Source organism: Phascolarctos cinereus, unplaced genomic scaffold, assembly GCF_003287225.1.
Source record: "Phascolarctos cinereus isolate Bilbo 61053 unplaced genomic scaffold, phaCin_HiC Scaffold_3;HRSCAF=262, whole genome shotgun sequence".
Classification (NCBI taxonomy): Eukaryota; Metazoa; Chordata; class Mammalia; order Diprotodontia; family Phascolarctidae; genus Phascolarctos; species Phascolarctos cinereus.
The window spans coordinates 66456139-66716585 of record NW_027555736.1 but is presented as its reverse complement, the minus strand read 5'-3'; the positions used below and the strand labels follow the sequence as shown (position 1 = coordinate 66716585).

General features: G+C 41.1%; 3 protein-coding genes and 1 pseudogene across 24 annotated transcripts; 1 reads left to right on the top strand and 3 right to left on the bottom strand.

Moving 5' to 3' along the window:
- Positions 1-34223: 34223 nt before the first annotated feature.
- PKM (pyruvate kinase M1/2) lies at positions 34224-76506 on the bottom strand. 6 transcript variants are annotated; one of them, XM_020996778.2, is made up of 13 exons: positions 76398-76506; positions 64338-64433; positions 63382-63449; positions 54819-54982; positions 53882-53973; positions 49230-49361; positions 48496-48682; positions 47622-47892; positions 44916-45066; positions 44069-44221; positions 39792-39958; positions 36171-36352; positions 34224-35227 (listed from the first exon to the last, which is right to left on the bottom strand). In XM_020996778.2, the coding sequence occupies exons 4-13, from the start codon at positions 54976-54978 to the stop codon at positions 35121-35123; spliced, it is 1602 nt and encodes a 533-aa protein (XP_020852437.1). In that variant the 5' UTR covers positions 54979-54982; positions 63382-63449; positions 64338-64433; positions 76398-76506; the 3' UTR covers positions 34224-35120. The 6 variants fall into 6 exon arrangements, with proteins under 6 accessions (XP_020852437.1, XP_020852436.1, XP_020852435.1 ...); XM_020996777.2 differs by lacking the exon at positions 63382-63449; XM_020996776.2 differs by lacking the exons at positions 39792-39958; positions 63382-63449; positions 76398-76506 and adding exons at positions 40412-40575; positions 72688-72755.
- A 14717-nt stretch (positions 76507-91223) lies between these two features.
- Positions 91224-117780, top strand: PARP6 (poly(ADP-ribose) polymerase family member 6). 9 transcript variants are annotated; one of them, XM_078150889.1, is made up of 24 exons: positions 91385-91761; positions 92230-92310; positions 94860-95051; positions 96014-96091; positions 96781-96875; positions 97329-97389; positions 97727-97817; positions 98262-98328; positions 99458-99607; positions 100680-100890; positions 101500-101553; positions 103898-103993; positions 104532-104624; positions 104782-104907; positions 105886-105951; positions 107014-107081; positions 109405-109453; positions 109750-109862; positions 111328-111400; positions 112104-112173; positions 115363-115442; positions 116586-116649; positions 116892-116976; positions 117380-117780. In XM_078150889.1, the coding sequence occupies exons 3-24, from the start codon at positions 95049-95051 to the stop codon at positions 117480-117482; spliced, it is 1896 nt and encodes a 631-aa protein (XP_078007015.1). In that variant the 5' UTR covers positions 91385-91761; positions 92230-92310; positions 94860-95048; the 3' UTR covers positions 117483-117780. The 9 variants fall into 9 exon arrangements, 8 of the variants coding, with proteins under 8 accessions (XP_078007021.1, XP_078007020.1, XP_078007019.1 ...); XM_078150892.1 differs by having other exon boundaries at positions 91386-91761; positions 100680-100830; positions 109753-109862; XM_078150891.1 differs by having other exon boundaries at positions 91386-91761; positions 100680-100830.
- A 6934-nt stretch (positions 117781-124714) lies between these two features.
- CELF6 (CUGBP Elav-like family member 6) lies at positions 124715-229242 on the bottom strand. 9 transcript variants are annotated; one of them, XM_020996987.1, is made up of 13 exons: positions 228900-229242; positions 212300-212382; positions 151572-151620; positions 148231-148359; positions 147816-147895; positions 147323-147466; positions 146873-147014; positions 146305-146454; positions 145944-146006; positions 145450-145530; positions 145135-145278; positions 143136-143288; positions 124715-131476 (listed from the first exon to the last, which is right to left on the bottom strand). In XM_020996987.1, the coding sequence occupies exons 1-12, from the start codon at positions 229240-229242 to the stop codon at positions 143161-143163; spliced, it is 1536 nt and encodes a 511-aa protein (XP_020852646.1). In that variant the 3' UTR covers positions 124715-131476; positions 143136-143160. The 9 variants fall into 9 exon arrangements, with proteins under 9 accessions (XP_020852646.1, XP_020852647.1, XP_020852649.1 ...); XM_020996988.1 differs by having other exon boundaries at positions 145450-145527; XM_020996990.1 differs by having other exon boundaries at positions 148231-148356; positions 228900-229110.
- LOC110215467 (small ribosomal subunit protein RACK1 pseudogene) lies at positions 191494-192540 on the bottom strand (annotated as a pseudogene).
- Positions 229243-260447: the final 31205 nt, after the last annotated feature.

Genomic DNA, 260447 nt, shown 5'->3' with positions numbered 1-260447 from the left:
CCAAATTTCATAACTTCATTCAGAACACAGGGTGAACATGTTTCTCGGCCTTCCTTAGATTACTGCATATCTAAGAATCCATCCTCAGCATCAAAAAGAGCAGCCATTCTGGGGCCAGGCACACGCTCATTGTCTATTGGTATAACGGAAAGCAAAAGCCTCAGAATGAACATGGCTACATCCTCTGTGCCTGGTTCATTCAGATTGACTGCTCACATTCCACATTTAATTTTCTAGAGTTCTCAAGCACCATTCTTTTTTCAAGTTTGGAGTTTCAAGAGGCATATAGAACATATTTTTCTCTCTATCCTCCACCTCTCACCCTCTAAGTCTTCCTGGCCATATCGCTGCCCAACTTTGGCGGTTCCAAGAACAAACCTCTCCTCTCAGGGTCTCTAGATGATATACCTAGGCTAATCTCATCAAGTGTTTTCTGCCTCCTTTCTGTTTTTTCTTCTTCTTTTTTTTTAAAGGCAGTTGGGGTTAAGTGACTTCCCCAGGGTCACACAGCTGGTGTCAAGTGTTTGGTCTGAGACCAGATTTGAACTCAGGTCCTCCTGACTTCAGGTCCTGTGTTCTATCCACCGCGCCACCTAGCTGCCTCCCCTTCTGCCTCCTTTCTGAATTTACGCGTGTTAAACCTAGCACCTGGACTTCTTCTCCCTGACCCCTCTTCTTCATCTAGCCAAACCTTACCCATCCTTCAGGGCCCAAAATCCAGTCCCTCCTCCCAGGAAGCGTTCTCAGACTGTGTCCCAGTATCTCCCCTTTTTCTAAACTCGTGTATCACTTATGGATTCTCTCTCTCCCTTAAATCTTGTACTGTCATTCTTTACTTAATCATTTCATATTTGTGTGCATTTGAGCTGTTATTTATTACTTAACCAGTTCACGTGAATATGCCTCACCTCTCTAGCCAGATTATATCATGTGATGAAGGAACATTAAACTTGGAGTCAAAGATCTGGGCACCAATTCTGATTCTATTGCATGCTTTGCTGAGTTGCTTTTTTAGACAACTCATTTAACCTCCAGATATCTCAGTTCCCCTTCTGTAAATCTGAGATTAGAAGGTGATCTTGCTTCCATGGTGCTATTACGAGGATCAAAAGAGATAAGTGAGGCAAAGGACTTTGTCACTGTAAAATGTTATGGAAACACAGGCAGCTAGGTAACATAGTAGATAGAGTTCAGGAGACTCCCAAATTCTATACACTCTGCCATCTAGCTGCTGCTGCTACACCATCACCACCACCACCACCACCACTACCACTGTGTAGCACAGACTGGAATGGGGAAGACACCCTCCTGAGTTCAGATCTGGTCTCAGGCACTTACTAGTTGTATGACTGTGGGCAAGTCACTTAACCCTGTTCGCCTCAGTTCCTCATCTGTAAAATGAGCTGGAGAAGGACATGGCCAACCACATGAGTACCTTTGCCGATAAAACCTCAAATGGGGTCACAAAGAGGCTGACGTGACTGAGCAACAACATGGAAATGGAAGCTATCATTATTTCTAAGGTGCTGCATGACTAAACTCATCGTGGAAGGGTGAAGGGGAAACTCTCAGATTTGCCAATGAAGATCTTTCTTTGAGTAACAGGTGAGATCAGGGGAAGCCCTGATTTGCTAGACTGAGGTACCTCTCACAGAGTTAAACATTGGGGTCTGGCTCTTTGCTGAGCACATAGGCAGAGACTCTGGGCTTTTAGGATCAACACAATGATCTTTATACAAAGACAATAGTTAGAAGAGAAGAAGGGGAAGGGGATAAGTATATGGATGTCTATATCTACATCTATCTAGCACTTACTGTGTTCCAGGTACTGCGATGAGGGCTTTTATAAATATTATTTCATTTGATCATCACAACAACCTTTCCAAGTAGGTGCTATTATTGGCCCCATTTTACAGTTGAGGAAACCAGGGCAAACAGAGGTTAAGTAATTTGCCCCAGGACACACAGCTTATAAGTGTCTGAGACTGGACTTGAACTCAGGTCATTTTAGTTCCAGGCCCAGTACTCTCTCCACTTCACCATCTAGCTTCCAATAATAAGGATCTGAGGTGAGATTTGAACTCGGATTTTCCTGACTGTAAGACTATGCTACTATCTGCTATGCTAAGCTGTCTTTCAATGCCCTGTAAGTGACTCCCAGGGAACTTCTATTTGTTGTGAGTGCCATACACTTTTAATTGGACAAGGATGGTGATGGTAGTAATAATAGTAATAATTGCTGGCATATATATATATATATATATATATATATATATATATATATATATATATATAGTAAGAGAGAGAGAGAGAGAGAGAGAGAGAGAGAGAGAGAGAGAGAGCGAGCGAGAGCAGTTTATTGATATATTATTGTCCCTATTTTCCAGATGAGAAACTGGGGCTTAGAGGAGAGGAGTAATAAGCTAGCCAGTAAATGGCTGATGGCCAAAGTTTTGAATACCCAAGTTAGTGATCTTTCCACTATAGCTTGATGTTTTCACAACTCTGTGCTAAAGGAAAGCCAAAAGTTCTGAGTGCAGGAGCTAAAGAGAATATAAAAAATAAGATGTGGAGATATAAGAATCCATCTCAGCTTGAGGAATCCGAATCAAAAATTAATGGGCTTACCCTGTATGCAGAATTGAGTCAGATTGAGAAGCTTCATTCAGGTGAAGGTTCCCTTCTACATTAATGTGATTTCAAGCTGCTATTGATTTTAATCTGTATTTAAAGTTCCCCAAGAAGCTGGCCACAACCTGAGGACTTAGAAAGTCTACATGAAAAGAAAGGTTTGAAAATAAACATATTAGTGTTATGATTCTGCCTAGTACTTGAAGGTATGATTAGGAAATAAGCATATTTTTCTTTTCTTTTTATTTATTTAGTATTTTATTTTCCCCCGTTAAGTGTAAAAACAATTTTTAACATTTGGGGTTTTTTTGTTTTTTTTTTCTTTTGGCTAGGCAATGGGGTTAAGTGGCTTGCCCAGGGTCACACAGCTAGTATGTGTTATGTGTCTGAGGCCAGATTTGGACTAAGGTCCTCCTGAATCCAGGGTTGGTGCTCTATCTACTGTGCCATGTAGCTGCCCCTAACATTCGTTTTTTAAAACTTTGAGTTCCAAATTCTCCCCACCCCCACCATTGAGAAGGCAAGCAATTTGATATAGGTTACACATGTGTAGTCATGTAAAACATATCCATAATAGTCATGGGAAATAAAACATAGACAAGAAAAAAACTGAAGAAAAATAAAGAAAGTTTAAAAAAACTATGCTTCAATCTGTATTCAGACACCATCAGTTCTTTCTCTGGGAAGGGACAGCATTTTTCATCAAAAGGCCTTCTTCAGAGTTGTCTTGGGTAGTTGTATTGCTGAGAATAGCTAAGTCATTCACAGCTGATCATCTTCCAATATTGCTATTACTTTGTACACAGTACATTTCACTTTGCATCAGCCCACGCTAGTCTTTCCAGGTTTTTCTGAGAGCATTCTGCCCATCATTTCTTATAATACAATAGTATTCCATCATATCACATACCACAACTTGTTCAGCCATTCCCCAGTTGATGAGCATCCCCTCAATTTCTACTTCTTTGCCACCAGAAAAGAGATGCTATAAATATTTTTGTACAAATAGGTCCTTTTCCTTTTTGTTTTTTTTTTAATCTCTTTTGGGATACAGACCTAATAGTGGTATTGCCAGATCAAAGGGTATGCATGGTTTTATAGCACTTTGGGCATAGTTCCAAAATGCTCTTCAGAATGGTTAAATAAGTTCACAACTCCATCAACAATGTATTAATATCTCATTTTCCCCCCACATTCCCTCTATTCGTCATTTACCTTTTCTGTCCTATTGGCCAATCTAATAGGTATGAGATAGTACCTCAGAAATGTTTTAATTTGCGTTTCTCCAATCAATAGTGAATTAGAATATTTTTTCATATGGCTTTAGATAGCTTTGATTACTTCATCTGAAAACTGATCATATTTTTTTTTATCATTTATCAATTGGGCAATGGCTCTTATTTTTATAAATTTGACTCAGTCTCTATATGTTTGAGAAATGAGGCCTTTACCGCAGAAACTTGCTTCAAAATTTTTTTCACAGTTACTATTGCTAACGGTATTTCCCTCCACCCTATTCCTCACCTTTCAATTATTCTATTCTCTGTCTCACTCTGTCCCTCCTCAAAAGCATTTTGTTTCTGACTACTCCCTCCCCCAATCTGCCATCCCTTCTATCACCACCCCTTCTCTTATCCCCTTCTCCTCCTACTTTCCTGTAGGGTAAAATAGATTTCTACACCCAGTTGAGTGTGTATGTTATTCCCTCTTTGAGCCAGTTCTAATGACAGCAAGGTTCACTCACTCTCCCTCATCTCCCCACTCTTCCCCTCCACTGTAAAAGCTTTGCTTTTTGCCTCTTTTATACAAGAGATAAGCATATTGTTAATATCCTAATAACCATTATTTTTCAATCAACCATTTATTCTCCATCACAGCCTAAACAAACAAGATAACCAAACCAAAGATCCAGGACTTCCTTTGAACAGGCCTGCTTAGGCTTTCCTAGTCAATGTGTCTTGACTCCTAAAGCCCAAGAGGAACAGATCTGTTACCTAGCCATGTACCCTCTCACCTCAAATTCAAAAGCAATTTCTGAACAAATCCAGAAAAAAAAACATGAGCAACACCTATCAGTTGAATAGGTGTCCGAGTCTAGAAGCAGGGGTGGGGAACCTGTGGCCTTGAGGCCACATGTAGCCTTGTAGGTCCTCAAGTGCAGCCCTTTGACTGAATCCGAACTTCATAGAGCAAATCCCTTTCATAAGAGGATTTGTTCTGTAAAACTTGGACTCAATCAAAAGGCCAAACCCAAGGACCTGGAAGGCCATGTGTGGCCTCGAGGTCACGGGCTCCCTATCTCTGGCCAACATCTTCTTACCATGTGATGTTTAACTTGTTCTACTGCCAAGATTTATAACTCTTGGCTCTGCCCTCAATGATCATAAAATTCCCATCATCTCTTCCATTTCCCCGTGGCCACTAAAGAGCTCTTAGACTTATAATTACCCTAAACTTCCTGTTTCATCCAAACAGGATGCTGTTAACAGCATCATATGATGATGATCAGATGATCAGCTATATCACATCAGCCCTCACCACTACCCTCCCACTCATTTGGGCTTGGACCTTCTGCTTTGGCAATCTCCAACTCTGAATTTCCTGACTTCCATCTTCTCCACTCCTGATTCCAGGACCAACAGAAGATAGAAAACCATGTTGGTTTGGCACATTACAAATTCAAGCTGTCCAACTTAAATTAGGCCCCCCACAATCCCGTTATATGTCTGTTATTGATTACCTAACATGATCTCCAAGCTTTTCCCACTATTCTCAAGCCTTCATCTTTCTTCCCTCATTTCACTTCAGCCCTAGCATATGACTTCTCTTCATATTTTATTGAGTTAAGCAGAATTGACCCTCTCATCTTCTCTAATTGATACTGAAAATTATTTCTATCCCTCATTCCATCTTCTTCTCCTTTCCTTCTATATCAGAGAAAAAGGTCTGTCTTCTTCTCCCCAAGGATATCTCTTCCTTTTAAAAAAAAAGTTAATATTTTATTCCTTTCCCCAATTGCATGCAAAAACAGTTTTAACATTCTTTTTTCAAATTCTTAGTTCCAAATTATTTCTGCCTCCCCCCCCATTGAGAAGACACGTAATTTGACATAGGTTATACAAGTGTTGTCATGCAAAACACATTTCCATGTAAGTCATGCTTTGAAGGAAAACAGCAAAAAAAAAGTCCAAGAAAATTAAATAAAGAAATAGTATCTTTGATCTGTATTGGGACTCTATCATTTATTTCTCTGGAGATGGATAGCACCTTTCATCACAAGTCCTTCAGAATTGTCTTGGATCATTGTATTGCAGAGAATAGATAAGTTACTCACAGTAGATCATCATACAATATTGCTGTTACTGTGTACAATACACTCCTGGTTCATCTCACTTTCACTTTGTATCAGTTCATGTAAGTCTTTCCAGGTTTTTTTTTGTTTGTTTTTAATTTTTTTAAAGTCTTTTTACTGTCATCACTTTATTTTTTTTTAGTTTTCACCATTTGCTTCCACAAGATTTTGAGTTCCAAATTTTCACCCCATCTCGCCCCTCCCCCACCCCAAGATGGCATGCATTCTGAATACCCCTTCCCCTAGTCTGCCTCTCTTCTATCTCTCCCCCCCTTCTCTTATCCCCTTCCCCTTCTATTTTCCTGTAGGGCAGGATAGACTTCTGTACCCCATTTCCTGTATTTCTTATTTCCCAGTTGCATATGAAAACTTTTTTTAAACATTTGTTTTTAAAACTTTGGGTTCCAAATTTTCTCCCTTCCTCCCTCCCCACCCACCCTCATTGAAAAGGCAAGCAACTCAATATAGGTTATACATGTGCAGTTATGCAAAACACTTCCATAGTAGACATGTTGTGAAAAACTAACTCTATTTCCCTTAATCCTATCCTGCCCCCCATTTATTCTATTCTTTCTTTTGACCCTGTCCCTCCTCAGAAGTATTTGCTTCTGATTACTCCCTTTCCCAATCTGCCCTCCTCTCTATCATGCCCCTGCTCTCTTGTCCCCTTCCTCCCCTATTTTCCTGTAGGGTAAGACAGATTTCCATACCCAATTGAATGTGTATGTTATTCCCTCCTTAAGCCAAATCCTATGAGAATAAGATTCACTCATTCCCTCTCACCTTCCCCCATTTCCCCTCCACTGTAAGAGCCTTTTCTTTTCTGTTTTTTTGTGAGATAATTTACCCCATTCTACCTCTCCCTTTCTTCTTCTAGTAATCCTCTCTCATCCCTTAATTTTATTCTCCAGATATGACCCCTTAATCTTCAACTCACCCTGTGCCTCTATACTACTACTATCTATCTATCTATCTATCTATCTATCTATCTATCTATCTATCCATCATATATAATTTTTCCCCTCCAACTACCCTAATACTGACAAAGGTCTCATGAGTTATAAATATCATCTTTCCATGCAGGAATGTAAACAGTTCAACCTTAATAAGTCTCTTATGATTTCTCTTTCCTGTTTACCTCTTCATGTTCCACTTGAGTCTTGTATTTGAAAGTCAAATTTTCTATTCAGCTCTGGTCTTTTCATCAAGAATGCTTGAAAGTCCTCTATTTCACTGAATGACCATTTTTTCCCCTGAAGGATTATACTCAGTTTTGCTGGGTAGGTGATTCTTGGTTGTAATCCTATCTCCTTTGCCCTCCGGAATATTATATTCCATGCCCTGCGGTCCTTTAATGTAGAAGCTGCTAAATCTTGTGTTATCCTGATTGTGTTTCCAAATACTTGAATTGTTTCTTTCTGGAAGCTTGTAATATTTTCTCCTTGACCTGGGAACTCTGGAATTTGGCTACAATATTCCTAGGAGTTTTCCTTTGGGGATCTCTTTCAGGAGGAGATCTGTGGATTCTTTCAATTTCTATTTTGCCCTCTGGTTCTAATATATCAGGGCAGTTTTCCTTGATAATTTCTTGAAAGATGATGTCTAGGCTCTTTTTTTGATCATGGCTTTCAGATAGTCCAATAATTTTTAAATTCTCTCTCCTGGATCTATTTTCCAGGTCAGTTGTTTTTCCAATGAGATATTTCACATTGTTTTCTAATTTTTCATTCTTTTGGATTTGTTTACAGTGTCTTGATTTCTCACAAAGTCACTAGCTTCCAATTGCTCTATTCTAATTTTTAAGGAAGTATTTTCTTCAGTAATCTTTTGGACTTCCTTTTCCATTTGGCCAATTTTGCTTTTTAGGGCATTCTTCTCCTCATTGGCTTTTTGGACCTCTTTTGCCATTTGGGTTAGGCTATTTTTTAAGGTGTTATTTTGTTCAGTATTTTTTTGGATCTCCTTTAGCAAGCTGTTGACTTCTTTTTCATGATTTTCTTGTATCACTCTCATTTCTCTTCTCAGTTTTTCCTCTACTTCTCTTACTTGCTTCTCAAAATCCCTTTTGAGCTCTTCCAAGGCCTGGGACTGATTCATATTTTTCTTGGAGGCTTTGGAGGTAGGAGCTTTGACTTTGTTATCTTCTTCTGGTTGTATGTTTTGATCTTCTTTGTCACCAAAGTAAGATAATATAGTCTGACACTTTTTGCGCTGCTTGCTCATGATCCCGGCCAATTACTTGAGTTAAGATAAGACTCTGCTTCCAATATGGAGAATGTATTGTCCCAAGCTTCGAGGGTTTATACAGCTGTTTTCAGAGATACTTGTAGGGACCTGTAAATTTTCAGTTCTTGCAAGGTGGTATGATAAGGGGCAAGGTGTTTACTCCTTTCCTGGCCTGTGACCACAAGCACTCCTTTCTGTCCTGGAACTGTGAGGAAGGTTTCCTCTTCACTGCCACTACAAGCTCCACCCGGCCAGCACTCCTCCTCGCCCCAGAACCGCTGCCCTGAACTGTGACCCAGATCCAAGCACGGGCAAAGCAAGTGATTCGTGCCTCAGCACTGGCAAAGAGATCCCTGCAATCCCCTGTTATCAGCCACTCGATTCCCCCTCGGTCTGTGGGTGGGAAGCTCAGGACTCAGCCATTGTCCCTGCACCCTCGCTCTGTGCTCTGGAACTGGCTCTAACCTAGCTCCTCTCTCACCATAGAAACAGACTTTTCCCACTGACCTTCTAAGTTGTCTTTGGTGTTTGTGGATTGAGAGGTCTGGAAGCCGCCACAGCTGCCCATGATTCAGTCCTCTGAGGCCTGCTCCAGGTTCGTTGGGGCCTATGTGGCCATGCCATACTGTGCTCCTCTCCCAGCCTGGCAAGATATACCTTTGTGATCAATCATCCAGATTGTCTTGGGCTGAAAATTTGGTTCACTCCGTCTTTTTGTGGGTTCTGCTGCTTTAGAATTTGTTTAGAACCATTTTTTATAGGTATTTGGAGGGGTTTGGGGGAGAGCTCAAGCAAGTCACTGCTTTCACTCCACCATCTTGGCTCCACCTCCCTCCAGGTTTTTCTGAGAACAGCCTGTTCTTCATTTTTTATAGCACAATAGTATTCCATCACAATCACATACAACAACTTGTTCAGCCATTCCACAATTGATGGACAATTCTCCTCAATGTCCAGTTCTTTGCCACAATGAGAAGAGTTACTATGACTATTTTTGTGTATATAGGTCCTTTTCCTTTTTGTTTTTTTATCTCTTTGGTATACAGACCTAGTAGTAGTATTGCTTGGTCAAAAGGTATGCATGCCTTTATAGCCCTTTGGGCATAGTTCCAAATTTCTCTCCAGAATGGTTGAATACAATTTTACCAACAGTGCATTAGTGGTTTAATCCCACAACCCCTCCAACATTTGTCATTTTCCTTTTCTGTCATATTAGCCAATCTGATAGTGTGTAGTAATAGCTCAGGGTTGTTTTAATTTGCATTTCTCTAATCAATAGTGATTTAGAGCATTTGTCATATTACTATAGATAGCTTTGATTTCTTCTTTTGAAATCTGCCTATTCATACCCTTTGCCCGTTTATCAATTTGAGAATGGCTCTTATTTCTATAAATTTGACTCCGTTTTCTATATATTTGAGAAATGAGGTCTTTGTCAAAGAAACTTGCTATAAATTTTTTTCATGGTAATGATTACTGTGTATTTCCCTCCATCCTATTTCCCCCCTATTTATCCTCTTCTCTCTCTCTTTTCACCTTGTCCATTCTCAAAAGTCATTTTGATTCTGACTTTACCTCCTTCAATCTTCCCTCCTTTCTATCAGCACTGCCCTCTCTCTTACTCTCTTCCCCTCCTACTTTCCTAAATGGTAAGACAGAGTTCTACATGTGAGTGTGCATGTTATTACCTGCCCCAACTCCCCCAGCTTCCCCTCCACTATAAAATCTCTTTTGTCAGACAATTTACCCCATTCTACCACTTCCTTTCTTCTTCTCTCAGTGCATTCTTCTTTCTCACATCTTTATTTTTTTTAAGATAATCATTCTATCATATTCAATTCATACCCATTCCCTCTTGTCTATGTATATACTCTTTCTAACTGCCCTAATAATGCAAAAGTTTTTAGGAGTTACAAGTATCATTTTCCTAGGAATGTAGGAATGGAAACTTTATTGAATCCCTTACCATTTCTCTTTCCTGTTTACCTTTTGCTTCTTTTGAGTCTTGTATTTGAAAGTCAAATTTTCTATTCAGTTCTGGTCTTTTGATCAGGAATGCTTGAAAGTCATCTATTTAATTGAATATACATCACTCCCCCCCCCACCAAAGATTATACTCAGTTTTGCTGGGTAGGTGGATTCTTGGTTGTAATTCTAGCTCTTTGGCCCTCAGGAATATTATATTCTAAGCCCTCCAATCTTTTAATGTAGAAGCTCTAAATCTTGTGTTATCCTGACTATGGCTCCACAATATTTGAATTATTTCTTTTTGGCTGCTTGCAATATTTTCTTGACTGGGAGCTCTGGAATTTGGCTACTAAAAACTCCTTGGAGTTTTTATTTTGGAATCTCTTTCAGGAGGTGATTGGTGGACTCTTAATTTTTATTTTACCCTCTAGTTCTAGAATATCAGGGCAATTTTCCTTGATGATTTCTTGAAAAATGATGTCTGGGCTCTTTTTTTTTTAATCATAGCTTTTGAGTAGTATGATAATTTTGAAATTATTTGTCCTGGATCTATTTTCCAGGTCAGTTGTTTTTACAAAGATATATTTCACATTTTCTTCTATCTTTTCATTCTTTTGATTTTGTTTTATTGTTTCTTGGTGTCTCATGGAGTCATTATCTTCCATTTGCCCAAATCTAATTTTTAATGAATTACTTTCTTCAGTGAGCATTTGTACCTCCTTTTCCATTTGATTAATTCCACTTTTTAAGGAGTCCTTTCCTTTGGTGGATTTTTGTAGTGGATTTTGTGCAACAAATCTTTCCTGACAACCTTGTAAGTTGTCTTAGGCTGGAAAATTGTTTCGTTCTCTCCTTTTGTGGGTTTTGCTGCTCTAGAATTTATTCTGAGGAATTATTTAAAGAAGTTTTGGGGTGTTTGAGGGAGAGTTCAGGAGCGGTCATGGCTTTTCTCTGCCATCTTGGCCAAGGATGTCTCTTCCATTTGTGTTCTTAATCATATTTGATCTCTCTGCAGCAGTTAATGTTGTTGATTAAAATCCCACCCCATCCCCCTTTCTATAAACTTTCTTGAATTTTGACTTCACTTAGATTATGTAATTTTGTAGTGGACCCAGTCAATACAATTTCATGGTTTTCTTCGACTTCTCTTTGGCTGCACATGAGTAGGAGCAAAGCCAGCAAATGGCAAGAATCATCTAAGAAGACTTGACTGAGCAAGATCTTTGATAGAAAAAAGAAACAAAGTACTTGAGAGAAGTCTGTGTAGAGCTGAACCGATTCACCAAGGGGCCAAAATGGGGAAGGAAAGAGAGTATAGCCATTGTAAAAGCTGCAGTTGTAGTTTGTCCTTCATTGTGAGGACTAGCACCCTTAGTGTGAGGGCTTGCTGAGTGAGCCCTTTTCAGGGCTGCTCATCCACCTTTGGTGTCCACATTTCACTCAACTCTTACCTGAGGCATTGTAAGAGTGATAGCTTGGGAAAGAACTGAAGGGTGGCAGGATTGCTGGCGGGATTATCTTGAGCATAATGAACAGGGTTAGGGTATACAAAGCAGACAGAGAGTGGAATAATAACAAATTCTGATCACACAAATGAATTGCGGAGTTCATGAACATAGAAGTGGAACACTTATGGATCATGGCAAGATCAAGGATGTGATTTTCTCTGTGTGCAGCTGAAGTGGGGTGGAGGAGTAGGGATATTAGCAAGTTGATGAACTTTGAAGTTAGAGCATATGAGGGAGTATCAGTTTCTTCAAGGATCTGCAATACTCTACAGGGTCGTTGTGAGGGTCAAACGAGCTTTTCCTGAGCCCCTTGTGGTTAGTGCTTTCTCCCTCATCCAATTACCTATTTAACCACTAGAGTGTGCTGATGACCAGTCCCTGATCTTATTTAATAGCAATGGGGAATGCTGTCAAATATTCCACTCTAGCTACTATGCACACCACCCAACACCAGAGGGCCATCTGAGGTAATTGCCAGAGTCTCTCAGCTGGCTACCTCTCCTGCCTTATCTCTGCCCCTTTTGAGGGTGGCAGCAAGTCTCCTTGGTTTCAGGGATTCCTAACTTTTTTGTGTGTCAGGGACCCTTTTGGCAGTCTGGTGAAGCCTATAGACCCCTTTTCTGACTAATGTTTATAAATATATAAAATACAATTTGTGGTATTTCAAAGGAAACCAATTATATTGAAATTAAGTTATCAAGTAGATATACATATATGTGTGTATATATATGTGTATGTGTGTGTGTACCCCCAGTTCATAGACCCCAGGTTGAGAAACCTAGGTTTAATAAGGCTTTGTGTATATATTTACCTAATCAGCCTCTTGGTTCAGTTCCTTCCCCCTCTCACCCAAATTCGGCCATTCCCATCTCTGCTGCATTAAGAAAGAGATTATTCACAAACACATAACTCTTAACATAGGTTTATGCATATTATTCACACTATTAGGAATAAAACAAATACATTAACTTATTCAGTAAATGCATCCTTTGTCAACAGGCAAGCCAAAACCCGAAAATTTGGTCCTGTCACCATCTCCTCTCATGGGAAGTAGCAGATGTCCACTCAGAGGGCTTTTCCATCCATGACATCACCTCTCAGAAAATATCCAGCCAGGGTGTGTATGTGTGCCAGGATTGTGTGTGGGGGGGGTGACTCTAGACCTCAAAGCCCTTTGGTTGGGCTCTCTTCTGTGGTTTACACTCAGCCTTGACAGGAGTCTTAATCAGATGCCGATTTGTTCCTCCAGGCAGCCCTTTGTCTGCCTCTAGTCTTGAGAAAAACCTGATTCCATAGACTCTGTTAGAGGTTTCTACTCAGGCCTCAGAGTACTTAGAGTCCTCAGCTTTTCCTCAGTTTTTCAGCTTATCTTCCCAGTACTTCATAAATGCTTTTTCATTCATTCACTTCTTCATCAGTGTGGTTGAAAACACTCAAGTTGTGGTTCTCCCTAAGGATGATGAGGTATAGTTCTAAATTTCTTGATTCTTGCCAATGACACATGTCCTAAGTAGTCTGCTTTTGCAGAGTAGATGTTTCTACAAATATATTTCACCTTGGTGCAGAGTTACAGCTCTAGAAATCCTGGCAAGGTGAAATAGATTATTGGTAGTGCAGGGAGCTGCACATAGGAGTAAAGCTCCCTAAGTTTCCTACTTCTTCTCCATCTGTTCTGAAAAGAGATTCCTAATGTGTATGGACTGATGTAGTGTGAAGTGAGCATAACCTGGGAAACCAAACTGTTTAACATCAACATTGTAAAAATGAATAATCTTAAAAAACTAGCCATGATTTCAGAGGACCAATAATAAAGAATGCTACTTACTTCCTGAAAGAAAGAGAACATACAAAATGAGATGCGTATTTTTGGACAAGGACAATGCGAGAATTTATTTTGCTTGACTATGCTTATTTGTTACAAAATCTTCTCCTCCTCCTCCTTCTCCTCTTCTTCCTCCTCCTTCGTGTGTAGGAAGTGAGAGGGAGAAAAAATAAATGCTTAATGATTTTTTAACACACAGAGATGGACACAGACAGACAGAGACAGAGAGAGAGAGAGAGAGAGAGAGAGAGAGAGAGAGAGAGAGAGAGAGAGAGAGAGAGAGAGAGAGAGAGAGAGAGAGAACACTGCTTGCCCATCCAGTGGTTAAGAGCAGAGAAAATAAGCCTGAGAGCTTTTGGTGGGGTAGGCAGTTGACAGTTACTCCCTTTTCTCTGCTGCTGCTCCCAATAAGCCCCCTTGCAGCCTGAGCTGGGAGCAAGGAGGACAAGACAACCAAATCCTGGAGAGCTTCAGTGGATGAAGTGGAAACTCTAGGGCAGAGATGAGCCCGAGGCATTGGTTGTGGTGCTGGTGGTGGTGGTGAGACAGACCATCAGAGAGACAAAGACAGAATTGCACTGGATTGGCTGCTGTTAGGAAGCCCCAGATGCTAGTGGGAAGAGGCCAGGAGACAAATCCCAGCTTCTGGTGAAGAGCTGATTCCCTCAGGTTCCAAATACACAACCTTTCCCCTTAATCTTTTCCCTAGATCTACAGGCCAGGAGGGGTTTGGGAGGAGGATTAAGTGATCTAAGAGAGGAGAGTGCTTGATGGTTGCTTAGCATTTTAATTTACTGTGTTTTAACAAATCATGTGGCTACATGTGACTATATGTGTAATATAAATTTAGACAACTGATCAGATTGAAGGAAATTTCCAAAACATAGGGTGAGGGCAGAACCAAATCAAACTTTTCAAGCCCCTAAATAATTTTTTTTAATTGGAATCAGCACCTGCTACCACACAGAGCCTTCCAACTTCACTGTAGTTGGAGGGGGAGGTAGGCTAAGTATTTTCAAGCAAACTCCGTACCTTTGTCAGTAGGCACTGACTAAAACCCAAGAGTTCTCAGCCACTCCCATGGGGATCTACCAAGCATCCACTCCCAGGGCCTTTCTATTCATGGTATAAGTCAACCAGTCCTCAAGCAATTATTAAGTTCCTACTACATGCCGCGTACTATGCTGAAGACACAGAGAAAGGCAAAAATAGTCTCTGCTCTCACAATCTCACAATCTGCTCACAATCTGCTGGGGGAGACAACATGTAGACAACTATGTACAAAGCAGATATGCACTGGATAAATTGGAGATGATCTTAGAGGGAAGGCACCAGTATTGAGGAGGACTGGGAAAAGCTCCTTGCAGAAGGAGGAAGTTTAGCCAAGACTTGAAGAAAGCCCAGAAACCAAGAGGCAGAGATGAAGAGGGAGAAAATCCCAGGCATTTGGGATAACCAGAGAAAATGCATGGAAGTCAAGAGACACAGTAGTGTGTGTGTGTGTGTGTGTGTGTGTGTGTGTGTGTGTGTGCCTGCATGCATGTGTGTGCAATGATCTCACAGTAGTGTGTGTGTGCCTGCATGCATGTGTGTGCAATGACCTCACAGTAGTGTGTATGTGTGTGTGTGTGTGTGTATGTGTGTGTGTGTGCGCCTGCATGCATGTGTGTGCAATGACCTCCCAAAAGGTCAGTGTTTAGCTAGTGAAGGAACATAGTTATGCTGGAACTCAGAGTCTTTTAGGTGGTTGATGTTTCCTTTCCTTTTTTTTTTTTTAAATGAGGTGATTGGGGTTAAGTGACTTGCCCAGAGTCACACAGCTAGTAAGTGTTATGTGTCTGAGGCTGGATTTGAACTCAGGTCCTAAGGATGGTACTATATCCACTGCGCACCTAGCTGCCCCTTGGTTAATGTGTCTTAAAGTGATTCCTGCCTCTGGGTGTCTGTCTGTACTCTGGACTCCATTCTCTATACTTTCACCATTTACCCCTGGGCCGGGCTCGTAGAGTTTGGGGTATCACTATTAAAGTCTTATTGCAGAAAAATGGATGGAGGGGCAAGAAGCAGGCTGGCTCTATGCTAACCAACATTTTATGTCTGTTTCCATTAATCTTCACAAAAGTTTGCACTGTCTTGCCCAATCTAATGTTAGCATATCCACATCCTTCCCTTTAGTGTGTCCCTGCTAATGCAAAAGTCTTCCTACAGATTCACTCTCCTTTTCCTCATTACCAGCCTCCTCTTGTTTTTCATATGTGGAGCCAGAGGCCAGTGTCCAAATATGTTCAAGAAGAATGAGGAGTAAGGGGCAGCTAGGTGGTGCAGTGGATAGAACACCAGCCCTGAAGTCAGGAGGACCTGAGTTCAAATCCAGCCTCAGACCAAACACTTGGCACTTACTAGCTGTGTGACCCTGGGCAAGTCACTTAACCCCAATTGTCCAACAAATAAGAAGAGTGAGGAGTAGGAGAAAGGGCAGAGAAATGAGGAGTATAAGACTCTTTTGAGGGATTCATTATTTGCAGTAAGATTCATTTATTTATACTAATTGAGACCTAACTCTATTTCTTATTGTATTTATTTAGTTGTCTGACTGTTGTATTTCTCCCCCCAGTAGAATGTAGGCTCCTTGAAGTCAAGACTATTTTCTGCTTTGTCTTTTTATTTCTAGTGGGTAAAATAGTACTTTGTACATATGAGGCACTTAATGAATGCTTATTGAATGGATGAATGATGTGTGCATGGTGCTTTGAGTGAAGTGTTATATACGGCATCAACAAACATTTATTAAGTACTATGTACCAAGCACTGTTCCAGGTACTAGGAACACAAACACAAAGAATATAAGCATAAAACTACCCTCAGGGAGCTTATAGTCTGATGGGAGAGACCACAAGTACACATATAAGTACATGCAACATAAATATAGAGGCATATAGCAAGGCTTTTCAACATCAGGTAAGGGAGGGAGGGCACTAGGAGTTGGGAGGGGTCAAGAAAGGTTCAGATCTTTATCTTACGCAGAGCTATAACTGATGTTCTTGTTTAGTTATGTCCAAATCTCTGTGACACCATGAACTTTGTCCTTGGGGTGTTCTTGGCAAAGATACTGGAGTGGTCCGCCATTTCTTTTTCCAGTGTGTCTCCTTTGTACAGATAAGTAACTGAGGCAAATAGGGGTTAAATGGCTTGCCCAGGGTTACACAGCTAGTAAGTGTCTGAGGCCATATTTGAACTCAGATCATCCTGACTCCAGGCCCTCTATTCACTGTGCCACCTAGCTGCCTGGAACTATAACTAGGGCAAGACAACTGGGAGCTTGGCTTGGGGCACTGAAATTTAGAGAGCACTGATAGCACCTGGACTCCTTCAGCAATTAGAAACAATTGAGCTTAGCTCCTGGATAGCAAGAATAGGGAAAGGAACTGGACCTGCAATTTCATTGATGTGGGTGACTCCATTCATGAGAAAATGCCTTTCTTTGCTACATATAGTTTTACAGAGTTTCCCGGAGCATTGAGAGGTTAACTGATTAGCCCAAGGTCACACTGCCAATATGTATCAGAAGTGGGATTTGACCCCAGGTCTTCCTAGTTCTGAGGTCTCCTTTTTATCCTTTTTGGCAAGAATAGTTACTTAAAATAGGTAACTACCAGATGACTGGCTTTCCTTTCCTCCAGCTCCTGTTCCAGATGTACCCCAAGGTGAACTTTTCTTTCAGGCTCTTTTCTCTCCTTTCTTAGGACAGTGTCACAGAGTCTCTCCCCTAATGTGCTGCCATGTCCTAAGGTCCAAGGTTTCTCAACTTTCACTTTCCACCAGCTGAATTTGTCTAAATTTGTTTGTTTTGACATTTAAAAGGGTTTTTTTTATGATGCTTGCCTTGAGCACTAAAATTATAAGTCCCTGCTCTGATCTGACTTAACTTCATCCACAACTGTTTGCCAGATATTTGCACATTGTCTAAACCAGCCTACTAAATGCAACATGTTCAAAGCCAGACTCATTATGTTTCCTGCAAAAAACCTGATCCTCTTTTTCTAACTTTCTAGTTTTTGTGGATGGCAGTACCATTCACTAATCAGAGGCTGTAAATTTCAGTCATTTTGATGATTCTCTAATTCAATCAAGGCCTAGTTATTCAATTTATTTCAACAAGTCTTTGTTATATGTGCCAAGCACTGTACTTGTGTAACATCTCTCAAATCTGACCTTTTACCTGGACCATTACAATAGCCTAACCCACATCCCCACCTACAATTAATCTCTCCCTCTTCCAATTCAATTTACATCTATTGTCTGGTTAATCTTCCCATAGAACTATTCCAATTTAGTCATCTGGCTGCTTAAGAACATTTTATGGTTCCCCATTGAAAATCAAAAGAGCTCACATTCCTCCATCTGGCAGTCATGGTCCTCTATTATCTGTCTCATCTTGGGATCTTACATTCTACTGTTCTAGTCTGCGTACCCTAAGAACCAGCCAGGTATGTATCTATCTTCACTACCCTTGTTCATCCTTAGCCACTGTCTTGCTCCCTTTTCCCCACCTTATCTTTCTGTATATCCTTACAGGTGATTGATTATTCCTGTGGTATGATTTCTTTTTAATAGTATTTTATCTTTCCAATTACTTGTAAAGATAGTTTTCAACATTTGAGTTCCAAATTTTTCTCCTTCCCTCCTCACCCCTCTGCCCAAGACAGCAAGCAATCTGATACAGGTTATACTTGTGCAATCATGTTTAACATATTTCCATATTAGTCATGCTGTGAAAGAAGAAACAGAACAAAAGGGAAAAACCACAAAACAAAAAAGGTGAAAAGAGTTTGCTTCTATCTGTATTCAGACTCTATAGTTCTTTGGATGTGGATAGCATTTTCCATCATGAGTCTTTTGGAATTGTCTTGGATTATTGTATTGCTGAGAAGAGCTATGTCTATCATGGTTGATCATTGTATAATGTTGCTATTACTGTACATAATGTTCTCCTGGTTCTGCTCACTTCACTCAGCATCAATTCATGTAAGTCTTTCCAAGTTTTTCTGAAATCTGCCTGCTCATCTTTTCTTATAGCACAATAGTATTCCATTACATTCATATGTGATATGATTTTAGAGGTCAGGAAGTAGCGGCTGACCCCAAAACCTTCTCAGACATGCTGTCTGATTCCTGAAAATCTCCTGTTAGTTACTTAGTTTCAAACAATCAACAGATATTTATTTATTGGCACCTTTTATGTGCCAAGTATTGTGCTAGTTGCTGAGGATGCAAATAGATAAATGAAACTATTCCTTGAATATAATTAAGGAAGGAAAAAACAAAAAGACATCCAAATCTATAGAGAAAAAATATGAAAAGGAAAATACAAAGAAATACAGCATGTACCAAAAGTATTGGTGCAGTTTTAAGCTTTAAATATCTTAAAGTAGCTAAAAACAAGGTAGTTTGTAACAGAGCATACACACTAGCACATAGAAGATGGTGCTTGAGGTGAGTCTAAAGAAAGAGAAGGATTCTGTGAAGTGGAAGGGAGGAGGAGGCACATTTCAAATATGGAGAATTTCCAGTGCAAAGGCATGGAGGTAGGAAACAGAGTGGTACATGGGAAGCAGAGAGAAGGACCGTTTGGTTGGGAGACAGACTGTGGGAGGGAGAGTAGTTTGGGGCCAAGTTGTGAAAGGTTTTAAGAGCTAAACAGAAAAGAATCAGAACATTTGATTCTTAAAGCACTAGGAATCTGTTACAGTTGATGTTCCAGACCAGGGGTGGGGAACTGCGGCCTCGAGGCCACATGGCCCTTTGACTGAATCCAAACTTCATAGAACAAATCCCCTTAATAAAAGGATTTGTTCTATAAAACTTGGACTCATTCAAAGGGATGCACTTGAGGACCTAGAGGGCTACATGTGGCCCGAGGCCATAGGTTCGCCACCCCTGGTCTAGGGAAATAACATAATCAGATCTGTGTTGGAGGAAAATCACTTTAGTAACAGTGTGGAGGATGGTTTGAAGGAAGTAGAGATTTGAGGCAGGCAGACCAATTAGGAGACTCAAAAATCAAGACAAGAGATGATAGCGGTCTGAACCAGTGTGGTGGCTGTGTGAGTTGAGAGAGGGGGAGAGACACAGGAAATGTTATGGATAAAGAAATGGCAAGATGTAATAACTAATTGAATATGTGGATGAGGTAGAGAAGGATGTGAGGAAAATGCCAAGTTTGTGACCTTAAGGGAATGGAAGAATGGTTGTGCCTTAGAAAGAAATAGGGGAGTTTGGAAGAGAGGAGGGTTTGGGGGGAAAATAATGAGTTCCATTGAATTGGAAATGTCTTCCATATATCTAGTTTTAAATTTCCAATAAGCAATTGTTGATGTGGAACTGAAGTTCAAGGGAGAGACTAAAGCTAGAAACATGGAGCTGGGAGTTATCAGTAACATCTTGACAAGTAAATCCACAGGGTAGGGGAGTCTTGTTCTAGAACAAGGCCTTGGGAGAATACTCACATTTAGGAGGCGGGATATAGAAAGAGCAATGGGAAGTAGGAGAAAAAAGGCAGGAATGTCCTAAAAGCATGGAGAAGAGGCTGGTTGACAATGTCAAGTATTGCAAATAGTTTGAGAAGTATGATGGCCAAAACAAGACCATCAGTTTGGCAATTAGATCATTAGTAATAATAATAGCTAACATTTGAGATATTTCACAAAAATTATCTCATTTAATCCCTACAATAATCTTGAAAGGTAGGTCCTATTACTACCCCAAATTTACATATGAGGAAACTGAGGCAGAGCTAAGTGTCTGAGGCAGAATTCAAACTTGGACTCTCCAAAATCCAAGTTCATCACTTTATTCACTGAGCCACATGTTTGCTTCTAACTGCCTGATAGCTTTGGAGAAAGCATTTTCAGGTAAATGATGAAGTTGAAGGCCAGATTGTAAAGGGTGGAGAAGTGAGAGAGAAAGAAGAGAGAAAGTAGAAGTAGTGATTATAGAGAACTTTATCTAGAAATCTGGCTAAGAAAAGGAGCTTGAGGGCCTATGTGATGGTTTGTTATTGCTTTTCAAGAGAGAGGATGCTTGGACATGTTTGAAGGCTGAAGGAAAGGGCTAATACGGGGGGGGAGAATCGAAAATTAGAGAAAGGGGTGGTGATTGAGGTTACAATGTGCTGGAGAAGATAGCAAAGGATGTCTTCAAGGGCACATGTAAGGAGAAGGGCCACTTCATTCTCAGAGACTGGGGACAGGCGAAGAGTAGAGAATGGGAGATGATGTCAAAGGATTTTGGGATGAGGAGGAGGGATCTCAGTAAAACAGGAAGTGGGGTCCTCAGCTGAGAGAAGGGGGAGATGGATGGGGGGGAATTTTCAGGAAAGAAAGTTTGGTTTGGAAAAGCTTTTGTGGGAGGAGAGATAAGGAATCATTTATAGAAGAATCAAAGGAATGTCTTGCTATGGTGAAGGCCCAGTTGAAGTTAGATAGCAACTTCAAGCCAATTTTGTTCTTGTTAAATTGTTTCAGTTGTATCTGACTCTTTGTGACCCCATTTGGTATTCTCTTGGCAAACATACTGGAATGATTCACCATTTCCTTCTCCAGCTCATTTTACAGATGAGGAAACTGAGGCAAACAAGGTTAGCCTTGTCTAGAGTCACACAGCTAATAAGTAACTGAGGCCAGATTTGAACTCAGGAAGAAGAGTCTTCCTGACTTCAGGCCCAGGACTCTATCCACCATACCACCTAGCTGTCCTGGGATATTAAGCCAACATCTCCAGTAAAAATGCTAATCTCTATATGGCAAATGACTGTACTCTAAGTTCTCAGTCATTTATACTTGAACATGGCTGGAGGAACCAGAAGCATGTTTTCATGAGGGGCTGTCCAATTGCACCAAGGCAGAAGGTAAAGAAGATGAGAGTAGATGAGGGTTTTAAACTTGGTCTGCTTCAAGATTATGGCCAAGGCCAGCTCTGGTTCCTTCTCTTCTCTCTTCCTTTCCACCTGTCCAAATTTGATTCATCTTTTGAGGCTAAGCTTAAGGCCTGTTTCTTCCATGATGCCTTCCTTCACCATCCCATCCTTCACTGATCCCTCCCTTCTTTGACATCTTATAGACCTCCTGTGTGTATGGGCCTGGTCATACAAAAACAGCTGGACAGGTTAGTCCCTAACAGCTTAGACCCATGGCCTCTGCTTCATTCTTTCTTCCACATGGCCTGGGTACAAGGAGACTCTACACTGACCTTGTGATTACTTCATATTAATCTTTTAACTCAGTGGACTTGGGATCTCAGTATGAGAACATTCTCAAATCATACAGCTCAAAGCTCACATCTTCCCAACCTGTATGATTCTTCTTGTCCACATCCTTCCATTAATCCATTAATTAAAATTAAATAAATAAATAAATAAATAAATAAATAAATAAATAAAATTAATTAAAAGAGTTATACATCAGGTAGAAGCCCTTCTAGATCTTTAGATGTAATAAGGAGGGCAGCACACAGACTAACACTTCATTGTGATCCTTCACTTTTGGCACATTATTGGCCCCCATCCCTTTCTGATCATATATTTGACTGATAACTTTCAACACCACTTCCTGCATGTAAGTAATATACAAGAATGCATTTAGACATTGTTTTGTAGCTAAAAAGAGGTTTATATCTATCATCTCATTTAATCTTTACAACAATTCTATAAGGTAGATAGTATAAGTTTTATTAGGGATAGAGAGAAGTGCTGGATCTGTGATTTCATTGGTACAGGAATTTCCAGATGAGGAAATTCCTTTTACCAGGGTAGGTTGGCACCTTTGTCCATGAGAGTTGCTTAGAGCACTGAGAGGTTCTGACTTGCCCAGCACAAAACCAGAATGTGTCAGAGGTGGGATTTGAACCCAGGACTCCTGGCTTTGAGGACAGATCTCCATCTACTATGATAGATAGATGGTATTATTACCATCCCTATTTTACAGATAGGAAAATGGAGGCACAAGAAGTTGACTGATTTGCCCAAGTAAATGGCTAAGCCAGGCCTTGAATCTCTTATTCTTCTCATATTGAATATGTATATAGGCAGAGGAGTAGAGAGGTGACCATCTACAAGGTGGGATGTAACATACAAGAAGCAACCCAATCTTCACGTAAGACATCTCCTACTGATAGACTGATAGATAAGCAATTTAAGTGCTGATTCTGGGCTCTTTCAGTTAGTGTCTGCCCATGCAATTGCCAATGCATATCTTAAGCCAGTCGAATGGACAGAGGACAAGTTTTACCACTTTTCCCATTCAATACTCATCATCTCCACACTCTTGGGAAGAATCATCCTTCCACCTCCATGCCATATAGAAAGTGAGCCAAGATGTTTACAATAAGGAAAAAGTGAATGTAGGTGGCTGGATTTTATCTCCCCTCTGCCCTATCTTGTTCAGACCCTAACAATAATATCTAATGTTTATATAACTTTAGAGTTTATGAAGTGCTTTACATATATTATCTCACACAATTCTCACAACAACCCTAGGAGGTAGATGCTTTTATTATCTCCATTTAATGGTTGAAGAAACACTGGCCAGGGTGTACTGGAACTAGCTGACTCATGATAGCCCATTGTGAAATTCTCAGTGTGAGTATTTACATCCCAGAAATCAGCAAAGGCAATGAATCAGGGCTTAATTTATTATTATACTCATTGTCTAGTCTTAAGAAAACAATGGGAATGCTTGCCTTCTCAATGGGGGGGGAGTGGGGGGAGGAAGGGAGAGAATTTGAACTCAAAATTTGAAAAAAAAAAGAATGTTAAAATTGTTTTTACATCTAATTTGAAGGAAAATAAAATGTTAAATCAACTTAAAAAATAAACAAACTTTGAAAAAAAGCAATGGGAAAATGTTAATCCAGATGAAATTTAGAAGTCTGTGTTTCTCAGAGGGCCAGTTCACTGCTGGAATAGAGGCTGAGAGAGGCTGAGTGACTTGCCCAGGGTCACACAGCTAGTAAATAAATGTCTGAGGCAGGTTTCAAACTGTGCACTTCCTAACTCTAAATCTAGCTCTCTATCTTCTTGGCCACCTTATGGTCTGTTAGTACTACGATTACCTACTAATACTCTAGCACTAACTTTGCTAGTTGTATGTTCTTGGATAGACCAAATGGGTTCTTGCCCATTCTGGCCCTCAATTCCTCTCCTTAAGATGCCGATGATCTAATTATATTCTCTGCTATGGGTCTACCTCCTATGTAGGTCTGAGATTTGGAGGGAAGAAATCTGGCTTGGAATCCCAACTCAGACACTTTGTGATCATGGCAAATCATTTAAACTCTTAGGACCTCAGTTTCCTTGTCTGAAAAATGGGGATAATAATATTTGTACTACCTACACCATAGGGCTGTTACAAGAAAAGCACTTTGTATAGAAAGTGCTACATAAGTGTGACTTATTATTTAACGAGATAATGTGAAAAAATAGCCCTTCTCTTATTATGGATGGAAAGTGTATCATTACTGAATGTGCAAGATGTTTTGGAAAGCATGTCACAAGAGTTAGAAATATCTGCATTCCTTTGGGGCTTCCAGTGCCTTGGAGGGAAGACCCTAAAATGGCAACAATTATTATCCAGATATTCTTCCCAAATGAGGATGGCAGATCCTGATTGTGCTGCAGTCTGGTCTCAGGTCCTGGAGTAAGGACTTCTGAATGGTTTTTAAATCTGAGATGAAACTTGGCCTTGTTGTCCTTCTGTTAGGCCTCTGCCACATTGTCTCAACTTCACCCAACAATGGGGGGAAGCAGACAAAAAGGGGGAAACAAAAGGCCCCTTCAGAGATGTCAAGTGGCCCCGCCCTGGGCTCTTCATAAAAAGCAGGAGAGCAGTAGCCTCATTGAGAGACCTTGAGCTAGGTACTTGGCCTCTCTCTGGGACTTGCTTGACTCTTCTATAAAAATAGTGGGTGTTGGGAGAGAGATACTACCTACAATTTTGGACTAGTTTTAAAAAGCCTTTGTTTTAGATTCTAGGTAGGTTCCATACCCTCCCTATAGTTTTGGTCTAGTTCTAAAAAAATCTTTCTTTTTAAAACTAGACTAAAATTGTAGGGAGGATGTGGAACCTACGTGAAATCTACCTATTGAGGGTACTGATGACATACAAATGACCAATGGGATATACACGAAAAGATTACAAAAAGACATGGGCTTCTGCCTCACTCCAGTGTTTGTGTCCCATCTTTGTTCTGATTCCAGGAAAGGAAGCCTTATATGTAATCACAACCCAAGTAGTCGGTTCTATCCATACTGAAGACCAGCTTGGAATGACCTGGATGAAGGGGTGGAGAGTGAAATTAGGGTTGTGGGGATTTCATACTTAGGCAAAGGAAGTTGGAACCTCTCATCCACCTGGGGTAAACAGACCACAGGTACCTTTGAAGACATCAATCTCAAGTAAGTCAGATTAGCATACACAGAGATCGATAAAATTCCTTTGATGTTCAGGACTGTATTTGCAGATGTATTTGTCATTCTGACTATTTTGTTCTTTCCTCTTGGGAAAGAGGTCTATGCTAATCAGTTTGTATCACCTGCCAAAGCAGAACTGGGAATTAGGGAAACAAAACAGAGTGCCTTTGTCTCTTGGTTACATCTGCTGTTGGCCCTATCAGATATTGGAGAAAAGCTACTTCCACAAATGTATGTATCTGTATGTAAGTGTGTGGGGGTGGAATATAGTATGGCTGGTATACTGGGGAATTTGGTTTGGATGGAAGCAGAGGAAGGCCTGACATTATCTTGATTCTACGCCTAGGGAAGTTCAAGGAAGTGGTCATCCTAGAAGCGTCCTGAATCCTTACATCTCAGTCAGCATTGAAGCTAGAATGAAAACTCCTTAGAGATGGTTCCATGATGTGTTCTGAAGAGAAATTCATATCCCCTGTCCAAAAAAACCCCAAAACAAAACAAAAAAAACCCCACTTCTTCCTTCCCTAGGACTTTTTTCAGAAATTTATTATTGTCTCTTTCCAACTGGCCTGAAATTCTCCTTTGAGGAGTCAAGAAAAGCAAGCCTCTATAAACTTTAAAGAATTATATCTATATACACACATATATAATGTGCACATTTTTCAGATGCTGCTGTTTGTGGATGGTATTGGGCTAATTGTATCAAGCCACAGACTATTACAGGGCCTCCATGACATAAGAGATTACTTAAAAGATATTATCCTAACAATCTATATAGGAAAAGTTGAATGGATGGAAATGCCTGTTGTATAGATTATGACATATAGTTGTAAGGTTAGCCTATTCAATTAGCAGTATGTGTGTGTGTGTGTGTGTGTGTGTGTGTGTGTGTGTGTGTGTGTGTGTGTAGAGAGAGAGAGAACATATGCCCTAACTACCTATCACATAGCCATCCTGCGCACTGCAGATTGTGTGTAGCATGCTAAAAGATATACATGCATGTACATAAGATATACATATGTGTGGGTTGGAATGATTCAGGAATATTACACACTGTACCTTAGCACACATTTCTTTTTAAGCATATGTTTCGTCTCAGTAATGCTGTGTAGTTGTGAATCTTGGAACATGACAATGTCTGATGAATTAAAGTAGAGGTGACCCTAACTAAGGTCAACGGAGAGATGCAGAGTGGATAGAAGTAGGCTACAGCATATTTCTATTTTTCTATATTTTCTATTATGTATGGGCCAAAAGTAGTATACAGGATATCCTTTATAAAATACATTATTGAAAAAAAAAGTTGAGTTAATCTTTTAATGAGATTGAGGCATAACAGATTAGTAACCCAGGTACCCATGAAGTATTTTTAAAAGCTAGATGGTAGATTTTCTGTGAAGGATTGATGGAAAACATGGACTAAAAAAAGAAAAAATATATCATTTAAAAAAACATAGATGAGAGTCACACAGGGTTATTGTGTGTGGGTTCTGATGTTCTGATGAAGAGAATACCCATATCAGTGAAATCATAGATCCATTAAAGTATAGAATTATTGTCATTTCCAGAAAGACTTGCTTCCCACTCCTGATATTGGGATATGTATGGTGAGCTCTAGTCCTCTCCAGTGAGAACTGATGTGTTTCTCAGATTAGCAAATTGTTACCTTGGGAGGAACCAGTGAATATAATAAGTAAGGGAAATTAATGGAGGAGGAGGTGGTGATGGAGGGATAGGGGCAATGACTAGGAAAAATGCCCAGAGAAAAGAGAAAAAAAAAGTCATTCTTTAAAATTTCTCCTGAGTATATGTAGAGCCTATATCAAATTGCATGCCATCTTAGGGAGAGAGGTCGGGAGGGAGGGGGAAAAAATTTAAAATTCAAAAGCTTACGGAAGTGATTATTGAAAACTAAAAATAAATTAATTTTAAAAAAATAAAATTTCTCTTGATTCCCTACAGTGGTTCAGAGAATTATCCTCTATTCCCTTCTCTTCATCAATATCCACTCCATTCTCCTCAGGGAGAACACCTTTCTTGAAAGTGCTGGCCAGACCAATACATCGCTGCAGTCAACAAGACAAGGACTGGGAGATGAGAAGCATTAATAACCTAGAGTAGAGGACTGACCGATCCTCTGGGGAGATGTTCTTCCCTTGTGGCCAGTTCCCAAAAAGTACCCCTTAGCTGCCCAAACTCAGGACTCTTCTCTTCCTAACTCCAGAGGCTAGGCTTTGAGATCTCCACCATCTTCCCCTTAAACTTCATGAGCCGTGAACAGTGTCATCCAAGTGGGCTGTGAGCTCCCTTTATCTATTCTGGCAGCCTTAGTGTCTACAAATATGTCCATATCTTCCCCACCCCTCAAAGCCCCTCACCTCCTCCATCCATCCCCACTAATTATTTTTCTATACCTTTCATGGCTAACCTTGAAAAGATTGTCTAGAATAGGTTCCTCTACTTTCTGTTCTCTTACTGGCTTCTTAATTCTCTGTAGTCTGGCTTCAGACCTCATCAGCAGTTTCAATTGAAATTGTTCTCCTCGAAGTTACTAATAATCTCTTAACTGACAGATCCAATGGTCTTTCCTCAATCTTTATCTCGACCTCTCTGCAACCTTTGACATTGTCCATCGCCCTCTTTTCCTTGATACTCTCTTCTCTTTAGGTTGTTAGGATACTACTCTCTCCTGGTTCTCCTGGTACCTATCTAACTGCTCCTTAGTCTCTTCTGCTGGATCTTCAACCACGGCCGTCCCATATGTCCTGGGCTCTTCACCTGGTCATCTCATTAGTTCCCATGAATTCAATTAGCATCTCTATGTTGATAACTCTCAAATCTGCTTATCTAGGCCTAGTTTCTCTGCTAATCTCTAGTCTTGTGCCTCCAACTGCCTTAATACATGCCGGTTTAAAAAAAAATATATATATATATTATATACACACATATATATAATATATATATATATTTTTCCCCAATTACATGTGGAAATTATTTTAAGCATTTGTTACTTTTTTAAAAAAAGTTTTGAGTCCTAAATTCTATCCCTCCCTCTCCCTGTGACAGTAAGTAGTCTGATATAGGGTTATACATGTGCAATCAACATTTCCATAATACATTAAAACATTTCCACACTAGTCATTTGGTGCAAGAAAACTTGGAAGGAAGAAAGGAAGGAAGCAAGACAAGAAGCAAGGAAGGAAGTGAAAAATAGTATGCTTTGGTCCGTATTCAGATGACATCAGTTCTTTCTCTGGTGGCAGATAGTTTCATCATGAGTCCTTTGGGATTATCTTGGAATACATACCTATTAATACATTCCTAGCTTCCCTATTATTGTCCAAGCTACCACTGTCTTCCTAGATACCCAGATTCACAATTAAAACATCATCTTCAACTCTTCACTCTTCCCCCCACCCCATATCCATTCAATCAGTTGTCAATCCTATTGTTTATGCCTTTTGTACCATCTTTTGTACCATACCCTACTGCTCCTTATCTTTTGACACTGCCACCACCCTCATCTCCTCATATTTAGACTATTTCTTTTCTCTTTTTTTTTTTTTTTGCTTTTAGGCAATTGGGGTTAAGTGACTTGCCGAGGGTCACACAGCTAGGAAGTATCAAATGTTTGGTCTGAGGCTGGATTTGAACTCAGGTCCTCCTCACTTCAGGGCCAGTGCTCTATCCACTGTGCCACCTAGCTGCCCCTAGACTATTTCAATAGCCTCTTGATTGGCCTGCCTGCCACAAGGCTATCCCCCTTCCAGTCAGTCTTCTACTCCATTGTCAGTGATTTTTCTAAAGTGCAGGTCTGACCTTGTCATCCCTCTACCCAATAAACTGCAATGGCTCCCTATTACCTCCAAAATAAAATATAAAAATCCTGTTTGGCATTCAAAGCCCTGCATAACTTCTACCCCTCTCCTCTTATTACATCTTTCTCCCTCCAGCCCTGCCCCCCCACCCCCATATTCAATCCAGTGATACTAGCCTCCTTACTTTTCCTAGCATAAGACACTTTAGCTCCAGACTCCTTGTATTTTTACTGGTTATCCTCCCATATATTGAATGCTCTCCCTCTTCATCTCCACTTCCTAGCTCCCTTCAAGTCCCAGCTAAAATTGCACCTTCTATAGGAACCTTTCCAATTCCTTGTAATTCTAGTATTTTCCCTTTGTTATTTCCAATTTATCTGGTATATAGCTTATTTGTACATTAGAGTGCGTGCTGCTTAAGAGCAAGGCTTGTCTTTTAACTTTTTTGGTAACCCTAGTGGTTAGCACAGTACCTGGCCCAGAGTAGGTACTTAAAAATGTATTAATTGCTCAAGCTAGGTTGGATCATGGAGACTGAAAGAGGTACCATCTGCCCAGCTCTCATACTTCACAGACAAGCCCACAGACCAGTTGCTCAGACCCAAATCTAGGTCAGAAACTTGCAGAGCTCAGACCAGGGAGACAGATTTTGAATGGAACAAGGAAGAGTCAAGGCAGAGGGTTAAACCTACAATTGATAAAACCAAGGAGGTAAGTAGTAAGACTGAGAGGTGCACCACCTCCCCCCACCCAAAAGGCTGCATTAAGGGAAGCAGAATGTCCAGAATTAGAGACATAACAGTCCCATTGTCCTCTACCCAGATCAGATCACTTCTGGAGCATCATGATCAGTTCTGGCCACATTTGAGACAGGACAAAGAGAAGCTGGAGAGCATTCAGAAGACAGTCAGGATAGCCAAGATCATACCATTGAAAGATCAATTGAGGAGGGCAGAGCCAAGATGGCAGCGTAGCAAGAAATACAGCAAGTTTCCCCGCCCAAGAAAAGCCAAACCTCCACCAAAACAGGTCTAGAAAATGCAACCAGCTGAATCCCAATAGGGAAATGCAAGGAAAAAAACCACAGACATAATTTTTCCACTCTAGGTGAGCATAGGGAGATGAATAGAGAGGTCTATAGACATGGGGTATGTGGTCTGGCCAGGAGTGCTCAGCAGGAAAGAGGCTGAGAAGTAGGGCAAGAAGAGGTCCCAGATCCAGCACAAAGGGGCTGAAATGTGCATGGTACAGGAACAAATGACAACTGGCAGTTCTGTTATTCACTACCCATTTTCAGGTCAGAGATCTAGGGCAGCCTGAGGAGGGGGCCTGCACATAGGAGTACATAGTGAGGGGCAGTTAGGGGCCCTAGGCTGTGTACCTAGAGAGGAAAAAGTTCAGAAGCAACTGCATGGCATGGACCCCAGGAGCAGATTGGGGTCTCAATTCCAGCATCCAGGACAAGAATTCCAGACCAACTGGGAGCCTGCAGAACTTTCCAGCTTGTCAATACTGACTGTTTATATAGCAAGCTATTGAAATAACAAAGGGGCAAGCCCACAGACCTGTTGCTCAGACTCAAATCTAAGGTCAGAAACTTGCAGAGCTCAGACCAGGGAGACAGACTTTGAATGCAACAGACCTTTTTTGGGAACACTGAAAGCTTTCAGGTTGCCATGCTAAGCTGTCTCTGAGATCCTGGAATAACACAACACTCAGTTTCCCAAGAAAGGAACAGCTGGAATAACTAAGACATTCCCACAGAGAACAGCCCTAACATAAAGTAAGGAAGTAGACTGGAACAATGAGCAAGCAAAAAAAGGAATCCCAACATAAAAACTTTTTATAGTGACAGAGATGCTCAAGACATGAACCTAGATTCCAAAATATCTACATGCAAAGACTTTAAGAAAACCACATGGGGGGCAGCTAAGTGGAGTAGTGGATAGAGCTCTGGCCTTGGAGTCAAGAGCACCTGAGTTCAAATCCAGCCTCAGACACATAACACTCACTAGCTGTGTGACCCTGGGCAAGTCACTTAACCCCAATTGCCTCACCCCCCCCCCAAAAAAAAGAAAACCACATGGGGCAGCAGTGGATAGAGCACCGGCACTACAATCAGCAGGACCTGAGTTCAAATCCTGCCTCAGACACATAACACTCACTAGCTGTGTGACCCTGGGCAAGTTACTTAACCCTGATTGCCTCACCAAATGGAAAAAAAAAGAGGAATGAATTAAAAGAAGAAAACCACATCATGGGCAGAAATTCAACTAGAATTCTTGGACAAGATGAAGCAATAATTTTTTTAAAAGTTCAATATTTTTATGAATAAAATGAGTGCTAGGAGTAAAAACAGAAAAATAAATTTATTTAATTAAATAAGTTAAAATCAAATTAATTAAAATTAAAAAGAATTGGAAGGGGAATTGAGCTTGGCATAAGAAATACAAAACCTTGAACAAACAGCAAACCACAAACTAGATGAAAATTAAAACGAACCAAATAAGTTACTCTATCAGACAAGAAATATTAAAACAAAGAAAAAAAGGAAAAATTAGAATATAAAGTATCTCATAGCAAAAACAACTGACCTAGAAAACAGGTTGAGAAAAAATTTACCTAAATGCCATGACAAAAATAAGAGCCTAAAACATATTTCAAGAAATCCTAAAAGAAAACTATCAGATTCTTAGAACCAGAAAGCAAAGTAGAAATAGAATTCACTAGTCACCTTCTGAAAGAAATCCCAAGATGAAAACTCCCAGAAACATTAGAGTTAATATACATAACTTCTGTTGTTGTTGTTCAGTTATGTCTAATTCTTGGCAAAGATACTAAAGTGGTTTGACATTTTCTTCTCCAGCTCATTTTGGAGGCAAACAGGGTTAAGTGACTTGCCTGGGGTCACACAGCTAGTAAGTGTTTGAGGCAAGATTTGAACTCAGGAAGATAAGTCTTCCTGACTCCAGGCCCTGCACTCTATTCACTGTGCCACCTAGGTCAAAGAAAAAAATATGCTGAAAGCAGAAAGAATTCAAAGGAGCCACAGTCAGGTTCACATACAATTTAGCAGTCACAGAGAGCTTAGGATATGATATTCCAGAAGGCAAAAGCATAGGCTTATGACCAAGAAAAACTTGCCTAGCAAAACTGAGCATAACCATACAGAGGGGAAAACAAAAAACAACAAAAATGACTCTTTGATGAAAGAGAACTTCCAAATATTCCTGATAAAAAGGTCAGAGCCAAGTAGAATCTTTGAAGTTCAAATCTAGGAATACTGAGAAACATAACAAAAAGTAAACATGAAAAATCAGAAGAGGCCAAACAAGGACAAACTTCTTGCTAAATTCTAATATGGGGCTGATGATGCATGTATCCTCTCTGAACCCTATCATCTTTAGGGCTTACGGAGGGAATCTAATTAGATAGAAGGTCTAGGAGTGGTTGTTGTCTTGATCTTAAAAGAATGGAGAGGGGAAGAGGAATCCCCTGTGACTGGGGGGAAGGGAAAAGAAGGTTAGGGAAAATTATCTTATATAATTTGGGTGTTCAAGTAGTAGTCTATATAAACAAGGATGAAGAGGTGACGTAAGTATCTGACACTTGAATTTCACTTCTCTGAACTGGTCAAAGGAGGGAAGAATGCAAACACAAAACTGGCTACAGAAATACATACTGGTACAGGAAAACTCAACAGGGAAATAGGAGGAAGAAGGAAAATAGTAAAGGGAGAATTAATGGAGAGGATAGATTAAGGGAGAAATTAATCCTAAACATACTCTAAAGGAAGTATAAATTACTTAGTTGCTTCTTTTTTTTGAGGTGGTAAAGAATTGGAAATGGAAAGAATCTGAAACTGGAGGGGTGCCCATCAATTGGAGAATGGCTGAGTTACAGTATACAAATGTGATGGAATAATATTGTGCTGTAAGAAATGAAAAAGGGGAATGGTTTCAGAGCAACCTGGGAATACTAGTATGAACTGATACAAGTAGAACCAGCAGAACAATTTGTATGACAAGAATACTGTAAAGATGAGAGAGGGAGAGACAGAGACAGACAGATTGTGGAAATTTGTTTTGCTTGATTATATGTGTTTGTAGCAGGGTTTTTTTTTCCTTTTTTTTCAATGGGGGTAGGGGTGGTAGGAGATAAGGGAGGCAGATTTTTGCTGGTTAAGAAGAAATAACTTTTAAAATTAGTTGAAGGAATGGGGATTGGGGATGTTAAGCCTGGAGAAGAAAGGATTCAGGAGAGAGCCGATTGTTGGCTTCAAGTATCTGAAGAAGCCTCATGTAGCAGAGAAATTATTGTTATCATTTGCTCCAGCAGGAAGAAATAGGGGCAGATTACAGAAAGGCAAATTTAGGTTTGTTATAATGAAAAACTTCCTAACAATTACTGATATCTTACAATAGAAGGGGATGGTGATAGAAGTCTTCCTCTATCCCTCTCTAAAGGTCTTCAAAGGTTAGATGATCACTTGAGGATGCTGGAGAAGGGATTCTTGTTAAAGTATGTTCCGAACTAGAGGGCCTCTGAGGTTACTTTCAATTGTGTTAACCCACCAAAAGTATGACCCTGATCCTGTAAGGGACTTCAGTAGTAAATATTACTGGATTACAGCCAGCCATCTTTTGATTGACCTTAGCCTTTAATGTTCTCCCTTTTTCCACTGATCCTATATTCCCCTTCTACTAGATGAATTTTCACTTTCATTATGGTAGGGTGCCCCCTTCAGAATCTATGACTCCACAAAGCTTACCAGAATCCCAAACTCCTTAGCTTGGCACTAAAGGCCTTCCATAATCTGGCCACAACCTATTACTTGGCTCCTAGTACTTCTCCTCGGGCAACTAAGTGTCAAGGTGGATAGAGCAGGGGTGAGGACACTGTGGCCTCGAGGGCCCATGTAGCCTTTCAGGTACTTGGGTGCTGTCTTTTGACCAAGTCCAAGTTTTACAGAACAAATCCTTTAATTAAGGGATTTATTCTGTGAAGTTTGGATATAGTCAAAGGGTTGCACTTGAGGACCTAGAGGGCCACATGTGGCCTTGAGGATGCAGGCTTGCCACTCCTGGGCTAACCAATGTGACCATGGGAAACACACTTTAGTCAAAACTTTATGTGAACCTTGAAATAAAAATAAAGTGAGGTTTTAAGTTGTCTGGGTTGGTTATTCAGAATACATTTTGTACCCATATTTTACCCTTTGCCTTTAGGAATGCTAGTAATCCTTTAAAAAAAAAGTGGAGAAGAAGCTGCGTTTGTGTGTGTGACAAGTTTAGGAAATAGTTAGAATCCAGTCCATGGTCAGACATCTGGAACAGATCACCATAGTTATGAGTCCAGGTTCCCTGATTTGTTCCCTTCCCTAGCCTCTACCTCCCCCCCAACCCAGAGAGATTGAAAATGAAAAGAGGTAGACCAGTGCTTCAGCTTGTGTTTATTGACAAATGATGTACTCTACAGCCAAATACATTACAATAGGAGTGTGGGTTTGTTCCAGATTAAAAACAGAAGAGAAATATTGGAGGAACACGGACACTCATGATGTAAGAAGGCTGAGGTTTGGGTAGTGGGCAAGGAGTGTAGTAAGGTCTGCTGCTTGGGACAGTAAGGACTATTCTGGGAAGAATTTCCTTTCCATTCTGGGTTCCCTCCTCCAAATGAAAGAAAAAAAAATGACATATGACTGGAAGCTTCTTCCTTCCCCGCAACGTAGGAGTGCCTTACCAGAGGACACCCATTGCTAAATATCACATTGTTCACCTATTGGTTTTTAGCAGCTGGATTCAGCCTCTATTTAATTTTTAACTTAAGTGTATGAAAACAAGACACTAATTTATATGATTTATATAACTTACATGGGGAAAGGGAGGGTTGTTCCTCTGGTCAGGTAAGATGTAGAGGCCCATATACATTGAGGACTTATATTTAGAGGGACTGTGACTACTGCCTACTTGCGTGTGCATGAAGGATGTCTAGATCAATTTAAAACACAATACTGATACATGTTACTTTAATCCCCATGTCAAAGATGACCTGCAGTACCCCAAGCTAAGCCATAGCTGCTCTATCTTTATGCACCACCACGGGTGTGCTAAACTGATACTGATGTTTCTAGGTGGGGAGGAAAGTAGGTCTAATATAAAGTTTCTTTAAGAAGAGACTTTAATTTTTTGGGGGGATGTTTTAGCAGTCTAAAGCCTCTAATAGCCAGGAATGGACAACACCAATAACAGCTGCAGATCTAATGGATGCAGGCAGGGGCAGGGAAAGGAAGGTGCTAAAGTCACCCACAAGAAGGTCTTCAATTTCCCTTTTATGGAACTGGCAGCACACGCACAGTGTTGGTGAAACCTGGACCTGGACGCCAACCATTCAACACGATGACCACATCATCTTTCTTGAAAAAGCCACGAGATTTGCCTAAGAAAACGGATTAGAGAGAAAGTATCATAAATTGAACTCTCCAAACTGAGGTTCAGGAAAACTCAATCCTTCCACTCTAGGTAGCTAACTCAGATCCATAGTAAAACTGCCATCCAACAGCTACACATTAATTCAGGGCCCAAGAACTACTATTCACAGTTTAAACTTTAGTCCCTTCACAAGCAGCATTTTTTTGGCCACAAAGTGGCATCAGGCCTGGGGCTCAGGCAAAACCAAAGAACACACAGGTGACATTTTCTGGTATATAAGATAATCTAAATATAAACTCTTCCCTACATAGTTTTTCCTGAATATTCTTGTTTCCTCTTTGGACTATCCAAATTAAGAAGGACCGTGAAGATCATCTGGCCCAATCCCTTTACCTTCCAAGGGAAACAGAAGCCGAGAAACGCTAAAAGACTTACAAAGCCACATAGGTAGTGACTCTCATTCCCAATCACTAGTCTTCCTGACACCAGGTCACTCCCCTTAAATTTTCTCCAGGGTATTAGATAAATATATACGTGAATGTCCATGGTTGTTGCTGTTTGTACTGTTGGACTATCTTACTGTCATTTCTAATTTCTAATCAATATTGCCCTTTATCAAATGTCCAGTGCTATACTGCTTCAATGAGTAAAGAATGGAGTGCCAATTGGGGAATGGTCAGAAGAAGCACCCTGGCATCTGGACTGTTCCTGTTCAGTTCCATTCCTACACCCAAAAGCCACCCTTCAGCCATAGGGTTTTGGGACCCGGTTTGGTCTCACTCTAGAAGACTCCAATTACTGAGAGTTGTCATACAGTCTCTTTAGAGCCAAAAGTAGTTTTTAATGTAACACACACAACTACACCAAGGACAGCAACCACATCAATTATACTGGTAATATAAAAAGCCTAACCTTAAGTTACAAGGAGCGACCCTGATCCTTTTACATACCAACTTTCATGGCAAAGTTAACCCTAAGGTCCACATCTTCAGCCCATGCCTCATGAACAGGTTCCTTGCACAGCACAGGAAAGATGCCTCGGTAGAGATGAGCCTGGCGTGCAGCCTGAGGACTACGAGTAACAGCTATGATGGGGGCCCGAGGACGGTACCTGGCTACCTGATGAGCAGACCTAGGAGAAGGAAAAGAAGATAATTAGGGTCCTAGGAACCAAATCAAATGACCGCAAAATTCCCTTCAGCAAGCATTCCAACATTTAATTTATCTTGCTATCATTAATTCATATACATAATGCTCTCCTCTCTACATAGATTTCTTGAAGGCAGGGAAACTGCCTTTTCTTGTTTTCCCTAACAGCACTATACCCAATTTTGGGTACAAAAATGTCACAACAGTCCAAGACTGGTGGACAGTTTGAGCCTGGGAGTTCTGAGCTAAAGTTCTGTGTGCTAAACCAATCGAGTGTTTGCACTAAGTCAGGCATCAATATGGGGAGGCCCCATCTCCTACTAGAGTGAGTGTATATCAGGTTACCTAAGTAGAGGCAAACAGGCCCAGGTGACAAATGGGACAGGTCAAAGTGCTATGCTGATCAGCAATGGGACTGGGCATGTAAGTGGCAGGTGTTCTTCAAGCCTGCGCAAGATAGGGAGACCAAGTCTCAAAAACCCCCAAACCCCGCTTGTTAAGGAAATGAATTTTCCTTAATCACTCTCCACATTCTAATGGAATCTTATCTTCAGGTCTTTGAACTCAAAATGAGAAGCCATTTTAAACCTTCTGTGAATTGGTCCATTTTATGTGGCCACCCCAAGCTCTTATTAGAGTTCAAAGGGGTGCAGGTATATAAGGAAGGAGGTCAAAATGAGTCCCAGGCAATGCATTTATTCTTTTTCAATCCACATGATGAATATGAAGGTTAACAGGAAGGTCCTGAGATGCTGCAAGCTACTGAATTTAGACTACTCCCGTCTTCGGTTCTTCTCCCTTTCTTCGCCTGTTCTTCCTGAAACTTTCTCTAATGCCAAACCAATGAATCAGTAGTCAAGAGGAGGATGAACTTTTGGAAGTCATCTTGCTTTGCCCCAGCCTGTAAAAAACATTTTCACAAGTGGCCTCATTCGCCACACCCTTTCACTCCCATAGCTGCCAGGCAGAACTAATTTAACCATAACCTGCTGGGAAGCATGTGAACAGAACCCAATTCCTACACTTGGCCTAATATATCACCAAATATATCAATCTCTTCAGGTAGGAAAAACTCAAAGTCATCATTCTGATACAGGGTCCTTGCCTCTTTGCAGATTTATTTTAACTCTAGTGCCTCACTTAAGTTCCCTGCTCTTTTCCCCATCAACATGGATGTATGCAGTTGGCACTACCTACCCCATAACTGTCTGTAATATATTGCTACAAGATATTCCCTGGTGACATTTATAGGGACATCTTGTTCTAACTTTCCTGCTGTTCAGGGGAAAAGACTGTTTACTAAATGTCCCTGAGGCCAACACTTGGCACATAATAGATGCTTAAATATCACTGAATGAATGTCCCAAACTCTCAAGGTGAAGGAGAAATTAGAGAAGGCTAGAGTGCTAAACAGTTTAGTTGATCAATAAGAGATTTAGTAACCTACCCTCTATAATATATCTTATGAAGAAACATAACTTTGTGGAAGTATGTCCAAGGGGTCAAAAAGAATGGGTGCCACAAGCTGGATTATGGTGACAGTCTATTTTTTTAAAGTGGCCTTACTAGCCATTTACAGAAGCAATTCTAAAACCTTTCTAGGACATCTCCTGACTATGAGGATTTCTGTCCACTAGCAAAATGGGAAGTTGTAAGTGGTGGTAGAGAAGTCAAGGCTTTCCCTATCAACAGAGGATAAGCAAGGATTGTCAACACAGCAAAGAGATTCCATCATTGCTTCTGTGCTGGCTTAGCAGTAGTAGGCTAAATATAGCCTATAAAGATGCAGGCATCAGTAAGGAACCCATGGAGTGGCTGAAGCTGAAATCTCAGAAGATTTGACAGCTAAAAATAGTCAGATGGCAAAGTTCAGGCCTCTTCAACAAAGGTCAAATCTAACTTAACCATGGCTAGAATCTCAGTAAAAAACGGAAGGCACCTATCATATGGTTGAAAGGAAAAACAAACATATCTTTCCCTCTCCATCACATTAGAATGCTCTCCTCTCTCCTGCATTCCCTAAACAGCTCCCTAATACTCATAGTTTGACCAATATGGAATGACCTTGAATAGATTTCCTGACCTATTCTGTACCCTAAAAATGGCCAGAAATCATCCTGTTTTGATTGACGTTTCACTTAGCATTTCCTAAGACTCAGGAATACTGGAAGCAGGAGAGATCAGTCTACCACAATACTTCCTATTTTGGACTAATTAGAGATTCAAGGTGGAAAAGAAAGACTAATCTAAGTATACATTAGAAAATATTTTTAAAGTAAAGTTTTAAGTATACAATTTAATGTTCAATAGTGTCTGACTCATCATGACTTCATTTGGGGTTTCCTTGGCCAAGATACTGGAGTGGTTTGCCATTTCCTTCTCCAGCTCATTTTACTGATGAGGAGACTGAGGCAAACAGGGTTAAGTGGCTTGCCCAGGGTCACATAGCTAGCAAGTGTCTGGGGCCAAATTTAAACTCAAGTCCTCTTGACTTTAGGCCCCATGCCCAGTGCTCTATCCACTGCCCCACCAAGCTGCCCTTAAATATCTACAAATAGGCTTACTTAAGTTCCTAATACTGTCTGACTAAAGAATGCCTCGTGATGGGCTATTTTAAATGCACAGATTGGAATCACTTATAATCATCAGCTTATCTAATATTTTTATGTAAACAGATGCTTAAAACTGTATTTTAGGGGCAAAGATAGTGACATAAAAACAAGTGAAAGGTGACATAAAAACAAGAGATAACCATTAAAAAATGGGAAAAAAATGACCATTTCCTTCTCTTTAGTTACCAATGTCTCCCTTATAATTTGGTTTGTACCTTAAATTTTTTTAGCTTAGCTCCTTCTTATAGTCCAAAATCTCAATGTTCTAGTTCTGGGATTCTGAATCAAGGAGATTTGCCTGTCCAATTTATTTAGGAACCACGGGATCATGGAACTAGAGCTGGAAGGTCCCTCCAAAGCCACTTAGTCCAACCTCTTCATTTTACAGGTGGGGAAATTATGGCCTCAAGAAAACAAAAGCCTTGCCCATAGTCACACATAACAAGTACTGGAGACAGGCTTTGAACAAGCTAGTATTCTTTTCACTGTACCATAATATATTCCCATCCATTGGTTTGTCACAAAATTGGTCAGCACTGGTAGCTTCTTGTATCGTCCAAAGCACTGTCAGAGGCATTCACATAATAAAGGACAATCAAATTTCAGCTTTTCAAACCTGCGTTGAAGATGAAGCATTCAGTCCTCCAAGGGAGCAGCTCAGATGTTATCTTACCTTCCATTAGATTGAGCTTGAATTATCTTTAATAGGCTGGTTACCACACTTCTGAAATTCCTTGAGGACCTTGGCCTCCATCACAAGTTTGTTTCCTTTCATCTTGACCTTCCCCAAATGACCTTGTCACCTCCTACCTTCCAGATTTGGTGAGGACGATAATGGCCCCACTGCAACACTTGAAGGAAGCCTCTACGGCACCCACGGCAGCAGCTTCAGTGGGATCCTTGGTTATGGGGGCCAGGCGACGAAGCTCCTCAAACAACTGCGAGTGAAAGATGGCGGCCTCTGCCTCTCGGGCAATCTATAAGAGCAACACCCATCCCGTCCAAGGGGACAGAAGAAGGGAGGGACAGACCACATCTTTGTCAGAGCTTCAGTGGCAGAGGAAGTATGGTGATGCAGGTACAGCTATTGTGAATTAGGTTTCTACATTCAAGGGGACTCATATCTGAGTCCAGAGAGAGGACAGATCAAAGACCACCACAGCAAGTTCACATTGTGATATTGTTTCCTCTACCATATTGTAAGAGATCAAGGAATTGTCTTTTTGACCTATATCAAGGGACTCCTGCCCTACTGCAAACTCTATGGATGTTCTCCTGGCATTTCTGAAATGAGCCCACAAATTCAGGGCAGGGAGCAACAAGACACCACTGCGACCTTTTGGAAGCCATGGTCATCATTTTCGGAGACTTTCCCCTTAGGAATAAACAACTTGTTATCTGTAGCTACTATCTTGCCCTTAGGGCCCTACCTGCCACTCTCCGTCAGAACTATCAAAGCTGGGCATAAACACTTATAAGAGGCCTCTACGGCACCCACTGCCATGGCTTCTGAAGTATCTGTGCACTCTGAGCATCGGAGAAGTGCTTCAAAACGTTGTCGGTGGTATGTGGCTGCCTCAGCCTCCCGAGCTATCTGCAAGCCAAAGAGGGTTGGGAGGGAGAAGGGAGACAAAAGAAAGAAGGGGAGAATAAAGAGGAAAACAAAACAACAAGAGACCACAGAAGGAAAGACAGAATGAGTTAGAAAGGAACATAATGCAACCCTAAGTTAATTGGCTAATTTGATCCTCAAAATCGCAAGAGGCAGTGTGGTGAAACAGTCCCAAAAATTCATTGGGCCAGCAAAAAGGTGGTAAAGAATGAGAGAGCCTTAAAATTCTTGTTTTAAGTTATCTGTTACAAAAAGCTGCTTCTTCTTTTTTAATTTTTCAAGGACTCCTTTGCAGAGTGACTTAGCCCCAGTTGAAGTTTGTTTAATTTAGGGGTTGGAGGTGGATAGGACAAGAGAATGGATACTAGGGCAGGCAGTTGGTTTATCTTTCCCAAAGCCAAGATGCTGCTTTGGGATTCATGCCAGCTAGTACGCCAGCAACACAGGCTGCCTTCTTGCTGGTATGACAGGATATACATTTGGTAGAGATGCACTGAGCCCCAGAGCTTGGCTAGGTGTTTCTCTTCTCTGTGAAAGGTTTTACCACATTGCCTTCAAGACAAAACACAGTCAACAGGAACAGGATCTCTTTATATGGCTGTTTTGTTCCCTGCTCAGTTTCCTTTCTAGGCACATATACATATTCAGTTCTGGCCCAGCAAACTACTTCCTAAAGCCTTTAGAAAGCCAAGCAAGTAAACTAATTAAATGTTTTCTCATGGTTACATAAGGCTTGGGGAATCTGGGGTTAAACAAGCGCAGTCAGCTCTCAAAGGGTAATAAGGGAACTGTGATGAGGTGGAAAGTCTGCCTGTTTTCACCATAAATTACAGGTAGGCAGACTCATAGATGTCATTCGGAATTTTTATCATGTCTTCTAGGAGGTAAACCCATAAACAACCATATAAAGAGACATCTATAGAGCTATTATGGTAGCAAAGCATGCAGAAGTTTAATATTTGATTTAACTTTAAATTCTTATCTAATGATTGAGTCTGAAGCATTAAATGAAAGTTCTAGTTAAAATGACTGGCTAGATCAAGGATTAAAAAGTGAATTTCAGCTGTAGATTATACTGCTAATAATTAGAAAGACTTTAGGGAATGGAGAGCAAGAAGAAGGAAGGCTCAGTTCTACTAATTTAACTGGTCATTGCAAGCAGAAGTGTCACTGAGAGTTATTATTGGGCTATGATGGGCTTCATTCTGCACTAAGAATGAAGCACGAAACCCCCAAAACATGGAAGATAAATCCAAGAGCATCACTACACCTGGCACTCTGAGTCCTTACTCTTGTGCTACTAACCTTGAATAACATGAAAGCTCAATAATGTCTGGATTGACAATAGCAGATCATTTACAGCTAAGTAAATTTTTCCATGAGTATAGATACTTACTAGTCTACCTCACCCCCATAAAAGGAGCCCAAATAATGCTGATTAGCTTTTCAATTCTCTTCATCCTTTTCCAATCAAGGAGGAAAAAAATTCCTGCCTAACAAAAATTCTTTATACTTAGGAAAGTATCATTGTTGGCATCAAAAGCTTAATACAAAATCAGGAGTCTGATCAGCAGTTTTCATAAGTCCTGGCAGGTTCAGTAGCCCAGGTTGCTGGAATTGGATATGAAAAGGAAAAAAACCCAATCACAAAAATGTTTCCTTTCAGGAGGTAAATGGGGAATCTGAAATTAGGCACAATTGGGACAATTGTAGGGCAGGTCAGATCCCAATCCTATCAGGGTGGCACTTTGAAAATGAAAGCTTATGAGCTATAGACAGTGAGGGACCATTAGAATACAAATCAGATATACGGTTGCTATAAGTTTAGATGAAAACTTAGGCTTAATCAAGCAGCTGCCATTCAGACTAGCTACTTACTTGTTCCATAAATTTTTCAGGATTAAAGGCTTGATCAACTCTTCACTTAAATAACTAACATTTTTGATAAGGTGGTGATGAACAACTGATACCATACCACCTTGTAGTTGTCCTCAAAAAGCATCTGACAGACCAAAGACACCCTCAATTTCTGTCACTAGATAAGTACTGTTTATTTCTTGTAATTCTGTGCTAGACAGAAAGATCAGAGCAGTTAAAAATGAAAATAAAAACAAGCCTAAGCTCTCACATAGTTTAAACAATAGGACCTCTGGGACAGTAAGGAGTCTATACCTCTATCATTACAGAAGACTATAGCTAATAGCTTTGCCTCAGGGAGGTGGGGGGAGTCAGGGAAGCAAGCACTAAAAAGAACCCCATCCTCACTTTGCCTAGACCTGGAATGGAGACTTTAACATATAAGTACAAACACAAGTGTTGCCCAGACTCCTTCCCTATTATGTGAAGCTTATTATTACACCAAAGAAACTAAATAAAAATAAAAGCCCAGAAAATCAGATTAAACCTAGGGCAATAGCATTAGGGAAAGCAGCATTTATATGCTGCACAGTCCAGAATTTAGTTTGTTCTCAATCAAGGAAAAGTCTTTGCAAAACAGGCTGATGGTACATGGTCTAGGTTGAAACTCAAAGCCCATAAAAGCAACTGGCTACCAGATGGCATTATATTCAAAGGCCTCAGGCAGACACAGTAACTGTCCTAAGTTCATGAGAAAATTCCAGACCTCTGACATTCACTCCGTGTCCTCTTCTACCACTAACACCTATCCCAGCCCTCTAGGGAAGTTACTCACCCCCCCCCAACTTATGATTAGAATTAAGTGGGACAAATATGATGTCCACCAGAAGGAAAGCAGTTCCAGGCAATCTTGACATGAAACTAAGAGCTAAGAGCACACATTCAGTTCCAAACCCTGAAATAGAAGGAGAAATGTGCTCTAGAAAAGGAACACCTAGAAGGGCAGTAGGATATTAAGAGTGTGGCCCAGGGCAAGGGAACCCCAGTCTTGCACAGAGAGAGAGAGAGAGAGAGAGAGAGAGAGAGAGACAGAGCGCGAGCGAGCACAGTCCTTGGGCTATTCTATTGACTCACAGGTTACTTCCCTCTATCAAGGTGATAGGAGGCAGGTAGTTACTGACTCTAGGAAGCTAGAGGTGAAGTTTGGTATAATAACCTTTCCAAGAAAATAGGCTAAAGTAAAATAATTTCATCTGTCAGCCTAAGCCCAATACGGGGATGTCAGAGGACTAAGCCCCTAGGGAAATCCATTTTGACAGGTGTCCTGAAGACCCAGAAAATTAGCAATAAAGGAGAACTGTGAGCATCTAGGACAGAAGTGAAGGGGGCAGAAATTAGGAATGGGAATAGGGCTGTGGTGAAGGAAAGCATTATCCAAATGTTTAAAGGGAACATGGTGGTTATTGGACTGGAATTGAACCAGGAATCCATGTGAACCTTTCTCTTGAGAGAGTGCCCCTCTTCTGTTAGACTTGCCATCTAGTAAGTTCAGAGCGATGGCTAAGTGAGGGCTGCCTGACCACCTTCCCTTGCTCTGAAAAAGACAGGGCTCACTCACCAAGTGTTGCATCCGCACAGCTTCTACTGGGTAGTCCCCTTTGGCAGTCTCCCCAGACAGCATGATACAGTCAGCTCCATCCAGAACAGCATTGGCTACATCACTACCTTCAGCCCGTGTGGGGCGTGGCTTCTTTATCATGCTCTCCAGCATCTGAGGAGATACCATAACACTGACACCTGTCCCTGGTCTGCCTACCCCTCAAACCTAACTTTGAACTTTTAGATAAGGAAAAAAGAAAGGCTGCACCTGAGATTTCTTTGGTATAGGGAACCACTGCTGAGGACATATTCTCTAAACAATATAGATTAGTATCTAGTCTGCAACTTATAGTCATAGACCTGCCTGCAGCATGGAGACTTTAGTCACTTAACCAGTGACTTGTCCACAGTCAAACATCCAGCTTTTGTGGGAAGCAGGATTTGAAATCAGGTCTGACACTAAGGCTAGCTTTCTATATGCTATTCCATACTGCCTCTTCAATAAAACATGCTAAAGTTAAATAATTTCATCTGACTTCTAATGTCTAAAATACAAGGAGAACACAGAGTTGAGTCAATGGGGAAACCCCACTGGGGTTTCCTTGATAGGCATCCTAAATATCTAGAAAATTTTAAGAGTAGATAGACTGAACCAAATAAATCCAACCTAGCACTCAAAAAGTGCTTCTATCCCAAACAATATATTAAATCTAGCATGAACCAGACAATATCAATAATGTACTATAGCTTTAAGGAAGTCGCAGAAGTAAGGTCTGTATTTAACCAAAAATATATGCTTAGAGCTCTCACTGCCACTAAAGGGTGAGGGTGGGAGGGCAAAAAGAAAAGGGAAATGGGAAGAATACCTGAGTGGCACAAATAACAGGTTTCCCAACTCTATTACACCTTCCAATCATCATCTTCTGAGCAAGGAAGACTTTTTCTGCAGGGATCTCAATACCCAGGTCTCCCCGAGCAACCATGATGCCATCACTGGCTTCCAGGATCTCATCAAATCTGACATCAAAAAAAGTGGGGGGGGAGGAATTCATTATTATTATTTTTTAAGGCTATAAGGACAATGTAAAGGTACAATGGAAAAGGACAGTAGACATCATGCTACAGGCAAGAACTGGGAATGTGAGAGAAGTTCTATGGCTTCCTACTGATTGGGTAAGGCAATGAAGGCTGTTTATTAGGAGGGCTAGATGGGCAGTAAGTCTCATTTTCTGACTACATACCCCACTCCTGAACGAGATTACATTCTAAGGTGACTTGATAGTTGGCAGGATAGTCTCTAAAGGTTACAGGATTTCTCCCTTAATTGAGGGGTAGAGAAAAAGAAAAGTGTGTAGACCTGACAGAATCCCCTCCAGAAAGTGAAATTAGCCATTAGTTCATTCCTTTATTATTATTTCAGGTATCCAACTGGGTCATTTTCTCCACCACTCATATGATAGGAAAATAGTCTGATTTCATACTAATATTATAGATAACTCTACAGTTTTGTTTCTAATCCCAATTTCCCAAAGAAGCTTCTCTTTTCCTCTGTTAATTTTTTTTTTTTAGTGAGGCAATCGGGGTTAAGTGACTTGCCCAAGGTCACACAGCTAGTACATGTCAAGTGTTTGGTCTGAGGCCGGATTTGAACTCAGGTCCTCCTGACTTCAGGGCCGGTGCTCTATCCACTGCGCCACCTAGCTGCCCCTCCTTTGTTAATTCTAAAGCAAGGGTGGAGAACCTGCGGCCTCAAGGCCACATGTGGCCCTCTAGGTCCTCAAGTGTGGCCCACTGACTGACTCCAAACTTCACAGAACAAATCCCCTAAACAAAAGAATCTGTTCTGTAAAACTTGGGACTCAGTCAAAAGGCAGCACCCAAGGACCTAGAGGGCCATGTGTGTGGCCTCAAGGCCGAATCTTTAGAATCTAAAGGCTACTTAATGATCTCCATTCTTCCTGTCATGACTTCCAAGTTCCATCTGAAGCTAGGTCCAAGACCTTGGTCTCATCATGGTATCAATCCACTGTCCTGCTCAGGATGGATCCTTCTGGGAGATCAGGCTAGTGAAACAGAATAAACCTCACACCCACACTAAGCCAAGTCATGAGTACCCATGGCTTATTAAACTGGCAGAAAAGATGTTATTAACATAGCAGTTGCTTGGTAAAACATTAACCAAAATCAGCTTTAAAATAGTACCACCCAGTAAAAGAGTATCATCTTTTCCTCTAGAACAGATGCAGTCTGAGCTTTCTCTCATCAGTTAAAACTAGGATTCTTCCCCCCCCTTATCACTCTGGCATTACCTCAGACTGGTGCTTTCTTTTGGGCTCATTCATGAGAAAAGGCAAGCATTTGTTTTATGGCTGGGCTAGTTTGGAGAGTGAATTTAGGACTGGTATTATGGAAAGAACAAAAATGGATTTGGAGTCAGAAGACCAGGACTTATTTAAACTCTGCAGCTTAACTACCTTTGTGATTTTTGCGCCTTTGTTTCCTCATCGGTAGGAGGGCTATATTAGACCAGATAATTTCTAACATCCCTTCCCCTTAAGCTTTAAATTCTGTGATCTTATTATGCCTGTTATTCCACATAACTAACTGATAGTTTTATAGCATTTACAAAATCTGCCCAAACTTGAAGATACAGATTATGGTTGCCAAGGCACCTACACTTTATCTCCATACCTGGACCCTGTGACTTAGAAAGACAAGGGACCCATGGGAGGGAAGCATAAAGAAGTGTCTGTCTTCATTCTCCATTCTAGAGCAATGAACAGCCACACTCGAGATTCCTCTGGGCTTTTTGGTCAATCTCAGCCAGCCCAACTCCATTCCAGTTGCAGTTGGGCTGGCCCCCATTCCTGGCTCTAAGACTGAGATCCAGGGCCTTTGCTTTGGGAACATTGTGCTATTTGGATGTTGTTTGGTTTTGTTTAGCTTGCTGCTTTTTTGGCCGGTCTTCACTTGCTTCCAGCAGAAACCAAGCTCCAGTCACTCCTGCCTTCCCTCTTTGGGTGCCAAGAGTATGCTTTAAATTCTATGATCTTATTATGCCTAACTGGCCTTTTGTAGGAAAGGATTAATTAAGAGGCCCTATACTTCAGGTTCCTAGAACTGAAGTGAATAAAGTGAAATGCTAGCAGGGCTAGCATTAGAATCTTCCTAAGAGGCTGTTCACTTCCAGAGAAATGGGGGCCACAGGGAGTTAAGGGGTTAATAAAGACACAAGGGGTCAGAATTTACCACCATATTCACTCCAGATGCTTTCCTACCCCACAACATCCACAGCAGTGGAATGGCAGTATAGTCAATCAGCAACTTTAGGTTAATTGTTAGGGCAAGAAAAATCAGCTTAATGATATTGATCTCAGGTGCTATTTATATATTTTCCTTAGCAATCAAACAAAGTCTTTCTTCAGCTATCAATCTATTCTAAGCAAGTCAGGAAAGTGACAGTTAAAACTTCCTCTGACAGTACCAACCATCCCTGGGATCCCATTCTGGGGCAGAAAAGATTGTTTTCTTCTTCTCCTAGAGGTCCCTAAGCATTCCTTCCTTCCCCTCACCTCCGGACTCCTTCATGGTTTTCAATCTTGCTGATGATCTTGATGTGTTTTCCTTTCTCTCCCAGGATCTTTCTGACTGCATGGACATCATCTGCCTTTCGGATGAAAGATGCAAATACCATATCCACATCTTGCTCTAATCCAAAGTGTAGATCTTGGATATCCTTCTGAGACACAGCAGGCAAGTCTACAGCTGCCCCAGGAAGGTTCACACCCTTCTTGCTGCCCAGCATGCCACCATTCTCCACCTCAGTCATAAGGAAATCTGGACCTATCCACCAATCAATAAACATTCATTAAGTATCTACCATGTGCCAGGTGCTGAGGAATCAAAGATGTTACATTCTATCAGGAGAGGCAACGGGGTGTGTGTATATATAGAAAATGAATACAATGTACTATGTTGAGAAGGAGCATAAAATAAGAAGATAGTTCTAACTCCCAATCCATCCCAAATCTAGTTTGCTTACTTATGCCCTTCCTTGAATTAAGTCTAGTAACAGAATGACCACTGTTAACTTTTTGTTATTCTTCCCAATTATGAAAACACATCATTTGGACAATAATTTAGCACAAAGACTCTGGACACATTCATCCCTTCCCTTCAGATTCTCCATATGTTGATAAACAGCAAAGGTGGTTATTTCTTATCCTCTCCCAAAGAAATAGAAGGGCTGACTATCAAGGTAGCTGAGATCAAGTTTATCTCATGGCTTTTTGGAAGGAAATCACAGGCTGCCTCTAAATGCAGGACAAATTTCATACCACTCAAAAGGGTTCTCCATATACTTTGGTCTAGGCTATTTTGGAGGCCAGCTTGTTGGAGCTTATGGCAACAGTATTCTACCAGACCCAGGCCCCACCCAAAGCATACCTTTCTCCTTCACAAGAAGAGAAATAAGCCCATCGTCCACAAAGATTTTGCCACCAACATCCACCACCTTGCAAATGTTTTTGTAGTCTACCCAGAGGACATTTTCATCACATTTCTCCATATAGGCATCGTCCAAGGTGACTTTGAGAGTTTTGCCCTTCTTTAGCTCCACTTCAGCTGTGCCACTCTATGTATGTAGGAGAAACTGACTCATTAATGAATTCACTGTAGTTGGGTCTTATAAACAAAATCCCACTTCTCTCCCCAACAGGGAACAATGATCATAAGCTAGAGACTGAGAATGTACTTGTAAATTATAGGTCACAAATCTCACCCAGCTGTACAAATGTTTTAAGAATTGTTGCAAGTACTACTAAGCTACCAGGGAATAAAAAAGCCAGTACCCCTATCAGGACATCAGATCCTTAAGAGTGAAAACCCAAAGATTTTTGGAATAATTTTGATTAAAGCAAAGGTTCTTAGCCTTTCTTGTGTTATGGACACTTTCTCTCAGAACAATGTTTTTATATGCATAAAATAAAATACATAGGATTGCAAAGGAAACAAAATTTAAATGCAGTTATCGACATATTTAAAAACAAGTTCACAGCCCCAGGTTATGAACTTCTAGATTAGTGCGAGTACACATCTGTATGGGACTAGTGACTTATCACAGCAACATTCACCCAACTGCATGCCCATTTCACCCTGCCTCCACATCTCTGGATACTCACGCCCTTGATGAGTCCAGTTCGGATCTCTGGTCCTTTGGTGTCCAAGGCTATCGCAATAGGCCGGTATTTTATAGGATCAGAAGCATAGCTCTCCGTAGCTGCTCGAACATTTTTGATAGTCTCTGCGTGGTACTAGGAAAGATAATGAAAGAAATTCAAATAAGAGGCTTAATATATACTATTACCTAGCTCTCATGTCCTCTCCCTCCCTCACCTCCATTACCTTCATAGGATCTAAAAGGCTGTCAAATTTATGGTCATTTTAGACAGTATGTATCACTCAGGAATTAGAACATCATGTGTAAGATAAATTGTTGCCACTGCCTCTCAAATAACCCTTCCCCAGGATGGATTCTGATATAAGAGATAAGGGATATATTTTTTTTAAACAGAGGAAGCTCATAGGATAAGGTCCCACGTGGGGGTAGGGACTCTAGTAAGTACACAGAACTAGATTACTTTTCAGAAGTATAGAGGGAAAAAAAGTGACCAGTTTCAACCTTTTTGTGGAAATCTCTAGAGAAATATTACATACTGTTTCAGCTTGCAATAAAAACTAGAAGTTTACAAAAGCCAAAAAAAAGGTATTATGCTTTGGTTTAGAAAACAGGGGTGTATCTATATTGACCCAGGGATGTAGAATTTTATGTCTTGAATTAAATCTTATGTCTCTCAAATGTCTCCTATGTCACCTAGAGACCACCGAAGGAGGTAGAAGGAAAATTAGAGCAGAAAACTGCTCTGATGTCCTCTAGATTTATGAATTAGTAACCCAATGGAAGAAGAAGCCCTTTAATTGAAAATAAAGAGCTATACAGGAGCTAAACTCTATAAATTACAAAACCATGTTCCTACATATCCCTGTTTTACACGGAACACCACAATGGTAGTAGTATTATTGTTATGATTTAAGAAGTCTTGTCTTGCTCAAAAACCATTTTTACTTATAATTAGTTTAATTATTTGTTAGGTCTTCTCCCCTTACCCCATAGTTATATGCATTCATAATTTAAAAAAAAAGAAAAAAGTCCATATGCAGAGACAGTTGTCACAAATTGGGTATTAAAATTCTAGTTCTTGACTAGTGAATCTGAGCAACTCTTCTCATTCTTTATTGACTTTTCATTTTTGATCAAAATGAAGGCATAGTGCTCACTTTGCATGAGTTAACAAGGTCACCAGCTAAGTACACCTTAATCAAAGTCATATAAACCTGGGTTTCAGAGTTAACAGAAAGGTAAATCACACATCCCATTCTGTTCCCATGATTATGTATGTTTAATAAGAGTCATCTTCTGCTCAATAATCTCTTATTTTATCTTTTCAGGTCCTCTACCCCTTTCATTTGAACTTAAGATTAGAAAGGGACTCAGAAAGAGTCTCTAGAGAACCGTGTCAAAAGAAGACTGTTTGACAAGAACATTTACTTCAAACATTATACACACACAGTAACAGCCACACTGTGCAATGACTAATATTGATAGACTTAACCCTTCTTGGCAATACAAGGATCTAAGACATATCCAAAGGCCTCATGATGGAAAATGCTGTCTAAATCCAAAGAAAGAACTATGGAGCTTGAATACAGATTGAAGCATACTATTTGATATATATTTTTTTTACTTCTCTTGTGTTTTGTTTCCTCTTTCTGGTGGTTCCTCCTATTGGTTCTAATTCTTACATCACTCATGTGAAAATATGTTTAATAGGAATGTTTATGTATTGTTTATGTCAGATTGCGTGCTGTCTTGGGGAGGGAGGTGAGAAAATTTAAAACTCAAAAGCTTAAGGAAGTGATTGTTGATAAATCAAAATAAATTAATTTAAAAAAAGAATACATAGATGAGAGCAGAAGTTTAGATGGGGATAATCTGATGAGCACCTTAAGTTACTACCAGATTAAGGTTAATAAATTTAAAAATAAAACAAGCTATTGAATAAAAGTAAAAAAAACACCACAAAAACACCTTACTTCAGTGTTTTCACACCTGCTATTTTTTATTATTACCATCCATGAAAATTCACATGCAAAGAGCTTATGTAAACTCCTAATAAAATTTTATGAACAGAGTCACTGAGGGACCTCAGGGCACAGTCTCTGTGATGGATCCCCAAACTGGTATTTGACTCTAGACTCAGGTCTCCCTTCTGTTTGATCATTTGATATACTGCTTGTTTTTGCAGTAATAGAAGGAAAAACTTCACTAAGGGCTCTATCTTCCTCGCAGGTCTACATTTAACTATGTAAAGGCAGACACTTCTTAGACCAATAGGGTGCTAAACTACATGCAACTGCAGCACTGAAACTGACCACATGAACTGAAGGGGCAACATGCTCCCGTATATGTGATCAGAACACCTGTTACTCCTCAATATAAAAAAAGTTTGGGGGCTGGGGAACTTCAGTGTGTGCTCAGAAGAGGATTTAAAATTGGCACAACTCAAAGTGTTCCTTGGCCTTTATTCTGTGTTGCCTAGTGGTCAGACCTTTGGCAGAAAGCCAGACAAACTGTAAAAGGAACTTAGAGACAGCAGGTGCAGCCTCATTTCCATGTTTAATCATAAACTCTAACCCCAGCAACAGCCGTATTTCTTTTTGATTTAAAACCCAGGTCTTCTTACACTGAGAGGAATTTAATTTTTATAAAATGAGCAACCAGGGTTCTAGACCCTAAACCATTAATTAGGCTCTAGCACCATCTCTAAACATTTCTAGTATTTAGTAGAAAAGCAAATTTAAGGCAAATCCTAATACAAAGGGGAAAAGGTCTAAGCTCAGTGAAAAAAACAGAAGAGATTTTGAAGTGTTGGACATTTCAAATCTATTTTAGCTCCTACACCTTACATGTAAAATATATGCCAAGATTTAAAAGTCAAAGCCTCTAGGAGCAAGGATGTAAGCCTCAGTAAAGCCTTTATAGTTTTCCCTTAAATGCCAAAGCAGTAAAGTCTATCCTTTTGAAAGACTTTATGCTGTGTGTGTGTGTGTGTGGTGTGAGAGAGAGAGAGAGAGAGAGAGAGAGAGAGAGAGAGAGAGAGAAACCTATGACAACTTCTCAGTATCTATCACTTGAAGCGACTGCTCATGGCTCATGACCTTTACAAGGCCAGATGCCTGCCAGGCCACAAGCTGTTTATGGAATGATCCCACAATGAAAAGCCTCCTATTTCTAGATGGCAGGAGCACTCTTCCTTGGTTTCACTTCTTGTGATCTTATTCTTAGCTTGAACTTAATACCAGCTTCTAAATACCAGAGGGTGGCTATGTACAACTCATAGGTCAGCACAATTCTGCAGATCAGGAAAGTAAAGGAGACAAAGGGGGTAAATGAGTTTGCTTTTAGGCTGCTCTGAGCCCCAGACGTAACCAAAAAGTATGCATTTAGAATGGGTTCTGGGTGCTCCATGAACACCAGCTCCTAAAGGAAAATTGAAAACGTGCCATCTTTATTTCACTATCTAAGAACCTTCCAGAGAGATAAGCATGCTGATCAAGCTAGGAAGTTAACTATCAGAGTGTCTTAGTACAAAAGAAACAGGACAGACACCCAGTATCTAAGAATGGTCTTAAGACTTCATTTTATGCACCTCAAAGTGGCAAAGATGAGAAAAGATGAAAATAGTCAAGGTTGGAAAGGCTGTAGAAATATAGACACACACTAACAAACTGTTGGTGAAGCTATGAATTGGTCTACCCATAACAATTCGGAATTTTTTTCGAGAAACCTGATTAAACTCTTCATATTCAATGACCTGATTACTGGGCAGATGCCCAAGGAGACCAAAGAAAGAAGAACCTCAATAACAAAATATTCATAGCAGCACTTTTTGTGTAAAGAAATGGAAAAAATGTAGGTGCCCAATAACTGGGGAATAGTTGAACAAAACTGTAGTCTATAAAGGTACTGGAATACTCTCATTCAATAAGAAATGAGGACTATTAAAGGAATTCAAAGAAAAATGGAAAGACATTATGAACTACTGCTGAGTGAAGTCGTTAACACAGTCACCCTAAAACCAGGAGACCTGGGTTTTAAGTCCTGACTGCCATTTACAGAGTAAACTCCACTCCCCACTCCCATTCCCCAGAGGTTAGTGTTTCCCCACTGAGATTACTTTCCCTTTTCTTGTATGTTTATACTTCTTTGCATATTATCTCATTATAACATGAAGCCCCTGAGAACTGTAGCCCTGTTTTTGGATTTATATATTTAGCACTTAGCAGAGTGCTTGGCACATAGTAAACACTTCATAAATGCTGTGAACTAACTAATAACAAGAAAAATATACTCAATGACACTAAAAGAACCTAAACACTGAACTCTCAATTGTAACATGAAGTTTGGTCCTGGAAGAGATAATGAATGAGACCCCATACTTTTTAGCAGAAAGGTGGGAAGACTTATGGGGGCAGAGTACTGTATATACTTGTCAGACTCAGTGATTGTATCAGTTGTTTTAAATAGTTTTCTTTGTTAAATAGGAAGGTTTAATGGAAAAGCAAGAAGAGGGGATTATCCAGAAGTGTCTCATATTTTCTCATTAATCATTGCATTTTTCTTCTTTTTAAAAAAGATCATTGGAGGAATCGAGCAGCACAATTTACAGGAAATGACCACTCACCCCCCCCATACCCCTGCTAGAATCCTCACCTCATGAGTTCCATGGGAGAAGTTTAGACGAGCCACATTCATTCCAGCTTCAATCATCTCTTTTAACTTGTCCACTGATCGGGAAGCTGGGCCTAAGTGACAAAAATTTTTAAGAAATTAATACCATGAATAGTAACTAATTATATGCTAAAAGCCATATAATTTCATAATTGTTCATAATTGCTTTAAACTTTCTTTGACATCTGTGCTCTAAACTTTCTATTTCTGTTATCCACCAACATCAGGACCCTGTCCCCCCCCCCCCATACTGTTCTCTGTTTAATCAGGACCAAAAGCACTGGATAAGGCTTAGTCACAATCTAGAGAAGAAAACCTTAGACATCACCTAGTTCAACCTCTTCAGTTTTACTGATATGGAAAACTTGCTGCCCAGAGAGATGAAGTGATTGATTGTCCAAGGTCATGCATCTAGAAAGTGTCACAGCTAGGATGCAATGTCAATCCCTTGGCTCCAGACCCAGTGTTCTATTAACATTCTATGCAGTATTTGTTCTCATTGTAGCACAGCTTGAAAAAGTCTTAGGTCCAACCTGCCTGTTGTACACAATACCTCCTTCAAGGAGAGTTTTCAGGGCCTTTAGGAAAAGTAACTTGTGAAGGGCAGAGCCTACAGGCTGCCTTTCATATTTAATACTCAAGGGAAGAATAAATAAATCAGTCACTTCCAACATCAGTATTCTAGCTCAATTTTTTCAAGTTTTCAAATTCCCTTTTATTTTCACCAGGTATTTAGAACAAACTCCTTTTATTACTCAGGTTTGCAATTTTATTTATCTGAGTTGGGAAAATTCCTCTCCCTTTAACAGTATATGCTCTACCAAGCCTTCTTTGTGGCAAGGGAAGGTAGGCTCTGAGAGCCTGCGGCAGCTGCATTGTAGCCAAGGGACTGGGACTCAAGCGAATTACATCTACTCACCAATGGTACAGATGATACCGGTGTTTCGGGCAGCGGTGGGCTCTGAGTCGATGTCCAAACGACACATATGTTCCAGGAAAGTGTCAGCCATGGCAGCATACAGCTGCTGGTTCTGAAGAGTCGAGAATGCTACTTCACTGCCTGTTTTGCCCCGATTCATGTTGCTGAGTCAAAAGAAAGAAGAACTGAGTCAATGAGGAAAGAACACGGGCACCAGATCCTATAGCCTAACAAATGCTTGGCGTGGACCCTTTATGGGTTATAATATTAACAGGAATAAGCAATTCCACCAGCCAAATTATAGCCAACTAAGCCATGTACTGGTTATGTGGATATACTTCTTCTTGTCCAGCAGTTCTGGTCAACAAAGATTTTATCTAGTAGGAGTTTAGGTTTGGAAAGAACTCTGGATATTAGTTAGGTCAACCTCTTTCCCTCCTTCATAACATCCCTGACAGGCAAGCAATCAATTAGTTTGATTATTTTACAAAGAGAGTTCACCACTTTGTAAGGCAAAAGAATTTTGGGCAGATCATTCTTTCCAATATCCAGTCAAAATTGGCCTCCCTTAGCTTATACACCCTGCCTTTAAAAATGGAATTATTTTACATGCACTATCGAGGTCTCCTATTAACAAAGAGCCAAAATTCTTCAGTAACAGAAAAAACAACCCTGTTACTTTGTTAGTTTTTAAAATTTGCATCCATGTGTAGCTTTTCTAAAAGTAGAGGCTAGAAAAGAACCCTTGTCACTCTTTAGTTTTCTCTAAAAAAAATGACAAAAGTCATTCTGTAGTCTAGCTACTAGCATTCGCAGTCCTAGCTACTCTTTTGGCAGCATAGCTCAAACTCAGTCACAGCTCATTAACTGACTTAGGAGGTCATCACATTGACTCACTGACTCCTTTCCTGACCTTTACTTTTCTTCTTACAACTAAGCATTCATGTTAGTTAAAGAGTTGATCAGGCCCAAAAAACAGGCTGGGAAGATACTCTGTGGAAGTGCAGAGGGATAGTTTTTAATACTCAAAATAACCCTTAGCATACAAATGGAATTGCTTTGATAGAGCAGGCAGATATGGATTTATTTAAAAGAGAAGAGCATTTCTCCAATAACTAGATTCTGGCTATCTTAATTCCTCCAGGGATGCAGATTTCTCAGATCCAAGACACTTGTTATAAATAAATCACATTTGATCCTCACAACAGTCCTGCAAGGTAGGTAGTATTATTATTATTACAGATGAGGAAACTGAGGCAACCAGAAGTTAAGTGACTCACCCAACAGGTCTTCCTGACTCCAGGTCTGCATTACATTCACTGTACCACCTGAATGACTTAAAATAATTTGTGACCTTAATAATGTTGAAGTTTATGTCTTGTTGTTTAGACACCTTGTGTCCTTTGGGGCCCCCACAATTGAATACCTAGAACTATTCTAGACATGTGGTCCAAATCTGGTTGCCTTTTCCCATCTTTGTTGTCAAGTACCACTTCTATCTCCCCTAAAAAAATCTCAATTTGAACTGTGACATTAGAATCCCATTGTGGGATTCCTTTTTTTTTTTTTTGGTGAGTTAATCAGGGTTAAGTGACTTGACCAGGGTCACACAGCTAGTAAGTGCCAAGTGTCTGAGGCTGGATTTGAACTCAGGTCCTCCTGACTCCAAGGCCGGAGCTCTATCCACTGTGCCACCTAGCTGCCCTGGGACTTTATTCTTGATGAAGAAGTTTGTTAAAATTGCTGGAAGATTTTATAAATATTTTTATCTTTTCCATTTTTTTTTGTATGCAGTCCTCCTACTAATTTCATCCTTGAATGCACCTGGGATGCTTTGCATAGCTGGATATCCTGACAACTCTTTGACAGTTATTTCTTTCCCTTTGGCAAGTAAACCAGTGCCTCATTGCTAAGGTATTTTCTGAACTCTTTGTGATCTCTGTTGTAGCAATTTATGTGCTTTTAATCATTTCTGTTGACCAGTTTACATTTTTCTTTCAATTATGTTTAAATAACTCAAAGTTATTTCACTTATTTGTCATGTGTTTATCATTATTCTTTACATTATTGTTTATTGATCTTATTCTAGCTCTAATGAGTCAACAATCTGACTGTATACAGACAGCTCACTTGAATACCTCTCACATCAGTAATGAATTTTTTTCCTATTAAAATATGCTTTCATTCTTCACGCTGTTATTCAGGGCTCATTATGTCTGGTACCTAAGGATCCTTTCTTCAAAGAAAGCATTCATGATATAAGTCTAAGGCTTCTACAAGTCTTGGGCCTCTATTATTCCTTCTTCCCAAATCATGCCTTGCCATTCATAAAAGTTTTTATTACTATCTTTTGTTTTTTTTACATTGTCACCTCCAACATCACTCCCTCTTCCCTCCCAGTTTCTCATACAACAAAAGATATTTTTTAAAAAGGAAAAAAAAACCCACCTGAACAAACCACATTTAACAAGTCCTCAAACATACGCAATTGTGTAACACACCTGTGGTGCTCCCACTTACATGTAGGGGTGGGGGGACTGGGGGTGTCTTCTCTTACCTCTTCATTCAAATAATGATTAATCTTTACAATTTTGTTACATCTACTTTTGATTTTTTGGTGTGTGATCATTTTTTCCATTTACATTGTTGGTTTTGCTTGCTTTACTTTGTATCAGTTCAAGTAAATCTTTTCATGCTTCTCTCCAGTCATCACATATGTTATTTCTTTTTTTTCCCTTCTGTTTTTTGTTTCTTTGTTTTGTGAGGCAATAGGGGTTAAGTGACTTGCCCAAGGTCACACATCTAGTAAGTGTCAAGTGTCTGAGTTCAAATTTGAACTCAGGTCCTCCTGACTCCAAGGCTAGAGCTCTATCCACTGTGCCACCTAGCTGCCCTGATACATAATTTCTTACAGCATAGTAGAATTCCATTACATTCTGGAACCACAATTTGTTTAGCCATTTCCCAGTCAATGGGCATCTACTTTGTTTCCAATTCTTTGCTATCACAAAATATATCGCTACAAATCCACTGGTGTATGTACGGACTCTCTTCTTATCAATGGCTTCCATGGGACATGAACCCAGTAATGGAGTCTTGCCATGTATTTCCTCCCATCCTTACCTTTCTTATCAAGTGTCACTAATATCAGAGAGTATGTTGACAAGTTTTGGTGGGTCATAAGCAAGTTCTCTATAGGACTTCTCTATAATTATTTATCTGTAGCAACTAACAGCTGCAAATGCATATCAATATACAATGAAAAAATGTTCTTTGTTGCCTCTGGGAGCATGATAAAATCCCATCCATTCTACCAACTCTTGTCTGTTTTTTTGCTCTCTAATGAGTATCTGTGTGTCATCCTTCCATTTACCTACAACTTTCTTCTTCTTGTTTCATTTATAGTAAGAATATCAAGACTAAAATTGTTTCAGTTCCTCTTATAATACTGCCCACTTGACCACTGGACAAGAAGCTCACATTTAGAGGACACCAATAGTCAAACTGAAGTTTTAGACTGGCAGTCTACTAAAAACAGATCTTTCCCCAGCACTCTGCCACTGTCATTATAGAAATAAAGAATGCTCTAAAGACTTGTTTTTACTTGTTGAGAAATGTTTCTGGTTTGCTTTTGTTTCACCTGCAAAGGTAGCAAAAATATACTGCAAATTTCCTCAATAAAACAATTTGCAAAGTTAGGGACTATACTTCATCACAGGCAGCAGGAAGATTTTTCAATACCTAACCCTACATTTGAACAAAGTGGATAAGGTACCTTAGACATACATAAGGTTACATATCATAGTTAGCTTCAGGAGGAGAGGTCTTCTCAAGGCTATTTCACCATATGGGTAGCATTAATCAGTTTTATTTCAAGTTGTTTCCATAGAACTATTAGCATGGCAATCACATCCTAACATTTATAGATTTTACTATTCCTATATGTAGTCAGGCCCCAATTTGGGAAAAGAACACTTCAAATATTCTAAAGCCAGAAGTCTGACAGCACTGGTAAGAAAACTTGAGCCAACTTCTACTAGGAAATGTTACTGTGATTAGTATCAGCCTTTCACCCCTGAACCTTACTTACCCTTGTGGGTTAGGAATACAGCACTGTTTCCCCAGTGAGTACAATACAATTTTGATTTGTTATAATATTCCAGTTTACTTCAGGGAGGAGAGAAACTTTGTTAATTGTTGGGTATAGGTGGTGACCATTCAAAGAGGAGAAAGAGGACAGATACATATATATGTAAATATAACATAGCGCGTGCTGGTGTGTCATACTTTTTTCCAGAGAATAAGTCAGAAGAGACCTTAGGTAATCTAGTAAATTCATATCTGAATAAAACTTTCTTCTACAGCATCAACAAGCTGATTCATAAAGCCTTAGCTTAAAGATCATTTTCCCACACCTCCTGAGGCAACCCATTCCATTTTGGATTAGCTCTAATTGTCATTATGTTTTCCTATAACATCAAGTATAAGTTTGCTTCTGAACAGCTCCTGCACTTATTCCTTCCAAATACTAAAAGACATTTAGCTATCATGTCCTACCTGAATCTTCTTTTCTCCAAGCTAAATAACCCCAGTCTCTGTATTCTCCTAGCTGGCCAATTCCATTTTGTCAACATATTTCCATAAGTGAACATAATACTCCAAATGTGGCTTGACATCAGGGCAGAGGACAGCAAGACTATTTCCTCCCTCCCTCCTTCTTTCCTTCCTTTAATAACCTCTCTCTTTTTAATTTACTCTATCAAGATCTTTTGGGATCCTGATTGTTGTTCAACATACTAGCTATCATTACCAGCTTTCTGTCATGGGAATTTTACAAGCATGCCATGTATACCTTTACCCAAGTTCTTGATAAAAATATCAAACAGTATAAAGCCAACCACAGATTCCTGGGACAATCCCTTGAAGCTGACATTGGCTCATTAATAATGCTTTGGGTCTAGCTATTAAACTCATTCCAAATCTAACTACTATCTTTATCTTTCTGTGTCTTGTTGACAAAAATAGCTAAGAAAGGCTTGGATAAAAATCTGGGTAAAACTCTACCTACAGTATATAATATGTTCCAGGAGGGTAAAGTATCAGGGAAGAAAGAAGACAGTAACAGTAACACTGAGTCACCAAAATGGAAGAGACAGAGTAACAGTACAGCATTTTGACTATTCAGGTAACAGAAATTCTTCTGCCAGTAAGATAATGTTGAGTCTGCTCTTGAACTGAAATGGTCATAAGCAACTCTACTATTTTCATAATAGATTGTGACTATCTACTCACTTCTACACCAATTAATTTTTTTTAGCTTCTTCCTTACCTTCAAAGGCTGAATTGATTTAACACTTTAGTATGTCATTCAGGACATATGTCATATCTCCTTTTCTCTCTCTTCCCCTTCTCCTCCACCTCATTATTTCATATGTGTATCTAAATCCGTATGTACATATTTGTACTTCATTGCATGTCTAGCTCACTTTGCTGCACTTCAGAGTTTGCAAGTTTTTTTTTTAAACAAATTGAAAGTTTAGGGCAATCTTGCATTGAGCAAGTCTATCGGCACCATTTTTCTAACAGCATGTGCTCATTTTGTGTCTCTAACATTTTGGTAATTCTTGCAATATTTCAAATTTTTTCATTATTTCTATACATGATCTAGGAACAGTGACCTTTGATGTTAGCATCGTAATTGTGTTGGGGGCACGATGAACCACACCCATATGAGATGGTGAACTTAATGGATAAATGTTGTGGGTGTTCTGACTGCTCCACTGACCAGCCCTCTTCCTCATCTGTCTCTCTCCCTGTCCTAGGGCCTCCCTACTACCTGAGACACAAAAATATTGAAAAAGGTCAGTTAATAACAATGGCTTCTAAGTGTTCAAGTGAACAGAAGAGTAAATCGATGTGGCAAACTTCACTGTTGTCTTAAATAACTGCCACAACTACTCTAACCTCCAGCAACCACCAACCTTGATCAGTCAGCAGCCATCAACATTGAGGCAAGACTTTCCACCAACAAAGAGAGTGACTTACTACAGGCTCAGATGACAGTTAGCATTTTTTTAAGCAATAAAGTATTTTAAAATTAAGGTATATTAAGTTTTTTTGTACATGGTACTATTGTACACTTAATAGACTATAGTGTAAACATAACTTTTATATGCACTGGGAAACCAAAAAAATTCATGCAGCCCACTTAATTGCTATGGTCTAGAACTGAATCTACAACATCCCTGAGGTATGCCTATAAAACAGTAAAAATAAAAAATATTTTTCAAGACTCCCCTCCACACTTTTCTCTCCACCCCCCAAAAAAAATTAAAGTGCTTTCTAATTTTCAGCCCTTATGCACTCTTCTTTTGTTGTTGTTTTTGTGAGGCAATTGGGGTTTAAGTGACTTGCCCAGGGTCACAAAGCTAGTAAGTGTCAAGTGTATGGTCTAAGACCCGATTTGAACTTGGGTCCTCCTGACTTCAGGGCCAGTGCTCTACCCACTGTACCACTTAGCTGCCCCCTTCACGTGCTCTTCTCCTCAGAGATGCCATAAGGAAAGCCTTTGGTAAATGCTCAAGTACGATATCAATGTGTCATGATTATAGTAATGATACCAGCTAACCTATAAAAAATCACTTCCATATAAGACCGCCCAGGAGTGTAGTTGAGAAAGTGCCCTGATGTAAGAATCAGAAAACATGACTTGGTATTCCAGCTGTGCCTGCCACCTGTGTAACCTTAAGGTAAATTCCCTTAATTTTTCTGTGCCTAAATTTTTCCAAATGTAAGATGGGGGGGGGTCCAGAAGAGTGAGAGAAATTAGATGATCTTGAAGCTTCAACTTTGAATCCTATTAATTAGAAGGTGGTAATGACCACAAAGCATTATTTTCATCAAAACCTTATTTCTTTTTCTGAAAGGGTCCCTGAGATACTGATTGATCAGTGAGTACATTAGTTCACCTCACTTAAATGGAGCACGTTCCATAGTCTTTCATGCTATTCTTTTGGAACAAGTGAAAAGAAGTTAACTAGACAACAGTGCTACAATGTGGACTTAGAATTATTTGAATGATCAAGACCAAAGAATAATCACTAATGGTTAGATGCCATCTTGAAAGGTCTCCTTTAATGCAGGGATCCACATGTATGTTTGTGGCCCTACGTACACTACTTAACTTAGTTTTTTTTAATCGATGACTTGAATAAAGCCAGAAATGGCATGCTTCTCAAAATTTCAGGCTTTGATTCCAAGGACTGAAGATCTTAAATTAGAACACTGGTCTGAATCAACTAAGATGAGATTTAATGAGACCCAATGTAAAATCTGATACTCTGGGTTTACAAGGTCAACTTTACTAGTACAATTATGGGAAAAGAACGAGTAGGCAGCAGGAAGCAAACCTGGTTGTAGGGTGCTATGTGCTCAATGAGTCAGTGATGTAACATGACAACCAAGAAAGCAAAGGATTCCATAGCATGGCCAGGAAAGAGGAAAAATAAACTTTTACGTAGTCTGCCCTGATTAGCCTCTATCTAGACTGTGGTGCTCAGAGGCCTATAAGCTCTGGAATTTAGGGGAAGCCATTGCTAAGCTGTAGAGCATCCAAAGGACGGCAATGATATCATACAAGGAACAATTGCATGAAAGGGACATAGAGTTTAGAGAAGACAGGGTAAGTATGATAAATATCTTCAAATATTTGGAGGGCTGTCATGTGGAAGGGAGAATCAGATTTGCTCAAGCCTCAAATGGCAGAATAAGGAGCACTCAGTTGACCAGCATTTATTCAGTGCCCACTGTGTGCCAACACTGTGCTAAGCACTGGGAATACAAAGAAAGACAAAAGGCAAGTCTCTGCCCTTGAAAAGTTCACAGTCTAATGGTGGGAGGCAACATGCAGATATCTACGTAATGCAAAACATGTAAAGAATAAACTGGGGATATTCTCAGAGGGAAGTTACTAAGAATAAGGAGGGCTAGGAAAGGCTTCTTACACAAGGTGAGACTTGAACAAATGTTAAGAAAGCTAGGGTGAAGAAACGAGGGAGAGAATTCCAGGCATGAGAAACAAGTGTGAAAACTCCCAGATGTAGTGTCTTGTGCAAGGAACAGCAAGGAGGTAGTGTCGTTGGATTAAAGAGTAGGTAGGAGGGAGTAAAGAATAAGAAATGAGAAAGGTAGGAAGGGGCCAGGTCATAAAGGACTTTAAAAGCCAAAATGGGATTTTATACTTGGTCCTGGAGGTAATAGGGAGCCACTAAAGGTCACTGAATTGGGTGTGTATGTGGAGGCTGTGGTCAGACACGGATTTTAGGAAAGATCAATCCGACAGCTGAGTGGAGGATAGACTGAACAGGTTACAGACTTGAAGCAGGGAGACCAACCAGCAGGCTATTACAATAGTCCAGGCAAGAGGTGATGAGAGCCTGAAACAAATATCTGACCTTGAGGTCCCAACAATTAGGTCTATCCAAAAGTGAAATGGGAATCTTCTAGATGAATTGTTTTCCTCCTAGTCTACAAGTCTTCAAGAAAGGACTAGACGACCACTCACCGTGATGTAAAAGTGATTGTCCGTTGAGGACTGTGGGCCACAGTAGCCTCAGGTGCAACTGGGGGGCACTGAATAAAAACAAGGGGGCAATGGAAGCATAAGAAAAGATAAGATTAAAAGATAAGAAAATTTTGAAAAAACCATTTGCACATGTTTCATCTTTTGTGTAACAGAGTTAAAGTCGCAAGGATTACTTTATTTTCCAAATAAACCCACAAAACGCAAGTTATAACTGATCAGTGGCCAAATCCACCACTAAGTCTTAACAAGTAAGTGCTGACAAGCAAACGTGTCTCGGAACTGTCTTGAACTTTCCCGGAAGTCCTGCATGCACCGTCAGGAATATGTGCATGTAATGGCTTGTTTACTATACAATAATATGGTTACATGACATCATCAAATTTCAATGCAGGAAAAAACCCAGAAATTTACAATAATTATTAAATTTAAGATGTCATTTTAAAAATGTTTTATATAGTTTTCTGAAATGATACAAATTTCAAACAAACCTTCAGGGGTTAAAGAGATTTTCATGGAGGTGCTGAATAATTTTTTTTTAAGGAGGCGGCAGGCCAGGCAAGTTTGGGAACCTCTGGACTAGTCAGACACTGACATTCCTTCCAACTATGAAATGTTATGATTCTGTGAATGGCCAGTCCTGATACCTCCATAGAGATAATTAGCCTGCCTGAATATTTCAATAGTACAGAGGTAAGAATACTAAAGGAATGGTTTAGTATCACCAGGGCCACACATTTGAGATAAGTAATTTCACTCTTACAATTTTCTCTCTCACTAGGTTTGAGGTGACTAAGCTTTTAGACTGGGCAATGAGCTGCAATCTCATTTAAAATAACAAAACAAGCATACTGTCTGATCCTTGCATCTTACTTAGATGACAAAATAACCCATGTGTAGTAGTGGCTGTAGGTATGTGCAAGGAAAGAATTAGATACCTGTGATTTGGATTTTTCTTACTACTTCCACTTAAAATCTGTGACCCAAACTGGAAAGCACACCCCGAAGAGTAGAATGAGCTCTGCCTTGAAGAGCTGTAAAAGAATAGAAGCAATATCTTAGTTCCTGAAATGCATTAAAAGCCAGATATTGAGATTATGGGGGAATTGCCTAATTAGGTAGTCTATGGACTGCAAAAGCAGTTATCCCTAGGGTATTAAAAAGCGGACATATTATTGCCTTGTCATCAAGTATCCTGATACACTATCACTTATTATCCTTTCTTCTACTCTATCCCTTTTCCTAATTATTTCAGATGTAGCAGGAGATCCCAGCACCACTAGCTAAGAGCTACACATATACTTTACAACTTATTCAACTGAATAGGATTGTTTACCTACCAACATTATGCTTACAACTCTTTTGTGGTATTTCCATCAGTTGTTTCTTTGTCCCTCATAAAACTTTCAGATCTAGATATTTCTGATGTTTCTGCATTTAATTCCACTAGTGCCAATGATGTTTATTTTAACTAATATCAAATAGTGATTCGATCCCACCAGGGATGGCCCTAAGTAATAATAATAAAAATAATAAAAAACCCCATAGCAATTCAACTTACTCCTTAAACTCAACTTTTCTGTTTAGTTTTTCCAAATTCTTATGCTGTGGGGAAGAAGAACGATCGGAGAAATGCTTTTCTTAAGGTTTGGTTTTCTACAACATATCCCTAGAATTCAAGTTTGTGATTGACCAAAGCGCATAAAGTTTCTCATTTGATTACTACTATAATAGTTTCCTAAATCAGGACTGGACAAATCCCATAAATCAGGTCATCATGGGGACCCAATCACACTTCACCTAGTGGCTTTTTTTTAAGCACTATAGAAGTCCATGCCACTCTTGTCACTTCATTCACATTTGCTATTACCATAACATACACAATGCTATATCCCACAGCAAGCCTAATCTTTCTAAGATAGACATGACTATCATATAGATTTAAAAGGAAGATTAACAAGCCTAACAGTGATAGAATTAAAAAAAAATCATAGGGTAAAAGACCCTTAAGAGGTCTAGATCGACCTCATTTGACAGCTGAGGAGATTGAGGCCTAGAAATGAAATGACTTTCCAAACAAAGGACAAGTTGATGCCAGAATTATAAGTCTTTCAGCTCCCATTCCTGTGCTCTTTCTCCACTTCTCCCCATGTCATCCCAGCTCCTAAATACCTCAGTTTCAAGGTACTTCACAATCTTATTTCCATCTGATTTATCCAACTTTATTTTTCACTATTCTCCAATTCTAACCCATAATAAGTCTCCCTTACTATTTTTAGAACATGCTTGCAAGCTCTTTTCATGCTAGTATGCCTACCTAGAATGGTTTCTCCCTATCTAAAGCCTATCAATATTTTGGGGCTCTAACTCAATTCTCATTTCTCATGAAACTCTCCTCAACCTCTCCAGATTTTACTGATGTTCAATAAAGCTGGGAAGGACCCCTTTCTCCCAAATTCTTCTAATATTTATAACTGATTGCAAAACTGAAACAATAATACATGAACAATTAGCAAATAAATGACAGTATATAATTATTTGAGCAGACCAAGTTCCTTGTTTTTTCCATCATCCAACATTTAGTAAATCTCATATAATTTAGCATAGCACTGAATGTTCAGGTATCTGCATACTAAGCAGATTAAAATCCAATTTGTCATTACTAAGATGGATTACTTGGTGTGTCTACAGGATTTCCTCTGGGTTGTGCATAGCTTTCTAGCAGTTAACTAGCCTTTTGTGTTTCTAACAGAGAAAAATTACCAATACCCTCCTCTGTCCTTCCAGTCCTATACACCCCTCCCCCAGTCAAGTTCTGTGGGAAGCCAGAAATATACAATATCAGAGAAGTTCCCTCTGTAGCTCACTTCCCCTCTCCCATTACCAGACAGGCTTCAGAAAAGCTTCCTAACAGCACATGCAACATGGCTTATCAGGCAGCTGACTCATTACTGCACCCTCCTCAAGAGGCAAAAACATGTGGAATCCACCTCCAACTAGTAGTTATCCAACTTCTCCATTTATAATGGCAAAGAATCTTTCCTGATACTGATGCCCTAGTCCCAAGCCTATGCCACTGCAGCAGGATCTTCCTGAAAGCCATGGAGAAGACACATTTATGAAAAATGAGATTTTTCCATTAGAGCCATCTTCTATCATATTTAGTTCTGTCATTTTAATCTACCACAACCTATCAAGAATGGAACTGGTTAAACCAGGAATATGACAAAAAGGCATTTACTGGGCAATTTTCAAACAGCTGCCCATTAATTAATTTGTCCAAGAACCAGGCTCAGAGCTCTTTAGGCAAGCAGAAAAAGAACTGGGGTGGGGGGGGGGTAGAGAGAAGAGCCAAGATTCCTTCTGAATCCTTAGTTGATTTAGAAAAGGTTGAGGAACATTTACTATATGATATGGAATCAAGCACTAAGTCCAAAGAAAAACAAACTTCTCCTCTTAAGGGCATCTGTAGGTTCCCTAAGTGGGTGATACCACTCCTTGGGGAGGGGCTGGAATGATCCAAGGGGAGCCATAGTATCCTTGGGTATAATCGGGGGGCACTGAATAAAAACAAGGGGGGCAGTGGAAGCATAAGGAAAGAAGGTAAGAAAAATTCGAAAAACCATTTGCACAAGTTCTATCTGCTGTCAACAAGAGTTGAAGTCATGATGATTACATTATTTTCCAAAAAAACCCACAAAATGCAAATTATAACTGATCAGTGGTCGAGTCAGCCAACAGGTCTTAATAAGTAAGCTTTGGCAGGCAAGCCTGTCATGCATTGTCAGGAAGGCTAGTGTGCATCAGCAGGAATATGTGCATATAATGACTTGTTTACAATATGATGCCATATGGTTACATGACACAATATTGCATTATTAAAATTTCAATGCAGGAAAAACCCCACAAGTTTACAATAAATTATTAAATTTAAGATGTCATTTAAAAAAATTTTTTTAAATAGTGCCATTAAAAAAAAACCTTTAAAGGGTTAAAGAAAATAGATTCCCAGGTGGGTGCTCAGTAATTTTCTTTTTTTAAAAGGGGCAGTAGGCCAAATAAGTTTGGGAACCTCTGGGTAGGCCCTCTAAGATTCTTGGACTGCTGAGGAACCAATTACTTGCTGCTTTTCTTAATGTACGCTCCACCCCCAAAAAACCCTTACAAACCCACACTTTTTAGAAATTACTCAGTCCATGCTAAGTGGTATCATTCTGATGCTGTTCAGAACTGCCATTTCCACATTTCTTTCTTTCTCATGACTCACTCTCATCCATCCTACACATATTCATAATTTCTTTTTACTGAAAATACCTACCACAAGACCAGAGTTAGTTTTAAAGAAGTTAAAGCTTAAGGTTTACAGACTTAGAAAACTGCAGAAATGTAGGTTTTAGAGGTCATCTCATTCAATCCTTAATTTACAGAGAAGGAAATAGAGGCCCAAGGAGGTTGTGCCTTCCCCATTGTCACACTGAAAGTATTAGAAAGGGGATTTCCAAAAAAGTCCTCTTCTCCAGTCAGTGTTCTTTCCATTGCACCCTATAGGCTAACTTGCCACTTCACTTCAATATATTCCTGGGTTCTCTAAACTGTTTTCCCTGTTCTTAATCATAAATAATATTTATTTGCACACCAGGTAAGAATGAATTTTTAAAATTATAGGCATTTTGACTAACATGGAATTGTTTTACATGATTGCACATTTATAATCTATATTAGATTGCTTACCATGGTGGGGGGGGAGGGGAAAGGGAAGGACAGAACTTGGAACTCAAAACTTAAAAAAAAAGGTTAAAAATTGTTTTTACATGTAGTTGGGGGAAAAAGAAACCATTACTTTAAAGTTATAAGCATTTTGCTTCTTAGATCCTGCATCTCTCTGTAAGTTCTAAACCTAACTATGGGTGAGGAATGTTCAGTTCATTATTTGTTCTAACTCAGTTTCACCAAGTCTCAAATCCTTCTTCACCAATCAGCATGCCTGGCTAATCCTGGTTCCAACTTGCATAAAGACTTTATCCAACCAGGAATTCTCAACATAATTTGTATGGCACCAACCAACCCTAACAGGGTTACTGGCAGAAACTCTATGATTCTTTTCCTACTGACAGGAATTAAGCAAACGATTTACTACTTACTGGCAGTGGTCTGGAAACAAGAAATCCCAAGGCATCATATTTTTGACAGGAAAGATACTTAAGAAAAATATATTTACATTCACTACACTATACTGGAACACCATGGAGCCAGGATGACACACCCTTTCAGAAACCTGAGGTCCAGCATGGCCTAGTGGAAAGTGTGACAGATTTGTAGGACTTGGTTTTGAATCACAGGTCCAAAGGAATTTATAACCTGTCTGACCTTGGACATACCACTTAACCTTCCTTGGCCTCAGTTTCCTTATCTGTAAAAGGGAGAAGTTGGACTAGCTGACATCCAAAATCTTTTTCAGCTTTAAACCTACTTTAATGGGATGCAGGCAGAATTTTGGTCAGAAACCAGAGGTATTCACCAATAGATCTGCTCAGGATTGTGGTCAGACAGAAGCTTCACCAAGGGAAGATATACTGGGAGTTTTAGCTCTGGTACCATTTGTAAGGGCTAAGTACATATTTTTCTCACTAATCTTAAACAGAAACCAACTTTGTTCCAGAACTTTTTCATAGGAACTATTCTAAAGGGTGGGAAACTACATTTATCTATAATATAGGTGGCAATGAAGGCTAGGCCCTCTGAATAATGCAATTACTTCTTGGAAGAAAATGAGGTCTTGATTTGTCTTGGAAGGACAATTACATATCAGATGGTATCAATAAGCAGTAGGGGTGTTCCTTCCAGAAGGACACTTTCACAGGTAGTTTCAAGGCCCACAATCTGAATTACAGACTTCAGAGCTGAATTCAAAAATCCACTCCATTAACCCTCTCTCCGTCTCCCCCTGAAGTGCCATTTTAATAAATGTTAAGTAGTTATCTAGCCCTCTGCTTAGAGACTTCTGATAAAAGAGATCTGACCACTATTATCTCCTGAGGCAGTCCCTTCCACTTCTGGACAGCTCTAATCAGTATTTTCTCAATGTGGGACTCAGAAATGAGCTGTGATCCCATTGATTTGGAAGTTCTCTCCAGCAATGCATATTACAATCCATCCTTGCCCACACCTTTCACAACATGGCTCTAACCTGTCTTTCTGACCACTTTTCATATTACATCTCCTTTCACATAATCTGTGTTCTAACCAGAACCTCCTATTTGCTCTTCACAATTCGTTATTTTCCACCTCCTACCTACTTCTCTTCCTTTGCACAGGTTGTCCCACATGCCTGGAAAGCTCTTCGCTCCCCACCAACGTGCTTTTAGGAATTCCTAGTCTTTCAAGGGTCAGCACGAGTCCTTCTGCTCTTTCCTGATCTTTTACTTTCTGCCCCCATGAAATTAATACATACAAATTTTCTGCTTGCCCCAGAGGAATGTGAGCATCTAGACAGAGGACAAGGACTGTTTCTGTTTTTATATTCACAGAGCCTAGCACAGTGCTTGGCATGCTGTAAATATTTAATAAACTCTTGTCTGACATGGACATAAACTGACCAAATAGATACAAAGTGATATTTTTTTGACATCAAGTTTCAGTTTCTCTCTTTGTAACTTCCACTCACTGCTCCTGATTTTGATCTCTGACCCCAAATAAACAAAATTAAATTCCTCTTCTTTATGACAGCTGTCCACAAACCTGAACCTAGAGCTTCTCTTTCCCAGTTCTTTCAAATGCTTTTTATATGACATGGGCTCAAAGTCCTTCACTCTCCTGTCACCTTAATCTTATCAATGTCTTTCTCAAACTGATGTTTAGAACTAAACACAGTATCATATCTGAGATAGTTTCTCTGTGCTTTGCCTTAGTAAGACCCTATCACTAATAATAATAATAATAATAATAAAAAAAAGAAGTAAATAGCAGTAAAGTAAGCAGCTTCTGAGTTGATGAACCTTTTTTCACCCCTTTTAACAAGGTAAATAACAATAGGCAGATATTAAATGCCTATTATGAGTCAGGCACTAGGAAATACAAAGACAAAAATAATACTGCCTCTCTCCTCCCTTCCCACAATCCTTAAATTATGTCATGGATAACACACAAAAGGGATAGCTGTATTAAGAAAAATCATCTTTAGACTGTCAAAGGGTTGATGGCTGGCCTCTAAGTTAAGATTTTTTTTTACATTTTTAAATAAAATAAAACTTTATTTAAAGTGGAAAAACCATCTTCGCTTGAAGGTCATACAAAAATAGTATTTGGGCCTTGGAATTTGACAGCCCTTGCTTTGGGGAGCCCTGAACACATCTAGCATAGTTGTATGATTCCTCCACTATGTACTCCTTTCCCTTCAGGGGAAAGATACCATGAAAGACATAAGACACCACGTGTACATAAGCCACATACATAGCGAAATCATTTTAAGCCATAACACAGGTGCTTAGAGAAGGTTAAGGCAAATCTATCCTGATCTAGGGTAGTTTGGCACCCCCATGAATTGAGCCTCCTTGGCTTGCCTCAGCGTCCATTTGCTGTGAAGAATCAAACCCTCTCCCCCAACTCAAAGTAACTTACTCTTTCCTGAAATCTGACCACCACCACTTCATCATAGCCAGTTTGCATCTGTCTTTAAACCATGCCTAACTGGCCCTTTGAACCAGTCTACCTTCTAGCTCTACCAAGCAAATGGTTCACCATTCATTTAAAGCTTCTACAGATCAGCTGCCCCCTCACCCCCCCCCATTAAATTCTTCCTGAATTGTTTCTCTTCCTGTGCTTACCGGCCACTATTAGGTACTGCAGTCTCCCTACGTGCCATTCAGCACACCACACTGCAGTTAAGCTGCCAAAAATAACCCTCCAAAGCTGCTCAGCCCTCTCTCCTCATTGGGAGGCAAACTAGAGCAATCTATTGGTTCAGGATCCAAGCTTGAAAAGACACTGAAAGGTCACAGTAATTTGCACCTCACAATATAGTCTAAAATCAAATTTAAAAAAATTTAAGCAAATTCAATCACTCAGGACTCTCAATGAACTGGAATTTCCCTGTGATAAGGCCATCAGAAAAGGGAAAAAGACAAAGTCACGAGAAAATTAGATGCCAGATTTTTTTGGTAACAGGTACGTATGCCCTTAAAAAAGATTCTAGATTCTATCTAGTCCCTTACACCTTTCAAGATCTCTATAAGCAATTCTCTATATTGTTGATCTTGTGAAAGACCGACTTGGTGCCTTTTATAAAAACATTCAAACAAAGGCTGAAATATTCTCTCCCTATACCCTAAACAGATTTGAAGTGTTCAAGAAAGCAAAAGAAAAATTTGAAATGAAGCATTTTCTTTTTCTATATTTATCTAACTCTCTTCAATTAAGTCAAATATACCCTGATTTTCCTTTAGGAGAGATTAAAGTAAAATTAAAATTGAAGCAGGGTGTTGAAAGTCAAACTTTGCATAAGCATTTCCCCCCACTGATTTAGGCTAATCTGCTTCCTCATTTTCTCTTAAGAAATTAATGTAGTTAAAGGCTCTCTCCAAGGACCCTGGTTAATGCTATGAGAAATTGAAGAGTGAAGGCAAACAATTCAAAGTACTAAATATGTATGAATTCATATCCTAATACTTTTTAAGTCACACCATGCACTTTAAGGGACAATGATTTAACAGTCATAATAAACTTCTCCTTTATTAACTGAAGTATTTCACTTTAGTGTAACAACCAAATTGGAGAAGTTTGTGCTAAAAGTATTAGGAGAGCATCCCTATATTGATAATCTAAATACCATAATTTAGGCAATTAAATCAGTTGAATTATTGGATGTAAAAAGCCCTTGTATGAGGTTTCATATAATCATTTCTAGATTTCAAATCCATGGGAAAAAATAGCGAGGATGAAACCTAGATATTTACTTAGTATAAATAAGGTCACCACCTAAGTTTCAGTTTCCCCATTTGTAAAATGAGGATGATATTTGTACTGCCTACCTCATGTGGTAGGAAAAGCTCTTTGAAAACCCTAAAGTCTTACATGAAAATGAGCTATTAATAACTCCCTCCACCCTATTTTAAGGAGCAGGGGCAAAACACTCTTATTACGGACTTTTTACTACATGACAAGGAATTTGGAAACTAGAACAGAGGTTGAATTTAGTTAGGATGATAATTCTGCTTCAAGAAGTTATTTGGGGAGATGAACACAATTCACTTTGACTCTGAAAAAGAAATACAGGGGAGCTTGGGAGCTTACCCAAGAAAAAAGAATGCTTTCTCATAAGCTGTTATCTTGAATGGAGAAGCCATCTTGAATAAACATTACTCTTGCTCAAATTGGTAGTGACAATTTAAAAATCATCTGTTTCCTCTGAAGTAACTTTCTTTATTTCATCACCTCTAGTGATTGTGATATAGAGAACAATACCTTTGCAACCAACAGTGCAGCAGGGAGTTATCAGACCCGCCCTCTGAACCAGTCTACCTCCTAGGGGAAGAGACACACCCTTGGACACCAGATGGGTCTTGGACTCCACTACTTTCATTTTAGTTGTAGGGGGCAAAGCAATTAACTCATTTTATCTGCTAGCAGAAGCTGTATTACATGTTATGGAAGCAGGCAAATCTAAGACCTACTTATCTTACAATCAGACTAATATGAAATCAATTAAAACAATTATTTATTTAGTAGCCTAGCATATCTAATGGGATGCCTTCACAAAGAAGATTGCTGTGGCCCTCAAGGTTTCACATTCTATTGTACATAGAAAAAGACACACAAAATGATAAAATAATTTACCATACCATAGAAAAAATACACATAGAATTGGTAAATGAGGGGAACATGGAGAATAGTAAAATTCACTTTTGCCAGTCTAAGTGAAGCTGTAATTATGACAATGTAATCTTAAAGAGAGAACAAATTCTTCCTGATTTATGCTCTGCCCAAACCCAACAGATGCCAGTACACTAGGAAGTTTGTGTCCCAATGGAATTTACATAGATATTTTCCAATATTATTAGCTGTCTTGTAAACAGTGCACACCTCAGGAGATTAGTATTTTCTTCTGAGGTCCCCCAGGGTTTCCAGGCTATTAGTTAATTGAGAGAACACCAAAATACCTTTATTTCACATAAACAACAAGCATTTATTAAGCACTTCTGTGCCAGGATAAAGAGATCTAAAGATAAGAAGTAAACAGTCTGTGTGCTTATAATCTCCAGGAAAGTGAGTTCAAACTTGAGTTTTTGTCCTAAATCAGAGGAAGATAAACAGACTTTCTTGAATTCTTCTTCAGTTAACAAAAAACACTATTTGGAAGCTTCAATTCTGAGCAACATTAGATTTAACTTTCTGTAACACACTCAGGAAAACGGTAATGCTTATTAATTATTACTATACTGGAAATCAATGACCATGAGGAATGGTATACCACATGTACCCCATATCTGCTGTTTTTAGTGCAAAGGAAAATATATAAAATTATGACATTTAAATCCTGTGACCTACTGTATTGCTTTATGGTAGGAGTAGGCATCCAGTAGTTACATACATTTTCTTCCTTCCCTGCTGTTGCTACCCTCACCCCGAAATGATGCACATTAGTCTCTGCACCAAATGAACATATTCAATATATGAGAAAAAGTAGAAGAAAGTAAGGAGAATGTGTGGGAAACTCTGCAAATAGGTTTCGTCTGGGACACAAGTGAAAACCTCCCCTCATAAGTTTCATACTCTCCTTTCAAACCTATGAGAAGTTAATCTTCTGAATCATGAGGTGGAAGAGTGATGCATAAAATATGAGTAACACTTTCGTAAGGCAGCCAGTCAGCAATCCGCAGTCACCAAATTACCAGAAGCTACGTGCATGGGGGACAGATGGAGATGGAGAAGTCTGATCCATCCAACTCTTACTTATTAAGCACTATGCAAAAGCCCTATCGTCTGAATCCAGGGGAAGGTCCTAGACCTACGACCAAATCATATGGCTGCCCTTTTCCCTCTATCCACAGCACTTAACCTAAAAAGATAAGGGAGAATTTCAAACCAGGTAAATACAGCCCAGACTAAGCCTCAGATTCTGAGGCAAGACACTGCACTCAGTGCTTTGTCCCCACAGAGATCAAGGGCTGGAGAAAACAGGAAATTATGAAAACTTTTAAAGAAAAAAAATGCTAAAAAAACCACCTTCCCTTCTCTTTACTACCGGAAAGGATTATGTAATTGTACCCTATTACATTGCCTGCAGTAATCAAAGGCAACTCTCCTTTCACCTCCTCCCATCCCAATTTTATAACTTTCAGCTGGACACGATGCTTTCTATGGGTATAATAGTAGCACACAGCAGAGTTGGGGAGGGGGAGAAGAAAAGCCTCCATCTGGTGAATCACAAGCTCAGAAGGTCCCAAAACTGCTTTATAGTCTGGTGGCTATTAAAACCCAAGAAGAAGGAGAAAACGGAAAAGACCTGCCTGATCTTTGCCATGATTGAATGTAAGGGGAGCCCTGAAAGGAGCATTTGTTGGGGGTCTGGATGAGCCAGGCTTCAACGCTTGAAGCAGTGTCTGAGATGCTCTCACTCAAGGACCACAGAGGGCTCAATTAACCAGGCTATCTGGTGTCATATGTCTGTCATCTCCAGGTCTGCCAGTGCCTTGAGGTCTGCATGCTTTAGGGAGACTCATCCCTCTGAAGGACCCAGTAGCCAGCGATGAGATTGCCAAGGGTGGGGACCAAATTAAAAACTAAAGTGGAAAGAAAATTCCCGGGAGATGAGGATGAAAGGGAGGAGGGGAAGGATATGCACTAGGAGAGTTGGGATGGGATCGAAGTGGGAGGGAGGGTGTGAACGTATGCACCAGGAGTGCAGAGATGGGGAGGGGAAGAGCACGTACCAAGAGAGCTGGGAGGGAGATAGGAATGGGGGAGGTGAAGAGCACGTACCAAGAGAGCTGGGAGGGGGATGAGATGGGTAAGAGCACATACCAGGAGAGCTGGGAGGGAGATAGGAATGGGGGAGGGGAAGAGCACGTACCAAGAGAGCTGGGAGGGGGATGAGATGGGTAAGAGCACATACCAGGAGAGTTGGGAGGGGGATAAAAAGGAAGGGGATGGGGATAAGCATGCACCAAAAGAGCTGAGGGGGGAAGTAATGGGGGAGGGGAAGAGCATGCAACCAGAGAGCTGGGAGGGGAACATATGGGAGAGGGGAAGAGCACGTACCAAGAAAGCCGGGAGAGGGATGAGATGGGTAAGAATATACACCAGGAGAGTTAGGAGGGGGATAAAAGGAAGGGGAGGGGGAGGGGTGAACACATGTACCCAGAGAGCTAAGAGGGGGAAGGAATGGGGGAGGAGAAGAGCACGTACCAAGAGAGCTGGGAGGGGGATGGGATGGGTAAAAGCATACACTAGGAGAGTTAGGAGGGGGAGGGGGGAGAGCATGTACCAAGAAAGCCGGGAGAGGGATGGGAAGGGGAATAGCAAACACCAAGAGAGTTGGTATGAGGATGAGATGGGGGAGGGGAGGAGGAAAGAACTCAAAAGAGCAGAAAAGGTGATGGAAAAGGAGATGAGACACACTAAAGGAACTGGAGGGAAGGGGGTAAGGAAGAGACACGCTAGGAAGTAGGAGTAAAATCAAGAAAGGGGAGAACACGCACGCCAGAAGAGATGGGGTGGGTGATGAAGGGAATGATGAGACGAGAACGCCGGGGGTGAAGAAATACACCAGAAGGGCTGGAGAGGGATGAAACAGGGTGGGAGAGGAAGCAGGAGAGGAGCTGAGAGGGAATGAGATGAAATTAGGGGTAGGAGAGAAAGGGGGGGGATGTGGGGCGGAGAGGATGTAAAGCGAAGGGAGTCGCCTAGCCTCCCTTCATTCTCAGGGCTCTCAAAAATATACATCTCCCGGACAGGTCTGAGTATAGGCTAGGTGAAAAAGAAGACTGCAACAGGGGCCTCACCTCGCGGCGCAGACGTTTCCTTCCAAAGAGCTGTAATTACGAGGTCTTCACAACCGAAGCTAAAGCTGTTCTGCAGCTTTCTAACGCTGCAGTTTCAAGGTGATCCCTCTGTCGCTGCACCACCTCAGATCCATCCGCAGTCCCCGCCCCCCGTTCCCCTCCCCTTCTCTATCTCCGATCCTCCCTTCCCTATTCCATCTCTACCCTGTACATCTTCGACCTTCTTTTGGTAGTGTCCTCTAGCTAGGCTAGGTAGGGGGCGGGGAGGGCGAAAGGGAGTAGATCTTTCCTGAGGGATTTAATTTTCTGGTGGAAGGACATGTTGCAGATTGGCTACAATAATGCCCACGAGCCAATGGGAAGGCCCCTGGGTTGCGGAACCAGTTCTTCGCCAGCGCTGGGCGGCCCTGTCTGCTGTCCGCAGACCCCTCCAGTTGTACTTATTTAGACTGGATTACAGCCTGGTGTAGATGGATAAGGAGAATGAGGAAGTCCTTTACTTTCAGTCCTTCCAGTGACCTCCCCTACCAGTGCATACTATTTCAGAATTTTCCTTCTCCCAAAACTACAAATTCTATAGCCTAGGGTCACCACATCCCTCCCCTGCAGCTCCAGCAGCAATGATGACCTTCGAGGCTCAGCAGAGCCTTGGGCTCTGATCATCCCCCCACCCCCTTCTCGCCACTGAGCAGTTCATAAAAGGCATAGTTTTACATCTCAGTTCTTTTCTTTCTCCAACATCCATCTCTTTCCTCATTTTAATCTGTGACTCGGAGTCTGATTGTGTGGACTTTATCCTCATTCCCATCTTCGCCATCACTCTTCTTCTCATATCCCAGACAAGAATTCTCTCCTCTGCAACTTGGAGCCCTGTGCTGGGGACAGGATGTGAGGGAAGGAGGTGGTTGGTGGTGGTGGACAATGACTAAGCAGGCAGATAGATGGGTATCTGAGACCCACGTGTGATTCGTGTATGGGCATTGACTGAGTTCCAGTGGGTAGATTTTTCGGGATTACGGAATATCACCACCCTGAGGGTCGCTCTCAGATGTAAGAAGGAAACTTGAAGCCCAGAGTTGATAACTGATATTTTTACTCTTCTGACAACTTCAGTAATCTCTCAGTATTTGATCCCCTCTCCATAATCCAAAACTCGTTTGTCTGTACCTAGGCAAGGAAGTGAGATCTCAATCCTAGAACCTAGAGAATATTCATTCTTTGCTATGGGGAAGTGGGGGGGGCAGGGGGAGAGTGGGGTTGCTAATATGTATGGGAGTGGAGATTATAAATGAAAAGGATTATGCTAGTGTACAGGGGGAAAGAAGGGGGGTGTAGGGAGAACTGGAAGATATACTAGCTCCCCATCTTATTGGATCCTGTATAATACCTTTGTCTTGGTAGCACAGGGGTTCTTAACCTTTTTTTTTGTGTCATGGACCCCTTTAACAATCTGGTGAAGCCTATGGATTTTTAAATAGTTCAAGGAAATGGTAAATTTCAGTTAGAGGCTAGTGAAAATAAAGATTTAATTTATTCCCCCATCCAACTTCACATACCCCATGAAATCTATCCAGACCCCAGGCTAAGAATTCCAGCTGTACCAGCCTGGATTGCAGAACTTTGAATTAAGCTTTGGAAGGAAGACTACCAAAGAAAAAAATCCAGAGACCAATGTCTCTACACTGAAGAATTGACATTGCTGGGAAGTTTGGAAAAGTTAGAATCGAGGTAGATCTGAGATCCAGATTTGCAGGAGCCAGAAAAAGTGATACAACTATTAAGGCCAGGAAGAAAAATAAAAGGATGGATAATGGCAACATTTATAGCACTTTTGAAGGCTCTTAAGATCCTATTATAGGGTAGTTATTTTACAGATGAAGAAACAGATTCAGAGGGGTTATAAATGATTAGCTTAGGACTGCAGTGTGGGAGCATGGACTTCAAGCTACCATCTTTTGTTGTCATTGTTAGTGCCCTTCCTTTGTCATTCTTCATCCCCAGGTCACAGAAGGGACAGAAAAGGTTGGTAACAATCAAACTGCAGATTTGAAAGAAGCAGCTAATTAAGGATCAAATGAGATTGAATGAAATGATATATGTAAATCACTCTGCAAAACTTAAAGTGATATAACACAGCTATTTTTGATACTATTACATGTATATGCTGACACTTCTGTTCCTAATCTCAGATTTCTTCTAGCACTAATATTCCTATTACTCTAATGGATTCTCAGTGTAAGGAAGTTATTTGCTTTCCTTACCAAGAGTTTTTAATGTATCAATGGAAAGAAAAAAAATCAGCCCTAAAAAAAGTCATTAACCCAAATATAGTTCATCCCCCTACTCCAGTAGACTGTACCCATTTAATGAGTTAATTGCATTTAATGAAGGCTGCAATCAGCAACAGAATCAAACTTGAATCAAAAGCAAAACTTAGAATACTTCAGTTGAATTTTGAAAGAGCCGGCTTGCAGCGTGGCATAGTGAATAATTAAGAATAGTAATAGTAATAATAATAATAATAGCTACTTTTACATAGCTTTACTATGTGCCAAGCATTGTGGTAAATATTTTGCCATTATTATCTCATTTGATCCTTACAACAACCCGGCAAAGTAGGTACTATTGTTATGAGGAAACTGAGGCAAACATAGGTAAAGTGATTTGCCCAGGGTCATATAGCTAGTGTTGTTGAAAAGAAATTTCTTTATTCTTGATTTTGCCCTTATTAAGGAGGCAAAACTCAGGACAAAGAGAATTAAAAGTATGTAAAGGTACTTACATTGATGTGCTGATCACTGGAGACCAGTAGAGTATTCAAAATGGAGCCAGCTTTTATTGATAATTTTTGTAACGAAATAAAGACAATTAGGATAGGTTCAGCTCAGCAAAAGGGGATGGCATCTCAGTTCCAAATTTGCTTATGCCTGACTTTTATTAGGTACAAAGCGGGGAGGGAGGGGTGGGTGTGATTTGGTGTGTGACAAAGAGCAGGTAATACAAATCTGCAGACTGGGCGACTCCTCCCCCAACACTGATTGACAATCGGGTCTGCGAACAATGGATCACTGACTTCGCCTAATTTTCAATTGTGTCATGAGGCCAGGTTTGAACTCTGGTCTTCTTGACTCCTGGTCCAAGAAAAGGAATACTAAACTAGGAATTAGAAGACCTAGGTTCTAGTCCCAATTCTGCCCTCTCAACAGAGCATATGTCCAACTCTGCTAATAACCAAGTCTGTAACATTGGGCAAGTCACTTTATCTCTTTCTGGGCCTTAGTATTTTCACCTATAAAATGGGGGCTAACAATTATCCTGTCCCAATTGTAAGATATTTGAACTATGCTTTCATATAACATGTCCTGGCTTTTATTCTGACCTAAACCCCAAACTTATCAGTTATGATTTGAGAATCAGACACCAGAGATGATAACAGCCTGTGTGTTGCTGATTAACCTGCTCTGGCTAAATCACTTCAGGTTCCTGTTAGCCCAGATAAACTGGGAGCAAGAAAGTGAGCAGCCTAGAGTAGGAGAAGGAATTACCAGAAAAGTAATTTCCCGTTCCAGTTGAGTGACATTTCCCCCCCCCATTTCCTTTTAAAAATCCTTTTTAAGTTCCTAAAACTGTACTCTTAGGTGTTATTCAGAGAGAATTAAGAGTCTGAGGAGTTTAGGAGGTAAGAAGCCCTTAATTCTGGGTTTCTAAAGTAGATAGAGAAGTGAGTCAAATTTATAAGAATACAAATCTTTACCCAATTGATAAAATGGTCAAAGGATACTAACAGGCAGTTTTCAGATGAAGAAAGTAAAGCTATCTATAGTCATATAAAAATGCTCTAAATCACTATTGATTAGAGAAATGCAAATCAAAACAACTCTGAGGTACCATATCACACCTATCAGATTGGCTAGCATGACAAAATAGAAAAATGATAAATGTTGGAGACATGGGATAATTGGAACACTAATGCATTGTTGGTGGAGTTGTGAACTGATCCAACCATTCTAGAAAGCAATTTGTTATGATGCCCAAAGGGCTATAAAACTGTGCACACCCTTTGACACAGCAATAGCACTTCTAAGGCTATAGCCCAAAGAAATCACACAATGGGAAAAGGACCGACAGGTACAAAAATATTTATAGCAGCTCTTTCTATAGTGGCAAAGAATTGGAAACTGAGGGGATGCCCATCAATTGGGGAATGGATAAACAAGTTGTGGTATATGAATGTAATGGAATACTCTTGTCCTATAAGAAATGATGAGCAGGCCGACTTTAGAAAAACCTGGAAAGACTTACATGAACTGATGCTAAGTGAAGTGAGGATAGAATCAGGAGAACATTGTGTATAGTAACAGCAACATTGTACAATGATCAACCTTGATAGACTTAGCTTTTCTCAGCAATACAATGATTCGAGACAATTCTAAGAGACTCATGATGGGAAATGCTATCCATATCCAGAGAAAGAACTATGGAGTCTGAATGCAGATGGAAGCATACTATTTTCTCTTTTTTTGTTTTTTCTTTTTTGTGGTTTTTCTCTTTTGTTCTGATTCTTCTTTTACAATATGACTAATGTGGAAATATATTTAACATGATTATACGCATATGAAAAATGAATACTAAAAATTGTCTGGACATGTAAGTGGGGAAAAATGCCATAAAAAATAAAGAAAAAATGGCTTCACTGAGACAGTTTCAGAATTGGGCATCAGGAGCTACACAGAATCAGGAAATGGTTTAGAGCCACCCTGCCCTGCCTTTGGGGCAAGCCATTTTAGTCTGGCTGGCACAACCTTATTGGTATAACCTATGAGAAACTAGAAAAGAGGAAGGAAGGTTAGCTTTTCAGAGGCTTGCAATGACTTGACTATAGTGATCTAATATTTTCCCCTGTTGTCTTCCCTGGTGTGGTGCTCACTGCCTATGCCTCCCAGAGGACAGGGAGCTAGGAGCTTACATGGCTTCTGTATTTCCTGGGGGAGCTCTACTTTCTACAAGAAACCTTTCCTGATCTCCCCATCTACTACTGCCCTCCCTTTCAAAACTACCTTGAATTTATTTTGAGTTTTTCCCGGAATATGCTTATATATGTACATGGCATATCCCTCATAGAATGTAAACTCATTGAAAGCAAGGAGCATATAATTTGTCTTGGTATCTCTATTACCTGGTACATTTATTAAGTACATGATAGGTATTTAATAAATGCTTGTGATTCATTGAAGGATCTTTTGTAGCCTATGTTGAAGTCCTAGACAGTTATCCCTTCCATATCACGGAACCCCCATGATCTGGAAAATCCACATAAAAGTTTTTGGCCCTTCCTTAGTATCAGAGAAGAATTCTGAATTATTATGGTATTAAAAGATAAAATATGTTGTTGATATTATATAATACTATCTATCTATTTTATGCATTTCTGAGTCTCTACACTTTTTTGTGTTGTCTGCTGGCTTTCACGTGTCATCTAAAACTCCCCCAAAATTTCCATATAATTTCTTATGCCAACTCGTGATAATAGTGAAGCCATGATGGGGAAAGTCTCAATGTGGAAGGGATAACTTTTCATGGAGGGAGTAAGGTTGTAGAGAATACCCCAAAGCAATTTAGACAACGACGATGTTTATCTGCCAATTCAGCCTCGGAAGCGGTGTCTAAGCCGATTTCCACATCGTTGTAGAATGGCCTGAGCCAGTTTGTAGCAGACTCTAACAGACTGGAGGGCAGAGGAAGAGTCTTTCTGTCTTATCCCAGGTAGCTTTAATTACTGTTATCTCCTAAAGCAGCTACCACAGCTGGTGTCTCCCTCACTCCCCCCGCCCAGAATTTGTACCCATAGCTTTGTGGTACTCTTTCCTTGCTGACTTTTCCAGGAGACCAGCTCTGCCTTTTTTGCCTAGCCAGGACTTTCTCCCAGTTGGGAGGACTGACTGTAACAAAGAAGTTAAGGAGATGGAGCCAAATGAAGCATCCCTTCCTTGAACCCCCAAATCCTAACTCTTAAGTGCTATATAACTAGATCTCAGGTAGCTCAATGGATCATTTACTGCCTCAGTTTTCCTACTTGTGCCTTCATATAACAGGAAGCATACCTTTAGTGCATGCTTGCTCATGAAAATTTGTACAAAATATGTGAACATATATTCCTAATGCTATTAATTAGCACACATATACCAACTTTTAAACCTCTTCTGGTTCTTAAAGGTAGTCCTATCAGGAGGTCAGAGACCATGTGGCCTTCTGTGACTCCAAAGAATTGAGTACACAGGGATCTCAATAAAGATTTGTTTTTGTTGAATTAAAATAGTCTTGGACCAGGAGAGTTATTCATGTGATCATTACACCTTCCTCTGACCTTTCTCTCCTCTCTGTCCCCTCCTCCTTCCCCCAGGGTCCCTGCACTTTCTCCCATGTATGCTTTATAGCCGGGAAATCATAAGATCTTAGAGCTAGAAGAGCCCTCAGAGATTATCTATTCCTACCCCATCATTTCACAGATGAGGAAAGAGAGATAGGAGTGTCTTACTCATAGCTACATTGCTAGATAGTAGCAGGACCTGAATCCTGAGGCTAGTGTTTATTCTACTATGCCACACTATGCTACTGTTTGAGGCAGAAACATATGATATTAGTCAAGTTTATCTTAAGGACCCCTTATCACCCCCACCCCTTGACAAACCAGTTTCTAATGCCCAAGACTCCTATTAAGGGCCCCCATACCAATTATTACTATTCATTCTGTTAGTAGGCTAATGGATCCATGTGTTTGCTGTCCTAGCTAATAAAATTTGACAGAAATGCTCTAGAGATAGTCTTAACCCAAAAGGTAGAATTTCTGACACTGTTGTAGGTGGATGTCGTAGATAGTTGGGGCTGAGAGAATTGAATCCTAGGATACCAGAAAAGCAGATGCCTTTACAGATGAGCTGGAGAGAGCCTACCTCTCTATTCCTAGCTCTTTTCTTGTGGAAATTCTCTGAGCTGGTTCATCAGGGACCCTCCCTACCTCACTAGGTATAATTTACTTTTTCCTCACTATACTTTGAGGAAACCTGGACCTAAAGTTCCTGGCTCCTCAATTTCAGATTCCCTTGAGGAGAAGAAACACTGAAGGTCCTTGAAAATGATTCAGCTTTGTGAACAGAAGGCTCCTCACCCCACCCCCATGTCTCTTTACTGAGTCATCCTCACTCCATTCTATTGCTCCAGGATGGAAAACTACCAGAGAAGAGGATAACTATGACTGAGAACTCCTCCCCAATCCAATCCTCCTCCTATTCTGCATTATCATCTACTTGAATTTCTGAGAATTCTGGAAAGAAGGAGGACTAGAAAGAGGATAGGAGTGTGTAGAAAGGCTCAATTCCTGGTCTCATCCTGCTCTAAGGGTGGCAATGATCAGTTAACCCCACTGAGCCCAAGGTTTGGGGTTTGCAGTTGGAGTGTCATCGGATTTTACTAGTGTGCTAATACCAGGGCCTAGATCTGGAGTGTCTGGATTATTCAAATCTTATAAAATCATAGATTCACAATAGTGATGGGGTAGGGAAAGGAAGGGATCTTTGAGGGGTCAGGGATCTTCCCATCATCTAAAAAAATAATTTAGACTCTTGAGAGGGCTTATATGAAGGTAGAGGCCTTCAAGTTCTTTGTTTTCTTAGCAATTCTCCATCTTCATTGGTAAATATTCTTTTAGTTGTGGGTAGGATGAGTGAGTAGAGTAAGCAAGAGAGACAATTCTCTGTGAGGGAGTCACTCTTAGACTATTTTCTCAGATCATATAAAGATTATTTCTCTGAGAGCACTGAACTTTTTTGGCCCTTTGACCACCCCTGAAAAATAGATAGCTAGAGATCCAGGGGTGAAGAGAGATAGGACCAGGGGAAGATCAAGGATGGCAAGTCTAAGGAATTTAAGGGGTAAAGTCTTGGGGGCAGATCCTTGGATCATTACCTAGGTTGGTTTGGTAGATTAGTAAGGGTGTTCATACAGATCACTGACCTGGAATGAATTTAGATCCATAATTAGATCCCAGAGAACAGCATAACCTTAGGAGTGGCCATCATGCCTCACTGACCTTTTCCCTAAAGTGGAGGTGGGAAAGGAGGAACATCCACAGGCTTAAACTCTTGCACATTAGTTTGTTAGTCTAGACAGTGACATGAATGGGGAAGGGATGCACTTGCTTTCTCCTGCTTTCTGGGGCACCAGCATACTAGCTAGCATCCTTACTTAGCCCCCAAGACTGCCACTTCCCAGGGACCCATGTCTATCACACTTCTATCCATTCCTCCAATTTATCCACTGGGGCATGTTACTCCAGATGAGCCACCTACCTTGGGGACTTTAGTTACTTGGAACATCTGGAATCAGCAGAGAAAGGTGGCAAAAGAAGCAGCACCTTTCCTCCTCCATCCCATAGTAAACGCTCCCTTCTAACATCTGACCTCCTATTTTGTTAGCTTTTTCCACTCCTATGACTTCTATCTCTAAATTACTGCAACCATACAGAGGAGTGGCCACACTTTAGCACCTTCCTCTACCTCTCATCAACTGAATTTGCCCTAGATTATGCATCCTAGTTATAGCTCTGGCTATGATATTGGGAATGATATTGCAAAGAGTTCCCGAGGACCTCTCATAACCACCAGAATTATCCTGCTGCCCCTCTAACATATCAGAACCCTTTCAGTCAGAGCTTCTTTATCGGGATTGAATTAACTAGAAATGTGCCTCATTCACTTCAGTTTTTAGATTAGGAAATCAAGAGTTCTCTAGTAGATAAGTGATCAAAGGATATAGATAAATAGTTTGAAAAAATTAAAAAATAATCAACAACCACAAGAAGAATCACTTCAAGCAGTTAATAAAGAAATGCAAATTAAAACAACTCTGAGGTTCAACCTCTCACCCTTCAAGCGGGCAAAAATGATATAAGATGGAAATGGTCAATGTTGGAGGAATTGGAAAAACAGGAACATTAATACACTCTTGTTAGAATTATGAATTGACCCAATTGTTCTGGAAAATAATTTGGAATTATGTTAGAAAAGTCAATAAACTATTCATGCTCTTTGACCTATTAATACTTTTTCTAAATATACACCCCAAAGAGGTCAAAGATAGAAAGTCCATTTATACTAAAATATTCATAGCAGCATTTTTTTTGTGGTAGCAAAAAAACCCCTAGAAACAAAGTGAATGTTTGTGTGTTCTCTCTATCTATATCTATAGATATTTGTATAGATATCTAGCTAAAGGTACGGCTAGATATCTGTTATATTATAGCTCTATCTGTCCATTGATCACATGGATCTCCTTGCCCAAGAAGCTTCAGTGTCTTCCTATATCCTATAAGACAAAATACAATATAAATTAACATAAGATAAAAATACTCTGCCATTTGATATTTAAAGCACAATGTGGCTCCAAGTTGTTTTTCCAGACATATTTCACATCATTTGCTATCATATACTCTATGTTTAAGCCAAACTGGCCTACTTTCCTGTTCACGATATTTCTTCTCTCACAACTGCCTTTGGGCAGGTTATCCTCCATGCTTGAAATGTTCTCCCTCCCCATCACTGCTTATAGGATGTCCTAACCACTCAAGGTTCAAGTGTCCTACTACTAAATTTTTCCTGATCTTCAGTTGTTTTCACTTCTTCTTACTCTACTACTCTGAAATTACTTTGTATTTACTTTACATATTTTGTATTGCCTAATCTGTGTTGTTCGCTTCCAGGAGAATTTCAGGTCCTGGACAGGAGGAACTGTTTTCATTTTTATCTGTATATTCCTAGAGTATTGGACAGTGACTGTCATCTAGATGATTAATAAAGGCTTTTTGAATGAATTGAATGGTTGAACAAATTGTGGCACATGGCAGGGACAGTGTGGTTCAGTGGAAATTGCACTGAACTTGGAGTCAAAGGACCTGATTCCTACTTTCCTCTCTTTTGCTTATTGCCTGTATGACCTTGGGCAAATGAATTAACCTTTCCAGGCTTCAGATTCTTCATTTATAAAAAGGAAGTTGGCCTAGACTTCTAAAGTCCTTTTTCATTCTAGATCTCTGATATAAACTCTACATACCTAGAGCATTAGACGTTTATGTATAATATATAGCTACTTGAGGGCAGAAACTATTCCTTTTTTGTTTTTGTATCTTGAGAACCCAGGACAGTGTCTGGAATATAGCAGGTGTTTAATTCTTGTTTACTGATTGATTGTTGATGATCTCAATATAAAGAAATATTGTTGCATCATAAGTAATGAGGAATATGAAAAGTTCAAAGAAACACATAAAGATTTGTATGACTTGAGAATGTGAAACAAGAAGAGCCAGGGGGACAATACACACAATGGCTATGGTAATGTAAATGAAAACAATGTTAAAAGGCAATCAACTCTGCTTAATTGTAATGACTAAACTTACTCCTTGAGAGCTGCTGATATGACTAGCTTCTTTTTTTGTGTGAATTTTGTTTAGAGATTTTTCTTCATTTAAATTTTAGAGCAAAGGTTCAATGAAAAGGTCATAAAGGGGGAGATGGAGATAAAAGTGAAATGACTGTCCTTAAAACAAAAGGCATCAATGTAGATGATTGGCCACAGCCAGACACACTGTACACTGACTCCAACATTGTGAAGTTATTTTGGTCCTTTCAAGACCAAAGGACAAATAATATCAATGTAACTTGGGGAAAAAAAAAGAAATCAAGAACTAGAAAGTTTAAATAGGATGAATACGTGGAGAATGAAGAATTAGAACCCTCCTCCCCCTTGGTTACCTTACTGGTAAAATAGCCTGGGGACTGGTTAGGCATAATGACAGAATTTGGATTCTCAAGCGACTAACCAGACTGAGATAGGTAGGAGCTTTTGGGGTCAGCCAACATTTATTGTTGGCCTGGGGTGAGGGGGTTGGTCTATGTATATATTTATATGACCAGGGATCAGTCAGGTGCTAAAAGAGGGAAGAAATTATGAAAACATTCACTGCTAGATCTGCTACTAACCTGATATACCCCCAATATGCATACCATTTGATATTTACTTCAATGTGAAGGAAATGCCAGGGGAGGATGGTGAAAAATATATTGGAAAATGTGGTTCAGATATGAGAAACATAAGGGGCCAAAGGTTGTGAATAATTCAGGAGACTCATACTTGTATTTCATGAATACTTTCTTTCAGAAGAGAAGTATGAAGGTGTTAAACATAGAAACACCCAACGATTTCATAAAAGAAATGAAATTGATTGTATCTTAACAGGAAATAGCTTTTTACTGATGGGAAAGGACTTTCAGAATCATCTGTGCACAGTCAGGCCATTGACTTATCAGAACAAAGGTCAAAATAATACCAAATTAAACAAGCACTAAAGATAAGAAAACACTTCGAATAATTGGAATGCTTTATTCTGACCTATTCAAATTAATCAATAGTGTGGAAAAGTGGGAAATAGGAAAAAGCAAATATATTGACCTTGACTATCACTATTTCCTATAAAGGTTTAACCAGATGTAAAACAGACATCACAATGAAGAGGGAAGCACATAAGCCAGCAAACCCTGGTAGCTAAGGGCAACACGGCTTTAGAATGTGAAATCATTTGAAAAATAACATGGAGAAGGATGGCAGATTATAAGCAATATCCCCTTATAAAAGTGAAAAGTAGTGGAGACAAAAATTAGTCTGCAGAAAACTTGGCAGGAAACTCAATTTATACTGCCATGCCCCACCCCTAACAACCACAGATGTAATTGTCACTATAAAGCAAATGGACATAAAATAGAATAAACATTTCATAGTTTCTATTATCCATGGGTATTTTTCTGGTTAATATGTTGATGTTTCTATAACAATCAATTTTTATCAATAATGACAGAGAGACTAATATTTGAACTCTCAGTCTCCAAAGGGCTTTATGAAAAGGTAGAAATGGCACTTAAGAAGGCAGAGTCAAAGAGTGGCCAGACCAGACCAGTATACTCAGAGGGTATCTGTGTTGGAAACAACATAAACTTGAAGGCCTTAAGTAGTACTTTATAAGACCCCAAAAGAGTGGGGGATGGGGGAATCACAGATGATCCTAAAAAATAGTAATCTAAAGAACATCGGTAATTACCTTAGCTAGGATGAGGGGTGGAGACTAGGTCTTCAAGTGAGGCTCTTCCAATCCAAACTGAACTGTGAAGTGTAGTCCTCTAAGTCCTTAAGTGCAGCCCTTTGATTGAGTCTAAGTTTATAGAACAAATCCTTTTAGTAAGGGGATTTGTTCTGCGAAGTTTGGATTCAGTCAAAGAGCTTCACTTGAGGACCTACAGGCCATATGTGGCCTAGAGGCAGTAGGTTCCCCACCCCTGAAGGTCAGGTGAAGTAGTGACTTGGGGTCAGGAAGACTTAAATTTAAATCCAATTTCAGACACTTAGAAGCTATGTGATTAAATAAGTCACTTAATTGCTGTCTGTCTCCATTTGCTTATGTGTAAAGAGAGGAAAATAATAGCACCTACATCTCAAAGTTATTGTGAGAGTAAAATGGGGTATTTATAAAGTGCTTTGCAAAACTTAAAGTGCTATGTAAATGCTAGCTATTATTGTCTCTGTAAAAGATACATGAATATGATCTGTAACCTTGATGAAAATATGAGAAAGGAACAGGCAGATTTTCACAATCTCTGTAGCAGATCATATCTTTTAAAAACACGATCCTCTAAAATTTTGTTCTCTTAAAAACTGTTGTTTCTACATCATTATTTCTCCCCGTCCCACTCTCATTCCAAATCTGAACACTTGTAACAAAGAAAAACAGTTAAATAAAAATAACTGATATTGTGACAACCTAGGCAACATTTTGCCTTTGTAGGTTCACTCTCTGCCCCACCCTAACTCTGTTGAGAAACTGGAAATATGAAGATATGTTTGATTATGGTTTTTTTGTAGTTGTTTTCAGTTACTCAGAGTTTGGCATTTAAATCTGTGATCTTTTCATTTACATTGTTATAGTCATTGTGTATATCGTCTTTCTGGTTCTTTTTATTCCATTTGTACTTGATATAAATCTTACCATGTTTTGCTGAGTTCCTCATATTTATTTCTTACTAACGCAAAAAAATGTTTCATTGTATTGCCATATTACAGCTTGTTCAGGCATTACAAAATTGCTGTCCACTTTGTTTCCAGTTCTTTGTTACTAAATATTTGTAGTTCTGAATATTTTGGTATATAATAGAACTTAGTTTCTGTTTTTTGACTTCTTTGGGATACAAGCCTTGTAGCGGAATTGGAAGTTCAAAAGGATATACATAGTTTAGTTACTTTAACAAACCAAATCTGTATTGTTACGAAACTTACTAAAAGATGAAGAGAATTCAAGATCTCACTCTTTTAATGTTCATTGGTTACACCATAGACTAAAAAGTTTTAAGACATTAACAAGGAATATAGCTCATGGATATTTAAAGATAAAATAAAATTTCTTGGTAAATGCAACCATAGAGATAACTCTTTTCAAAAGCAATGTAATTATTGCCAAGTGAGGCATAAGACAGAGATATTTGTATACAGAAGGTGGTCAGCACTTTCATGGAAGATGTGTTATGCCACGGCAAATGGAAACCAGATCCCCTATGCATGCTAAGGTATTTCAGATGTTGCTATTTGGAAATTGATAGTGTGCTGCCTTCACCAAGATCCAAAATATAACATGATTCTTCACTGAAAATACATGAAGGAAAAACTACATGGATTTAAAAAAATGTCAGCAAAAACACCCATCTTGGCAATACGGTGGATGACTGTGAACTCTTGAATACGATGATCTCAGAGGAACCAAAGTTGAAAGAAGCATGATGGGAGGCTGCAGCTTATTTTCAATGATGACCTATACTCAAGTCATTGAGGAAATATATGATCTAGAAAAGGAGGTGAGCTAGTCTTATGAAGTTAGCAAAGGATAAGACATAAATAGCCAAAATAAGTGCTCCAGTGATACTCACAAAAAATAATCTAGAGAAGAGCGTCAACGGTGCTGAATGGATCCTCTGCAAAGGATGTATGGAAAAACACCGACAAGAATCACGAAATGGGAAGGCAGGGAGGGGCTGAGTTATGTACCAACCGAGGGAATGCTTTAGGTTAGATTCCAGATCCACTAAAGTATCTCTTGATTTAGGGAGGGAAGTGCCCGTGCCATCAAGTCTTCCACATGACCGCGACCCTCACCTGCGCTTGTCTCATAGAGGCAGCGTGGTATAATAGCAAAAAGCACAGATTTCAGAGTCAGAAAGCTTGGATTTGAAACGTGGCCTCTTAGTCTCTTTCCCTCAACGGTAGGAGGATAATACTTGCATTACCCTACCGCATAGGGTTGTGAGGAAAATGTTGCGCAAACTGCAAATTGCCCCACGTCAAAATAAAGCTGCGTGCTGTGCTGCAGCCCCTTGTCCACGATGATGGGTGGGTGTGTGTGTGTGTGTGTGTGTGTGTGTGTGTGTGTGTGTGTGCTCGCGCGCGCATGAGTGGGAGAGATGCACGAGGCAGGAAGCTCTCGTAGAGGGCTAGTAAGACTAGGGGGTGGGACGTCAGAGAGAGCCAAGGGGACATCCGCCCGTCCCCAGGCCCTAGAACCGTGCTTTGCACAAAGATGCCCAGTGAAGGTTTACTGAATGGTGTTCTCTGTATGCATGGGTGCGCGCAAACCCCTCCCCCGAAAGTAGGACCGCGTGTGTGTCAGCCCACAGCTCCTCCTCGCCTCCCGAACCAAAAAGAGGCGGGGCTGGACCCCGAAAGGAGAAACTCTTTCGTGTCCGGAGGAGGATGACCTCAGGAGGCGGATAAGACTCCCCAAGGTCCCCACCAGCCCCCCCAACCGAGGCAGCTCCTGCCACCCTTCCTGCAGCTTAGCGCCAGCCTTGACCTTCCCCTAAGCGGAGAGCACGTGACCCGAGCGTAGCCGCTGGGAGCATGCGCAAAGCAGCCCTGCCCGGCCCGGCCCGGCCCGGCCCGGCGCGCCTGTGACAGGAACAACGAAGCGAGGGAGCGAGGGAGGGCGGCCGTGGGGAGGGAGAGCGGGAGAGCTGGAACTCTCCTGGACGCCGGCTGCCGTCGCCGCCGCCGCGGCCTCTGCGGTCTCGTCTCCCCGCCCCGCCCCGCCTCGCCCCCCCTTCCCCCTCCCGCCGAGAGCCGGAGCTAAGGAGGAGGGGGCGGGGAGGGCCGGGCCGGGCCTAGGCGCCGCTGCTTTCCCGCCCCCTTGCCCAGGAAGCTCCCAGGCCCCGGGCCCCTAGGCCATTCATCCTCCTGGAGAAGCTGCGGGCTGAGGCCCGGGATCGTCGGGAGCGAGCGAGTGGTGAGCGCGCGCTGGGGAGGAGGAGGAGGAGGAGGAGGAGGAGGAAGAAGGGGAGGGGGAGGGCCTTCCTAGTTGTTGCCATGGAGACTGGGGGAGGATGATGGAGACGGGATGGGTGTGTGTGTGTGTGTGTGTGTGTGTGTGTGTGTGTGTGTGTGTGTGTGTGTAAGTGTCCGTGGCGGGGAGGTCGCGGGTGCTGGGGGTGGTCGAGGGTGGGAGGTCACTGGAGGTGAGCGAGGCTAGGGGTTTTCCATTTTCATCTTCCTCCCTAGAAGGCACTTCTTCCATACCTCTGCCTGTTAAAATCCTTCCCCTTTCTCAAGGCCCTGCTCAGGTACTTTCTCCTCCCGGAGGCCTTCTTGTGACCCCTCCAGTGGAAGAAGATCCATTCCTTCCCAGGCTTCCATGCTTCTCTGTGTCCTCTCCTGTGTGCTTTTCTCATTTTGACTTCTATTATATTTAATGTAGTGGAAAGAGTATCCTGGATTTGGAGTCAGAGGACCTGAGTTTGAATCCCAGATCTGCCACCTGCTTCTCATGTGACCTTGGGCAAGTTAACTTATCTCCTTTGGGCCTCAGTTTGCTCATCTGTAAAATAATGGTTGGACCAGATGACCTCTGGGGTCTTTTTGCCTTTAATTCTATGTTTCTACCTACTTTTCTCCCGCTTTGTTTTTGTGTACATACTTGTCTTTTCCTTCTACTGAGTTGTAAGCTCTTTGGGGACAGAAACTGCCATTTTTCACCTTTGTATTTAAGTACGATATAGCACCATTGCCTTGCTGCTTAATTGAATATAGAGAAATCCAGATCAGGGTTGTTTTTGTCCACTCTAAGGAGACCTTTGTTTTGACTTGTTAGAAACAAGGAAGGACATTTCTAAGGTCTACAGTGAGTATAGCAGATGAGCACCTTCCCTGACTCCTGGGGACCCAAAGCAGTATTAGACTGCATTTATCCCTTTTCTGGAGAAATCTTGAAATATTCTGTACAGTTGTACTACCCTGATAGGAAAAAGGGAACATTTACAGTAGAAGCAATAGTACTGATGGCTAATACTGGGCCTGAACCCACAAGGCTGGCTAATATGAGATAACATATGTAAAGCACTTTGCAAACCTTAAAGCATTATGTCAATAGCTATTGTTAGCTATTATTCTAGGGAGTCTAATAATAGGGAAATAGTGATAGATGTCTTACAGGTATTTCATTTTGTATACTGAGAACTCTGCTTTGATTGATGTTAGCTTGATATCCTCACAGGGCAGGTACCTCTCTGGCTAAGAAAGGGACTTGGAACACAAAACTGGAGATATTAGGATTCCCAGATATGAATATAAACAGATCTACATATGCATAGACACATGGATGGAACATGCTTCCTGCCTTGTTTGGGAATCCTTTTTAGCTTCCTTCTTCTCTCCACTTGTCTCTATTTTCCAAGTCTTGCCTGGTGTTGACATGATTTCAGCCACCTAAACAATTTCTTACTGCTCCTGGTCCCCATCTTCACCTGAATACTTTGTTGTTCTTTCACATAGCCAGTATTTGATAAATACGCTCCCTCATTCTCTTTTTCCTTCCTTTTTTCCTTCCCTCTTTCCTTCTTTCTTTCCTTCCTTCTTTTCCATCCCTCCCTCCCTCACTGACTTCTGCTTTTTCTAGGACACCTGGGTTCTTTCCTTTTGATCATTATGGTGTACAGAGTTCTTTTCTTTTGGGGGAGTTGCCCTGTTAGCAGTTTACACTCATTACCCCCCTCCCCCAATTTTTGTTGGAGTTTAAATTTTAAGATTCTAACAATCATTCATGTAAAACAATTTTTAAAATAATATATAGAACTTCACATTATTTAGATTTGTTTTGAATGAGCATTTCATTTTGCTTTAACAAAAGTCCTGATTGTTTCTGTTCTCTTTTGATCTTTTTTTTTCCCTACCTCCAAAGTTGCTGTGAGGATCAAATGAGATAATACATATAAAAGCCCATATACCATGCCCGGCATATACTAGGGAACTATATAAATGCTTATTCCCTCTTTCCTCATCTCTTTTGTGTTTTTTTATTTTTCAGGATTCTTATAATTAACTTGTAATATTCTAGAAACTTAAACATCATCCTGGCCTACCCAAAGCTTGTTAAATGTATACACAGACATCTTCTTTAAGCACCTCCCTGGAAGACCCATGCTGTGTTATAGCCTGGTCTTTCTTTGGGCCTGATAAACTATAATCCAAAAACTGGAGAGAGTGATTTAATGTATTCTCCTTTCAGAGGGACTTAACATTTTAAACGAGGAACTTGGAAAAAAAATCCTTAAGCCAAAGGAAGAAGCTCTAAGGGTAGCATTTCAGACCAGGGGGATTCGGAAAATACAGGGACAGGGGAGGCTTTTCCGATGTTTCATATTCTGAATATCATAGGGTGGCCCCCCCATCAAGAGAATAGTTATTTACATTTAGTTGTAGTTTATATTTTAAAAAGTTTTATATGTACATTATTTTATGGTTATACCACAGATTTCACACACAGAGGTAGACAGTATGGGGGTAGAAGAAAGAAGATGGGGTAAGATATTCTCCAAGGTAGAAGGCATATGTTTTTGGTGGCTTTTGAAGTTGATTCAGAAGGCCCTTTATTAGCCTAGAACATATGCAATACTTTATACCTCTACTCTAAGTGAAGCTCTCTTTGCTATTGAGGCCTCTAGGTATTTAAAAAACTGATGGCTTCTGCTCTAGACAGAGAGAGTTTTAACAGGGCTGGAGCTGTTGTACTCATCAGGTCCTTGGGACCCTATTGGGTAAGGGAAGTAATACGGGCCATAGAGGATCTGCAAGGTCAATATGGGCTACGTTTGCATCCTGGGAGTAAGTCTTCTGGGGTCTTTGTAGGGGCCGCTGTTGAGTCCTCTGTTGTCTGAGGGGAGTATCATTTTATATAGGCTTAGGATACTCTTTTGGCCTTTTTCATCAGAGAGTATCCTTTACATATACAATTGTAAAGGTACTTGTAAGTATGTTTGTATTTATATGCCTCCTTATGTTGACCTTGGCTGTGGAATAGTGATGTAACCAACTGTTGTCTACCATCTTTAGGACAGTGACTTGGTTGCCACGGAGACAAGCAGAGCCCGCTCTCCCTGATAGATATCCAGTCAGCCTCTGATAATATCCCTTCCCCTTCCCTGAATGGTCTTCTGGATGTCCATCTTGCTGACCTCAGTTGGTGGCATGGAGGGGCACTGCCTAGTGCTGACTGGCAAGTGTGTGTGATCCACTGACCCAATGGTGAGGAACTGCTTTCATGATGCAGATACACAGATGCCTGCCATGGAGGTTTAATTTCTACAGTAAACTTTTGGGGGGATATATAGGCAGAGTGGATACTATATAGACCTGACCCCTTTTTTGTTATCCTCTTCTTCACTCGGGTCTGGTGGTAGAGAGGATGGGGAAAGATAGAATATAGTGTAGGATATGAGAAGGACTTTAAGAACTAGGTTGGGGGTGAGAATGGTGACCCTGAGAGGAGCAGGAGGAGAGAATGGGAAGGACAAGGAAAGACAGAAGCATTAGGGAAGGGATTTAGATAATTTGGTTAGGGGATAGGGGAATCTAGGGAATGTCAGATCAGAAGTAAGAGAGCCTGGATATCAGCCTCAGAAAAGGAGGTAGCTGTTTTCTTTTTTCCTCCCCCTTCCCTTCCTATTCCTCCTTCTCCCCCTTGGCTCAGTTTCTGTACCACTGAGGGTGTGTTGGTTGTTGTCCTTCATTCTTGAAGAGGACCAAAATGATATCACTATGTTGCAGTGTGTCTGACTGTGGCTAGTCAGATCAATGTGAACCCAGAATATTCTACCACAAGTTGGGCCCGAATAGTCCATGTGAACATTTGAGGCGGATTCGCTAAGTTTGCGCATCTTGCGTTTCTTTTGAGCTACTTCAATTCTGCTTTGCTTATAGAGCACAGCACCTTCTCTGATGAGGGTATGCCATGCTGGGCGGTCCTGTACCAGTGTCTCCCATGTGACACAATCAGTTCTAAAATTCTTAAGAGAGACTTGGAGAGTGTCCTTGTATCGCTTTTTCTGACTACCATGTGAGCACTTGTCCTGTGTGAGTTCTCCATAAAATAGTCTTTTTGGCAAGCGTATGTACCACTGAGGGACTCTTTTTCACCTGTGTGAGTCTCTCATGTGCCTGCACCCTCTCTTGCCCATAGGCAAGGTTTGTACTCTTGTTCATTTTAGGACATTAAAAGCCAGTACTGGACTGATGATGATTCAGATGGGGACAATGAGTCAGAGGAATTCCTCTATGGAGTACAGGTGAGGGCCTATCTTAGGCTAACCCATGGCTAAAAGGTATAACTGTGGCAACATCTCAGAACCCTCATAATCCCAGATGCAGAACATGGTCATATGGTTATGCTCTTCCCAACTCAGGCCTGATGTAGAAGAATTGGGACAGTCCCTGTGGAGGTAGCCATGTGCATATTTGTATTTAGAAGTAACCAATCTATGTTTTGCCAGTTACTTCTCTCACTAGTTACTAACCACAGGGCTCAGTGATCATCTTGCTACCAATTCCTGAAAATTCTCACTGCTCTGAATACATCCAAACCGGGGGAGTAGTAGATACTTTCTTCATACCAAGCCTGCTTGAATTATTTTCTGTGTTTTTCAGCACACACCCCATATCTCCACCCCTTCCCCTAGCTTTCTCCAGAGAGATGTAGTTTCCAAAGCCATGATCTAAAGCTGAGAGGGGAAACCAGGAACTCTTAAAATGTGTGAGGCTTGGACTCAGTATAGTTGATAGCACATCTAGAGTACTGGACATCCTGGGTTAACCAGTATCTGTTGATAAAGTCTTTCAAGTGGTCTGCCACATTTATAACCCTTGTGATCTAAATTGCTAAGCAGATTCTACCTATTCTTGTCTTTGGAGCTACCATTTTCTTGTCTCTCCTTTTGCTTATTCTTTCTTGTTATCCCTTTGTATGTCACCCACTTAGGGGAGCTGTGCAGCAGATTTATACCGACATCCACAGCTTGATGCTGATATTGAAGCTGTGAAAGAGATCTATAGTGAAAACTCAGTGTCCATCAGGTGAGTGGGGTTGGAGGGAGGCAGGACTCTTTTCCTCAAATGATTTCCCTAGAACAAAGATTCTTAACTGTTTTTTGTGGCATAGACCTTTGTGGAAGTCTAGTGAAACCTATGGATGCCTTCTTAGAATGTTTTTAATTGTAGAAAATTCATAGTACGGGAAAGGAAAATGATCATTTTGAAATAAAGATGTAATTTTTTTCCCATCCAAATTCACACACCCCTTGAAACCTATCCATAGACCCCTCGTGGTTCTGTAGAACCTGGGGTGAAAACTCCTGCCCTGGAAAAGGTCTTCATCAAATGAGTGACTTGGGGCAGAGAACCCACCCCCTCCTGTTCCCCTCTTCATCTGCAGTAGTCTCTTAGGCCAAGACCTTCCCTGTTCCCCAACTTTCCCTCTCACCCCAACCACCCCGAGATTCTTACTTCTAGCCATATGTGCTTCTGCAGAGAATATGGAACCATTGATGATGTGGACATTGACCTCCACATCAACATCAGCTTCCTTGATGTAAGTGATGCTGATTTTTGTTCGGAGCATGTTGGGAAACATTTCCAAGCTGAGAGTAGGGGAAAGGGGGAGGGCAGCAATACCTGCATATTCCATTCAGAGCATGTGCTTTGGGCTCTCTTGTTCCTTAGGCTATCAGCAGATAATGGTGGGCATGTCCATGTGCCTGCATTTGTATGTATACATGTGTGGCAGATATCAAGTTTATTCATGTGTATGTGGGTCTGTGTATGTGTATGTAAATGTATAAATCCTCTACCCCTTCAACAGCCATTACCTTCTCTTGACATGATCAAGGCTGTGACCAAAGCAAGCTCTCTACCTCTTCCCCCCCCAGGAGGAAGTCTCCACAGCTTGGAAGGTCCTTCGGACAGAACCAATTGTGTTGAGGCTACGGTTCTCACTCTCTCAGTACCTGGATGGGCCTGGTAAAAGTGGTTACTGGACAGGGTGGGGCCTTTTGGTGGGTTCAGTCTACATTTTCTTGTGTACAGTGGTCGTTTCCTTTCTTCAGGCCCTGGGATATTTAAAGCATGGGAGACTTACAATCTTGTAGGTTGTTCTTCTGTCCTACTTTTTATCTTAGTTCTCTTCTTCCCAGTCCTTCCTGGTCTCTTTTGGGATTAGATAACTTGCAAACTTTGTTCTAGATGTATTCCCTTCACTCTGTATTGTCTAAAGGTCCTTGAAACAGTTTTGCTTAAGTGACTGAGAAAATCCTCTTTACTTAGCTGTGCCTTGAGAGCCTTCCCGCATCTCTATACTTTCTAGTCCTGCCCATTTAATGGTACTTTGATATCCTCTTTGCTCAGCTGTGTTCTTGGGACCATAGGAGGTTGTGGATACAGTTTTCAATATTGTTGTTTTTGCAGAACCATCAATCGAGGTTTTCCAACCATCCAATAAAGAAGGGTTTGGACTGGGTCTTCAGTTGAAAAAGTAAGAATCCTGATATTTTCTAGTTATTATCAGACAGGAGGGTGGTGGATAGACAGTCAGATGAGCAGATAGATATACATATGTGTAGATGGTTGGGCAGACAGGTAGACCATTTTTTTGGCCAAAGATTTCCTTGTGAGAGATAAACAGGGCTTAGAAGATACTGACTGCTTACTTCATCCTTGAAACCAGTGGGAGTTGCTGGGATTTTGCAGTAGTTAGGCTTGAGTTCATCCCAGCTGACATTGATTGGGATCCCAGTAGTTAAGGCTGATCCCTGTATTCCAGGAGTAAGGAATATGGAGTCTGTCTGGGCCACTTCTCTGTTCTTGATGTGGTTCTCACAGATCCCTTCTCTTTGACTTTGTCCTTAGCTGTTTGAAGTATATCACAATTCTGGAGGTCAAATGATTGATATGCCAGTTGTTGGTCTTCCCTTAAGGAGGTGACCAGGGAGTTTAGATAAGGAAAGAGAATAATATAATGAAAGGTCCTCATGCCCGAATCCCTTTCTTTCACTTTTCAGCAAAGTTTAAGATTCTTTCCCATCTCTGTTCTTCATGTCCATATTATTCATACAGACACTAAGCAAGGCATCCCTTCTGGGATATGTTTCACTTCTACCCTATTTCTCATTGATAATACTTGGAGTATGAACTACCAATCTCCAGATGCCTTACACAAGAAATTCCACCCTCGGAATCTCTCAGTATAGCCTCCTAAGAGTTGCTTCCATTAGGCAAGGCCACCAGCCTTGAGGCCTCTAGGGGAGGGTCCCTCTGTTTTCTACTGAGTACTCAGTAAGTGGCATATTTTCTGTGTGCTGCTTTTGTTAAGATCATGAGTCTTGGGGCAGCTAGGTGGCACAGTGGATAGAGCACCAGCCCTGAAGTCAGGAGGATCTGAGTTCAAATCAGGCCTCAGACCAAACACTTGATACTTAGTAGCTGTGTGACCTTGGGCAAGTCACCCCCAATTCCCCCCGCCCCAAAAAAAAGATCATGAGTTTTTTGCCAGAGCTGACCTCAAATTGGAAATGCAGGTGTGATTGATTTGAGTTATTCATCTAGTCCTTGATCATCCCTTCTTTATTGTGTCTATTCAAAACTGTTCTTTCTCTCCCCCTAAGGATTCTTGGAATGTTCACATCCCAACAATGGAAGCATCTCAGCAACGACTTCCTGAAGACCCAGCAGGAGAAGCGACACAGTTGGTTCAAGGCAAGTGGCACCATCAAGAAATTTCGAGCAGGCCTCAGCATCTTTTCACCTATCCCCAAGTGAGTGTAGCTGCAGCCCTCCTTGTACTATTTCCTACTCTACTTTCATTTTTCCTACATCTTTCCATGACCTTTACTTCCTGGACCTATATATTCCATCTTTTCCTTTGTTTTTTTGATGCTGTCAACCAATAAACAAACATTTATTAAACATCTACCAAGCATCTACACTCTGCTAACTACTGGGGGATACAAAGACAAAAAATAGGGAACTTATATTTTAACTTATTCACTCTCCCCCGGTACTTATTCCTTTCTATTTCCTTCCCTCTGTTTTGTTGTCCTTTCACCTATAATCTAACACATCACCTTCCTATCCCTTATGTCTTGTTCTTTCCACTCTTTACCTCTAGTCTCCATTATTCTTTCTTCTGGTATATCTCTTCTACCATTTCTCATCCCTCTGATCCTTGGGAAAAAGAGATTGGGAGTAGGTACTCAAACCCGTCCCCTCTCTTGACCCTCATCTTTTATCCTGGAGTATAGAAAACAGTCAGTTTGAGTTAACTCAGTGTCCCATTCCTTGTTCTCAAGCTCATGTTTCTGTTGCTAGTGCTTTCTGGATGCCCCCAAAATTAGCATTCTCCATGTGCCTATGAAATGACCATTAAGGGAATAAACAGATGAATCTTGGTATCATGTTCAGTATAGTTCCCGTAGTCTGACTGTTAGCAAAAATTAGAGACTTAGCCCACTGGGCTGCAGATACTTAGCACTTAGCAGTGTAGATATTTCTTTGTGTACCTTGCATATAGTAGACACTCAGTAGTGACTGAATAAATGCAACAGGTATTATCAGAAATCTCCTGGTCATATGGGGCTAGCCAGTGCTGATCTAGACATGGACCCTGCTGATCCTGGGCTCCTAGTGTGAGATGTATGAACTTATATAGTCAGGTAAGTCAAAGATATATGTGTGACACAGACAGATATGATTGTCTCAGATTTAGGGAGGCTGTGTTCAGGCTTTGGGATATTTGTCATGCCAAATTTTACCTTCAACTTGGGTCCCTATTATCTTTGTTCAGGCAGGTCCCTGTTGTAGCACTTTACCTTTGCTTCCTTTCTCTAGGTCCCCCAGTTTCCCCATTATCCAGGACTCCATGCTGAAGGGCAAACTGGGTGTGCCAGAGCTGCGTGTTGGGCGCCTCATGAACCGCTCTATATCTTGTACTATGAAGAATCCCAAAGTAGAAGTGTTTGGCTACCCTCCCAGCCCCCAGGCAGGTCTCCCCTGCCCCCAGCACGTGGGCCTCCCTCCCCCAGCTCGGACCTCTCCCTTGGTACATGGTCTGGGGAGGCATTGGTTGGGGTGTTGGAATGGTGGAAATGGGAAGAATAGCTCCTGGGATTAAGGTTCTTAGGTTCACATGGCTTTGTGTTACGTAAATATCTCTCACCACTGAGGTGCCATGAATTATTGAATGATGAGCGTTGGGGGTTGAGAAGATTGAGGGGAGGGGGATATATTTACTTGGAGGTTGAAAAATACGTTAAATCTTGATTGCTAGTTAATTCCTAGCTAATCACATTCTGATGGTGCCAGACCATAAGGTAGAAAGGACAGAGCTTTTGAGGGGTAGTGATATAAAATAGGATATCGCTATATGGTGTCATTGGGGTAAAGTTTTGTAGTCAGTGGCTTCTATTTTCTACCTTTTCCTTCCTGGAAGAGGAACAAAGATAGAGCTCATATCTCTTTCTCCACCAAAGCCATTAAACATATGCCTAAAGGCCCTCTGGACTGTTAAGTCTGGAATTTTCTCTCATATCTTAAAACTGCCCAGATCTGAGCCAGGCTAAGGACCTGCTGCTCCAAGGGAAGTTCTGTGGAGTTAGAATAAGTACCCTAGACTGTGGAGAGGACTCACAGGGACCTTCTCTTTCCTCAGGTCAGTGGTCACTGCAAGAACATTCCCACCCTGGAATATGGATTTCTTGTCCAGGTAAACAAGCTCAGGCCCCATCCAAATCCCTCCAAGTACTTCTCCTTACTGGACTTATTTTTTTCTACCATATTTGAACTGCATACACCATCATTTAATTAACTATTTTATATATCCCCTTACTCCAGACTACCTCTTCCCCTCTTTACCTCCTATACTGGGCTTTTTGGGAAATGAAAAAGAAGGCATGATTCTTGCCCTCAGTGAGCTTATAGTCTTGTTGGGGAGACAAAACTCACACATGAAACAATTAGAATGTAACACAAGCTAGTATATGACTCCTTGCCCTCTGGTGTCTTTTTACTTTACCAAAGACCATCATTACTTGCCATATACTTTTATTTTCATATTATCCCTTTGAATTTTCTTGCTTCCATGCATTTGCTCACACTCTTCCCTTCATTTGGAATTCTCTGCTTACCAATTTCTTCCTATTAAAATGCTACTTATTTTTCAAGACCAAGCTCAGACGCCATTTCCAAATCATGAAAATCAGCTTGAAAAGATCTCATCCTCTTCTGAAATACTCTAACACTGCCCATATACTTAATTCCAAGTACTATTTTCTACTGTTACTTATGTATTTCTTTTAATAATATTAATAATGTAAGCTATTATATATATATATATATGTATATGTATAAATATATCATATATGCCTATACTAAATTCCTAGTGATTCTTCATCATGGGGTAGAAGTGACTCTTGGCTCTCAAAGATTGTAACAGTGGACTGCAAGCTTTGTCAGGTTCTTCCAAGCTGGAAAGGCTTCAAAAATGTGCCGCATGATGGACTTGGTGTCTGTTAGCCATCCAAAGACCAGCTTAGTAACTGAGTTTGGAGATTCTCATCATCAGAAGTTTGCCATCAATTCATATGTGTATATGTGTATGTGTGTGTGTGTGTGTGTGTGTGTATACATACATACATACATACATACATATATATATATATATATATATATATTTTTTTTACCACAGCAACTCATGACTATCTTTTAGTAATGCATGAAGGAGTTAATGCTCTTCATTGATGGTGGAGATCTATAGGAGTAAATAGTACATTTACATAGTGCTTTAGTGTTAATAAAGTACTTTTCTACATGTTATTTCATTTGATTTATACATTGACCCTATCAAGTAGACGGTAGTCACAACAACAATGATAATAATTATATAGTGCTTTAAGGTTTGCAAAATACTTTACAAGTATTTCATTTTATCCCCACAATAACTCTGTGAGGTAGGTGCTGTTATTATCCCCATTTTACAGATAAGAATATTGAGGCAGACAGAGGTTAAGTGACTTGCCCAGAATCACAGAGCTATTAAGGGTCAGAGGCCAGATTTGAACACAAGTCTTCCCAACTTCAGGTCCAGTGCCCTTTCTACCTTGCCACCTAGCTGTAAATATTGTCACTTCCATTTTATTTGTGAGGAAACTGAGATTCAGGGAAGTAAAATTGTTTGTCTAAGCTAATGAGCAGTGAAGTCTGAACTCCAACTTGCATTTTCCTTCTACTACATTATATTATTTCCCTCTGCTAGACTGCACATAGAGTGATTTGTGTCTCAGAGTGCTAGGCTCCTAGTTGGTATCCAACAATTCCTTAAATAAATTTAGTCCCTTTTCTCTTTCTATGCCATAGTCTTTCATGGAAATTGTAAAATTAGTGTATGTTGCTTTTTGGGAAAAATTCTCTAGGTTAGAATAGCAATATTAAAGTAAAAAGCATTAATGGAAGTACTTCAAGCAAGGAATTTCTCTAGTTCTAGTGGTTCATCTGTCTTTGACAGTAAGCTTCCTAAGGTATATGGCTCTGTCCCACAGGGATTTTTAGCATAGCTCTTTGTCCATGGAGATTCATAGTCCTTAGTATTAACTGATGGAGAGACAAATTGACTTTTTTTTTTTTGGCGAGGCAGTCACGGTTAAGTGACTTGCTTAGGTCATGCAGCTAGTTAAGTATCATGTGTCTGAGGCCAGATTTGAACTCAGGTCCTCCTGACTCCAAGGCCAGAGCTCTATTTACTGCCCCACCTAGCTGCCCCTGACAAATTGACTTCCCCATGAAAGTTGAACTGGGCTTTTAGGGCAAATGCTGAAGCACTCTGGACAATAACCTGGAATAGACTTATCTACCCTGGATATGAGACCCTGTCCTAGGTGCTAAAGTTGATGGGGGTGATAGTGTAGGAAATGAGAAAGAAGAGAACCAATCTTTCTGTTTTTAGATTGTTTCCCAAATGTGTAAATGCATGGGTAGGTGTAAAGACTTGGGCCTTCAGAGGAACATCTCATAGTGCCTTAGCAAGATCTGGTTCTACTCCCTTTATCCTACAGATTATGAAGTATGCAGAACAGAGGATTCCAACCCTGAATGAGTACTGTGTAGTGTGTGATGAGCAACATGTCTTCCAGAATGGGTCTATGCTCAAGGTATAAGTTCTATAATTCCCCTGTGCTCTGCACCCCTCTTCTTGGACAAATATGATAAGTGCACTTCTTTTCCTGGAGCCCTGGCCCAAGGACTTTAGGATTTGGGAAAGGACCTTATAGTCTCTAGAGAAACTTATATGAGCCCGTCCTGGAACTGTCACAAATTTTGTTTATGTTGTTCCTTATTCCCACCCAAGCCCTGTTATTCATTGGAGTTGTCCAGAGTTTTAGTGGAACTTAAATTGGAATATGATGTCCTTTAGCAGCACTCCTTCTGAACTGTGACTGTGAATCTTTATCTTTCATTTAAATATGACTGTACCCATTTATTGGTTACTTGTTGCTGATGGTTAAAAGAACGCCAGATTCTTACCCAACTCCAGAGTTGAGATTGGGAGTACCCCCTCCCCTAATTTAGTCTCCCCCCTCTCTACCTGTCTGATTCTTACCCAACTCCAGAGTTAAGATTGGGAGTACCCCCTCCCCTAATTTAGTCTGCCCCCTCTCTACCTGTCTGATACATCCCTTACTCCCTTAGCCAGCTGTTTGTACTCGGGAGCTCTGTGTCTTCTCCTTCTACACACTGGGGGTTATGTCTGGAGCTGCAGAGGAGGTGGCTACAGGAGCAGAGGTAGGAAAGGGTGGAATGGGTGGGGACAGATGTTGAGGTGAAGAATAACTGCAGGGGCTGAACTTTCAGAAAGTAGAGGAGAGCAGAATGGAATATGGTAACCAATATTGGAAAGTTACCCCATGCTATCTGACCCTCTGTTCTCTCTCCTACTCAGGTGGTGGACCTGCTGGTGGCTATGTGCCGGGCAGCATTAGAATCTCCCAGAAAAAGCATCATCTTTGAGCCTTACCCCTCTGTTGTGGATCCCAGTGACCCTAAGACTCTTGCCTTCAATCCCAAGGTAAATATGGAGGAGAAGACAGGGCAGGGGACATAGGGATTAAAGGATCATGAACCATGGAGATGTGGAGGATGGGAAATTTAATGTCCAGGAGGATGGAGGGAAATGGGGCATAGAGGGTATAAGGGGCCTCATGTGGGAGATCAGGGTGTAAGGATCTGAGGATAGAAGGTTTTTTGCCCTTAATTTCAAGGCATAGGAACTGGGGAAGCCATATAGCTTAGAGCATTAGGGGATAGAGAAAGAGAGGGTTTGGCCTCTTCATTGTTAAGATAATAGGCAAATGGGTAAGTGTAAGAGACTTCTCCTTTCATATGTTTCTGGTTATGGGGGAGGGCATGTGATTTGAGGTCCAGACCCCATTATGGGGGATATTTGACTTGAACTCCAGGGCTTAGCTACTTCATAGAATGAATAGATTGGGCTACTGTAGACAGCCTGGATATTTTTCCAACATCTGACTCGTCTCTTTAAATTAATCAGTTAGTTACAGTGTATAAATTATACATATAGTTATATGTGTATAGTCTTACAAATAAATGCTCATATATAAAAAGATGTAATTTTGATTTATATAACTTTTTTGAAGAGGTCGTATGGTACAGTGGAAAGAGTTTGGATTTGGATCAAAAGACCAGAATTTAAAATCCATCTTTTTTACTTACTACTTACATGACTTTAGGCAAGGCCCCCTAACCTTTCTAGGCTTCAGTTTCCTCATCTCTAAAACTGGAGATTAGACTAGATGACCTTTGAGGTCTCTTTTAGCTCTAAATCGATGATACTGTTATGTCGGAAGTATCGATTCTCTATAGGCACTCAGTGTTAGCTATGGGGAGAGAAGATGAAACTTCAGAGAAGATTAAAACATTTTCCTTTTCCTTAAAGAACTTAAATGTAATTGAGACTTTCCCCTTCCCAACAATTGCTTCTCTTTTTTTCCACATCTGACTCTCTACTTTTTCTTGACTTTCACAGAAGAAGAACTATGAGAGGCTTCAGAAAGCCCTAGATAGTGTCATGTCCATCCGGGAGATGACTCAGGTATGCCTGAGCCTTTGACTGTTCACATACATCATTGTTCTGTACTATTTTCATCTAGTTCCTGTCATCCCCTTGCCTTTCCTTGATTTCTGCCTTGTTGGCTCTATTTCAGCTTTTCTTATATTTTGTAATTTCTATTGCCTCAAAGTCCTATATGTTCTTCATTTTTCTCATAGCTCTAGGAGTATTCAGGATAGGGAATGGAAGGATGGAATTATCCTGTGAGCATTTAGGGAAGATGAGGGGCAATTTGCAACTTAGGTTAGAGAGAAGAGGTTTAGGTAGCTACAAGGCCTAGATCCTTTTCCCATGCTTCTGGGCACAGGATATCCCCAGGGAGCAGAGAAGCCTCTGTCCTGAACTTACTCGTTTCCAGACACTCTACATTTCCCTTCATATCTGTCCCTTCCTATCTATGACTCCTTGCCTGAATATTTGGAGATTAATTTTTACTTATGTTACATATGTCCCTTCCTTACAAATAAATCCAGAATAACTTAGGAGAGGTATATTTCAAATGAGATTCAATTTAGTTTTAATTTAGATACTTGTCAGGGTCACCATTATTACATAAAGTAAGGTTCACCTGTATGTTTTATAAACACATTTAGTTATTTTCATAGGTATAGCTTATCTTTTCATTTGGGCTAAAGGTTTTTTGAGGGTATTGACCATATCTGGCTGTGCAGTGTGGTGGATAAAGCATGGGATCTAGTATCAGGAGACCTAGGTTCAGATTCTGCCTCAGATATTTATTAATTGTGTGATCCTAGGAATGTCATTTAAGTTCAGTCTCATTTTCCTAATTTGTAAGATGGAAATGATAATAATACTTGTACTATCTACTTTGTAAGGTTGTTATGAGAAAATTTCTTCATAAATAAGCCTTAGAGCAATATATAAATTTTATTTGTCATTTAATATTTCTCCTTGCCCTTGTGCCAACCCTGGGGTCCTGCCTGTAGAGAACTGATCACTCTGTTACGGTTATGGATAGATTCACCAGTGTGAAGTGCTTTCCCTTTTCCTTAGGAGATAATCTTGTGGATGCTGTTTCTATAGGGCTCATATCTGGAAATCAAGAAACAGATGGACAAGCTGGATCCTTTGGCCCACCCTCTCCTGCAGTGGTATGGATGCAGTGACCACTCCCTCCTGGGGGGTACGAGATCAGAGACCACTCCCTTTTGGGGGGGATGGATGGAGTGGCCATTTCCTTTCTTCTGGGGGTACGGGTGTGGATGTGGATGAAGGTTACTTTTTCTTCCTGGACTAGCAGAAACATATACTTTCTTTTCTTCTGATACTGAACAGCTCCCAGCTTTGCAGAAGTGTTACTTTATCTCCATTTGACTTACAAAAATTTAGCTCCTCCAAGGAACTTACATACTTCTCTAAGTTCCCAAAGGCTCTCAATAGATATCTCTGAAACTAATCATGTATGTAGTAGGTGTTTTAAGTAGTTTTTATATGTAGAAATTAATACTCTTTACTACATATATTTAATGATCCCACATACTTGGAGAGGTATATATGTCTCCTCCATTCCCTCCCCTTTCATCACAGGTCTCTTCTCCCCCTACTGGGCATTTTCCCCAAGTGCTGGGCAGTGAAGCATAGCGTCTAAGGGTTCAGGCTGATACTGCTCCTTCCTTTCTAAAAAAAGGCTTACAAGTCAAAGTTCTCTCAAATTCCATCACTCAGAAGGTCGTGGAAAACCACACATCCCCAAAAGCCTAGGAACTCCTTCCTCAGCTGTGCCCACAGTGACTTAGTGTTTTTCCCTAATCTCTCCTTTTTCCTGTTCCTCTCCTCAGAAGTAGCACAATTTAGTACAAAATTACTTTCTCCTTTGATCATAAAGAGACTTTATGCAGAACTGTATCACAGGAACAGATCAGAAACAATCCAGCTGTATTTAACTCAGGAGACTTGTTGCCTTCAAAAATTCTTGGTATGCTTGATACCAAGTAACTGAATGCTTTTATCTGGCTCCTTTTCCAATTTGACCTTCCACTGAATTCATCAAAAGTTTGTTTCATCTTTTTAGTTTTCTCTTTCCCTTAGTTCTAACCCAGGCTTTCGTTCTCTCTCTCTCTCTGGCCAATAAGGGAACAGGTTAATTTATCTGATTCTTCATTCTCCTTCCTGGGCTCGCTTATTTATGTAGTAAATAATTGAACATCTATTATGTGGAAGGCATTTAAACTGAGGTGGAATGGTTCCTAAGCCTTTGGGCTTCTGAGTCTGAATCCTAGGTCTGAGAGGTCTCTAGCTGACAAAGTCCTCTCTCTGGGACTTTACCTTTTTAGCCAACTCATCAACTCTTTTCTTGTGCTCTTCTTGGCCCTACCCCATTTCTCTGTCTTTCATTCATTATTAGCTTCTTAGCAGTTAGTCTCTTGGTTGATGGCTTCCCCTTTACACTTGAATATGTTTGAGTATTGCCATTCATAATAGTTAAGTTAGCTGTGGCCTAGCAGATAGCTTCAGTGTGACCTATTAGCACCTCCAAGCACCACTATTCACATGTAGTAAACCTGGCTACTAACAGCTGAATTTCCAGATGATCTTTTGCTTGGGTACTTTCCCTGTCAATTTGATTTTTTAAAATTTATTTTTAGTTTTCAACATTCACTTCCATAAGATTCTGAGTTTTAAATTCCCCCCCTTCACATCTCCCTCCTCAAGATGGTGTGCAATCTGATATAAGCTCTACATATACATTCCTATTAAACATACTTTCACATTCGTCATGTTGTAAAGAAGAATTAGAACCAATAGGAGGAACCAAAGAAAGAAGAAACAAAACAAAACAGAAGGAAAAAAAAGAGCAAATAGTATGCTTTGATCTGCATTCAAACTCCATAGTTCTTTCTCTGGATGTGGATAGCATTTTCCATCATGAGACTTTTGCAGATGTCTTAGACCCTTGCATTGCTGAGAAGAGCTAAGTCTATCAAAGTTAGTCAGCATACAGCGTGGCTGTTACAGTGTACAACGTTCTCTTGGTTCTGCTCACTTCGCTCGGCATCATTCCTTATAAATCTTTCCAGGTTTTTCTGAAGTTCACCTGCTCATTATTTCTTATAGCACAATAGTATTCCATTACATTCATATTCCACAGCTTATTCATCCATTCCCCAATTAATGGGCATCCCCTCCATTTCCAATTCTTTGCCACCACAAAGAGCTGCTATAAATGTTTTTGTACATGTAGAACCTTTTCCCATTTGTATGATCTCTTTGGGATACAGCCCTAGAAGTGCTATTGCTGGGTCAAAGGGTATGCACATTTTTATAGTCCTTTGGGCATAGTTCAGAATTACTCTCCAAAATGGTTGGATCATCCCTATCAATTTTAGAGGGAATACCTCTTTTACTCTTATGTTTAGGTTGGTCCAGACTCCATGCTTGTTCCATGCTCTTTCCTTCATCTCTATTTCTCCCCAGGATTATCTCCAGCAACAGATCACATATTGTCAAGCTACCTCTCAGCAGGGTAAGTGTCTTCCAACCCTTTCCTCCAAATTCCTTAGAACCCTCTAAGTTGTTTGAGGGGTGGGGTAGGGAGTCACAGGTCAAGGAGGTTCTGTCTTTGTTGCTGACCCTAATAGCTGCAGGCTTAGTCAGCAGTTTTTTGTGTCCCACATTGACCATCTTGGCACTTGAACATTGATCTTCTGGAGATCAGTACAGGTCTATGCTCCTGGCTTTTTTACTTTTTGGCCCCATCATCCCTCCCTCCCTGATCTCAATCTCTGCTCTGTCTCCCCTGATTCCCCCCACCCCGGGCAGCAGCTGAAGTTCATGCACACCTCTCACCAGTTCCTCCTGCTGAGCAGCCCCCCTGCCAAGGAGGCCCGATTTCGGACGGCTAAGAAACTCTACGGCAGCACCTTCGCCTTCCAGTGAGGGAGAGGAAGTAGGGGCTGGGGAGGGCTTGTTGGGGGGAGGAACTAGGGGACATTTGTCCCATGGGTTCATGGATGTCAGGGTTCTGTTTATGTGTGTAAATGTTCTGTACATGAAATTCATCATCTAGGTAATCCAACTGTTATCAGGTGTTTTGTACGTACAAAACACTGTGCTATCTTTGTAGAAGATACAAAGCATAATATATGGTCCTTATTCTCAAGAAGTTTATAGTTTAGTTGAGGAGACATGAGACATATATAGATATAGTGCTAGAGAATCTAGAGGCAATATAATGGTGCCAAATAAGTGCTGTAGACAGGTGCTGGAAGAATTTAGAAGAGGAAGAGACCACTGAAGACTGAGATAGTTAGAGAAGGCTCCACAAAGGTTATGGGGGTTAACCTGAGCCTTTAAAATATTGGTTGGATTTATATAGGCATAGAAGACAAGTGAAGTCATTACGGTAGACTGGAACTATTTGAGTAAAAACACAGAGGCAGAAGCTTGTCCATCTTGTTTGAAGGTCAGTGGGTGAGAAAACCAGTCTGGCTGGACGAGGGAGTTCTTTTGGGGATAGTAGTGGGAAATAAGACTGAAAAAGTAGATTGGAGCTAATGTTGTAGAACTTTAAATTCCTGAAGCTAAGTAGTTTGGACTTTCCTTGTAGCAGTGAAGAACCACTGAAAAGATTTTGAGCAGAAATGTGGGGGAATAGAAATTTTCTAAAGGGAGTGTTAGTCTGTTATGCAAAATGGATTTAGAGAAGGGAGAGACTGAAGACTGGGAGATCAATTAGGAGACCGTTGAGAAGTAATAAAGTGGACCTGGACTAGGATGAAGTAGTGGGAATAAAAAGGAGATTGCAGAATCTGAGGAAAGAATTAATGGGACTTGGGATACTTAAAGGATGGAGTCAAAGATAACTTAGAGGTTTTGAACTTGGGTGACAGAGAGAATGATGGAACCATTATCAGAAATAGGGAAATCAAGATTTTGGATCACAGATTTAGAACTGGAAAGGACTTTAGAGGTCACAGAGTCCAACACCTTAATTTTATAGATGAGTTTAAGTGACTTTCCCAAGATTACACAGGTAGTAAGTGGTAGAGGTCCAAACTCAGGATCTTTGACTCCAAATCCAGCATTCTTTTCGTTGAACCATATTGCATTTGATTTGGGCCCCATGAGATTCAGGTGATAATAGGAGATTAGAGTGGAAATGTCTAGCAGACAGTGGGGGATATGAGTCTGGACTGGAGTTTGAGAAGTAAATTTTAGTGTAATGCATAAGAGGTGCCAGCCAAAGCCATGACAATACCTGAGTTTTTCAATGAGTGCATATGAATCTGTCCATCTCTTTGTGTGTCCTGGGATGGTGGATGGCATCTTTAGCTCTTGGGAGCTGTTCCCGGGACCTTACCACTGTGGGGTTTTGTATCCTCTATCCCTGCCTTCCAGTGGGTCCCACATTGAAAACTGGCACTCGATCCTGCGCAATGGCCTGGTCAATGCATCCTACACCAAACTCCAGGTAAGAGCAGGGTCCTTCTACCATCCCTACTTTGTTGTGGTGGGAAGCTCTAGAGCATTCCGACTAATTCCCAAACTGAAGCCTTGGTACCCTAGTTTTCTTGGTGCCTCACCATATCTATCCAAGAGATTTGGGAGGTGAGGGTCACATAGAGGCTGTGGTTGGTGTGGACTCAATCCTAAGTAATCTGTTGAGGGAAATCCACGTATTAAGAATATTACTGTGTTGATGGGGGTTGATGAACTAAACTTCTATAGCAGGTGACAGAGCCCTTAAGTGACAGAACTTTTCTCTGTATGTATATTGATTTAGCAGTGACTTGTCTCATGTTAACTGGTCAAGCCTCTTGCCCCAGTGACTCTGGGAAATCATTAACAAAGAGTCTTTTTCTTCTTGCTCATCTGTCGCAGCCCTGGCCTTACTCTCTTATGGCGTCCACAGTAGGAACATGGACTGATGTGGTGGTTTCACTCCCTCTATCCCTATCCCCTAAGAATGGGAGGGTTAACTGTTCTCCAGTCCAATTAACTCCTGACCAGAGCAGTTGCTTGTAATCCTGGAATGGGTCAGGAGATAGACAAAAGGACAAACAGGAGAATGAGCTGTGTGGCTAACAGACAGCTACCCTAGGAGGTCCCTTCTCTCCTGGAGAGTCGTTGTGGGGGGGCAGTTTATGTTGCTCACCCTGGTGTTTCCCTGCAAGCTGCATGGAGCAGCGTATGGCAAAGGCATCTACCTGAGCCCCATCTCCAGTATTTCCTTTGGATATTCAGGTAAGTGGTCCATCTCCTTCTATGGCTGCTTAAGCTTCGTTCACATGTCTGTTTCCCTTTCATGGACATATGGTCTGTGGTGTCATTCCTGCTTACTTTACTCCATGGACGCACAATCTGTCATCTGTTCTCTCTGTGGGCACTTGATCTGTTGTTATCTATTTTTAGAAATGTAGATCCTCTCCTTCCTAATGAGTCCATCCCTAGGAAGCCTCTGCCTTCCACCCTCTTTGATTCTAAGGCAAGGGAGTGCTGAACAGGCCCAGCTTTGAACCAATGAACTCATGAGAAATATGGGGGGGAACCGAGTGAGCTTTTCTCCTATGCCCACAGACATAACAGTATATGTCTGTGCCTATATATCAGGAAGGGTAGATTTCCAGCAATATCCACCTCTTGTGATGTTATAAAGGCTTATTTCACCTTTTTGCTACCTCCTGAGAGCAGGGTCCCTTTGTGATTGTAGGAACAGGAACAGGAACATAGCCCTTTATTTCCTGTATACCTTCATTATTGCTACATTCTCTCAGGTTATGACTAAGTGCAAAACCCCTTTCTTCCACACTTGAGAAGTGATTAGGGCTCAGATTCTATCCATTTAGGCAATCTCAGGGATAAAAGAGATATAGTCTAGTTTTGTCCAGTTTAGGAGATAAATCTGATTTACTAATCTGTTATTCCTAGATTTTTCTGTCCCCTAGTTCATTTCCTTCTTAGACCAGTTCCTTTTCTACATGGTTCTCTCTGAGAAGTCTTTATTTTATGTCTGGTTTCCTAGTTCCTGACGGTAGTCCAACTTGACTTGCTTTCTATCCAGGCTTTCTGGTTCTTAGTACTGATTCCTAGTATTATAGGAATAACCTGAGACTATGATAATTTGTGGAGAGATGCAGGAAGGCATTATTCACTGCCCTTCAGCTCCCCCCTCCACCTATCAATACTGTTGCACATAAGCACAGTCAGTGGCTATGTTTGCCACAGATGGTTTATATGAGAACGTATGTTCATTTGCCCAAACTATGGTAGTTCCTACTTGCATGTCCTCCTTTCCTCCATCTTCTCAGTTTTTATTCCATTTCCTTTTTTTCTTTTTTTTCCTTTTTAATGAGGCAGTCAGGGTTAAGTGACTTTCCCAGGGTCACACAGCTAATAAATGTCAGGTGTCTGAGGCCAGATTTGAACTCAGGTCCTCCTAATTCCAAGGCCGGAGCTCTATCCACTGTGTCACCTAGCTGTCCCTTATTCCATTTCCTTAGGCAGCTCAAAGCCTATTTGATCCCTTATCTACTATAGGAAGAGTGCTGGGAGTAAGAAGTTACTATTTGTTAGTGGAGCCTTTGCTGACCTAGCCATTTTGTATGGGCATATGCTAGAGATTAGAGATTAGGGAAATATGAACAGATATGGGGTTTTGGGAATATAAATGGCACAGGACCATAGGTCTATTTGTTTCATCTATAGCTATATTCATTTCTGTTTGAGGAACTCCTAACAGTACCTGTCCCTGAATCAAAACATTAAATAAAATGGTCTTCATGTTTTCACAGATTGCTCTTGGGAAACTTGCAGAAACATCATAGATTTGAGACATCTGGATAGTACTGGTGGAGTGCTTTAGGATGAAAGGTGGAGGGGCAGCTAGGTGGTGCAATGGATAGAGCACTGACCCTGGAGTCAGGACTTGAGTTCAAATATGGCCTCAAACACATGATGCTTACTAGCTGTGTGACCCTAGGCAAGTCACTTAACCCCAGTTGCCTCACCCAAAAAAAGAAAAAAGGATGAAAGGTGGAAACGGAGCCTGGCTTGTCTCATAGGGAATACTACTAAGGCTCCCTATAGGGATTAAGTGACCTTGCGCTATATTCTTTGTAACCTCTGGGGTCTGCAAGGGCTAAAGAAGTTTTTATTTTTTTTCCCAACAGAATCAAACTTGGAACTTGAGTAGCTGGTTCATTATTTACTACCCCTATAGAGTTTGGGTATTAATTATGACCCAGACCTCCTATCATTGTGCATCTTGTGGACAGCAGTACTTTACAGGCTCAGTGGGGATTTTGAGATTTGGAGCTAGGGTCTAGATATAACGAAGGCAAGAGGATGACCAAAGATGGTTGAAGGGAGAGGAAGGAGAAGCCCAGTCATTGAGGTTTCTGTTGTACTGGGCTCTAATAGGGTTGTGATTACATGTTGGGTCAGGTATCTTGGTAAGGGTGGGAGAGATGGAAGTGATAGTTTTATGTGCCCTTGTAGACTTTTCATGCAGATCAGTTGGCCAAGGTTAGCATGTGGGGGGTTGAAGTTAGTTATATGATAAATTAATTCTTCACCTGAAAAATGAGCATTTTAATACTTGTAGTATCAATCTCACAGGGTTGTTGTGAAGATCTAATGAGATAATATATATAAAGGGCTTCACAAGCCTTAAAATTCTGTCAACTGTTAACAAAAAATTATGTCACAAACTTTACCTTCCCCTGAGGCCATGACTATTTCTGAATTCAAGTCATATAGAAGGAGAGAGACTTACATGAAGATGACTGAGGGGTAATAGAATAGGATCCCAGTAACACCTAATAAGTATGACCTGTTCTACTGGCATCATTCCTGTCCCTTCCCTGTTCAGAGGCCTTTTACATGGGCCCTGAGGGCCTTTAGCAAGAACCATGGATGTCTCACTTTCTTCCTTCCTCTTTCCGTTTTTATTTTCTTACCTTCAGGTAGCTTGAAGGCAATTGGGTCCTGTTTCCATAGGTTTAGACTCCATCCATAGTGAGGGATATACAGCTCAGATATACAGCCCACTTAGGATTCTTGGACAAACACTGGGATGCTTAGTGGGGTAATCAGAGAGGATAGAGTCTTAGGTGGCATGGTTTGTTGGGTTGGGGAAAAGCCAGGGATGGCCTGCTGGATGGGGGATTTATTTATATTTCATGATCTCCTATATTGGACTGGACTTCCTCTTGTTTCTATTGGGTGTTGCTGGTCAAACCTGATATTACCATATCTAGTGACCAGAGACAATTCTTTCCATCCTATGATCAGAGACTATCTTTGTTCTTTCTATTCTTGAGCTTGCTTCCTCATGTCACTCAACCCTAACACTTGACACCTCGGAATTCATGTTCCATTTTCTTATTCTCCTTATCTTGGGCTCATTTCACCTGGCATATTGATCTGTGGCAGGAATGGGAAAAGGACAACATAGGATGCCTTCTAAGGATGAGCTAGTCCAGAGGTACAACCGGATGAACACCATCCCTCAGGTAATCTATCTAAAATTTAATAGGGGCCAAGTGGGGGTGCATTGGGCTATACATTGGAGGCTAGATGTTGCTATGAGAAAATTCAGGGGCAGCTAGGTGGCACAGTGGATAGAGCACTGGCCCTGAAGTCAGGAGGACCTGAGTTTAAATCTGGCCTCAGACAAAACATTTGACACTTACTAGCTGTGTGACCCTGGGCCAGTCACTTAACCCCAACTGCCAAGAAAGAAAGAAAGAAAGAAAGAAAATTCAATTCAATCCAGCATTTATAGGATCACAGGATTATGCTTTTAGAGTTAGAAGAGAGCTTAAAGGTCATCTGTTCCAACTCCCTCATTTTATGGATGAGGAAACTGAGGCCCAGAGAGATTAAGGGACTCACTCAGGGTGACAAAGCTAGTAAGGGGGTAATCTGAACGATAATCTGTGTGATTCCAAGTCTTATACTTTATCCATCATACCATGGTTTTCTAGCCTGCAACATCTAATATTCCCAGTCAACCTTCCATACATATGCTACCCAGGCCTGAGCTTACTTAGTTTCCAAGATCAGACAAAATTATCTGTTTATAAGTGATATAGTTGTAGACAAGTGGGCAAAGACTTCCATTATTTACTACTTTCTCTTTAGGGCTGGATTGGGGTTATAAGTATATGGGAGACAAAGGTGGTTATCTTGGGGGCAGTGTGAGGAATTAGTTATTCCATAAGGTTAAGAGGCTAGAAGTGGGGAGTGGGTTGTGTGGAGAGTACAGTTCTAGCCCTTGAAAAATGATTGCTTTGTCTTTGTATCCGTAGCACCTAGCACTTAATAATACTTACTGAATTGAATTGAATTATAGAGATCTGGAATACTTGCCAAGAGCACAAGATATGCAGGCATATGCATACAAATTGACAACCTGTATTGTGCGTTTGGATATTTAAGCATTGTAAAATGTGCACATGCTTATCCACCTAAGTATTTGTGTATGGGTTGATGTTATAAAAGTGGTGGTGGTGAGTAGGGGTCATTGGTGGAAGGGCGATTTCAGTCCTAGATTGATTCAGTGTAGCTGTCACTCCTGATGGTGCTGTTCTTTCCTCTCAGAGAAAGCTTTCCGGGTCATCTAGATCTATTCATACTTGTTTCCTGTTTTCCAGACCCGATCCATCCAGTCCCGTTTCCTTCAGAGTCGGAATCTGAACTGTATAGCACTCTGTGAAGGTGAGTGACTCTGCCCTGCCCCAGCTTCCTTCCAGACTTTCTTATTCTTCTCTTTCCTTCATTTGGGTCACAGGGAAACTCTTTCAGTAGTTCTGTGGGATTCATACTAAGTGGATGAGTGTGGTTTGTCTGGCAGGATATTTTTCTTTCATGTCTTCCTCCTTACTCCACCCTTCCTTGGGCATGACTATATTGTGGCCTCTGGGAATTTTGTGTCTGATTCATGGCCCCTTTCTCCACAGTAATCACATCCAAGGACCTTCAGAAACATGGGAACATCTGGGTGTGCCCTGTGTCTGACCACGTTTGTACACGGTTCTTCTTTGTGTGAGTTGGAGAGGGTAAATCAGGGAGTTTATAGAGGTAATAGGGTTGTTGGATGGTAAGAGATAATGCTGCTTGGAAAATCTGTTTCTGTCATCAAGGATTTGGAGATGAGGGAACCCACTTTAGGGTCTTCACCACTCTATGGAGGGGAAAGTACAGAGAGGCAGCTGGCTTGCCAAGAGGACTCCAACATTTCCCTGGATTCACTCCCCATCAAACAGGAGAATAATAAATTTTTTTGGGAGGAGGGAGAAGGAGTGGGGAGAGGCAGGATGCTTCATATGTTCCATTCTTCCCTTCAGACATAATTTATTCACAGTTCCACTCACTCATGTTCATATATTCCTATCCTACCTTGCTTAACATACATACTGATTCATTTTCAACACCCCCTTTCTGACAGATATGAGGATGGTCAAGTAGGTGATGCCAACATTAATACTCAGGACCCCAAGATCCAGAAGGAAATCATGCGTGTGATCGGAACTCAGGTTTACACAAACTGAGGGGGCCCTGGCCCTCATACCCCTCTTGTTCCCTTCCCCGACATGGAGGAAGGACCAACTCCTCTTACTGTGGGACCCAGGAGCATCAGAGAAGGCCATTCCAAGGAGCCAGAGGAGATGTCCCTAAGGGACATGCAAAGAAAAAGGAGAGAAACAGCCCATGGGAGAAATTAGCCTGGGTTCCATTCCACATCTGGATAGCCCAGACTAACCCCACCTCCCCACCCTTACCCCTTGTATTTCCCTGTTGACTTCACCTTGTTTGTAAATAAACCAATAAAATGGAAGGTGCTGTGGACTGGATGTTGTCCATGTGGTCTGCCTGGCATAGACACTTGGCCAAGTGTTCACTTTAGTTCAGATAACCATTCCCAAGGATGGCGGTATATTCTTTGTTAATGAAGACTGAGAAAATGAATACTGAAGGTTGGGAGCCCCTGGCATTGAAATAAATCTCTTCTCCCACACTTCACTTTTGTGAACCAGTTTATTCATGAGAAAGGGAATAAGGAGTAGTGCCATTTGATGCCAAATCATGCCCCAGATGCAGGAAGGGAGGAGCTTTTGAACATGTTCCCTAGCCAGTAGGTCATACTGCTCAGAGCTGCCAGGCCAAGTGTCTAGGGTTCAGGTTATTCTCATTCCCTCTTTTCCCCTCCCATTGGACTATCTTCGCTCTCAGCTTATGATCCAGTGTAGCCCAGTAATGTGTCTATTGTCCAGGTAGATTAAAGTCTCTTCCTTGTAGAATTGTACCTGACCTCTGTTCCAGCCAGATTCTAGACCTTCTTTTCCCCAGAGACATAACTGATACAAATTTGGAGGAAAGTAAGAGAAATCATTGATGAGGGTTGTAGGTTAAAAGGGCTTTTCAAGTTCTTTCTCTTCCCTGTTAAAAGTCAAAGCTACAGATAGGATTCACTTGGTTATATGGTACATTGTCATGTTACTTTTGACAAAAATAATCATAATTCCTATTTTCTCCATCAAGGAGGATGTTTTTCAGTTGATTTTTTTTTTTTGCTTTTTTTGGTGAGGCAGTTGGGGTTAAGTGACTTGCCCAAGGTCACACAGCTAGTAAGTGTCATGTGTCTGAGACTGGATTTGAACTCATGTTCTCCTGACTTCAAGACCAAAGCTCTGTCCACTGCACCACCTAGCTGCCCCTAGGAGGATGTCTTTCAAACTGGAAAAAGAACAAATAAATTATACTCATATAGGTGAGACAATAATAGTAAGAGATCACTTTAAAATTAGTTGTCTTAAATCTCAATTGAGATGTAGTCTCAGAAATACTATCATTAATCTTCGAAAAGTTATGTAGAATGAAGGATACCAGAAAATTCAATATGGGTGTCACTATTTTCAAAAAAGGGGGATAGACTGAAGGTCATTAAACTTGATATCAAATTAGACCAGATGATTAAACAGGAAGTTTTAAGTAGAAAAGTGATTAATTACTAGGAGCTAGCTAAAGGTGTTTCTTATCAAATAGTTTCCTTTTTCTACTGGGTTACAAGTTTAGTAAGATCAGGATGTCACAGGCCAGCATTTCTCAAACTTCCGTGGTTTGTGGTGTATTCCACATGGTTAAGGGAGGCTAAGCCTATCTTGAAGCCCATGAAAGCTGATGGTAGTGGGGGTGTGGAGGGAATTCTCAGGAAGTAAAATAAGATCTAGTTTCTGAGGTACTGGTTAAGAAGATAATATTTGAGAAGGGCATTTTGATCTTTGGACCACGTATAAATAGTAGTGACGTACAATTGGATGGAGATGGAGTGCACCTAACAAAGGCTGGTAAGAATGTCTCATAGTCTTACAAATCAAATCAAAAAGAGTTTTGAACTGAAAAAGAAGAGAGGGAGAAAACTGCCTGCAGATATCCACAAAGCTTAATAGAAACTATGCTATAGGAAGGAAAATAGAGGTACCTAGAAATCCATAGGTGGCAAAAATCCAAGGAATGGAGCCAGTAATAAAATTAATGGGCTTGGGTGTCTATAGACACATGCATAAAATATGGGAGGTGAATTATAGTTGTTACAAATCTGTAAGTAAGGAGGTAAAATTTTACCGCAGCTGTTACTGAGATATGGTGGCACAAGACCTATCACTAGACTATTGTGGATATTTGAAAGGCATAGGTTTCATGTGTGTTCCTGTGTGTGCATGTATATGCATCACTTAAAAGGAACAAGAGGGCAGGGAACATGTTAGTACTTGTACATTAAAAAGATAAACTTGTGAGGAAGTCTGGGAAGCATGATGGATATTGTTCAGGTGAAAGTAAAAAAAGGAACAGAATTATAGATCACCTAGACAGAAGGAAGAAATAGATGAATTCAGGATATAGACAGATGACAGCATTGGTGCGATGGCGTGATATGGTAGTGACGGGGGACTTCAAATATTTGTGTATCTTACAGAGCTCCCTGTCTGCCTAAAGCAGAAGGCAAACAACTTTCTAGGTTGCCTTAAATTTCATATTCCAAAATGTGAACCAACAAAGTTAAAGGCTATTCTGGACATGACTCTCACCACAAAGGAGGAACTGGTTACTGGGTAAGAAGTAATGATTACTTCATAGGGAAGTGCCTATTTCAGAATTTGTGACTGAGGAAAGCCAGGTATAGTCTGACATGAACTTTCTATGTAATAGGAAGCTGACACATGTGCAGACCCCATTAATTTGCTCAAATGGTATTTTTCCACATGGAGGAGGCTGGGGAGATGGCTTCTGAGAAAATCATGATAGTGGTGAAGGGAAGGGAAGAGCCTTGGAGAGACTGTGGAACCTACATGGACATTCTGTAACTAGTTCCAGTTGGCTGGCCATATGGGTGGGTGGAGCCTTTTTAATTTGGTTTCATAGCCTGAACTGACAACATCCTTAAAGAGGTTTCAGTCATCTCATCATCTCATTACTGCATTTCCATCTTGGGGAGCAAGGAGACTCCTTTACTCACAGTGACTGTGCTGTTAATCAAAAGGCTACATGGCCTTCTTCCCTTTCTGAGACTATGGCCCTTGAGAAATGAGGCCTCCTTGGCCTTTCAATTTATTCTTTTCTATTCCTGTAGCTTGCTCTCCCCACCAAGTTGGAGACACCACTTCCTGGCGTCTCCAACTTGGTGGGGAGAGCAAGCTACAGGAATCTGGGGGTTGGAACTCAAGGCTAATTGTTGCCACCAGACCAGAATTCATGTTCTAATGTATAAGGAATGATTTTCTGAAATGACTTTCTGGACCTATGCCAGTGAAAGCTGAAACAAGATTCATCCAGCATTGATGATACCTTTGCATGTGAACTTGGTGGGATCAATGCTATGTAGGTACTGAGCTAAGTTTTGAGCCCAGTTCCCCAGAGACTGAAGTGTTATAGGAGAGAATATACATTGAAGACATTGGGAAAATTTTTTGAACATTTGTTTTTGCCATATGTGTGAAGTAAATATTTCTTTGTAAATGCTAAACTATGTTAAGTGGTTAACTGGATATGGGGTTCTAGTTATTGGCCTCCTAAGAAATGGAAGAATTCATTGCTGAGGTATATGGTAGTATACTTCGCCAGCATATGGTAGAATAGAAGACACAGCCACAAACCTTGGAACCCTGAGTAGTGATGTAACTAGCCTGGCTTTGGGAGAGAGGACCAGAGCTTACCATGCTATAACTGTATTTTAGAAGTACTAGTTTCTAAGGGGTTAGAGAAAGAATAATTAGGATAATATGGACTAAATTCCTTAGAGACGGAGGAACTAGCACATACACACTGCTTTAAGATTGATGTACAGGGGCAACTAAGTGGTGCAGTGGATAGAGCGCTGGCTGTGGAGTCAGGAGGACCTGTGTTCAAATCCAGCCTCAGACACTTGATACTTACTAGCTGTGTGCCCTGGGCAAGTCACTTACCCCCAATTGCCTCACCAAAAAAACAGACAAACAAAAAAAACCAAAAAAAGATTGATATGCGGCATGAGAAGGATGGGAATGGAAGCCAGTGAGCAAAAGGTGGGGGAGAGAGTGTGGTGGTTAGAGAATAACCTCATACCTAGGACAAGATAAAGAAAAAAACCCCAATGTCAGTAGGGCTTTACACGTGTCATCTCATTTGATCCTCACAACAACTCTGTGCGAGTACGACTGACCTCATTATACAGACTATCCTCATTTTACAGATGAGGAGACTGAGACTGAGAAATTGAGGTTGTAATTTGCCTGAAGTCGCACAGCTAATAAGCATTAAAACTCAGGTCCTCCTGACTCTATGTCCAGCCATCTAAACCGTTATGCCGCCTAGGGACATGGCTAGATCAGCAATTTGTCTGAAAATTATCTGAGGGGTTTTAATAGACACCAAGCTTGACATGAATCAACACTTTGACTCAAGATAGCAGCCAAGAAAGCCAATGTGACCTTAGGTTGTATTAAGAAAGGTGTAGTGTTTGGGTTGTGTATTGACTTAGAAAATCACGTGTTAATATTATCTATGTTTTATTGAATTTTTGTTAATTTAAAAATATTTCTCAATTACATTTTAATCTGGTTTGGGCCATACAGGATAGTGTTATGGGTCACATGTGGCCAGCAGTTCTATGCTTGATACCTGTAGTATGAAGGATTAGGGAGGTTCTGCTTTACTCTGCCCTTGTTAGATCTCATCTGAAGTCTTGTGTTCAGTGGGTTCCATGCTTTATGACCCAGAGGATAGCAACCATGATGACAAAGGGCTTTAGAATCATGCCGTATGAAAACTTAGGGGCCACATGATGGCTGCCTTAAAGTATTTCAAATGGTGTCTCTTGGATGAGGGATTACTTACACTTGTTCTGCCTAGCTCCAGAAGACAGAAATAAGAGCAATGGGTAGGAGCTGCCAGGAGGCAAATTTAGGCTTGACAGAAGGAAAAATTTCCTAATTAGAGCTTTTCATAGGAGGAATAGGCTGCTTAGGAGGTATGCTATTCTTTCTCTTCGAATGTCTTCAAGTTAGACATCATCAAATAGGTATGTCATAGAGGGGAGTTTTGTTCAAGCATGGATTGGATTCAATGGCCTCACTTGGATTCAAGGTGCCTTCTAACTCTTAGGGTTTATAAAACTTGAATTGTTTTTAGGACAACCATTGCATTGGTTGGGGGAGAAACTGGGGTACTGTTGACATTGAGCTTTCTTTATCTTGTGTCCTGGGTGTGAGAAGGATAGTCTCTGTCCTCCCCTTTTGCTCACTGCAGATCCATCCCCATCCCTCTCATCCTGCAGCTCAATCTCTGTCTGCATTACCCCACTGCCCTATATTTCTTCACATTGTGTGTACCTGTTCTTTACCAGTCTCCCCTTACATGTTCAATGTCCACCATCACTGTGACCTCCAACACTGATCTGACCACCTCTCCGAAATTTTCTAATACGTATATCCTCAGTTTTCCCTATTCATACACTATGTGTCATATATTCACTATGGACTTCCCTCTAACCCCCACCATCATTGACACAGGCCTTCTACAACTTCCTTTTACATTGTATGATGCTCCACTCTCATTATCCTTCCCACTCATTGTGTGGCTGAAAAACCCATAATACATGTTTCTCTTATAACTTATGTCTCTCACAATTCAAAATTGTGAATGCTTATGCTTTATTTGACCCATTCCCCATCATCTCCCTCATGTCTTGTGTCTGATATGTGAACTACAGTCTTTCTTCATGTTTTGTCCTCTGAACTTCTGTTTTCCTTTGTAATTTCCCAAATGGCCTTTTATCCCAGTGTCTCCTGGGACCAGAACTTTTGGGTTTTCACAATATATTTCCAGCCCCAAATTGTTTCATGACCAGATTATTTTGTATAACTCTGTCATAGATACATATTAAAGGGATAGATAATATGCTGGCTGATAGAATCAAGAGTTAAAATTATTGTGGCAGGATAGGAGATACTTAGTAATGAATGGCAAAATGGAAGTATTTGCTAAAACCAGTATTTGGAACACTGCAGGTACTTGTATGAGCATTTGAATCTAGGTATCTGAAATTTGTCTAGGAACTCCTTTGTTGTGAGTGGCATGGGGCTTTGGATGCATAGACTGCCTGCAGGTATTTTTAATGTATTTTATTATATCTTTTTACTTCTTTGGTCATGAGTAAAGATTAAACATATATTTATAAAATAATATTAGTGGGATGGAATTCTGGGTCCAAACCAACAAGATGAAATTTAACAGGGGCAAATGTTAAAAATCCCCCCACCAAAAACCGTTGTACAAGTACAAGATGGGAGGAGTCTTGACTTTGCTATGGTTCCTATGAAAAAAAGTCCTGGCATCTTTTGTTTCACAAAAACTTAATGTGAAATAACTGTGATACAGCTGCTAAGAAGGTTAATTTGACTGTAGGCTGCAATAAGTAGAATGATGTGCAGATTGTGGGAGCTAACTGTCCTACTGGTCAGACTATCTCTGGAGTATGGCATTCAATCATGAGCATACTACTTTTTAAGAGAGATTGACAAAACTTTATATCCAAAGCAGGGTTATCTGAATGGTGAGAGATGAAACCATGCCATGTAAAGAATGACTGGAGAGTTAGGGATGTTTCTGGAGAAGAGAAGACTTAGGAGGGAACATTATAAAAGTCTTCAGATATTTGAAGGACTGTTGTATGGAAGGAGTAAGCTTGTTCTACTTCGGAGGACAGAAGTAGGATCAATGGGTGAAAGTTACAGGGGGGTATATATTACCACATCATGGAGAACTTTTTAATTTTTAGAGCTGTCCAACAATGTATGAACCTTGGGTGATAGTTAATGTCCCTTCACTGGAAGTTTAGAGCTGGAGAGGACTTTAAAGATTATCACTTCCAAATGCCATTTTATACATGACGACATTGAGATCTAGAGAGGTGAAATGTGTTTAAGCAGTGGTCAGATGGTATAGAAATGATGCCTACATTGGGTGGGAAGTCAGACCACATGGGCTGTGGGATTCTATGATTTGTCTGTGGACATTAACACCATAGTGTGTTTGAGAAACAGTGCTTGGTGTGTTCTTCACTCACCCTCTTGTGGCTGGAGACAGTTGCTCCTTTCTGCTATCTGCAACTCTGCTATTGCTGATTACCCAAAAGTTTTTCACCAGGTGGAGTCTTTGATCCCTGCCCTCCACCATCACTGGGACTCACACCAAGATTTTATTTGTGTAGAGACCAAGGAGATAGAAGAGGCTGTGAATGTGAGTTTTGAGATTTTATTTCCAAAAGGAACTTGGACCCAGAATAAAAGATAAAAGATGGAATCTCGGCTTTGAGTACTATCCTGCTTAATCCCTAGTAGTTGGGCAAGTAGCATTTCTTCTCCTTCATTTCCTTCCTCTCAATGGTAAAGGAGCAATGAGGACAGGAGAACTCTTTCCCCCCTCTCCCACCACTAGTACAGATCTAAACTTCTTTTTGATCCCTTAGCTTCCAAAGAAATCGGAGTTGTAGATTTTATCTTTCCTGTAAGAGAGAGGGTAAATCTAACTCCTTTCAGGTTTGGGTAATACCACAAGATAACCCTGGTTCCTTCTTCTTCCCACCCACAACCTTCCTCCCCTAGGCTGTCCAGCAAACCCAGGGAAAAGCTTGTTGGTGTTTGCAAAAGCCCCTTGTGGTAGGGGATCCAGCTGCCATTCCTGTAGATAGGAACCAGAGACCTTGGTGCCCTGGGGCACCTATCTCTTTCTTTCTGGGGATAGGAATAGGAATTCTCAGGGAAGGGAGTAGGGACTGACAGGTTGGAATGTCCCACCCTCTTTGTTCTCAAGCTGGATTCCTCTGATAGACTGGATTAGGCTGAGCTGGGAGTTAAGGGCAGGGGTGTTGATCTGTGTCTCCTATTGATCAGCAATAATGGAAGGTACCACATGACTCTATAGATCTCTGGCCAGACGGGTTTCAATTTTCCTCAAGGTTTTATGTGTGCATCTTTGTGTGTTTTTGTCTTTATATGTCTATCATCATGTATATTTGTCAGTGTGTATATATATGTCAGGGCTGACCCTGGATAAAATTGTGAAGTCACTGGAATTTGTGTTGGTACCTCTGTCTCCTCATCTCCTGGTGGCTCCCCTTCTTCCCTATCTCCCTTAACAACTAGGGTCCTCCTGTTGTTACTCACCCTCCTATCTGGAAAGAGTCTATTAAATTCATCCACATTCAGGAGTAAATGATTGATAACAACTTAAAGTCTAGTCCATCCTCTCCCATCCACTCAGCTTTCCTCAGGGATTCACATTTTAACAGGATCAAAACCTTCAACTACTAGAGCGAAGAAGAGGGAGATTTTTTTTTGGGGGGGAAGTAGACTGCCTTTCTGGTGCCTGAAGTCACACAGTGGCTACCTGGATATGGTAGCTTAATGGCCTGTGTGCCCGTGTATATGTATGCAGGCAAGTCTGTCCATGTGTATGCATGTGAATTGCACCCTCCCTGTTGACATCAATCCCTGGCAAAGTTCTACAATGGATTATTAAATCGATGGTTTATGAGCACTTTGACAACCAAGCAGTCATCACTAGGAGTCAGCATAGATTCACGAAGAACAAATCATACCAAACTAACAATTTCCTTATTTTAAAACAGTTATGAGACTGATATAATCAGGGAAATACCATCAGTGTAGTGCATCTACATTTCAGCAAGGCATTTGACAAAGTTTTTTGAGATATATTTGTGGACAGTTGCACTTTTAGGTAAATTTCCAGCTGGTTGAACAACCATAACCAAAATTGTTGGTCAATGGATCAGTATCAATCTGCAAAGACATCTCAAAGAGCATGCCGCCAGGTTCTGTCCAGTTTGACATTTTTATCCATGACCTGACTGAATACATAGAAGGCATTTTTATCAAGTTTTCAGATGAAATGAAGCTATACAGTGTATGATAGAATCAGTGTCCAAAAAGATCTCAACAGGCTAGAATATTGGGCCAAAATGAAGATTACATTAGTTGGCAAAAATGCAAGGTCCTGCCCTTAGGTTCTGCTTTTAATAAAGTAGGGGATGGAGACATGGCTAGCAGTTCATGTGAAAAAGATTTGAAGATGGCATGGGTTAACCAGAGAGCAAATAGTGATGATTTCCTAAGTAGACTTAAAAGCATGGGCCTGGAATAAAAAAACGGGGCCCTAATAAGACTTTATCAACCCAGATCTTTCTAATGTTCTATGTTGTTTACCTGGCTATCAAATACTCCTTTGCACTCCTGCCCAAGAATAATGCATTTTGTATGCCTGGCTAACAAGGCTGTATCTCTGACCGTATCTTCTACTTTTGCCCTGGACTGGGACGCTCTGATGCTTAGCAGGCAAATTTCCCATTCTTAGACAAGACATGAGGCCAAAAGAGAAGGCTGAAGCTAGATTAAGTTCACTTCCATTTATCATGCATGGACTCATTCCTGGCCACCTGGTCTCATTTGCATGGACCAGGTGGGACATGACAGGGGCTTTGCATGGACTGTAAATTCAATATGTCAGTAATGGCTGCCGAAAAAAGCTAGTGCGATCTTAGGTTGCATTTGCATTCAGATTGTCTTATGTTGAGAACAGAAGTGATAATAACCCTGTACTCTGTGCCGGTCAGGCGAAATTAGGAGTACTGTATTTAGTTACAGGTGTTATATTTTAAGAGAGATATTAACAAACTAGAGCTTGTCTAGAGTGGGTGGATTTGCTAAAAGAATTCAAAATTAAGTTACAGGAGGAATGGTTGAAGAATTGGGGATGGTTAGTTTGGAGAAGAGGTTTTGGGGTGCAGGGGGAATGATTCAATGATTCTAATTTTATCTATATGTATGAGCAAGTCCTTTACTTTCCCTAATTTTATTCCAGCTTTAATTTTTTAGTGATTTCCTGCTTCCCCCAGGAGAATCATGACAGCAGTACAGGTGGGGAAAGGGGAAAAGTCTTTTAAAAATGATTATGAAAGAGATTGGAGATTCTGTGGTTCTACCCATCCTCCCTAAATAATCCTTGGGTTGAAGAAGGGGAAACTCCCTTGCTCCTTCCTCTGGGACATGTTCTCCCATTTTAGGGCCCAATTAGACATGGGGAATTTACACAGAGTGAGTGACCCAGGATTACAAGCTAAGCCTAGCCAAATGAGGTTATGACTGAAACCTCATTTCCTGTAACAGTGACAACAGTGGGAAGGAAGAGACAGGGGTGAAGGAAAGACAGATTTACTTTGAGGAAGGCCCTGGGATCCAGCATTATGGAAAGACCAGAGTGTGTGTGTGTGTGTGTGTGTGTGTGTGTGTGTGTAAAGAAGAGAGAGAGAAAGAGAGAGAGAGAGAGAGAGAGAGAGAGAGAAGAGAGAGAGAGAGAGAGAGAGAGAGAGAATGAGTGTAGGGGGACACTAGGATAGATATAGCTGAGCTTTTTTTTTTTCCAGAGAAAATGTATTTGTGGTGGAAAAGGGGAAAGATTTTTTGAGGAAGAGTCCAGGGTTCATAAGTGAGGGAAAATAAGCCTTAGCTTTTGTACCATAGGAGGACTGGGGAAGGGAAGCCTGGGGATGATTCCCCTCCAAAGGCCCCTGCATTATCTAATCAGGCTTCTCAGCGCTTGGCATGACATCCACTTTGCCAGTTGTCCTGCCCTGTCAACATTTGGGGATCAAGGGGATCAACCATCCTAACACCTCAGCTAGCAGGATAGGCAGACCAGTTCTTATGGGGCTCCCATCTTGTGGGGAATTAGCTACAGCATGGCAAACTTCAGCGTTCAGAAAAACATCTGAGAGCTCCAGGCTGGCCTGGGAGAGAGGAGGTATTCTCCTAGGTAAGAGGCTGCACTGAGACTAAATATACTGCTACGTAAGCAACCTCTCTGTGTTAGCAGATAGTAGCACCTGTCATATATAAGCTGTATACTGTGTCCACCTTCTGTAAGTGGACAGACAGCACCACTGCGTATAGGCAGACAGATGGCACTCGCTGTACATAAGCAGCAGATTACACCTGCTCTATATAAATGGACAGATTGTGCAGGCTGTATATAAACTGTATACTGTGCCTGCTGCATATAAGCATACAGTGCACTGCCATATATAAGCAAACAGATGGCACCTGCTGTGTATAAGCTGTATACTGCAACTCACTGTAGAAAAGCACCATAGAGAAGCACCCATGAGACACTGTTGCATAGGAGAGGTGCCTTTTTTAGAGGAATGAAAAAGTATTTTGGCAAAACATTTTTTCCTTGATGGGTCTTGTGTAATGTGACACTCCCATTTTGAAACAACCTAATGAAAATTACCTTTTCTTATCTGTCAAGATATATGGTATAGAACCTTTCTTGCCAGAGGTGCAACCCTTCTTGCACATTCTAAGTCTATAGGACAGGTGGGCAAACTGAGGCCCAGAGAGGAGAGCTGAGAGAGCAAGGTAAGGCCAAGGTAGAGAAGTGATAGACTCAGGAGGCAGGGTATATTCCTCAGAAGGGGTGGGGACAAGGTGCTTCATGGCCCAGCATAGGACTGTGGCTTTTTTTTTTTGGTCCTAGGAGAGAACATATGGCCCAGTGGGAAGGATGCTAGATCTAGAATCAGAGGCTTGTTTCTTGTGTGACCATGGGCTTTACCCTTCTGAGCTTCAGCTTTCCCACCTAAAAAGGAGTGTGGGGTGCTATGACCTTGAAGGTTGTTTAGCTTTAAGGTTTTGACCTGAGCAAGGACAGAAGAAAAAAGTGTTTTTTTTAAGCTGAGCAAAACTTGGGATCTGCTTGCCAGGTATTCCTAGTCAAATCCTTCTTGCCACCTCATTCTCATTTCCCTTCCCTAACTGAGGAGGGGACATAGTAGGTGATCTGGAATCAGAGAAGGAGCAGGCTTCGTTAGATATGAGAAGCTTCCATATGGTGAGGGAGTGATCAAGGGAGATTCTTCCATGTTCCCCTCCCCACAGTCCTCTGCACTTTTACTCCCTGATGGTCAGTGAGCCAAAGCAGCAGATGACTGAGGGATTGAGGTTGCCAAACTAGGCCACTCCTTGGACTCACCCAGGGCTGGACAGATATCCATCTTTGACCAGCTAGATTCTTTACTGACTAACAACTCAGCAAATTCCTCTTTTCACTTTTTTAAAAGTCACATTTCTGGGCTCTGCAGTAGATGGGCTGGACCTGAAGTGCTTGGGATGGTGAGGGAGGGAGGAGTCAGAGGGAGAGGAAACCTTCAGAGAAGATTCACCTGCCTAGGGATTAGGAAGCTTTCCCAACTGCTCTTCTCTTCAGGGTCTATTAGATTAGAAACTCCTTCACAAGATTATTAACTCTGACAGCCACGGATGGGTCTTATTTATCTTTGCCTCTCCCTCAGTGCCTAGGACGGTGCTCTGCACATAGTAGATATTCAATATGTGTTTATTGACTTAAGTTGGAGTTAAAGTGTTGCCCTCCCTCCCTCCAGCCAGTTCTTCTTTTCTCACACTATGCTAGGCTGGGGGTGATAGTCTATGGGTGAGGTTAAAATCATTATAGAATTAGCACTAATAAGGATATGTAAGCTCAAAGCAGATAATAAAGGAAGGAATTATTCCTGGTGTACAACACAAGTCTGGCATTCATGCCTGTGCCAGCTCCCTTTACCCAGAGAGCAAAGGCCATGGTGCCAATCTGGTTATAAGTGCCAAGTGGAAGAAATAAGGGGGTAGCTCAGTTTGGGACCCTAGAACCGGGAGTAAGATCGGCCTGCGTTCACACGGGGCATGAAGCTGGGTCCAGTGAAGTCAGTGCTCTGGGACAGAAAGGGTCCATTTACTGGGCTTTGGAGGGTCATTAGGGTGAGGGGTTGACACTTGGTTTGTGGGAGAGTCACTGTTACCATGGCTCTTCTATCACTTGCACACAAGTCCAATCTCCTTTATTTCGTGTAAAAAGTGAGGGGGGGAGAAAGGGGAGGGGATAACCAGGGAATAAAATACTCAGCAGAAAGTTTCCCTCAGCCTCCCCCTTCCCAGGCCCCTTCAGATCTCCTACTACCCTTATGCCTCTGGGGGGGAAGGGAGGTTCTACCCTTTTCTCCCCAGGACCATCCTTTTCTGTGGTTGTTTCAATGCAGCTTTTCTGAGATTCTGTACTTGACCTTGTTTTGTTTCTCTTTTTGTTTTGTTTTTGAAAATTAATTTATTTATATAGATATAGTTTTTTCTTAAAAAGCAATAGTCCTTTGGTCCCTAAACTCTAAGGAATGATATGACTGAAAGAAGTAAGTCCTGCCTCCCCAGTAAGGAGAGGGCAGATAAGCCAGGGGACCAGCAGGTCCCTCTCTCCCGCTTTCCTTTCCCTCCCTTTCCCCACGCTCATGAGGGCTAGATCTTAATACTTATCTCTTTCTAGAAGTTCAACATCTTGTCAGCCTTGGTTCTTTCCACTCCAGATGTGGAGAGACTCACTTAAAAAAACCCCCAAACAATCAAAAAACAAAGCACGAGACATTGGCCTTAGCCCCTCACTGGCTTTGGTTTAGATCCTTTTCCTCCTGCAAGACTGGGCAGGAGGATACCTGCTTCACTGGTCCCAGCAAAACCTCCTCTAGCACTACTGTGCAGCAAAGTGCTCCAAGCTGTCTCTTCCCAACAGCTCTGGTTGGCTCAAAGAAACCCAAGGCCTTTTGGGTCACTGGCCTCCCTGAAGGCTTGCTTGGTTCCATGTGTCCAGTTCTGTTGCCTTCTGGTCTTCAGGTTTTTGTTGTTGGTTGTTTTGTTTGTAAGAAAGAAAGCAAAAATCAATTCAGAGTTTAAAAACAAAAAGACCCCACCACATAACCAGGGCAACTCTCTGTTTCCCAACCGCTTTCTTCTCTCTCTCTCTCTCTCTCTCTCTCTCTCTTGAGTGCAGCCAGGACAGGAGCTTCCTCCTCTTCCTCCAGCGTGATATGTTGCAAAGAAAGAGAGTTACAAGTTTGGATACTGTACGTGGGAAAAGGGGAACACTCTTCATACAGGGCAAGGCTTCCAGCCTACAACAGAGCAAAGGCCAGAGGAAAGATTAGGAGGGAGGAGAGAGCAAGGGCATGGCTACTAAGGAAGAATGGAAAGGCTGGGGTGGGCTCAGGGCAGCAAATCCTAACTCTGAGGCCTGGCTAATATCTTGGCCCAAATCTCCTGGTTCTCACCAGTTCTGCCTCCCCAACCCCTGGGATGGCATCTCCATTTCTTCCATTGAAAATAAGGATGAGGGGCAGCTAGGTAGTACAGTGGATAGAGCACTGGCTCTGAAGTCAGGAGTATCTGAGTTCAAATCCAGCCTCAGACCAAACACTTGACACTTACTAGCTGTGTGACCCTGGTCAAGTCGCTGAACTCCAATTGCCTTTTAAAAAAATAAAAATAGAAATAAGGATGAGGGGCAGCTAGTTGGCACAGTAGATAGAGCACCCACCCTGGAGTCAGGAGGACCTGAGTTCCAATCCGGCCTCAGACACATAACACTCACTAGCTGTGAGACTCTGGGGCAAGTCACTTAACCCCAATTGCTCTACATTAAAAAAAAAAAACCAAACAAACAAAAAAAGAAAATAAGGATATTCATTGCCTTAGCTAGGTTCAAAGCTGACATCCTAGAGAAATGGGAGAAGGGAGGCAGGGAGATAGAGGGGAAGAGAGGCATGAGTATGTATGCTGAGGTGGGGCTATAATTCTTTTCTAGATGAGAGATTCAGGAGTTCCTGCAAGAGAGAGAAAGAGAGGGCAGTACTGGAGAACAGCATGTGAGCACTACAGTCTATTTAAGACCCAAGAACCTCTACCTTGTAAGAATTCGAGCTTTCACAATAACTTCGAACCTTTAGAAGTTGAGCTGAAATTTTTGTTTTAAAAATGTCATGGCTTTTTGTTTTGGGAGGGGGAGAGTTTTCAGCTCCCGATTCCCTGTCTCCCATGCCTGGAATTTTCTCTGTCCCCATTTTGCCTCCTGGCATCCTTTGCCTCCTTTAAGACTCAGCTCATCTGAGTGACCACCTTCTGCAAAGACCACCTTCTCAATCCTACCTGCTGTTACTCAGTTCCCTCTAAGAGCATCTTCCATTTATACTGTACATGTCTTGCATATACGTGTTCGTATATTTTGTCCCTGATTAGAATGTGAGTTTCTCAAGGATGAAGATTGTTTTTGCCTTTCCATTGCATCCCCCGTGCTTAGCATTGAATCCGGCGTATAGTAAGCACTTAACACAACAGCAACAGCTGGCTAACCACTTTGTTAACGTACATCTTCGGCCTCGTCCCACCTGTCCCCCCATCTATGCCATGACTAAGCATTACCAATGAAAATCCTTAGAAAAACCAGATGTTGTATGTACGTGGCAATATGTAAATTACGTGCCGGATCCAAAGTCGGGCTGGCAATGGACAGCCCCTAATTACCAGCACGTGGCGGCAGCCAGGGATTCTGAGTTATGTGGGGGAAGAACGGGTGGAGTAAGTCTCTGTCGGCATAGGCATATGTTCCTGTCCGCAGCAGGAGTCTGACTCCTGAATTTACATGAAGTCGCTTTATTCATGTCTGGCTCACTCACTATCACATTCTCCTCAGTCACTGTTTCACGTCTCTTCCTGGAAGCCCCAGACCCTTTCTTTCCTCTTTCAGTCTCAGCAGATACCTTACCTAGATTGCTAAGAAGATGGAGACCACCTGACATTTCCTCCCTTAGCTTCTAGACCACAAAACTTTTCTTCCCTTCTGTCTTAAGAGGAAGATGTGAGCCTTCTTCCTGCCAAGACCATCTCCTCCATTTGTACCCTCGATCTCATCGTCCTCTTATCTGCTTGGGGATCTCACTCCATTCATCCTGTTTCTTTTGAGCATCATCACTCTCTCCCACTCTATTTGTTCCCACTCTTTTCTGTCTGTAGACGTACTCGGGCTTCTCATCCACTGCCCAAAAAAGTCCTCGCTGTGATTTTGCTACTGTTCAATTTCTCCCATCTTTTACGTCTAACTTCATACAAAAGTAGCCTATACCTCCTGCCTCTGTTTCTGTACCATTCACTCGGTCCTCAATTCCTCATAATCTGACTTCTGCTACCAAATCTCCACTCAAAATACTCTCAAAGGTAACCAATGACAATCTAAAATCCAGCGTTCTTTTCTTTGTGTTCTCCGGCCCAGTTCTAGCTCGTGCCATTGTTGACTGTCTTGTTCTTAATCCTATTTTCATTCTTGTTTTCTCTAATGCTGTACTATCCTGGTTGACCTCCTTCTTCTCTGTTTCTTTGATGTCTCCTTAAGTGTCACTTTTCCTAATATTCTCTAAAAAGAAATGTTTCCCCAAATTCTATCCTTAACTCTTTTCTCTCCCTTCGTGTGCTTTCCCATAGTAATTTCATCCACTATTATGGTTTCAATTATCATCTCTATATTCATGACTTGGCAGCTAGGTGGCACAGTGGATAGAATGCCAGGCCTGTTGTCAGGAAGACTCGGCTTCCTGGCCTCAGATACATACTAGCTGTGTGATCTTGGGCAAGCCACTTAACCCTGTTGGCCTCAGTCTCATCAAATGTAAAATGATCTGGAGAAGGCAATGGCAAATCACTTCTGTATCCAGCAAGAAAACCCCAAATGGGATTATGAGGACTCAGACATGACTGAAAAATGACTGAACAACAACGTCATGACTCTTAAAGCTTTATATTTAACTGTTGTCTGAGCTTCAAACACCTATTTTGGTTGCCTACTGGACTTCTCTAATTGGATGTTTTGATGATACCTTGATAATAAAGTCACCATGTCCAAAATGAACCTCATTATTTTCTCCTTGAAACATTTCTTTCCGACTGACTTCCCTATTTCTGTTCATGGTCTCACCACATTCCTAGTTACCCAGGCTCAAAACCTGTCATTTTTAATCCCCTTCCTTTTTCTTTATGTCCTCATCTAGCTAGTTGCCAAGTTTTGTGAATTCTTCTTCCTTCACCTACTTTCGTCACTATCCCATCTACTCCGCACACCTATCCTTTCTGTAATCCTTTGCCTGTAAAACAGCTTAAGGGAAAAAAAAGTTCTCTTCATTTTTCTTGGTATTCATTGTCAGTCAATTCTGTTTCCTCTTTTTCTGGGGCTTAGTATTCCAGATGTTAATTTTTATAAGGCCAACTTGCTACTTCTTTGTATTCAGACTCCCTTATCTACCCTTGCTATGTAAAACTTCAAAAAAAACTAAATTGGTTGATGAATTCCCTGAGCAACCACCTTAGTCTCTTCAGACAGGTCCCCTTTGCTTCCTCATCTGGAATCACTTGTTTTTTTATGGTCAGAATTTTGATCTTGAGAGCAGCCCATCCTTCCTAAGCCAACTTTTCCTGCGATGCTAGGGTTCAACCCATACCTTCTCTGAGTTCTATGAAATCCCCACTCCCATATCTAAGGCATCTATGTATGCTTGGTTTTCCTCTCATTATCTATTATAAATTTTATATATAGTTTATAAGTTATATATAAATTGTACAATAATTTATTTATATTTTCTATATTATATAACATATAATTTTTAAAATTAAATTAAAAAACTTAAAATAAAAATATATTATATATAATAATTTATAATAAAATTATAATCTATATAAATTTTAAGATAGTGTGGTCAATTTCTCATGGGATTTCCACTTTGGCAATAAATTCTTCCCCATTGTCAGGATCAGATTCAGAATAGTTCTCTTGCTTCCTCTAAGCTTTTGAAAAATCAAATCATTATTTATAAAAATTATGAACTTATTAGCTGCTCTGCTTTTTGGAGACAATAAGCTCTAGCAGATATATTGACAGAGTTTTCCATCACAATTATATTGTGCTAACTCAAAGAAGGGATAGAACTGTTGTTTGGGGTTAGATGAGATGATGATTACAGATGTTAGAAGGCAAACTATTCAATGCATATTTTTTTCCTACTAAGGAAGATGGTCCTCAGACTTGGAAGTATAGAAGAAAAATGGTTAACATGGCACGGGAGGCCATGATTAGTGAGGAAATCGTAAAAGGATACCAAGCTGTCCTCAATGAGTTCAAGCCACCAGGTCTGGCTGAACTACAACCCTGAACCTGAGGTGTGATTGCTGAGCTGTGGTCAGCGTCTTTTGAGGGACTACGGAGAACAGGAGAGAGGCCCTTGGGTTGGATATGGATGCATGTTGTCCCAGTTTTCTAAAAAGGAGAAGATGAATTCTTCAAATTACAGGGCAGTGGGTTTGCTTTTATTTCCTGCCAAAATTTTTGTCCTTGAATAAGAGATGGTTTGTGAGGGAGACGAAAACGGGTTTATCAAGAATAAATCATCCCAGAGTAATCTCATTTGCTTTTCTGACAGATAGACAAGGCAGATCGAGGGAATCATGTAAACAGTTTATGCCTAGATTTAACAAGGTATTTGACGAAGTCTCTCATGATATACTTGCAGACAAGATGCAGAGGCTTGGGATGAGGATGAATGATTTTATATATAGTTTACGTGGATTTGGGGACTTGTCAAATAACTGGAACCAAAGAATTTTGATAAATGGATACATATCATCTTGGAGAGAGGCATCTGGCTCTTTCCTAGACCCTAGTCAGCTAAATATTTTTTAGTGACCTGAATGAAGGCATCAATGCTATGCTTATTAAATTGAATAATATTTAATAAAGATAAAGGTAAAGTCCTCCAAAACTGGCTCCAAGAGCTAGTTGTGCACGTATAGGATGAGGGAGATATGTTGGGGGTGATGAATCATTTGAAAAAAATGTGGTGCTTTTAGTGGACCGGAAATTCCATATGAGTCAACGGTGTTACATGGCAGCCAAAAAAGCTAATATGATCTTAAACTGCATTTAGAAATGTAGTACCTAGTAAGTAGGAGATGGCTGTTCCTCTATACTCTGTCCTCATCCTATCATAGCTGCAGTATTGTGTTTGTTCTGGGTGCCACATTTTGGGAAGGACTTTGACATGGTAGGCTGTGTATAGAAGAGTAAAACCAGGATGGTGACGAGCTTTGAAAACTTACCATGCAAAGGTTGGTTGAAGAAACAGGGTTGTTTATTCCAGAGGAGAAAAGAGTTAGAGGGAACATTTTGTTAACTGTCTTCAAATGCATGAAAGATTGTCATGTGGAGCAAGGATTAAATTTGTTTTGCTTGGCCCCAGAAAGTAGAAGTAGGAAAGCTGAAGAGAGGTCAATTTGGGCTTTCTATGAGGAAAAACTTTATACTTAGATCTCTCTAGAAGTATCATGGATGACCTGAGGAGCAAGTTAGTTTCCTATCATTATAAGTCACTGTGGATTTTGTAGAAGGGATTTCTGCTCAGATAGGGGTTAGAATGAATGACTTCTGAGGTCCCTTCCAGATCTGAGATTCTACGATTCTAGTTCAAAAGATTTCCTTAATGTGGGTACTCTTATCACTGAGGCAGCTCACAGTCCCTCCACCTTCAGTAGACATTCGATATTTCATAGATCATTTTCTTCAAGAGAGTTTATCACCTGTTGAGTTCTATGGTCTCTGTCAACTCTGAGATTCTGTTATTCTGTGATTTATGAAAAATATGTTGGATCTAGAAGGAGGATGGAAGCTTTACCTGTTAGGCCATAGTAGTCACTGTGTCATCAAGAAAGGCCCAGAACCAGGTAGTGTCTTGGAGGCTTCTGAGTCATTAATGAGACCTAGTTCCTTACCTACAGAGGACCTCACAGTACAGCTTTGACCTATGACTACAACAGGGTGTTTTGAAGATCAGATGTCTTGGTGGTTTCCAAATCTCTCAGCCACTCATCAACTATAAGGTCTGCAGGAAATAGGGAAGTACAATGTATAGGGGCAGAAAAAGGGGGAGGAGAGAATTAAAAGCCATCATTTGCATGGAATGATGTTTTGTGAATTGATGAACAGTGAGCTGTTGTAGTGAAATTCTATTGCAGACAATAATTCCAACCTGTTGTCTTGATGATTAGCGAATGTAGTACATCAGTTGGGGCTTCAAGGTATGATTTGTTATTTCACATGTTCTCGGGAGTGAGGGTAGTATATGGTGGTGAGTTGGCTCTTAAATGAAACTGAGGGCTATGAGACATGAGGTGAAGCAGTGAGATACCTTTTAGAGTAATAGGAGAGTGGCCTTGGAGGTTGAGAGTAGATTGAGCCAAGATATGAAGTAGTCCAACTTTTTAACTTGTCAGTGACTACTCATAGGGCATCTTGTTCTTGAGACAATGGTAAATTAGTCACAGAGTCTAAGATATTGCTGTTCATAGAGCCACAGGGGTGATGGGAATGGCCAAGGTAACCCTGATAATTTTCTTACAGAAGCAACTATCACAAAGATCTCATGTAGCAGCTGACATTACTTGGGACCCATGGCCCCTAAAAGTTCTGAGTTCCACCAGCATGGTTATAGACAACCCATTGAATAAATAATCAAGCTTTTGTTACATAGGCAGATCACCTTTGAATGAGTCACTCTGGAGGGGGGATGGGTACAACTGGGAATGGAAGTACAAAGGTCTTTTGGAAAGTGATTCCTACTTCAGGTACCAGCTTGAAGGATGACTGGCAGCGACATCTGGGACCCATTGGTCTCCTAGAGGATAACTCTTATCATGACTTTGAAAATATTAAGTTCTACCATGAAGGGCCATCACAGTTCTATGTAAATTAAGATAAGACTTAATTTATGCTTGAGCTGGGCAAAAGCAACTGCAACCTCAGACGTCCAATAGAATGCCTTTGTATATCTTAGTAGGTCCATCAAGGGTGCTATATTACAAAGTGTGTGCCCCTGTGTGAATTGGAAGCAATACTTTATGAAGTGTCAGATTAGATATAGATCCTTGATAGAAGCAAGAGTCCCTCCCCCATTGCATAACAGCATCCCCCTGGCACAAATTTGGCTCCAGACTGCGTAGGAGAAGTTTCAGGAATCCTAGCTCTGCTTTTTTTGTGCTGGCATTCCCTCTTGCTTAGCAAATAATCAGTACTGGCACAAGTACTCAAGGGAATTGTGCATCAGTTAACTGGACATGCTGTGTGCATTACAGGGTAAGTGAGAAAATTGTCAAGTAAGCTACTATTGTGTATTCCATCAAGTTGTGAAAAAATAAAATTTGTAGATTGTTTAAAAACCATGGTGGGAGGGGGTATTCAACAATCCAAATGGTTTCACAGACATTGCACATTGCACATTGACAATATCTAGAAGGCTGTTTTCCATTCATTGCCCTATTGATCCTTATCAGTTTTGTAGGTCCCCTGAAAGTCCAGCTTGGTGAACAGGGCAAGTATGGGTTATTCGATCCAGGAAGTCAGGAATCAGAGGTGGTGGAGAATAATTTTGAACCATTATGACAAAAACATAAATTCCCCTCTCTTTTTCTGAATGGATAATAGGAAGGCCTGAGGAGAAGCTAAGGACTAGATACACAATTACGTATGCAGAATCTAGGTCTTTCGCCCTGTTAGGGAGTATAGCTAGGGCACTGGAAGGGGGACACCTGGGATCACATTAACAGTGTGGTCAAATGATTGGTAAGAGCCCAATTCGTCTACCTTAGCTATGTTAAAGATGTTTCGAACATCTTTCTGTTAGGAGAGGAATTTCATATTGGGGGCTAATGACTAGTGACAACTCAGTCCTGACTTGAACTATGTTCCTTACAGTAGGCGAGTTAAACTTGATTGGAATTCCAACTAGGGGTTGGAATTGGGCCGCTCCAGTCACTTGATCTCCAATATCACAAGAGAATAGGGAAGACCATATATAATAAGAGACTAGGTCAAGACTTCCATATTGTTTCCTACTCAATAAGTGTTTCCTTTTGTGTTTAATTGGTCAGGACTAGGATAATAATCTATCATTTTTCTTTTTAAAAACCAGGTGAGGTTGAAGAAAGATATGCTGCTGGTGTTTCAGGGATGTTTATCAAAGAGAGTGAGGAAGGGTGGCAGTGTGAGCCACGTAAAGTCTCAGAGGTGCTTGAGTCTGTAAGAGCAGGAGCTCTAGCATCAAGGGTAGGGAAAGAGTGGGTTGATGGAGAGGCTCCATGGTAGGCCCGAGGGAGTGTTGGTCCATCAGAAGGTCTACTCTCTCTAGATGACCCTTAGGCATTTTTCACCACATTTTGTACCTGTTGGTGGGTCAACTGCTGAATTGTCTAAGCAGTCCATGATGCAGGAACAGCTTCTCAGTGTTTAATCAGATTCATTTGGTTGGGATGAATTGTGACTGCCATCTCCTATGTTGCATAGGTTCGTCAGCATGAATGGTGACTGAGTCATTGGGGGATTCAATGGGCCTCTTAAGTCAACATGGCAGATCGATCTAGAAGCAGAACTGAATCTTGATTCAGGTGTATTGGTGGATGCCCACCAGTAGGGTATAAAGCTACTTCTCCATGGACCAGTTTGTCTCAAATGGCATCAACCAGCACCTCCAAAGAGTGGTTAGTGAGGGTCACTCATAGCAAGTCATCAACCTAAGTACCCTGAAGATGCTAGAGTATTCTCTGACTGGGATCTGATGATTGGTAGTTTCCCCTTGTAGTGGTTCATGAAAAATCTGAAAAGAGCTTCTAGATAAAATTCAGAAGGGAGCTATTTTCAGGGGACACATAGAGTAGTTTCCAGTGGTCAGGAGAAGCCAACAACTGAAATTTTAGGAAAGCTACCTTTCCCTGTTTTAAATGGAATGCTTAAGGATAAACCCACTAATACCCTTGTTTTAGTGAGAAAGCAGGTCAGAGAACTTTTCTAGTAGAAACATTCTGTTAAGTGAAGGTGACCAAGTTTCTACCTGTTCCAAGAAACTTTTGGTTTCCTCTCAAAAGCAGGTGATTTTTTCTAGGAGTGTGGCATACTCTAGAGCCTGGGATTCTCCTTGGAACTGCTGTTGGAAGGTAGCATTTTGGGTGTGTGAATAGATTTTGCTGCAAAGTCAGCATGTATCCCCTCTGGATGCTTCATTGCTTGGAATAACTAAGACTTGAACAATAGAGAAAGCCAAGAATGTTCTGGCTTGTGCCAGGTTGAGGGAGGTATTAGGAAAAGTGTAACCAAGCCTATTAAATGATGGCTTGAGCTTGGGTCAATGCTAGATCCCAATCCAGCAAAGAATGATGGGCAAATGCCAGAGAATGAAGGGAGCACCAGACTGGTTTGCTCATTGGGAGAGAAGTGAACACTTTATAGCTAACAGGTGAACAGCATAAAGCAGGGTAATAAAGAAGCAGTGTAAGGTCAAGGCTGGTGTTCAAGGTAGCCAGATTCCATTCAGGTGAGAGGAAAACAGCTTGAGGCACAGTAACCGCGGGAATCTAAAATCAGAGGTTCAAGTGGAAACCATTTCTAAGCGAAGAAAGCCAAAGCAGAGTTAAAGTCAGAGCAAGACATGATTGAGGACCAGGTAAAGATGACATTTGGCTTAACTCAGTGCTCCTCCCCCACCCCACAGTGCCCCTACCTGGATCACACCCACTGGTAAGGTCACACCCACCTTCCTATGAGCTGCAGATGGTGCTGACACAAGACCTTGATGAGAACCTGGATTCCATCAAGGATTCAGTTGTGGATGGTCTAATCCCAGCAAAGACCTCACTGGGGCTGGGCTTCCCAGGCTTGAGAAGAGCTTGTTTATTTGGCTCAGTGAACTTTGCCCTTGGATGGGGGGATAGTTTGAATAGAAGGTGCTGTCTTCCCTTCTTCTTGGATGGGTAAGGCAGCAAACACTAGCTGTCTAAGTAAAGACCTTTAGGGCAGAGAAGAATATTGTGGGGTGCTTCGTAGGAGAGAGGTGGCCCAAGAGGCCCTTTGAAGGTTTTGGTTCTAATGGGTTGAAATCTATCCTCTCTTCATATTTTCTCAAAGTGATTTACTTCTGCCTTCTAGAAAGCTTACTGAACTCCCACTCCTCTCCATGAGTCAGGGCTTTGAGGCTATGAAGAATCTTACTATGTCTCTGATTTTCCTTCATTGCTGAGGAACTTTAGACCTGAGAAGTAAATGTGCAGAAAGATGGTGGGAAAGCTAGGCTAGGGTAGACCCAGAGCCTTGGGCCATTATGGTTCTACCTCTGGTGCTTGGAGAATGACTTATACCTGAGAAACGGGTACTATCCCAGGGTCCCTTAGAGAAAGCCAAACTTTAGCTTAATCCCATGGAAAGGGCTCCAAGTGGAATCAACAGTAGAATACCCCAAGGACCACAATATACTATAAACATCTTTATCACACAGGACATTGAATGCAAGCATACATGGTCACATTACAACACAAGAAAGAGTGGTAGGTTGGGAAAGAGGAAGATAAGAGGGAGGAAGAGGTAAGAAGTGAGAGAGGAGGAAGAAGGGAAAGATAAGAAAGAAAAGAAAGAGAGATGAGGAGGAAGGATAAGAGAAGAAAATATGAGAAGATATGAGGGAGAGGAGGAAGAAATGGAGGAAGAGGAGAGGGGAAGAAAAGAAGAAAGGTTGAAACTGAAGAGGAGGAAGAGGGGGAAGAAAAAGAAGAGGAAGCAAAGTTCAACGTCACAACTAATCAAGACAGACCAACCAGCACTCCAATAACTTTCCACCATAGGCACTAAATACGGCACTCCACAATCCCCCCAAAAGAAAGACCATTAAGGGGGGGGAGGGGTAGAGAGCTGAGAGCACAGGATTGAGGACTCAAAGGCACATCATGCAATGACCTCACAACTGGCCACATGACGTCATCAGTGGACAGATGACACCATGCTTAAGTGACTTACAGTTTCAGGTTATTTGGGGAGGGATAGGGTATTTTGGGGTCTCCCATAACAGCTAGAAAGCCACTGGGGCCATCTGGTCTGGTGGGTGGTGATTGGGTTGAAAAAAACAAAACATAAAGAAAAGAGGAGTTGGTTTGATGGCCTTTTCTCAGATTCAGGATGTTCAACCTCTGCAAACCAGAAACTCCCACCCATTGCAGCCCTCAGAATTGGCCCTCCCATCTCTGGGCCCAATTCATCAAATCTCTTAGTACTGGAAAGTCAGGAGAGACTGGATTGAGGGATATTACTAGAACATTTATGTCAATTTAACACAAAATCCAGAATTCACCTCTATCAGGAGAGGTGGCCTGGGCCTTACTGAGAAGTGCAGAGATCCTCTGTACATTGACCCTATTGTTCCTTATCATTCCCTGCCTGGGAACCAACTCCACCATAGGGTTCCCTTTCCTATAAGACTGAAGGCCCTATCCAAACACTGGGCTGTATCAAAACACATGGCTAGTGTGGCTGGAACCAATCTTGGCTTCTGAGGGGGACTAGGAACTCTGCTGACTTAGGGTGGTAGTGACTCTAGTTCAACGTAGGCCAGGGAGGCTTTGTTTGGGGTTCTGGGAGATAGTTTGGTACTTCGAGGAATCAAAGGGACAGGGCCTCTAGGAAAAGGGTCTCATCCCTGTAGGAAGACTATTCCTCCCTCCTCTCAGTTTTGTCAGGAATCAATAAGAGCCCCACTCAGCCCCCATTAGCCTAAACTGACATGCTCACAGCAACAATTCAGGCTTAGAACAATAGTCCAGAGGGGAGATGGGTGAGCCAGCTGAGAAGGCAGCACACCTGTAGTGAGGGTGGCTTTAGATACCAAGCGTTTAGGAAGCATCCCCTGGCCCTGACTGTGTCCATCTCACCTGTCTGTAATCAGTCAGGGCCGGCTCAGTAGGGCCGGTTGGCATCCTTTGGCCGCTTCAGCTGAACCTTGAGCCGCTTCATGCCAATCTGAAAGCCATTCATGGCCTGGATGGCTGTCTGCGCACTGGCTGGATTGTCGAAGCTAACGAACCCTGAGCGGAGAGAAGGCAGATTAGTCTTTTCCATACCTCCAACACTCCATGTCCCCAGCTTCACCCCACAAAAAGGCCCCCTGCCATTGTCCGTAACTCCATTCATCCTATCATAAGTTCTCTTTGCCCTCCCACAAAACTTCATAGTTCATAATTTCATGTCCCCTTCTTCTAGAGTCCTCAGCCATACAATCTCATAGATGTTTCTTTTTTTAATTTTATTTTTTTCCAATTGCATGCAAAAACAATTTTTAGCATTCACTTTTTAAACCTAATAGAAGTTTCTAAATCAATTATCCACTTCTCTCATCCTTCATTTCCCCAATCATACTTCAGTATGTGCACCTAATGCCTAAGTTTCATGAAAGTGTAGTTCTTGAGCAGGAGGAGGGGAATTGTGTGTGTGTGTGTGTGTGTGTGTGCTCATGTAGAGCCAGTTTACCCTGTCCTGAAGGTCCTGAAATCTTAATTCAGTAATGCCTTTCCCTAGACTAGTTCATTGACTGGGATGAAAGTGAATCTTATATCAAAGAAGACTTCATCCCAGCAACGACTCCCAGGGAGAAAGGTTTGGTGACTGTAGGATATTTTTCCTCAATATTCTATCCTGCGCTGATATCTCCAGTCTCTCCCTGGACCTTCTTTCCTCTTCCTCTTTATCTTTTCTCCCATTCTTCCTTCTCCTTCTGTAGGAAGACCACGATAGTCTCTGTTCTTCTAACCCTTCCTTAGATGTTATCAGAGTACAGTTGTACCCATGGAACTTCTACTTGCCAAATGGCTTCAGGGTCACTTACAAGCCATTGTGATCCAGGGTGACCCACATTCAGGTTAATATATAAAAAGAGTCCAAGAGTATATACCATCCTTGCCTTGGCATCAGGCTCCCTTTTAGAACACAGATGTTATTTATCATCTTGCTTCACCTGAGCTCCAGGCTCTGACCTATGGTCTATAGGATATAGATAGACTATCCCAATCACAGATATTTTGAAATCCTTTACTACTGCTTAACTTCCAGGGTTCAAGACCTTTGCTTGCTTGCTTGCCTAGGACCTCTGACAGCTGAGAGCCCTTAGTGTGTCAGTCCTGGATCTGGACCTCTTTTGGGTGAACTGAAGAGCAAGAAGAACAAGGTCTTCTTTATCTTCACCTTCACCTTCACCTTCACCTTCACCTTCACCTTCACCTTCACCTTCACTTTCACCATCTTCATTTTCACCTTCACCTTCACCTTCACTTTCACCTTCATCTTCACCTTCACTTTCACCTTCACTTTTACCTTCACTTTCACCTTCACCTTCACTTTTACCTTCACTTTCACCTTCACCTTCACTTTCACCTTCATCTTCACCTTCATCTTCACTTTCACCATCTTCACCTTCACCTTTACCTTCACCTAATTAATCTGAACTCTTAATCCTGACATGGTGTCATAGAGTCTCAAAGTTGGCCAGCAGCTCAGGATTCATCTTGTCCTAGCTACACCTGAATAGGATTTCTCTGCAAAACATCCCTGACAAGTGACTGTCCAATTTCTACTTGAAGACTATCATGTTTAGAGGCAGCCTATCTCATTTTCAGGCAGCTCAAATTGTCAGAAAGTTTCTCAGATTAAACCCTTTTTTATCCATTGGAAGGGTAATGTCCACAGGATGAAGGGTCAAATATTGTCTTGGGACTGGGGTGTCATAGTCCCAGGATTTGGGCTTTGGTTCAGAAGGGGTGTCAGGTGTCATAGGGTTTAGGGGATTAGAAGTTCAGAGCTGGGGATCATTGGGGTTACAATGGTTAGAGGATCAAATACCAAGGCCAGGGAACTGGGGGCTTCCAATGAGAAACTCACCAAAGCATTTGCTCTGGTTCGTGGCACGGTCTACAAAGACTTTGGCAGAGATGACGGTGCCGAAAGGCAGGAACATCTGCATGAGCTCGGCATCTCCGAACTCTTGGGGCAGGTGATAGATGAAAAGGTTACAGCCTTCAGGGCCTAGTTATAGAGGGAAAAGGCAGATTAACGAGAGGACCTCCCTTAGGGGCCCTTGACACTTCAGCTCCCCTCTTCCTGACAGGGGTGGGAGGAGGAAGAATGGGGAGATAGTGCCCCACTCTACTACTTGTTCAGGATATTTTCCCCAGCCCTGGCACCATCCCTTCTTACCTTCTCTCTGCTGCTGAGGCAGGATCGGGGGCTGTGGTGGGAAGGCTGTGTTCACAGGGGCATAGGCGGCTGGGTATGCTGCTGGAAACAGAGGAAAGAAGGTTTGGGGTGAGGAGCTCTTTCCCCAGTGACATCCTAATCAGGTCTCATTCCCACTCTTTTGCTCGGGGCTTCTCTTGGCACATGTGGGTCATTTCTGTGTTTCTATCTATAAATTCTATGTCTATATGTAGAATTGTCTCTCCTATGAGAACTCCCAAAGGGCGAGGACAATATATCTCTGCTAAGACTGGGGACTCCCCAAGGAGGGAAGCTGTATGTCCTTCCTTCAATTGGGAGCTTATGCTATCTCCCCTACCAGACCAGAGGAGATCACAAGCTCTACAACGGCCAATCTCTTCTACTACCCTTCTCCTCCTCCCCCACCCAGCCTAGAGGAAGTAGGTGAGAAAGAGGGAACAAGAGAAAAGACCACGAGAAGTCTGATGCAAGACCTGCATAGTGCTGCATTCCTGCGTAGGCCTGCTGGAGGGGCTCTGCCACACTGGGGCTCTGAGCTGGTGAGAGACAGAAGCAGAGACAGGAAGAGGTGGCAAGGAAGATAGAAACACAGGGCGACAGAGAGAGAGAGAGAGAGAGAAAGACACACACAGAAGGAAACAGACAGAGAGAAACAATGAGTGTGAAGGAGGAAACAGGATTTCCTCAGGATAGCAGATGACAGTGTATGGGAGAACTCCCTCTCGCAGGACAGAGGAAGCTCCTCCCTCATTGTGAGATTTAGGTCTTTTGGGGCCTGGTGTTTCCATGCTTGTGGGTGGTTGGTGGGGAGAACAAGGGGAGGAAGGTGCCCACCTGGGTAAGGGTGGAGACCGTTGGTGTAGAGGGTGTCCGAGGTTGGCTGCCCATTGGTCTGGGGGGTGAGGGGACTGAATCCATTCACCCCAATGGGAGCAGCAATGCTGGGGACAGTGCCGGTGCTGATGCCTGGTGGTGTGCTCGTACCTAGGGTCCATAGGGAAGCCAATGTCAGGCCTTTCAAACTGGATTGAGTGGGCAGCGATCAGCACCCTTTTCCCTCTAGGTATAGGTCAAGACCGAAGCTTCAGGGGAAAAGAGCAGGGTTAGCTATACTTCCCCTTTGGTAGCGGGGCCTATCAGGGAGGAGGTTCCCTGTGGGACCTTTGCCCAGCATGAGAGGATGGGAGCGAAGGAAGCAGTCATGACTTGAGACCCTTGACACCTAGCCTCACAACCTACTCTTTTAAGAGGGGCCTGGCTAATTCTGGTGAGAGAAGGGCAGGGGTTGGTGGGGAAATGCTGACTTAGAATCACCGTTCCTTTTCCACTCATCCTCCTGCCCCCCAGTCATCCTTCTGCCCCAGATTAAGAGGGGGAGCAGTAGGAGAGAAGTGGCCAGTACCTGATGAGGGTGTCACGGGTGTGGCGATGAGGCCACTGACATTGAAGGCAGCCATCTGCTGCATCTGGGCGGCGGCAATGGCTGCCATGGGGTTGAGGCACGTTCCTTGAGCTGCCATCAGAGCTGCCTGCTGCTGCATTATCTTCAAGATGGAAAGAAGGAATTGTAGGGAAGAGAGAGGGCAGAAAAGAGGCAGGACAGGGAGAAGAAAAGGTGGAAAGGAGAAAGATGGGTCACATTGATTAAGGGAGAATGGGATGAAAGATGAAGGATGTCCAATGTACCCCATGAACTCCCAGATAAATGGGTGGCCAGTGCTCTTTCTAGAGTTTTGTGCCTGATTTCTGTTGGAGTTAAAACGGTCAAAGGCACCACTCAGGAAAAATGCTGTCATTGATGCATATGGGAGAAGGGGTAGATGAGGGATCCCAAAGAGGAGGCATCCCCTACCGCTTGTGTGTACACTCCGCAGGCTCCAAACTGTACGGTCATCGGGTGGAAGATGCCCAGCTGCCCAGCCATCTGGTGCATCCTCCTTAGCGTCCGCTCTTTGTCTGTGTCAGCAAACTTCACGACAAGGCTGGAGGAGGCTCCCTGAAGTGGGGGGGAGGAGAGGAGTAGAAGGAGGGCTTGTGGAATCCCTGGCTGTCTTTCTCCTTTGGAGAACATATACATGCTTGGAACCCCTGCTTCTCTTCCTGCCATTCCACCGCTTCCCAAGTTTGTAACTCTGTATATTCTCGTCAGGGAGAAGCTGAGGCAAAGTTGGAAGGAAGAGGGGATACATAATCTGGATGGAGGCTCACTAAACAGGATCGTGGTAGAGATGAATAGGGTGTAAAGAAGGGATCTCATCCCAACCCAGGCTCTTTGTCACCGAAATGTGGCAGGGGCTGTCTGGGTGATCCCTTTCCTCCCCTGGTGCCCTGGGGCTTCTCCTCACCGGCAGAGTCTGGCTGCTATGCAGGCTGTTGATGGCAGCCTGGGCCTCTGCGTGGCTCCCGAATTTCACAAAAGCACAGCCTGGAGCAAGATAGAGTTGAGGTTAGGTCAGATTGTGGGACGCAGATAATGTTCTGGGGTTAGATCCTCATCACAGGGTTTTTCAGGATGAAAATTGGGGTGTTATTGGGTCAGGGTTGGATTACAGGGTCGGCTTAGATCACAGGATCCAGACCCAGTCTATTGGGTCAGTCTGGGGCCAAGGGGCTGTGTAGTGGTACAGTCAGGTAGAGGTCATGAGGTTCAGGATGGGGTTAGGTTGGGATCATGGGACTGTGGGATTAGGATGGGGTTTCAGGGTTAGGATGAGGTCATAGGGGCAAGGTTGGGATCAGCACAGAGTAATGGGCCCACACCTTTGCTAGTTCCATCAGGGCCCCGGAGGATGGTACACTCCTCAATCTGGCCAAAAGGCTCAAACAGCCGCCGGACATCCTCCTCGCTCTGCTGCTTCCCCAGCATCCCCACGAAGAGCTTCCTGTCTTCTGAAGGCAAGCCCCATGTGGTGACCCTAGGGCTGAGTCCTACCTACCTACCTAGCCCTTCTCATGAATCCTACCCTGGCTACCAAAGTCTTAATTCCCCACTTCTCTTCCTCCTCCAGGGACCCTGGGGCCAATGAAGGTCCCCTCCTAGTCTGCAGCCCAGCCTCCTCCCATGTAGTCTATGAAGCAGGGGCTGAATGACTGAACCCTTTGTCTAACGCTGAGTCCTTCTCCCAATCACTAACCTACCATATCCTTCACTGATCTCCATCTCTGACTCAGCCTTACTCTCTTCCTTCCTGAGTTTCTATCGCTACCCTAGAGATCTCACTCCCCTCATTAAGCCCCTTCCACTGAGTTCCTGTCCCCACGACTGAGACTAAACTCTTCTTGAGGTTCTATGACCCCCAACTGAACCTCATCCCTAACACTGAACCTCCATCTCCATCACTGAGACCTTAACACCACGTTCCCCATACCCAATGCTAATCCTATCTTACGGTAGCCCAGCAAGCTCTATGAGAGCAGAGATACCATCCCATCTAAACTTTGCATCCTTCCCAGGACCTAGCATAGTGCACAGCATGTGTATGTTCAGTTAAATTCCTGAGACCTTTCTTTCCTTCACTCTGAGCTCCCATCCATTCTTCCTTATGCCTGGGATGGAAGTAACTTCCTCTGTTAGTGTATTGAGGGCTTTGAATCCATCCTCATAACATCCTTAAAGCTGCCCAAACCCTGGCGTGACCCCTACCTTTCATTAAGTGCCACAACCCCCTCAGCCACCCCCAGCAAAGGCCAGTTTCCAGACAAGGGGTAGTGTGGAGGGGGTGAAGGGAAGTCCCGTGAGTAACCTTCATTTGTAAAGGAGGAAGGCCATTGAGGGGAGAAAGGGCAATGTAAGACGGTAAGGTAGGATGGACGACCTGGCTCTTCCATTTCCCAGGAGGATGTAGGGTTAGAACCTGAAGCTCCTGTGGTCTAGATGAGGTTAGGAGTCAGCTCATTTGGGATTCCCTCTGAATCTCCTACCAGGCTTTTCTTGAGTCCGTTTGGATGCTGTGATGGTCCTTTATTTCTTTCCCCTGCTTGGTTGCCCTGAAACCTATCTACCAGTCATTGTTTGCAATGAAACCCTCAGGATGTCTCAAGGGGATGAAGATTCTAAGACTAAGAGGGAGTGCTGGGTTGGCTGATAATGGTGTCCCAGCCTGTGGAAATAGAAGGCAGGCAGCCTGGGTCCTGGGGTCTGAGGGAGAAAAGAGGGTACCTCAGCACTTCAGAGTGGACCAGGTCCTTGATCCAGACTGTAGAGGCCAAGGCTCTTGTAGGGCTTGAAAGCCTTGCCACCTACACTGGGGTCTAGGAGCAGGTGACATATTTTCTGCCCAGTCTCCCTATTCTCTCTACCAGCACACTATTGGGAGGAATTTTTGAGAGGGCAGAGCTCTGGGGATGCGTTTTCTCATGATTGGAGGCCTTCCCTCTGACATCATATGGATCTGATCACACTCCCTCTTTGGTCTCACCTAAACCATTATCCTCTGCCACCCCACCTTATTCCTCAAGTTCCCTCACAGACCTGGGACCTGGAGAAAGTGTAATATGTAACCAGGGCTTGTGGGGTTCAGTGCTTGGTGGGTTTTCTCAGTGGTCAGTGCTAAAGTTCAAAGTTCCCAGGGTGGAGTGAGCTTACCCCCATTTGAGAGGTAGTGTATGTAGGGTGAGGAAGGACAGGATGAGTTGGCAGGGGAGGTTACAAAGACCACATTGTTTATCAAAGCAGTGTTGACAAGCAATACATGTTGACTTAGACTAGGCAGGGGAACAGGGAGGTATGTAGATAACCATCCTCTCTTTCATCGCCTAGGAAATTAATCTCAGTGAAGGCAAGCTTCTTCAAGGCTTGTATCTCCCTCCAAACACTTGTTCTTCTCATCTAGAGGAATTCTATTTTTTTTTAAAGGGGGTCATACTGACTTGTGATTTGATTCCTAAAGGGAACATCCAAAGAGGAAAATCCTTCCAAAGCAGACCTGCAAGAGGTCTTACTGTCTTAGAGGAGGGGTTCTTAACCTGGAGTCCATGGATCCCTGATAGATTCCAGGGCTTCCATGGACTGGATGGGAAACAGATCAGATCTTTATTTTTACCAACCTTAAACTGAAATTTAGTATTTCTTTTAATTATTTAAAAACATTATTCTGAAAAGGTTTCTCCAGATTACCTAAGAAGTCCATGGCACAAAAAAATTAAGAACCTCTGTCTTAAAGAGTTTCCCAAGAAATTGAGAAGTTAAATAACTTGTTTAGGGTCATACCACTAGTATATGTTAGAGGCAGGACTAGAATCCATGTCTTACTGCCTCTAAGGCTGCCCTCTACTATCTCACACTGACTTTATTTTTTGAGGCAGTCAGGAGTTAAGTGACTTGCTTAGGGTCACACAACTAATAAGTATCTGAGGCAGGATTTGAACTCAGGTGCTCTTAACTCCATGGCCAATGCTCTATCTGCTGAGCAACCTACCTGCCCTCTACTATCGCACACTGCCTTTCAAGATGGATCATCGAATCCTAGATGTAGAGCCTAAAGGAGACTGAGAGAATATATGTTTTCTCCCTGCTTTTCTTCCCTTTCCCCACAAGTCACAAATGAGGGACCTGAAAATAGTATATCAAGCAACCCTGGGAGGGCAAACTGAGTCAAAATTGATGAAATGCTATAGGAAATCCCTCCCTGATTGAGTGTTAGAATTATGAGAGGACTGTTATAATTCCCTGGCATTTTGACTAGCACCTACTGAGCCTTGCTCTGCAAAGCAGCATCCATCCTTCACCCTTTTCTCTCTCTTCCTAGAGACTGCATACAATCAGTGTAGAGGACAGACACCGGGAAGCTTAGATGGTTGAGGCAGCCAGGTCCACAGAAGATCAGGGGCCTCCCTAGCAGGGGAGCTGAGGCTCAGCCTTCCGCAGAAGGCACTTCCACGTTGTGAGGTGATGCCTATACTTTTCTGAGGTGTCTATCTTCACACCATTCCTGACCTCAGGGACATCCTGGTGGAAGGCAGCAAGTCCCAACCCTAGAAGTTCTACCTTTCGCTGGGCACACAGATCCTGGACTGGGGGGTGGAGGGAAGGTTCTTCTTTTACCTATTTCCCACACCCCCACCCCCCCAATCCCAGGGTATGGGAAAGGGCAACGCGCTACCTCCTCGGCCTTCACTGTCAGCAGGCTTCACCTGGATAGGGCGGTTCATCTGAAAAACAAAAGATGAGCACATACAGTTAGAGAAAGAGGCCTGGACCTCATACAGTTAGGGAAGAAGGCCTAGCTCCTGAGAATCCTTAACTGAGCCCACTGCCTCTAGCCACTGAACCATGAGGGATTCCAGTGCTCCTGATCCCCATAGTCCCTAGCATCTCTGTCTGGCTTGGATCCTTCACGATTGGCCAAAACTCTGGCCTGAGTAATTCTGGTGGATTCCTATTGTCTTTAGGATAAAATTCTGATTCCTTTGGCCTTTAAAGCTCTTCACCATCTGGTATAGCCTACTTTCCAGGTTTATAGTACAGTATTCTTCATACACTCTACAGTTTAGCTTGCGCTTCTTCATAAACAGTATTTCATCTCCCGTTTCCAAGTCTTTGCACATTTAGCACCCTAGTCCTTCCCACCAAACATTTATTGTCTTGATCTCAACTTCAGAGGTGGGGTGGTAGGGACCAATGTTAGTGACTTGAACTCTGATTCTCTCCAATTGCTTCAATCTCCTACCTTGTATACTATAGGACTTAGCCTCAGTCTCACACAATGACCCAAAGCTTCTTTCTTAGCCTGAGTGTCCTGTCCTACCCCCAGGAGAAAGTTTGGGATGTCCCCCTGCCCACCAAGTGGTCACTTTAAGGATTCCCCTACCAAGGTCGCTGAGGCTGGAGCAGGGTTATGCGTTGGACAGAGTCCATGCAGTCTCACCTAGAGTAAGCTGGCTATAAGCTTTCAGAATCTCAGACAAAAGAAGTGTTGGAATCTCTTGGCCTCTCCTCTCTAGTTTAGGAAGAACCAATTTTTGGGGGAACAGGGGGAACAGGGACATCTGCCTAAGTTGGATGTGGGATGGAGAAATGTTCAACCTCCTATGTCCTGGGTGTTTTTTTTCCTAGCCCTGTCTAGGGAGAGACACCGAATTTGGCAGACACAAGTCACTGTCATCATTAAACTGAGCACCAAGGTATGCCTGGATGGCCCTATTGCCGGGTGCTGCTGGGGAATCAGGAGGAGAAACCATAAGCTCGCACCTCCAGGAGCCTCCTGTGTAGTTAGAGGCACAAGACCCACACAGTGGAGATAAAATGATACAAGCTAGTCTCTGCTAAATGTCCAATGAGTGGGATGTATAGCAAGGGCCAGAGTCCAGAGAAGGGACAGATCAGCGTGGAGGCTACCTAGAGGGCAGAAGACTTGATTTAGTCCCTCACCCATATCCTGGATAAAACATGCTTTAAGAATGTGATGGATCTAAATTTCTTTTGACCTGACTCCAGGCTCTTGCAGTCAGTCTGATAATATGGCTCACATTCATATAGAGATTTATGGTCTACAGAATGCCTTCTATACAACCTTGCTGAGTAGGTAATACAGATACTGCTGTCCCCATTTTATGGAAAAGGAGACTGAGGCTTTGAGACATTATACCATGTCACTCCCCTGCTCCAGAAGTTACAATAGCTCCTATTGTCTCTAGGAAAAAGACAAACTCTTTTGGCATTTCAAACCCTTCATAATCTGGTGACAGCCTATCTTTCCAGGTTTATTGCACAGTATTACTCTTTATGAAATACCACACCCTGTAGTTCAGCTAAATTGTTTTACTCGCATACAACATCTCATCTCCCATTTCTATGTCTTTACACAGGCTGCCTACGTGCCTAAAATATTCTTCCTTATCACACCTGCTTCTTGGAATCTGTAGCTTTCTTCAAGTCTCATCTGGAGGTCCACCTGTCACTGGAGGCATTTCTCAATTTCTCCCCTTTCTCTGTATCCCCTCTCCATTTTTAGAGCCCTCCACCCATCTCTGAAATCACTCCATATAGATTTTGTATTTCCTTATCTGACTTATTTGTGTATGTTTCCCTCCCATTGGGAGGGCAAGGACCGTGTTTTGTCATTGTATTTCCATTGCCTGGCACAAAGCAGGCACTTAACGCTCATTGAATAAATAGATGACTGAATGAAATGACTTTCCTCAGGCTGAACATGGAGGTGAGAACCAGAGCTTGAATCCAGGTTCTGATCAATGTGTCTGCTTCCCGGTACTTTGATCCAGGGAAGATGGTGCCCTGGACCATAAACATGAGGATTTTGGCCACTGGAAAGGTACTCTCCTCATTATAAATTAATACATTGGCTTTCTGGCTTACAAATCTGTTTACAGTGAACTTGTCTAGCACAAATCAATTCCTTAGTGTCTCGTGACTTTTGGGTGAACTAATGAAATTGAGTTTCTGAACTGTGACAATCTCATTGTGATCATTCCTTTAATCCACAGACAGACAGCAGGAGCTGTCTGCCCCTGAGACAGACTTAATACATTTGCATGTAGTACAAGGAGCTCTTGGCCCTTGGAGAGAAGAGCCAGGTTGTATTCTTTCTGAGAAGATGGATGAACAGGGAGAACTGAGAGAGACAAAATGATGTGGATTTGACAGCTGCAGCTGGACAACTTTCACATTGCAGAGGAACCATAGAGTGGGAGAGTTGGACGGGACCTCAGAGGTCCACTTGGCTTGAATACTTCCAGCAATGGGGAGTTCATTATCTTCCAAAGCAATCCACTAAACTATTGGAAAACTTTAATCATTAGGAAGTTCTTCCTTGTAGTGAACGAACATCTGCTTTCCTTAAATTTTTACCCCATTCTGCTCTTCTCAGACAAGCAGAAGATGTCTAATTCAATCTCCATCTTTCTGATATTTGAAGACAATGAACATGTATTCTCTTCTTCAGGTTGTATATCGCCAGTTACAGCAACTGATTCTCCTGTAGTGTGGTTCTGAGCTCCTTCACCATCTTGGTCAACTTCCTCTAGATAACACAACTTGTCCACATCCCTTTTAGAATTGAACCTAGCATTCATATGTGGTCAGAGTACAGTGACACTTGTTTTGGACATTGCACTTCTTCCTATGCATTCTTATTTTGGATGTTATGCTTCTACTAAAGGTCAGTTATTAAATGTCCACAGCCCAAGACATAGAATGAAAATCTGAAGGAAGCAGGGAACCCAGATGACTTAGGGAAGGGCCACTTTTTTCTTTATATAATTTTTAGTATGAACCTAATTAAACATTGAATAAAGCTATACTAAAATATACTTTGACAAAACAATAATGATATAGCTATTTCTTCCTTAATATTCTATTCTGGAATACCTGCTCCTTAGGTAACAAATGAGCTTTCATCTGAAACCTTTCCCTTTCCCACTCCTAACCTCTGGCACTCACTAAATCCTGGTTCCCTGCTGATGACACAGCTTCTGTGGACATCCTTTCCAGCACTGGTTGCATTTTCACTCATACCCCAGCCCCCAACCTCTCACTGGTTGTGGTGGGGCAGTTGGAATACTTCTTACTCCCCATTGCCACTTCTAGGATTTTTCTCTACCACCACCACTTGATAACTTCTTTTCCTTAGAGGTTCATTCAATCCATTTTTTGTTAGCCAATGAAGATTCTGTTGGCTGTCTATCAATCTCCAGTTCACTCTCCTTCCTTCCTCAATAAGATGGTACCTGGTTCATACACATTCTCTCCTCCCTCTTTCTCTCTTCCTGCCTTCATACTAGGGGAGTTCAATATACATATTGATATTCTCTCAAACACCCTAAAATCCTACTTCCTCAACTTACTCTTTCCCATGAGCTATCCTCTACCTCACCTCAACTACACAGAAAAAGTTATTTCTTTGATCTTGCCATCACCCACAGATGCACTGCTTCTATGTTCAGGAACTCTGAAATTCCTTTATCTGATCACAATTTGTCATTCTACCTCCATCTCTGCTTTGCAACCCCAAAACATGTTCAGTGTTCTGCCATGACCTCTAATGTCTTAAGCCTTCAGTTGTTTCCCAGGCTATCACTTCTGCACTGGTTATATTCTCCTTCCTTTCCCATCTTGATCTCTTGGTGAACAAGTTCAACTTTATACTATCCTCTACTCTTGAGTCCCTTGTCCTCTTAATTTCTGTTTTTTTTTGTTGTTAGGCAATTGGGGTTAAGTGACTTGCCCAGGGTCACACAGCTAGTAAGTGTCAAGTGTTTGGTCTGAGGTCGCATTTGAACTCAGGTCCTCCTAAATCCAGAGCCGGTGCTCTATCCACTGTGCCACCTAGCTGCTCCCCTCTAAGTGATACAATTCCACCTTGTCTTCTCTAGCTTCCCCTCTATTTTGCTCACTTATCTTCAATATCGGTCTACTTGCTGCTTCCCAACAACCTACAAACATGACTATTTCTTCCCCATCCTCAAAAAAAAAATCCTTTCTTGATCCATCCATCCCTGCTAGCTATTGTCCTATATCTTTTCTCTCTTTTCTGGTTATTCTATTCTAGAAGGCAATCTACAACTGATATTTCCACTTCCTTTCCTCTCACTCTCTTCTTAGCTCTCTGCATCCTGGCCTCAACATCTTCATTCAACTGAAATTGCTGTGTCTAAATCTAATGGCCTTTTCTCAGTCCTCATCCTTGACCTCTCAGTGGCCTTTGAAACCGTTGTCATCCTTTTCTCCTTGGTACTCTATAAATTTTTATGATTCTCTTTACTACTCTCTTTTATGATTCTTTATAGGTCTTTATGACTCTACTCTCTCTTGGTTCTCCTTTTACTTGTTTGACCACTCCATTTCTTTTGCTAGATTTTCATCTGTTCTCTGTTATTAACTGTCTCTGTCCCCCAAGGCTCTGTTCTAAGCATTTTTCTCTTTCTCCTCTATTATTTTTATTGCTATGGTGAGCTCTTCAAATTCCACTGATTCAACTCTCATCTCTATGCAGATGATTCTCAGATTTATTTGTCCAATTTCATCTCTTTCCCTTCCTCAGACTGACATCCCCAGCTGTCTCCTGGACATCTCAAACCAGATGCTCTGTAGATATCTTAAACTCTACATATCTACAATGGAACTCAGCATCTTTTTCTCAAAACCCTCTTCCTTTCCAAATTTTCCTATTACTGCGAAGGGTAGAACAACTATCTTCCCAGTCACTCAAGCTGGTAATCTAGGTGTTACCCTTGACTTGCCATCACCATGTATTCTGTGATCCAATGAATTGGCCTCTTTGCTGTTCCTCACATGTCTTCTGTCTTCTGACTCTGGGTCTTTTCATTGACTGTCTCTGTGCCTGGAACTATCTCTCTCTTCTTCATCTCTTCCTCCTACCTTCCCTGCAAGTCCTACTTTCTGCAAAAAGCTTTTTCCTATGACTTTCAATCATTAGACTTTCTCTTATAAGACTATACCCAGTTTATCCTGTATATATCTTGTTTTTACATAGTTGTTTGCATGTTGTCTCCTCCCTTAGACTGTGAACACCTTGAAAGCAGGGATTGCTTTTTGCCTTCTTTTGTATCATGCCTAGTGCCTGACACATAGCAGGTGTTTAATAAATACTAGTTGACTGACTGGCTTTTCTTATTTCTTTGTCTAAATAGTATATATATAATGTGTGTATATATATATACACATAAATTACTTTATATAAAGTTAATATTATATAATTATCAATATATAATATATTAATAATGTATTATAATATTATATAAGCTATATTACTTTATATAAAATTAATGTACACATCAATCATCTAGTTATTTTGTCTTTGATTTCTATGATTTCTTCAAAGTCTTCGTATTTTTAAAAAATATTCATCATATTCAGGATGTCCCAAAAGTCTTAGTGCCATTTTAAGCTTTAATAGCTTTTGGGAAACTGTATATGATGTTTATTGCTCTAGTGTTCCATTGCTTAGAAATTGGTCAGCTAAACCCTAACTGTTGGAGTAGGTTGTTTCTAGTTTCCCTCCATTAGAAAGACTGAAGCTATACTTTTTTTTAATACAAATAATTCTTTTTAATTACAAATGTAGGGAAGGAATAATCAAGGTCCTCTTACTGAGGGACACAGGACTGAGTCCAGAGTAGTATCATAGCTAAAATAATCTGCATTTCTTTGATGATTAGTGAATTTGAACATATTTCCACTGGTTATTTATCATGTGTATTTCTTCATTTGTAAATTGCCCATTCACATCATGTGGAGATGGGGATTGTCTTCATAGATTTATATAATTTCCTTGTAAATTTATATAATTTCCTTGTGAATCAGAATATATATAAGTAAATAGTGGATATGTTTGCCTCACAGGTTTTGCCTTAATCAATTTTTTAAAATCTTGGTCATATTGTTTTTTGTTGTATAAGTAGTTGATTGATTGAGTTCATTTAAAAATAAAATCAAATACCTTGCACTTCTCCCCAGTGATTTCTTTCATTTGTTCAACAGATAATTTATTATTACCTTCCCTACAGGTAAGACAAATGTTATTTCATATCCTTTTAACCTTTAAAAATGCTTAATATATGGATATAGATGATTTTTATTGTATATTGTTGTCTAGAATGAATCAATTTTCACTATATTTCTATCCAGTTTTTCTAATATTTATTATAATGATTTCTCTTCTACCAAATGCTTAACTTTTGTTTAACTAAATCCCTTTCTGGGATCCCCATTGACCAGTTTTTCTATTTGTTGTCCAATACTGGATGACTTTGATAATTATCATTTTTATTATGTTTTAAAGTGTGATAAGGCAAACTTCCATTTGTGAGGTCAAAGCAACCCTTGATATGTTTGCTTTAGATATGGATTTCATTATCATTTTATCAAGTTTTATAAAGCAAGCCATTGGGATTTTGACTGGCATTGCATTAAATCAATAAACTAATTTTAGGGGTATTGACATTTTTACTGTGTTCAACTGTCCCATTTTTTCACATGGACTGTGCCTGCAGTTCAGGCTTTATTTTATGTCAATAAATGTTTCTACCATTATCTTAATAAGGGGCACGTGTGTGCTTTGGGAAGTCAATACTCAAAGATTTGATGTTTTTGCTAATTAATATGAGGCAGTATATCGATAGTATAGTGGATTACACAAATCTTTGTTCTGTGAAGTTTGGATTTAGCCAAAGGGCCACATTTGAGGGCCTCGAGGGCCACATGTAGCCTCGAGGCTGCAGGTTTCCCACCCCTGGTGGAGGGTCGGCCTTGGAATCATCAAGTCCTCCTCCCCCACGTATTAGCTATATGACTGCGCAAGTTGCTATACCTCTTTCCACTTATTGTCTTACCTGTAAAATGAGTATAATAATAGCATTTTCTCACAGGTTTGTGAGGATCAATGAAATAATATATGTAACATACTTTGCAAGCCATAAATCACTATATAAGTGTTAGCTATTAATACAATAAAATTAAGAATATGATAAGTTAAAATTAATAATACAATATTATCCACGGATAACCACTTCTCACTGCCTCAAAGTAACTCTTAAGAGTATAACTCACAGATGAGTTGCAGATTTCTATCAGTGAAATTACCATATCAGGTGCTCCCTACACCAATGAACTCAAAAGTACAGATTTTGAAAAGGACTTAATATTTTTGTACTGATAATCATTATTCAGAATAAAAAATATTTAGAATTTGAATTCAGAATTCAAAATACTGTTATCTTTTCATATTTGCTTTTTAATCCTGTTAAAAATTATGCCTTTATTTGTACACATCTTAATCATTTTTTGTAATTTATGTATAATTTTAATTTTAATTTAATAATCTCCAATATGGTCTGAAAATGCAATGGGCAGGATTTCTTTCTTTTTCGATTACCAAGTGCTACTTTTTGCTCAAGCATATTACTGATTTTTATTTCAAGTCCTTTTGTACTTAGGAAAAAAAAGTATATCCTCTGACCTTGTTTAGCAAATTCCACTATTCTTTGATTTCTTTATTGTTTATCTCTTTGTATAACTGACCTTATTTTCGATAATGGTTGGTAATGAGATTACCTAACATTCTGAGGTTTTTCTTATTGATCCTTGTATTGCTATAAATTTCTATGAATATAATAACTGTCAACCTCCTTGGGACCTATAAGTTTAATATTTTGATGAGGTTTTTACTATGATATAATATCCTTGTCTACCCCTTTGAATGTTTTCTGGTTTGACTTTAACTTGACAGCTGCCTTGCACACAGTAGGTGCTTGCTTAATAAATTGCTTGTGGAATTGTGTATCCATATTCTTATTTCTACCCACTCACTGGATTTAAGAATTGGAGGGGACCTCAGCGGCCTTCTAATCCAACCCATGCTTGAAGGTGGGAGCAAAGGTGTAGACAGTGAGAGATGAAGAGAGATGAGGAGTCAGTAACTATGAAGTCTTGAGTTTAAAAACTGTCAGCCAGGTTTCTTTTTGATGCCTGATGTGACAGTCACCATTGCAGAGGCTGATCATTTATTTTAATCAATTGATTATCAGTTGCCAAATCTTCTTGGCTTTTTAAAATTATACTAAAATGCTGCTTTTAATGTAAAATGTAATGTAAAAAGCGCTTGCAATTTGTTCTATTCTGGTGCAGAGTTATTTGTTCAAGTGAGAAGAGAAGAATGGAAAAACTAGGAGGCAGAAACCTTCTGACTCCAACTGCTCCACCTCTGACTGCAGGGATCTTTCAGTTGTGGGCTCTTGGGGATCGACTGAATTCAATTTAACAAGCATTTTAAATGACTGTGTAACCATGTGGTACCATTTGTCCTGGTTAATTCTGGAATTCCCCCTCCCCCAATTTCTTTGAATATAGTTTCTACATTCTTTCTCTTTTTTGATATCTTCTAAATTACCAATTATTCTGAAGTTTGATTTTCTGGTTCTATCCTCAAGAGCAGTTTTTAAACCCCCAGGCATTGTTATCAGTTGCCTTCTCAATTTTGTTATATCCTGGTCTTATTTTCACTTAGTTTTCAATATCTACCATCAAAGTTCCAGTTCTTTGATTCCCTCCTCTCCCCTCTCCCCTTTTTTTGCTGCCTCCAATGATTTTACTCCTTCTGTATTACTTTCTATTTTCATTAGGGGTTTTTTTTTTCATTATCCCCTTCTAAGTTCTTGGGAGCTAAAATTCATACCTTCTTTCATTTCCTTTTGGGTATCTTTCATCTATTGAAGCTTATTCTGTGGAATATCTTGAGATGCTGTGGGTTCTATTATGGTCTGTTTTTCTCCCGTAGTATTACCCCTTCTTTTTCCTATATTGCAGATTTTTTTTTTACTATGCCATTTTCCCCTTCAATTTACTCATTGTCCCACAGATATATTTTATTTTTTCTTATCTAGATTTTTTTTTAGTAGGGGGGAGGCTGAATTTCAATGAATTGAGGAAGTGGTAGAAAGAATTGTTCTATACTGTCTCCTTTTATTCTCACAGCAACTCTTTGTGGTAAGTGTTACTATATCCCCATTATATAGATGAAGACATTGAGGCTGAGAGAGGTTAAGGGACTTATTGAGGGTCCCATAGCTAAGAAGTATTGAGTCAGAATTCAAACTCGGGTGTTCTTGACTCCAAGTCCACATGTCTATTTGCAACTATCCATGTCATTCTCCCTTCCTCTTGCCCCATTTGTCAGTAAACAAAGGATGAACAACATAACAACAATGTACTCTGAGGCTGTGTTCTAGGCCCTCTTCTCTCTTATACTCTATCTCTTGGTGAATTCATCAGTGCCAGTAGGTTCAACTATCATTTCTTTGACTCTCATATTTATATATTCAGCCCATATCTCTCTCTTGAACTCCAGCTCCTCATCTTTTATCTGCCTGTTGGATGTTTCAAACTGTACATCCCATAGGCATTTCAAACTCAGTATGTCCCAAATGAATTACCTTCCCCCTAAGCCCACCCCTTCTTTCAACTTCCTTATTTCTGTTTCGGGCACAGCCATTCTTCTAGTCACCCAGGTTCAGAGCCTGAAAGTCATCTTCAATTCTTCACTGCCTTCTGGACTATTGCAATCATCTGCCTTTCTCTTCTCCAGAACATTCCTTTATAGATGCCAAACTGATATCTAACCTTGTGACTTATTGGCTCAAAAAGCATCAGTGGTCACTCATTGCCTATAGGATAAAACATAAACTCCCAACTTTGAGGTGTAAGATCCTTCACAATTTGGCTCTTGTCCATTTTTCCAGGTTGACTCCATCTTCCTTTTCCTCATAACTCTGCGTTCTAGACATCTTCACATCTCCTCTTCCCATATGCCTCTTGGAACTTTGACATTCCTTTCAAGGCTCAGCTCAAGTGATACTTTCTTCAGAAGACTATTAAAAAAAATGCCTTTAGTTTTTAGTGCCCCTAATTATCTTGTATTTTTTTTTTGCATGTAGTTACTTATCTCTGAAGGTGTTGCATCCACCAGCAGAACGGAAGCTCCTTCAGGCAGAAGAACTGTTTCATTTTTGCTTTGGTATTCTGACCTGTTCTTGGCACATAGTAGACACTTCATAAATACTTGCTGATAGACTGATTGATTGGGCAGCTTTTTCCACCTTAGTTTATTCATCTATAAAGGTGTGTGTGTGTGTGTGTGTGTGTGTGTGTGTGGTGTGTGTGTGTGTGTGTGTGTGAGGGGATGGACCAGTTGATTTCTAAGGTCCTTTTGAGCTCAAACGTTCCAACTTGTGAATGTTAAGGGAAAGCAAAAACACAGGAAAGACAAATAAAAAGGAAAATCCCACAGGATGCAAGATTTGGGGTTGCCTGCATTCTGTCTCTATGCTGGCTAACCTGATCAGGCCTCCAGCATTTTTGGCAAGCTCAGTTCCTTAAATCTCAGAAGATTTCCGGAATCTGTTCCAGAGGTGCAGCTTCTTCCTCTGAGTAATTTTGCCTGTAAGTCCTTACTATGAAATTCCCATTTTTATGCTCTGGGAAGTTCCTTTTTCCAGTCCATGTCAGGTATTTTGGTGACATGCAGAATTGTCTGGGACATTAGCTTGCTTGGGTCATTTACATGTTAGCCAGTGTTTACCCTGAAGTTTCTTTTTTGTCCACAGGAGGAAGTAGTTTTCCCAGAGTAAGTCAGCTCTGCCTCACTTAAAACCAATTCACTAGCAAGTCAAGATGTCACCCTCATGACATCATTGGTCCTCTTCCAGAAAGAAGGAGGAACAACTACCATTATGTTAGTTCTAAGCCTAACAATATCATTAAGTAGCACTCTAACTCTCACCCTAATGCTAATTCTCATATGTATCCTTGGGTTGTTGGAGTTGTAGGAAACTCTACCCCAAACCACTCCTGTCCAAGTCCCTGGAGTGATGGACCAGGAAAGTTCCTGCGGATGGTTCCCTGAAATCATCTCCCCTCCCCTTTCCTCTCCTCTCTTTCTTGCCTTTTGGGAGGCAGTGTGGTACAATGGAAAGAATACTATTTTTGGTCCTCTCTGCTACTAGGGACTTCACTCTGAGATTATCTTTAATTTACTCTATAGATTTTATAGTTACTTACATGCTATTTCCCTCATTAGACCGTGAGCTCCTTGAGGGCAAGGACAATATTTTTGCCTTTTTTTTTTGGTATCTCCTGTGCTTAGCACACTGCCTGGCATCAGAGTATGTGCTAAATAAATGCTTTTTCACTAACTGACCCAGGCTCAAGCTCTGCTGCTGATGCTTAGTACCTTTGTGACCTGGTGCAAGCATCTAATCATCCTGGCCTTCACAACTCCCTCATCTGCAAACCTGGACCAGGTGGCGTCTTCCACAGCCCAGATCTGTGATCCAACAATCCTGTTCTATCCTTTCCTCTGCTCTCCATGCTAGACCTCCAGTACACTCTAGTCACTGTGACATTAGAGAGGAGCAGGTTCAGACAGCACTCGCAATAGGAGTTTCAGGGCTAGAGTAAGTTGGGGTGGGGAAGTAAGAGTGGAAGATGGTAATCTGTTGCAGGAGATAAGGAGGAGTGAGGACCAAGAGAGATGAAAGGGAAGGGAATGTTAGTCCCCAAACACAAGAATTCTAGATTGAATCTTCCTGAATTCATGCCAGAAGGAGAGAATTTTTGGATAACAAGATTACCGACTTCTCCCAGGACAGATTAACTGTTGCCCTAATTCCTTATGTTGCCCTAATTCCTTAAGGGGTTGCCTAGGTTTGGAAAGCAAATAAGATCAGAAAGAGCTTGTTTTTTGAGCTAATGCATGATGAATCATGGAAGAGGGTTTTCACCCTTTTTTTGGTGGGGGGAGATGTCTCTGATCAATTAGTCATTTCCCAAGACCTCCCTCGGCATCAAGGGATGAAGGATGGAGGGGACATAGGGCTACAAAGTGGAACTTGTGGACCTGATCCTAGAAAGTGGGGAAGGCTGTGGGAATAATAATCCCATTTACATATCACTTTAAAGTTTATAGATCACTTCACATATGTTATTTCATTTATGGACTATGAGGTAGGAGTTATAGTTATCCCCCTTTACAGATGAGGAAACTGAAGCTAAGTCTGGTTAAGTGGCTTGCCCAGGGTTACTCAGTCAGTAAGCACCTACTGTGTTACAGGCATGGGAAGACAGTTCCTGCTTTCAGGGGGCTTGCAATCTAATGGGTCACACAGGTAGTAAATTTCTGAGGTAGAATTTGAACTCAAGTCTTCTTGACTGGAGGGTATAGAGGGTATAGAGTCTAGTACTCTATCCACTATACCACCTAGCTGCTTAATACCAGGGACAAGCCAATATGTCTAGGTAGTTCCAGCTGTCCATGCCAAATGTCTGAGCTGTAAACAAAAACCTGAATGTCCCAGTCTAGTCTATGGAGATCCATAAAGTTCTTTCCATCAGGTACATATCTGGTCTATTCAGGTTTTTGTTTACAGCTCAGAGCTGGAGATGAAGTTAAGTAATGAAGCTGGGAATAGAGTCAGGAATGGAGACTGAGGGGAGGAAGATCACTGGAGCCAGGGAAACCTGAGGGTCCTGAGCCAAGGGTGAAATCAGCAAAGACCAAGCTGGGAGAACCAGGAAGAACTTTTCATGGAACTCAAGAATGAGACTGAGCTCCTACTGAGTCTGTCACCAGTGCAGTGTTGAAGTCATGGCTGTGGGTGTCAGGAGGGACCAAAGTATATAGAAAAGTCTCCTATTTGAACAGGTCAGGAGAAGGGCAAAGAAACCTGCCCCTCCAGGCCTCCCATGGCTAGTCTCAGCCTGAGAATCGAAACCTCATAGGTGAGGAGATGGCTTCCTTAAACGAAAGCAAGTCAATGGGACCAAACTAGCATTTATATAGCACTTTACAGTTTGCAGCGTGCCTTACAAACAGTAACTCATTTGATCTTCACAATAACCCTGTGAGATAGATGCTATTATGAGTCTCAGCTTAGAATGGCAAATAGAGGCAAACAGAGGTTAGGTGACTTGCTTATGGTTACATAGCTATTCAGGACTTGAAGCTGGATTTGAATTCAGCTCTTTCTGACTCCAGGACAGAGCTCTATCCACCACACTAGCTAGGTGTCTGCAAGCCTGCTCATTTAATTTCAGGGCTCTGAAAGAACTGGGGGGATGTGATCGCTGAGATTTTCCAGGACTATGGAGAACGAGAGAGGTGCTGTAGGGCTGGAGATTGATGAACTTTGTCCCAACTTTCATAAAGGGGAAGAGGGTAAATACTTCCTAACTATAGGCAAGTGAGCCTGATGTATAAATTCCTGGTAAAAACCTAGAATGGATTATATAAGGGTTGGTGTGTGAGCCCTTAAAATTTTTAAGTCACTGATTCACATAGCGTCATCAAGAACAAAACATTTCAGATGAACCTCATAGACTTTTCAACAGAGTTATTACAATAGTGGAGCTATAGACATAATATACCTGGACTTCAGCAAAGCATTTCACAAAATCTTTTCTTATATTTATGGCTAAGGAGGAAGGATGTGGATCGGATAATAGGACAGATAGAAAGATTTGGAACTGAAATCAGAAAGGGTTGATTTACAAATTGATCAATTTGGCGGGAAGTTTCCAGTGGAATGTCTCAAGGCTCCATCCTGGCCTCTATTTTAGTCAACCCTGATATCAGTAACTTGGGTGTTGGTACAGATGGTATGCTGATCAAATTCCTAGTAAAATTCCAGATAACACAAATCTGGGAAGGACAATTATAGACAGATGATAATTTAGATAAAGAGATTAGGTAGAGTAGATAGAGTCTAGTACCATGCAATTTATGTGATGTCCTATGCCAGGGTTCAAAAGATTACAGTGCAGGGGAAATATAACTGGAAAGCCATGCATATGAAAAGGCTCTGGGAATTTCAGTGCACTGAAAGCCCCCCTTTCAAGGGGAGATCTGGAATTGCATAGAGGATACCTTGGTGTGGAAATTCCCCCCACCAATGGTGAGCAACATCTCTTCTGTAATTTATTGTCTTAGAGAATTGCCCAGGGCACTCAGGTTAAGTGACTCATCTGAAGTCACGTGGCTAGTGTGTGACCTGTCACATTCAGAATTTAAACCCGGGTTGTCTTGGCTTCAAGGCCAGCCCTCTCTACCTCCTCCATCACTCCACCTCTCAAAAGCTCAGTATGAGTCAGCATTGTCATGCGGCAGCCAAAAGAGCTAATGTTTTCTTAGGCTACAGGAAAAAAAGAGAAAATGAGGTGATACAGCCGCTGTACTCTGCTCTGGGCAGACCATACCTAGAGTACTGTGTCTAGTTCTGGGGTCTGTATATTGAGAGTGGCATTGCCAATCTGGAGTGTGTCCAGAGGAGGGTTTCCAGGGTGGTGAGGTGTCTGGAAACCAGGCCACAATATAATTAGTTGAAGGCTCTGCATCTGCTTAGCCTACAGGAAAAGGATTTATGTGGGGACCTAAGAGTTGTCTTCAAATATCTGAGGGGCTGTCATGTGGAAGAAAGAATAGACCTGCTTTGCTGGGCTCCAGAGGGTAGAGTTGAGTACCAATTATAAGGAGGCAGATTTCAACTCTAACATAATGAAAGCTTTACAAAAAAATAGAGCTGTTCAGAATAGAATGGGCTACCTCAGTTCCCTATCAATGGTGGTCTTCAAGCAGGTGTGATATAGATGAGATTCATGTTTTGGTTACAGGTTAGAATAAATAATTTCTGAGATCCCTTCCCATTATGGCATCTGGGGTCTCTAAGGCCTGTCTCTTGGCCCAGCCCCAGGCTGCCTCAGGACTAGTGTGTGTGGGAGGAAAACACTGGACTAGGACTGGAATAGCAGCAATTTGAGCTGCATCATACACCGGGGCTTAGAATTGTTAAATTAGTGTGTCTCCTGCACCTCAGCTGCAGAAGCTAGAATCAGATCTCAAGGCTGAAGAGAGGATGGTCCTATGGATTAGGGGTACCTGTTGTGCTATGGTTGGATATTAAGGAAGCCATTTATCCATGAATCCATTTATTCATTCATTCAACAACTATATATGGAGTACTACTCTATGCAGAGCTGGGGAAAAGTTTAGATAAGACACAAACTCTATTCTCCAATACCTTGCATTTTATGTCTTGAAGTTTTCTGTTTGCGTGTCCAAAGTTTGGTGTTTTATTCCATTGTATTTGGCATTGTTTGCCTTGGACAGCAAGCTGAGGGTGGAGGGAAAGGGAAGAGTTAACAGATAAACAGGTGACTTTCCCTGAGAAGGCAGCATCTCCCTCGTTATAGGCCAGCAAAGTGGAGCCAACTCACCTCATCCAACAGGGAAAGAACAAAAGTTGTTGGATTTGAAGAAAAGACCATGAGCTTTCAAAGGGGTGGAAGTATGTGTGTGTGTGTGTGTGTGTGTGTGTAATTTCTAGTCTTATTTAATGCTGAGAGATCACCGTATCTGAAGTCTTTGCTGGGCTGCAGCCACACCCAATTATAAGGGAGGAGGTGGGAAGAGGGGTATGTTTTTCTGCAGGTGTTCACCTTCCCCTCCTCCCTCCCCAAATGCACCGTTTCTGCACCAATCCCTGCCCGCCCCCTCCTCCTCTAGCTCTACAATTATGCTAGTTGCCAGGACAACAAGCAGCTTCCCTATTACCATAGTGACAGGCCATGTGCTATGGGGTAACCATGGCAATGCCCTGGCAGTCACAGATGAGCAATTTACTTTGGAGCCAAATAAATGGTGGGGGTGTCAGGGAAAAATGATTTTGATCCAAACAAAACAAAAAAGAGAGAGAGAGGGAGAGAGGGGGAGAGAGAGAGAGAGAGAGAGAGAGAGAGAGAGAGAGAGAGAGAGAGAGAGAGTGAGAGAGATCTGACCACAGCTCCCAAAGGCAACCACATATTTATGCACTTGTGATGCATGTATGTACAAATACACACATGTAATTCATAGGTATGAACAGCTGGCTTACATGAAGCTATATTGGCATACCTAATTATATAGTGACAGAGATATCTTTATTCTCTACACCCCCCCCAACATCCTTCTCAACACACACACCTGCTGAGGGCTAATCTGTCCTCCAACTCCCCATGCCATATGGACACTTGACCGTTATCAACTCTTACCTCATCATCCCTGACCCATCATCTTACATGGTCATAAATTATCTCTGACCTGTTGCCTACATGTATACACCCAATTTCTGACAATACCATCAAAACCAGCAAGGATGCACTTCATTTCCAACCTCACCTCCTACCCCCAATCCCACAGAGATTCTCCTCATCTACAACCTATTGTGGATGCGCGTTGAATCTGTTTGTGCTAACTAGCTCATTCTTAGTCTCTGGTATTTGGTTCCCTGGAGGTGGGAGTGGGGGAGCTCTACAGCTGAATTATGAGGAGACGAGGGGCAAGGATCACTTTTCTCTTCTCATCATCCCTGAACAAGCTGAAGTGGTAGCCTTAGGTCACGGCCTCACCTTTTTCTCAGGGTTTTGCTGAGTGTCTAGGATAAATCCCTTTGCTGTCCTGCCATTTGCCTCAAACCTGCCCCTCCCAAAGAGAGGTATAGAAGGGGAAGGGGAACCACAAAATTCCCTCCATGCATACTTTATAATTAATTGTTTGATTAGGGAATGGGGTAAGGATGTGGGAATGAGAACTCAGTGTACTGAAAAAAAGCATGCTCTCTGGCTTTGGAGTCAGAGGATCTGGGTTTGAATGCCAGTTCTGGTACTTATTAGCAGGTATAGTAAGTCATTTCACCTCTCCAGGCCTCAGTTTCCTCATTTGTAAAATCAGTGGGTTGGAACAGATGTCTAAAGTCCCTTACAGCTTGAAATCCTTTGATCTTACTTTTTTATAATTAGATACAGGGAGAGAAAGACAGATTTTGGAGATAAGAGGAAATAAATTGAGGGTAAGAAGGAGAGGGAGAAGAGAGAGAGAGAGAGAGAGAGAGAGAGAGAGAGAGAGAGAGAGACAGAGACAGAGACAGAGACAGAGAAACAGATGGACACAGATAGAAACAGACAAAATGGATAAAGATACAATAGAGAGAAGAGAAGGGAGGGGAAAGGCATCACCAGCAGTGGCCTTAGGACACTCAGATTCTGTCTGGACTTGTGGGAGGACATTAGCAAGAGGGCCGAATGGACAGTGATAGCATGGATGGCTCAGCTATAGGAGAGAGGGGAGAAGGAACCCTCAGGCGGGAGCAAAAGGGTAGCCAGTAATAAAGGGATAAAGTGATAAAGGGAGAGACTGTTCACCAATGATGAAGCCTATGAATTTAAAAATAGTCGCTGAAAGTTTCTTCCTGGTGACTGGAAGGACAGTCACCACTGTAGAGCTGTATTCATTTATTTCAATAAATTGATTACCAGTTGCTAAATGTTGTTGTCTTCTTGAAATTAAATTTAAATGCAAACTTAAAGAAGCCTTTCTGTTCTGGAACAGATGAAATTGAGTTATTTGTTCAAGTGAAGATAAGAATTGAAATACCAGGAGGGAGAAACCTTCTGACTTCAACCCACTTGGCAGTGCCTTCTGTTCTCATAAAAATGGATAACTCATCTTGCTCTAGTTAATTGGAGCCATTTTCTAAAACAACCAATTTTCAGTATGTGAGCCTTTAGAACAGGGGAAAAATAAGTGTCATTTGAGGGCATGAACTGATTCTTTTAAGGGAAAATTCCTTAACAATGAGAGTTAGCCAAAAGTGGAACGGGCAGCCTCAGGAGCTAGCAAATTCCTATCACTAGTAGTCTTTAGTCACATGCAGAATGACCACTTGTAAAGAATATTGTAGAGGGGCTTCTTGTTAAAATAATACTAATAAGTGACATTTACATAGCACTTTAAGGTTGGCAAAGTGCTTTATATACATTATCTCATTTGAGCTGGGAATAGCCCTGGAAAATAGGAGTATTATCTCCATTTTACAGATTAGTAAAGTGAGGCTCAGAAAAGTTAAAGGATTGACTCATTGTCACACAGGTTGAAAATGTTAAAGGAGGGTTTGACCTTGTATATTCTTGACTTCAAATTCATCACTCTATCTGTAATTTCATGACTAGATGGCTTCTTGGGTCCCTCCTAACACTGAGATTCTGTGGTTCTGATTTTGCGATTTTAATATAGCATCTGAACACAAATTGGGTGCTCTTCAGAAATTAGCCAAATGGAATGCAAAGGCTTAATTTTACTTGAACCATCTCATTTGAAAATACTTGAGGGACTTTAAAAGAGATCATAGAAAGAACACATAGTTAATGTCTGTTGTTTTTTTTTTAAATACAGGTGATAACCTATTATAAGAAATTAGGAATGCAACTTGTTACATGATGGAGATCTATGAAGGTGAAAATTGATTTGTGGCATCCTCAGGATGCAAAAGCAATAAATAACTTCTGAAAAGATTTTGGGAAAATTACCTCTGGTCTGTGGAACTCAGTGTCCTGAGCTGTAAAATAGGAGGGTTGGAGTGGATGATCTCTCAGGAGTCTTCTAGCTTTAAGCTTCTATGATGCTCTGACAGCCTTATAGCCACCCCTTCTGGGAGCAGCAGTTTCCATGGTAACTGCCTCACACATTGGGTCCGTCTCCAGGGAGACAGAGAATGTCTCTTTGGGAGAGTGACTAAGACAGTGAGATTGGGAGGGTGGTGAAGGAGCTGCCCCCCATCTGTTCTCTCATTTCAACACCTTTTCCGGGGTACACCTGTGAGGAGGAGGAAAACCTATTATCCTAACACCCCCTTAGAACTCTGCCTGCTACTACACTCCCTGCCTCTTTCATGTAACAAACATCACTAGGAGAGTGTATAAAAGTACCTACAGGTGTCTGACATAGAAAATATATTTGCATATGCTGTATGTATATGTATGATCCCTCCATTTGGTCTATTATATATACCCCAGGCAAATCTCTAGGATCTCCAAGCATTCTATTTATTTTGCATTGAGACTTTGATTTAAGATTAGAGGTGGAGACCAACCCCACCCAGCTTGGGGCTCAAAACCCAGGGAAGCTCTCTTCCATCCATCATGCTTCAATATTATCCAGCACTGCTTCCTTTGGTCTCGCCAAGCCTTCTTGATTGAAGATGGAGTAAGTGCAAACTTATTTAGCCCTCTGTATCTAGCTAGCTCCCAGACTATGCCTTGTTTCACACCCCATCTAGCCATCTACCTGGGACATTCTCCTCCTCTTCCTCCTCCTATCCCCTTTCTACAAATCTTGCTGAGAGCACAGTAACAGAATCAATAGTCCCATTGCTTTTGGAAATGATGCTCGGTTGATTGCTCTGTAGATAAACTCACCATCCCTAGAATGCCCCCTGGCCACCATTTCCTTACAGTATATGAAATACTAGGAGGTAAAAACCCTTTGACTTCAAATCACTTGGCGTTGTCTTATGTTCACATAAAAACAAATAACTCATCTTACTGTAGTTAATTTGATATAATAATATTGTCTATCCCTATTAGAACAGTCTTTTTTTTTTGTATTTGTGATTTCAGTATTTTGTATTTGCATTTCAGTATTTAGCACAGTGCCTGATACTTTAAAAATACCTTTTCATTCATTCATTTATCCAATACTCAGCTCAAGCCTGCTTGGACACACAGTTCCTTTGAACAGTAGGCTCACTTTTGGGCTTAGTTTTCCTTTTCCCCCCTTAGATCCTGTCACTATTGAACTGTTGACCTATTTTATCCTATCTAAGCAGGCTTTCTGCCTCGGCTTCCTACTTGTGTGGCATCTTGCATTAGTGACTCTGGCAACTGACAATCTGTACAGTCCACCTCTTGCTTCTGGACACTCATGAGCTGAGGTGCTTTTCTTTGCAGATTGTCCCATCTTGAGCAGAAGAGACTTAAAGTAGGTCATGGAGGGCGCCCGGGTATAACCCCTGGCTGGTTCTCCTCCTGGACCTGTATATATGGTTTTCCCTGTTCTGTTGGCCCCAGTCCTCATGTTATAGTCTCCACTGGGGAATCTAGTGTTCTTGCTGTTGTTTAAAAGCATTATCCTCATGTTGTTTCGCAGGAAAAAGCTTATGCTATCTTATCAAGATTTTCATAATGATTGTTGTATTCCTGGAGTTGTCTCTTTTGATTTGATATTTATTATAGCTTCATTCAATTTATAATCTACCTAATTTTTGGATTTCCTGAATGCAGGCTTTTACAACTTTATGAGCCCTTGTTACATTCTAAAATTAAATATATAGTAGTATTAATGTATTGGTTTGGATTTCAGCTTAAAATATAAATCAAAATGTTAGGGGCAGTTAGGTGGTGCAGTGGATAGAGCATTGGCCCTGGAGTCAGGATGACCTGAGTTCAAATCTGGCCTCAGACACTTACTAGCTAGCTGTGTGACTCTGGGCAAGTCACTTAACCCCCATTGCCTCCAAAATAAAAAAAACCAGACAAAATGTTAACGCAAAATAGAGTAAAACATCTTTTGTGTTTTAAAAATGTTGTGATATTAATTTCAATATGTTTTATAGTTGTTTTTTTAAACATTGTGAAGAACAGCAAAAGGTGCCCCAAGTGCCTTGAGGCTCAGGGGGTCTAATTCACCATTACCTGGCATCCTTCCAGTTATACATATTCTTTCTGAAGAGGAAGAATGAACATTGAGTTTCTCTGGACAAAGTCTAGGACTAGATCCTGAGTGGAGATGAAAGGAGGTGGAGAAGAAATGGCTCTTATCCTAGGGAGCCTCCTATCTAATGGAAGAAACAAAGTTCCCCCTCTATTGCCTTGGGAACCCCTGGTCTCTTGGTGGAGCTTCTGATCTGATGAGGGAAAATGCTGAGGCTGTCTGGAGTCTGAATGAACAAAAAAATCCACTGAGTTTTCAGAAAGAGAAGACAACTTGAGGTTTTGCCCAGACCTGTTCTGCCCATTGTATTGCCCAACTAAATAGCCCCTGAGAGGACACATTACCCCAGTTTCAGTGCTCCACACTGAATGTAATGACAATTCAGGGAAGATGCTTTAGAATAACATTTCCCAAGTGACTAGATTTCTCTCCTTGGCGCTGTAGTTATTAAATGTTATTGATTCTTTGGGTCTGGCTGATGAGCACAAATGTCAGGCTGGCTTTGGGGGGCAGAAAAAGTCAATAAAGGATTCCTTGCAGCTACTACTGTGTTCTCCCTCTCTCCCTCCCTCCTCTCTCTCTCTTCTCTCTCTCTCTCTCTCTCTCTCTCTCTCTCTCTCTCTCCTCCTCTCTCCCTCCCTCTCTCTCTCTCCTCCCTCTCTCTCTCTCTCTCTCTCTCTCTCTCTCTCTCTCTCTCTCTCTCTCTCTCTCTCTCATTTATTCTTCCTCTTACATGGTTATAATTTGTGTGTATGTCATTTGTTCTGCTGTCATTCACTTTGCATTATTTCATAAAAGTCTTTACAGAATTTTTTTTTTGGTATTTCTTAGGTTTGTTGGTCTTAATTGTATTCTAGCATTTCATTATATTCATATATTACAATTTACTTAACTATCTTGTTGTTGGACATTTAGGCAGTTTCCATTTTTTCAATTACATACAATGTTTCTATAATAATTCCTAAACAGGGAGCTCTTTTTTTTTTTTAAAGAGCTTTCTTTTTAGGGTGTATTTCTAACAGTGGAATTATTGAGTCAAAGGATATGATGTTTTTAAATGTTCATTTTAAAAAAATTTTGAGTTTCAAATTCTCTCCCTCCCTCCAGCCCAGGATGATTATTTCTTTAAACTTTTACTATGTTCTACCAGAATGCTCTCAAAAAAGATTCTGTAAGTTGGCAGCTCCACCAAATGCAGATCTTTTCTGATATCATTGCTTAAAGAGCTAAAGGTGGATCTTCCCTTTAAGTTATAAGAAAAAAACCACTTCAAACCAAACACAAAAACCCACTCTGGTACCTGGCCATATTCCATGATCTTCTCAGGGCACAGAGGTATAGTTTAATTCCAAAGGGAATACATGGTCCCAGGTCCTGATTTCCTTCCTCCTAACATCCATAGCCTCATAGTTGGTTCATATAACTAGTGGGCTCAGCGGGGCTCAGGAGGAGTGTGGCAGCTCATGGGACATATTGCTCAGAAAGCACTTGTAGGTAACTCATCTCAAGGTAGAAGCGAGAAGAGGATTCTACAGAGGGTTGCTTGTGACTGAGCAAGCCGCTGTCATTCTGGAGCAGCAGGGGGTGGTTTCAGTGGCTTTGAGTATGAGAAAAAGAAATGGAGATGGGATTGATGCCCTGACAAACAAGGAAGAGATCAGACTGTCTTGGGAAATATAGGACTCTCCTTCATGTATGTTTAGAGAGAAGGGTGGGGCACCAGGCTTAGTGGCTGTTTACTGACCACTCTGGCAGGACTGGAATAGTGAAAGCCCGGTGTGTGTGTGTGTGTGTGTGTGTGTGTGTGGGAAGAGTCAAAGCAGCTGTTCAGTGTGATGGTGTGGTATAATGGAGAGAGAATTTAATTTGGAAGGAAAGACACACACATTTATTAAGTGCCTACTATGTGCTAGGCACTGTGATAAGCATTTTACAATTATCTTTTTTGATCCTCACAACAACCCTGGGAAGCAGATGCTATTATCACCCCCATTTTACAATACAGGAAACTAAGGCAGGCAGCAGTTAAGTGAAGAGGGAAATGGTCTATTTTGGAGAATATGGGGGTCTTCTCTCAGTTATATTCTCACCTCTTCCTTACCCAAAGTGGATGCTTTGATAAGCTTATTTCTCTTGGTGTCTTCTGCTTTTCTAGCACATCTTTCCCCTACTCATACCCAGTGAGCCATCCCTTGTAATAAATATTTAGAAAGAAAAAAGAGCAGCTTAGCAAAACTGCTGAAAACATCAGCTATGTGTGACACAGATCTAAATCCCACACTTAAAGTCCCCCACTTCTTTGATGAAAGGAGGGAGGTGCTAATCACCTCTCTAATTACTTTGTCTCTGTGTTGCTCCCCCCACTTCTCCCAGGATCATGGAAACATTGCTACAATCCCATCCCATCCCTCCCTTCTAAAGTCACTGATCTTCATCAGGGGTATCAGCAGGAAGATACAGATTTTCATTCAGAAGATCTGGGTTTGAACATCTATCTGTCAGTTACAAGTTGTGGGTCCTTGGGCAAATCACTCCCCTCTCCCTGGCCTTCAATTTCCTTATCTGTAGAGACTCAATCTCTAAGGTTGATTTTACTCTAAATTCTGTGTCAGAGATCTGGCACTCACAACATGGGGTGAGAGACAGCATGTGACTAGGAATGGTTTATCCATGTGTGTTCCAGCAGTGTAGGGAGTACTGGGGGTGTGGGATGGGAACAGGCAACTTGTAAGTTGGCATTCTCTCTGCCTGAAAGTCTGGGGATGCTGGCTTCTAGGATTCCAGAGTCTATTTCCTGGCCCGGCACAGTCTCTCACCCACAATTGCACATTCTCATTTTTATGCATTTTCTATCCCTAAATTGTGGCAACAGTGGAGAGCACAGGTTAGTACAAGGCCATGACAGAGAGCAGAGAGCTTTCTGTAATTCCAGGGAGCATCTGCCTGTGAACCCTTTGGTGGCACAAGCATCTGGGACATGAGCTCTTCCAGGGATGGGGAACCTGCGGCCTTGAGGTCACATGTGGCCTTCTAGGTCCTTGGGTGCGGCCTTTTGACTGAGTCCAAGTTTTACAGAACAAATCTTTTTATTAAGGGGATTTGTTCTGTGCAGTTTGGACTCAAAGGGCTGCACTTGAGGACCTAGAGGGCCACATGTGGTCTTGAGGCCACAGGCCCCCCACCCCTGTAGACATTCCCCTCTAGGGCCTGGACTGGGAGGGAGCCCCAGAAGGAGGTTTTTCTCTCTCTCTGGTTTCAGACAAAGGAAAATAGGGTCCTGTCTGAGTATTGCTGCTTGTCCCAATTTATGCTGGGAATGTCCAGGAGGCTGTGGTGAGAAAGATAAAGCAGGAAGTCTCTAACCCAGTCCCTCCCTCCCAGGATATAGAAAACTGAGGCCAGAGGTTATAGGATCAAAGGAAATCAGATTTAGAAGGCACTTCAGAGGACAGTTAGTCCAACCTGTACCTTGAATCCTTGGGACAACGTACCTGACAAGTGGTCATCCACTCTTTCCCTAAAGGTCTCCAGGGATGGGGAGTCACTACTCTCTGAAATTAGCTTGATCCACTTTGGGATGGTTTTCCTTAACAAGGATAAATGTATTTTTGAAATGTCTGCCTATTGTTCTTCCCTCTATTCTTTGGGACCCAGCAGAAAAAGCAGAATCCAGGGCTTTCAACCTTTGTTTGTGTTATAGATCCCTTTGGCAGTCCAATGAATCCTATAGCTCCCTTCTCAGAATGTTTTTAAATGCATAAAATATGTAGGATTATGAAGGAATCCAATTACACTGAAATACGGTTATCAAAATATATATATATATAAAACAGGTTAAGAGCCCCTGGTCTAATCCCTCACCCACCTGATAGACTTCAACTCCTTTATGACAGATCAGGTCATCACGTTTCTTTTTTTCGTAGGCTGTACATCCCCTCTTGCTTTAACCAGTCCTCATATGGCAGAATCCCAAGGTAGTTCACCATCTGAAGGTCCCTTCCTCTGTTTATTTTAGGGTTCTAATGTTTAAAATGCACATTCAATTCATTATTCCTTTTTTTATTTTATTAATGTATGTTTTTAGGGATGTGATTTTTCTCCTGGGAACTTTTTTAGTGGCGTATTAAACTTTTTGGTATGTTGTTTGATCGTTGTTATCGTCTTTCATATAATTACTTTGATCTACATAGATGCTATCTAGTTTTCCAATGTCTTTTTAAAAATGTGGTACCTAGACCTGAACTCCTGAACTATTACTCCAGATGTCAAACTGGAATGGAGTATAGCAGGAGGACTAATGTCTTCTTAGTATCACAAACCATGCCTCTTTTAATGTGCCTCAAGATCATATTAGTTTTTTTGCTACCATATTATACCATTGACTCATTGAGACTATAGTGTGTGAGAAAAAATCGAGACCTTTTTCAGTTGAACTATTGTCTAATAAAGCACAATTCCTCCACTTTGTAATTGTGAAGGTTTTTTTTTTAAAGTTCATAGTATCATAGTATCATAGATTTAAAGTTGAAAGGATCCCTAGAGACTGTTTAGTCTAATGCCCTTATTTTACAGTTGAGGAAACTAAAGCCCAGGAAGATTAAGTGACTTGAAAGGTCATGCAGTTAGTAAATGTCAGAAAAGAGGATTTGAACCAAGGTTCTCTGAATACAGGGCCAGTGGTCTTTCCATCATGTATCACTGACTGCTTTGAACTTAAGTGTAAGAATTTATCCCTATTAAATTTCATTTTAGGATCACAGATTTAGAGCTGGAATGAGCCTTAGAATCCTTATTAGATTCAGCCCAACATTCTGCCTTGTCAAGACCTTTTAAAATCCTATCTTTGTCATCCAAATGCATTAGCTATCCTTTCCAGTTTTGTGTCATTTGCAAATTTTATAAGCTTTACTTTGTCCAAGTTATTGAGAAAAAATGTCAACCAGCACAGGGCCAAGTATAGATCTCTAGGAATACTCTACTGGAAGCCTTCTTTGAAGCTGACAATGAAATTTTCCTTGGATCTGGCCATATAACTATTTCCAAAATCATCAAACTATACTATTGTTTAACTCACATCTAAGCATATTTTCCAAGGAATAAGATGAGAGACTTGGTTACATATTTTACGAAAAGCTATATTAGACATATTTATAGCATTCCATGATCTACTGGTAGAATAACTGTCCAAAAAGGACACAATGTTAATCTGGTATTAGTTGTTCTTGAAGCTTCAAAGCTGGTTCATGATGATTACTGTTTCCTTTTCTAAATGTTCACTAACCATCCCTTCAATAAGACATTCTAGAATTTTGCTTGAAATCAAAGCCAAGCTCACTGTCCTATAGTTGACAACCCTGTTCTCTTCCTCTTTTTTTTTTAAATTGAGACAATATTTGCCATTTTCCAATTAAGCACAAAGAGGAGAAATAAGTTGGAAACCAAAAGGGCAATCAATCTGATAAATAAAATTAAAAGTTGGTTCATTGAAAAGACCAATAAGACTGATTGACCTTTAGCCAATCTGATTATAAAGAAGAGGGCAAAAAATCAAATCAACAAAATAAAAAATGAAAAAGGTGAAATCACAACAAAACCAGAAGAAAAAGAATGATCAGAACCCACTATGCACAGTTTTGTGCCAACATAACTGGGAACACAAAGGAAATAAGGGAATACCTCCAAAAATATGAAATACCTAAATTCACAGAACATAAAACACATCTTAAATAATACACTCTCAGGAGAGGAAATAGAACTAGCTATAAAGAAACTTTCAAAGGAAAAAAAACTCCTGGTCCTGATAAATTTATAAAAGAAAATTCAACCATTTAAAGAATTATACAAATATTACACAAATTGATAATGCATTGTACCAGACACCTCTTATGAGTCAAATATAGTCACAAAATCTAAGTCAGGGAAGGATAAAGCAAAGAAGGAGAACTGTATCTCAAAATCATTAATGTTTGGATACTACTAGTCTAGATAATAAAATAGTTGGATAGATTTGAAACTGATAGAATGTCCTGACCTGAAGAACAGTCATCAATGGGATGTCATTGGAAGGAACGTCTCTGATGGGGTGACCCAGGATCTGCCTTTGACCCTGTGCTGTCCAACATTTCTATTGATGTTTCAAATGAAACCCTTATTATCAAATTTACAGATGAGATAAAGTTGGGAGGGGAGCAAATTTCGGATGGCAGTGTCAAGATGCAAGAAATTATTGTTAAACTAGAATAATGGGCCAAATATAATAAGGTTAAATTTAATGGAATAAAAATGAAGTTGCCAAGTCTTATAGCTTTGACCTCTACCAGTTAAAAAAAATCAGTTTCTCCTCTGTTTATTTTGAGTTTGTTTATTGTTGGGTTTCTAATTTTTAAAATGCATATTCAGTTCATTATTCTTCTCCTTTTTATTTTATTAATGGATGTTTTTAGGAACATGGCTTTTCTCCTGGGGACTTCTTTAGCTGCATATCTAAAATTTTGGTATGTTGTTTCCTTATTATCATTGTCTTTCGCATAATTATTGATTGTTTCTATGATTTGTTCTTTAACTTACATAGTATTTAGGATTTCATTATTATGTCTTGTTCAGCTCTGCGCCTTTTGTTTGTGCTCTTTGAACCGGTGACTTATTTTTTATTGCATTTTGCTTTGTAATGATGTGTCTACTATTTCTACTTTTAAATATTTATTTGCAATATCTTTGTGCCCTAATATATAGTAATTTTTGTAAAAACTTCATGTAGAGCTAAGAATATAATTCATCAGTAAAAAATGTTTGAGTACATGTTCCCAATATGTGTATATTTATTTATAAATTGTATATATGTACTACTGTAGAAACAATTATGTACATTAAAAAGCTATAAAAAGTGTGAATTAAAAATGAATGAGATAAAGATCATATAATATTTGACCCTGGAGCCACCAGAGCTTATAATAGAGACATGACATGCTCACACCTGTGCTTTAAGAAAGTTACTTTTCCAGCACTGTGGGGGATAGATTGGAGAGGGGAGAGACTTGAATTGGGGAGACCATATAAGGAGGCTATTGAAGTATGCAAGAGGTGATGGGGCTATGCGAGGAGAGAGAGGGGGTAAATACAAGAGATACTGGGGAGGTAGGAACAATATGACTTAGCATGATTGTAAAAGTGGCATCAGGAGTTGAAATTGAGACCAAAGTTGTGAACCCAAATGACTGGAAGAATGATGGTACCCCGATAATAATAAGGAAATGTGGAAGAGAAGTAGGTTTTTTTTGGAGGGAGAAGATAGTGTAGTGAAATATGTGATAAATGAATGAATCAATGAATGAATCAAAAGTATTTATTAAGTGCTTACTACATGTCAAACAGTGTGCTAAGTGCTAGGGACTGAAATACAAAAGAAAGGCAGTACTTGAACTCAAGAAGTCTGCATTTCAGTGGTGAAGATAACACCCAAAGATGGTGAGTGGGACAAAGGAACAGTTGATTGATCATAACTTGTCATATGACTGCTCATCTTGTACCACTTGATCTGTCCTCCCCAAAGGAAAAAATGGGAGGGGAAGATATGGCTCTTATTCTTATTCACTGGTCACTGCCTGAGAGGGCCTACTACAGTCACAAGATGATCTGGAGGGCAAAGATGATCTGGATATGCTGGGGTGGATGGTTGAACATTTTCCCACTGGTGCCTGTGCAGCTGCTGCTGTGTGGCAGTTAAGTTATAACTGTCCTCAGTGGTTTATCCAATTGAAAAAGAAGGAGACTAAGCTCCTTAGAGAATGGACTGAAGAGGGGCAGTGATAAGGGATCAAGGAAGGTATGGTTGTGTTGGAGGTAAGTACTGTGATAGGCTATGGGGGAGGAAAGGTGGGATGTGAACCTCCTTCCACTCTCTGATAAGTTGATCACATACCCCTTGGCAGCAGGCCTTGGTTCCTACTTTGGAGAATATTAGTCTAGACATTATCTCTTCATCTTGTTTACAAAGATTACATGAAAGACTTTGTCAAATCTGAGTATACAATGTTTACAAAAGTCCCCTGATCTACCAGTTTGTAATTCTGTCAGAAAAGAAAATAAAGTTAGCCTTGCACGATGTGTTTATTCTTGATGAAATCACGCTGATTCTTAGTGATCAACATTTTCCTTTATAGATCTTTGTAAGCCCTCTGTTTAATAATGTCTTCTAGAATTTCGCCAAGAATTGAAGTCAAGTTCACTGGTCTATTGGCTGCCCTTAAAAAATAGACCATTTGTCCTTTTCCTGTCCTTTGGTACCTCTCAGATTCTCCGCCAGTTTTCAAAGATCATTGACACTGACTCAGCAACCAACAAGCATGGCACCAATGATTCTTTGCCCAACTAAGTGGAACGTAAAGGGGGAAAGACTATTGAATGACATGGCTAATGGAGCAGGGAGCAGAGATACTCATAAAGTGGCTATTGCTTCGAGAAGTTTAAGCAACCAAGGAATCATGGTTGGTAAGACTCAACCAGTCAGCCAGTTGGACTCAGAGTTATGAATCCTGCCTCAGACACTTAACTTGCTCCATGACCATGGTTAAGTCACTTAACCTTTATTTGCCTTAATTTCCTCATTTGTTAAATGAGAATAATAGCACCTATCCTCCTGGGTTGTTGGGAGGGTCAAATGAAATATTTGTAAAGCACCTTAAAGTGCCATATATGCTAGCTATTACTATTTGAGCTGTGATGGACAAATTATTTGAACTCTCTGAGCATCAAGTTCATCTATATAATATAGATAATAATCCTTGTCCTTCTCACATGTTGAGACTGTTGTGAGAAACAAATGAGATAATGTAAATAAAGTACTTTATAACCCTGATATAGTATTTAAGTGTGGGGTAATAATGATGGTAATAAATATACTTATCACTAATCAAGCTTGAGGTATCGAGGACCCCGGGTGGAAGAGTTTCAGCTAACATAGGTTAATGGAAGGACAGAATGAGGGTGAAGCAAGACCTTACAACATCTGGTGAGGGATTGGATGATACGGCAGTTCACTTTCACAGCTCCTCCAACTCTAGAAGAAGCTTGATTGGAAGGAAATTCCCAAAGAGGGTGAAGAGAGCTGGCTGGTATAATCATCTATTTGGTTCTTGTTTTTTATTTCCTGACACTTCATCTGCATTTGGGGGGCTCTGAAACTAGAAGAATCTGAGTATTATTGTAATGATTTACTTTACCAAAGCTGGAGAAAAAAATGGCAAACCACTCAGTATCTCTGCCAAGAAAACCCTAAATGAGGTCACAAAGAGTTGGGCACAACTAAAATGACCAAATAACAACAATAGCAACTTTACCAAAAGGGGTGAGAAGTTGGAAAGTACCTTAGAATCAGTAGCTCTGAAACTCAGCAAGTTTGTGATTCTGTTCTGAATGCCTTTAATCGCTTTGTTTTCTTTTGAACTTTTATCTTTTCAGTTAACAAGCATTTATATTTTCTTCCTTCCCTGTCCTCCCCCTCCAAAGGAAAAAAAGAAGAAAAACAAAACCTTGTAACAATTCTGCGTCATCAAGCAAAACAAATTCCACTCTGCCCCACACCCTCACTGTGAAGTCCAAAAGTATATATCTTCATTGATATTCTGCATTTTGAATACCTTTAATTATGAACATATATTCTTGGGGCTAATCTACTGGGGAATCATAATGGGGACATGCATATGCAATCATCTGCTGGCAGGTAGAAAATTTCCAGTTTCTCTCTTTAGCTCCCTGGAGAACTGCTCTGACCCTATGACTGTTCTGGCCAAACTATGTTTGTCAGCCAAGCTTTTCTTTCATGAGGAAAAGGAAAGGTAAATGCTTTCAGTCAGCTTCTACTTCATAGATTCCCCAGTCACTCTGTGGCATCTCTAGCTGAGGGAAAGCTGAGAAGCTCCATTATTGCTCCCATGGATAGTATCCACACTGCCCTTTGGCAACCTAGGAGCCAATTCAATTAAAAAATTAATTAAATGTTAACTATGTGCAAGGCAGTGTGGTATTTTATTAGATACAGTAGAGGCAAAGTGGCTAAAGGGTCAGCTCTGGAGACAGAAAGAACTGAGTTCAAGTGTGGACTCTGAGCAAGTCGATGAAGTCACCTAACTTCTCAGTCTACCTCTGCCTCCAGAAATATACTTTGTTGATCTGTACACATCGATAGAGTTCCCTACGCCAATGAAATCATGGGTCAATCTTCTCCCACCATCCCTAAAATGTAAATTACTATGCCAGGCATTGAGTAAAATAGAAAAGAACAAAAAAATCCCTGAACTTAGGGAGCTTATATTCTAACAGAGTTGGGGAAAAATAGGTAGAAAAACATTGCCTCTGTCCAGGGGAGTTCAGGGGAGACCTAGTCAGCCATTGCTTTAATGAGGCCTATTGGTACTGGGTCTCCCAATGTCAGTTCCCTGGGAATACAGCGCCTGGTCACTATGCCTCTAGCACTCTAAAAATTAACTCAACAATATTTCTAATACATGATACTGGTTTTCTAATATGCCTGTTAATAAAAAAGAAGATAGTATCAAATCCTGATCCTCTTGCGCCCTACTGGAAGAACCCTGGGAGGTCTAGGATAATGCAGTAATCTACTTGGTTCACTATTCCTATAGCCATACCACTTGCTACCACTTAACCCCAATCTGCAGGTTCAATCTTTTTTTTTTTTTTGCAATTGGGGTTAAGTGACTTGCCCAGGGTCACATAACTACTAAGTGTCAAGTCTCTTGTCTGATGCGGGATTTAAACTCAGGTCCTCCTGACTCCAGGGCTAGTACTCTATCCACTGCACCACCTAGCTGCCTTGCAGGTTCAATCTTGCTCCAGACACTGGGACCAATCCTGTCCCTAGGTAGGCAGAATGTAAATCAATCCTGATGTTTACCTCCTGTCCTCTGAGTATGATCTCCATAGTAACATGAAGAAAACAGACAGAGAGAAGGAGATCCCATTTCTTGGTGGTGGATGAGGAGATCTTTAGCAGCCACTCTATAAGAGGAATGGTTGCTGCCCATATAAGAAGAGGGCTTGTGTGATGTGACATGTGAGTCCAAATAATGCTACAGGACAGTGGTTCTCAAACTGTGGCCTGAGGACATACAGGGTCTCCAGATCCTTTCAGGAGACCTATAAGGTCAAAACTATTTTAATAATAATACTAAGATATTTTCATTTCTAATATGATAAATGTTGATAAAGTCCACAAACAGAAACTTTTTTTGGAGGAGGTCCTCAATAATTTTTTTCTTTTTTTTTCTTTTTTTTTTTTTGTGTGAAGCAATTGGGGTTAAATGATTTGCCCAGGGTCACACAGCTAGTAAGTGTCAAGTGTCCAAGGCTGGATTTCAACTCAGATCCTCTTGAGTCCAAGGCCAGAGCTCTATCTACTGGCCACCTAGCTGCCCCACAGTCCTCAATAATTTTTAAGAATGTAAAGGGGTCTTGAGGCCAAAAAGTTTCAGAAATGTTACTATAGAAGATAGTTGGTGAAATTATCCTGATCAAGGAAGCGGTCCCTCTGTAAATGCAGCAATGGAACTTGGGCAGGAAGGTGGAACTTGGCTTCCAGGGAAGCCTCTTGTAAACTCTGGAGTAACAGAGGAACCAGATATGTTCTATGAAAGCCTTAAATCCCCTTGGCATTTTGAAGTACTTCATTCCAGGGACTATTCCCTATAGGGATTTTGGGCAGTACTCCCATTCCCAAGGGGAAAAATATTACCAGACAAGTGAGGGAGAGGGAGCATACCAAACCTGTTGTGGCTATTAGAAGACAAAGTGGATTAGAATCCATTGTCCTAGGGGAAGCCTTCCTTATTACAGCTGGGAGAAGAGGAATCCACAGTGTTCACTATGGCCAACTCGTAGCTTGACAGGTAGCCTGAAGGATTTCAGAAATACAGGGAGGCAGCCAGGGAGAATGGTTATCTAATCTTGGACTAGATATTAGAGCAGATTTTTATCACTGACAGTAATTAGTAAGCCTACCAGAAATCCTTCATGAAAAGGGGATGTAGTTGAAAGGCCACCCTATGGCCCCACTTGAAGCTGGAACAGAAGGACCAAATGAAAACAAGGGCAGTGCTGATTGACCTGAAGCAGCTGTCATGCCTCCTGGGAGAGGACCTGTGGGATATAGACCTTGCAGTTGTGGGTGATTACACATAAGCAGGCAGTGGGAAGGGCTCCAGGGACCCTGAATTTAATCCCTCTGCTACTTCTTCAATGGAAACTGAACATGAATATCTTTTGAACCCTGTGGATTCTCAGTTCTCTCTTCCCTTCTCCTAACCCAGTAGGATTTCTGTTCCTTCTCCCCAGTTTTACCTCATGTCAAGGCTTCAAAAGTGGTAGATACAGCCTGATAGATTAATAATAGCTGCTACTAGGTCAAGAGACAAGGGAGATCTTGAAATTGTCTCGATCAAGACGGAGATCCCTATGTAAATGCAGCAATGGGACTTGGGCCGGAAGGTGTAACTTGGCTTGAGAAATTTGAAGTGGCAACCTTTTCTCCTTTTCCCAGGGGAACAGTGCTGAAAGGACAGCTCCCTTTGACACAGACCAGCAACAGTTTGCAGGGGAAGGACGTGTGAGGTAAGGGTTACCTATAGAGGACAGCAATGAGATTTAAAAAGCTTAATGGAACTTATCCATTCAGGCTATTTCTAAGCCCTCCAAAAAGAGTTATGACCTCTTGTTACAGTGTGGCTCACTGTGTGTGTTTGTATATGTTTGCACGTCCATGTGTGTTTGTCATGTGTTCTTGACATGTATTACATATGCAGGGATGTATAGAGGAAGCAAGGTGTAGTGGACAAGGTGCTGTGTTTGGGGTCAGGAAGACCTTAGTTCAAATACTGCTTGCAACATTTATTATCTGTATGCAAGTCACTTTAAATATGGACTAGATGACCTCTTAGGCCAGCTCTAAAACTCTGATCCTGTGATACTGTGACCACAAATGCAACTCAAACCACAGTCAGACTTTTGAGTGTCTTTTTCTCAGTCTGAGGTTTCTGCATGAGACACTGTCTAGCTGGAGGAAGGGGATTGGGATAAAAAGCTGTTTGTGAGAATGTTGTGGAACATAAGTCTACCATACTGCACACCCATGAGCGGGTAAAAAGTTTAGTTAGGTTCTACAGAACATAATAGAGACAAATTAGAATGATAGGAGAGCTTATCTGCTATTTACTCAATCACTTTTATCCTTTGAATTGATCTTTGAAAGGGTACTGTCTCCTAGGTCTTGGTCCATCAGGTGGGTGTTTAAACAGAGGGTTAAAACTTCTGTAGTGGCTACAGTGTTGTGCATGAGGTGAAAAAAATATAGAAACTGAGTGTGTGCCAGGGAATATCTTCTCAGTTTGGAAGAAAAAGGCAATGTGGCATGGCATAGTGGATAATGAACCAGCTTCAAAGCCAGAAAGACCTGGATTCAAATCCTTCGTTGATCACATATTTTATGTGACTCTGGGCAAATCACTTAACCACTCCGCACTTCAGTAACTCTTTAAGACTCTAACTGCAGAGAAGGTGCTGACTTATTTTGGTAGAAGGTGTTTTCTCTATTAGAAGTTCCCTTTTCCAGTGAAATCACAGATCTCTTATCCCTTGGGAGAAACAAGATTTAAGAGCTCCCAGATCCTGGGACTAACAGGAAAGAGGCTTAGTCATGTCATGCTTACATCTCTGGGCAAACCAACTGAAGAGCATTGCATGGGAGAGTCCCTGTGTAGTAAGCAAAAAGGGCCAAGCTACTTGGGCTCTAGCTAGCCCTACAGGAAAGCTCAGGTAAGGTTGCATACACTGATGTGTGGAACTAGGTCATCTACCACTTGGAGGAATTTCTTTGCTACTGACCCCTTGCTCTTATTGAGGAATGGATAATGGTTCAATATTGGTCTACTCCTCTGAATTCAGTCATGGAGAACTTGAGTCTCTGAAGATAAAAGCACCTTTCGCTAGGATAAGGAATTAGAAGATTCTCTCTGGGAGAGACAAATTGAGTCACTTACAAAAATAGATGTGTGCCCCATATAGATATTTGCATTTTCTTAAAGCAATTATGCTTTGTAAAACACTGTTCCTGGCTCTAGACATGCCTATTTTTTCTCTAAATCATTTCCTCTAATCACCTTTAATAATTTCATGATATGCTGTTACCCAAACTGGATAAGTATCAGATTTTTGCATGAACTATAGGAGGTTAAGGGAAATTATTAGGGCTAATGCCCATTCCATGTCCCAGACGGGTGATCTACTGGATTGACCAGGGTCTGATTAGGCTATTTCTATCCATGATTATATAAAGGGTAACTGGCAAAGGAGAAGGTCCTTGAGACTGGGTCAAAGACACCTTTTGTTGCCTCTAGAACTGGTATGAATTTACGGCTTTCCCCTTTAGATTGTTTATCAAGCATTGAAGACTGGCACATCCCTCAATTTGTTGATTGGACTGGAAAAATTTGTAGCTGTGTATATATAGATGACATTGCTGTTTTTAGTCCAGATATAGAATTGCATCTGGGACATCTCCAATCTGTCCTCAGGGTGATACAAGATGTAGGGTTAACAATGAATGCTATGAAGTGTCAATTCAGGTTACTAAAAGTGGTGTACTCAGATGATTTCTTCTCTTCCCTCACCCCTGACCCCACCAAATCTGATCTGTGGGACATATGGTTCTCATACGTAGATAGGAAGAGTTACAGCCAAAGAACCAAGAACAGATATTCTTGAGACCAGCAGGGTACTCTGGGAAATCTGTACCCCTAGCTTCACCTTTGACTGACTAACAATAAGCTAGATAAGTATCTGGAGTCTTATAACTCCAAATGTTAGTAGCCTTCACTAACCTGAAATATCTCCTTTTAGGAGACAGTCTTGGTTGCCTTACAGCTATGGAATAGTTGCAGTGGAAGGGAGACTTTAAAGATAATCTAGTCTCTAAAGGAGGACCTATGGCTGAGGAAGAGGAAATGGCTTGTTCTAGTAAGGCAAATCAGTGGCAGAAGTAAGATCAATAACACGTTATGATTTTCAAAACATTTTCCTCACTTGGAGGAACATTTCCTCTTTGAGCTGGGTAACAAGCATTTTTATCCCTATTTTGCAGATTGAAAAACAGGGATTAAGTGACTTGTAAAGTGGAGGGAACTATAGATAGCATGATCCTGGAAAAGAGCTCCGAATGCGGGATCAGAGGACTTGGGAACAAATTTCAACTTTGCTACTTACTACTTGTATGAAAGTAAAAAAAAAAACTTCTGTGCCTCAGTTTCCTCATCTGTAATGAGTTGGATTAGATGGCCTCTAAAGTCCCTTCCAGCTTTAAATTTATGATCCTATCAAATGGAAAAATTATGTTGGTTAACTATCCTATTGTTGCACTCACTCTCTTTGATTTCCTGGATCAAAATATCCTTCTCTGACCACCGCTCCTCTATATGTGTTGTCTCCTTCTACTACAGGGATTCTTAACTTTGGATCAGCAGACCCCCAAGATGTGGATAAATTCCAAGAAATCCATTTGGATAGCAAAGAAATTATATCTCTATTTCAATATAATTGGTTTCCTTTGTTATGGTATGTATTTTATTTTATGCATTTAAAAACATTCTGAATATATAACAACTCTTTTTGTAGTGACAAAGAGAAGCTGAGGGGAGAGATGTTCCAATAATTGGAGAATGGCTGAACAAATTATGGTATATGGATGGAATTATTTACTACCTGTATGGAATGACTAATGTGTTGTAAGAAATTAGGAAAAAGATGGTTTCAGAGAAAACTGGGAAGACTTGTATAAACTGATGAAGAACGAAGTGAGCAGAATCTATTATAACAACAAAACTGTAAAAAATGAACAATTTTGAAAGACTTTAGAATTCTGATTAACCCAATGATTAACAGAGGACCAATGATGAAAAAATGCTGCCCACTTTATGAGAGAGAAGTGATGTAGAATGAGACATATTTTTGCACATGGCCAATATGAGGTTTTGTTTTGCTTCACTAGGCATATTTATTATGAGTGGTTTTTTTTTAATAGTTGGAGGGGTAGTGTGAGAGAGAAAAAAATTCCATAACTGAAAAAATTACAAATAAGAAAGAATGTAATCTCCTTGACAGTAGGGACTATCTCATTTTTATATTTGTATCTTCAATGCTTAGCACAGTGCTTGGCATATAGTGAACAGTTGATAAATGCTTTTTCATTCAGTCATCGTTCTAGTCCAATGTTCTCATTTTATTGAGGAGAAACCTGAGGCTCAGTGGAGTGAAGAAATTTGTCCAAAATCCCTCAGCTGGCTTGAGGATCCAGATTTTTTTATTTACATCTCTTTGGGTCCGTTTAGCTTTCCACTACACCAGGCTTCTTCTCAATATTATATTAAGAGATCTAACATTAGCATGGTGGTAATTCAGGACAGTGAAACAACCCAGGGGAAAACCTAAGGGATTGGATATACTCTTAATGGCTGGTTGTGGTGGTGAGCATGCTGGTTCAAGAAGAATCAGATCTGGAGAAGATGGTGAGTGGGATCCAGGAGGTAGAGAGTCAGGATTGGCTATAGACATTAACACCTTCCTGCCTCGGCCTCCTTTTTACAGTAAAATATGACTCTCCCGAAAATCTCGTACCTCTTTGATGAGTACCTTTGCCCATGAGACAAGTTGTTCCTTAACTCTTGGATGGGGCTGGGGAGACGGACTGGAGTTTGTTAAGCAAGGGTTTTGGGAAGTCTTGACTATAAGAGGGAATCACCCTTCGTGAAGGAACAGGTACAGTTCAAGGCTACAGAGAAATTTTAGGGGGAGGGCCCTCAAGACCAGCTTAAGAACCCCTGCTATAGAGTAATAGCTGATATTTATAAAGTTCCATGGTCCAGAAACCTCAGGTCACATGATAAACCCTAATCCTATCGGAAGGTCCAGCTCTCTGTTCTCTGTCTCTCCAAGATTAGCTTGACATTCACCCTGATTGCCTCTATGTATTTCTGGCTTCTTTCAGGCCAGTTGGCAAGCTTCATACTGGTCATGAGCCTTCCAGCAATGCCATCAGCTTCAGGGGAGGTTATTAGATCTCTGTTTCTAGAATTCAGAGCTCCCTATGAGACAAAGGGTTCTCGTATACACAGTCTTCCAACAGACCACAAGAGGTAGAGACTACCAGAGTTCTCAGAATATCCTAGCTGGCAGGTACTCTCATTTTATAAATAAGGGCTCTAGAATCTAAAAAGGTAAGGTGACATTCAAGTCACATAGCTAGTAAACAACAGAAGCAGGATTCATATTCAGGTCTTCTAACTCCTAACTTCTAGGTACTTTTTCTACAATATTATGCCTTAGGCTCTTTCTTTTTCTCAGGAAGCAGCTAACACTGACTGCTGGGTCTCCCTACAAGGAACACAGTCATTTCCCTAACCTTCAGAATCCCATTCCCAGAGTTCTCATGGTTTTACTGGAACACACAAAGTTCCCTATTGTTTCAGAATATTTTTTGAAGCCTTTGCTTAGAACCAGTCCCTCTTGACTTCCCAAGGTTCTTGGATACTGCAATGCCCTTGGGTATCCTACTTAACTCAATCCATTTCACTGCTTTGTCTACTGGCTCCTTCCCTACTGCTTACAAACATGTCTGCATCTCCTCCAACCTCAGAAAAAACTCTCACTTGATCCTTTTATTCCCACTAACTCTTATCCTTTATCTCTTCTTTACTTTCTGGCTAAATTCTTTTAGAAGGCTACCTGTAATAGGTTCCTCTACTCCCTCGCCTCTCATTCTCTTTTTAACCCTCTAGAATGTGGCTTCTGACCTCCAAATTCTACAGATACTTCTCTTTCCAAAGTTACCAATGCTTCTAAATGCCAAATTAGATGAATGAAAAAGTATTTATTTTAGTGCCTACATGTCAGGAGCTCAGTAATGTAATTAAAAGGTACTGGAGATACAAATACAAAGCTCCCTTAGGGTGAGACAATAGGGAAGTGATAGTGATGTAAAAAACAACAACAACAACAACATATAAAATATATGATTCACCCAAGGTTTCACAGTTATTAAATGGCAGATCTGAAACTTCAACCCAGATCTGACTGAATTCAGTGCACTGGATTTTCTACTATAGCAAGTTTTAAGAAAATAAACACTAATGCCAATCTAACTGCAGATGTGGGACTATAAATAGAACCTCTCAAAGCCCCTCCTAAAATCCAACAATGAAACGTACAACCTCTAGGGAAGTTGTTGTCTTTGTAAAGGTGAGCAAAAAAATTTTTTTGGGGGGGAGGTAATAGAGAAACAGTGGAGAGAACAACCAAAAATGTAGCAGGAAGTGAATTAATGGGGAAGAAGATATTAGAACAAGTAGTTAGTTGGGAGTAGGGGGGACATAGCACCTGGAAAGTCTGTTAAATAACTCTTTGGTGGGGGCTCCCCATCTATCAATCAACAACAAGTATTTCTTGAGTTTTCCTGAGAGTCTTATTATAGGTATCATGAAGGATGAAAGAAGAGAAAATATGATCCCTTGAGGATTTATAGTCTAATTAGAGAGATAAAAACTAAGACATGACATGCGAGAGAATTAGAGAACAACAGAAGACAGAATATGATGAGGTGTTAGAATGTGTGGCTCAGATCCAAAATGCTGTAGGTCAGAGAGAGGAGACATAAATGAGGTCTAGAGAATTGGGGGAAGGCTCCATGGAAGAGGTGGAATTTTACCAAAGTGTAGGATTTGTAGAAGCAAAGTCAAAAGGAGAAGTCATTCCATTAGAGGTACAATATTGATGTAGAGGAGCTGGTCAGAAAGCAGCCTAGAAATCCCAGAACATAATCCCAGAAAATGAAAAGCAGATAAGAAGATGTTTAACTGTTAAGAAGTGGCCACACCCAGTAATCCCTTTATGAAGTGTGAATTCCTTTAGTTTTTTTTTTCCCCAAAAGGCAGAAATTAAGGTCTCTATTTCAAAATCTGAGTTATGGTTGACTCCTTTACCGAGTGCCAATGGTAACTTGCCATACCCGTACCAAGTTGTCTGTGTATCCAGCAAATAAGGTCTGGCCATCAGCAGACCAGGCTAAAGAAGTGCACGGGGGAGGCTCAGCCTTGCTGCTGGTGCTGATCACTTGCTTAAGCTCATTCACAATGGTCTTGCCCTCTAGGTCCCCGATCTTGATGCTGGGCCCAGTAGCAGCGCAGAGCTAGTATCGATTGGAGCTGAAGCAGAGAGCATTGATTATGTCACCACCATCCAGAGTGTAGAGGTGCTTACCCTCATTGAGGGCCCACAACATCCTTCCTCCAGAGGCACAGAGAGAGCCATCAGGAGAAACTGTAACTGTGTGACCAATGTGCTTTGTCTTCAGTTTGCAGTTGGCCAAGTTCCAGAACTTGACCAGCTTGTCCCAGCCACAAGAGACAATGATGGGGTTTCTGCTACTGAGTGAAAAACGACACAGGACACCCACTCTGAGTGGCTCTCATCCTGCACAGTGTATTTACAGACACCCTGGGTGTTCCACAGCTTGATAGTCTTATCCCGGAACCAGAGACAATCTGGCGGTTGTCTGAAGAGAAGGCCACACTCAGCACATCCTTGGTGTGACCAACAAAGCACCTGGTGGTAGTGCCAGTTGTGAGATCCCACAGTCTTAGTGTGCCATCCCAGGAGCCTGAGAGTGCAAACTGGCCATCAGAGGAAATGACCACATCGCTAACAAAATGTGAGTGACCCCTGAGGGCATGCTGGGGGATTCCATAATTTGTTTCATCTCTGGTAAGTTTCCACATGATAATGGTCTTGTCTCGGGAGGCGGACAGCATCATGTCTGGAAACTGGGGAGTCATGGCGATCTGGGTCACCCAGCCATTGTGGCCTTTAAGGGTACCCCGAAGGGTCATCTGTTCAGTCATGATGACGAGATCTCGGTGGATTGCTCCGGGAGGAAGGACGGATCCAGATTGCATGGAGAGAGACCAGCCGGCTCTCCTTCATGCCAGGAGCCCAGCAAGAAAAGCGTGAGTTCCTTTAGTTAAGTAGAAGGGAAGCTTGGCTGTTGGGTGGGAAAGATTGGCCACCTCACCAGGTGACTCCTAAAAATGGAACAGTTCCAGATTAAGTCTGTTCTGATGATTATAGAGCTGAAGCAGCTTTGCAGAGTTTGACCAGAAGACAGCAGGGGCAGGGTATTGGTGGGGGCATGATGGGCTGAGGAGGGGATTTCTCTCTCTCACCCTTTCCCCCCACTTTGGCCATGATATAGCAGCAGTAGAACTGCTTGTTCAATAGGAGATATCCTAGTCAGCAGTTAAATAGTTCATCAGTTCTAAAGAATTCACAGAATCTTTTGAGGTAGCAGAGGAATATATTTTCCAGTTAGACATAGACACAGAAAGTGGCTCTAGTAGGATGACCTCTGACAACACAGAAGAGATTGACCATAGATTCAAAGGAGAATTATCCCTAGAAGGTGGGAATTGACTTTTGGAGAATTCAGCTGCGGGATTCACCTAGCAGAGATAGGGCACCTAGAGGGAGCAACATAAAGACTTCACAAGGGGAGAAAGACATCAGAGCCCTGTAATGCCAGAGTCAGGAGTTGCTTTGGCCACATATGTTCCTTTCTTAATTTAGACATAGGAAGGTGTGGGGAATCCCAAATGACATATCAAAAAAAGGTGGTAATTCCTCTTAGTGGAACAGGGAAGCTATTGTATTCCTTATAGTTCCTCACAAATGTGCCTCACTATGTTGTAGTTGGATAAACAACCTATGACATATACACATAGCTATACATCTATCCATCCATCCATATATTAGACAGGTATTTCAAGTGCACAATAATATGGGCTCTCCAGTGAACTAGAGAAGCTGCAAAATTCTTCTAATGACCCCCCAAGATTCTCTCTATGATGAGTTCCATCTCTCTTTTTTTTTTTGCTGAGGCAATTGGGGTTAAGTGACTTTCCCAGAGTCACACAGCTAGTGAATGCTATGTGTCTGAGGCTGGATTTGAATTCAGGTCCTCCTGACTCCAGAGCCAGTGCTCTATCCACTGTGCCACCTAGCTGCCCTTCCCCCCATCCAATATACTGTCTTGTTTAAATTTGTCCTGAAATTTTGAGCTATCATTCACTCATGTCATTAATTAAAAATACTGAATTGCATAGGAACAAATACATGCTACTAGGCTCTACCTTCAGGCTAACATGGTTCCATTAATCAGTTAGACAAGTATTCATTGTATTTAGCCTGGAGAAGAGAAGACTTGGGTAGAAACATGACCACTAGTCTCAAATAGTTGAAGTATTGTCATTTGGACAAAATATTAGACTGATTCTGGTAGAAGTTACAGGGAGGCAGATTTCAGCTTAATAAAAAATTACCCACTAGGGATATAAAGACCATGATGACTTCCTATAGTTTTAATGTTCAACACTCTCTCGATATGGTCAAATGGATAAAGTCTTCAATGGGTCTTTGATGTCACTGATATGGGCATTCCCTCAAGTGATGTGGATTGCAACCCCTCCATGCTTTTCTATGCTGTGTGCTTCTTGTCCAAGTCCTTTCATAAGTTTACCCAATATGCTCAGGGCTTTCTTCAAATTCTCTTGACATCTCAAGAATACTCACTTAACAATGAACTTGGTGTTTGCATCATTTATGAGATAACATATGTAAAGCTTTATTTTTTTTGCGAACTTTAAAGAGATATATCATCATCATCTTCATCATCCTCTGCTCTTATCATGTTACCAGCCTATCTTATTTTTTGATTACACATTTCTTCGATGATATCTTGCATACCACATCTCCTGTATAATTTCTTGTTTGTGGTGTGCAAGTGGGAGCATCCAGAGGACATCATCATTTGCAGGGGATCTCTGTCTCCAACTCTGTGTTGAATCTTCTTTACAATCAATGGCAAATACCTTTGTAGCATGTGTCTACCTGCTTTACCAGCACTTACCACAGTATATGGCACAGCGTCGGTGCCTAATAAATGTTGCTGGTTTTGCTTTGCCTTTTTCCTTGCTTTGAATTAATGTCCAGAGGGTTGTTGAATGAGGTTATTGGTGTTGTCATTTTTTTTTTTGCATTTCAGTAAGGCAATCGGAGCTAAGTGACTTGCCCAGAGTCACACAGCCAGTAAGTGTCGTGTGTCTGAGGTCAGCTTTGAACTCAGGTCCTCCTGACTCCAAGGCCGGTGCTCTGTCCACTTCCCCACCTAGCTGCCCCTGTTGTCATATCTTTTAAGGAATATTCAACCAGCTACAAATCTACCTAACTATATGCCATATATGCTATATGACTGAACCTTGTCTACAAGGACATAATGAGAGACTTTATAAAAGAAACCTTGTTGAAATAAAAACAGTCTACAGCAATTACTAATATTTAATAATATTTACTAATCTAGTAGTTCCATTAAAGAGGTAATGAGATAGATTTAATATGACTCATTCTTAATGAATCCATGCTGGAGCCTAGTGGTCACTTTTCTAAGTGCTCATAAATCACTCAGTCCTTTTTAAAATTTTGTCAGGTATTGATATCAATCTCCTCTTTCCTTCTTTGGAAAAGTGAAGCATTTGCCCATCTCCAATCTTCTGGAACCTCTCTCATTCTCCATGATTTTTCCCATATTATCAACAGTGGTTCTGTAGTCATTTTGTAAGTTCTTCTAGTACCCTGGGATGTAATTAATCTAGACCTGGGGCCCTCAATTCATTTGAAGTAGCTAAATGTCCTTTTGCAATCTTATCTTTCTTGGGCTTCAGTTTCTTCAACCATTCTTGTCCTATTTTTTTTTCCAATTTGGAGATAATTCTTTTTTTTAACACTTTTTTTTGGGAGGGTGAGGCAGTTGGGTTAAGTGATTTGCCCAGGGTCACACAGCTAGTGTCAGGTGTCTGAAGTCACATTTGAACTCAGGTGCTCCTGACTCTAGGGCTGGTGCTCTATCCACTGCGCCACCTAGCTGCCCCAAGATAATTCTTCTTTATGCATAGTACAAGAATAAAACTATCTGTTAACTTGGTAGTATAATGCATAGAGTGCTGGACTTGGAAAAACTGGGTTCAAATTCCATGTCTAATGCTTACTATTCTGTGACTATAGACAAGTCATTTAACCTCTTATCCTTTCAGGCAACTTTTAAAGATTTATCTCCTAAATTCGAAACAGGATATTATCTGTCATTGAAATTAATGTGTCTGAATACGTTACAACATCTAAGGAAGATGTATGAACTAATGCGGAGTGAAGTACACAGAACTAGGAAAACAAAATACACAATAATTGCAACAGTTTAAATGGGGGGAAAATGAAAACAATGTTGGGTAATCATAATAATCAAGCTGGGACCAGAAGAAGAAATGGGAAAATGAGGCTTTTCTCTCTTTTTTTGTGGAAGTTGCAGACTATGGGTGTGGAACACTGCATATACTGCCAGATTCTGTTGATGTGTTTATTTATTTTACTGAATTGTTTTTTTTGTCTCTTTTTAAAAAAAATTGTTATAAGAGATGGCTTTTGGGTAGCTGAGGGAGAATGTAAAAAAAAGATATTAATCAATACAATTTTAAAGAACATATTGTATACCATTTACACAAAACCTTCAAACAGAAGCTCTTCCCTTTTAAACAGAAGCCTCTTTTTACTGTCCTTATCCAAAATTCAGGCACTCACATTCTTCTCTACAGAAGGAGTCTATGTGTTAATTTTTTTACATTCTCAGTTTGTTGGGAGGAGGGTGTGTGGGGAGGGGCAGAGAAGGGGAACTACTATTACTCCCACCTTAGTTATGGCTCTGCTCCCAGACACAAGATACAACCAGGGAGAGTGGAAATTGAGTGCACTTCACTAATAGAAAATGATGCTGTCTTCTTCACAGGTACATAGATTTAGAGCTGGAAAGGCCTTTAGCCATCTAGGACTATCCCGGTCTTTTTACAGATGAAGAAACTGAGGCTGAGAGAGGATAAGTGATTTGCTCAAGGTCATATGGGCAATAAGTAGCAGAGATAATATTCTAAACTAGGGTCCTTTGACCCCAATATCTAGCACTCTTTCCAAAACACCACAGATGTCAGGCACTTGTTATGTGACCTTGGACAAGTTGCCACCCCAGCTGAAGGCCCCTGTAACCCCAGATGACTGAAGTCTGGAGCAAATAAACCCTCATATCTTCAGACTAAAGACATTCCTCTGGGTAGAGCCAAGGTATCATTATTAATTAGCCCCAGGGTGGGAGGGGGGAAGGGTGGAGACTGTAGTGTTAATTACACTAGGCCTCAGGGGAAGGAGCGCCTCCAGGCAGAGTAAAAGCCTGAGGCTAATGTCTTGTGACACCTGTCCTAGGGAGAAGGTGGGGGAGGGGGGAGGAGAGGAAAAAAAGAGGATAAGAGAGAAGAGGAGGGGTGGGAAGAAAAAAAGACAGGAAACAGGAATAGAGACAGAGAAGCAGAAACAGAGACAAAAGGAGACAGAGAGAAGGGGAGAGGGGAGGGAGGGAGGGAGGGAGGGGGGGAGAGGGGAGGGAGGGAAGAACAGAGAGAGAAATAGACACAAAGCAGGACAGGCAGCTACACAAAGAGAAAGAGAGACAACAGAAACAGAGAAAGAAGGGAGGAAGGAAGAGAGAGGATGAGAGATAGAAACAGTGAGAGAGCTGGAGAGAAAGAGTGACATAGATGTATTGTCAGAGGGGGAAGGGAGATAAAAGAGAAAGTAATACAGTGAGCAAAGAGAGACAGAAAAAGAGCTTCGAAGTGGGAAAGCCTGGCTAGAGGCTCCTTACTGTCACCCTGGCTCTGGCCTCTTGTTCCCTGAATTAATTAATCACAAACAGTATGATTTACCTTTTATATCAGGATAAAGACAGATTGAAGAATTTAAGGGCCAGAGGCAGCTGAGGCAATCAGAGATCCATCTGGTCAGGCTGCCCATCATCTAGGAACTGAAAGAGCTAACTAGGACCTTTAATCCTTACTGTTGGTTTTTTCCCTTTGTATCTCACCCTAGAGTGCTGCCCTGCCCAACTCTCCAGCCTCAGTCATCACATGGTGATGTAGGCTTTATGGAATGTGATAAGTAGAGAGAGAGGAAGACTTTTGCTGGGATTGTTGCTATGGCCTATTTGATTTTCCTACCTCCAGCCTCTCGCTACTCCGATTCACCCTTTATACTACCCCTACAGCGAATTTTCTAAAGCGCAGATCTGACCACTTTACCCCCACCACCCAAATCCAGTCACTTCCCATTACCCCTAGGAAAAAATAGAAACTTGTGTTTGGCTTTCAAAGCTTTTCTTAACCTAAGCCAAAGGTCTTTCCAATCTGACTGCTACTTTTCCAATCTTCTCACAAATAATAACCCTACAGGCACTGTACAATCCAGTTATACTGGTTTTCTTGCTGATCTTCACACACACACAACTTTTGCGCCTTTGCATTGACTGTTCCCCATGCCTGGAATGCATTTCTTCCTCTTGGAACACCTCATTTCCTTCAAGGCTCAGATCACATAGGAAGCCTTTCTTATTCCCCTTCAGGTACTAGTACACACCCACCCCAAATGACTACACACACACACACACACACACACACACACACACACACATTGTTTTCTCTATTAGAATATAAACTGCTTCGGGGCAGGGGACTATTTTATGTTTCTTTTTGTATCTTCTGTTTTTAGTACAGTGGCCAGAACATCATAGGTAAACATGCGATAAATCCTTGTTAAAGTGATCAAAAGTATCTTTCCTACCAGCTCTGTTGTGGAGACTGTAATTCCATCTTTAGATCCTCTCCAATCACATCTTTTGCAAGGCACACCCCTCCTTAGCTTGGGGAAACAGTTCCTTACACTTTAGTGGGAATGAAGTTATTGTAGGGACAACAATTTTCCACTAGGAGATGCTGTTCCATCCAAGTAGTATATTAGGGAAATGGGGTGGAGTCTGGGGAATTGGAGAAGAAGGTGGGGGAGGGGCATTGGGGAGGGAGAGGAGGCTTCTGAAATGAGTATTTGCATTGATTTTTGGGATTAGGAAAGGCAAAAGGTAAAATAACCCATCTGGTGGAAAAGAATCTGTGGGGAAAAAAGGGAGTGTTGAGGTGGCTGTCTATCATCCTGATACCTCCCCTAGAATTTGATGTGTGTTCTCCAGTCCTCGGGGATATTATCTCCTCCCTCCCCACCCCACCCCCTTCCTTGCTTTCCTTGTCTAGCTCCAGCACAATCCCCTCCCTGCTCTTAATCCCTGCTCTGGATCAAATTTCCATAACTCTTTGGATCCTACCATCAAAAATAAATTTCTGCTTCTTGACATCTATCCCAGATTCTAATATGATAATCAAACCCCATATCCCTGAATTTTCTCATGTTGCCCACTCTGCCTTAAATGCCCTTCCTCCATTGCCTATTAAATTCCTATTCCTCCTTTAAAGTACACCTCAAATTCCATCTCCTCTATGAAACTTCACCTTGCATCTGCTTAGTCAACACTCACCTTTCACCCTTGGCCCTCACATAGCATCATGCTTACACCTCTGTAATAAATGTACACTTTTGCATTATAGTTAACAGGATATTTATCATGTTTTTCTAATGGACTACAAGCTCTAAGTGAATATGGATACCCTCACTCCTACCCAAACTAACTAACACAGTGCTCTGTATATAGTAGGCGCTAAATATACATTTGTTAAATTGGATTAAGTTTAATTAAATAACTCTTTGAGTTTGTTTTACATTCATCAAAGAACTTTCATTTTTTCTCATTAGATATAATCTTGTGAAATAATACAACAGGTATTATCATTCCTATTTGACAAATGGAGAAACTGGGGCATTTAAGTGAATGTTTTAAGATCACAACTTAGTTATTATGGAGCTGGGATAATAACACTGACAATAACTACAATTAATAATATTGCACATGTAGTTCCATATGGTTTGCAAAATGCTTTCCTCACGACAACCCTGTGAGGTAAGTAATGAAAGTAGTATTGTTACCCAGCTAGGCAGTGTCAATCTAAGTTTGGGAATTCCCAGCCTAGATTGCAATGCCTTTGTAATGTTATAGTGTCATCATTTCCAACAGCCTCTTCTCTTAACAGTTAAGAGACTTTTTCTAGGAGTAAGAGAAATTGGAACCACTTGGGACTCAGTTTTATTTACCTATGACCCTTAACCTACCTGCCTCCCATTATATGTACTTAAGGAGTCATGAGCCCTAACTCCACCAGTAATGGGGAAAGATTAGAGTAATAAGTAAAGGGGGATAGGTTTGTAGCTAGGGATTTTACCAGGTAACCTCACTCAGTATTTGGAATCTCGGCTTGGCGAAGGAAGTGTAGAGGGGAAGGCTCATTCAGCTCACAATAACCTAAGAGGCCTGTTTATGTTATCACTGTTAGTTGCTCTACTCAAGAACTTTTTACTATTCCTCATTATCTATTGGAGAAAGTCTAAACTTCTCTGCATGACATTCAGGGTTTCCCACAAACACCCTGTATATTTATCCATTCATAACTTCACCTACACCCTCAGAAAGAATTTCTACTCCAATCAGACCAACCTCCTTGCATTAAGGTACTACACGTACTATTCTCACACCTGCCTCCATGACTTTGCTTATTTTATCCCCTTCATCTAGGATGCTAAACATTCTCAACCTGTACAAACTCTATACATTATTTAGGGCTCAGAGAAAATTTTACAGCTTCCATGAAGCTTCCCTTGGCCACCCTAGGCCACAGTTATCTCTGGTCCCAACAACCTTTCCAGCACTTAAAGTACATGATTAATAAATCTGCATTGAATTCTGTTTTGTCTTATATTCTTCTCTAGTTATTTCATTTGTAAGAGTCTTGTCTCCTTAATTAGATTTTGAGCCCTTGTGGACAGAGACTATATTTTCTTTTTGTTTTCCCCAGAGTTTACAGTTCCCCAGTAGTACACAGTTCAGGATACAATAGGAACAGAGAAAAGACTGATTCATAGTTGATTGAGTAATAGAAAGCATGTTTGACTTGTAGTCAGGAGTCCTGGGTTAAATATTGATTCTGCAACTTGCCCATGTGATCATGGGCAATTCATTTCACTTTTTTGGAGCTAAGTTTCCTCAGCTGCAAAATGAAGGGGTTGTACTAGAGGAGATGTCAAATCCCTTCTAATTTTAAATCTTATGATCCATTTTCATGTGCTTAGAGACTGGCTGAGAGATTCTCACTGAGAAGTGGCCAGGACAGGAGATGATCAGTTTTCACAAGGCTAGATTTGCCACTCGGGCCATTGGGGTTTAGAATTTGTCTTTGAAGTCATCTCCCCATGAGTCCATCAGTGGGAAGGACTAAGCAGATGAAATCTTTTCCCTAAGAGGACTTCAGGAAATACTGAATTTCCCAGGATCCTGAGGAACCCAAACTCCTCTGCATTAGTGTTGTCCGAATTCTTTCCCTCATTATTAGATTATAAATTCCTTGAGAGTAGGTTCTGAGTCCTGTGGCTGGTGAAAGATGAAATGACTGAGGGAACGAAGGTTCAATCTTTCTAGCATATTGATTTATTAAGCAGCACATGCCAATTGCCTAACAAAGCCGGGACCAGACCTCTTCAGCTTAGGCTTGGACCCCTAATACAGGGGGAGACAGACTTTTATACACAAAAACAATTAATCAAATAAGGTCAATTAGTAAAAAAGGAAACAAATAACCAGGATATGACAGTCCTGTCTACATATTCGTAGTTCATTGCCTATCCCTGCATAGAATAGGTTGCTTAATAGATATTTGTTGAATTGATTGACGGTATGTCTTAGTGGGCTTGGCATCATTCATAGAATTGGGGAGGTGTGTTGGGTGCTGTCAAACCTACTGTGAAAAATGTAGTCCTAGAGGTTTGGGTCTAATCTGTCACATGTACAGTAGTAAGTGATTAATAGATTTTGTTGTTGAATTGTGTTCTATTGGCAAAGTTTCTTAACCTTTCAAAGACTCATTTTCCTAATCTTTAAAATGCCCTTTTTGACTTAGAGGGTATTGTTGGTTTTTTTTTCCTTGACCTGGACCCATGGTTTCATCAGGGCAGGGAACATTGGTGTGGAAACACCTCTGACCAATTCAGCTCAGTAATTCATCTGTAACTTCTAGTAATAGAAAGTCTTCATGGGGCAATGAAAATTGCTTGACTTGAAAATAATTGACCATGGAGTCAATATCTCTTAGATACAGGATTTGAACCCATGTTTTCCACATGTTAAGGCTGTTCTTTTATCCAGTATGTCATGCTACTTCATGGAAGGTAGTTATCAGGACCAAATGAGGTCACAGGTTCATAGATTTGGAGTTGGAAGGAACATTAGAGATCATCAAGTTAACACCTTCATTTTGCAGATAAGGAAACCAAGTCTCAGAGGGGTTAACTGACCTGTCCAATGTCCACAAGTAATTAGTAGCAAGGCCAGGATTCAAACCAAGGTTCTCTGCCTCAAAATCCAGTGCTCTTTCCACTGCTCCAAACACACAAATTGCCATACAAATGAAAGGGTTAGCATGATTACCACTCCCATTTTCAAAAGCAACAGTGTAGAAACTGTGACACCCTCCACCTTCCCTAATCTTTTTATCCCTATGCAAAAGTGGTGATGTAGGGTAGGCTATCCCAGAAACTCTCAAAGACCTAGAGAAACATTGATTTAGACTTTAAGGAGCACAATTACGTAAGAAAATAAAAACAAAATAACACTTACAATGAAAAGAATGAGTACCTTAAAACAGGAAGGTGTAAAACTCCTTAATCTTTTATCTCATATAAGCAAGGGGTGGGGGGAAATAGACCAGAAGAAAAGGAAGTGAGAGCATAAAATAGTGAAAAGAACATTGGAGAGAAAGGAGTTAGGTGATTTCAACATGAAGTCTGCTACTTAGTAGTTGCATAACATTGGGGAAACCACTCCTCTGAACCTTAGTTTTCCCATTTAAACATGAGGGAGTTGGACTAGGTGATCTGTTAAGCTCCCTTTTAGCTCTAAATCCTATGATAGTATCCCTTCCATGAATCAGAAGAGACTTCAAAGGCCATCTAATTTAATCCATGTATGAGAAAAATCCCTTTTTACAATATCTTCAAGATCATCCAACCTTTGCTTGAAGATCTCCAATGATGGAGAACCTCCTAATACCTATGACAGCCCATTCCACTTTGGGACAGCTCTGATTATTAAGAAACTTTTCCCTTGGACCAATACTTACTATACCTGTCTCTCTGCAACTTATATCAATTACTTCTAGTTCTACTCTCTGGGTCCAAACGAGACAAGTCGAATCCTTTCATATAATAGCTCTTCAAAGTCTTAATGACACCTATTATGTCTTTCCTACATCTTTGCCTGTGCTGGATAAATATTGTCAGTTCCTTCAAATGAACCTCATAGAGTATGCTCACTCATCCATTCAACAGCCTGATTATCCTTTTGTAGACATATTACCCATATATTTCCTAAAATGTGGAAACCAGAACTCTAAATGTGGTTCACCAAACATGGAGTGTAGCAGAACTATTAATTCTCTCATCCTGAACTGTATGACTCTTAATTATTGTATTAACATCTGGAGAAATCATGTCACATCACTGACTTGCAATGAGCTTTCAGTACACTAAAAATCTCAGGACATTTTCACAAGAAATGTCATCTAGCCATGCCTCCCTTCTCCCCACATCTTGTGTGTTTATGAAGTTGAATTTTTTATCCTAAACTTAGAACTTTACATTTATCCCTATTAAATATCATCTTATTTGATTTGATTCTTTTTTTTCTTTTAGAATTCTGATTCTTATGTGTTGGCTATTCTTCCTAATCTCCTGTCATCTGAAAATTTGAGGCAGCTACATGCCTACATGGCACATTGGCTGGAGATCTAGGCCTGGAGTCAGGAAGACTAGAGTTTAAATCTGTCCTCAGCACTTCCTAGCTGTGTGACTCTGGACAAGTCACTTAACCATTGTCTGCTTCAGTTTCCTCAAGTGTAAAATGAGAATAATAATAGTACCTACTTCACAGGGTTGTTGAGAAAATCAAATGAGATATTTGTAAAGTGCTTACTACTGTGTCTAGCATATAGCTGGCACTTAATAACAGCTTATTCCCTTTCTTTAATAATGTCTTGATCCAAGTCATGGATATGAATGTAGCCATCCGTGGTCCTGATCTCACTCCCTTGACTGAGTGAAGCACCAAGGACAGATCACTGGGATATGCCTTCATGTTGACATTGACCCATTAATGATTACTCTTTTAGGACCGGCTATTCAACCTGTTTCAAATCTACCTAATTGTACTCCCACCTACACAAAATTTCTTCATCTTATTATTAAACAACTTGAGAGACAGTCAAATACTTTACTGAACTATAAATCTTATAATCTCAGTGAAGATGAATCCATTTCAATTGGAACAACTCCCTCATTCCTGGGTCTCTGCATTGTTAGGGCAGCATAATGAGCATGTATAAACCCATAAGGGTTTCCACAAAGGCCTTATGTACACAAATGAACACTGGTGAGGTGGACAAAATGGGCAGTTGGGACCTCCAACATTTATATGGCTTTGAAATAACATCTGATAAATCACAGCAAGTATGAGTATAAGATGCCTGGGAGGAATCACCAGGCTTCCTAAACTTAATCATTCCATTTCCAGCATTCACCAGAAAGCCCTGGTGAGCTTGGATGAAAAACACTGGTTTCATCACACTCCTGGTGTGGCAGAGGTCCTGGTGTGGAGTGAGAGTTCTAGTACACTAAAGATCTAGATTTGACTCTGAGCTTTGCCACTCATTAGGTATGTAACCTTGGACAAATCACTCCATCTCTCTGAACTTCATCATGTAAAATGGGGGTGCTAATAATTGCGCTACTCTCACAGGGTTTTTGTGAGAATCAAATGAGAGAATGTGTGTATAGTGCTTTGTAACCATAAAGTGCTATATAAATATGAATTATTATTATGACCTGCCATTCAGTACAGATGCTCTTCAATTTCATTTTACTTTTTAAATGATTTCTTCCTGGCAGGCATCCTCACTTCATTAAGAGCTGGTTAAAGTACCCGTCAGTGTTTTCCAGGGCTTTGCTTCGCTAGCTTCTTTCTCTCTCTTCCTCCTCTCTCAAAGGAGACACCCCAAGCAACCAATTAGCTTTTCTATAGTCTAGCCAAAAGATCCATGAATGGGAGATTGCTGATGATGACAGGATAATTTCCAGGGACTTAAGACTTAAGGAAAGGAAGGAGAAAGGAATGCTCAGAAAGTTGGGTGGAAAGGTAGGGAAAAAATCCAGATATTCTCTCTTACACATAAATAACCCCCCCCACACACACACATTTCATACACCTTTTCTAATAGTTAAAGTTGTCTGCATTAAAGAACAGGTTAACTTATGAAGTGGTGAGCTTCCCAAAAATGAAAGTGTTCAAGAAGAGAACAGATGACTACCTTTCAAAGAATTCTTTAGAAGAGATTATGCACTGGGCAGAAGATTGGTCTGCATGATTCTAAGACCCCTTCTGACTTGGAATCCACTATTCTACAGGTATCTTTTGGGACAGATATTGTGGAGGTTGAAATGACAAGACTTGGAAATGTATCTAATGTGTGGGCTAAGGGAGACAGAAGAAACAAAGGTGATCCCAAGGTTATAAATCTGAGATACTTGAGAGGCTAGTGGTGCCATCAATAGGTTAAGGAGGGAAAACACGAGTTCTGCTTTAGATATCCTAAGTTTGAGGTGCCAACAAGACATCCAAATAGGGAGGACCAAATAGCAGTTTGAAATCTGCAACTGAACATTTGAGATGTTGGGGATAAATATCTAGAATTCATCTGTATATAAGTGAGCAATGAAGGCATGGAAGTAGGTTTGATTAGAAAGAGAAGGATCACAGAGAAAAAAGAAGAGAGGACTTAAGGGAATCCCTGAGAGAATTCACTTTTTAGGAGCAGGAGACAGAGGCAGAGTCATCAGAGAAAGTGGAGAAGAAATGAGAGCACAGTGTCACTAGAAGCCAAAGGAGGCAAGAAGAAGGAGGGGTAACAGTAGGCCAAAGTATCAAATGCTTCAGAGAGATCAGGGAGGATGACAAAAAAAGTCATTGATTTCGGCTGCCTTGGAGACATCTGGGGATAGAAATAAGAATATAGAAGGTTGAGAAGTGACTTGGTGGAGAGGACATGAACAGAGTATTTTTCTTTTCTGTAAGTTTGGCAATGAAAGGGAAAAGAAATAGAATCATAGACTGATGGAGGAGCAGACTCAATGAAACGATTTTTGTTTTGATTTTTTAAGGATAGTGGAGACCCGGCCATGTTTGCAGACTGAAGGAAAGGAAGTAGTAGAGGGGAAGAAAATGATGACATATGAGAGAGAGAGGGGGAATGATTATTAGAGCAAAGTCATAGAGGACAGAGTATCAAGGGCATAAGGTAGAGGGTTAGCTTTGAGAATGAATAGAGCCACCTCATCCTCTAAGACAGGGGTGGGGAGAGAAGTGAGAAAAATATTAGCAAAGTTTATAGGAATGGAGGAAAAAAAGTTTAGAATGCTGAAGTTCAATACTTAAGAATCTACCTTGACCCAGAGTGACTTTCAAGGCCCTTTACAATGTAGCTCTAACTTCCTTATCCAGTCTGCTCTCTCATTACTCCCTAACAGATAGCCTGCATTCCCAGAAAGCTGGTCACCTTACTTTTCCACAAACATACCATGCTTAACTACTACTTTTCTGCTTCCCCCTCCTGAAATACATTTCCACTTCCCTTTTTGACATTCAGCTCAAGTGTCATCTTTATTAAAAACTCTTCCCCACTCCATTTTCTTTCTTCTCTGACCTCTGACAATACTCAGGATATGCCATGGCATACATTACCTTATATAGTTCTCTAATAATTTCATCTATGACTTCTCTTTCCAACCAAACTTTCTAAAGACCTCTCTTCTCTGTTTTTGTCTTCTCTTCAGAGCAGGTACTCAGCATAGACAGAATCGCAGGGTAGAAAGGGCCTTCAGAGGCCCTCTGTCCAGTCCAGATATCTGTCCAATTTATACCTGAAAAAGAATTCTCTCTACAAGTACTTATTGCTCAAAGTCATTGCTCAAAGATTTCCAGTTGAGGGGAACTGATGACATCTTGAAGAAGCCAATTCTACTTCATGAGAGTTCAAATTGTTGGGCAGTTTTTCCTTACATAAAACCTGCGTTTTCCTCTTCACAGCTTCTACCCACTGTTCCTGGTTCTGTTCTCTGGGGCCAGGTAGAACAAGTCTAATCCTTCTTCTACTCAAACACTTGCAGACAACTATCCTGCTCCCTTCCTCAACCTCTACCCTCACTAAGACTTCTCTTTTTCGAGTTACTCTTCTCTATTTCATTTAGATGATCTTCTCTGATATGATCTTGAGGCCTTTCAAGGGCTTTCCTTCTTCCTAAAATGTGGCGCCTAGAAGTGAATGTGATGCTGCAGATGAAATCTGACCAGGGAGCTTACAACAGGACTCTCATCTGCCTAGTCCTCTCTTCATGTAGCCGAAGACCACACTAGCATTTTCTGCCCTACTGTCTTCCTGGTGGGCAGAAGCCAGATCTGAAGGATACACATACCATCCCTAGCGATAACGCTTATTAACTTGAGTTGGTCTCACTATAGTGGATGAAACTTTTGTGTCAAAGATACTACAGAAATGTATTGCTAGGATAGAAAATATCTTGGTCATGTGATAGGTAGTAGAAGTTTAAAATTTTGGGGCTTTTAGGTCAGTGGGAGTAGAAGATAAAACCTATGGAAATGTTTCCTTGATTCCTTTATGCTAAGGGTTTAGCCCCCGACAAATTGTACAGATTCCTAAGTTTGACCTGGGTGTTATGGGGCACTGTTTGATCTGAGTTTATGTGTCACTGACTGTCATGAGAACAAAGAGCAAAGTGGAAGAGGGACCACCTGGACCCAGCGTATCTGGGAACTGTGGGTCTCCATGCTTCAGAAGCCTCATCTTTGAGCCTCAGCAGCAATGTCTGTCAAGTAAGAAAAGCCAATAATCAGGCCTCCCCTAGTTAGGAGAACCGAATAGTCCAAGGTTATCTCTAGTCCTTAGCACAGGTGAATAGCCAGAAAGAGAAGGCAAGGGGGTGACATGGGAAGAGAGGAAATTCTTTTGCCCCTGATGCTGGGGGAGGGACTGCTCTGAGCTCAGTAAAGGGGGCCTTGGTGTAGGGAAGGGATTCCTTAAATACCAGACTGGTCTGCCTGGTCCCTTCCCACTTCACCGAGGAGGCACTACTATGAAACCAGTGGAAGACCTATAGTACACATGGGCTCCTATTGAGGCATCTGTACATTCCAGTCATTCTGTTACCCACCTATTTAGGATGTCACCTCTCCCTCCATTAACATGTTTACACATGAAGTTATATATACACCCCCTGTCCCATATGACCAACACACATGTCCCTCAAATTTACTCATCTTTTTACTCCCACTGCCCTAATGTGCCTTCAACATATTCAAAATCTGAAAGAAAATGGAGATAGTTCATGATATCATCTTCCAGATGAAGCCAAATCTGAAGGGTATACTTAGGATTTGCAATGACAACAGCCGGAGAAAAGCCTTGGGCTTAGGGGTCTTATCAGGGACCAGCTGCTTTCCTCTTTCCTTTCTTCCTCTCCCTATGTTTAATTTTTGATTTCCTAGGGCATGGCTTAGTACAGCTCCTGCCTGTTCCCATGACTTCCCTCTGGCCAAGCTTGGGAAAGATTGATAGCCCACACCATTTACTCTGCAGACCGGCAGAGCCATCGATTTTTATTTAGGAGAATAATTAAATATTTATTTTCACTTTGTTAAGCTCGGAAGGTTGAAACCCAGATAAATCCAAGTAGAGTGGAATCCAGAAGGAATCAATGCTATATTTTGGCCCTGGAGAAGAGGGGCCTTCAGGACTGAATAGCCTTACTGGGGAGATGGTGTCTTTTAAGGTAGATACAACCAGACTCTGAATTTCCTTGTGTTTCTGAGATAAAGTTTGGGCCTCAGATTTCTTGACACACAAAGGGAAAGAGCTTCTTTTGCACTCAGGCCAAAGTCTCTTGGTGTATACTAGAAAGTGACTAGACAAACTCCAGGCTAAGGAATTTGAACTTAATTTGGTAGACAATAAGTATTCATTGAAGCTACTGACTCTAAGGCCATACCCCTAGCTGAGGACACCTCTGCTCTTGGGTTGTGACAGTGCTAACATATATTATTTATGGTCTTAAAGGGGGGGAAATATTAGGAGACACCTACCCAGTTGACCCCTCCTCCCATACCTCCCCAAATCACAGAATATTAGAAGATACCTTAGATACCTTAGAGTTCATCTAAATTCCAAATCAGGAAACTGAGCCCTCAGTTGTGACTTTTCTGAGGTCACATAGCTAATTAGTGGCACAGCCAGGGCTCAAACCCAGGTCTTTTAACTCCAAGTGCTCGGCGCTTTCCATTTCAGCATGCCAGGTTGCCCCCAAATCCACTCTAATGGCTTCCTATATATGATCCATTTTCTTGGAGCTTCAGGATAGAGTAGAAACTGCTTCTGGTCAAAGACCAAGCTCCTAACACAATGGATGGTGGTGACAAAGAGGAATCTATAAAGAAGCTTAGTCCTCACTACTGTACCCTTTCCCTTTACCCATACCCTCATTCATTGGAAGTGGTTCCTTTGTATTGGACATCTCTTCCTAACCCTGAATCCATTGGGTCTTTGTTGCTCTATTGATCATTACAAGTCTCACAGCCCAGACAGAACTAACCGCTCCCCCCACCCCCCAGGGTCCCTGTGATGGAAAGAAGCTATAGTTCATGCTGGTGTCACCAAGTGTTCTCTTTAGGCTCCAGTCATGTTACAGTGGATATGGAGTCAGAGGACCTGGGTTTGGATCCTGATTCTGCACCTTACAATTTTTGTGACCTTGGCTAAGTCCCTCACCCTCTTTAGTTTCACTTTTCTCATTGAAAATGAGAGGGTTGGACTATAGGACTTATAAAGTTCCTTCTTGTTCTGAATCTAATACTAATGTGGTGTCAGGGTCAGATCCAGAGATAGTTCTGAGCATCATTGAGCTTAGACAGCCTTTTGCCCCTCACAAATCACATGAATCACTCTCTTCTCTATGTATAGATATGGTCAGCTCACTCCTGTGATGAAGACCCTTTTGGGATCCCTGTCTCCTTTTGTGCAAAGTTCAAACTCTTAGCCTGGCATTCAAGGCCTCCACAAGCACAGGGAGTGACAGACTCTAACAGAAAGAAGACAAGATGAATTTCTTTAAAATGTTTCACCTCTTTGGATTTTAGGTTCTTTATCTTTAAGACTAGAGGCTTAGATTAGAAGATCTCGAAGGTCCTTTCTGTTTCTGACATTCTAGAATTTGAACACTTTTCAAACCTTATTTCCTATACTTCCCATATTTTCATTCTTGTCTGGCTAATCCATTCATTATATCCTCATGTGCCTATCTGCATCTTTCTTCATGCTACTTGCTTTACTTGAAGTGTCCTCTCCTTATCTTCCTTCCCATCCAGTTCCTATGCATCCTTTGGAGTCTATATTCACTAGGAAGCTTCCTTAACTACTCTAGGTTACATTGATCTCTTTTTGTTCTGACTTCCTACAGTATTACTGTTCATGTTGCCGAATGATCATAGGATCATCTACATTAAGGTAGCATGAAAATTAGAGGTAATCTAGTCCAACTATTTTGTTTTGTTGATGAGGAAACTGAGGCCAAGAAGTTAGGTGGCTTACTCAATGTCATAAAAATAATACGTGACACTAAAGCAAATTTCCACTGAACTATTACATGTATGTTTTGTCTTTCTGACAAGGTCATAAGCCCCTGAGGACCTAGATCACATCTTCTCTTCTGGTTTCCCCACCAGTGTGTAGCCCATAGCTGGGGATACAATAAACAAATAAGCAAATAACTGATAAAGTTCACTTTGGAGGAAACGCATCATCTGAGGGAGAAGGGACCTATTAGGGAGAAGATAGGAACACAAATTCCTGGACCTAGCACTATCAACTCTGGCACATGAATGTCTCATGGAGCTAGAGCCAGACTTCCTGGATTCTGGCATTCTGTTACCACCCCTACTTGAAAGGAGTGTTCTTGTCTCAGAACCTTTAGTTTATACACTTATCCCTCATAAAATAGAAAGAATATGAGATTTGGAATCAAGGACCTAGATTCAAATCTAGTTTCTTCAGCTGTAAAATGATGGTCTCCAAGGTTCCTCCCAGCTCTACATCTATGATTATAACTCTGCCACTTCTTAGGTGTATGACTGTAGGTAAGTCACTTTAACGCTCTGGCCTTTGGTTTCTTAATCTTTCAAATGCAGAATTTGACCTCTAAGTTGCCTTCCATCATGATTTCTTGATTCCATGATCCTTCTCTCCTGCTTCCAGTCATCTTCAAGAGTTTAAGAGTTAGTGGATCTCCACAACAGGGATGCCTAATTTTGTGATGAGGGACATTATTTTCCTGCTACTTGAAACCTACGTCATTCACTGTATTTCATTTAATGTTTGTTCAACTGTTGACCAAACCAGGACCAGCCACCAATAAAACATACAAACACTGCCTTCCACAGAGAAGGCATCCATCACTCTTCAGATTGTGGCAAAGGGACATTCCCAGTGACTTTCATTGGGAGGAGGAAATTGTAATGGGATGACAAACAGGGTTGGATGGGCTGGAAATATATCCAGGGGCTGGGAATATAACCTGTTCTGACCTCTCCTCTGAGCAAATTCTAAGGCCCCAATAATATCTTTACATCTACCACCAGGTGACTCTTTTTGTTTTTTTGTTTTTGCTTTTAGGCAATTGGGGTTAAGTGACTTGCCCAGGGTCACAGAGCTAGTAAGTGTCAAGTGTTTGGTCTGAATCCGGATTTGAACTCAGGCCCTCCTGACTTCAGGGCCGGTGTTCTATCCACTGCTCCATCTAGCTGCTCCCAGGTGAATCTTCCAGGGGAACATCTAATGTTGGAATCTGAGCCCTAGGGTTCCAAAGGTCCTTCCTCCTCCCTACTCCCAAACCCAAGCCAAGGTGGACAAATTTCAACCTTCATCCATTCTACTTCTCCCCTGCCTCCCACCCCAGTTACTACTCTATCACCAGGAAAACAGAATATAGTTGATTTTTGGTTCTATAGGTAGGGATCGAATCATGGATACATGATATTTAGGCCACTAGGGCTGAGATGGCTCTGGTGTAGAATTTCCTAACGTGGGGTGAATGAACTATTTAAAAATATTTTGATAACTGTATTTCAATATAATTGGTGTCCTTTGTATAATTTTACACATTTTATTGTATGCATTTGTTATTCTGAGAAGGGATCTATAAGCCTTCACCAGATTGCCAAAAAGATAAAGAACTTCTGATCTAAGGAATGAAAGCCAAGCACACACACTAACCCCAGGACCCTCAGGGGAAGGGACCAACTTATCCTGCCCCATTCCCCTGCCTTCTATCCCCATCTTGACTCAGAACAAATCCTAAGCCTTCTCAAGGCTCACACATCATCTCTACCCAAGAGTGAGAGGGTGAAGACATTCCTACTCTGAAGTGATTGCCCCTTTGGCACTCTACTTCCCTCTCCCACTCCCAAAGGATTTATGACTTACCCCTGGCAGGGTCTTCTGTTCATGCAGTGCACTTTGGGCTTTGAGGGCTGAGTCCCGGGCGCAATATGTGAGGAAGGCACAGCCTGTGGAGGAAAGGTTGGAACATGTCAGGGAACATGGAGTGTCCCCCTAAATGTCTCTGTGAAAATTCTAGCTCCTCTTACTTGCCCATCAGTGTGGAATGTTCTTGAAGTCATGTGTGTTTTTCAACACTGCTCCTACTGCACAATAGAGGTGGACTGTCTCCCCAGGACACCTGAATTCATTCAGTCTATTCAGTTCCCTCTATTAGGGCCTATTCTGTCACTAACTGTCATCTCCTTTAAACAAAAGACCACCTTATTCAGGAAGCCTTCCTTGATGCAGCGTATCCACTGAAGATACTACAGTGATTGGTCCTCCATTTGTCTCACATTGCTCTCTCTTTTGCATGCTACATTCCAGGTAAGCTGAGCTACTTCCATCTCCTGCCTTAAGGCCCAGAATGCTCTCCAACCTCACCTCTGCCTCTTAGACTTACTTCCTTTCAAAGATCATCTCAAGTGCCTCCTCCTCCTTTCACTTTTGTTCCTGCATCCCCAGTACCTATTGTAGAACCTAACACATAGTAGGCACTTAATAAATGCTTGTTGAATTGAGCTTAATCTCCAGGTATCTTTCTGAGGGTGTTATCTGTGCCCAGTTCATCCACCTAAGAAACCATCCTCTCCATATCTTGACGTTGCTGCAATGCATTCATATATATGTATATAGCATACACTCACAATACCTTCACAAACATAGATTTTCTCTTTCCTTTCTTTTTCTTTCTTTCTTTCTTTCTTTCTTTCTTTCTTTCTTTCTTTCTTTCTTTCTTTCTTTCTTTCTTTCTTTCTTTCTTTCTTCCTTCCTTTTTCTTTCTTTCTTTGTTTCTTCCTTTCTTTCTTTCTTTCTTTCTTTCTTTCTTTCTTTCTTTCTTTCTTTCTTTCTTTCTTTCTTTCTTTCTTTCCAAGGCAGTTGGGGTGAAGTGACCTGCCCAGGATCACACAGCTAGTAAATGTCAAGTGTCTGGCCTGAGACCAGATTTCAACTCAGGTCCCCCTGACTCCAGGGCCGGTGCTGTATCCACTGCACCACCTAACTGCCCCATAGATTTTCTCATAGGCATTAAATAACCCAAAGCTACCAGTCCCCCTAAATGACCAAGTCTCTCTCCTTTAAGATATTCTGTATTGGAGGACACATGGCTAGTCAGACTCAAGCTAATTTCAAAAAACTAAGTTTTATTTCATCTCTCCCTTCTTCCCAGTAGCTTCTCCTACTTCTAATCTTGTTGTCTCCTAGTTCTTAGACTATAGGGTTTACTCAGGTAGCCAGTCCCATCTTAGAGTCTGCCCTTCTCTATGTTTCTATACCTTCCCTTTCCCTCTAAGGCGAGAGCTAAGTGCAGGAAGCTGGACTTACAGGTGTTGAAGAGGAAGGTTGGACATCTGGAAGGCTGAATATCTGGAAGGATTGTGGTGGTGGATCCCAGAAGGGTCATCATGGTTTCTCCCCAACCAATACACTTATATACCTAAACCTTGAATTTTGCTCAAATCCTCCTGGTTCCTGGACCACTCCCTCTATTGCTATTACAGCTTCATTTTCCACATCTACAGTGGTTGGTCCTTCATTTCTCTCACATTGCTCTCTCTTGCGCATACTACATTCCAGTTAAACTGACCTCCTTTCATCCTCTGCCTCCAGAATCCAACATTGTCTCCCTAATGAATACTTGTTTCATCTTTGTGTCTTCTAAGATTCTTCTGATGGTGACCTGACTCCACTATCAGACTTGGTATTCCTAAAGTTGTGAATTAAGTGAGGGGAGGGTGAGGACTGGGGACAGCAGAAGGGGCTGCTGATGGAGAAGCCCGAGAGCAGAGAAAGGAAGGTGGAGCTTGGTTGGACAAACCTTTGAGATCAGTTGAGGAAATCTCCAACCTGAGGTTGCCACTGGGTGAAAAAGTGATTACTTTTCTGATTGAGAGACTAGACAATTGTCTCCTAACCTCATTTTCATGCACTCTTCATTTCCTTTTACTTCCCTCTACCCCTGTGCTTTCCCTTCCTGAAACAAGTTAGTGTTCAGAAATAGCCACACTAGGGCTTATCTGCCAGATTAATCAGTCACCAAGCATTGAGTAAGCTCTTACACCAGTCATTGTCCTGAACACCGGGAATAAAATGAGAGTCAAAAACAACGTGTTTACCCTCAAGGACCTCACATTCTAATGCACACAAGATACATACAAAGTACATAGAAGGTACTCTCAGAGGTGTGGCACTAGAAGGAATAGAGATGGGGTAAAAAACAAGTCTTCTGTAGAAGATGGAATTTGAGATGGGTCTTGAAAGAAGCCAGGGAAGCTGAGAGGTGGAGGTGAAGAAGGAGAGGATTCCTGGTATGAGGCACAGCTAATGAGAGGCATGGAATTGGGAGATGAAGAGCTGTAAGTAGTCCAGATCATCAAAGGCATGGAGGGGAGTAAAGTGCAAGAAGACTTAAAAGGTAGGAAGGTTTTGAAGGGCTTTAAATGTCAAACAATGGACTTTATATTTCATTCTGTTGGTATTAAGAGCCACTGGAGCTTACTGAGTATGGGGGGAGGAGGTGACATGGTCAAATCTATGCCTTAGGAAAATCATCTGGGTAGCTGGAAGATGTGGACAATGGATTGTATGGACTTAAGACAGGGAGTGCAATCAGAAAGGTATTTTAATAGGTAAGAGGGACATGTAAGATACGGGCTTATATCAGTGATAGTTTTATGAGTGGAGAGATGGGGACATATGCAAGAATATTTGACAATGAAAGCAGAAAAAACAAAACTTGACAACACTTAACAAAACTTGAGGCAGCTAGGTGGTACACTGGATAGAGTGCCCTACCTAGAATCAGAAAGACCTGCATTCAAATCCTGTCTCAAACACTTACTAGCTGTGTGACCTTGGATAAGTCAAATAACCCTGGTATGCCTGTTTTTTCTTTGGAAAATGTGAAATCACTTTCATTTGGTGGCGTGGTGTGGCATCAGGATAAGTTTCATGGAAGAGGTGGCATGTGAGTTGGGTCTTGAAGGAAGTAAGGTCTTCAACAGATAGAAATTGAATTGGGATCAATTCTAGGTATAGGAGACAGTACGAACAAAGCTGAAGAAATGAGAGAGGGCAGGATAAGGATTAGGGATGAAGCATAATCCACGTTGACTAGAATATTGAATTTGTGAAAGAGAATAGTAAAAGTTTGGACAGGTAGGTTAGAGCCAAGCTGTGGAAGGCCTTGAATGCCAGAGTTAGGATTTTATACTTTATTCAGTAGGCAATAGGAAGTTATTGAAGGTTTGTGAATTGATATGAGTATAATAGTACACTAAGACTATTAACCAGGTAGTAAAATAGGTTTGTAAAAACCTACCTCACTGGGTTGTTGTAATGATAAAATGAGATAATATTTGTAAAGCAGTTTGTAAACCTTAAATGCTGGCTAGTATTATTTTTGTTATTGTTATAACAGATTGGATATACTGAGTGAATGAAAGTGAGGAGTCAAGACCTGGATGGCAAGACTGAGTGACTGGTAGGATGGTGTTCCTCTGGACAGTAATAGAAAAGCTGGGAATAGAGGAGGATTTGGATAGAAAGATAATGAGTTCTGGCTTCACTATTGGACAAAATCTTTTAGGAAAACCTCAAAACAGGCTGGCAGAAATTAAGTTTAGATAATCACTTCACACTATAGACTGCAGCCATAATAATTGGGGAATATCCTAAAAGTTGAATTGTGTGAGCATGCTAATTTTTGCTTTGTTATCTCCAAATGACATAGATATAAATGACATAGATATAAAATATCACATCACAAACAAATTAGAGGAGCAGAGAAACAATTGCCTTTTGAATATATGAATGGGGAAGAGTTTGTAATGAAATGATGCACAGAGAGCATCACAGAAGATAAAATGGACAATATTGATCACATAAAATTAAAAAGGTTTTTTTTTGCACAAAAAATGCAGTTAAGATTATAAGGTAAACAGGTAACTGGGGAAAAGAATCTTTGCAGCAATTTTATCTGATAAAGTTCCCATTTCTAAGATAGATAAGGAACTGATTCAAAATACAGGAGTAACATACATTCCCTAATTGATGATTTATTATGAAAAGATATGAACAGGCAATTCTCAAGGGAAGAAACTAAGCTATCAATAGCTATGTGAAAAAATGCTCCAAATCACTAATAAATGTAAATCAAAGTAATGTTGATTTCTACCTCATACTCTTAAGATTTACAAAGTTGACCAAAAAATGCAAAATGACAAATGTTTGAGGAGCTGGGGGACTACAAGTACATTAATGGATCTGTGAATTGGACAGCCATTTTGGAAAGCAATTGGAATTATGCTCCTAAAGGTACTAAATTGTGCATATCCCTTGACCCAGGATAAACACTGTACTCCTATGCTCCCAAGAGAGATCAAAGAAAGCGGAAAAGAAACCATCCGTATAAAAATATTTATAGTGGTTCTTTTTGTGATGGTAAAGACCTGGAGGCTAAGGAGATGTTTTGTCAGTGAATGGCTAAACAAATTGTGGTATATGAATGTAATAAAATGTTTTTGTGCTATAAGATGTAATTAAAATGAGGGTTTCTGAATGGATGCAGAATGAAGTGACCAGAGTCAGAAGAAAAATTTATAATAAAACAAAAGCATAAAAATGAACAAATGTGAAAGACTTGGAAACTCTGATGAACACAAAGATCAACCACAATCCAAGAGTACTAGTGATGAAGCGTGCTACCCACCTCCTGACAGAGATGTGCAGACTCAATGTGCAGAATAAGACACACATTTTTTTGAACATGACCACTGTAGGAGGTTTTTTCCCACTTGACTACGCATATTTGTTATAAGAGTTTACGTTTTCTCTTTCTACTGGGCAGAAGATGGGAAAAAGAAAGAATAAAAGCTTGTTAATTAAAAAAATTAAAGAAAAGAAAGATCATGAGTTCTATTTTGCATATGCTGAATTTATGATGCTTATAGGATATTCAATTCACAATGTCCAAAAGACTATTGCTGATGAGGGACTCAAACATCTCATATATGTGGGAAGGATTCAAGCACTTTCCCATTTAATTCTACATTTAGAAAGCACTTTAAAAATTGATTGTGATTTAATTGGAGTAGGGGGTTCCACATTGATGAACTTCCTCTACCTAAACAGACTGGTACCTTCTTTCTAATTTAGGTTTTTTTTTTTCACTGAGTTTTTAAAGGATTTGTTCAGAGTCACACAGCCAATGTATTTCAGAAGCAGAAATTGAATGCAGGTCTTCTTGATGTTAAGGTTAGAACTCTATTCTTCATTCCAGGCTATCTCTCTTGATTAAACTTCCTAATGCAAAACCATTTGAATTTATTTTGTCTTTCTTTGCATCTTCAGTGTTAGCATATAGTAAGTGCTTCAAAAATGCTTATTGACTGACTGCATATAAGCACCTATCACACACAAATATTTTTAAATAGTATTTTATTTTTCTTTCAATTACATGTAAAAACAAATTTCAACATTATTTTAAAAAAATTTGTGTTACAAATTCTCTCCCTCTCTTACTCCCCTCCCCTCTCCTTGAGATGGTAAACAATCTGATATAGGTTTTACATGTGCAATCACACCTTACACAAAATATTTTGCTAGGCTCTGGGGATAGATTTGATGTGTTCTGCCCTCAGTATATAATTTAATAGGTCTGGGGAAAGGCAAATCCATAAAAATTATCATACAAAGGAGGGTGACATATAAAGGAGAGATCTCAGTGAATTTATTCTAAGAAATTTGAGGATGGAGAAGTCACTTTCACTTGGTGGTATGGTATGGAATTAGGGTAAGCTTCACAGAGGAGGTGGCATCTGAGTTGGGTCTTAAAGGAAGGCAAGAACTTCAACAGATGGAAATTGAATTGGGATAAGTTCTAAGTATGGGAAACAGTATGAAAAAGGCTAAAGAGAAGAAAGGAAAGGATGAGGATTGCTCTTCACTGGGGATGAAGAGTAATCAACTTTGACCAGAATACAGAATATGTGAAAAAGAATAGTAAAAGACTAGACAGGGAGATTGAAGCCATATTGTGGAAAGTCTTGAATGCCAGAGTTAAAACATTATACTTTATTCAGTAGATAATAGGAAGTCACTGAAGGATTGTGAATAGAAGAGTGATACATCATCATAGTAGAGCATTAAGAATATTATCCAGGTAGTAATAATAATAGCTGTTTTACAAAATACTTTATAGATATTATTTCACTTGACCTTCACAACAACTCTCTGTGGTAAGTGCTATAATTATCCTATGTTATAGATGTGGAAACAGAGACAAATAGTGATTAAGTGACTCTTAGAGGATCACACAGTAAGTTTCTGAGGTAGAATTCAAACCCAAGTCTTTCTGAGTCTGTGTCTATCTATTGCAACATAATCAAGGAGCAGATAGATTAGAAGTAGGAAAACCAGGTATAAGGTTATTATGTTAATCTAAGTATGTAACCTAAGCCTCAGGTATGATGGCTACTGTGGGAGTGGAAAGGGATTGATCACTTGGAGAAATACGTAGAAGTAGAAATGATGAAGCTTTGCAACTGACTGGATATATGCGTAAGGTAGAGAGAAGGGAAAACTCGGGGAGGATATGATATCTATGCTAAGGTTTTATAAGGGCTATTATGTAAAGGAGGGAACAAACTCATTTTGTTTGGTCCCAGGTGGCAGAACCGGAGCAACTGGTAGAAATTTCTAAGAGGCAAATTTAGCCTTGATGTAGGAAAACCTCAAGAATTACAGCTGTGCAGAAATGGAATGGGCTAGCAGTGGTTGTTTTCCTTTCCCTGGAGATCTTCAAGTAGAGTCCAGGTCAGGAGCAGAGCCAAGATGGTGGAGTAAGGCAGAGACTTACCTGAGATCTCCCAAAATTTCCTCCAAACAACTTTAAAATAATGCCTCAAAACAAATTCTGGAATGGCAGAACCAACAAAAGGATGGGTGAATCAATTTCTTAGCCAAAGACAACTTAGAAGGTCATGAGGAAAGGTTTCTCTTACTGGGGTGAGAGTAGAGCATAGTCACAGGCAGGCCACACCCCAGCAAGCCAGCAGCAGGCCTTGGGGTTGATTGAATCAACAGTGCCTGCTTCCAGAGCTTTCAGCCCACAGACAGTGCAGGGATCAGACAGCTGGTCAGGAGATTACAGAGGACCCTTTGCTGGTGCTGGATGCAGGACTTTATTGCATTACCCATATGTGGTTCTGTGTCATAGTCCCAGGGTGAGTAGGAACATTAGCACACTAGGATGTGTCGTGACCCTGGTCACAGTTCCAGAGTGGAAAAGAGTGTTTGTGGTCACTCCACAGGCTAGCAGAACAGTGACCACAGCTCTCTTTAGATCATATCACCTTAGAAGAACTGAAAACTTACATATCCCGCAGAGCTAGCTCTGAAAACAGTAGCATGAAAAACCTGAAGCATGGGACAGTGCCCCCTCCACTTCAGAAGCAGAGCCCAAGTTTAACATAAAGTCAAAAGTCAAGGAATAGGCTGGAGAAATGTGAAAACTACAAAAACAAAATTAACCAGACCATAGAAAGTTACTATAGTGACATGGAAGATCAAAACATGAACTGAGAAGAAGACAACAAAGCCAAAATAGCTATACCCAAAAGCCTCAAAGAAAAATGTGAATTGGTCTAGGCCCCAAAAGAATTCCTAGAAGAGCTCACAAAGGCTTTTAAAAATCAAAGAAGAAGGTGGATGGGGAGGGAGGAAGGGAGAAAATTTGGAACCCAAAAATTTAAAAACAAATGTTAAAAATTGCTTTCACACGCAACTGGGAAATAAGATATACAGGCAATGGGGCATAGGAATCTATCCTTGGGGCAGCTAGGTGGCGCAGTGGATAGAGCACCAGCTTCAAAGTCAGGAGGGCCTGAGTTCAAATCTGGCCTCAGACCAAACACTTGACACTTACTAGCTGTGTGACCCTGGGCAAGTCACTTAACCCCCAATTGCCTAAAACAAAACAAAACAAAACAAAAAAGAAATCTATCCCGCCCTACAGGAAAACAGAACAGGAAGGGGACAAAAGAAGGGTGAGATGATAAAAGGGAGGGCAGATTAGGGGAAGGGGTATTTAGAATGTATGCCATCTTGGGGTGTGAGAAGGGGTAAGATGGGGAGAAAATTTGGAATTCAAAATATTATGGAAGTGAATGCTGAAAACTAAAAATAAACAAATTAATACTAATACTAATACTAATAATAATAATAATAATTTTTTAAATCAAAGAAGAGAGGTAGAGGGAAAACTGGGAAAATAAATGAGGGTAATACAAGAGAATCATAAAAAAAGAGTCAATAGCTGGGTAAAGCAGGCACAAGAAATACTGAAGTAAATAACACCTTAGAAAACAGAATAGACCAAATGATAAAAGAGGTCCCAAAATTCATTGATTAAAACAAGCCCTTAAAAAGTAGAATTGGCCAAATGGAAAATGAGATAAAAAGCTTATTAAAGAAAATAATTCCTTAAAAAATAGAATCAGTCAAGTGGATGTTAATGACTCTATGAGACACCAAGAAACCATAAAACAAAATGAAAAGAATGAAAAAAATAGAAAAACAACTGACATGGAAAATAGATCAAGGAGAGATAATTTAAAAATTATTAAACTACCTGAAAACCACAATAAAAAAAGAGCCTAGACATCACATTTTAAGAAATTATCAAGGAAAACTACCCTGATATCCTAGAATCAGAAGGTAAAATAGAAATTAAAAGAGTCCACCAATCGCCTCCTGAAAGAGGTCCCCAAATGAAAATTCCCAGAAATATTATAGCCCAATTCCAGAGCTCCCAGGACAAGAAGAAAATATTGCAAGCAACCAGAAAGAAACAATTCAAGTATTGTGGAGCCAAAGTCAAGATCACACAAGATCTAGCAGCTTCTAAATTAAAGGACTGAAGGTCTTGGAATATGATAATTCAGGGGACAAAGGAGCTTGGATCACAAGCAAGAATCACCTACTCAGCAAAACTGAGTATAATCCTTCAGAGGAAAAATGGATATTCAGTGAAATAGAAGACTTTTAAGCATTCCTGATGAAAAGACCAGAGCTGAATAGAAAATTTGACTTTCAAATACAAGACTTAAGAGAAGTATAAAAAGGTAAAGAGGAAAGAGAAATTATAAGGGATTCAATAAGGTTAAAACTATTTACATTCCTATATGGGAAAATGATAGTTATAACTCCTAAGAGCTTTCTCATTATTAGGGCAGTTAGAAGGAGTATAAATAGACAGAGGGCATGGGTATGAGTTGACTATGATGGAATGATATCTAAAAAAAAATTAAGAGGTGAGAAAGAGGGATGCACTGAAAGAAAACGGAAGGGAGAGGTAAAATGGGGGCAAATTATCTCACATAAAAGAAGCACAAAATAGCATTTACAGTAGAGAGGAAGATGGGAAGGCAGCAGATAAGGCTGGGCTGGGAAAAGGGGCATGGCCACCAGTTAGTAATCATAATTGTGAAAGAAATTTTATAGCAAGTTTCTCTGATAAAGTTCTTATTCCTCAGATAAGAGTCAAATTTATTTTTGTTATTTTATTTTATTTTGTTTTGAACTTTGAATTTTATTTTTGAATACAAGTCATTCCTCAATTGACAAATGGTCAAAAGATATGAATGGGCAGTTTTCAGATGAAGAAATTAAAGATATCTCTAGTCATATGAAAAAATGTTCTAAATCACTACTGATTAGAGAAATGCAAATTAGAACAACTCTGAGGCACCACCTCACATCTATCAAATTGGCTAATGTGACAGAAAACGGAAAATGACAAATGTTGGAAGGGATGTGGGGAAATTGAGACACTAAAGCACTGTTGATGGAGCTGTGAACTGATCCAACCATTCCGGAGAGCAATTTGGAACTATGCCCCAAAGGGATATAAAACTATGCACACCCTTGACCCAGCAATACCATTACCAGGTCTGTATCTTAAAGAGATAAAAAAAGCAAGGAAAAGGACCTATATATACAAAAATATTTATAGCAGCTCTTTTAGTGGTGGCAAAGAATTGGAAAATGAGGGGATGCCCATCAAATGGGGAATGGCTTAATAAATTGTGGTATGTGATTGTAAGACAATACTTCTGTACCATAAGAAATGATGAGCTCTCAGAAAAACCTGGAAAGACTTAAAGAAACTGATGCAAAGTGAAGTGAGCAAAACCAGAAGAACAGTGTACACAGTAACAGCAATATTATACAATGATCAACTGTGAATCACTTAGCTATTCTCAGCAATGCAATGATCCAAGACAAATCTGAAGGACTTATGAAAAATGCTATCCGCTGCCAGTGAAAAAACTGATGAAATCTGAATGCAGATCAAAACATACTTTAAAAACATACTTTTTGTTCTGTGTTTTCTTTCACAACATGGCTAATATGAAAATATGTTTTTCATGACTGCACATGTATAACCTATGTCAAGTTGCTTGCCTTCTCAATGAGGGAGGGAGAGAATATGGAACTCAAAATAAAAAAAAAGAATGTCAAAACTGTTTTTATATGTAACTGAAAAATAAAACATTAAAAAAAATGAGAGGCTAAATCACTTGTCCAATATGCTAGGGTGAGGATTTCTTTTATGTATAGGTTGGACTAGATGGCTACTGGGGCTCCTCTCAACTCAAATTCTGTGATTCTTTGAAGGGTCAAAAATAAATCCAAGGTTATAATTTTGAAGCCCGAGAAACCAGGAAAATGGCAGCACCATCAATACAAATAGAGAAGATGGGGGCGGGGCAATTTTTAAAAAATGGAAATGATGAACTTAGTTTAGGCATGTTAAATTTGAGGTGTCAGTGGGGCATCCAGGTAGAGATGCCCAAGAAGTTGTCTGAAATTCAGGCCCAGAGCTCTGAGAGGTTGGGTTTGGAGATACAGATTTGAGTGTTAAGAGCATAGAGGTGATAATTAAAAGCATGGGAGAGGGGTGGATCAGAAATGGTCAAAATATGGAGAAAAAAGAAGAGAATTCTTGGAAGGAACCTTGGGGAATACCATACTTAAGGAATGAGAAAAGGATGAGGAACCAACAAAAGAGATACGTGGAAAAGAGGTAGTGGTCAGAGAAGTAGGAAGATAACCATGAGAATTTAGTGTTGGAAAATGAAGGGGAGGAGAAATGTCAAAAAGAAATGTGTAGTCTACAATGTCAAATACTTCTGAGAGGCTAAAGAAAATGAGGACAACAAATCCAATTGATTTAGTGATAAAGTGTAGTAGTGATCTTAAGGAAAGCAGTTTCAGTAGAGTGCTGGGGAAAGAAACCATATTATAAGGAATTGAGTGAATGAGTAGAGAAGAAGTAGGGGGAGGAAATCTATACTGACCACTCTTGTGGAATGGATGACTAGGTCTATCTTTTGTTTTTCTCTTTAGGATATTTCACTTCCTTCCTTAATTCCTGTGGAGTGTATGTGATGGATTTACATGTATGTAACTAACTGCTCATGATAATATGTGACTGTGTCTACATTTTTGTCTGTGGGTGACTGTCAGATAAATGGAAAGATATCCACTGGGACTGGGGAGAGGAGATCATAGGGCTGCAAGATTGGAAGGTGACTGAATAGTCAACACTTCTTGGACCTTGCTATTAACTTTTTTGTCAAAGAAAAGCTCCCTATCATCCTCAAGTTGTCTGATCTCTTCCAATCTTTGGACTTTAGTTTCCTTATCTAAATAACGAGAGGGCTAAGTTGGATGGTCTGTAACATACTTTTCAGCTTTAACATTCTGAGGCTAGGTATTATGAATCCATGACTTTTTAGGTTAAGGGCAGCTAGGTGGTGCAGTGCTTGGTTAGAGGGCTGGGCCTGGAGTCAGGAAGTTCTGTGTTTACATCTGGCCTCAGATACTTATTAGTTGTGTGACTCTGGGCAAGTCACTTAATCTCTGTTTGTCTCAGTTTCCTAAGTGTAACATGGGGATAATAATAACACTTACCTCCCCGGGTTGTTGTGAGAATCAAATAAGATAATATTTGTAAAAAGTGCTTAGCACACTGCCTGGCACATAGCAGGCACTACATAAGTGCTTATTTACCCCTGCTCTCCCATATTTGATTATATGTAAAAGAAAGCTCAATTGTATGTTTATACAACTGTGTGTGTACAACTGTACTCTACAAGACTGCATATGAATACACTTGTGTGTCTCTGTGACTGTACATATATGTCTGTCAGCCAGTCAATAAGCATCTATTAAGTGCCTATTATATGCCAGACACTGTGCTAAGCACTATATGATAGAGTTAGTGTTTGTATGTGTTCATCTTTGATGTTGTATGTATACGTTTAATAAATAGAGAATTTCTATCATTTCCCTCTCTGTTTTGCTCACACTGAAGTGAATAGAGCAGGTGCTGTTATTCTCTCTCCTTGCCCTCCATTCACATCTACCTCTCTTGTTCTTGTTTTAGATGTTCTGGCTCACTTTCTTCATTGCCTCTGCTCTGTTAACCAGATCTTTTCCAGAGGCTAAATGTTAGAATTTTCATCCTGGGACCAAGTTGTAGCACCCAGAGGTGATAAGGTTAACTTTTTCTCCCCTCACTGTGTTTCTCCTTCTACCCCCCTCCCTTCCATGATAGAACAGGATCTTCCTGACAATGAAAAATGGAGTGTAGGTTGGGGATTGGGGATCTGCTGGATAGCCTGTGGCAGACTCAGGAAGGCAGATGAAAGGACAGCAATGAAGCATTCTAAGGTTGGGTCTGGCTTTCTTGGGCCTGCTTCCCTATACTTTCTCCTGAAGAGTAGCCACTCAAGCTAGGGAACTCAATATTTAGAAAATGAATTAGAAAGAGTGACCTCAAAGGTTCTTTCTCCTTTCAGGTCCAACTTGGCCACATCATTCTCCTCAATGACATCTTGAAAACAGGCTGATCCTATCTGACACCCTTCACACTTGCAGTATGGGAGCCCCATATCCCCTTTTCCATGTTCTATGGGGTCACATTTTGGCCCTTTAAAAGTGATATTACAACAGCAAACAACTTGCTTTCAGGAAAAGGTAAATATTTAATGAATGAAATTGACATGGATGCATTTTTAATATTGGCACAATTAAAACTGCTAGATGATTAAATATTAATGACTCTGAATAAGTGCAATCAGGTCAACTTCAAACAGAATGAACTCAGTGGTGAGGGGTGAGAGATGAGAGCAATTCAGAACAGAAGTAACAGACAAGTCAAATACACACAAGCCACCAGGAACAGTCTTACTCGGTGTTTGTTTAACAATCTTCAGACACTGCTGTGCTTATTTATTTCGCTCAGCCAAGGATTGAGGGAAAAATCATTAGTATGTTCAGCTTTTTTAAATCATGAGGAAGAAAACAGAAACTCTCAAAAAGAGTAATAATTGATATTCATAAAGTCCCTTGCGATTCTTCAAAATGCTTTTCACATCAAATGTGAAAATTGAGTTAAAGCCCAACTCGCCATTAACGAATTTAGTTTCCACGAGAAAGACAGGCAATAGATTATGATTTCCATTTTACAGGTGAGAAAACTGAAGCTCAGAGAGGAGAAATAAAAAGATCACATGGCTAAGGAGTGGTCAAACCAATGCCAGAGCCCAGATGTCCTCACTTCTAGGCTTATTTTTTTCTATTATACCATGATCCCTCTCTTATATAGCCACTTTGCTTCAGGATCCAAGGGAAAATATTAGGTATAAATTAGTATGGCTTTCGGTGCTTGAAAGATGAGGATTTCAAGTGAGTCCCTTTGAGTGTATCTGACAGACAAGATATTTCTCAAGCATACTCCTGAAACTAGAAAACAGGGAGATCTGCTCCAGACAGAGCTTCCCAGCATTAGGGAGCTTGAGCAATGGACTTTAGGTCCAACACTATTTGAATCCCTGATCCTAATCAAATGTGTATTGGCTGCCTCCATGATCATGATCTCAGATATCAGAAAAGGTTCAATAGGGCCCCACCACTCCTGGAAAGCAAAGGGTCTTTCCTATGGATATGAAAGCATATTTCAGCTGAAGCAGTCTCTTGTATTTGAGTTTCATCAGGAGTCCCAGACATTTAGCTTCCTTTTTGGAAAAGGAGGCTATTTACATATGTGTGACAGGGAGACAGAGATAGCCAGGTGGATGCATAGATAGGTAGCCAGAGAGTCAGTTAAGAAGGCAGACAAATAGATGGATATATAATGGGAAAGTCAGAAACACAAGCTGGAAGAAGCGCTGCTAGGTAGAAAGATAATTGGACATATTGAAAAATGGATAGAAGGCCAAATGGAAAGACAATTGGACAGAAAGATAGACGATTAGAGGGAAATATGAATGGACAGGCAGAAAGAATTAAATGGATAGATGGATGCAAAATGATAAGCATGGATCGATGGATGGAGGAAAGGAAGGAGAGTGGGAAAGAAGGAAGAAGGGATGGATGGACAGGAAGACAGGCAGAGAGTCATATAGCTATATGGTGGCTTTTAGAAAGAACTTGACTTGGATGAGGGAGGGCTCCTCCTATTGCACAATATTATTATTCTGTCTTTGGAGCCTGGGGCAGCACAGAAAGGGGAAAGAAGTTGCCTCCTTGGGAGGAAAGGAAAGTGAGAGGTGCCCCTCCCCTGCCCTGGCCATCCCGTGGTGTCATCAAAGCTGCCCTTCTCTCAAGAGAAGCTGTTTAAATTGAGCAATGCTTTAGACAAACTGGGCTCCTCTCTGTCTGTGGGGCAGGGGCTCTGACATACCACTTCCCATCTCAATCAAAGGTTCCTTTTCCCATGGCTCAACTGCAGCCCTTGGGCCTCTCTCCTCCTGGGCTTTTCGGAGGAAAATAGCTCACAAAACACTTCCCCTTTAACATGCTGTCTGAAGAAAATGATTAGGAAGTGTTATGGGTCCCTTCCCACAGTAACTACAGAACTCAAAGGCTACAGGAGGCCAACAGCTTGCCTCCCAGGTTCTAGCCCCTCACTCTCCTGATACAGCGCTGGCTCTGTGACTTCACGCACTTGTTTCCTCTCACTTCCCTGGGCAGACTTTTTCCCTGGATGTAAACAAGCCTCCTTCCTCCCTCCCACATACCCCACCCAGATGAAGGGGTGTGGCCAGCAAGGCAGCCCCAGCCCCCTCTCCAACCCATTCCAGCTGAGCTCCCAGGGACCTGGTGATGGGTCTGGAAGGGGGAGGTGGAGGAAATGTCATGAGGTGTGACAGGCAGGTGGGCAGGTGTCTGAAGACACAGACCATCTGCTTCCTCTTATATGCTCGACCCTTTCTCCACCAAAACCACTCAAGCTAACTCCCTCCACTTTTCCCAGCCCCAAATCCAGCCCCAGGATGAGTTTCTGAGGGAGGTGGGGGAGGGGAGAGGGAGAATCAGGGTGAGATAAAGAGGATTTAGAAGGTGGAGAGGGAGGAGCAAGGGGGTGCAGGGAAGAAAGCACAAGGGGAGTAGAGGGGGAGGATAAGGGAAACATTCAAGGACTGGATTACAAGATAAAAGGAAGTATGAGGGAGTGAGGTAGGCTTAAGGGAAGCTAGGGGCAGTTGATAGAGTCAGGAGTTTGAAGGCAGTAGTGGGGTCTGGGTTGGGAGGTCAGTGTTCCAAGCTGGAGTCTGAGGATATTGGACAAAGAGCTTTTGGGGTTTGATCAAGAGTGTATCTGGATCCTGAAAGGGGATTGGAATTTAGACAAAAAAAAAAACCCGGGCATTGGGAGGTGAGGGGTTAGGTTAGGTCCCATAAATCTGTAGGTGGGAGCCTTGGGTTTTGGGAAATTGTTAGGGTCATATTTTATGTTTGGAAGAGCAAGTTTAGGGCCTGGGTTGAAGGAATTGGAGTTGGGGTCTGAGAATCAAAGAAGCAGTCTCAAACTGAAGTCCAAGGGTACCAGGGGAGTGGTTTATACTTGGAGTCAAAATAGGATTTTGAGGGTTCAGAAAGATTTAAGAGCCTAAGTTATTGAGGTCCAGAGAATAAGTTAGGACCTGAGATGAGAAAGGTGTTAGTGTTGGGGTTTGAGAGTAGCAAGGTTCAGCGGGGTATGGAATAGGAGTTGGAAGTGTCATGGTTGGTGCGGGTTTCTGGGTTCTAAGGAATCCAATAAAAGGGTAGCAGGGGAGTGTTTGAGAGGTTTTGGAGTCCAAAGTAGAGGGTGCAGGAGAGGTTTGAATATCCTTGAGGGATCCAAGGCCTGGAGAAGGGGGAGAATGGGGATTCTTAGGGTGTTAGTAATGGAAATGGGGTGAGGGGTCACGTGTAGGGGGTGTCCAGAGTGTGGGGGACAGATTCTGGAGTGGGTGTGATTTAAGGACCGGAGTGGGAAGTTTAGGGGTTTTGAGGGTGCCTAGTGGGGTGGATGTCCGGCATCTGGCGTGGAGGGTAGGGTAGTGAGGGATCTGGAAGTTGGGGTAGGTTGGAGGTCTTATGCGAGGGGCTCCAGAATGAGTGGGGGTCCGTTTCGGCAGCCCACCTTTGTGCACACCCGTGAACCTGTCCTTCAGCACCGTCAGCTCGTAGATTTTGCCGAACTCCTCAAACAGGGGCTTGAGATCCTTCTCCTCCAGGTTCCGGGGAATCTGCCCCACAAACAGCTTGATGGCGTCGTGGTCCTTCATGGGGATCACGGGGCCGGGGCCGTGCCCAGGGCTGAGACCGGTCATCCTGCCCGAGCCCCCGCTGCTGCCGCCACCACCACCACCACCACCACCACCACCACCTCCTCCTCCTCCGCCGCCGCCGCCGCTGTCCGTGGTGCTGAAGCCGGGGCCGGGGCCGGCTGGCGGCGCCGATACTCCGTTGGGCACCGCGGCCATGTCCCCCCTCCCCCCTCCCCGAACCCCGCCCCCCACCCCCCCAGCTGCCCGGGGGCCACACGCCCGCCCACCGGGTCCTGCTGCCCTCGCTGCGGGGGGCGGGGGGGCAAGAGGAAAAGGGGGGCGGGTCCCGCTGTGTTCCCTTTCTCTCTCTCTGGCTCCTTTCCTCTCCCTCGGCTCTCTTCCCGTGCTCTCTCCGAGCCCCCCCTCTCCTCCCTCTTCTCTCTCGCTGGCGTGCTCTCTCTCAATCCTCCCCGCCTCCTTCCTCCTCCCTCCTCCCCCCCACCCCCCTCCCCCAGCGGCTGCTGCTGCCACAGTGCCTGATGACGTAAACCTGCTGGCCCCGGACCCTACGCAAGCTATTAGCATAATGAGGGAGCGTGGTCCAATCAGAAGGGAAACTAGCAGGGCCAGGTCCGGGGCTGGCTGAGGAGGCGTGTGGGGAGGTGGGGAAGAGGAGGTGTAGGGAGGGGAGCAGCCTGGGCTCACGCTTGCTATGGCAACAGAAGCACGGGGCGGGGGAGAAGCTGTGCGTGCGTGAACCTGTGAGTGTGTCTGAGTGTATGTGCCTGAGAGTGTACGTAGGTGTGCCTGTGCTGTGGGGTGCGAGTGGAGGGAGAGGGGGAGAGGGGACACAGCAGGTGGTGATAAGGCAGTCCCTGTTTTCATGTTTTTTGATTTAGGGGAAATCACAACTTGCACATTTATTACACAGATACGTGCCAGGGTTGGTCATACCAAGTCATATGCAGAACTGCAAGGCGGTGCACAACATACACATGGGCACTTGCTTTTTGCTTTGTGTGTGGTCACGTTGCTTTGTGTATCTATCTTCTAGCATCCATTTTCACCTGTGGGTTACGTTCATTTGCGTATTTTCGTGTTTTACTGGAACTTGCAGATCGTAAGCCCCCGTAACTAATAGATTGAATTTCAGCCCAGAGTGCGAAGGTCAGAGCCCATAGAGCCTAGGAAATCTTAACAAGTCAATAAAAAGAAGAGGCAGTTCCTGGGGGCAGTCTGCTGAAACACTCTAGGACAAGGGGATAGTCAGGGTCAGGAGGAAAAGAAGCAGAATCTTAGAGCAGAAGTGCCCAAGATATAGAATATACCTGATGTAACCATTTAATAGCTCATATAACATGGAAATGGGTAGAGGATTAGGGTGGGCTGGGCATTGTTCCTTTCAGACACCCCTGCCCGGCGCAATCAGATATGTATCTAACACTTGTAGGCACCATCAGATTTCCTAAAGCTAACATCTTGACCCTTCAACATCTCTGCCCTTCTCTGGGGAAAGAGTAAATGCACATGGACGTGAAAATTTCAGAGCTGTCTCCACATCATCTTTCTACATTTCTCTGCCTCTAAACCTATCAGGCAGAAATAATAGGAGAGGAATTGAGAATTGGGGAGGGGAGAGGCAGAGGCTGCATTTGGGATTAGGGGATTTGGAGTCAAATGATCAAAAGGTGCAAGTGTCTGAGGGTTCTCTAGGTTACCTTCCTTCTTTCATTGGCAGACCACTCCTTCCTCTTTCTCTCCCACTGTAGAGAAACTAGGGGAGGGACAAAGGAAGACAAAATGCTGGGGACTTCTTAAAGGTTCAGGAGTGAGGTTGGAAGAGTCAGGAGCATTATGAAATCTAACAACATAAGAGTTTTTGGGGAAACCAGCGCCAGAGTTTCCGTTGTCACACAAATACACACACACACACATATACACCCCCCTACATTCTACTCTACCCTCAAGCACCTGAACTTGAGTACATGTGCAATCACACAGCTAACTCTCTATTCACATACAGACACACCTGAATTTATAAAGTGCCCCTTATATTAACAGTCCAATTGACAGGAATAGCTGGAAACTCTGGGATCTGCCAGGATTTGATGATTAGGGCAGACATAACTCCAAGTGAGAAATTGAGGCAAAGGCAAAGGTGAGAGAATAGGCTGGATCTAACTGTTGCTATGGAGAAGGCAATAAGAATTTTAACCTCTAATGGGAAGGTAGGAACATGTCAAATGATCTTTGGTGGCTACACACAGACCTTTCTTTCTATCTCCAGCACTCATCACAATGTCTGGCATATAGTAAGTGTTTAATAAATGCTTGTTTACCAACTTACTGAAAAGAACACATATATTTCACATAGATACCCATAAACATATATAGTCATAGTCTTATGTTCAGAGACAGGTGCGTGAATAGACATTAGCATTCACATTCTACATACATGAAAGGCCTTGAGTTGATGTCATATAAGAATTAGTTGAAAGAAGTGGTCATATTTAAGCTAAAGAATCCTCAAGGGGAACATGATGGTGACTACAAGTATTTTAAGAACTGTTTTGTGGAGGATTAACTAGACTTGTTCTGTTGGCCCGAGAGGGTAGAACCAGGAGCAGTGAGTGGGAGTTGCAAAGAAGTAAATTTAGATTTGATATTAAGAAAACTAACAATTAGAGAGATTGTAATGTGGAATGGGCTGCTTTAAAAGGTTGTGAGTCCTCTTTCCTTATGAGTCTTCAAGAAAAGGTTGTATGACCATTTGACACATATGTTATAGTGAGGATTCCTCTAATATATGGATTAGACTAGGTCAACGAGGTCCACTTCAAGCCTCACATTCTATGATTCTGTGCTTCTATATCTCATATGTTCACATGACAGAATGCATGTCAGGAACATTATATACACTGTTATTTATACAGGGAGAGGCTTATCAGTAGGACATGGGCTTCTGAGCTGTGCCTCTAATAATAGGAATAGGCTCTACTGAGCCATTGATATTCTCTGTCATTCTCTTGGAGGGGAAGAAGAAAGGACTGTAGAGGATCCCTTAGGACCTTCTAACCTAGGAAATTAGCTGGGATGTGGCCTCCACATCCAAAGATGAGAGAAATTAGTCTGGATCTAGAAAAGATTAGGTTGTGTGCACACATTGTGCATAAAATTGGGGGTTCCAGATAGCTGCTCTATGGTGCTTTAAGGAAAGAGCACACCAAGAGAGGTCTGTTCCCTAAGCTACTGGAGCCCTTGATCAGTTGTTCATTCTATTCAGCCTTTTTCCCACTCTCTTATTATGGGATCCCTGGAGCTGTGAAATGATAAAGTTGAGGGCTGTCCCAATAATCACATCTGGGGTGTAAAAAGAAGATTCAGTAGAGCATTAAGGCAAAAGGCTTGAAAGAAATTATAACATTCATGAGAGAAGGGTTGGTCCAGATGTATCACAAGGTAAACTGAGATGCACTGTAGGAGGTCCCCATAGACACCGCTGGGAAGTAAGATCCTATGGAGGCAAGACTCCCTAAAGAAGAGAAAGTGAGATACAGTGAGTTACGGGATAGAGATGGGAGGGATATAGTAAGGGAAGCAGAATAGGGTCAGAGGACCTGGATTCAAATCCTGCCATTGATGATTACCAACTGGTTAACTTTGGGCAAGTCACTCAAGCTCCCAGGGCCTTAGTTTCTTTATCTGTAAAATGAGGTTGGACTAGACAACCTCTGAGGTCCCTTTTAGCTCTAAATCTTTGATCCTGTGGTCTACTTTCTTAAGATATGTATAAAGCATCTTGGATTTCATGACAGCCCCAGTCTGTTTGCAAAGTTCTCTCTTCTCAGCCCACCACATCTTTATTCCACCACTCTATCTCTTAATTCTTCATCTATCCCATCACATCTATTCTCTTTCCCCTGATTCCTTCACAAACAGAAAAAAAAATCAGTCCTCAGCTGCTAGGATGGGTGCAGGAAGGACCATAGAATCCTAGATTTAGCACGGGGAGGGACCTCAGTTCTGTCTACCTCACCTCTTTCTACCCCTTCATTTTACATATGAGTAGACTGAAGCCCGGGATATTACATAACTTGCTTAAAGTAATTTAGATAATAAATAGATCCAGGATTAGAACTTAGGCCCTTTGACTTCAAATTCAGAGCTCTATCCACTCTGTCATTGTTCCATGATGGGACATGTGGATGTCACTGTTGATCAAATAAATTGCTTAAGGGTATAATGTTATAAAAATAGCTTGCATTATTTACTTTTTAAAAAGGTTTACAAATAATTTTATGTTATCTTATTTGATCCTTACAATAGTTATATGAAGTGGCTCCTATTATTATCACCATTTTACAGATATGGAAACTGAGGCTTACAGATATTAATTTACTTGTCCAGGGTCAAACATTTAAATGTATCTAGGTGGGGTTTAAATCTATGTCTTTATGACTCTAACTCGGTTGCTGTGGGTATCTTTTTCATCTGAAGAGACAGAAAGAGGATCCCAAAAGGGGAATTTTCACTAAACTTCTTGCCTACACATAAGTATTTTTTTGGTCTTTCTGACTTAGACTCAGAGCTAATCTCCATAGGATTGTCTCATCCCTCTCAATTTTCCATTACCCCTATAACTCAAATTGAACAGCTTCAGTTTAGTCTGTGTGCAAAGTACCGTGTTGTCTATCACTATGTGCTTACTTATCTTGTTATAGCTATATCTGACATTCACGTGAGAGGCTGTGTAATGTTCACTAGAAACCAAAATATTCCCTTAAGGTGGAAATGTATCATTGACCTCCCTGTACCTTTTACCATTGACCTTGAATGTGTGGCTTTGTGTGAGACCAGGTGACCACATGGTCCTGTTTGGGTAAGACCATGTCACTGTAACTATAGCTTTTTGCATGTGAGGGGGGTGTGTGTCTTTGTGAAGTTTTTAGAGTCATGATTCATTTTGGTAGATAAGAAAATGTTGAGAGGTCATATGTCATGGTGCTAGAAATAGTCCAAATAGTCCTGGTATCAGGAGACCTATGTTTGAATCTTGGTTCTGCCTCTTACTAGTTGTGTCATCATGGCAACTCATTTCACCTATTTCAGTCTCAGTTTCCTCATCTGTAAAATAAGGAGAGTAATTCTTTCATATAAGGTTATTGTGAGGAAGGTACTTCTGTAGGGCTTAAAGCTCTATAGGAACAAGACTTACTTTTTCTTTTGATATTATGTTTCTATAGTCCTCCCTGAGAAAGGGGATGATGATTTAGTAAGTTACTAATTAACTAAGGATATGTAGATGGAATGCCAAACTTCAGTCAGAAACTAGAGGACATTTTGATTGGCTGAGGTCTGCGGCAGGTTTAAAAAGCACAACGGGGGCTATCTCCAGTCATCCTGATGTATATCTTGCCATTGGACCCAGACTGATCTGGAGGAGAAAGTGAGGCTGGTGACTTTGCACAGCTCTCCCTCACTTAAATCCAATTCATGTGTAAGTCACGACATCACCTTCCTGATGTCATGGTCCTCTTCAAGAACGAAGGGCAAACAACAACAAAAAGCTCATCAATGGATTCCATCCAGGATGCCAGGTTGGGGTAAGTTCAGTAGCAGCATGAGGTATTCTGGAGAGTAGGTTTAGATGATGGGGTAGCTACACTGCTTTGGGAGGCTTTTGAACTGGGGAATTATGGCAGGGCTTTTGGGAGGGATGTGATGATTTAATGTAGCCAGGCTTCACTAGGTTTGGTAAGGGATAAAACCATCCACAGTGACCTGGGTATATATTTATGTGATTTCAGTTACTTATAATTATATATAAATATTTTTGTAAAATTGTACTTTCCTCAGGAATACATGAATACTGAATAATCTATGATTTCAGTAGTATAGGGAACTTCTGGGGGTGAGAACACCTTCTCTTATCCAGATAGCAACCTGCCTATGAATTTGTAGATAAATTCTATTTATACATTGAGGTACATAGAAGTTATGACTTGCCCAAGGTCATACAACTAACACATTTCAGGTAGAGAATTTGAATTCAAGTATCCTTGGTTATGGGTAGCTAGGTGGCAGAGTGGATAGAGTGACAGGCCTGGAGTCAGGAAAATCTGAGTTCAAATCCAGCCTCAGACATGAACTAGTTGTTTGACCCTAGACAAGTCACTTAACCCTGTTTGCCTTAGTTTCCTGATCTGTAAAATGAGTTAGAGAAGGAAATGTGTCTATAAGGGTTAGTGCTGGAATGGACTACAGATTATATAATACAACCCATAGTTATTGTCCTTCATTCTAGAAGAGGACCAAAATGAGATAATTACGTTGGAGTCAAGGTACAGTATGCCCAGCTGTGGCTAATCAGATCAATATGAGCTTAGAAGGTTGGGCACAAATAGTCCATATGAACATTTGGAGTGGAGGTGTTTCTAAATTTGCACATCTCATGTTTCTTTTGAGCTACTTTAATTCTGCTTTGCTCATAGAACATAGCACCTTCTTGGATTCAGACATGCCAGTATGTTCTTTGCTAGTCTCCTGTGTCACACAATTGATTCCAAAGTTCTTTAGAGAGACCTTGAGAGTATCCTTGTACTAGTTCTTCTGACCTCCATGTGTGCTCTTGTCTTGTGTGAGTTCTCCACAAAGTAGTCTTTCAGGCAAACATGTTTGGCATTTGCACAACTGGCCAGCCCATTAGGTTGTACTATTTGCAGTAGAGTTTGAATGCTTGGCAGTTTAGCTCAAGAAAGGACCTCAGTGTCAGGTACCTTATCTTGCCAGATGATCTTCAGAATCTTCGTAAGACAATTCAAACGGAAACGATTCAGTTTCCTAGCATGGTGCTTGTATACTGTCCAGGTTTCATAGGCATACAACAATGAAGTCAGTATAACAGCTCTGTAGACCTTCAGTTTAGTAGGTAGTCTAATAGCTCTTCTCTCCACCACTTTCCTTTGGAGCCTCTGAAACACTGAGCAAGCTCTGGCAATGTGTGCATCAACATCATCATCTATGCAGACACCCCTGGAAAGTATACTGCCAAGGCAAGTGAACTTATCCACAGCATTCAATATTTCTCCATTTTCTGTAACCAATGATTCCATATATGGATGGTTGGTGTTGGCTGATGGAGAACCTGTGTTTTCTTGGTGTTAATTGTTAAACCAAAATTAGCACAAACAGCAGAGAATTGATCCATATTTTGCTGCATCTCAGCCTCAGAGGCTACATTGAGTGCACAATCATCTGTGAACAAAAAGTCATGCACCAACTCTCTCTCCACTTTAGTCTTGGCTTGCAGTCTTTTCAGGCTAAATAATTTGCCATCTGTGTGGTAGCTGACCTCGAGAAAATTTTTGTTTATATTGAAACAAAAATCTGTTTTCTTCATAATACCCAACCATTAATCCTAGTTCTGTTCTCTAGGAACCAATCAGAATAAGTCTAATCCATCTACTATAGCAAGGCAAGTCTTCATGCCACCGCATAAACTTCTCTTCTCTAGGTTAAGCTCCTTCCATTTCTTCAACTGATGCTAATAGGACATAGTTTTGGGTCTCCTCACCTTCTTGTTCACCCTCTTGAGGATGTGCTCCAATGAATTAATGCTTTGATACTTCAATGGGTATTTGACCTCTTGGATGTAAGCATTCTTTCCACCAGTACAGACTGTAACTTTTACATACCATCTATTCAGTCCTTCTTCATGTTTTTTCACAAATTTCAGCAAGGATCTACCAAAAATGCTAGAGGACTTCTCCCAGGTCTTTCAACTTTTTGTGAATACCAATGCAATACTTACATTGTCTATTTATTATCTCTTGTCCTGGAAACATGACCAGCCTACCTTTTCTAGTCACATATGTCATTGATTGTGTCTCCTGTGCTGCCTCCCCTGTGAAAGTCATTATTGGTAGTATCCTGCATCCTACTTATATTCACCTTACATCTTTCCATTAATGTTTGGGTTATATACAGCCTGGATTTTTCAGAGATTATGTTGTTCAATGTTTTGCAGGCATGTAGCATTATTAGGAGACTACTTGAGTTTAAAAGTTAGGCTTTAATGGCAGGGAGAAAATTACGTGCATATAGGGAAAATGCAAAGACAGGTAGTGGATAATGATCCTATGTCAGGGTATTGTAAGATTGGTATCAAAAGTACCAAAGCTCAGAATGAAGTGATACTGTCAAGGAAGGATAAATATAACAAAATGGTGGGTTTTTAAAAGAGCCATATTGGGAAAAGAAAAGACTAAAATAAGGATAGAACTGATCATTGGAGTGACCAGCATAGTGACAATGGATCACTGGAAATAATGCTTATTCATTACTTTCCTTCTGTTTTCTCCACCAAGGAAATGATCTTTGGATTGGAAAGGACAGAACAAAATGGCTTATAAGGGACTGATAGCTAAGACAAGTTAGGAGATAATAAGAGAACAGTCAGAGATGCCCTTGAGGAGCTGGAGTTGTTAGACCCAAATGATATCCTTGGGTACTGAACAAGCTGATAGATAAGACTGCCAAGTAACCATCAGTGATCTTTAAAAAATCATGTAGATTCAAATATAAAGAAAGAAGACACTTTACCAAACTCTTTCTAGGATACAAATATGTTCCTGATAACCAAACCATGGAGGGAAAAAGCAGAGAAAGACAATTATCAATCAATATCATTAATGAATATTGATGCAAACATTCAACAGAATTCAGTAATACATTAAAAAATTCATTATGCTCAAGTTTGATTTATGCTAGGGATGCAATGATAGTTCACCATTAGAAAAACATTTAATATAATCAAACATAAAATAGCTCAAACAGCTACATGATTATATTAATAGATACATAAAAACATTCAACAAAATACGTAACTCATCTCTGTTAAAGTAGATCCTTAATATAACCAAAAATACTTAACTAAAACCAAGAAATAACATTATTTGTAATGCAGAATTGCTGGAAGTTGTCCCAGTAAATGGGTAAACGAAGAATGTTCCTTTTCAGCTATTATTTGACATAGGTCTTCTAATGCTATCTATAGTAATAAGACAAGTGAAAAAAAATTAAGGGAGTAAACATTGGCAAAGTGGAGACTTCCCCCCCTATTTTTAGATGATATGTTGGTTTACTTGGAAAATCCTACATCATCAAAATAGAAGCTAAAAGGGATAGTTAATAGCTTTAGCAAAGTATCAGGATACCATAAAACCAATCAGAATTTAAGCATACTGCTAACAAGATTTGGGAGGAAAAGACAACAAATTCCATTGAAAATAACTATAGAGTGAATGCAAAATACCTCTTGGAGTTAATTTGCTGAGGCATATATGTCTTACATAAATGCAGCTTCTAACCAATGTTTATAGAAAAAAATGAAAGACCTTCAATGTTCATGGCTGGGGCATGCTAATTTAATAAATGTGATGATACTACATAATCTTCAGATTTGGCACTACTTCAAACAAACTCTCAAGAGGATACTTTACAGTATCCATGAAATAAAAGCAATATTCATATGAGGGAAAAAAGTTCAAAAATTTCAGAGGAAATAATAGAATAAAGTAGGCACAAAGGAGGAATACAGCATTACTTGATCTCAAATCATATTATAAAGCAGTAATTACCAATTATTTGGGGATGGATTAAAAAAAGGAGAAGTCAGTGGAATAGACTAGAAAAGCAGTAATGTGGAGAACATAAGTACAACAGCTTAGTTTTTGATAAATCTAATAACACAAAATAATGGGGAAGAATTACTGGGAAAACTAAATGGTTTGGCAGAAAATAGGTTGATATTAACACTTTATTCCATGTATTATGATTCATTATAAACAGATAAAGATGTAAACATAAAAGGCCATAAACAGAATAGAAAGCCCTATCTTGCACAACTATTATTAAGGGAAACTTTCATAACCACACAAGGGATAAAGGAGATTATAAAAGATAGAGAGAGAATTTTGAATATGTAAAGTTAAAAAGCTTTCACATGAATAAAATCAATGTGACTAGAAAAAAAGAAAAGATATTGATTCAGGAAAAAATCTTTGTATCAAACATCTCTGATATTCAATATACAAAATCTATAGGGAATTGATACAAAGCCTAAGATAAGTGGTCAAAGGATGTGAACAGTTTGTGGAAAAAAAAGAAATGAAAACATTCATTTGAAAAATGCTTCAAATCACCAATAATAGGAGAAATGAAAATTATAATAATTTGAGATATTACTTCACACCTATCAAGTTGGAAAATATGGTAAAAATATGAAAATTGTAAATGTGGGAGAAACTGTGGGCAGTAAGTCACACTAATATACCATCAGTAGAGCTGTGAATTGGTTCAACTGTTCTCAAAAACCATTTGGAATTTTGTGAGAAAAATTACTAAACAGTTCCTATCCTTTGATCCAGGGACTCTGCTGTTGGGTTTATACCAGAAAAAAGTCAATGACAGAAAGTTTCTACGTGTACTAAAGTACTCACAGCAGCACTATTTTTCATAGCAAAAATCTGGAAACAAATTCTGTGGTTTTTAGGAATTTAAGAGTGGGTGCATAAATTGAGGTATGTGAATGGAATGGAATATTAATGATAACTTACACATCTAAAGAAATTTCTATATACATTTATATAGAACGTTAAGGTTTGCAAAGCACTTTAGATGCATTATTTCACAAAAGTCCTGTGATATAGGCAATATAGTTTTTTTTTAAATCCCCATTTTATAGGGAACTGAGGTTAAGAGAGGTCAAGTGACTTGGCTAATGTCATACAGGTTATAAATGTGAAAGTTGGGATTTGAACTCAGGTCTCCCTGATTCCAAGTCTAGCAATCTATTTACTATGACATGTTGTCTATTTACGTGAACACAATAATAAAAGTATGGTGTTCTAAAGAATAACAAATATGACAAATTCAGAAAATATGGGAAAACTTCTTTGAACTGATACAGAGTGAGGAAAACTGAACAACATATGGTGAATTAAAAAAACACACCAAGATTTTGAGTTTATTGGCACAGTTTGCCTCTACCAATGATGTATACACTTTCTACAACTTTTAGAATCCCAGGGTTGTCTGAAGAGGGTAATTGACTTACAGGAAGGACTTGGAACCAAGTCATCCTAATTCCATGAGGCCTGATCTCCAGACATTGCCATGCTGTTTTTCCCACAATGATTACAGCAATGTAATAGATGACAATATTGAAAGAAATAAGAGTTTAGGACAAATACAATGGTCAATGTTGTTTCCAAATGACTGAGGTTAAAATAGACTTTCTTCCTTTGGTTAAGAAACATCATTTGGGGCAGCTACATGGTGCAGTGGATAGAGAACTGGCCCTGGAGTCAGGAGAACCTGAGTTCAAATCCAGCCTCAGACACTTATTAGCTGTGTGACCCTGGGCAAGCCATGTAACTCTGATCACCTCAGTTTCCTCATCTATAAAATGAGATAGAGAAGGGAATGGCAAACCATTCCAATATCTTTGCCAAGAAAACCCCAAATAGGGTCATGAAAACTCAGACACAACTGAAAAAAGAATGAACAAGAACAACATCTACAGTATAGGAGTCCAGTGAAATTAACCCTGAAAACAACAGTCCTGTGTACCTACTCAGTTGGCCTGGGTGACATTCCAAGACACCTGAATAGCACTTTCACATCTGAGTCCTCCCAAATCAAAGTTGCCAACTCCATTCCATCAGAGAATATTGTCTTTTTGATGGTGACTTCTATCAAGCTATGGCTTGATAGAACTTTGCCACAATGGTTGGCTCACTGGCTTCCAGTTATTTGATAAATTAATTGTGATCCTGCTTTGTTCAACTTTGGAATCATTGATCCTATAGCTGAAGTTGACAATTGAAGACTTATGATGGTTGGTCTGCTCCAGACCAGTACAATGGGTGTGTTTATTAGTAAGTAAGATTTTGACAAGTAAGACTTGTCAAAACAAAATTTATAAAATACATTTTAAAAAATAGATCTTTTAGTAGAGAATGGGAGAGGGACCATAGGATTAGAGAAAGGAAATACACTGATTTTAAAAAAAAAGAATAGAGAATTGAGCCTGCAAATTATGGAACTGTAAATTTTAGTTGGATTCCTGACGAAATTCTAAACTAAAAGATCAAAGTGATGGTTAATGAGCATCTAGAAAAGGAAGCAATGATCACAAAATGTCAGCATGACATCATTAAGAACAGGTCATAGCAGAACTTTATTCCTTTTTAAAAAAATGGTTTACTAAACTGGTAGATCAATATAGTTTACTTAGATTTTGGAAAAGTTATTTAGAAAGGCTTCCACATTATTCTTGTATAAAATATGGAGAGAGCTCAACAATAGCACAATTAGGGAGATTCAGAGCTGCTAGAATGGCTACACCTAAAAATCAGTCATTAACAATTTGTTGACTACTCAGAAGAGGATTTCAGGTATGGAGTTCCAGACATCTGTGCTTTTTAACAATTTCATCAATGGCTTTAGATAAAGGTAGAGATGAAGTTTATTAAATATAGAAGTTACATAAAGCTGGGATGGGTAACTAACAAGTTGGATGACATAATCATTCCAGAAAAAATAGTAATGCTTAGCATTTATGTAGCTTTTTAAGATTTTCAAAGCACTTTACAAATATTATCTCATTTGATCCTCAAAATTACCTTAGGAGATAGGTGATAATATTATCATTCCTATTTTACAGATGAGGAAATTGAGGCAGAGGTTAAATGCCTAGCTCAGTGCCACACTACTAATAATTGTTTGAGACTTGATTTGAATTCAGGTCTTCCTTGCTCTAGCTCTGCCACTCTACTGTGCCACTTAGCTGCTAGCCAAATAAAATAAGATTAATTATAACAGGAATAAATATAAAGCCTTACACATAGTTTAAAAAAATCCAACTTCAAAAATTCAGGATAAGTGAGGTGAGGCTAGTAGCAATTTGTCTGAAAAAGATTTGGAGGTTTCAGTGAATTAAACAAGAGTTTAATATGAGTCAACAGTGTGGCATAGCAATTAATAGAGCTAATTTGATCTTAGGCTGCTTTAAGAGAGGTATAGTGTTAAGGACTAGGAAGATCATAGACCTAATAAGCTTTGTCCTTGTTAGACTTTGCCTGAAGTATTGTGTTTCATTGTTTAGGGAAGACATTGACAAACTAGAGAGTGTCCTGAAGAGAGCAACCAGGATGATGAAAGACCGAGATCATGCCATACAAGAATCAATTGAAGCAATTGGGGATAATCAGCCTGAAGAAGAAAAGACTGGGAAGGGAGGGAACATGATGGTTGTCTTCAAGCATTTGATAGGCTATAACACAGAAGAGAGATGACTTGCTCTACTTGATTAAGGAAGATAAAACTAGGAGAAATTGCTGGACATTGGCAAGAGCCAATTTAATCTTAGCATAAGGCAAAACATCCCAATAATTAGAACTATCTAAGGTGAAACAAGCTTTCACTAGAGGTGTTCAAAGAAAGTGTGCATAATCATTTGTTTGGTACATAGTAGAGAAAATTCTTGCTTGAGTATGAATTTGACTAAATGGCTTGTGAAATCCCTCCCTATTCCGAGATTTTGTAACTTCCCAACTGGGATACAACCCACTCTTCTTTCCTTCAATTCTTGAGCCAGCTATTCCCCCTTCTGTAGTGCCACACAAAACATGCATGCTTTATTGTTGTTGACTCTTTGTGACACCATGGACGATACATAGCACACTGCATAAATTTTAATACTGTCCACGGGTTTTTTGGGGCAAAGATATTGGAGTGGTTTGCCGTTTCGTTTTCCAGTGGATCATCTTTTGTCAGAATTCTCCATTATAACCTGTCCATCTTGGGTAACCCTGCACGGCTCAGCCCATAGTTTCATTGAGCTACACAAATCCTTCTGCCATGACAAGACAGTGATCCAGGAGGGGGTAGTGATCTTGGCCTGCCCATTTAACCACATCTCACAATCTGGACAATATGTATTCCTTATCCTCTTGTTTTTATCCCATTGTGGATTGTTAGGTTGATATCTTTAGAGACATCATATATCTCATTGAAATGGCCTGGTTGTATTTTAAGGTTTGATGCAATTAGCATGTTATCTGCAAACAGGAGCATCGGGAGAACCTCACTATCTATGTGAAATCATTCTTCCATTTAGACTCCACGTATTTTCCATGATTCTAGCAAACACCTTGAGCAAGCATCTGTTATCCTGTTTTATGTTTTATTTTATATTGATAGACCAAGGAGATTATTATATAAGGTAGCCTCTAGGGTTGTATCTATTAAGAAATACTTTATAATATTAACATGTAATCAGAATATGCTTTGTTAGAGGAGAGCTGTTAAGGATACACTTTGCTTTACCAAGTCCATTTTTTTGGTAGTTAAAAAAAATACAGCTATATGTTGTGTTCTCTACACCTCTCAATTAACTATGTAACTGTAAAGATGTGGTCTGCTATGGAAAATCATATGTGAAAGCCTCTCTGTTCTCTTCTAATATTTTCATCAAGAAAATCTTCCATATGCATATAGATAATTCTCATCAAGACTTTTTAGAGATGAGAAAGCCAGCATATGGGTTCGTAGTTGCTGATGTCTTCTCAGTTGCCTTTTTTGGGTAATAGTACCATCTGCAATATTTTTCATTTTGGGGGGAGTGCTAATCAAGATTCCATATGACACAAAATAGAAAGAGATAGCTAACACATTGGATGACAAAATCAGGATCCAAATATATCTTGACAGTCTAGAACAATGGGCTAAAATGAGTAAAATGAAATCTAATAGGGATAAATGTGAAGTCTTATACTTGGATTAAAAAAAATAAACTGCATAAGTACAGAACGGGAGAATCTAGAAAATGCTTAATGTGAAAAATATCTAGGGGACTTCAGTTGACTCTAAGCTCCCTATGAAGCACAAGGGTGACCCAACAGCCCCCAAAGCTAATGTAACCTTAGGCTGCATTCAGAAATATAATGAACAGAATGAGAGAGGTGATGGTCCCGTTGTTCTCCCTTCTGGTCAGATCACATCTAGAGTACTATGCTCCACTGTGCTCTAGTTCTGGATGCCACACTTTAGGGAGGACATTATAAGCTGGAGTGTATTCAGAGGAGAACAAGTAGAATGTAGAAGGGATGAGAGGATCTTGCTATACATAGGACTGATTCTAGGAAATGATGATGTTTATGCCCATAAGAAGAGGAGGTATAATTACTGTATTTAAGTATTTGAAGACCTTTCATGGGAAAGAGATTCGATCTATTCTGCTTGATCCTAGAAGGTGCAGTGGATGGAAGTAGCAGAGGCAGATATCAGATATCAGAAAAAAATCTTTTGTCAGGGGAGCAATGGCTACCTCATGCAGACAATGAAATCATGTTCAAGACTTAACTTGATTCACTGCTTAGAGGCAGCCTGGTGGCACAGTGGATAGAGGGCTAGTCCTAGAGTCAAGAAGACTAGAGTTCAAATCTAGCCTCTAACTTTTATTACCTGTGTCACTTAATCTTTGTCTCCCTTGGTTTCCTCAACTGTAAAATGGGGATAGTAATAGCATCTACTTCCCAGGATTATTGTGAGGATCAAATGAGATAATATTTGTAAAGATCTTGGCATAATGACTGGCACATAGTATACTTTCCTTCCTTCCAGAGGATGAAAGTTAATACCTCTGATATAGCTTCCTAGTTGCCTAAGTAGAAAAGTCCAAACACAAAGAATCAGAGGCTTCTCTGGCTTGCTACAACCTCCAAACCCATATGGCACAACTGGAGGTATGGGGCGTTGTAGCTACCTGAACTAATGCTTAATATCCGTAGTAAAGGAAACTTCCTATCCTGTGCTTGAACCACTGGCCTAAGTTAAGCGGAGTCCAAAACAACTTCCTAACAGTTACAGTGGTACTCAAATGTAATGGGCTACCTTGGCTAGTAGTAGAGGGTCCTTATTCAGTGGAGGTCTTTAAATGGCTGCTGGATGGCCATTTTCTGGGAATGTTGAAAGTAGAGTAGACTGATTCAGAAACAGTTCTTGAAAAGTGATACCTTAGTGATTTTTAAATTATGTTGACTCCTGCACAGAGGTTACTTTATGTATTTGGTTCTATATGTATTTAATTGTGCTTTGGATTGATATGGAGCTGATTAGGAAGGCTTGGGCTCTGGAACATCCTGGTTGGGTGACCCTGGGAAATTAATCTCTTAATGCTCTGGGCAACTCTGCGGGACTGTAAGTTGCAGAGAAGGTATTGACCTGCATTGATAGAGGAAGTTTCCTCACCTGAATGCTCCCTATACTAATAAAATCACAGTTCTGGTCCCTATCCATATCTTCTCTTCTCATGCTTATTAATATCCCTTCTAAAATGTAGGAGCTTAAATTAGACACAATACTCCAGATGGGGTATGACTAAGACAGAATACAGGAGAAATACCACTTCTCTTGCTCAAAAAAATGTTTTTATTAATGTGGCCTAAGTTAACAAAAGTCCACTTTTTTGGGGGCTGTTATATCATACTGAAATAACAGACCAAGGGAGAGCCTAAGACTGTTTTTTCACATGAAATCCCTTCCTCCCTATCCCTGCCCCCACCCCTACCCCTGCCCAATTCTGTACTCATGTGGTAGATTTAAAAAACAATCAACCAACCAACCAAATACAGGACTCTGCATTTTCTTATTAAAATTCATCTTAGATTTTTAGCCCACTGTTTCAATCTGTTAGTCTTCTTGGATCTCAGTTTTGTCATTCAATTTATTAATTCTCCCTGCCAGTTTTGTGGCATTCAAAAATTTGATAAATATTGCATATCTTTATTCAAGTCATTGACAAAAATATTTAAAATACGCAGGTAAAGGACAGATTTTTGGGGTGTTCCACTAGAGACAGCCCTCCAACCTGACAATGTTCAATTAACTAACATTCTTTGGGTCCTATCTTTCAACCAGTTTTATGTCCATCTAATTTGACTATCACATAGTCCCTATCTCTCTCCATCTTTTCCTCTAAGATATCATCAAGGGAATTTGTCAAAATGCTTTGCTAAAATCCAGATACACTCTGTCCAAGCATTCTTCTGACCCACACAATCCTGTCAAAAGACAACACATGTCATTTATCATACCTTGTTTTTTTTGGTTTGTTATTTACAAAGTGACATGTTTGGTCTTTACATTACCTTCATTTTTTAACATATACCTTCCTCTACTCCACCCAGTGAGCTATTCCTTGTAACAAAGAATAAACAAGAAAGTAGTTCAGAAGAAACAATTGACACACTAGTCTGACAGTATATACAATGTTCCATACCCAGTCTTTTGCCTCTTCAAAGAAGAAAGGGAGGTGAATTTTCTCAACTCCTATCTAGGACCAGGCTTCTTGGTCATTATAATTGCATAGAATTCAGGCATGGTGGGTTTTTTTTTGTTTTGCTTTTTTCCTCCCCATTTACATTGCTGTAATCATTACGAATATTGTTTTCCTAGTTCTGCTTATTTCACTCAGCATCAGTTCATGTAAGTCTTCCCATAATTTTTTGAATTCTTCTAATTCTTCACATTCATTGTTTCTTACAGCACAGCAATATTCTATTATGTTCATAAACTATTATTTATTTAACATTTCCCAATCAATGGCATCTACTTTGTTTCTAGTTCTTTGCTACGACAAAAAGTATTGTTGCCAACATTTTGGTATACAGAAGATGTTTCTTTCAGTCTTTTAGCTCCTTGAGGTATATGGCATTTCTTGTTTTTAATAATTCTTGGTTGGCTATAAGAGATCACCTCCTTTCTTTCTAAGCTATTACAAACTGTTTCTTTGATAATCCATTCTAGAATTTTACCAGAACATCAAGCTCACTGGCCTCTAATTTTAAGGGAAAACATCTTCTCTGCCTTTTGAAAGTCTCCAGGAGCTTGTCCTATTCTCAGCAATGATACCTATAATTTGTTTTCTAACCTAGGAATGTAGTTTTTCAGGGCCAAGTGATTTGTACTCACAGATAGCAGCTAGAGGGTCTCAGCATTATTTTATTTATCTTGAGTTTTGATTGCCTTTGAAACATTTTTGTTATATTCTTTCTGACTCTGATGATCAATCTCTTTGATAGAGAAAACAAACTTGGAATCAAGTATTTCTATCTTCCTTTGTCATCCATTATAATTTTCCCATCACTCTAAGGCAGGGCAAGGTTCCTTCCTTGATCTTCATTTCTTGACCTCAACAAAGTAAAAAACAAAACAAAATGAAACCCAACACTTATTGTTAGCATTTATGGTAAAGTAGCTCATACTGGGCATTGGCTTTCTTTTCACATTCTTTACAGAAATATTTTTACAGGAATCTCTTGGCCATTGTCCCAAATGTGATTGTTTCCCTTTATATCTCCAAGCTGGTTCTCTGTCCTGGTTTCTCTGTTTCTGATAATGTTACCGTCATTCCACTCAAAACTGGAAGTTCTACTTTCATTATGTTTTTCACAGTCATCCTGTTCCATTGGCCACTATTCTAATTCAGGTCCTCATTCATTACCTCCCGCTTGGACTCTCACAGTAGTCTTCTAATTGGACTGAACTCCTTGAATCCCACATTTTGCCTTCCAATTCATCCTATGTATCTGTTCATGGATTAATCCTCCTTAAATATCACATTGATCAGACACTGGCAGAACTAGCTCCCAAATGGAAAAAAAAAAGGGTGGAGCTAAATGTAAAATGATGAATAATCCCAAGATAATTCACATTTGCCTTTGGAGTACCTTGTTTCATTGTATTATTGACCATGTTGTGTTAAATATATATTTGCTTAACTTTAAGAGAAGTTATGTCCAAAGGAAGGTGACCAGGGTTGCCAAGGGGCTGTCAACTATGTTACATGAGGAACAGATGAAGTAATCGGGAAAGTTAGGCTTGGAAAACAGAAGATTAAGGAGGGATATGATAGACATCTTAAGTTATTTGAAAGCCTGTCATGTGATGGAGGGATTAACACTTTTTTTTGCTTGTCTCAGAGGGTAGAATCTGAAACAAAGGGTGGAAATTGTCAGAAGATAACTTGGGGCTATATGTCAGGAAAAATTTCCTAACAATCAGAGCTGTCCAAAAGCTTAATGAATGCTCTGAGGGCTAGTGGATCCCCTGCCCCCAACACATATGCTAGGAGGGCTTCAAGCAGAGGCAGCATGACCACTTGACTTGGGAGTAAGCAGGAGGAGAGATTCATAGAGTCAGAAATTACATGGTAAGAAGATGCTTTCTGACCTTGAGACTTAATGGCATGAAACATCTAGGAAACCATTTTAAGGGGACATAAAAGCAAGTTGGGGATAATGTGGTCCAGGCTATGTCCCTAAATGCTATAGTAATTCGTGAAAGATTTTCATGGGATAAGATTAATAGGGAAAGCTTCATAGAACAGATGAGTCTTAAGCAAGGGGAGGGAAAAGGAAGAGGGGACGACAATGAATTTAATGTTGATTCAGGGTTTGGTGATTTGTATGTCCTCTGTCCAAACCTGAAAACAATAGAAAACTAGGGCTTCTTTGGGCTGTCTATGTCCCCTCACCCCAGGGTGAAAAAGGTATCAGTCTGAACTCAATTACTTTTGGGGAAATTAGAGCCATTATTTTTTCATTTCACTCCAATTAAGCTTTATTAAACTTTAACTTATTAAATATTTCATCCTAAGTTATGGAAATACACTGCTGCTGACCCTGGTAATACTTCGTAGTGCTTCCTAGTTTTCAATGTCCTGTGGCAGAACACCTCCCCGGAATAAAATTCTAAGGATTCGTTCCTCCCTCCTTGTGCGGGTCCCCCAATACCCACCCTCCAAGAGGCCATAAAAACCATCCAAAATGCCTCTGGGGTCAGATGTGCTTGCTAATCTAAGGGTGAGCAACAAAGATTTCTCAAGCCATCTACCTTTATGTCCTTGCCTTCTCCCTATTCTTATAGGACCCTTTTAGCTTTTCAGATACCCCTTCCCTTTTCAGCTGTCTTATAACTTCAGATCCTTCTCCTGCTCTGCACCATAGGATTGAAACACACTGACCAACATCTTAATCACCAAATCACTGCCTTTAAAGACCAGAACTCACTCCCATGAAGTCTATCTGAAATGTTTAGAGGTCATTGCATATCTTCTGGTTTGGAATCTTAAATCCCACAACAATTCCTTCCATTTATTTTCTTAATTCTGCTCTCAAAACATTTCCTTCCTGGAACAATGGGATATGTACAAGGGCAGCTACAGTCCTGGAGTCAGGAAGACTCATCTTCCTTAGTTCAAATCTGGCCTCATACACTTACTAGCTGTGTGACACTGGACAAATCATTTAACCCTGTTTGCCTCAGTTTCTTCATCTGTAAAATGAGCTGGAGAAGGAAATGGCAAATCACTTCAGTATCTCTGCAAAGAAAACCCCAAATGGGGTCACAAAGAGTTGGACACAATTGAACAACATATTAAAGATGAAGGGGACCCTGTTTTGTGGGTCCTTTTGTGAGGGTGTTGGGTGGATCAGTAGACAGTTCTAAGAACTGTCTGTACTTAGAACAGAGTGCTAAGCTCCTGGAATTGGATCTAGTTGACTGGGGAGGTAACAATGGTTTCCATCTTTTCCCACTTTCCACTCACAAAAATTTCACTAACCCCAAAGTCACACACGCCCTTCTTGGGACTTTGAATCACAAGAGATCCAGGCTGAACTTCACCTGCGCTTTTTACTGTGTGATCATAGACCCTCAGTTTCACTGTCTGTAAACAATTAATTTTGGACAGGACCTGTGATTTCATTGCTTTAGAGATATCCCTCTATCCACATAGGTCGGTAGCCCCTCTACAAATTATAGTCTTAGAGAATTGTCTGAGGCACTTAGAAGTTAAGTGACTTCCTCTGGGCTACCCTGTTCCAGCATTTGAGGCAGGATTTGAACCCAGGTCTTCCTAACTTCAAGGGTAGCTCTGTATGCAATAGACCATGCTGTTTAATTGTGAAATAGGGATAATAATATCAGTAGAGAGGTAACCTGATGGCATAGAGTCTACTTCAGAGTCAGGAAGACCTGGGTTCAAGTCCCCCTCTGGCATAGACTAAGTGACCCCAGGCAAATCACAAAATGTCTCAGGGCTCTGCTAGTTCTCAAAGACTATATACATTTCTAAGCAGGCCAGTCTGCTTTGGTGGAGGGGGTTTCCTCACCAAGAATTCCTATATTAATGAAATTACAGGTCTTTGGAGACAAAAAAAATCTAGTTACTACCTACCTCACTGGGTTTTAGTGAGATTCAAATGAAATGAGTGTCTTTTTATGTAGCTCTTATTATTGTTACTGTTTAAAAGTTATCATTTTATAGGTTCCAAGTGGCATCATGTGATACCGAAAATTTCCCAGCAATTCCAAAGACTAAATCTCCTCAACTAGGTGGCATGATAGAGCAGCGTTAGGCTGAATTCTGGCCTCAAATCTGGGCATTTGCTGCTGAATACCTGTGTGCTCACATGCAATAGACACTCTTCAGTCTATAGGGGATTTTGTTGACTCCGTCCTTTCTGTGTCTGCTTCCAGTTTTGGGCTCTGTGCTCTGGGCAGATGGCTGATCCAGCACTTGGTTTCAATCCAAGATTTCCTTTTCAGTCAATAAGATTCCCCATGTAAATTGGGCAGATGGGAACAGATGCTGCCTGTTGCTCCTGAGATCACAGTATCTCCCTGTCTCCAGGTGGCAGGGTTGGGCACTTGGCAGTCCATGCAGGCAAAGGGTCTGTACTTGGGGTCCCCTCCACTATTCTAGGATATTGCACCCAGGAGAAGGGACGGATGATGGGATCTTGGACCAGGTTGAATGCTGAAGGATTGTTTAGGCAGAATTTTAGTGGGATGCTAATTTTAGTGGGGAACTTGGATCCAATGAGCTCTCACACAAGTTATGGGGAATTGTGTTTAGAGTTAGTGTGGTGGGGGAGAAAGAATCAAAGGCCTTAATCATAACAGGGACCTACGGGAGGACAAGAAGGAAAGGAGAGGAAGGGGTAGCTGCCAGGAAGGAAAGGAAAAGAAAGGGCAGCTCTGGGAGCTGCAGTCTGGGAGCCCATCCACAAGGCTGACTTATTGATAGAAAAGGCCCTGCCTTATCTGGGTTGTTACGTGGAAGGGCAGGATAGATTTACCAGCCTGGATCAAGATTTTGGCTCCGTCATCCTTATCTTTCTTCTTCCACTGTACTAAGATTCTGTTTTAATTAAGAGAAACCAATAGATACAATTCACTCACTTCCACCTCTGACTCTGGGATTCTAGGAATGGGCTTCTCAGCCCAGTCTGACCACTTCTAAGTAAGCCTTTCTCCTTGTATACTGCAGATAACTCACCTCCTGCAGGCAGTCCTAGACTAGCTTAGCCTCTAGTTTCTTCAGTTTCCCTCTGATTTATAGCAGACTCTTAGTGTCGCTTGGGTTCTTATATACATTTTATATGAGTCCTTCAGACCAGGGACAATTTTATTTCTTTCTGCTTTAGGGCACCCTTGTCTATGAGGACTTAATCTGTGGGGATCAGTGATAGATTCAAGTTGGCAACACTCTGATTTCTGCCTGTTTGGTCAATTTCCTATCTTGTAAAATGGGGATAATAATATTTATATTATCCCCTTCAAAGAGCTTTGAGAATCACATGAGGAAATCTATATGAAATACTTTGTAAACCTTAAAGTCATATATAAATGTTAGCTTTTATTATTATTAATCAACAGAAGCCCCTTCTATATCCAGCTGGGGTAAGCAAGTTTCATGTTCATGGATTTTTTTTTTTCACTTTGTTGGGGTCTCCCTGCTTGGATCTCTGTGGCTGTAGCCATGTGTGCAACTGTGTTCATGTGTATTCATGTGTTGAGATCTACAGCTGTGTTCCTGTGCCACTGCTATGCTCTGTGGTGCCCCATGTTTGGGGGCTTCCTCCAGGGTTGGGAGGCCATGGGGTTGCTGGGGAAAATGTTTCCCCTACAAAGGGAGCTCTTTCCTGGGGTGGGGGGAACAAAAAACGAAAACAGTTTCTGTGGGTCTGTCTGACCTTGAAGTGTTTCCAAGGCTGGTGATTTAATATGGAAAATATAAATTAATTTACACAAAGGAAGCACCAGCTAATTCACTGCTACTTTAAAGGCAGCTTGTACTGAACTTAAGGTGGGAGGTCCTGATCCTTGCTGTTCTTACCCCAAATTTTTCCTGTGCTTTTCTCCCAGACTTTGGTGATTACATCTTTAATCTCATTTTTGACATATAAAGGTCTGGAGAAAAGCATAGAATTTTAGACATTTTCTTTGACTCTGCATTTTCTAATTTCTTTTGACACAGACCCTGCTCCCTCTCCCCCAAAAGACATACCCAGAGACAGTATATGAGCCAGGTTATGCAACAGGAGCAGGCTTAGTGCTTGCCCTGCCTCTTTTCTCTTTCTACAGCTTCAGGGGCCCTGGGCGGTACCTGCAGCAGCCAGCCAACAGCTCTGGCCTCCTGGCCTGGCCAAAGGGCCTAGATCCACTCACCCAACTGGACCACATGGGATGAACTTAGAAGGGGGACGGCTAGACCGGGATCTTCCTTGACACTTACAAGATGCAGGAATAGGAGGAAGTGATTGATAAAAGTGAACAGGAACATCTTTCCCATGTTTTCCATAGAAGGCTTTGTTTACTTTGAATCAACCAACAAGTACTTATTCAGCACCTACTATATGCCAGTAACTTGGTACACAAATACAATACCTACTACCAAGAAGTGTCTAAACATAAGGAGGCAAGGCCCTCACCTTCCACTCTCATTTAGGTGTCCAGGAGCTGAGAAGGGTTTTAATCCTTTCCGGTGCAATTACACATAAATCCAAATACCCCCACACCCGCACCACACAGATATATCCATAGACACCCACAGAGAGCCAAGTACACATACAGGCCTTGCTGGTCGTCATGAGGAAGGAACCGAGGCCACGTCAGCTTCTCGAGGTCTGTCACCCACCCACCCAGGAGGGTCTCTTAAGTCCCTCCATCTCTCTCTCCCCGCCCCTGCCCTAACCTATTCCCTTCAGCATCCAGATGCCACCTGCTGCAGTACCCCATCTGAGGGAAAGACCCGTGGAACTCCAAGATCCCCGATCCGTCACTTAGCATCACCCCTTTCCACTGGTGAGGACCGAGTGCAAGACCCCAGCCCAGGAACCTTATGCCTCTGTTCCCCCAAAGGCGCTATTGGCCGAAAGACTAGCCCTTTCCTGCCACCCCCCCCATCCCCAGAGAGCAGGGGGAAGGGCTGGGCCCCAGGAATAAGTGCCACGGTTGGGGTTTGGAGATTGAGACGGGAAGGGAGGGGAATGTGTGGGGGAGCAGTTTGACGCAGGAGATATTTCGCTTTATGGACTCGGGGACTCAAATAGCGAAGCAAAAGACCCCTCCCCTCTCGAACACTAGGGTACCAGCCAATGAGAGCGCTGGGGCGGGGCCACAACCACACCCACCTGTAGCCAGTCACCCCGTCATCCCTTCCCGGGTCCATCCTCTCCCTTTTCCCTGTGTGCCTGGTGGTCGCGCCCCTTCCCCCACCAGCCCAGGCTTACCTACCAGGGAGATCCTCCTAGGAGCTGACTTGGGGCTGAGCTGGAGTGGAGGACGGGGCACTACTACCTGGAAAGCTGCTGCTGCTGCAGGGGCGAAGGCAAAGGGGAGCAGACAGGAGAGAACTACGTAGTGGCTGTGGGCAGGGCTAAGTGGAGACGCAGTGGGGGGGGGGAGAGACTACACCCTAGTGGACACCCTCAGTGTCCACCTCTATCCCTCACACAATACCCCTTTTGAGCAAGCCTTTCACCCCCAGCGTCCCTTCAACTCCCAATATCTCTAGAGCATCCCTTCCTTACTCATGAATCATCCGTGTCCTCCGAGTGTCCTCTCCACACCCATTTCCTTAATCCCCAAACTTTCACCTTTCGGAGCACACCTTCACCCTCCAGAGTATCTCCCTCACTCCCAGAGTATCCTCACCTCTTATCTCCCAGAACACTCCTCTCCCCCCTCAGCATCAGAGTACCTTCACCCCCTACTAGCACCTTTCCCCCCCACATTCGTTTTTAATCCTCTTTTTCCTCATTTTTGAGGCCTTCTTCCCGACATGCTCCTTTCTCTGACAGCTTCAGACGCTGGCAAATGGAGTGGTGAGGGGGGAGGGGACCAGCTTTGAAGCTCTCCACAATACAGTCCCCACTTCTTCAGCGAGAGACAGAGACAAAGAAAGACAGAGACAGCAGGAAAGACGGAAACAAGCACAGAGAGACACATGGACAGATACACACAAGCATACATATATACATATAGAGAGACATACAGAGAGACAGAGACAAAGACAGACACGGGGAGATAACAGACACAGAGAGATACAGAGTCTCAGACAGAGACAAATAATGTGCATGTAGAAGAAATTGGGTGTCATCCTTCGGCTTCAGGTTGGCTGCAAAGAGATCCCGGAACGCTGCCAGAGATAAACCCGCTGGCCCCATGCTTTCATGCACACCATCAAAGTTCAACAGTCTCTGAGTTGTTGGTGGCGGTGGGTTTTTTTTTTAATCTTGGCGTATAATTGGACCTTGGACTCAAAATCCCCATTCTGGCACATGTTTGCCACAGCCTTTTTAAAAAAGGCTAATCAAAGAGCTCAATTCAATTCAACATTTTATTAAACACCTAGAGGGCGCAGCACTCGGTCGGGTACGGAAGATAGATAAAATCTCTGTCCTCGAGGAGTTTACCATCTGCAGGCAGGAGGAGAGGGAGAATTTGTATACATAGATGAGCAATATCTACACTTATCTAGTTGTGATAAGTGAGAGTGGGAACAAAAGAGAAACTCAAGAAAAATGCTACAGGCATATTTGAGAGAGGAAAAGACACTTTCACTGGGGAGAATCTGGGAGTGGTTAAGCTCTGCAAGGTCATGGAAAGCAGTATGGAGCCAATTTCTAGACTCTAGAATCTAGAGTAAAAAAGCCAGCTCCTTATGTCCTCCTTGCTAAATTCAAGTTTCCTAGGATATCTCCTATGACTGAATGAACATACGGAGAGGAAATGGTTCCAGCTTCTGTGGTTCTTCTTTCTCCCTCCAGGACTCCAGACTTTATATCATGGAAGAATTTTTGGAAAGATCTGTTAGATTTCCTATTCTCTTCATAGGCAAATCTTAATCTTGCTGAGTCTCATTATCCTCATCTGTAAAATGGGGATAATTACACTAGTAGTTGCCTTTCTTAAAGGGCTGTCTTGAAAATAATATGAGATAAGATATGTATTCTAGTTTGTAAAACATAAATTCCTACATACATATAAATATATTTTTGCCTCAACCCCTTGGGCTTTTTCAAGCTTCAGAGATGGCACGGCCATCAAGACATTCCTTTCTAACCTGACAGTCAAGACCAATAAGTAGAAAACTCTGCTTCCCTGGGGCCAACTTTTTAAAGGTTTAAAAGAAAAATGGTGCCAAGAAACCAAGGTAAGAGGGAAAAAAGCAAAACCTAACAAACCAACCAACCCAATATATAATTAGAAGTTATGGAAAGCTCAGCCCTGAATCAATTTTTTCATATTTTACAAATGAGGTAACCGATGCTCAAGCACCTACAGTGACTTGCCTAGGGTCAAACCTGCCACTAAGTCATGTAGTCATACATTAGTATAGCTTTATCCTGATTACACGCCATCTTATTCTCAAATGAGATAATAGTTGCAAAAAGCACATGGGACAGTGCCTGGCACATAGTAGGCATTATATGAATGGTTATTCTCTCCACTTCCCCCTCTTCTGACCCCAAAGCTATTTGATGAGCAGGTTTCAGTAGGTCAGGGCTGACCATGCAGTTCTTTTATCTTTGATCCTTCCTGGATGTCTCTGTGGTTGGTAAAAAGTCTCTTGCTCTGATTTGTTTGTTTCTATATTCTCAGTTTGTTTTTAGCTTTTCCCAACTGATGGGTATCCTTTCAGTTTTCAGTTTTTTGTCATCACAAAACAAGCTGCTATAAACATCTTTGTATGTACAGGATGTTTTCTTTTTTCTTTGAACTCTTTTTGGGTATAGGCTTAGCAGTAGTTTAGCTCTATCTTGATTACATTTCCTCTTCTTCAGTCTGGCCCCTTATTATTGCTGGGTCTTCTATGCAGATCATTGATAAAAATGTTTACCTCACAGGGCTAGGGACGTATCTGTGGCACTCTACTAAAGACTTTCCTCCAAGTCAACACTAGCCCCCTAATGACTTCCTTTGATCCAGTCATTCAATCAGATTAAAATCCACTCAATTGTACTACCATATAGACCAGAGAATTTGATTTATTCACAAAGATAGCATGAGATTTTTTTTCAGAACAGAAATCAGAGAAACATGGAATTTAGAGCTTATTTGGACATTAGAGATCATCTACATATTCATTAATAGATGAACAACCCAGAGTTTTTGAGTTAATTGTTCAGACTAACAAAGCAGCAAGTAGAAAGAACAAGGTTAAAACTCAAGCTTTGTGTTTTCATATCTAACAGCATATGATTGACATCATCTGAGTCCAATAGATGACCAAGTCCAAAGGCTGAAGTTCTAATCCAATTCTGCTTCTGCCATTACTCCAAATTCTTTTGAAAGTTTCAACAACCACGTATTTCTAGGGGAATAATGGAACTTTTCCTAAAGTCATATCATTACATCTAAAATGATGGACCCCTAGACTGGAGTGCAGGTACTTAGCCTTCTCTCCTGTTTGAGGGGAAGGACTTACTTTGTGGTCTCATTCTGTCAGCAGTTTTGTCCTTCATTAAGGATATAGAATCATAGAGCTGGAAGGGAAGGCCATCTAATCCAAACCTCTCATTTGACAATCAGCTATCCTGTGGAAAGAGAGGAGGTGCTATGTAGGTCTCATTTGACAGTTGAGGAAACTGGGGCACAGACACATAACTAGTAAATAACTGATGTAGAAATTGAATCCAGATCCTTTGACTTCAGATCCAAAGGTCTTTCTATTACAACAGTGGTTCTCAATTTTCCCCTCTCCCAGTACAGTGTTTACTATAAACAATTGGGGCACAAGAGTTGGGGGACTTGGGCATGGGAACATAATCGAAAGCATAAATTCCCTACCATTCAGGGCATGCCTAGTGGGAAACACTGGCACACTCTGTGAGAACCACTGCATGCAGTGCCAGGATGAGTGATTAGACACATTACAGAGGCAATGCCTTTTGAAAACAAAGCAAGATTGCTCAAGTTGTTTCTTTACCTCCACCCCCCACCCTCCCCACCAACTACCCTTCTCCCCATCCAGGTACCATGATCATTACTCATTTCCTCCTCCATAACATTACTCATGATGTCTGTCACCTTCCCCACTCCAATGCATTTTCCACCATCTCTGTCTTTCCAAATTCTATTCATTCTTCAAGGGCCAGCTCAAGTCTACCTCCCCCATACTGTCATCCTAGACCATTCCTTCCCACGGGGATCTCTTCCTTCTAGCAGCTCCTATTGCACAAATTGTCATTCCGTGAATAATTATCACTTAGTGAATAATTTGATAGTCAAAAAGAGCTAGTAAGGGTATTATCTCCACCAACCAAGATTGTGATTCCTTCATGTTTTTAGTAGATGGCCTTAGGAAAAATTCATTATCTGGTGGCCAACCTTCTCCTTTGATCTCATCTGTCACCGGCTGACAGGCATACACAGTCCATTAATGGGCCTGTACTCAAAGCCTTTCCAGCTTGATTAGGACCTGCTAGAGCTTGTACTTAGCTAGTATGACCTTCAAGAGCCCAGGGTAGTCTCTATTCCATGAAGAGACATCATAGGAGAGCTTTTAGTAGAGGTATTTACTACATATGTCTAGGTAGGCATAGGTGATAGGAATTATATCTGTGATTTCATTGTTATACGTCCTTCATTCTGGAAGAGGACCATGACATCAGGAAAGTGATGCCATGACTTGCAAATGAATTGGATTTAAGTGAGGGAGGGCTGTGCAAAGTAACCAGCCACACTCTCCTCTGGAGCCATCTGGGTCCAGTGGCAAGCTATAGATCAGGACAACTGGAGATGGACTTGATGCAATGGGAGATCTTGACCTTTTTAAGCTAAGGTTTTTCCCAGGTCTCAGCTTGTTGGAGGCAATGACCATTCAGTGATTAAGGATAAGTAAGAAGAAATGAGGCAAAAAGGGACCTCTGGGAGAGGAAGATCCTCAGGGTTTCTGGACAAAAGAGAAATAATTGCTATTCACATTCACTCTGAGCCCTCAGAGCCCAAACAATGACCAAATGAAGTTTTGGTTGGGATCTGTTGTTGGGGAGTCAATGAGAGTGAGAGCCAGAGTGATGTGGATTTGAGGCATGGTCCTTCAAAAAGAAATCTAGGCGTAAATCCCAAGATATCTTGCGAGGTTTCAGTGATCAAAATTTATATTCCTTTGGGCAGAGCACTTCAAGGTAAGGGTATATAATCTATGTGGACAGAGGGAAAAGGAGGGAGGAGGAGGAGAAAAGGAGCTAAGGCGTTGCATTGCCCAACCGGAACTGGCCAGTTAGGTCCCCAGGGGGGCAGCTCCTGCTACTCACCGGTTGTTGCTCTTCCTTTATTCTCAAAAAGGACCATGACACCAGGAAGGCAATGCCTGCGATTTCAATGATATAGGGAACTGCCTTTATCAATGCACAGAAGCACTTACTTTCTTTGCAATTTACAGCCTTAGAGGGTTTGCCACTAGCGCATTGAGAGGTTAAGTGACTTTCCCCAAGTCACACACACACACACACACACACACACACACACACACGAATTTCTTGATTTTTGGATTGGCTTTCTATTCACTACACACTTCACTGTTCTTTCTGCTATTATTCTCATGTTCATGGCACATGTCTTCTCAATTAGTCTGTGTGCATCTGGGAAGTGAAGACCTGTATGAAAACTTTTTCTGTCTCCCCCACAGGATAGCCTGTGAAAATGGGCACCTTGTGAGTGCTTGGTAAAAATGTATTGATTGGTTGAGGAGGAGAACCCCCAGTGAAAGAGTCCTGGTCTAAGACCGGGGATTTTGTTTTGGCCCCCAAGATCAAGGATTAGAACCTCTGGTTCAGAAACAGAGGGTTAAGCTGCTCTGCTGCCTTCCCTTTCCTCCTCTGAGGTCCCCAGATGTCCACAGCTAGAGTTCTGCTGTATGTTGCTAGAGAGGGACCTCTTCAGGGAGATATAACGTGGGTTTTATGCGGTCTCAGGGAGGTAGGGCAGTCTTTGTCCTGAGGGGCTCTTTATAACTCATCTCCCTACTTTGTTCTTTTAACAGCAGTTTTCTTAAATGCAGGAAATAGCCCCTCTGGGCTAGCCTCTCAATGATACAGGGTATTTGTAAAAATGTCTGTGGTATGGGGTGAGGGTGGGCACCTCTGGGAGGGAACTGGAAACCCACATTTTCCCATGATGAGGATTACTGGGTTCTGGGGTTTAGGAGGCAGAAGAATGAATACATTCATGCATTCACTAATTCACGCGTGCTCACTGATAAGTGTTTAACACCTCCACACAGCCAATGAGCCTGATGGAATCTAGTCCATGGCACAGCTCCCTCCTGCTTCCAGTCAAGCATGAAAGAGCCCCTAGGGCCATTTACACCATCTGTGAGGGCATTGTTTTTTGGGGGGGATGGGGGATTCCTTGAGGGGAGGTTGTTACATATAGCCACAAAAGTACTCCCTTTACTACCTAGGGAATACTCATTTTGGGAAGGGAGAGATAGAAACATAAGGACTAAGACAACAAAGAAAACTGAACAGAGCCATGGGGGTGGATAGGTGGGGTGGTGGGTGAAGAGGAGGAGACATAGGAAAAAACATAAACAGTGACAGACACAGACACCGGGAGAAGAGAGAGAAAGGCCATAAGAGAAAAGGACAAGCTTCTTAACCTGGCCATCCTAAAGCAAGGAAAAGGCATGAGGCATAAAGCAAAGACTAGATGACCACTTGTTGAGGATGCTGAAAAGGGCACCCTCAGGCATGGGTTGGACTGGATGACCTCTGACATCCCCCCCCCCCTTTTGGGTAGGCAATGGGGTTAAGTGACTTGCCTAAGGTCACACAGCAAGTAAGTGTTATGTGTTTGAGGTTGGATTTGAACTCAGGTCCTTCTGAATCCAGGGCTGGTGCTCTATCCACTGCGCCACCTAGCTGCCCCTGATATCCCTTTTATCTCAAGAATTCTGTACATTAACTCTAGGGAACAATAAATGCCCTCCCGGCTCCCTGAGCTCTCCTCCTCTTCCTGCCTCAAGGACAAGCTTGTTTAATCAATAAGTATTTATTAAA

Coding starts and splice junctions, on each gene's coding strand:
- PKM (XM_020996775.2), bottom strand. CDS start 72,740: ATGGCTTCTCCATTCAAGATAACAGCTTATGAGAAAGCATTCTTTTTT. Junction 54,983..64,337: donor AAGAAAAATCCAAATCACAG/GTATCTAATTCT, acceptor CTTTTGACTCAG/CAACATGAATCGGGGCAAAA. Junction 39,959..44,068: donor CTGTGCGGATGCAACACTTG/GTGAGTGAGCCC, acceptor TTGCTCTTATAG/ATTGCCCGAGAGGCAGAGGC.
- CELF6 (XM_020996987.1), bottom strand. CDS start 229,242: ATGGCCGCGGTGCCCAACGGAGTATCGGCGCCGCCAGCCGGCCCCGGC. Junction 147,896..148,230: donor CCCTGATGGAACTAGCAAAG/GTGTGGGCCCAT, acceptor ATCTTGCTCCAG/GCTGTGCTTTTGTGAAATTC. Junction 145,531..145,943: donor AGGAATGCAGCACTATGCAG/GTCTTGCATCAG, acceptor CTCTGTTTCCAG/CAGCATACCCAGCCGCCTAT.
- PARP6 (XM_020996838.2), top strand. Junction 109,454..109,749: donor TCAAGCTACCTCTCAGCAGG/GTAAGTGTCTTC, acceptor CACCCCGGGCAG/CAGCTGAAGTTCATGCACAC. Junction 112,174..115,362: donor TATTTCCTTTGGATATTCAG/GTAAGTGGTCCA, acceptor GATCTGTGGCAG/GAATGGGAAAAGGACAACAT.